This window comes from Molothrus aeneus, chromosome Z (genome assembly GCF_037042795.1).
Source record: "Molothrus aeneus isolate 106 chromosome Z, BPBGC_Maene_1.0, whole genome shotgun sequence".
Taxonomy (NCBI): domain Eukaryota; kingdom Metazoa; phylum Chordata; class Aves; order Passeriformes; family Icteridae; genus Molothrus; species Molothrus aeneus.
Genome location: NC_089680.1, coordinates 38,482,409 through 38,764,165, shown reverse-complemented (window position 1 = coordinate 38,764,165; position 281,757 = coordinate 38,482,409). Strand labels below are relative to the sequence as shown.

Sequence of the window (281,757 nt, the reverse complement as noted above, 5' to 3'; positions counted from 1 at the left end):
CCAAAAGCATTCATGACTGGAATAGAAACCACTGGGTTTTGTTTTGCTTATGGAGCAGGTATAGTCTGAAAGATTAAGATTGTAGTTGTTTTTCTGTGATGTTCTTGAGAAGTGAAACTAAGCCAGTTAAACATTCACAAATGAAGTCAGAATACTTGAGTGCCTCACACAGTATCAGCATATACTAATTACATAATTACAGTTCTGGGTATTTTATTGCTGGTTACATGTTTATCTGAATTGAGGTTTCCTGTTGCTTAACAGGAGATGTGGGTGATAGCATCTCAGCCTTTACAGCAAGTATATATTGTACGCTCAATTTGTCTTAAATGGTATTCAATTATTAGTTTTAAAAATGCATAATGTTATATTTGAAATCTTTGTTTATATATATTTGGCTGTTGCTTTATTTGCTTTAACTTAACAAGTTATGGCATTGGCACATGATCAGTAAAACGTTTTACAAATAGGGGGGTTGTACACCTTTTTGCTATGCAGCTGAAAGTTTTATCCCAGCTGTCACAAAAGATGCAGTTGAAACAGCTCTCTCCACATAGACCTAAGTAATGGTGTGAGTGCTGTGTTAGATTTTAATGAAAAGAAGGCATAAAACTATCTTGTATTGCCTAGGTTTTATTATTATATTGTGTATTCCTGTTTCAGTTTTAACCAGCTCCCTATGTGCTGCCTAGCATTTGTGTAAGGCATTGGTTCTGACCCAGTTTCAGCACAATCAACCAGTTGGAGGAAGTTGCTATTTTCCTATCACAGACAAAAACTGTTATTCCAATTCATCTTCTATTGAATTTTGAATGCTGCATTTTGCAGTGGAGCCTGAAGTTCTCCAGGAATGCTAAAGTGCACCAAACTGGAATCTTAGCAGCCAGAATCTACTGCATCTGTTTGTATTCCAGCTCAGCTTATTATGCTTATCTTACAAAGAAGACAGTAAAAGCAAAAGCCATTCATTGGAGTGTTTTTCTTCTGTTTTTTTCAAGTAAAGAGCAGCAAGTTCTTAATTTAATGATCTTCAAGCTTTATCAGATTATCAAAGTGAGAAATCCACACAGCTTGGTTTTTGAAATTACATGGTCTGTGGAATTGACTGATAAGTGTTAGATACCTAACATTATCTTTGGACACCTAATTAATGAAATTGCTGTCTGTTAATTTATACTTCTCATAACTAAAACCAGTTTCACATAAAGCACAGTTTCTTATTTCTTTGTTTCTCCTGGAAAGATAGTGTAAATACTTAAAAGGAGAATTTGATAGATCCCCTTTTAAGGAAGAAATTTTTTGTTTCTTTGTTTATGATTGTGTATAATTCGTGCCACCTTGAAGTCTTTAAGTTGTGTTTGAGCTCTGATCTTCTTTTCCTTTGATCATTTTCCTAGGACTTGGATATTTTGATCTTATTGCATAGTTTAAGAATGACAATGGTGACAGTGGGAATAGAATTGATTGTAGTCACTTCAGTCTTCAAACCTGAGAAGTAGTACTGAGGCCAGTACTACAGAGTACAAGTACTGAGCTTGGAAAGGATCAGTTGCAACAAGAATATATTTTAGAGATCAGAAGTTCTATTAGATACTAAAGTTCTTTACTCTTTCATTAATTTACAAAATTATTACAACTCTAGGCTGGAACTGAAATTGTACATGATCTGGCTGTCTTTAGTTAAGTACCTTCTGAAGTGAATATTTGATAGGTGAACTCCAGCTTCTATTCTACTCCGCAGTGTGTTGGGATAAGTAAAATTGCTCCTGAACTTTGAATATGTCAAAAGGCACAACAAGTAAACTACCATAATTGGTCATTTATGATGAATGAGATTAGCAGTTCATCTGAAGGAGAATTAGAATGTTGAATGAGATTACAAATTCATTTTGGTGGCTGTGCTGCATCTAAGCTTTTAATGGGAGGAATATTTGAAACCTGTGAAAGTAAAAAAAATCATTACTCAGTAAAGAAAAAGTGTAAAGCTCACAAGTAGACTGAATATGTTCTTTACCCAGTGGGATTTGTTTGCAGGTCACATGTCTTGCCACCTCACATGGCAATAGCAAAAGAATGTTAAAGAATTACTAGGCAGTTGCAGTATTGCAGAGTAATTACCACAGGATGTTACATTTACATTCTTTCACTGAGCTGTTTAGAAATTGAGGTGTTTTCATTCCAGTTTTGTAGCTTCCATTATTGTGGAAAGCTCTATGCGAAGAGTGGGCTGATCTGAAGTATTTTTACGCTTTGGCTTCGGTAGTTATGTTGTGCGAAGTACTGGAGGCAGTATGCTGCTGCTAGAGACAAAGTCCTTTCCCATTTCTAGCAAATTGTTCCACAGAGCCGCCAGTTTTCTGAAAAAGGCTTATTATCTGTCATTGCTGTCTCAGCCAGCATATCATAATGAGTTTTGGATTATTCCTGTCAAGTCTTGGTGAAAGTTCCTTCTTAAAAGAAACAAGAGACATCACAATATCTTTCCTCCCATATGCTACTACTTTTTACTCCCATCAACTCTACAGGGTATGTGGTATATAAAAGGGGGTGCAAAGTAGTTTGGAATTGGTATTAAAATGTTGATTTCAGTGGATGTAAAATAATGATTCTTCACATTCATGTTCATCATTAGGGAAGGTAAAAAGGTTCCTGTCATGAATGCCTCCTGCACAGAAAAAGTGAATTTAACACCTTTTAGGACAAGTTGATTAGAATAAGTACAAATAAGTTGATTAGAATAGGACCATAGTCTTGAAGTAACTGAAATTTGAAACTGTGTACCTATAACTTATGGTTTAAATATTTTTCTTGAAAGTCTCATCTGAATAACAGGTGACATATTTTGGGGTTTTTTGTTTATTGGGTTTTCTTTCATTCCTCCCTACATCTCGAAAAACTCTAAAAATAATTATTTTCACATTCTTCATTGTAGTTAGTGATTATGGGGCAGGGTGATTTGAGTAGTTCATTTGGATTTACAGAGGGTTTTCAGAAAAGTCTTGCAAAGTTACAGAGAAGCAACACACCTGAAGATGTAAGTATCTTTTTTTGAGGAGCAAATCTCTAACATGGAGGAGAGAGGATTGAGGATTAGTATGGGTGGCCTCTAAAATCACAAGTAATCCAGGGAAAACGATATAATTCACTGGCTTCTAAACAGGCACATCAATAATCTCATGAGAATAAGTGTGTTTTCACATAGCAGATTTTGAAATTCATTGGGAATTTTTTGACTACCAAAACTAGCTTTACATTAGATTCAATACAAGAAATGCATGCTATAAAAATCTGCATTAAATATAAAATAGTATCCTGTTTAGTAAAATCCCTGACCTAAACACTGCTGGAGCTAGGAAAGTATCCTAGAGTATCCTGATCCTTGGAGTATCCCTGTTTTTATCAGCCACTGCCGAAGCTGGGTTTGTTCAGGTGTCTATCCTGATCTGGCTCAGAATGGCTATTTGTACTGTTTGCCAGTATGGTGTTCCAACATGGTATGCTATTGTGTTTTGTCAGTGTTTTGTGATAATTAAATAAATCCCTTATAGTGAAGAAGTGACCACAAACAGTTCCCACTTTGAACAACATTCATTGTTGACCATCATGATCTTTAGTGATCATCAAATTTCTTAAAACTGATACCTACATGTAACCAAATTCCACTGATTCAAGAGTATTCTCTAGGACTTCAGAAATACTTAAATGAAGGGTACATATACAGTTTTCCTCCTAAAACATTCTGGTAAAACAATGGCTAGTCTTGATAAATAACTACAATTATTCTTAAAAATATGTCCCTTAGAAGAAGTGAAGAAAACTGTTTATTCTGGTACTGTGCCTATAAATACTGGAAGATATTTTAATTTCTCTGTTATTAGGTAGAGAAAATGAGAAAATTCTTATCATGTCTATCAAGTAAAGCAGTTGTCTTCTGGCATGCCTTGGTTGTCTGTTACAGGAATATGTATGCAAAGTTGTAGTCAGTCTACTGAGATGATTTCTATAATTGAATGCAAGCTTGTCATTGCTGCCTTCTTCCTTAACCAGCTAAGGGAAGTTAAACATCAAACTGAGAAGTACTGTAAATTTAAAACCAGGACACACTTCTTATTACATACAGTCCCTAATAAATTCTGTGCTTATTCCTGCATCTTTTTTTTGATCAGTTCTTGGATGCTTCACTATTTTTGTTTACATGATCCAGTGTTGCTGCTAAATAGTTCTGTCAAAATTAGTCTGCTTACGAATGAAATTTATTTTTGCTTTCTTACCCTTTCCCCCACCTGACCACTTTTATTGCTTCACCTGGGATGTCTGCACAGAGCTTGAGAAAATATTTCTGAGTATGACTGGAGAAATGCTACAGTGCTCTTAACATTTCAGAATATCTTGTTCATTACTCTGTTGCATGGAACATTCAGGTTTTAGCTTTCCAGTGTTGCATTTTTTGTCTTTCCAGTTTATTATTGGGATATGATAGCAACATTCCTTTACCAGTCAACACCCCAAAGTACAGCATTCAGACATGTAAAATACCCAATTTCTACAACAGGCATAAAATTTTATCACAATCTAAGGAGCTTCACAGAGACACTACAAAATAAACTACTAAATGCGGGAGGGAGGAAGGAGTAATTTCTGATTTCTAATTCTAATTCTAATCAAACTGCTGTTTGCAGTTATGCATAAAACAAAACTGGATTAAAAGATATGTGTGCCTCAGAATACTGAACCACAGCATCGAGAATGCACAGTAAATGAATTCCCCAGGCTGCACTTGCAAAGGTGCAATAACTACCTAAGTAAAATAATTTTTTAAAAATTACTTAAAATAACTAGGCTATAAAAAAGCAAAAGTTGCTACTGTTAATATAATCCAAATTTTAAAAATAACAGTAAATTGGAAACTTTGCTCCAGCCCATCACTGTAATTTGGAGTAAAATTGCTAATCCACAATCTTAGAGTATCTGTTTTAAGATGAGGTGAAGTGAGAATTGCCCACCTGTTCACAACATGAGGAAATTTACACACATTCAGAATATGAGGAACTTCTGGGTTCCTTTAGTAGCTGGTGGATTTAGATTAATTTAGCTGGTGCAGAAATCTGAAGAGGTAAAATGCATGGAGCTATAGAAATACCTTCTTGTCTATTGCCATGGGTGTGATGTGAATGAATGTTAAAAGTGCATGTCTCAAAAGAGAGACTAAACAAGTTGTTTGGGGGGGAAAAAAACCCCAAGGGTTTTTAAACACATAGCAGCCACCTTCAGCATAGAATTCCCTAAAGCACAAATGGCTGAAGGCTGTCAGAATAAGCAAAGGAACACGACTCAGCAGGCATCCCTGCAAAGCTAGACAGCTGTCTACATTTGCTCCCCTTCTGAAACAGGACCTGAGCTAGACAGATCCAGCATAACCACCTTTTGTTCTTACATGACTGTAAACAGAGACCAGTTAAATGACTGCCATCTCAGGTGTAAACACCTAAAATGCAGTCATCAATACCACTCTTCATGTCTGAGAGATAATTAATGTCTGTTGAATTAAATATCATCTGAGTGATGATTAAACTGTTGGATTTATATCTCTATATCTGAAATTCCGTGCTTTGCACAGCTTAGGGTTGAATTACATACGTATTTTTATTTTGTTGTATTATCTCAAGTTCCTTCAGGTTTTTATCCTGCCTGTTTAAAGAATGATGGCTGAAGCATCCTCTGCTGTTAGTAAGAATGGTTAAGAAATTATTTTTTGCTTTTTTCTTTCCTCCAGACTAGTAGTTTAGTTTGGTGTCGAAGTCCTGTCTATGTCTCGAAATTCCATATGCTTTCTGAATGAGGCATAGATGCTACCACTCAATGCAACAGAGGCATGGAAAAAGTTGGATGTAGTCAGTTCTCTTCATGTACCCTCAAAAATAGCATCTTCATGTCAGTGCCTATCTTCAGATTTCAGGCTGATTAGGAAGCACAGAAGAGAGAAATTGCAGGCCCGATGTTTGAAATCGAGTCTTTATTTTCCAAAAGAGACCCAGAAGACCAAAAGAAAGATAATATAGGAATTTCTTTTCAGGAAGGGCAGATGATTTACTTTACAACCTGATATTATTTTAAAAAAAGAGCCAAGATAATTTTTAGACCCACCCATGCCTGCTTTCTATACACTGGAAAGCAGGTTATGAGGAAAAGCGGGAAACAAACACAATTACCACTTCTTCTGCTGATTTTTACATGTTAGAACAGGGTAGAAAATAATCAGCACCTGGCTCCACCACCCACCAATCACAGAATGCACCTTAGGAAATTGTCTCAATACCAGGTTTCACTTCTTGCCTCCTTTTCCCACACTACATGATGGCTTATCTTCAAAGCATTCCCATTTCACTATCTTCAGACAATTTTTTTGCAGGTGGAAAGCAGCTTTTTGTTTTTCCTCAGCTTTGATCATTACCATATGGTCTTTCATACGTGCTCAGGGTCTCTTTCCAGGATCACAATTTATTTTTCTCTCACTGGACCATTTTTCTGACCAGTTCTCTATACGAAAAACTACTCAAAGTGGTGTGTTCTTGGAAGTATTTTGGGTTCCAGACAGAAAGAGTTGTGTCGTGCCAGGGGCATAGATCAGTGGCCTGGCCTGGGGATGAATGTTATCAGGTAGGAGGCCTTATCTCAGAAGAATGTTAACCTAGGACGCAAATACCCCATAACAGAAAACCAATGGTGTCACAGAAACAAAAATCCAGTTCTTACTGGTGCCTCCTGGGCCTTTTATTCTTTTCCATAGGCATTGCCTTAAAGATTCACAGTCAGTCTTTGAGTGATGTGGTTGTATGTGCTCTATTCTGCTTCTGTGTTTTCTGGAGTTTGGAATTTCTTTTTTGGCCAGTAGGCTCAGCATCCCACATTGGTGCACTTAAATGACCTTCACCAACTCCTGAGGGCATAAAATGGCAGTGTAGCCTACTGTCTCATCTGTGATTAGAATTGCTAGTTGTGTCTAGGTTCTTGATTCTTTTTATCCTGTAGCATATTGCTAATCTAGTAGCAGGCTAAATCCAAAAAGTTTTGATTTTAGGCGTCATTTTGATTTTTTTTCTTACCTATTACAGCCCTGCTTTTTGAGTTGTCAGCAATGTAAAAAGTTCTCTTGAGTCTTGGCAGCTTGGAAATACTCTGTAAAAAATTAGGTAATATTGGGAAATGTTGATTTGTTGAAATCATTGTGATTTGGGGAAAGATTCTAGCTGAAGTAACATTAGTTTTGAAATATTTTGCAGCCTGGGAATGATTTCAGATCAAAACCACTAAATATGCATGAGAGTAGCCAGTAGCAGGAAAATACAGTATCTGGGGAGGTGCAGTTAAGGGTGTGGCACGTGCTGCTGCTACAACCCAGGTGAATTCCCTAACTGTTAGGCTACAGAATTCCTCTTTTTTGCTAACACAATACCCAGTTATTTACAGAAATAGGACTGTTCTAGAGAACAGTCCTTGACTGAAACAAGGAAATAGATACTGATGGGATACTTACTCATCTTGTGTAGGAATGACCCAGGTCTGATTTGAAGCCAGAACTTCAGTTGTGGATCTTAATGTCTCCTAGGAAGCTGCTGTGACTGTTAATGGCTGTAGTTTATTTCTGTCTTACTATTTTTCTGTTTTTCTTTGCAAGGAACTTCAAAAGCTCCAGGTTTTATTTCCAGACAAGGTCCTCAGGGATAATATTTCCCCACCCACTTCTAATTAATTTAGAGTATCTTCTTTGCCAGATCACAGACAGAATATGCTGCCTCACAATTCTCTGCCAAAATCTTGGCTTAGAAAGAAAAAGAAATCCAATTTCTAATGCCATCTTACTGAAGTGAATTTGTAAACTTCGGCTTTCAGAGCATCAATAGCAATCAGTAAAACTTGCTTCAATTTTAAAGAAGTCCCTGGGCAATAATAACCTGAATCTGAGAATACTTAATCATGCAACATGGGGTGCATTTGTTTCTCTTGAAGCCAAATTTTGGCTTTGTTATGTGCAAGTGTTTCTGGCCTGGCATCCTGGTTCAGAGACTAAAACATTCTAGCATATCAGGTGGAACAATTCTCTTGCAGTATATATAAGGCTGTTCTCACAACCTTCACCTGCAGTGATGCTGATAAAAAGATTTGCAATCTTACGTTCATCCAAATAAGCTCTCCTGCTGTTTCCCTGAGACCTGAGTAGTCTGAGCAAGTTTAAAGGTTTCTTTGTGCTTAATTTAGCAGCTATTAGTTCAGCTTCTTATAGTCTCAAAATCATTACTGTGTGTACACTCTGCAGTTATTGAGCCCTTCACTCTTAACATTACAGGTGAAATGTACAAGGACTGGATTTTAACCCTTTTTGTTTCTTAAATCTTTGTGTGAATATATGATTCTTCATGAGCATTTGGATTCTACTTCTTGAAAACCAAGAGATTTCCACCTTTCCTTAATTCCAAAGCAAAATTTCTCTGTAAAGCAGTTGTAGCTTTCTATGTCAATGACTTCATTACTATTAAAAAAATCTCTCCTCTGAAGACAAGCTGAGAGAGTCAGGGCTGCACAGTCTGGAGAAGAGAAGACCTTGGGAATACCTTAGAACAGCCTTTCAATACCTAAAGGGAGCCTACAGGAAAGCTGGTGAAGGACTTTTCACATGGGTGTGTAATGATTGGACAAAGGGAAATTACTTCAAACAGACAAAGAGTAGGCTTAGATTGAATATTTGGAAAAAATTCTTTAAGGGTTGCCTGGAGAGGTTGTGGCTGCCCCATTCCTGGAGGTGTTAAATACCAGACTGGATAGGACTTCGAGCAGCCTGGTCTAGTGAAAGGTGCACTGGCAGGGTTGGAACTAGATGATCTTTAATGTACCTTCTAACCCAAACCATTCCATGGTTAGAACACTTTACAATTATTTGGATCTTATTAAAACATTCCCAGTCCTGATTGAGGTGACTGGCTTTGTTGAAAGAGAGAAAGAACAAACCATTTTGCAAGCAGTACTGCAGATTTTCTCCCAAAATGAACCCATATGGATTGCTAACTCAAATACTCTATGTTAACAGATAGCTAAATGAGAACCTTCTCCCCAGTCAGATAAAGATTTACTTCATAAAAGCTTCTGCAACTTCTTTTGGAAGTATTCCCATCTTTGGAGTATGCGCTGTGCCACCTGTTTATGTATTTATGAAACGCTGCTCCCTGTGGGACAAGTCTGGGTTATATGCTTATTTTGATAAAGCACTACTTTAATCTTCAGACACTAAGTAATTACCTCCTGCCAATGAAGTTATGTCCACAAGTAGAATATATTATACCTTTTCTCTCTCATTTCAATTTCCCCAAATTAACTGCTCATTGTATTGTATACATGTCGGCAGTACGCTGCTATTTCAAAGCTTTAAACATAATTATAAATGAAGGAGATATCTGGGACTCCACTGAAGACCATCTAACAACTCAGGACAAAGTATTCTGTCTGTGCATTTGTGGCATGTGTGCAGCAGGTGAAGAGTCACTGCACAAACTGGTGCTATAAAACAGTGATCATCAGAGCAACAGTGGAGTCTCCTTTGAGTGAGTGTTTGTATCTTTCACTGTTGGTACCTTGCAGATGCTAATCCAGTGATAGGAAGTGATGTTTGCCATCCAGCTAAATAAAGATTGAAATGCTGCTTAATCAAATAAGCTTATGTTCAGATGTTTCCCTAAGGGTGTCCAACTGGTTTGATGTCTGCATACTGTTAGCCAGCTCTTGGTATTCTCTCTACATCCCATCCCATTTTATCCACAGCTGAGCTGTAATTCCAAGTAGATGCTATCATAATAATAACTAAGGATGCATAAATTACTGTTCCTTTCTGGGATCTTCATAAGTTTGCTTAGTGAATGGACATCATATTAACTCCAGCAGGGTGGTTCAGAATAGTTTCCTGAGACTGATCCTTTCTTGAATAACTGTTCTGGTTAGTCAGTATGTTCAACAGAAAATTCGTAATATATTGTGAAGTGTTTTTAGCTCTGGAATTTCTTATGTTCAAGGGAAAATAGGATTTCCTGTTGCTATGTGTGTGGCAGCATCATCAAGGTGCTGATGAATACATAGAATGAGCTGAGTTAGTAGAAGTGACTGTTCTTCCTCCAAAGAATGTCTCACTCATCATAAATCTAATTGTAGAACTAAAGGCTGACTTTATACATCTGGAAGCAATAAAAGAAGTGGCCTATACTCTCCAAGTGTCAAGACGAAGGATAGGAGGTGGTGAATGACATCTTAGAAAGCTGAGCAGGGACCCTACTGCACATTGCCCAATCTTTTACATTGCTTTCAGAATGGTACCAGAAAATATCAATGATAAGTAAGTTGCCGAGATGTTTTTTATGCCATCTGGCATGGAAGACTATGACTCTGACCTCACATCTTCAAAATCATTCTCCAAAGACCAAATCTGGATGTATTGCCAACATGCCTACGTGCTGAATTTAGAATGGAAACCTAGATGAAGTGATTATTACAAATCTTCATCCCCAGAAGCTTGAACTTACTCTTCTAGCTGATCAATTCGTGAATTAGAGTTTAGGAGATTACAAGAGAATTAGGAGCACCTACATAACAAAAAACCAAAACATCTCCTCTGCAAACTCCACATTCTCAGAATGTTCAGGCAAAGGACATATGGAGCAGTTCATTATGCTTAAAGTTCCTTAGGGCATCAAACATTTTCCAGCTCGTCACACTCACAGAGGTTTAACAACTCTTTGGTGAACTTAAATAATAAGAAACACAAGTCTTGAGGGACCTGGAATCAATCACAGCCAACCATGGATATATATTTTGCTGTACAAAAATATCTGCTGTAAATGCAGATTCAGTGTAAAGGAAAAACAAGAAGAAATCAAACAAAAAAACCACACCATCTACCATGGAGGATAATATGTGAGAGTAAAATTGGGAAAATTAAACATGCCACCAGTGTCCCAACCATGGCATTAGCAATAGGACATAATTTTAAGAGAAACTGCCTAGTGGATCTAGAAAGTAAGCACTGCCTAATCCCATGTATAAAGGCAGGAAACAGACAGGACTGTTAACTCCATTATGAAAACAGGATAGGAACCTCTATGACTACAGATCTGACAATCAAGGTCCTCTTTGGACCTCTTTGAACAGAAGCAGGCAAGGGGTTTTTTTTCAATATCATGAAAATACTAGTAAATTCTGCCCCAGTATCCCATCACTTTCTGTGGCCAGTTTTTGATGCTTCAAAAGAAAGTAACCCTGTCTACCTTCACTCCCCAAAAGCTGAATTATACACTGAAGGCAAATGTAAATCTGGCCCCTGCAGGTAAACAGCTGGCAGCATTAAAGTATTTAAAACATGGTACAAAAAAGGTATATGGAAATGCAGTCTCCTTTCAAGGCTCTGCTACAGATACAAGAAGTTAACCACTCAAAGATATAAATCACAAGTTTTAACTTTGAACAACAGGATCATTTATATCCTGTCATCAAGTCCCACTTACACACTTGTGAATTGCTAGCATAAAATATTTTATTCCTTGTGGTCATTATTTCAAATGCTACTCCAGAATGGCTTATCTTCAAAACTCTAGTCTTATATACAGACTAGTTTTATTTATAACCAGTTTATACAACTTTCCACTTAGGTGCTTTGACCAATATTCCCTCTCTGGTAAGAGCTTTCTGAATTAAAATACCTAATCAGATTCCTTTCTAGGATTTGATTACAAACTAAGCACATCTAACTCTTTCTTTAATCTCTTCTCAGGCCAATGGCTTGTCATTTGCCAAATCCTTTTGGTAGCCATTGCTTTAATTTCTTTTATACATAAATCATGCCCAATGCAAAGTCAAAACATAACTCAGAATGGGAATTATAATTGTTTGTTGTCATTAAGCTGATGAAACATGTTTCTGCCGCAAAGTGCAGTTAACCCTAACCAGCATTTGATTAAGTATGAAAGATCACAGCCTAAGAATTTTCTCAGAAGTAGAAGGTGTTGTAAATTTGGCAGTGACTTGCAAATCAGATTCTGAAGTGGGGAGTCTGGAATACCAGTCTGGTCAATCTATTAAATGGAGACACTGAAAAATTTCAGCTAAAAACTGGGGAAAATAAATTGCTCCTCTGATTTTTATTGTTGTTTTCTTTTTACTTCTTAAGGAAGTAATTTGTAACTCATTAACAAGTTGCAATCAAACTTGGAATTGATTGAGTAGTTTTTAACTGCCTTCTGATGGCACTGAAGTACTTTGGGTTTTAGTAGTTTTATTTCAATGTGTGAGACATGTCCAGAGGCTAGAAAAAATAAATACATACATAAATAAAACAGCCATTTAGAGCATTGGAAGTACTGAGGGTAGGTCTCCATTTTCACTTTCTTTATTGAGTTGGTATTTTTTTCCAATAAAATTCTATCATCAGTTGGCCTGAAAGTGTTGTCACCTCTCTCTACGAACTTTGTCTTATAAACTTCAAAACAACAAGTAGAGTTGACTGAATATAGTCAATAAATAACAAATGGGAGTTGTTTTCCTACTAGAACAGTGCCAGTGGTGATGATTTGTCTACTAGTATTTACTTTCCATTTGCAACACAGTTTGCCAATCTGATGATTATTTGTGTGTAGTCACAAATAAGATAGATGAAGGAGAAAGGGAAGTTATTCATCAGGAGTGCAAACTGCAATGTGACAGGAGTCAATGTATATCAGGATCGCAACTGTTGAAACAAATGCTGATTTGCTAGGCCCAAATTGTTTAGGAAAGGCAAAGTGTTAAGATATCCCTTTGATAGCTTTGCTGTTCTGGTCCTTATTTAAGGCCTGAAGAAAGAAATATGCTTTATAAAAAGTGTAAAGTATGCGTTACTTGAAAGCATACTTCCTTAATCACTTAACAGCAACTTAGAGCTAAATAACTAAATATGTAGGTTTCAATGAAATTAATATTAACAATTCAGTCAAAGCTTCCAGCTGCCTGTTTCCAGTGGATAAAAGGCAACAGTTCCTCCACAACAGTAGCAACAACTTTATTCTAAAAGAAGCCAAGTATGTAAGCAAAGTAAATTTTCATCAAATTTTCATTCCAATCCAGGAAAAGTTCCGTTTTGTCAGACTGCCAAACAGTATGTGAGCTTTAGCTCAAAATTCTGAAATTCTGTGACAACATTTATTCTTTGAACTTGTTAGTTTTCAAAAACTTAGAACAGTAATGTCCTGAACAGGTTACTATGTACTACATGACTATTTTAATTAGCTGCTTTACTTTACAGTTTTTAGGACCTTTAAATGCACTGCCATATAATTTCTTGAGGTAGTTTTTTTACAGAAGGAGATGCCATGTGAGATAGGTATATATTATAGTTTGGATAAGGGAAGGGAAGAGGAACATGGGTGAATGATTAGACTTGATAATCTCGAAAGTCTTTTCCAACCTGAACAATTCTAAGAATTGCTGAGACTTGGCTGTGTCCACAAGACATTCCATTCCATTCTGGCATTGAAGTGGATTTGGAAACTACCTCTCAATCAGATGGCATTTGCAACACTTTTGTTTTGTTTGTCCATGTTTTCAAAATTGTATCAAGAAATCAAATGGTTGCTTATCACAGATCTATTAAACCTGCACGTTTTAAAGTTTCATGATACTGACACTGGCAACTTTGGAAGACAATGAGAAAGAAATTCATGATGAAGTAGGAGTGCACAGAAAAACAATTTTTCTTTATTAACTGAAATGCAGGGGCTCTTTTTTGCCAATAAATGGTGGGTTAGAGTGTTTCAGTGAAGAGGAAACTATTGCTCCTTGCACAGGAAGAGCTGTTGGAGGAAGATTAATTATCTGAGTTGTCAGAAATAACAACCCTTGACTATCATATGAAATAGCAGCATACAAACAATGGAAATGAAAAGATAAGAATAAAATGGCAGTATGTTAGCTAACCAATCCTCAGTGCTCTGCCAAAGTCCCCATTGTCATTAAGGGCAGGCTGAAGGATTCCAGAAGTGAGACAAAACAGTGCAGATGAAATCCTTAAAAGAGGGCATGACTGGCTGTTCATTGTTGAATGCTGGAGTTGCTGCTGTATTTTTGAACATGGTCTCTTAAAGAGCATTCAGAGCTGGTAGACTAAGAGAAAGTGTATTCATTTTGTTGCCTTTACACCATCTGCCAAAATAGCATCTGGCCTAAGCCATCGAGACAGCCCTGCCTTTCAAAACACCGGCAAGCATTCTTTTCTTTATGCATTTCGTGTGTGATTAAAACTGAGTTGTTGGTACTATGGGCCATGATAACTTCTCAGCAAGCCCCATTCCAGAAAAAGAACGATGCTGTAGTGAAAAACAGACCCCATGAGTGCCTTCTCCATGGCAGGGAGCAAGACCCATGCTTTCAATCCAGCATGGTAAACCAGTGAATACAAAAAGCAGTATTAACTCAGCTGAGCACTGGCTGTCACTTGTGTTCTTTTCCACCTGGTGTTTTTTATTGCTGGGTGTATCTGATGCCTTTGTCATGAGGCATGGCAGAAGCTTATGTCAAGATAAAGTGACCTAAATTAACCAGGCAAGGATCAGTCTAAATGTATTTAATTCTTAATGTGAAAGAATCTACATGCCAGTCAACTTTATTGTTGTAAAGTACTTGTCAGGTGAACAAGATTAAGAAAAGGTCCTTGGCAAAGATCATCTCATAAAAAGAGGAATTCATCAATAGCTCTAGGCTGAGCAAAATTCCTGTAGGCTGAGCAAACTCAGAACATAGGGTGCCTCTTACCCAGGAGACTCTTCCCAGCAGGGCTGTATAAAGCTTACTCAGTCTTTGTCGTTGTGCCTCAAATGGAGCCTGTAACCTCGCAGGGGTCTGCAAGAGCTGAGGCAACATGTAACACATTTCTGTAGACTTGGGTTTTTTTAAGGCATAAATGTTTCAGCCAGTTGCTGTGCATTGTGCAATAGCCATCTCCGGGGATTCCAGTGGCTGTCCCAGAACTTGCACAGAGGAGCATTAAGCAAGATGCACTTCACATTATGGAGTCAGAAGGTAATGGGTATTTTCTACACACCAGTGTATAACAACAAATTATCCTCATCCTGATATTATCTATATAATGAATAGTCTGTTCTCTTGTTTTTTTCAATACTGTTTTTTAAAGCCTCCATTGCCTGACATACTTACACTCACAAGTCTACTACAAAACTTGCTGTTGAATGCCCTGCCATGTACAACAGCAATACAAGGAGGAGCTTGTCATGGTTTCTGGAATTAAAATCCACTTCCTCAGAAGTAAATTAAGATGCTGCTAAAGAAGTCTTGACAAATGCTCTTTAATCTTTGGACTGGCAATATGTAACAATTAAAACAGGCATGATTACTCAGTAGGAAGATGTACAATGCTCATAAAATAAAATACTGTTGGGCAGGGAGAGGCATATTTCTTTGACATACTCTGAAAAAAGCTGACATATAATTCAGATCTATTGTTTTATGCTGCTATACTACTACATTACTGCTGTACTGCAGATAAGTTGTGATTTCTAAATAAGGCAGTAATTGAAACCTGTGTGTAGAATATGAATTCTGTGTGTATTCTTGAACACATCACATGTCTCCACTACACAGACACAGAGAATTCCACTTTACCAAGAGAATAATGTCAATTTACTCTTCTATTAGAAAATAAGTCCAACGTGAAAATTGAAGTTTTGTTGTAGCTTCTGGCTCCTGTAATGCAATATACAGCAGTTGCTCTGAAACCCCAGTTGTTGTAGCTCTGAGTTGTCTTTCTTTTATTAGTTTGCACAAGCTCTCTCCTAGAACTGTAAGGAGAGGAGGGGTTAGAAATGTAAACAAAAAATGAAGTGGTCGAGGATACCTATACAGGTACATCCATTCTCAAGTCCAGACTTCAGTTTTGACTCTCAGTGTTAGACAGACTCTGCTAGTTTTTATGCATTTTGTGGTCCACAGCTCCTGTTTGTATCATTTTTGCAGTGGAATAACAGAAAATGTAACTATTTCTATATTGGCAAAGAAAGACTATTTAAGACCTCTAAAATAGAATTTACAATACAAATAAATAAATAAAAAGTATTACCAGCAAAATTAGATTGGAGCTAAGAATTCCAAAGAGCCCATAAAGTAAAACAGTTAATGAAATATCAAAAACATTTTTTTTAAATCTGGTAGTAAAAGGATGTTAAGATCCAGCTGAGTATATGATTGGAGAAATTTAAAACTCTATTAGATATTCTGTGTATTGTCTTCCTGCCTCTTTTGGGTGCTTGTCTTGCTGGCTTTGAAACAACAGTCTTATTTGACTAAATACATCTCTGTGAATCACAGGAAGCCCTTAAATTTCATAAAGATAAAATAAATGACCCAACTCTATTCCACACTCCTCAAAAGTCTTCACAGCAGATCAAAATGGTCTAATACTAAATTTCAAAATGCTAAATCTGTTTGTAAGTCGATCTAGATTTTTCCAGCAAAATTATGCTCATTTTCCCAGAGTTCTTTTATACTCAAGCCTCTGCTTGTGTATAAAGGCAGGTAAGAGGTCCTCTAGATCAGTTACTCATTATGTAACCTCATGCAACACAGATGAATAGGTACCCTAATTTTTTTCAACCTTCAAGCATTACAAGCAAGCCTTTCAGAGAAACAGACAGCTCATGAATAATTTTATTCTTTCCATTGGCAGACTCATGACTTTCATTTTTCTGTTGGACTCTGAGGTTGTAAGGAAAATTCAGTTTCCCTTTCTTTATACTGTGTGTATATGAATGTCAGAGATCAAACTTCCTTTGAGCTTTTCAACAAAGAATGAAATGTTATTGGAACATATTGCCCTAAGAATCATTGCAAGAACATGATGATCCCCAATAGAAATGAGTACTAATGGTCTTGCAGTGTTTCTAAATATTTTCTTCTGCCAAAAGTTTACTTATGTTTTCCTGACACTGACATGGAAAACATTGTTGAATTTAATAAATACTTAGATTAGATGTTAAGCTTACCCTCATTTTCACTTACTCAACTCTGAGTTGCTCTGTTCCAAGGAATGATTGCTGGTAATTGTTTAATACATCACTTATTGCACTATTATACATTAGATAATAACTTCACCTTATCAGGAAAACAAATTTCTGAATCTCTCGATCCACTGAGGGGTGATAATTGGATTTTTTTTTTTTTAACACTAGAAGGAGACTGAGAATAAAGTAGTAATTTAGCTCTTTCCAAGCTATTATTGTGCTTCTGGAAAGGTAGTGTGGGTTTCAACAGATCATTTTGGTTAAAGCAAGATCCTTTTAGTCACAGATTACAGCTTTAGATTAAATAGTTTTATTTTTTTAAGACAAATGTGTCTGAACTTTGCATATGTAGAAATACTAAATAAAAAGGAATTGAAGAAAGAGGCAGGAATGTGATGAACTTTTTTTCTTCACCTTGGAATCTCTAGTTGCTTTTTATTAATGCAGCAGAGATCCAGGAAGGATAAACTGATGGAAATGGATCATAATGGTCAGAAGAACCCAGAACCCAGAAGAATACTGAAGAGTGGCTGGAAAGCTGCCCCATGGAAAAGGACCTGGGGGTGCTGGTGAGAGCAGCTGAACATGAGCCAGGCTGTGCCCAGGTGGCCAAGAAGGCCAATGGCATCCTGGCCTGGATCAGCAATGCTGTGGCCAGCAGGGCCAGGGCAGGGATTGTCCCCCTGTGCTGGGCCCTGCTGAGGCCACACCTCCAGTGCTGGGTCCAGCTCTGGGCCCTCACTGCAGGAAAGGCACTGAGGGGCTGGAGAGAGTGCAGAGAAGGGCAATGGAGCTGGGGCAGGGTCTGGGGCACAAGTGCTGTGAGGAGCAGCTGAGGGAGCTGGGGGTGTTTATCCTGGAGAAAAGGAGGCTCAGGGGAGACCTTATCACTCTCTACAGCTGCCTGAAAGGAGGCTGTGGCCATGTGGGGTTGGCCTCCACTCCCAAGTAATAGGTGATAAGATGAAAAGAAGTGGCATCAAGGTGTGCCAGGGGAGGTTTAAATAGAAATTTAGGAAAAATTTCTTCATTGAGGGAATTTTCAAGCATTGGGCCAAGATGCCTAGGGAAGTGGTGGAGTCACCCTACCTGGAGGTACTTAAAAGGTATGTAGATATGGCACTTGGGAACATGGTTTTGTGTTAGACTTGGCCATGCTGGGCTAACAGTTGGACTTACAACCACTATGTGAAGATGATGTCAGGGGTGGGGGGGAGAGGGGGGGTGTCCCCACCTGTTTTTTTCAGGCAGGAATTTGCATGGAAATTTAACAAGAATATTGTTTCCAAAATGAGTTATATACTGCGACCCCATAGGATTTCACAGAAGTACCACTTAAAGCTGTGCATCAGGAAGGTCTTGTGGCCTTGATTAGCATAGTCTAGCAGGCACAAACCTCATGTTTGACTTATGCCTATAAGCAAAGATTAAGCTGTGAAGAAATACAACTCCAATAACTGAGAGGAAAAACACTGGAGCTTAAACCCCTTGGTAGACGATGGAAGGCTTGAATGGAAATGGAGATGAGAGAAGACTAGGGCAATTCACAGTACTAAAGTAGTTACAACTATGGAGGGGTGTGACATAATGTGAGTATAGATGCCATAAGGGCTATAAACAGATCAGTTATCCTTAACTGGGAAGACAAACCAGACAGGATAACAAACAAAAAAAATAGAACAGGCAGGAAAATAGAGTAGGAAAAGGACATGGGTGATAAAGGTAGAAAAAAAAAAAGAAAAAGAAAGGTAGGAGAGAAATCTTGTTTTACAAGGAGGCAACTGATAACAGTTTATTTTTCAGTCTGGGGTGGGGAGGCAGTTTGAAAGGTAGGGAGTATGGTGAAGAGTGTGCATGGGAAAAGGAACTGAAGAGAGATATTTAGGGGAGACATTTTAAGGTCATTAGTTTCTGTATATTGGCAGTAATCCATTGTGGAGAACAGACAGCTTCTGTAGTTGTTAGTAAAGATAAATGTCATTGAATTATAGATGAACATAATGGAAAACTTCATGTCTAGCCATTGTGTAAAATTAGGAGTGGGACACACTGGCTGTGTGGGCTTGGTAAATGCCAGGTGCATGGGTGAGTCGTGAGCATTGGGAAAGAGTGTCTTATTCAAGTGGTCTATTCAGTTCTAACACCAGTACTGTAATGTCATTATTTTTTTTAATGCCCTGTCTGCTGAGTACAAACCAAAGAATAGTAAACACTAAGTGCCTTAGTGACTGTCTCAGCAAGTCCATATGTTTCTGCTTATATGTTCAGTGCAATGGCAGAGGGGAAATGACTCACCTTTAATGTGGTGATTGTTCATAAAGGCCTCTGTAATCACACCTGCTAACTACATGACATGACACTGCACTGGGTCACAATGTACAACATGCTAGCTAGCCTCAACCAGTCATTGTGAGATTACAATAAAGATTTTAATAAATATTAAAATCTTTATCTCTTCTGACATACAGAATTTTCTTACCTAAAATACATTATTTTTGCATATATATGGACATTTACTTGCCAGTAGTCTGGAAAAAGTCATAGTGGAGGTGTTTCTCCCTCTCTGCCTGTGCCATACAGCTGTTACTTTCCAAGTACCATTTTCAGCCTGTTCTCATGTTTGGCTGTTTCCCCCTCACACTATTCTTTATACCACCTACTATTTGTCCTTCTGCATGTATGTTTGAGAATGACACAGCCACTTTTCCAGGAACTTGATTCTTCTGTCATTACCATTAAATGTGTTAATACCCCATTTGCTGCAGATTGCACTGCCTTAATACAGAATTCAATTGACAAATGTTACCATGAGTTGTGCCTTATGTGAGAAATGACCAACTGAAACAACTGGCCTACTCAGACAGGAAATTGATAAAGAGCAGTTGGAGAATTAACTACACACAGCTAGCCATTAAAGGCAGAATTCTATAAAAAAAATGAAGGCCTGTTCTATACAAACATAGCTTAAGAACCCAAACATATTGAAACATACTCACTAGCAGCATACTTACAGCAGTAACTGAAAAGCTGTTATATTTTCTAATGCACTTTCTGCATGTTTAAGTAAAATACATCTGGTTTAACAGTAGCTAGTAAGGAGAAACAAGGAGTAACCTAGATTGCATTAGTAAAAAGTTCCTTTAAAATTTCTTTAAAATAAAAACCCTACAAACTAAATCATATCACTTCCTTTTGCTGTAACAGCACAGAGAGAGAATTACAAATGGTGTTCAGGAGTGGATAGCTTAGTCCCCTTCTCTAACATTCAAGGTGAAATATCTTGTAGATATTTCCAAGGTGCATCTACCAGGTTAGGATACAAGTAAACATTCCCTGCAGACTGACTATGGCCACCTCCTCCTGATACTCCTTCCTCCTGGGGACAGAACAGTCACTTCCCTTGTTTAAGACTTGAAATCATTTTACTTTGCAGCTCCACCCTGACCATCCCTGACCATTTCTGCTTGGCTTCAATTCTGCTCGAAAGTGAGAAAGGGGATAGTGGTATGTGATTTGGGTAGAGGCACACATCTTCCATGATTCTCACTCTCTGATTTATGGTAGACACAAATCCACCGTCTCTATGCCTGTGATTGTCAGATATTGAAATATCATTCATAGAAAAGGAACATAAGGGATTTCTAGAACATAGAAAAGTAAGCACTACAATTATATTATTATAGGAAAAAGGGGGAGGTGGTGGGAGAGAAATGCCACCTCAATATAGGGAAATTCCTTATCTACAAGTTACTGCAACTAGAGGACTATCCAAGGACCTTTCGCTATACATTTCATATAATCTCCTCAAGACATTTGCTCTCAGAGACAGTTAAGATGCACTGTTGCTTTAACATGCTACATCTATTCTTTATACTCACAGATTTAGTTTCTCAGACCTGGATTTTGCCTCCACAATAATTACCTCCCTCTGAAAACCACACCCTCCCCAATATGATCCTCAGGATGGAATCCCTAGGAACTCAAGTAAAGAGGCCTTTTCCTTCCAGCCAGGCCCATCCCCTTGTATCAGAGGAACACAGTCACTTGGCTCCAGTTCCAACATATATTATCACTTATTCCTGACATGAACACTTCACAATCTGTGCCACTTTCCGGCCACTCAGCCACCCTCTGCTTCTGTGATTCAACTTCTGAAGGTTGCCGCCAGCCTGCACGCCTCCTCCATGACAGCTACACAGTGTGTCCAACACGCCGTAGGAACTACCCAGGGAAGAGTAAGGTTCATATCTCTGCCATGGACAGCTCTTGCATCTTGCATAACACACCCAACTCAATTAAAATTGGCAAAAAATCACTTGCAAATGAAGGAAAGCATGAATGTACACATCTACTCTGCACTTCTAATCTACACTAAGGAAAATACAGCTCACTCCAAACCAGACCAACATGGAAGAGAGTACTTCATTATATAAAGTACTCTGGCTGCAGAAGACAAACACACCTGCTATTTCCAACCTTCTTACATAAGCATTCTGAAGTTCCATCACAGAAGAAACCCTTGCCACATTCTTTCCCAACCACCTAAATGTTGGCCTGCACCTAAAAAAGCTCCACACTGGGCTGGATCCAGCCCTTTGTGCTGCCCCACCTACTGGTGTTAACATAAGAGCTGCTCCCAAACCAGAAGAACCTGGCATGGCAGGGGTTAATGGGGTGATGGGGAGGGGAGGGTGAGACTAAAGAAAATAGCCCGACACTCTTCCCAGCTTGTTTGATGGAGATGCGACCTGGCAGCATTGAAAAGCTTCAAGATTAATGGAGAAAAGGCGGAATCTGACAGCTTTTCCGCTGGTTTCACTCCTCCTGGGTGGGCCGATTGCTCTTGAATGTCACTTGCTACTTAATCTTGTGTATCTGAAACAGACTGATGTGTTTGGGGAGCCCTGCTTGCTCTGTATAGACATCAATTGGCAAGGCAGATAAAAGGAAACTGCATTGAATTACTCTCTTATGCCTTTTATAGAGCACTTTCTGACTACAAAATAATTAGTAGCCTCATCCAACAAAACCCATCTAGTGGCTAGGGTGCTCGTTAAACACCAGAAGTGAGGAGGAGAAAGTATTGCTTACTCTCTTCCAGTTCCTTCCTACAGCTACCATCAAAGCAAGACATGTTTATACTCAAATGAAAACATCTGTAGTTAATACTGTCATTTAATATCACCTCACTGTCTGTGGGATGCTTGCATTGATTTTTTTTTTCTGGATGATTATTTCTGTTTGCACATTATTACTGTGGAGTTAACAATTTATGTGTTACATTCTCTCACTGCAGAGCAGAAAACCCTTAAGTACTCTTTAAAAATGTAATACATCTCCCACTCAGTGAACATGATACATTTTCTCTTGTAGTATATAAAGGAGGGCATGGGAGACGAAAACATAAGGGGTTTTTTCCCCTCCATCTGCGATGAAATCAGATGGTGACTGTCTTGCAGAGGACATTTGATTCTTTTTTTAATCCCAGAATATCAAGTCAAGTTCTTCTATGTCTTTCACCCATGTCATACCATTTACAGCAACCTAGAAATAGTAACAAAATAAAAAAAAGCAGCCTCTGATAGTTTGTAAAATTTGCTTTATGCCCCAAACTGATTTGCATGCTATAAATCTGAATTTGTCCCTATTTGTTACTAAAACTTCATTTGGAGCTATCCTAGTGGTATAGCACAAAGCTGACATTGCTGTTCAAGTTTGCAGTCCACAACACAGGCAAAACTCTGGCACTGTGTGAACTGAAAGTTAAAATTTTAACATTTTAGGCATCTAAATATTTAGGAGTGCTTTGTTGCCAAATTACCTTCTGCCCTTTGATAAACAATTGTCTGAAATAGATGCACTGAGCCAATTTGACACAGGATGTATCTGCCATAAAATTCTATTTTTTCCTTTTCAAGCAACAGAAATAATCACAGTTTAGTCTTAAAACTGTGGATTGTGTCACACCACCTTCTAAGTAAGGAAAAGTATCCCAGATTAAACATCAGCACCACCACTGTATTTCAACTAGCACCTAAAAACCAGTTAATTGGAGATGACAGTGCCTTCAGCAAATACGTAGACCTCTTCAGTTGGCAGTGGAGGGAAATAGCTCTGTTCTGTGCAGTTTTTTACAATATTTCTCCTCAGACCTAAGTGGCTCTTTATAGAAAGAAACGAGGTGGAAGAATAGCAGCCATTTCAGCAGGGTTTTTTAAATCTATCTAATTTCTATGCCTTTCTTAGGAATATAGGAGACATAAACTGAACAATTAATCACTAAAGGGAAAGCACCACTACACTCTGTATTATATTTATTTACTATGGTTTTTAATGGGGGAATCTGCAGACACTTTACTGTTTTTAAACAAGCAGTTATTATTTTCTGATTTTTTTTTGTTTCAGCTGCACGGGACTACTAAAAGTATAACATCTAATTTAAACAATCTTTAAAAATTTTATAAGCTGTTTGAGAAATTTAAATTAGTAAAAACTTCAAAAAGTCCAACCGTTGATTTTTTTTTTAATGTTGGGCTCATGATTGTGTTTTAATAAATGAAGCATAATTACACATTTAGAGTAAAAATCAAATTAGTATCTGTTTTCCCAAATTGACATTTCAAAGTTCAGGTTAATTCTCTACTTTAACATTGTTGCACACATTTCTCAACCTTAAACCTCTAACAAACTTTCTAAAAAAGGTAAAAAGAGCAACCAAACTTAGTTATGATAATTTATAGAAAATGGATCCCATATCAGGTACATGTTCACTTTATAAAGATTCAGGAGTGAACAAAGAAACACTAATGAAAAAGAGGCGATTAGAACCTTTTGGCAATATTGTGAAAAACAAGCAGCATGACACCCTAGAAACTAAAAGGTTTTCACATCATTTCCCTTCCCCCTTCCCCAGAAGGACGGCATTTGCATTGTTAAAAAATACACAGGACTTTAAAGATATTTACTAAATTTTGTTGAAGCCTCTTGAACAAAATTCTTTCTGCAAATGTAGTCCAGCCAAATTTATATGCTATTTGTCAGAATAAATCTTAATCTTTCTATATTTGGCCTTGTTTACTAAACATTTTTAAGATTTTTAAGAGCACTGATCAAATTCTACACGCACATTTAACTTCACCAGTTAAGTTCATGAGACCTAGCAGAAATGAAGATGAGCCTGTGTAAAACTGCTTACAGCACCCAGATCTTACAAGTAAAATAACCTGAGACAAGCTATTCTATTCTTTTTAAGGATTAAGGCAAGAGATCTCTGTTAATTATGTGCATATCCTTTATCTGTAAAATTTATCACTTATTAACATCATACGAAGAAAGAGTAGGGGATGCAGTCAAACCTTAGGTAATTCATACAAAATGTCTTCACAGTTTGTTGTCACATTTGGCCACAAAATGGAATTTCTTATCTAAAGATTCTTAGTGCAACATGTTGCAGCCATGCTTTGATTTGCAGCCTAGTTCAAACTACTTGAAATCATGGGTCACTAGCACAATACACCACTGCACTCTCTGTGAGTCCTCTTCCCTGCTATTTTGGTGCAGTGTCTGTTCCCACTTCCTAGCAGGATCCAGGCACAGTGTCTGGTAAGCCACTGATGTGTGCAGATACACACACACAGGTGCATAAAACAAAAACCAGAAAGAGCTTTGTTTGTTCCTTCTGCTGCTATTCCACATGAAGATGCAATTACAAACCAAGAATGCCTGGATGAGCAACGCTGGTGGTAAGCTTAAATGACAGACAAAACAAAGTCTGATCTGTTTAGATTTTTATACTACTACAGAAAAAACAAGAGGCTTCCAAGGCCGAGTTAGGCTTCACAGAGACACAGCCAAGGGCAACAGGGATGTTGTCTGGAATTGTACTGTCAAATGGAAGGAGGCCTCCACGTGGCCCTCAATGCCCTGTGCAGCCTCACTCCACTGCCCAGCACAGATATGACATCCTGGCAATTGTTGTTTCCTGTACAGAAAAAACAACACAATTTTTTTCAGCCCCACCACTCTATATTGAAACCCATGTTTTAAAAGCTGGTTTCAAACTCCTGAAGGTTGATAAATCTAAAGGTAGAACTTGTACTGTTGCAAACACCTTTGGCTATTATTCTGACCTGGAAGATGTCAGTGTGGGATGACTTTCAGGATCCTGTCCTATCCCTCCAATTCCAATTTCATTATGTCATAGTGAGATGAGTAGGAGACAAAGTGATCATGGTGAAAGAACTACTTTCTCTTTTTCCTAATAGGATTATGCAGTTATGAAGACAAAGGGCATATTCATAGCATGGTGCTTTACAAAGATAGGACAATATTGTAGTCAATAAAATTTTTTCTCGAAACTGCTTCATTGCAAGAATTCCAGGAGAAACACTTTTCCTTTGCAAAATGGGCCAAAATTCCATTTTACCATGTTCTAGACATTTTTGTGGCCCTAAAATATTATTTTTCCCTGTGCTTCATCCTCAAAAAACTTGTTAATATTTATTTCAACTAAACAGTTTAAAATGTGTTAGCTTTTTCCAGTAGTTCCAAGGCAATGTTGTTCCCTAATATTAAAAAAATGAAAGGTATCATTACCAGTGTGGGAGGAATATGCAGTCCTGGCTGAAAATGCATGTTACAGACAAGACACAGCATCACATCAGCACAGATGGGCTGCAGGGTCCCAGACAAGACCTGGAGCTGAGAAAACCGCAAGTGGAGTGGTGCCCTCTAGGCCTCCTCATGCTCCCTGTGTGACAGAAGGCAGCATGTCACAAATGCTGTAAGGGAACCAGGGCTTAGGGAAAGGTGTGGGCACATTTGACCCTCGTTCAGCAGGAGAGAAAGATGCACTAAGGCAACATCTCTCATCTTCCAAGCAGGGGACTGACAGTCCTTGTGGGAGATCCAGCCTGCTGGAGTGGGACAGCACAAAGGTGCTGGGTTTGGGGGGAAACAGTTGCTGTGGCCCATTTGTGTAACTGCTAAAATGGAGAATGGGTAGGTGTGGGTCTGTCAGAGGAAAGAGTTAAAACTCGGGAAGGGTAGGAAAGGGGCTCAAGCAGAAAGGCTGTGCATCACCAAGCACCCCTTTAGTTTTTGCGACACAAGCCAAAACATCACTTAGTTCCATTTATGTGAGAGAGTACTGAGACAATTAACAGGTTTCCATACACAAGCATTTATGTAGGTATTTTAAAACCTAAATAAACTATATATAATTTTCCTAAGATATTATATTTTTTGTCAAGATTTGGACAAAGCGGGAAGACGACCAGGACTTGGCAACGCTTGATTTTTTGCAAAACCACCCTCCTGCCCCCATAAATCCTAAGGCTGGGATTTTTTCTATCATCCTTTCATAGGGCCCCAGCCTATACCCAAGATCTTGGCTCCCATAGAGCTGTTTTGGAAATAGAAATTAAACCTCCTTTCTCATGACTGCCAGGGAAGCAGGGCTCTTGCAGCCAGTTTCAGGAGCCCTTGCCCAGGTCCTGTAGCTGCTGTGCTCCTTTTGAGGCTCAGCATGAGATCCAACATGCTTTACTCTGCTCCTGGCCAGAGGCTGCACTCAGATGGTCACTTTCCAACCCCCTGCTGCCTGACTCCATGGAGGAGTAGAGGGAGCACGCCTTGGAATTCAATTACCTCCTCCCCATGGGGAAAGGAGAGGAGGTAAGAGGCAAGTCAGAAGACAGAAAACAAAAGGTTGAGCAACTGCCTGCAGCAAAATAGGGAATTCCACGAGGGAATGCTGAATTTGGTGGCACCCTGATGAAATGCCAATTGCATAGCCATTGCCTTGCTGAGCACAGGGGCCTAGAGCCTCTGAACACAGGACTAAGATAAATTGGATCAATTCACACAAGTCAGAGGCATTGTTTCAGATCCTCATTGGAGTCATGCACATGACATTGCAATGGATTACACCATATATTTTTAAGTTCTTCTTCAAAACTAAAAGGGTTGTTTGTTTATTTTCCCCTCTGAAGAAAATTTTAAATTCCATTGCTATGAAATACATGGAGCTATTTTAACAAATCGTTGCTGCACATAAACTATTGCCAGTCATCTAAGGGATTATTGATGATATTTTAATTAGGCTGGCCACCTTACTGAGACCAACTGTCAGTGAATCATATCTTGTCTAATTTTAAAATCCTTAACTCATTAACCTCCTTCTCCTCTCCTCTCTTACTTTGCATCTGTATTTTATATGTATATATGTATTTACCACAGCTACATATTTTCACATTAGATTAATTTTACTGATACATCAGCCTATGGTCCAGTGGGAGCCATCTGCAATGCTGATTCCAAAACCCCTCACACTGCAAGGCTGGGATGCAGTGGAAACTCCCAGTGCTGGGTCCCGTTTTCTGAAGTGTTGCTGGGTAATGCTGAGACCACAGGCAGCCTTGTCCCTCCTGCAGCCAGTGTGAAACTTGCATGTTTTTCACACAGTCTGTTGTGATCAGTGTGACAGAAATGTTCTGGTGCACATCAGATTAGGTGAATGAGACAGGGGTGATCTCATTCTTACTTCAGAGACTACTAAGAGAGACTGCTGCAAGTGCTTCTGTTCCTAAGATAGTCTGTGAAAAGTAATTTATCTGTCTTATCCAGAGGGAAAAAGAGCTTCCTACTGCTCAAGGGTACCTTCCCCAAAGTAGGAAGTAGTGTCATGTCAGAGACTGGACATCAACATCAGGTTTTATAATGAAGCTTTTTTCTTACTGTGCACTGTGAAAGCATGTGAGCTGCAGCCCCACTGGAGGGGACATGAAGGACAGAATAAAATGTATGGGATTTGTGCTTAATACCTTATATTTAACACAATGGAAGGATCATTTCCCTGTTTTCACTTGTAAACCCTAGCTGGGAAATGCTTAATCTGAGGCAGGGAGAAGCCCATTTCTCAACACTTTTCTGTTAGTTTTACAGTTTTAGAAAAGATGTTGATTATTCTTTTCTCAGTCCCTAAGTAAACTTAGATGTACCTACCTACCTGATGAAGTGCCTCTTTCCCTTTATCTCATTGCGGAGTTTTCACAATCAGCTTCATTCACTTTTCTTCATGATTCATGGTGTTTTATCTCCCAGGAGCAGAAGTAAGGCACCTCTGAGATAAACACTGATGAGACTGGTTCTTCTGGTCATCTGCCAAAGCTTGTGGTTATCCAGTTTCAGAAGACAGTAAAAATCATGGTTCTTTATATCAGCCCTTAATTAAATTTGCAGCAACCTCTAGAGTTTACTAATTTAAGGTGGTTGCCTAAGTTAGAATCCTATGTTAATCTCTGTTCCCATTACTGTTCAATATATTAAAGATGGTGTGAGAAGACACTATTCCTACTCTCATACCTTCTAACCATTCCTCACTGATGTTCACATTTTGTGTATCCCAGCTTCCACTGTTTCAGCAGCCTGACAATGACTTTTTATTTTACAAACAAAGAAAATTTGTTACTCCCAGAACATATGATCACAGCAAAGTTCTCAGTGCCTGAAAAGGTGGTCTGTGATGGCTTTGCTGGCAAACTCATAACTTTGATTAGTAATGGTGAGATGTTAAATCCCCATTACATTAACCTACATTCTCTCTCAAGTACTTGGAATACCACCAGGCCTTGCAGAACAGAATTTTTTTTTCTTTCTCTTTTTCCAAAGTTTCCAGCACAGCCTGGAAGGGCAGCTGGCTCTGCCTTGGTGTGTTAGAGGCATGGTGCATACCCAGCTGGCTGTTCGACAGAATTTGCTGGGCAAAGGCACAGAGGAGCAGCAGCACAGTACAGCAAGCTCTGATGAGCGCTGGGATAAAGTAGAGTTTCCCATATGCCTGAATGCTGCTTTTGGTATAAAATGTTCCTTGCTTTGTCCAGTTGTCTTGTTGATTTGTTTCTTCTGCCCTTCATGCTCTCCTATTTTTCCTTTCTTCCTCCTCTCCTCGCCACCTTTGTCTGCTCTTTTCCTCACCCTCTTCCCCCACCTGTATCATCTCTGTCCTTTTTCTGCCTCTTCCAGAGTTACCCTGTGTGAGGAGCAGCCAGTACTTGAATTTCATGTGCAGTCCCTCATGCCAAGCACCTGGTGCCAAGGCAAATGTCTGGTTAAACTGCTGGCCTGGCTTTGGGTTGGTGAGTGCTGCACGATGGGCTAAGAGCTGCTGGAGTCTGACTGGGGCTTGGCAGCAGCCCCTGGGACACCTCTGCCCACCCCAGCTCACCACGCCCCCCCTCTTCCCTACCCACGTCTCATGGACAGGGCACGTTCCTCACCTTCCAGCCTGGGACAGAGGAGCTGCCAACTTCCCTACCCCGGTGTGGCACTTCAGAGGGCACCTTTGATGAATTGATAAAAAGCTATTTTGCCCAGGTATTTTTGCCAGTGTATTTCTGATTTTTTTATGCCTGATAGAAAAATTGATTGGAAGAGAAAATAAAATCATCTTACATACTTTCTTTCACTCCTTCTTTCAGGCGTATTCTGTTTCATACCACTTTTATTAACAAGATTATTACTGATAGTGGATGAATTATCTGATAATCACAGCAAGGTTTCCGCTATTGTTGATATTAAAAAAATCTCAATCTTCCTCTACAGGACTATTTCACAGGCTGATCAGAAAGAAAGGGTCTGCTCTTTGAACTGTTTTTTCTTTGTTAATCTGGTATTCAAACAAATTAAATTAATAAATTTAAAACCGACATGCTGATTTATTTTCAAGAGCAAGGTCTCACTTTGTAATATTGCTTGAGAAGATTGTGATTCCTCCTCAGCTTTATTTTCTGAGTTCCAGAGAGAGGTCATATAAAAATAGTAACACATACAAAAAGATGTTTCTTCTTCAAGCCATTATTCTTAATTACACACATCCTTGAACCATCCTTTTTTTCCTTAACAGTTACACCAGTCTAATGTTTGTGCATTGTTATCATCTCTCCTATCAGTCTCATAGCTCCACATGACTAACTCCCCTAATCTTCGTGGCAGGGAGGAGCAGTGGAGATTGCAATTGTTGTGTATCCCCTGGCAGCCTGACAGATGAAACAATCCCCACGCAAGGCTCTGCTATCAGCCGGCTCCTCCCATTACCTGGCAGCAAGCTGGCCGCCCTGAGGGGCTGCTCGCCCACCAGAAACTGAGCCCCGATGGGCTCAGCCAGATTCCTGGCTTCCCTGCTGTCTCAGCTCAGCACTTTCACAGCTAACTAATTTTACAAGTGTCTTGCACTGATTGCACATATGCAATTGCACGCTGAGTTGGGTCAGGGGACTTGTCTGGCTGAAGAGTAATGTGGAAAAAGGACACTGGTGCAAAAGAGAAGGAGAAAGGCAAAGCGTTCAGCAGCATAAACTGCGGAGGAATATGTGCTGGCCAGAGGGGCTCGGCCTCTGCTTAAAGTCACTGGTGGCATGCTGTCCTCATCCTCCTGCAAGAAACCTTCCCCAGTGCCCATGGGTGGGCAGATTCCCCAGCCATGACTTTTAAAGTGGAAGGAAAATGGCACTTCCACAATAGGATATGCAATTCTCTTTAATATCACAATAGATGTAGCTAAGATTAGCAATGACTGCTTACACTACTGGCACAGTTCTTTGAGAGGGGCTTCCACAGAGGCTACACTTTTTCTTCCACAAAGTAACAGTTTAGTGTGGAGAAAGGAGCTCTCTTCTTTACAGAGGGGTGATTTAGGTGTTTCCATTCACTTAGAGCACTGGATGTTCCTACCAAAAAAGTATCTTGGACAAAACACCGCACCACTGCTCTCCACATCTTAACAGGAGGTGGACTTTCTCCAAACAGTGATTTGAAGTCTGTCTTAGTTTTGCCAGAATGGGACAGTTGTGGCTAAGGAAAGAGGCCAGGTCCCAAAAAGTCCCCATTTCTCTAGCTTATATAACAAACTAGTTTAGTTTCTGATGGCTCAAAGTGAGCATATATCGAGCCCATTAATAATTACTACAAGGATGTCCAAGAAAAACTGGGAGAAAAGCATTAGGAAAAAAAACCCCTAAAACCTCCCAAAGAATCTAATCATGATAGGGTGAGAAAAGAATGTGGCTGTGGATTGATGGATGATGTGTAGATATTTTTTGTTAGAGACTTATGAAACAAGTAGAAAGTCCAGATGTTTCAGAGACAGTAAATAGTTCAATGTTTCTGAAATGGGTGTTGTCAAGGGAGAAAGTTAACACTGAGATGCCCAAATAGGTTATATCTTCCACTTGACTTTATTAGTTGATGCAGCTGAGGTTTTCTTCTATGAAGAAAAGCATTTTGAGCTTCATCTAAGCAATTCGTTTTTAGTTTATTTCAACTAAACACATCATGTTGGAAGTTGTAACAAAATTGGATCTTAGTGTAGGACCAGGTTGCTGCTGCACATGACCAGGGGACAAACAGCATGATTGTGGGCTGGTGTAATCTTCAGTCCAGTTTTATCTGTATTGAAGAAACCCACAGGCTGGACATTTCACTCAAAGGCAGAGAAGTTGCTCTGTACTCACACATTTCTAACTTAGAAGGTCACTTCCTGTCCTCCTCTCAGTTCCTTATAGATTTGCACCTAGCCAATTCAGCTTGGAAACATTCTGCACTTTTACTATCCCCATCTTTTGTTTTCTGCTGTCAGTAGCCCTGTTGCTCTTTCTGTCGCTACATATCTTCGGCCTGGAAGAAACTCTAGTTCACTCACATTAGTGAGCTCCTTAAAAGACAAACTTAAATCCCAGCTTTGATTTGTGATTTGCTCTACTAATGCTTTAATTAGTATTAGTTCTTCAATACCGTGACAACACCTAAGTAAGCACAGCTCTGCAATAGATGTGTTTTGACATTTTATTTTGGTGGATTTTCAAACAAAGATCAAACCTTGCTTCCAGGCTTTGGTCCAGTCAACCCAGTGGCTTCCCAGGTAGCAGCACACCTGGCAGAGTCTTCTGTAGTCGGCAGAAAGTTTTCTCCATCACTGCTGGAGTTTGGCGGCTGGTTCACTGTTCCTCTCAGCAGGCTCTTGCTGCTTGGTGCCAGGATTTTCATCTGCAGTCTCTGGGCTGTCCTTGCACCAGCTCCACAGGGATGGAGGAACAACTCTGCCTTCCAGAAAGCACTCTGTGTCCTCCACAGATGTTCATAAGGATCTTTTTGAAACTCTCCACCAATTAATCTTGGGTAAGTTCTTGACCTGATAGGCATCGGGTATTTTGACTTTTTGTCCTTTCTGGAAGAAGTGTTTTCAGACCCAACAGTCTTTTCAAACGTCCATGCATGCATTAGTGAATGCTCTTCCAGTGCCTTGGAATATGCATATACTCTTTCCCTGGAAAAAAATGAGTGAGCTGTACTCATTCCTTCCTCCATAATGTTGCAGGCTTTGTGCAATTTATGGCTCAGCACCCACCTCCAGAGTCTGTTCCCCCAGTTTACTGCGGCATATTCTGTACCTCTGTTCACACCCCAAGGAGTCACAATTCCTTAAGTTGACGACATTGCATACTGCAAGTCAGATAGATGATACTTTCCCCTTAGTAACTGACCTTCAAAGAATTTTAAGTCATTTATGAACACAAGGCAACTCATACTCACCCCATCTGAGACAGACTGGCAGGTTTTGCTGCCAGTCTGTCTTGTCCTCTCTACAAGGAAAATATGCTCAGAGATCAAATTTAATTTAAATTTTAAGATTTATACCTATTTTACAAAATCTTTTTCTAATTCCTAATGGCAATTCTGAAAAACTTGTATCATAAATAATATTTTCCTTGGACCTGATGTGTGGTGTATGTATGTGTGAGTGTGTTGCATAAAGACTTTTTCCTTTTTATACAAAAACTTTGTTCCTCAGCACCTGAGAGCACCTGGGGCATTAGTAATGCAGAGAGCAGAACAAAGGACAGTATGTAGGCTTGAAGTGTGACCAGTGTATGCAAAATGTAATCATTGTGGGGACCACTAAAAATTGCATGACCAGCAATGATTTATTAGTAGTGCAGAATCCAGGGAAATACTCCCCTCTAAATTATTGTTTCTCTGGCCCTAAGCATTCAATACATTCCCAGCTTGAGCCAGGGAATTTATTCTCTCCTCTCCTCTGTATTTGTCTGTGGTTTGCATTATCATTCACTAAATATACTTGGACATGACATTACTTTTCTTGAGCTACAGATTTGAAAACTTCTGTCAGTCTCCCCTTGACCCTTCACCATTTCAGGAATTTCATAATTAAATCAGTAACTCACACTCACTTAATGAATGAGGCCTCTTTTTTGGCATTATATAAATTATATGCTTTTTAAATAAGAAGGGCAGAGTAACAAAAATTATCTAAAACTCACTTGACTGAAAGGATTGAAATATATAATTTTTCATGTTTACACAATTCCTCCCTTTCTTCTAGAAAATATGTGAAAGTAAAGTGGATAATCTGCCACTGAGACAGCTTAATGGTCCACCTAAAATATAAATGTCTACCATTTTGTCTGAAAAGCTACCATACTTCTGTCACCAACTATTTTCATTAACAATTTACATTCTTTATGGAAGTGTTTTTCTGTACTGATTATTCCGATTTTCAAGAAGCCAGAGGAGGAAGCATTTGTCATCAAGGGCCAAAAAGAACAAGTTACTTGGGTCTTAAATGAGCCAGACCGAAAAGTATCTTATGTTGCCTAAGGTATAACTACATGCTCAATTTTATAAGCCAGCGATGTCAGGTTTGGTCAAAATTAAGTTTGTCTTGGCTGTGAATTTGCTGAAACTATTACCAAATACACCGAGGGTTGGGGAACCTGCTGACTGTGACTTTGAGAAAAGGAGGGGTCAGGCTCAGCTTTCAGAGAATCAATCCACAGAGTTACACACTGGTGTTTCATGGTGGCCTTTTCTTACTTTCTTAGCCTTACTGTTAATTGTGAGATGTGCCCCACAACTGCTCAAACACCAATTCAGGAAAAAAAACCAGCACACAAAGTGAGATTTCCAAAACTCAGTAAACATGTATTTTACTGCTGAAGACAAAGAAGAAAGGGATTCCAGTGTGTGCTGGATCTCGAGATGGGTAGCTGGTGCTACCTCCATTGCAAAAGAGGAAGACGAAGAAAAAAGTGTCTGCCAGAAAAGGGCTAAGATGGGCCATCTAAAATAACAGACAAAGAGATATCAGCCGAGCCAAAAAATCATTAATTGGGATGCTGGTCTGGGAGTTCATGGCTTTGTAGCCTTGTAAAGGTTGGTGCTTGACTCTTTCTTTTGCTAAGACACTAGACAAGTTCATCTTTTGAAAATTAGCACATGTGACTAAATACACAATGATAAAAGCACTTATATTATTTCCATAAATTCCCCTGACAGCCATTTGAATGCAAATTGAGCAGAAAGAAACCCTGTTTAAATGAATTAACAAGGAAAGGCAGCAGGGGGATGTGGGGGAGGAAACAGGACTGAATACAGACATACTAGATACAATCTCTTAAAAATAGAGTTGGTTCATATTCAATATACTTGAAGAAGGCATTTCATATACCTTTACTTAGGGTCAGAGGACTCTTAATTTATCCAACTTGAGTGCACTGACACAGTCAAGATAATGAAACGTTTCATCTATTTCATCTATTTCAATACTGCAAACCAGGGAATGCCTGTTATATGTTTGCTTTGTTGCTTTTGTCTCCATGAACAAAAGAAACGGCAACCTCTTAATTGAAAAGATAACATCACAAAATTGAAATGATACAGCACAAAAACTGTGCCACATGTTTAGAATCTGCAGTAACTTATCTCATTTTGGTGAGCCTCTGTTACTGCGCTTGCTGACCTGGCGTGTGCGAGCTGTAAAAGATTGATGACTGTTAGAAGATTTACAAGAAAGCTAAAGTTAAGCAGGAAACCAGTTTATTTTATCTTGAAAACTGTGAAGTAAGATGAAACTTTATACCACTTCAGAGTGTGGTAGATTATTTAGACTGTTTTGTTTTTCCTGAGAAAGGAATAGACTGGTCAGTGCAAACTTCTGGTTCCCAGTGCTGCTGCTCTACATTGCCATAGTGGAAACTGAGGCTGTGGCACTGGTGCTAACACCAGGGGCTGAAGATGAGGAGTAAGGGCAGAAATAAACTTCTCCTCACAAAGTCACGACCAAAGAAACCAGATGGAGACTGCAGGTTCACCTGAGTGTTAGTCATCCCAAAGCATTTCATTGGAAAGCCTTAGTGAAAACAAGATGGATGGAACTTAACCTTGTATGAAGTAGTATGGAGAAAACTCCTCCAGAGGGGAACAAGAATGAAATAAGGCATATTCTCTCTCCACATGTACCTAAAACAAGCATTTGCTGCGATATATCTGCATGCAGTCCTTTCAGACCATGAAGAGTAGTAGATAGGAACAGACCTAGTGAAAAACCAAGTATGGGTTGCAAGAAGTGGCACTGGTGACTCACTGTTCAACAGTGTTCAATTGCCATTCAGCTCTGGTGAGTCAGGGATAACTGTACAGATGGATATATCATGTTCAGAAGAGATGTAATATCATGGCACATCAAATTTACAAGTATATTTTCATTTGAAAATAAGTTGCTTAATCATACATAACTTCAATTTAAAGAAAATTTTCATTTCTTTCCCTATTTTTTCAATAAAATTGTAAACTATTTTACATAGTTCAAAATATTTGAGGCTGACATAGCCAAATAGCACAATTCAGTTTAAATAGAATAATTTTGAACTTTTCCTCAAAATTAGAAAATACTTCATTGAATTATAGCAAAACCAAATGACATATTTAAATAACTGTCCATCAATCCAATAGCGAGGGTTTGAAATAGGTAATAGAACGGATTCCAAACTGTGAACAGATATCCTTTCTTTATGGCTAACTGGGTTTGGCTTCTCATGGTTAAAAGATATATGTGAATGTCTAGCTACAGCTGAAATAAATTAACTACATCCAACAGATCCTTTCTTGTGCAGACCACATAAAAAGATAAGTCTAAGAAATGTTTAGACAAAAGACTCTTTAAAATTATTCTTTCATGAAAACCATCATTCAACCATCTTCATAATGTGACCCAAGATGTAAATATGCAATGCCTGTACCAGGTGAAATTACACCGTTGTATACACACTGCCTACCTAAAACCATATTACTGCAATGCAAAACACAGATTTTTCCCAAAGGCCTCTCTGACAAAACCAAAACTCAGGCCATGCTAGGGACACAACCTTGTCTCCCCTGCAGAACAGCTGCAGAGGAGAGAGTCATAACTGTTTGCAAGGTGCAAGAGAGTCCTCAGCATGCTAACTGTGATCAGTGAAATAGAGCACCTTGTTACCAGACAAATTTCATGGAGTTACCAAAGTAAAAATGCCTTAGGAAGCTTAACATGAAAGGATTACAAACTTGCTTTGCTGGTCTCATCTGTGGGAGGCCTTAGTTGCATAGGGAAAGCACTGCAGTGAGAGCCTATGCTCAAGCACCAGCCCTGCTTCAGAGTTCAGTTGATCTTTAGGTCAAAAATATTCTGCATTTGATCTCTCTCTCTGCCAAGTGGAAGAAAAAAAATCCTCACTTTTGTAAAGAATGGAGTGAGGCTTAATGCCGTGGGCTTGTAAAGCTATTTGAATAACAAAGGAGACAGAGCTATAGTTAGAATAATGATGCTAAGTTAGGATGTTCTAACAACACAAAACTATGGCACTGATTAAATATTGATGTGAGAAAGAGAACTGATAGAAACAGACCACTATATCAGACAAAACATCTTCCCTAGAGAGCTAACAGCTAGTTAGCTGCCCAGACAGACATTCAAAGGCAGTCCATGAAACCTAGATAAAAACAGGCAAATATTGACACAAATTCATCTGTTTTAACTGTTGTTCTGTCTGGATTGCCAGATAGCTACAGGTCATGCAGCACCTGCTGTCTGAAAATATGCATGCTTCAAACTATTACCTACACCTGTAAACAACTGCTCATGTGCTGATGGTCTGAATGTCAGCAGCACAGCTGGTCTCAGTTCATATCCAACAGACAATGGAGATTCTGTGGAAGGCTCCAGACAAAACTGGCATCCTTGAAGGACAGTGCTACATCCTTACCACTCTCCACACTAAGTTGTATGTAAAATTTTCAAAACTGCCCTTTCTCCCAGCAAGATTTCAATTGCTTGAGATGGGGAGAGACAATCTGAAATAAACAATCAATTAAGAAAATACTTCCCAGAATTATTTTGAGATGTTTTCTGGCAATGGTCTGAGCAGATGTGCCATGGCATTGTGCCATACTGTTAAGGGGGCTAAGCTGTGCTGTTAGGCAGCCTCTGTGCTGAGCTGCGCCACGCACACCACCTTCCATGGAGAAGGTGTTGTCTGCAGCCAAGTCACTGCCCAAGGCATTCCCAAGCCTCATCGTTACTGTGCTGGATGAGAAGAAGGAATCAAATCCTTTGGATGCTGGGGCCTTATTCAGGATCTTGAAGACCAAGAAATGAAGCAACAAATCTAGAAAAGTTTAGTTGCTTTCTATGCTTTTAGCTGAATAGGTAAGGTGAGGATCAGTGTTCTGAACCAGGTGGTTTCTGGGCAGGCACCAGACCCACCAATTCAGGGAACTACCTGATGGCCTTGAGATGGAAAAAAAATAAAGTAAACCTGCCTGTCCTAGCAAAAAAGGCATAGAGAGTGACCTGGCCAGTCAGAGAGAAAAAATCTGCCTCTTCTACCTTGATCCTCGAGACCCACATCCATGATACCATGACCAAGGGTGTTTTGAAGGTGATGGACCAATAAACTAAGCCTCTGCTTCTGAACTACATTTATCCTGTGTGAGGGAAGGTGATACTCATCATACCCTCTAGTCAGGTAACACAGATTTGCTCAATTCACCCTGCACTCATTCTCTGCTAAGGAAATGCTCTCTTGCTCCAAATATTTTTGTCCTGTCTTTTCATTCATTGAAGACTTTTCATCCACTGGACACTCATTCCATGCTGTGTAAATGCTGCAGATATGCAGTGAATTCACAGATGGAGGGAAAAAGGTATAATCCCAATGGTTTGTGAGACCATCAGCACCACAGGGAGCTGTAAGTCCCCATAAAAGAGTTGACAAACTGCTTTAGCATGAAGGTAGGCCAGTCATGACCTAATTTTGACATCTGGGACAACTGCAGGAGGACAGGGAATTTTACTGGGCATCAAAACCACACCATACGCAGTTTGGAAAGGTGTGGAGCAAAGACATACAGAGAAATGAGGATAGATGACAAAATTTCAAAATAAAGTTAATTATAGTTATGCATATCTGACACTAAAGCAGTTCTGGTAACAGAATCTCATATTTGCCTCCTTTGAAATATCAGTGTAATATTTTTTATTGGTTTTCAACATATTTTTTCATATACAAGGATTTTTCCTACAGTACTCTTTAAATTACTTACTTTGGTAATATTTTTCTCTCTGAATTTTCTATAACTTTTAGTTCAAGAACCTGAATATGATATACTGTAGCCTTAAAGTAACCACAGAATATAGAAATGCAGAATATAGACGCTGCTCAATAGAAGCAAGTCATTTTGACAGGTGAAGAAAAATCCAAGCAATTCTGAAGGAGAAGTAAATATTGAAACAATTTATGTACTCCAGCTATCACAGCCCATAAATGATTACATGAAAGAGATATTTTACAAAACGCATGTAGACAAGATTTTTCCTTTGTTCTGTAACAACAGATACGGCTTAAGTTTACTCGTAGGAAACTTTAAAATGGAGAAAAAAATGATGGCATTTACCTTACCATATGGAGGTCTACATACTTCAGTTCAGTGGTGGTATCCAACATGCTTATCTGCACTCCCACTTGACTCTACATCTGTCTAACTACCCAGGAGAGTGATGCATCTGGAAAGGTTCAATAGGCCAAGGGAGTTTACATGTATTTTGCAATGTTCTTGAAAAAATTTACTGGAGGGAGGTCAACATGTCTTTTTTCTTGTATCTCTTCACATTAAATAAAAACACATTTTATGTTATCTGAACATCCTGACATCTAGGTTTATTTGTTAGTTTGTTTGTTTTCACTAAGAATGCAGAAACGTATTGGAAAGTGCTTGCTTTTGAAAACCTTGTATGCAAGGGGAATGCTTGAGAGGGGGTAGTATGAGGATTAGTACTGAGTAACAGATGTAGATGAAGAGATAAAACAGGTTTCTGATGGAACAGATTACAGTCAAAAATGCTTTTTGAAGAAGTTCATAGAGTTGCACTCCAAAAATTAGCATCTTTGTTATTTATGGTAGTGATTCATGGTCGCCTGAGACAGGATGCATGGGAATGGGGCAGGTCCCTGCAAGAGAAACATGGGGAGGGTTGAGCAGTGCCAGGAAAAAGGACTTGCCCTGGGGGTGGGGAGACCTTTCACATGCCTCCTCTGTCCATGCAGCCTGCCAAGGCACAGGCTTTGATCTGCCCAGGATGACAGTGAGCCAAACTGTCCCTCATTCAAATGAATCCACCAGACAGTTGTGAGACATTCCTCAAAGGGTCACCAGCACAGGGCTGCGGAGGAGGGCAGCTCCGGCCACGCTCCTGTATAACATCTCCTCTCAGCCGCACCACCTGCTGCAATTTCCCCCCACATCAGGCTCAATTTGTATGCAAATCCTCCCTCATTTATTCTTGCTCCCTTCGGAAAGGACAAATTAAGTATAATAACGGTAATTGCTTTAATAACATGAAGAAAATGACACCTTTATGGGACCAATAATCAAAGACTGAGACTGTAATACAGCATGACAGGTGTGAAGGCATGCCACCAGCAGTGATTTTCCCATTTCAGTATTTCTTTCGTCACCTTGAAAAGTGCTTGTCTCGGTAAGCCAGGCATGGCTGGTGCCTGGCTGTAAACTCCACACTGCTCCTGACAAGCCAGGCAAGGTCCCCGTGGCAAAGGCACCACTAGCAAGCAGCAGCTCCCCTGGAGCAGTGGCTGCAGGTCATCAGCACCTGGCTCTGGAGGACATGGGTTGGCATTACCTGGTGAGGTAGAGCCGCTACCAAGGCCTCCTCAAACCAGTGCCTCCCGTCAGCTCTGTGGCAAATCCTATGGCTGGCAGGTCACAGGCTCAGGCAGATGGCCATCCCTGAGGAGGCCTCAGTGTCTGAGGCCTCAGTGCCATTCAGAATGGTGGCCCACACCTCACCAGGCTCACTTTCTGCATTCCTATGCTGAACCAGACATTATTTAATTTTGGCAACTTTTTCTGGTTTAATTCTGACATTAGTAAATGAGAATCATCTTTCAGCATAGTTAGCTAGAGCAAGGCACATTTGATCACCATTTTAGTTATACTCAAAGCCATCTACAACAGTTACATTTACTACAACAGTTACTAAACGTAACTAACAGTTACATTTTCTAGCTATTTGTATTGTAACCTGTAATTTTGATCATAAAAGAGAGTCTCAGAACTATCCTCCTGTAATAGTCCCTGCTTTCATCAAAGGTAAAACCAGCATCAAAGATCAATTATTGCATGAACCAGAATTCCCACCCAAAATAAGCAGATATGGAAACACAAAAGATGATGAGAAAATGAAGTTTCATGCATACTCTGATGAAGAAAGAACAGAATACTGTATCTCATGACAACCATGAATGAACTGGTCCTTGGGTGCCAGGGGAAATCCATATCTGTGTTAACAACCGCTCCAAGGGCACACTTGAGTGACACGGGAGAGAGATGTGCAAAGAGGTGTGAACATCAAGGGGTTTTAAAATGTTGTAGCAGGCAGAAATTAAAAGGATCCAGTCACTAACTGGAAACATTGACTTCTAGTGAACACCTCCTCAGGCCTTAATCAGGCTAGATGCAAAATGGCTCTCACAGACCAAGTGCTTGAGAACATGCTAATCACTGGTATCCACATAGTATAAAGTACCACACTTGAAAGAAAAAACAGTTTCTGTTTAATTTGCTCTGAACCAAAACCTAAAAGCAAAACTGCCTTCTGAATCTCTGATAAGCAGACAGAAAATTTACCATCCCACAGCAGTTTTATGGAAGATTTGTCCTCTTTATTGAGAACCTAGAAAACAAAACATTTCTAATCTACAAACACTGCATACATTTTCTTAAATGTCTATGTCACCAATACATCTACATGTGGAACCACCATATTTGACCTTGATATTAAAATTCTTCAGAGATCAAAAGCAAGTGCTAAAAATAGGCAAGATATTTATATAGCCCATAATAGTAGAATCCTATATTACAAGCACCTCTCAGCAGAGACAGGCCTGAACTGAAATCTCAGGTCTGCACATCATACTAAGAAAAGAAAACAAATAAACAAAGAGCTGATGTTCTGTCTCAGATCTCAGAAGTTTACCAGGAACGTACTCTTTCCTGGTAAGAGGTAAAAGACCTTGGTGCATGGATATTTGATGTTCTTAATGCTCCAGAAATTAAAAAAAGAAAAAATCAAGAAAAGGAAAAGAAGCTCTCTTTAGACTGAGAGTGAGCCCTGAAGTCAGCATGCCATGTGAATGAAACGAGAGAACCCCAAAGAAAAAAGCTCAGCAACATACTGCTATCTTTGGGTAAACATTTGTTTGCAATATCTTTTAAAAATAATACTGTCAACTTCAGTGATTGACGATTTCGCCCCATTTATCACTGACAACCAGAATTATTTTTTCAGCTGTGGATCATGTTAATTGTGGAAGCTAATAGAAAGGAATGTGAGGTAAATGGTCTCAATACCTTTAGTATATGTGATGACTTTCACAGACTTGCAGTACTGTATTTACTGTAACCAAAAGGTCATGCTCTATATCTTAAAGGCAAAAGTGAACTTTCCTGCATCAATCACACTCCTGCAAACTATGCAAAAAATATTTTACACAAGGCAATTAGCATTTTTAAAAATCAACCTTAGTTTCAAATAATTGAAGGAAATTCAGTTAAATTCTTTCAATTCTGACACACATGTGTAAACCAGAGAGGATTACAACTACTTAGTTGGCAAACTTATTAAAAACGGACTGTTAAATGCTGTTATAACTCATGTTACTGAAAATGAGTGCTAATTTCTTCTCTGCAGCAAGATAAATATTGAGAAAAGGATGATATTGCATTTTTCATTCCACTATTAGGAAAAAAAAAAAAGAAAAAAAAGTTTTCCAGATGCTGCAGTTAATCAGTGTTAATTTTAAATGGTGACAATCCCATTCACATCTTGAATCTCCAGGTCCTGCAAAAATACCATATGTGGCAATGCTTTAATAAAATAGTTCTGATGTAGTTTTGCAAACAGGTATTTGTTTTCACAAGCAGTAAAATTTGATACTGTCAGAAATGGGGTCTTTGAAAGTCACAATAATACAGCAATTTGGGAATAACTTTCTCTGAGGAAATACTAGGATATGTGCTTTCAAATAAATAAGAAGATGACAAAAGACAGAAAATGCTATTTTAGTGTATGCTAACAGAACACAAAATGGATTAATTTCCATAGATCAGACTTTTAAAGTGCCAAATTTAATGCACAGCAGGAATTATTTCTTTCAAGGGACTATGTCAAAATTAACAAGCCCAAAATGTAATCTACTATAAAATTAGACTCTTTACATTTTTTTCCGGGATGCCTTTGTGATCCTGGAATATCTATCAATCTTTCTAATTCAAGATTGTCGTATTGTGAAAACACCAAATACTTTGCTGTGTGATTGGCCATTAAACTTGTTTTGATTTTCCAATATTCATATGCAAGTCATGATTTCCTCTCTCCTGCCGGCCATCTCTGGGATTATGCATTTGAACAGCACCAGACCTTTTGTTTGGGATTTCCATGATTTAGCATTTCAGCTGGCACTGTTTTAAACAAAGTTACAAAGTTCCTGTCCTTCAATGTTCAATGCTTCCTTAGAAAGATGGCAGCTCTCAATATGTGGAAGTTGCAAAACCACAAAAGGATTTTTTGTCTTTTACTTACTACATACAAATTCTTTCTAGTGCACACTGAAATGCAAGAAATTATAGTTACATTTCATGGTAATAAAATGAACAACAGCATTTCACTTTTGCAAGGTGATAGATGAAAAAGAAGTACTGTGGTGGCTAGTTTTATTTGTTGTCATTTTTTAGGTAAAATTCATGCCTCTTGCAAGAGGGCAGGTTTTCAAATACATCTATATAGTTATATATATAGTTTATTTCATGTGTGAGGATATGTTTCTGTGCTTAGAAATTAATTGCAGCTGTGTTTTATTACAAATAAGGTCTTTACCAAAACCAGCCTGGAGAAGAGGAGATGAGGGGAGATTTCATCACAGTCTACAATGTCCTCATGAGGGGAAGCAGAGGGGCAGGCCCTGATCTCTTCTCTGACCAGTGACCAGTGTCAGGACCTGAGGGAATGGCCTGGAGTTGTGTCAGGGCATGTTTAGGATGGATATCAGGAAAAGGTTCTTCCCCCAGAGGGTGTTTGAGCACTGGAGCAGGCTCCTGGGGGATGTAGTCACAGAAGCAAACGAGACAGAACTCAAGGAGTCTCTGGACAATGCTCTCAGGCACATGGCACCATTCTTGGGGATGGTGCTGTGCAGGACCAGGAGTTGGACTCAATGATTGTTGTGGGTTCCTTCCAACTCAGAATATTATGCAATTCAGGCTATTTTCAGATGAAGAGTGTCTCTTTTGCTGTAATCATCCCAAACCAGTGCTGGGCCTTTTGCTGATTACTTCAGTTGGATTTTCTGTAAACCTGACAAGATTAGAATACTTCTGTTCTCTTCCAGTTTATTGCTACAGGTAACTGGAGCTCCACAGACTACTGTTAGTACCAATATTGACATTCACATATCTGCCTTTCCTAGAGAGACTTGGTGATTAAAAAATCAAGTTATATTTAAGACATTATAAATGGAAGTGCTGAACATGATATCCCATTAACACCCACCAGAATACCACGTATTACATTTTCCTATGAAATTCATATATAATGAACAAGGATTACATACAGCCTATTTTGGTTTCCCTAAACATAGCTGTGATAAAAGCTCAAATACATTATAAACAGCTAGAATTAAGAATAAATGTATCAGAACTATTTAAATTAAAATTCAGTCAAACCCACACAAGGAAATTAGTCAGTTCACTTATGAGGGCAGAGGATTGAAAAGGATAATGATCTTCTTCAGTTTCTTCATCTAACAGAACTCAGTACAGCCTACTTGATTTCAGGTGTCCTTTTCAACTACAGATGCTGAAAAAGGTTGGTTTTTGTTTTTATATTGGATATGGGACTCCCTCTTATCCTCATGTTAACCTGGGCCCTGGATGACTAACCCTACAGCTGACACAAACAGATGTTTTTATTTGTTTAAACTATTAGGTCAAAGGGCTAATGAGCTAATGAAAAATCTTTTAAGAGCTATCAAATGAGGCATGATTAGCTGGTTTTCAGTTCCTATTTGTATGAAACAAACAATTTAAAAGAATTCTCAGTTTACAAATCTTTCATTTCATTCCTAGGCTTGGTCAAGAGGCAGATTTAAAAAACAGTGACATGAGAAAAGCATACCTCAGTAACTGCACTACCATCTCCAGTCTGATTTAGCAGTGGTGTTCTTCCATCAGCTGTTACAACTTGCATTGTGAGAGCACCTTCTACTCAAACAGTGTTTGACAGGACAACATTGAGCCATTTTAGCAAGCTTTTATTTTTCCCAGAATATATTCCTTTGCTCAGCTTCTGTAACTTGTGTTTTGTATATGTATTTTGCCGTGTCATTTATTGAAAAAGAATTTCTAGTTGCATAAACATGTCCCTCAGTTTAATATTATGGAGCAATTGTGTAGGGATTATTCCAATCCCTGTTTCACCAATAAATCTGCAATATCTTTCAGATATACTTCCAGAGTAAAAACATCTTGCTGTGGAAGAAATCAGCTGATTTTGGAAGTTTCTATTTCATACATATGTATGTGAATTTGCAACTATGTATGATGTACCAGTAATTATACAGTAGTATTTGTTTTCACTTATGAGTAAATAATTTACCTTGAAGAATCCACATCAAGGTAATATGCCATGCTCCCAAACTGGCTACTTACTCAAGAAACAAAATCTTATCAAGTCAGTTCTACACAGTGTTTATTTTATTTTCTTTTTCTTTCTTTTTTTTTTTTTTTCTGATAGTGGAAATCATGTATAAATCACAAACAGTACAAGTTCCCCATGTCAGCAGTTGACCACTTGATTGGATCAACTTCTGTTGATACTGTATTTTTAGTATAAAGTCAAGATAATATGGCAGTTAACTAATACTTTCGACTACAGTAAAGATACAAACTTTTGTAATATAAATTAATTGCCATTACAAAAAGGCAACTGTATTAAGTAATACGGTACAAAAATCTGCAACTTCTATAAATATAATGAAATGCAAGAAGTTAAATGAAATAATACATCACAGATTTTCGTATAGCGCATTTGAATAGGCAAGCTAAGATACACATGGAGCATTATACAGCAAGAAAGAATATCAAAACCCACTAAGACTTAACTTTTAAGCCGTACAAATGCCAATAGTACAAGTACAGGACACAACATGAAGCAGTTAAAATTACCAGCTCAGAGTGGGCAGACAAAGAAGCCTTACTGATGAGTTGTAAAGCATTAGGCAGCAGACAGAAGGTTGTCAAAACCAGCTGTTGTTGGATACTGATTGATAATGTTTTCATTCTGACGGCTGAGACACCGCAGACAGCCACAGGTCTGAGAAGAAGCCCAGTGTGGGCACACACACACACACACACACACAAAGTAATTTAACAGATGGCTAAAGAACATTAAAGCACAATATCTTTTTTTAAAAAGACAATGTTCACTCCTTAATGAACTTGCATGGAAAGTAGAGCCTAGTGCCCAAGTTTATTCCACCTAAATGACAAACACATGTGGAAAGATTAAAACAAACAAACAAAAAACCAAAGCAGTTAAGATTGGTTATCTGAAAACTGCATGGTGCTTACATATTCTACCATAGCCAGAGCATTCAACAACACTATAGACAAGGAAGTGTGACATGAGCTGCTATGAACATTGTTATCCCCTCATAAAAAGGTGAAGTTGTTTATAGACATTTAAAAGGTACACATCCATTAAGTCCATCTACAACGCAAAACCACAGAAGTACTACATTCAAAGTAAAGTTAGGTGTTGGTCTTAGCCTTCAGCAGTTATGAGGTATTGTTTCAACCTGTGATGAGGAATGATCACTATATTAGTAAGAAAGAGCATACTCAAAATAATTCTGAAAATTAAAATCATTGCTTCTGTGCAGTTGACATTTGCCTAAAGAAAAAACACTGAAGTATCAAAAGGTTCTAGTCTAAATGGCCACTGGCATTCTCCAAAACCACATTATCAAGGACTTCTTGGGCATTTCCATGTAAGTTATGTAGCACCTTCAAACAGTGCATAGCCGGGAGATCATGATCAAAACTTGGAGCCAGTAAAGTTTTTGGACCAGACAAACTCACTGGTGGTAGAAATAAGTACAGTTTCAAGAATTCAATAGAGTTGGGCTTATTTTCATTTCCTGTACCTTTTGGTCCATAGCTAAACAAAAGCAGGGGAAAATAGTAAAAAAATGTTATTTTACATCTTCTAACTAATGGCCAATGAAAAAGCAGTAAAAGCTTGGAATCCCTCATTTTGCCTTCCCAAACTGCCTGCTTTCTCTGGAAATAATGCTCCTACTTCTCCTCCCTGCTTATTTTTTACTGTGCCTAAATAAAACAGAAATTTAGGGACCTTGTGGAAATCTGGGGACTCTGTAGCCTTTAAGCCCATGTCAGCAATTAGGGAGTTTGGAAATGTAAATTAGATTCAGTTCCCCTTTAAATCCAGGGAAGGGAACCTCCTTAGCCCTCACAAGAGAAACTGATGGGCAGCTGGGTCCTGACTAAAGTGTGCAGAGAGAACTGAATCAAAGCAGGGCTCCTCTGTGCTTTAAAATGAACAATTCCAGTTCTTGGTTGTTTCCAAGATATTAGCAGTGAGACAATTGACCTGACAGGAAAGAGAACACAAAACAAAGCAAGGACATGCCCTTCAGGCTTCCTGCCTATTCCATCTCAAAATTAAACAAGGAGTTTACCAGTTTTCCCAGCTTCTTTTTGATAATAGGAAGCAGTTACAACAGTGGTAGCAATGCAAGAAATTAATGGCAAATGAAAAGTAAACTAAAATACGTATGAGAAACATTTTGTTTAACAAAGAGCAAAATTACAATTAATAGAGAAATGGCTTTTATGAGCCTTCAAAAGCTGATGTTTACTATTTTCTTATCCCCAAATAAACTAGTAAGGAACTACAATAAACTTCAAACAGAAGATAAATGCTCAGAGTGGAAAGAGATGTTGCTTAAAGCCCTGAAAACAAGGCATTGTGTGTTTCAAGACAGAAGCAGAGCTGATGAGGAACTAATGACACCTCATTCGAGTTTGTGTTTGCAGACACTCATGCACAAGGGTAGCTGAATGCACAAGGCACAGCATTCAAGGCATGCACCAGTCCAGTGACTGATCTGCACATACCCTGTTGTCACTGTCAACCAGTGGCCTGGCACATTTCTTCAATGGACAAAATAAGTTTATGAGTTTTTTAAAAAATCAACAAAAGGTAGCTAAAATACTGCAAATCTACAGTGGGGAAAACAAGGAAAGAGGAAAAGTGGACTGTGTTACGTGACCCAAATCAACTTCTTCTAAATGTATTACAAATGTTGTTTCCAATGACTACTTTTTCGCTTTCTAAGTAACATTTAGCCCAGAGGAAGTTTGAAAGAACAAGATATAATCCCCTTGAAAAGAGAACCTTATAGTACAAACACTGGAAGACCCTTAATTACTGGATAGATGCCTTGGCAATGTTACAATAACAGTAGTAGTCTACGAATGAGTGATAAAGGAAGTATTTAAAAATCACTTATACTTTTAACTAGTAATAAAGCCTCCACAGACGAACTAACCGATATTTGCTCCACTTTTCTTACGGAAAACTACTTTCAATGAAAATTATTACTTTATTCAACTTCTGTATATTTGTAAAATCTTTCATATACTTCTAAAAATCTTTTTACTTAGATCACCTGTTTATGTCAGCTGATTTCCCCAAGTACTGTTATCTGTGCACATCTGTTTGTTAATTTTGTTTTTCAGCAAACTTCCAGCAAAATACCATACTGCCTCTGGCAGGGTTTTGCAGTGACTTTAGAAGACAATCAACTACCCTGTGGAGTCCGCTACCTCAACTATGTTTTCACTTAATAAAACCTCAGGAATAACCTTTGCATTAACATGAAACTGCTTGTGTTTTAGGTATCCTATTAAGGTTCTCAGTGGCTGTGCTTTTCCATAATGTGAGGTCAACAAACAAGCTAAATTAGACTCATAAATTCTTTAGACATCACTTATTTTTAAAATTCAAGGTAACACGTGGAATTCTTCCTTTATGGACTATGTTATTTTTGTGCATGTAAATTTTTCTACCAAGGATGATCGTGGTGCAAGAAAGCAACATGCAGTGTGCAGAAATAGTGGTAAACAAAGAGGGACTTTCTACTTCAGTAGTGTAGACAACTTTACTGGAAATAGCTGTGTACCTGATTCACAGAACATTTATTTTAACCAAAGGACATTCTGCATTAACTCTGTATGAACAACATATCACAGCTCAGCCTTGATACTACGCTGCAATTAAGCTGTGACAGAGTGAGCAGGTACAGTGATGCGTGGGAACCTCTTCTTTCTCTTGGCTTTCACATTCTTGAAGGTTCGAAGTCACTCTCTTCTAGCAAGTTTATTAGAAGGGAGAAGCTGTCTTTTACTGCCTCCATATCATCCAAGGAGCAGGGTTTAAGAATCCAGCGCTTTCCACGTGCAAGTGGCTCAAGTTCAAAATATTTTTTTATCTATTAAGAAAAAAAGAGAGACCAATGTATTATATTATGACAACTCTCTGTCTCACATCTAAAAAACCAAACCAATAAAAACATGTAAAAAAATCAGGATATTAATTTTTTAGAATCTTACCCAGAGCTGCCCTTATAATACAGGTTATATGACATGACCTGAAAGTGTTTTCTTTAGGGGTGCTTGGAAGCTTGTATGTACCCATACATTTAACAGCATGGGAGGTCTGAGGAAGAATTGTACTGACTTGAGAGGCAAACAGCAAAGCACATGAAACATGTGCTCAAAAACATATCCAAAACAGTAAAAGTAAATAAGAAACTGTGTTTGTATTTCAATGTTAAAAATGTATGTATCTTATTGGTAACACTTAAGATACATACTACTGTAACTTCACAAATTAAACATAAAAAAATTACAGATCCTAAACATTCCAGTCAAATATGAACTATAGCACAGCATCTGTTTGTGACCAATAAAATCCTATAAAAATTAAAATTCTTTCAAAATTACCTAGTTTTTTTAAAAAATTAAACATAGAAGACTAACACCCTAATGTTAGTAAGACAGTAGAGTAAGTATTATACATGAAACATGATGCAGTTTCTTAGAAACTCCAATCATTACTGACATTGCAACCACTGTCAAGACACAAATACAGACCCAGAAAGACTGAGGAAGGAAAGATTTTTATTTAGTAGTATATTCCAATCACTTTTCAAAATAGAAAGTACAATATCAAAAAGAAGTTTTTGATGTCTCTTAGAAGAGAACGCAGCCTGCAGGTTATACTGGTCCATAGTTCACTGTTTTCATTAAAATTTTAGTCTTTGAAGGTATGTGACCAACAGTCTGCTCTGCAATTTGACTCGTCCAATAGAATTTTAGTTTTTGCATTCAAAACTACATCCCTCAGTTCCTGCAACTGTCCATATATCAACAGAAATATTTAGTCCTGACTTAGTTTGCCCATTTTTGTTCACTGTAATTATTGCAAAATACTCTTAATTTTAGCAGAGACCGTGCTGTAAATATGCAGCACAATTACAGCAGCAGTTACTCACAACATGGTAGGCAGTAGAGGCCCTAGACAGGCAACTGGAGCCACACTGTGTAAGGCTCCATGTGCAGAAGGAATGAAAAGAGGAAAGAAAAAAAAAAAGGCTTTCAAAGCCCATGCAAACTGCAACATCTCTGTGTAGCTCTTATAGTGTCTACTGATAAACAACAGTTTTGTTTACCTATTAATGAATTCTAACAGAAAAAAACAAGTTGAGTTGTATCAACTCACATAACTCAAAATACAGCCATGATCAGGCAGGTTTTCTTGGTTTTTAGAAAGGAATTTCAACCAGAATGTTAAGTAACAAATATTAGGGGAAAAATGGTGGTTTTGAGATGAGAATTTCTGCTAACCCAGAAACAACAGTGTGAAAAATTTTAAATCTCTTTTCATTGAAGTAGAATTTTATCAATAACATTTGAAAATGAAGTGTGGTACTTGACATTCACTTCCCCTAAAACAAATTTAGAAAACATACAAGTTGAAATAAATGGGGCTCCAACAAACCAGTATTTTAATAGCAACATACCAACTTTTTAGCATTGCTATCTCAGTGCCTCACCAGTATCTGACATGTTAGTACAATTTTATGTCTTTACTACTATCTACAAGGGATGCATTGCAACTTTTTAAGCAGCTTGAATTTACCCCCCATTACTAAACTGAGTTAATGGCACTGATCACAGTACTGGAAAAGCAGGGTAAGGAAGCTCTATTGCCTGTTCCAGCAGCAGCCTCCTTGACTGTCACACGAGGGGAGAAAGTAAAAGCTGCACAGAAGGATAACAAAGCAAGGTGTCAGTGCAGCTAGCGGATAGAGCTGCCCGCTGGTGTTAAGCTGACAAATATGGCTGAGTAATCTAAGATGTTTCAGACCCACAACCCAGAGGATGTCCACCACACCCCCTCTACTGGAAGACTATTGCCATCAGACCCTGGAGCTCACTGAAGTCAGTCTGCAATCTTCCTTACACAGCCTCTTGGACTAGGGCTCTGCCAAATGAAGGGAGGTCATTACATTGTAAGGACAGCGCTTGGGTTTAAAAGTAGAAACATGTGCTCAGGGAAATGATGGCAGTAACTAGCACTGAGTCTTTGTGGGCATATACAACACAAGTTACCAAGGTAGCCTCTAGCCAAGAAAAATACAATGCCTTTAAGCTATATTTCAGTGACTGCAGATGCCAACAGATTTAGTGAAACAAATTTTGCAGATAAATTATTTGGATAACCCAAAGTGGATCAAAATGTATTTTTTTCTGTTTCTATCTGTGTAATCAAAATGTTACTAAATTAGCGATGTGCTGTCTTCATTTTTCCCACTAAGGAACAGTTCAGAGTATCTGCAGTAATAGGTCCTAGATGAATGCTGAAATGAAAGTCTTTGTTAGGCAGTTGTTTTTAAAATGTGAGGGTTTGATACTGGCATGAAAGCACAACTGCTTATATTCACAAGTAAGAGTTATTTCATTCATACCTTCTGCAGAAGAAAAAAAAAAGATCTGCTAAATGACTCATGTCTAATACTAATCTAGAAAAATAACACTAATTGGCTTACAATTAATAACTAACTAAACCAGAAGTAGCACAGAAGTGATTTTTCATAACCCAAGGGACACTTTGTGGTGTGTTACTAAACTTCCTCATTTAAACTTCATACCACAGTGGAGTTTGCTAAACCTCAAAGTTTTGAGAGTGGGCTTTCTGGACTTTGAAACTTCCAGAAAGAAGTTTGCAGACCCAAATATTTTCCAATTTACTGTAACTTTTTCTCCCTTCAACTCAGAAGAAGTCATTCTGTTCTAAAAGCAAGTACTTTTTTTAGACTTGAAAAAGAACCATTTTTTACATGCAACAGATGAAACATGAAAAGATTGACACAATCAGATGCCCAATTCTTTTTATACAGTTGAGTTTTCCACTGGAATGCACTCAGTTCTCCATCCATGCTTGTTTTTGTAGTTCCTTTCTGCCCCACTGATCATCATCCACACTCATTCCCTGCAGATTTCCTAAGAGGATGTACACTGATCACCCAAGTGTCCACAGAAAGCTGAAATTCACAGAATACTCACACACCTAGGTAGTTCTTGCATAATCAGCAGTTACTATTTTACAGCTCCCTTCAATCACACTAGCACAAAGGGGTGAGCTCCAAAGAGAAACTCTTCTGTCTTCCCACAGTGAAAAGCTTTCTGCCTGTTCATGGATGCTGAAGTAAAATATAAAGACTCAAACATGTTTCAGAAGTCTGATGCATCAGATGCACATTTACATACTGGGTTTGCATTTTCAAAACTTTACTTTGAGATTACTAAATTTTTAAAGATATAAATTTAGAAGAAAATACATCCAATTAAATCTAATTTTAAGATTTCTTTACTAATTTTTACAGGATATCACTGTATGTCTTGACTCCACACTCCACATGGCGGCCTTGTTTTATAGAGAACCTGACATTGTATTTATGCCACATTCTGAAGTCAGTAAAATCTAACAATACTTGTTTGCAATTCCCACTCTTCCCACACTCCACCTTCTAAGTCCTATTCTACTGGCACAATACACTAAACATATGGTTATCAAATGTTGCTTAGCCTACGTGCTAGAAAAGTCAAGACACAATAAAAAGGATCAGTGCCCAGAACCTCAGCTGGTGTAAATTATCATAGCAGTGTGGAACTGATGTTACTAAATTGATATACGTAAGCTGAGTAACCAGGCTCTGCTGAAAGCTTTTCTATGTTCTATTAATGAACTTCATCATCTATTCAGTTCACCACCCATGTGAACATAAGATCTATAGGAAAACTTAGATGTTCTAATACATGAGAAGAGTAATCTCTATTATTCAACATGAAAAAAAGCTGATTGAAAGCATTATTTTTCATTCAAATTCAAAATTATACTACCAAATTTCATCAACATAGAAAAGCTTCCAGCCCACTGCGACTAATCTGTTGTAAACAAATACAAAATTCAGATAGTCACTTACATTACCAGGCTGGTAAACAGAGAACTTAATGAATAAAATATTTTTTCATTCATTGCTGTTTTATTGAAAAATTTTACTGGGACAAAAAAATTGTAACAAAACATGTGTATTATATCCAATCAAAGGCTGCCTGGTCTTGTCAACGTCCCCACCAGACAAAATTTTCGAAAGGCTTTCACAGGATTTACCAATTGTTACTGCAAAAGGGTGACTGATGAAGGTATGAATTGAACTAAAATAATCTAATTTGCTGAATCCATGTATTAACCATAAGACATGGTTCATTCGTCCATTCCAAATCTGCATGGAGAAGAAACAAAGTAATAATGGGGAGACCAGAGTAGCCCATATTAACGCTGTGAAAGTTTCACTGAGCTGTGATGCTGATAATATCTTTTCAGACATCATAAAAATCTGCTTTTTGGAACAACCATTTAGAAGACGCAGGAGAGAGAGGGAATTTTGCTTGCTGTCTCAACAAACAACAGACAAGCTGCTTATAACAATTCTTGTGCAAATTCAATATATTTGGAGAAGAGAAAAAGCCAAGAGTACTCTACTTTACATAGCAATAAGTTTTAAAAAGGGAAACTACATAAAATTTGTAACTTAAAGAAAATTAACTATGCAGCTAAAAAAGTAAAATGCTTGCAGGTGGCACAGAAAAAAAATACCATAATTAGAGGCTCAGAGTATATTTATACTGCTTCAGACGACTTTAAAATAAACAAAAAAAGCTTTCACCAATTGCAGTAAGGAAAAGGATGGCATTAGAGGTAAAAGAAGTCATGTCTAAAAAAAGAAAAGAGAAAACAAAAGAAAGGAAATTCTGGCAAATTAAATAGAAACCACAAATGTTGACCTACTAACCATAGAGTAGAACTCATTACTTAAATCACCACTGATGCTAAAAAGTAAATTGAAATCCACTGGAGCTTATGTTGGTGTGCTCTACTACAAACTGCACAGCCTCATGAGCTGCTACATGAACTTTTCTGCTAGTTCTTTTCTGAGTACAGTGATTTATAGGATTGTGTGGAGTGGACTGATAGCCACTTAATCTTAAATCAACTCGTTTAATCTACTGTCATACAGGAGTTTACACGTCCATGCTTTTCCTGAAAAATATGCTAGAAAGCTCCTTATCTGACAGTCCACTTGGCTAAAAAGGACCTCCTGTCTGACCAGAGCAGCTGTAACATGCACAACTCTCAGCCAAAGTTTTGTAATATTTATTCATCCTACAGAGACACTTCACTTCTCCTAAAAAGATACTTCACGTAGGCCTGCTCGTATGCTTCTTCTTAACAGTGATCTCATCCTTGTCTAGAGGGATCCTTGTAATGCACCTATGCATCATAAGCACTCCTCCTAAAGCACCTGTACCACATGTTTATTGATTCCATATGCAATATCTCTTACACAACAGGGAGGGGAATGAAAGTGCCTCAGATGATGAGATGGGATGGTGATGTGCTGTGGTCTGGAGCAACCTATGCACAGGGCTACTCCCAGGAATGCCAGCTGAGGTCCAACAACACTATCAGCAACAGAAATGCTTTTATATTCTAGCTCTTTGAGGATATACATTTCACTGCTCACTGACTTTAATGTACCAAGGAATCCAAAGTCTGTATGCACAATGTTAAAAATTTGCAATGAGTCCATTAAGTACATATGATAATCAGATTTATGTAATTGAGCTGCCTTTTTTTTAACTTTAAACTATAACCTGTTGAAGTAAAATCAAAAGAAAAAATAAGTCTGTCTTCTTCAGCATTTCTGTGTCATAGCAGGGTAAGCAATTTCTCTAGACAAGATTACAAAACCATCAGAGGCTTTTTAGTACATCTCAAAAGTAGTGGTGAATGCTTTACAAATTGGTATTTCTAGTTTGTACAGCTTTCCAATTTTTTTTTTTTTTGATTTTGCCTTTTATAAAAGACTACCTGAAACACATCCAACTCAGCTTTGTAAGAGAGCTGGATGATATTTTTGGCTTCTAAGTCTTTACAAAGGGGAATACAGTCACTTAAAGTAATGTACACAGTGCTTTGTGCATGTTTCCATCCTTGTTATCTCCAGTGGCCACAAGTCACAACACTTTTCAGATTACAAGTGATAGTTGAAAGAAATGTATTTTAAAGAAGATAACTAACTATTCAGAATGAAGAAATAGGATGCCTGACAAATCCACAGAGCCACACTATTCCAGAGAGCACAGAGTACTGGCAAATGCAAGCAGGAGACAAGAAAAAGGGGGAGTGAGCTAAAGAGCTGGAAGGTTTTTAAAACAGAGTAGTTGGGGTGGTTTTTTTACAGATAGACAGAGTCATGTTACAAAAATAAAGATGGATGAGATGGATGAGAGTGAGGACAGAAAATTGCAGAGGTTGTAGAAGTACCACTGAGATTTGTATGTGGATGGAAGCAAAGATAGGCTTTGAGAAGCTACTAGGATCCATCAACTCTTTGCACACACTCTTTGTGTTACACAACAGTGCACTACAGCGCATTAGATTTTTTTTGTTAGATTCTATTATTTTGTAAAAAAGAAATAGTAAACCGTGTAGCTGCCAAAAATATAGACCTATACTTTGCCTTCCATGTCTCATTCACCCAGGATATTCCTTTCATATAAGCATGTGCTTTTCTTACAACTGGAAGAAATTGAAATAACATGAGAAGAGCAGCAGCATACCTATACAGGGAAAACCAGACTTCCAGATGAAGATTCATATAACCATATAACCAGAAAAAAAAAATAAGGGCTCACAATTATCCAACCCTAGAGTGAGTGAAAGAGCATCTCGAGTGATAAGGGAAACAAGAACAGAGAAGAGGATACTGTACAAAAATGCATGCAGTGAAAGCATAGTAAAATATTTTTCTTTAATGCCACTTTAATTCTTTATTTTACTTCAAAGAAATACTCAGAATTGAAAATCAAACATCACTTTAAGTTACTGGTCCTTTTGCTTTCTCTCTTACCACTACATTTTATTATGTACTGTGGGTTGCCACAGATACTGTCTGACAGTTATGTACTTACACATAAAGTGTTAGAATATAAAATCCTAAAGAGTAATGCTGAAAATTAGCCCTGGTTAAAGATAGCTATCTGGAGGACATCTAAAATTCACATATCCTTCTTCCTCCCCATAGAGCACAGACACAAAATTGCCAATTTACTGTATGTAAGGACAATTTTCTATTTTAGTGTATTCTCAGCACATCCTAGTATATTCTTAAGCTGTATTGAAAATGACTGATTGAATATAAGATTAATTTAAACTTAGGATAACTCATTTAAATTACTATTGTTGTTCTAATCTGTTAACAAAAAGTATAGAATGGAACATATCCAAAGATAATTTGACAGGAAATCTACTGAAAGATTTTACTATACCACCAGTCATCTCCTCTCTACGATCTCTGACTCAGGTTTGTTTTTGTTATAACTTCAGTTAAATAGCTTAAGGAATTCAAATAACTAGTAGACACTCAACACTCAAGACCTGTAGGAAACATCTTTCAGAGACTTAGAGTTTTTGTAGCATACTTTTTTCTTAAACAGACTGCAGGTACTCATGGTTTACTTCAGAATATAAAACAACTGACAGAGTATGCTGATTTCAGCAGCAAAATATGCTAGTTTTATCTACAGATTGTGGTTTGAACTAGTAACAACATTGAGACACAAGTACTGAGATTTTTCCCTCCCCGACCCAAAAAAGTTTACCTGTGATGTTGAATATCAAAATAACCTTTAGAGTAATGAGAAGTCCAAAGATCAATCGTTATTATGACATCCTTTCTGCAAATAGCATGTTTTCTGTTCCGATAGCAGATAAGCAGTATTTTCTGGAGAAGTGCACATATAATGATTCATCTGCATTTGCCTGAACATGTACACGAATCTAGCACTTGAATAAAGAACGTCTGTATACTGTGCCCGCGTCTGCAAAGCACCAAAACACTGTATGGACATGTACCCTTGTATCAGCAGCAAAGAGCAGGATTTCTAAGGGCTTTGTGGTTGGCTCCTCAGATTCACACTGCTGACACTGTTCCAAGTTAACAGTCAGATGGAGCACAAAAGAAAAAGTCACTCAGCAGCAGCTGTGGTTCTGTGAGGTGTGTGCTACCACAAGCAGACACAGACAGTAGCTGTGCCTTTTTCCGTTGCTCCTTACCAGTTACAGAGCACAACATATTAGTGTAGGAGGGTTCCAACCTCCCTTCAGGGAGGTTTTTGCCAATGGGAAAACTATTTCTTATACAAAGTCTGCATAGAGGCAATGGAAGCCCTGAACTAACTGCAATTAACCATTTCTTGTTCAAAAGCAAAAACCGTGTAATAAATCCATTTGAAAAAGTTAACCTAAAATACTTGTTAAGTAAAAATTGTTCCCAGAGACCAAGCCACTGCCAGGTTCAGTTCCTGGCTGTCAGAATGTGACAGGCTCTGTGAGCCTCCCAGCTGCTCCAGCACCAAGATCTGTGGAACCTCTTTCTGAGGATTTCTTTCTGCCCTGTGGTTAGAGGATGCAATGTACTTTGTGTTTTCTAGATCCATGTCTCTGAGAAGATGAATGCCTCAAAACCCACAGCAAGCCACCACTTAAAACTACTATTCCAGGCAGCTCCGGACTGATCTATTTCTTGATACTTTTTAACCCTCCACCTAGAATTTCGGCAGAACCCCTCCAGGTTTTCTGACCAGGGTTTGCTTGAGTAAGGCCACCTCACTGCTTTCAGATTTCTTCATAACGCACAAGGATACCAAGAGAAAAATTACACAGCTTAATTCAGACACAGTCCTGTACACAGCAGAACATCCATGTGCAAAGCAAATCTGCCACTAACCCTAAAATGATAAGAAATGCATGAGCAATCATAGATATGGAAGAAAAAAGTGAGCACTTTACAGCAAGACAGGATGTTTTAAGTCAAGTAAATGGGAAATAATATTAGCAAACACCTGTGCATAGAGATTTGCAGCAGTGGTGCTGGAAAAGACATGGATGACCAGATGGATTTGTGGAGATGGGTGAATGCAATGAGATGCTGAATAAGATTATTGTTATTTTGACTCTTGAACTTAAAGGTAAAGATTCTCTCTGTTTTTTAAGTGCCAGAGCTATTCCTTCCATTAGCATAGGTTGCAGCAGGGAATTCTACCTTTCTGAAAAGCCTTTTTAGTAAAAATATTCCATGAGAAGGGGTAAGAGAATGAGTGATGAGTGTTTTTCTTTACTGCATCGAGAGATCACTTCCCACATTATATTGATCCAAACTTCAAGGAAAGAGATTAAATGATCAAGAGTTGTGTATACAAGAAAGAAGAGAGAGACATCGATACCTCAGGAAGGATATCAACCTTGACATAAAAAATTCAAAACAGCTCCAAGGTACCATAAAATGGCTTGGGTTGGAAGGAACCTCAAAGATCACCCTATTTCAACCTCACTGCCATAGCTGAGACACCTTCCAATACACCAGGTTGCTCAAAGTCCCATCCCACCCTGAACACTTCTTGGGATGGGGCATCCATGGCTTCTCAGGGCAATCTGTTCAAATGCTTACCTTGCCCACAGTAAAGCATTTCTTCTCCATACCTAATCTAAACCTTCTCTCTTTCACTTGAAAGCCATTCCCTCTTGTCCTATCACCACATGTCCTTATAAAATGTCCCTCTCATCTCTCCAAAGAATGGCCAAACTCTGACTGACAGCATCTGTAAAATTTAAGGTCTTAAAGAATAGCTACTGAAAATAATATTGAAGGAGCATAAAACAGGTTTTGGAATGAAACTGTTGTTATTTTAGGTGAATTAAGGCTTTCTTTTGTATGTGCCAGCTGTGGAAAATCTTTTAAAGTCATTGAGAAGCCAGATTATTTCTGAAGAAAAGCACCTGGAGGCAGGTGCTATGTCCTAGTAACACCCCAAGTATCATGACTGTACCAATGAAAAACAAAACCAGGTGCTTGTCCAGTGATTCTAGCAGAAAGGGAAACCTGGCTTTTGCAAGCTGGCAGCTCCTTTCCTCCACCTTTGGATGTGACTTGCCAATTTACCAACAGGCCCTAGTGTTACACCTGGGGTAAGCACTGCAGTGAAAATGAAATCAAATATATCAAATGTATAGCTGGCACTAAATTTTTATGAGGATGAGAAGATTAATATAATTTGACTAAAATATCTTAATGCAACAGACTTTTCTAAGCATTCTCAACTTACCTTAGAGAGCAACCCATCTATTCAAAATTGAGGTCTAATAGAAGCAAAATCACCTCTTTAAATTCTGAGGTTCTGGCGCTCTACATAAGTCAGAAATCTGCACATTTGCAATTCCTAATTGAGTTTACTTTACATAGGCTAAGTTTGCTGACTACTAGTGACAAAGGAAAAGGTTTTAACCACTAGCTTTTACAGAACATATTCAAAATTGGTACCATTTTACCACTTCTTGATAACGAATTATTACATATGTCTACAGCTAAAAAGACCTTAACTGAATACTCCTAACCAAGCCAGGAAAGGTTCTGTATATTGAAGCTAACAAGTTTAAATTTCAAGCTCACATATGAGAAACAACCAATTATCCTGTCTGAAACACAGGCTTGTAAAACTCTCAGTTACTTGTAAAACGGTCTGCTACACACGAGTAAGATGTTGTTTAAATGAGTTGTTTGACTAGATGCATTCACCATGAAATTGATTCTTTTAAAGAATTATTTTTAAACTTGATACAAGGTAACTGCATAAACTGAAAATGGGAAAAATCTGGCATAATAAAGCATAAGTTGCAGTATGGGTTTAGTATTTTATGAGGTCGAGGGTTATTTGAATGAGAAACCCATCAAAAACAAATAGCCATTTGTGAGGCAGTAATTGAAAGGTTTAATATGATTAAACTATTCTGCTATTTCTATGCCAAGATGTATAGTATATTATCTACTGTTATATCACCACCACCTGTGCAACTCCAAAGTATTACAAAGGCAATAAAACAACAAATAGAACATCTTTCAACCATAAACAACAAAAATAAATCTGAGTTTTGATTTCTCTATAGTCTAAAAATAGCACTATATCATAGCTTTATTCTTGGTACTTTCACTTAGATTTAGTATTACTATCCTGTTATGTCTATTATTCAGTGGGTGGCATAAGGGGATAACTCACAACAGGTTACTGAATATTCCTCAATCTCCAGCTCTGAGACACAGTTTTCAGCTTTACATGGTCCAGATTTCAAAGAAAAGGAAACCATTGCAAGGAGGTAATGAATTTAAGTATATATGTTAAAAAAACACCACTATAAATATGTTCTTCAATAACATTTCAGATCTGAATGTTTAGTATGGTCCTATATAAAGAGACAGACAGATCATGCCAGTTTTACTCAAAAGACTAGAAATTGCAAACTCATGTTTTATGTTTGCTTCCATAACTGAAAAATGGTTCAATTGCTTTATAGGGAATCAGTTTACTAATGGTATGCTGCTAATAATTCAGATGCTTTAGTGACTTATAACAAAAAAGGTCTACTTAGTAAAGAGCTAGAATTTGAAATATTAATAATGTAATGTTTCCAACTGTCCTCTCACTAAAGAAATCACCTCCTTACAAGATGAAGCACTAACAACAATTAAAAAAAAAATTAACATTACAAAGTGTTTTATACGTTGCTCCAGAAAAGCAGGGAAAGATGTAATGCTGCCTACTGCAATACTGTTTTGGAGAGGGATCACATTCTTAAGACTTCAAATAAATAAGTAGTTTGCACATTGTTCAGCAATTTACTCAACATGCAGTGAAGAGTGCCACCAGCCACACTGTTTTATAAGACTAGTTGCAGACAGATTAATAGAAAGGACAGTGTCATCATCATGTCAGTCAGACCACAGGCAGTGCAGCAGGAATTGGAGAGGGTAAGTAGAGATCAGCCATATAAAATGGCTTTAGATGATTTACAAGCAATGAAACATCCTGCTTCTAAAGATGTCTAATCCATGATAGCAGAAATTACTTCATATTAAAAAAATTCCAGTCCAGCTGGTAGTGTATCAGCTTGATGTTCACCAGCTAGAAAGCATGAATCTGCAAAATGACTTGACAACATCTGAAGAAGAGTATACTGAAAAGTGGACAATGCTTAGAAAAAAATCAAGATTGAAGAGTGACATCTGACACAGAAAACAAAAAATGTTTCCTTTGTCACTTTCACGAGAGTTTAAATGTTTTAACAGTATTTATCAGTAAAAAGAAGATATAAATTAAATCAGTTGGGTTTAGATTAAAGACAAGCATGGATAAACAAGTACAACTGGATCCTATAAAAAAACCCCACTGTCCAGTGGTCTGATTAGATTTTCAGCTGTTCTTGTTGGAGGGAGGAGAGCAATTCTCCTTGAGAGAGAATTCTCACTGAATTCTCAGTAAGAGAGCTCATTTCATACAAAACACATGCAAGACCATAATGCTTGTAGTAGGATTTGAATACTCCATTTTTAATTAAAAGTTGACACATCTGACTTTTCTGAATTTTACCAGAACTGTTAGACAAAACACAAAGTTCTTTCCCTTTTAGACTTGCCTGTTTTTATGGACACAGTATATGAAGACAAAAAGCCAATGAAACTACATTTGAAGTTATACTGTTCTAGTTACATAGCCCAGACAGTCACAAGGCGCATATATATATATATATATATATATATATATAAACCAATCCTTATTTCTGTGAACACTCTGTCACTTACTTTGCCCAATGAATTTTCTAATCTAAAGGGCAAACATGAACAATTCAATTATTTTCTTTTCAGTATCCAGAGTATATGATTGGTCAGCTAAGTTGTTTGGTTTGCCTTCTTCACTGGATGACATTTTAAAGTATGTCAGTAACAGACAGATAATCCAATAAACAACACTCATATTTTTGCACAAATACCCTGAATAATGCACAACTTCTCATTCTCTATTTTCTTTTCACTACAAACATTCAGAGATATTAAGTTTATTATGAGTTATACAGTTAATTCATGCTTCATATAGCAGGGTAAGAAAGGTACGGGATTGCACTTCAGATATCAACTACACCTTGTTCTACAAGCAAGAACATCTCAGCTTGTATCACAAAAAAACATGAAGTGACATTATCATTAAAATGGCTGCCCAAAAATGCACAGCTGAAGCAAAAGGAGAAATACAATGTCTTGTTAATGTCTTATCCAATACTGTTATGTCCTGTTATGCTCTTCTAATATCTTGATGGGCTATAAAGAAGTAAAATCACTTGGTAAGAAAATGTTATTAGTAGAGCAGTCCATCTACCTATAACCAGTACCAATATGCAAAACACCCAGCACAACAGAAACATATTTTATGGTCTTACACTTTGATATTAGCACATACTTAGCACTTAGACTTTGCAAGACACTGTGACACCACAATGATGTAGACCATGCTCTGTCTAATATAGACAAATCTGGAACATTTTGAACCTAATTTGTGCTTAAAGCTGGTAACATTGAGAAGAAGGAAACAGCAAGGAGAAAAATTAGCAGAGACATCAAAAAGAAAGGCAAAAAAATCCCTTTGCCTACAATTGCTAGCATTGATATATTTTACAGCCATGATCTAGGCCACCTTCCTGCAGAAGGAAGCTAGTGCAAAGAAGTGGGGGTCAAACCTAGAGTGACATGGTTCACTGAATGACCAAACAGAGGTCTACATATTTCCTTTATGGCTGCTGGCACCGGTTTTGGCCTAGAAGCCTCTAATGAACAAAGACAGCTCTGATCCCTTCTGGAGCCATTCATATGTGATTAAGATCCAACAATACAGCACTTTGATCCACTGAGTTACAGAAAGATTGGATGTTTCCTGAAGAAGTCATTTCGGGTGAAAAGGAAAGAGAAGAAAAGAAGAAAATTTTCCTGATCAGGTCAAACTTACTGAGACAGCACTCTTCTCACATTTGACAATCATTGTATTCTCTTGAGATTTTTGAAGCTTTGGAAAGATGACAGATGACTGAGGTACAGAAAAGAGGAGTGAACTGTGGCATCAGTGTCTCAAACTCAAAGAATAAATTTAACTTTTTGAAGATGGAATAAGATTCATTTTCAAGAGACGGAAATTGAGTTAGGTAATGCAAGGCATATTGCAACAAAGGAGGACATACAACCACTACAGCAAACTGGATGGCATCTTTCATAGATATATTTGAAAAGCTTGCAGCACCACAGTCAAAAATACATGCTTCCTTGTAGCTGAAAACAGCAGGAGATATATGGGTAAGTCTATAAAAAAAATCTCAGAGAATGAACACCTGGTTTCTTTAAAGTAATCTTTCTATCTTGACACCAATATACTTCACATAACCCAAGAGAATTAAAGGCCTGTTTGAAGTTAGAAGAGCATGTTCTTGACATACCATTTGGAGGAGTATTTAGTTTTTTTCAACAGACATAAGTATTAAGCACAGGTGATGGATTCAGATCCACAGGAATGAACGGAGGCTGGAATGTCTAGACAACCAGGAAAGCATAACACAGGTGTGACAACTCTGCTTGACTATCACATTCCAACATTTTCAGTATAAACTAAATAACTTCCATCAACTGTTGATATAAAAGCAGAAGAGGAAAAACATATTTGGCTTTGTCTACTACAAATGTCTACTCCTAATAATTTATTTTGGAACCTAACTCTCCTGTTCATATTTGGGTTGGATGCTTCTAAGCCCACCTGGGAATGGCTCAGCTCTCTGGCTATCCAGGACAGCAGTTCTTAGTTCAGAAAACACTTGGAGTTATTTGTCACTGTTATAGTCAGACTGCTCATACGTGAATGCTTTTCATGTGGCTATCCTACTGGACAGCAGGTGATTTTTTGCTTAAAAAGAAAATCTTCATAGTTTAAATTTAAACTCTAACTTCTTGAATCCTTTGCTAATGTATGTGTTCTATGATTCCTCATGTACAAAACAAGCAAAACACACTGTCTTTCCCCAGATGATTTTTAAAAACCAACAATGTACAGCTGCACTGACAGCCAACTACCAAAACCATGGAAGCTGAGGTGAAAGCAAAGGGAATCAACAATGTGGTAATCCTAAAAGTAAAATCTAAAGAAGATTTGCCACCAGTCTTGCACCATGAAAGATAATACCACCCTGTATAAACTATTCCATTTTATAGTGCTATAATGCCAGCTGAATAATAAATAAATCTTGAACTATTATGCCAGTACACATTGAAGGCAATTAAAGGTTAATATGCTCCTCAAAATAGTATGACTAAAAAAACATATGTGAAAAAAGCATTTTCCATCTCTAACAGATTGAGGTACAGTTTACCTATTGGAGTAGAAGCTATGGAAAAGTTTTACTTTTCCTGATGCCTTAGGATTTTAGCTTTTATGTTTTTCATATATTTGTAATCCTGTAATTCTTTAGTGTGTAACTCTAAACTCCATATTCAGTGTTAACTACTGCTTTCCCATTTTGGTCAGACAAAACAATTCCTCTCTAGGCCTGGGAATCAAGGACACCTCACCGTCTCAGGCCCCAAGTAATGTAAACATAAGTAAGCTGCGGGGGGAGCAAACTTGCAGTAAATTACTTCATTACCTGAAGCTGTAATTGGAGATTAACCCCCAATATGCAAATGGACCGAACTTACAAAAGTGTGAAAACCTGTGACCCACCATCCATTTTTGGGTGTAGCCCCTGGGTGGGCTCTGTCTGCCCTAAATGCACCTGAAGGCCCTTCAATAAGTATTACTGCTTTTTATGCTCTTAATTTTGTCTTCCCTCTGGTTTTAGGTGAGCCTGAAAAGGCATCATTCTTATCACACACCTGCAGTATAGCATGTTCAGCAGACAGCTGATCAGCAAAATCTTCAGTAATTAATGTTTGATTACTCCTGTCATAATTTCTTCTGCTTCACAGAAGATAGTCTCTAATTAATCATTTAATTTTAATCAACTAATTAAAAATGTATTAGAGGCCATTTGCCTCTAATATCCATGAAAAGGAGACACTTTAACAAATCCATTAGACAATTACAGATACAATTTTTGGAACTATAGAACTGTAGACAAAAAGCCAGTCTCTTTTGAAAAACTGACAGTGGACTGACCTGTGAATTAGCAGAGGGGCAGGAGTCTGGACAACAGCACTCTCCCATGACATTTACAAAGCTGCAGTTCATCAATATCACTGCTAAGAGCAGATCTTATTCTGACAAACCAAAACAACTTATTGACCCTACTTATAATTAACAACAAAGGCATAAATTTTAATGGCAAGTAAGTAGTTAAGCCAGTTGCTAATTACTGCCAACCTGCAACTGGACGCAGCAACACACCTGTGTTTTCATAACTTCCTACAGCCACATACAGCTGAGATGTCTGACAGCCTAAGCGTGACTGTTCTTCTTCACCTTTAGGAGTTTTCCACTTTCCAAAGCTGTCTGTACTGCAAAAGTACCCCACGTATAATTGTGTGACAATTTTCATTATTTTCCATGTATTCTTTGCCTTGGAAAGTCTGTTTTGTTCTTTTCTAGTGACTGAGGAACTGATTTTTTGATATTAGCTTTAAAACAAAGAAAAAAGCACTAAACTAAAGGTTGTTATAACAGATTAAAATTAAATTATAATTAAAAATGGCATACAGAGTACTGCTGTTGTAACCCTTAAAGAAGCTGAGTAATGCCCAACTTCTTGAAGAGCTTTCCCAGAAAGCCCTCTATCTTCCTCCCTCATTTAAGTTCAAAGGAAAAGACATAGCAACCTTTTGACTGAACTTGTCTAAAATACATGTGGCAAAGTATCTCTTTCACTTGGAGAGCTGCCAGCCCACCTTTGGCTCCCAATGACAACCAAATATCCAGCTGCGGCTAGGTTGGAGGATGAGAATTTGGCATATCAACAGCAGTCAAATAAGAAAAATTTTACTCCCAGGCTCCATAGCTGAATGATCACCATTTTAGCTTTGCCTGGCCACCTGGAATAAGGGAGGCAAGTTTTCTCAGCAATCACCAGCTATGAGCAAAGTCTGATTTATTTCCTATTCAGTTTTAACTGTAGCAGTAGAATGGCCCATGTTAGTCAAGGACAAAAGTGAGCGCTGCAGGACTGAAGTTCTATACAAATGATGGAGTCACAAAGGGTGACTAGAGCTCCATTAGTGGGCTTACTTTAAAATCAGGTCAAGTATGCCCAACAGAAAAGAAAGAGAGCTAAGAGGTCTACAGAGTTGTGCAGTTGTGGGACTTTTTTGTTTGTTTGTTTTGTGGTTTTTTTGTTTGTTTGTTTTTGATTTTGTTTTTGTTTGTTTCGTTGGTTGGTTTTTGTTTGTTTGTTTGAGGGTTTTGAAGATTTTTTGTTTGGATTTTTTTTGGGGGGTGTTTCTTTTGGGACTTTTTGTTGGGGATTTTTAAGTGCAGGTGGGTTGTTTATTTGGGGGATTTTTTTCTTTTTATTTGGTTGGGTTTTTGGTTGGTTGGTTGAGGTTTTTTTTCTCATTTTCTTGTTTCCATAATTCAGCTCAAAAGAGAACCCAGGAAGGTAGGAATAGGTAGGAATAGAAGAAGAAATGGTGAACAAGATAGACAGCAAAAGAAAGATATACTTCTTTAGAAACAGAGGAAAAGACACAGAACTCAAATTAGAAAGCCCAGCTCATGATTAGTTTCAGATTAATTTTGTTTACTAGAAATTGCAAGAGGTCAGTATGGGCCATAAAAACTTCATCTTCTTCACAGCTACTCATTTCTCTCCAGCATTTCCCATTCATTTCAGCTAAAGTCCGTAATTTGAGTCATAATCCTGGGTTTAAAAATTTTATTTTTTAAATAGTACTGAGATATTAAAGGAATACCACACTACTCCCTGTCTTTCAGACCAACCTGAATCTGGAAAAGCTTCAATGTGAGTGGTGTTTTTATAATTCATGCTTACTCATTAATGCAAGTACCAACTGCAAACCACTTTATCATTCACTCTAGTTCAACAATACCACTGCCAAATTCATATCATCGTCATGATATACTTTGAAAGTATGGCTAATAAAACAATATGGTAATATTTACCATCCTCATACCCTGTTACAATATCTAATATTCAGCTAAAGGAACACCTAGATAAATAATTATATATATCATACATAGAGAGAAGGTAAAAAATTTGAACCATGTCTTCAATAAATTAAAATTTAGATCTTGGAATATTTTTTCACATAAACATAACTGTTGAGCACTGTGAGTTAAGCAAATTTGGTTTCTCTACTTCTATATCACTTGGTTTCATTCTAAGGGGGCCCATATCTAAATGACGCCCACTATTTTGGGCATCATTTAAGGAGGCATAAACAAGCTTTAGAATTGACACAAATTACAACAGGGATACCAGCTCTCTTTCTCAAAAATACTATTGAATTCTTGAAGACTTTTGTGCAAGAATAGTATCTCATGCCCAGGATATTAATGAAGGAAATGTCATCTATGCCCATGAGCTAAATAAGTACTGTTTTCCCAGTTTTGCAGATGGAAAGAGGAAAGATTACAATCCTGAAATGGCAAGTTACTTCACCAAGTGTTTGATTACCAGTTTTGAGCAGTCCCACTCAGATGGGTAAATACTTCACTTCTGACTTGCAAGCAATTTTTTCCAATTTTTCCCAGCCACCCCCGTCCCAAGTATGTTGGAATAAGCTCAGCCAGGTAATGGCTAGCCAGAAGAAAAACAACACTTCTTTTTAGGAACTAACACCAGCTCAAACTTGTTCTTTTCTGAGTCTGTGCCTTGGAGAAGCTCAGGAAACTTGTCATTTCTACACAGAAACTGCCTCCTAAAATAGACACACTTACAAACAGGCTCTGTCAGCACCTGGATCTGGCACATCTTATGACCCCAGAAGGGGAATGACACAGGTGAGTTGGTGAGGAGCTACGACATGTTTTTGGGTTTTCCTTAGAACCCCTTGTCTTCTGGGAAAACATGGGGCATTATTAGTGCTTATCACCTAGCTATTGTAAATGCATCCAAATTTGCACTCAATTAGCTAGCCAAAAGTTAGACTGCCAGGGAGGGAACAACAGAAAAAGGTGTAGAGGGTTAGTTTGTTTGGAGGACAAAGGAGGACCTATCTCTATTTAGATAATCTCTTTAGATGCACAGAATGGCCTGGGCTGGAAGGCATCTTAAAGATCATGTATTTACAGCCACCTTGCCATGGAGATGGATGCCATCAACTAGCCCACGGTGCTCAGAGCCCCATCCAACCTGGCCTTGAACATTTGTGGATCATTCATGACTTGTCTGATCAACCTGTTCCAGTGCTTCACCATCTTCACAGTAAAGATTTTCTTCCTAATACCTATTCTAAACCTACTATTTTCTAAGTTTTAAGTAATTCCCTCTTGTCCTGTCACTATATGACCTTGTAAAAGATCCCTCTCTGTCTTTCCTTAGGCTCCCTTCAGGGACTGAAAGGACACAATTTGATGACTTCAAAGTCTTCTCATTTCCAGACTGAAAAATCCCATTTCTTTTAACTTTCCATGTAATAGACATGTTCCAGCCCTCCAATCACCTTGGTGGCCTCCTCTGTACCTTCTCTAACAAGCTGCTGTCCTTATGTTGAGGATCCCAGAGCTGGATCCATCACTGCAGGTGGGGTCCCAGGAAGGCACAGCAGAGGGGCAGAATCCCCTCCCTGCCCTGCTGCCCACGGGGCTCTGGATGCAGCCCAGGACACGTTTAGCTCTCTGGGCTGTGAGTGCCATGGCTGGGCCATGTGCAGCCTCTCACCCACAGCACCCCCAAGCCATTCTGGGCAGGGCTGCTCTGGGCTGTTCATGCCCAGCCTGTGCTGATACCTGGGACCATCCCGATCCAGATGCAGCACCAGCACTTGGTCTTGTTAAATCTCATCAGATTCCTATGGGCCAACTTCTTGCTTGTCCAGATCAAATGTTGGGAAGCAGAAAATTACAGTAATTTAGAATTATGAAAAAATCAGGATTTTAAAAAATTATTTCACAGTATTTATTACTTAAATGAATTTTACATTGTAAACACAGTAAGCTTTCTCATCTACATGTCTCAACTTTTTTGAATAATCATGATATGTCCATATTAAGTGTTAATTTTTTTTCCCTTTCAGGTAAGTTTGAATCCACAGATTCAGTGGGTTTAAAATAGAGTAAAACTATGTTTATACAAATCATATTTTGTTAGCAAAACTATCTCTTATTTTTATGGGTAAATTTATGCATAAAGAATTGCAGTACGTTGAACAAATTTTTGCCATTTTCTCACATTAACAGCTTTATTAGGAAATCCAGTGCTACATATATGTCACACGTATAGTTGTTCAAAAGATAGCTGAGACTTCTGCTTGGCATGAAGCCAAGGAGACGAGATTCTAAAGTCCATTAACAGTGCATCATGACTGGGAATTAAAGACTCTTGTGGAACCATAAACTGTCTAGAAAGAAAATGAGAAAAATAATAAAATTTGATCAGAGGGTTTATATATTTTTATTAGTGCCTGGCAGCAGACTAGTAATAGACCATTTAAACGTGTACAGAAGTATAACTATATTGTGTCAGATGCACAGTGCTGAAAAACTCTGCAGACAGTAGAGTATTCATACTCTAGACAGTAGAGTAATAATAATTAAGAAAACCTAATCAACCAACCAACCATCTAAAAAACTACAAAAAAAAACCAAAAAAAAAACCCAAACAAAACCCCAACCCCCCAAAAGTTGATTAGATTTCACACAGCTCTTATCTGTACTTATCAAGGCAATATTCTCTGGAGCATGGAGATTTTCTAAAGGAATCAAAACCAAATGTTTCCAGACTATCAATGTCAATAATTACATAGCAAGCACCACTGGGAAACTAGAATTCCCACATTAAAATCCCAATCTAAAACACTCAAGATACAACTACCCCACCAAACTCTGTTTAAATAAGGTAAAAATAGCTCGATTCACAGCAAAAATAGTTTGATTCACAGCAAATTTGCACAGTCCAGAAGATGAATGCTTCGAGGTAGAACTACCTCTCTGTCAGTGACTGCAAAAAGTCTGAAGTACAGCTGGCCCATTAGTGAAGAATTTCATAGGAAGTCTCAGGAATAAAATACTACTTTCTTCATAACAGAATATAAAATGAATATAGAGTAATATTTAAGTTAGATTTTATGTTTCCTAAAACACTCAAGTCCTGAGAAGGCAGATTTTTTGGTTGCAAAGTCCTGTGTTTAAATACCAAAAGGACTGTATTTAGAAAACCAAGGATGTTTAAGAAGTTCCAGGATCTTTTTTTGGCTTTTCCATTAATGTTTAGTGACACTACAAACCTAATATTAATTCATTTTAGTTACCAACACATTTGAGAAGTTTGTGGATGTAGAGTTAATGAACCCAACTGAAGATTCTCCAAGTAAATACAAACAGAAAGTCAGAACTTCAGCTGATTATGGAAACATTAACGGTAGTTTTTTGTTGTCCTCCTCGCCCACTAAAATGGTCTTACTGTTTACTTGTTAAGATATTTATATATATTTATACAGAATTTAAAGATAGAAAGCAAAAACTTCAAAGAAAAAAAGAGAAAATAAACATGGCTTGTTTATCCCTCTTCATTCTTTCCCCTCTCCCCCCCAGTCAAGTGCCTTTCCTGTGCTTACCTTGTTCTGATCTTTCAAATCCACCCAACTGGACAAGAACCATCTGCTGCAGCACCACAGCCCACAAGGCCAGGAATAGCATGGAGAGCCATAGCATCACTTAGCCCACAGGCTGTTTTCTCACGACTGCTGAAAACATGTCCAACAGCTAGGTCACACTGCCTTCCATCTCCCACAGAACAGATTGCAGTGACTCAGGATCCTTCTGGGTCAGAAGTCCGCTGGGCCAACCTGCTGCTGCCGTACACAGAACTAATTCACCCTCTTACAGCCACTCCACCAAGCCTACTTTCAAATCATTTAAATGTATTCTGGCAGACAGCTATGACAAGTAAATGCCTTTTAGCAGCAGACTGAAATGAAGCTTTAGGACATTCAATGAAAACAGATTTGCAATTCAGTTTAACACTGGACAACTTGTTTTTCTTAACATGCTTTTTTTCTTTATTGATGCTTCACCAAACTACAGCAAGTGTTGTAGTGGTATCACATTTTCTCTGCATTTCTGCAGGACCTCTTAGAACAATACCTGGGGTCCTAATGCCCTGCTGTGCAAAAACAATGTTTATTTCAGTGATTTGATTAACCCATTCTAAGTCAGTAAAGCTTGCACACATTCACGTTAGTTGACTTCACATGTTGACTATAAAAATGATACAGAGAAGGGGAGGGGTTACTGCCAGAGACAAAAGAACTTTAAATAATAAAAATTAATAAACTCCACAGCAGAAGAATTCAGATGGAATTATAATGTATGCTTCTTTTTTGTCTCCTGCTTACTATGTAGTAGAATTTATATTGGCAACTAAATCATAGTAAGATATATGTTTATGTGCTGAGCTTCCCTTACATTCTCCTCATCCTCTCCCTAAACACACAAACCAAGAAGAAATTAACCTAACAGCAAAAAGTCCAAACAACTCCTAAAATAGTCTCAAAACCATTTGCTTGAAAAAGATTCAGGTACCACCTGAAGTCAACAGAGGAACTTTCCTACTGGTACCTTATATGGAAACAACTGAGACATGAAATCTTCATACAGAAAGACAGCTATATTAAGCAAGATAAATAGCATTGTCTTTCCTTGCTGTAATTCTTCATTGCTCACCACAGCCTTATACACTCTGATAATAATCCACTTATAGCAGAATGAAAAATGCATTGAGAGCCTCTGATATAAAGCAACATTGTGACTACCAAATTAGTACCATAAATATTACATATTTTTCCAATTAAAAATATAAACATTAGTTCCATAAAACTTTTGTATTACATTAAACCAAGTTTGAGATACATGAATTGAAGTACAGGAACAGTGAAATCCCTTTTTTCTCTACTTTGAAAAATATTTTAAAAGTCAATACAAAACTCTGGAACATCACAGCAAGACTGATTTCAATACAGTATAGCAATAATGATAGTATAAGAACCAGTAAAAGGAGGCAAGAAAAAAACCCCCAAGGAAATTGTTTCCCCAAGCAATTGTGATGTCTGCCAAAGGACAGAATGAAAGTGATTGGCAGCATCAAGACAAGTAATAAATCTAAACAGTCTGTGAAGGCACCTCCACTGAAAATCGCAAATTACTTTCAGTAGTGCTTTTTTACTCCTGAAAGATATTCATGCAGTTTCAAACACAAAAATACTTTAAAAACCAGTCCCAACTTTGCTGGTTGCTTGTTTGAGCCTTTTGCTGTTGACAGATGTTTCCTTAATAGCTATAGCAAAGATGATTTGTAGGAAAGATGAAGACTTGATGCTTTCCTAGGTGCTCTGTACATAAATTTCAGGAAAGGTGGGAAAAGCTCTTCATCTGGGACAAATCCTCCTTTCTGAGGAGAAAAGCACAGTGGAAGTTGTACCTTCAGACAATGATGTTCTCTTTCCCACCCAGAGATCTGTGGCTCAAACACTACAAGTTACGTGACTCTTTACTGACAGCAGCCTTCTCCTGTCAAAGATAAAAATAATCTGGTGATGATGAAAAAAGCCTAACGTACTTAGAAACCAACTAGATACCACGGGTCACAAAGTAAGAAACTTGTAGGCAATGGGCTGAAAGCCAGAAGGAAGCACTACTAATCTGTTTGCTGCAGCTGGCGCCTCTTTCTGCTTCTCCTACTGGAGAATCAGGATGATACTTTGTCCATGCTGGGACTACTGAGGCATGCAGAAAGGTAAAGCACAACTCAGTCAGAGAGTGAAAACAGACAGCTACTGTGCTACCCAAGCAATTATTTCTGGATACTGGCTTTCTGTATCTCCAGGCAGACATCTCAAGCTCAAAGAAGCTCATTCTCTGTTTTAAAAGCCCTGATACTCCAAAAGAGATATTGTGAAAAAGACTGCTGAGTCTCAGTAACTACCAGCAATGCTGTGATAATGAAGGAAGAACTCTTCATAAACACCGTGTCCTCTCCTGCTCCCTGCGAGGGCAACTTCAAGCTCAACTGCAACCATTTACATGTGAAGCTCTGCCAGGTTATGCTTGCTTACAGACTGCTCAAGCAACAGCCGTATGACTGAGTACAAAATCTCCCAACTGAGAATAAGGAGCTCTTAAGTAAAAAGAGAGAAATGTCAACCTGAAGAGGCTGGGCTTTTTTAGTGGGACTATCCCCATACAAATTCCTCCAAATCTAATATGCAAGACCACACTGTTTTTAACTAAGAGTTTAGAGACTCATTTAAATTATCTGCACAGAAAAAAAAAAAAAAAACAAACCCAAAACACCCCCCCCCAAAAAGAAAAACCAACAAAACACAAATGAACGTATATAGAAAGTTCACTGTAAGAATACCAGCTGTGAATGAACAAACCAACCCTTGCACCAAACTTATCTACAGAAAAAAAACACCAGTGTTTTTATTACTTTTAAGATGTACCCATTCATAGTTTGATTTGTCAAAATTCATAGCATTTTACAGCACTTTCCAGAGTCAAAGTGCATACTAAGTCTTTCATGGTCAATATTTACCACAGAAAAGTTCTCTCAAGCTGGGTATCAAGAGAAGAGAACTGAGAGAAAACACAAAAAGGAACCACTAAAAAACACTAGGTTTCAATGACCTATTTGGCACTAGACAAAAAAAATCTATGATAAAGGCAGTCAGATAGACAAGCCTTCAATTACTTCAACCACGTAGTTCTTTGTGCGTTGCCTTGCACATTCTCCCATTTGGATCCTAGTCTTTTCTTAAAGGATTACCAGCAAATTAAAAAGAACCAGGATTAAATAGAAAGCTAAGTAAAATTTTAAGTGCATGCTGAACTTCAAATATTTAAAATGTAACATTTATACATAAAAAGAATTAAAGACATTAAAGGACCAGAGATAGGACCCTTATCATCTTTAAAAGTAAATCCTTATTTAAGAGCTTTGCAGAATCAAGGCTTAAACACTAATAAATATTCTTAATGGCTGATTGCTAAAAGAACCCTTGCTGAATCTTACTCTTGTGCCTTACCACCAAAGTATCTGCATGTGCTTCAGACTGTCTGACGGCCAAATTTTGGCTCTCCATACTTGGTACTAAGCTCTGTGAAACACATATTTCACAAAGACACTGCAGAAGAATCTGTAGAAGGAAGTTTAACAGCCAACAATGTCAAGAGCACAATATCACATGATTGACATTAACATTTCACCAATACAGAATGCCAAAAATAATCAGGAATTAATTTAGGCTTGATTTGTCAAATGAGATGCTTACAGTTACATTCCTAACCCAGGAATGCTGATTTGAATGCTGACTTTGAATGCTGACTTAGTTTTCAGAGGTGTTGAGAATTTGCAAAGTTCAGGGTTTAGACCTTGAACATCACACCATTTGTTGAAGTACCTAAATATAAATTATGTAACATAACTGGAGGTTAGGCTGAATTGCTTCAAAATTTTGTTGATGAGAAAATTAAAATTAGTCACTACTTTATTCCAATGAAACAACCAACAGAATCACCACTAGTGACTGTGGTTTTATAGCAATTTGCAACCACAGCATTGAAGCTACATGAAACCAAATCACGGTAGCTAGAAAGACACTTTCAAAAGTATTTTCTACAGCTAGTTTTCAACCTGGAAACAGAAAGAAATAGCACTCTGTCAACAGCAAAACACACAAAATGCTCTTTGTTGTACCCAGTTTTGAATCATTTTTTGGGAACATGATTGTAAATCATTTGAGCAGAGAAAACATTTCCATAGATGGCCACAGAAGAAATGCATCCACACAAAAACTAAAAATAAAACAGAATTATGCATCAAACTAACATAAGTGTTATCTATTACAAAGTGCAAAAAGAATGCAGCTCACATGGAACATAAACCATAGCATGCTCAGAAAGAAGACCACACTAACCTACATGCAACCAACTGAAAATGTAAAATCAATTACAATTTAAAAAATTTATTACACAAAAGTCACCTGTGTGCACTGCGTGGCAGGGGTCCACACAGACTTCATTTAATCTGGTCACTGTCCTTCATTGTTGATGACAAAGATTAGAAGAGAAACAGAAACTTACAGAGGGAAATATGCCTGAGGCATAAGCCCTCTCTCCCACATACCAACAAGATCCTATCTCATGTACTTACTGGAAGCCAAGCACACAGGGCAGAACCTCAGTACAGGTTCCAAAAAAGCAAATTAACTGTTTCTCAAAATAAGTAATTTAAAATAAGAACAACTAGAAGAGAGAGAAATAATTTCTACAAAAGAGAGAAATTCTGTTCAATGTGGCATAACTGGCCACTAAAATCATCCACCAATAATCATCTATGCCTGACAAAGTATGATTCTGTAATCAAATGCAATCACAGCAGGATGGCAGAGGATACAGAGGTGGCAATATTTCCCCCTTAAAAACAACAATAATAATGTACCTGAAGTAGGCTTGTTCTCTGACATTTTTTCTTTACATTTATTTATGTATTAGAAAGCCCAAACCCTTTTACTTTATTTTAGGAAAAAGAATGTTTTTCTCCTTCATATGCAAATACTCATCTACATAAAAACAAATTCTCATAGAGCTGAGAGGGAAAATTCTCTCCCTCCTACAATGTCCTTTTTCACCCCCAAATGTCATATTATACATAACAGCAAGTTACACATATGTATAGAGTAATAAATGACTTCATACACTGTTGCATCAGAAGACACATGGAATGTTTGTAGTAGTCCTAATAAAATGCCATTTTTAGGAGAGCCCACATACTTGAGCATTTGCTTCACTTTCATCTGCCAAATATGTAATAGGATGAGTGTTTGGTGCTTAGAACTATTTTTGATTCTTGTTGGTATCTGGAATTACAAAACATTTTATTAGGAGAAAATGTACTTCAAAATATAACTTATGGAGAAGCAACTTCAGTGTTTTCACTATATCTGTTTCTTCTTACAAAAGCCATACACAACATGTGACAAATGGATAAAGCTCAATGAAGGAAAATTAGATATCTAAAACCAAATACAACCACATCAGACTGATCTAGGTAAACAAAAATGCATGTTGCAAATTTTGTCTCCCCAGCTAGTATTTTTGGTGTCTAAATTTCCATCAATGCAATGATCTATCTACTCACAAACACGGGTCCTTTAAAAGGATTTCCCACAGACAAAATACAACCAAACTGTGAAACTACCTGCCACAGACTGCAATGGATGCCAGAACTGTAAGTGCATTCAACAATTAATTTGAGAAATTCATGGAAGCAACATTCTTTTAGGTGGAAAGGTGCAACACTGCACAATTAGGAAGTACTTAAAGATCACTCAAAACTAGGACAGGATGATGGGTGAAGCATCACTGTGTGCCTACACTGGTATAATGGCACTGCAAGCCAGCCAGGGTCAGAAAGGGGCACTGGGAAAAATGGGAAAAATGATCCTTTGGTGTGACTCAGTGTATTGCAGTTCCACACCAAAGCCTTTATCTGAAACACAATCTACTTCCATTCTGTGTATCATACCTAGATCTTTTATATATAATCTGAAACAAACATCAGAGTGATGAATTGTCTAGTGAAGCCAATGCACAGAGAACTGCATGAACCTGTTATTCATGCAGGCTCTGTATTCATACTTCACTAAGAACAACTCGGTGTGCCTGTCTTTACAGTGTCTTGCCAATCAAAACACCCATATTGAACCTATATAAAGAAAAATGTTATTAATATTTTAAAACAAGAAATTATTTAGAATAATTTAAAAAAATAATTTTGATTATCAGAAGACATCTTTGCCATAATTTAAGTCCAAGATGACACGTTTCTATTAAAAAAAAAAAAGAATGTTCCATATTTTCTGAACACACAAAATTATGCTAAAGTATCTAAGACAGTTAAAGAAGTTTTTGGACATGGCAGCACATAAAAACACTCATTCCAGAAGCAAAAGACCCCGGAGTACAGAAAATTTCTCTTACTCAATGGCATCATACACCACTTTCCTTAAGCAAGAAAATACAACAAAATTCCCTAGGTAATATTTGAATGTAAATGAAAAGCTACCCTTATGAAATTAGATTCAAAAACCCAATTATTTTTGAGCAAGACCATTATATTCAGATAGTAGAAGGGGAACACAGTTTTGATTAAAAACAAAATAGAATTCCTTTGAAAGAGAAAAAACTTAGCCAAAGCAATGCCAAAGAAACACCATATAGCAAATGTTCTTGTGGGGCTACACTCCTCTCATGATCCAATGTAAATAAGAAAAAATATCAGTATAAGAAAAGAGCTGGAAATCAGAGTTTGTGACTTTGGTTTTCCAAATTTGATGAGGAGAAATAAAGTAAAATATGAAAGAATGGAATGGTATTAAAGGTCTAGCTTTTTCAAACAAGAGAGCAAACCATCTGAATGTAATGAAATGAAAGTTAAAAAGAGATAGAAAATCATTACTAAGTCTTGGACACCAACTGCAGATTTCTACTAACATAAAATATCCATAAACATTTCAAAAGAAGTGTGAGGCTGAACCATCAAAAGTGTAAAAATCCCTGCACTTCAGGGGAGTGTTGCAAGCTCGAGCAAATAGGGTGCAGCTCAGTACTTTAGCAGAGAAGGAGGGAACATTCCTCAGGTATAAACCACTAGTAATTAGGCTAGTATATGATGCACACAGCAGCTTTTAGGTTTCTATCACATAGCAGTCTAGTTTATATTATTAATATTACTTTAGTAAAAACCAATAGCAATACGTGCTGTAACCTGGTGTTCTGGATAGTTGCCTGTTGGACTTGACTTTCAGAGGCTTTTTGAGTGCAGGATATTTGACATAGTGTGAAAGGCCATAAATAGTTACAACTTCACTCAAAACTACCAAAAGATATCCACAGATGAGCTACAAACTAAAGTGGAGGAACTCATGCAGACAATACAACCTTGGCAGTCAGCAAAGCTTAGACCTCCCAAACTTCCTGGTTGTTTTTCCTCTTGCTTTGGGTATATAAAAAAAGAGGAAAACACAACCTCTTAAAATTTACAGACTGCTATTAGGTTTCTTAGCAGTCAGCCCTAGGTCAGTTATGGGAAGATTCTTTTCACATGATGGATAAAAGAAGTAAACTGAATTTATGAAAAGCATTATGTGAGAATCTAGACTAAATCTTATCTTGTTTTCACCAACAACAAGCTTGGGAATTAAACAGATTATAAATATTAAGTATTAAAAAAAAAGTAAAGCCATGTGATTTTACATAGGATCTCAGTAGGGAGTCAGTGTGGGCCAAGAGGCTCACTTTGCAGGAGGTATCATTGCAAGACCAAAGCACAGGACTGCTCACCACGTTCCTTGACCATGTCCCCTGTCCTAGTTTATTCTAGCTTTGTTTGGTGTATGGGCATAAAATCTTTAGGAGACTGAAAATCTCTGACTGACAGAGATGTCCAGTGGTGTGCGGGCAAGTATTGATGGATTAATGGATCTCTGACATGGGATTTTTTGCACATTAATTTTATGCAGCAATAGAACATAATAAAAAATTCCATTAAAATAAGTGCTGGAGCAAAACTCCTATTATTATACAGTCTTTAAATGATGTTAAGAAGTCATACATTTTCCCTCATATATCTCCATGCCCTCAAAACTGTTCACAGAATTTTCATGTGGATTTTTCAGGACAGCTTCAAATCACAAATTTTGTGATTTACAAGCATTTTTCACTGCAGAAGGACTTTTCCAAATCCCACCGTACAGAGATACCTGCACAAAATAAGATCTCATTATATCAGAATATATACTTCTGAAATAAAAAGTTTAATTACAAACCATTAGAAATCATCACCTGTTTTTCAAGAGCACCTTCAAGGTATGGAATAACTGAGTACTCCGTATTTTAAAGTACTTGCTATTAGTTCTGTAGATCCAACCATTGCTGTATCACTGTCAAATGTATTGAATACGTAAATTTTGTATGGTTATCCTATTTTCAGCAGGGGCAACTAGAAGCTGTATTTCCTTTTCTGTACTACTGTACAGACAAGTCTGTAACACTTTGATGGACCTTTCATAAGGTGAAATTATTTACATTAATTAAATTATTTGAAAACTCGAACTCTTACAAAGAAACTTGCTATTAGAACCTATGAAGAACAGTGGTACGATATAACAAACCCCTAAATGTACAGCCTTCAGCTGACCAGAACAGATTTTCACATACTATAAGCAGATAGTGGCATGTTTCAGCAATTTCCATTCTAAAGGCTTAGTATCACCACAAAGCACATGGCTAAGGATCAACGCAATGAGATCAGACTGTTCACTGGGTTACACAGAGACCTCATTTATCTTTGTTTTTGGAAGGCAGAGTTAGGTAGGCTGTATTTTCACATTAACAACTACAGAGCATTCCAAAGATCCTGGCATGGCAAATGACATGGAAGTTTCAGGTCCTGTGATTTATTCTCCTCCAGCAGACATAAATTAGTGTGTGTAGATGGAATCCTTTCACTTCACATGAAGCAGATAACACAAAATAATTTTTGCTGACAGATTTTTTTTTCACCTGTTTTTTTAAAATTAATTTACATGTCATTATGATTTTGTTCATAGATGTATATCCACAGACATCCTCCATTCATCCATTTGGCAGAAATTAAGACAAGAAACAGCTAAGTAAGTCCTACAGTGAATTTGAGTATTACATCCTTGCATTCAACAGGTAAGCCTACATCTAATAATCTAACTGAATAAGAACAGAAGGAGTGCATGTGTGTAGATGATAAATTTGATCACAAAGCACAAAAGTTTTACTGAAGGTCAAAGTAAGTGCTTTCATTACTCAGTTTCTTTTATACATCATTAGGATCTGACCTTTCCTTCAGCAGTTTTAAGTTTGTCTGGTCAAATAATTTCACTGCAGCCTTCATCTGAAGCTACAGAAGAAACTTTCCGTAAGTACACATAACTAGCAATGATTTTTATTCAATTAGATTTTTAATACAATGGGTTTAAAATTCAAATTGGGAAGAATAAAAGTACGAAAAAACCACATTTGTCAAAACAGAAAATCAGCATGGTGTCCCATGCAATACAGGAAACGAGACACAGAATATTACTCCACCATTTTTCCCAGCAGAGTTAAACATCAAAATACCTTCCCTTGCAGTTTATACAAAGGCCAGACACAGAGAAAAATGCACAAAGTATGACATTAGCCAAACTGGAGTTATTAATGGAATAAATGCAGCAGTCAAAGACCCTCTGAAGATAAAAGCATCACTCTCTCCCATCTCTGGAACTCTGCCCAAATCACAGTCATATTTTCATATTTGTCATCCTCTTTTCCCTTGTAATGAAAGAGTTCCTTCATAATAGTAAATAAAAATTAAGTGTTCCTTCTGTACTTCAAAGTAAAATGGCTTCAGTAATGATGCAGACAGTACAGTGTGCATCTTTCTAAGGAAAGATTTACTGCTTCAATTTCAACTTAATTTTGTATTGCTTCAGGGTTAAAAATACTAGGACATGTAATCATGCAGAAATCTATTTCTTACAAGTGAATTGGTTGCTTTTTCTGGTATTCAGCTCTATGTTTGGGAAGGGTCACATTTACTCATTAATACTCTGAGAAAAAGGTTTGATAATCTAAACATATGTGCTGTAAAACTAAGTCTTGCATAGTCAACAGTAAAATAATCTTTAAAATTTCAGTGTAGAATGTTAACTAGACTTGGCCTTAAAATTCTTTCGGCAGGAAAAGTAACTGAGCTAGAAAGAACTGTTATGTCAATCACTGATTTGACAGACTGACAGTTACATCAGTTATGACAATTTCTGGTCTTACAGACAATCCACAGAGTTTCTGTACAAATCACAGCTATTATTGTTTGAACTAGAACCAAACTTTAAAGCAAGGTCCCTGGTCTAGTTTTAAAAATTGCAGAAGCTCTGACATAGGAACAAGTCACCGTGGAACAAAGCATTATGTTTCCAGGCACCATGCTGACAGTTTACCTTGGCCCAAGACAAATTCAAGACAGCTTACATCCTCTGAGAACTAACCTCTTTTAGATTATTTCATGCTTGCTGAAGGCTAAGTGGGCATGGACTATAATCATGAATGAGCTGACCTGCAGCAAGTTCATATCCCAGCGCAACTGTCTTTCCTCCCACCCCCACCAAGCACTTCCTGGAGCATGCAAAATTATTTCTGTATTTAACCCCCTCATACTTAAGATACCCTTCTATTCAAAATCCTTCATGTGTTCACTTACAGATGACAGTAATTTCTGGTTTATTTACTTGTTAACATAAGAGACACAGCTTCTTATTTTAATTAATAGTAAGTGATTTTGCTGTATCTGAAATCAGATATTCTAAGCACTTGACTCTGAAAAACAGGCTCCAGACCTGTTGGAAATGGGGGCAAAACCATTAGAAAGTATTTAGACCTATAAAGACAATGCTTTCTTTAGCTGAATGAGGAATGGTAGTTTCAGTCTTTGGTATTAAAAGACAACTTTGCTGTTACTATTGCCCAAGAAAGTCCAGCTGTCTCAAGGCAAAGTTGAAGCATCAAGGAGAACATAGAAATGCCAATGTTGCAAACCACATATCACTTTGTGTAATGTTTCATCTTATCATGTTTCCTCATGAAGTTAAATAATACTCTTAAGTGGTATTGCTCATTTTGTAACTAAACTCTCTGATGAAAAAAAAAAAGAGAGAGAGAAAAAGCTGTGGCTAGCATATAGAAGACCTTTAAATCTCTTTGGGAACCCTTTTCTACATACTGTAACAGTGAGCTATTTTCTGTCCTCCCGCTCTCACCCAGAAGCAATGTCTGCTTGTCACTTAGATAGCTGCTCATGAAAGATATAAGTAGTAACAAGTTGTTGATTTCAATATTTAATTTATTGCCAAGACTAGAAGCAATAAGCAAAAATCTGTTTGACTACAAGCAGTCAGCAAACTAAATACCACCAAAAACAAGCCTGTATCCTTTAAGTGTAACTCAACCACACCTTACAGCTCTTCTCCTTTATGCAGCAAGTCTTTACATAATGAATGTCTAGTGAAGCTGGAGTGTCTCCTGGATATCTAGCCTCTTGACATAATGCAATGGAACTGTTTCTTGCTTGCTTCACCTACAATTCTTTTTATTATTAGCAAGTTTGGTGTCGCCCTGTGACCGAAGCTATGCAAGGCGGCACACATGCACGCTTTTCTCTAGCACATGCTTTTGGGGCCTGCAGTCTGAGTCTCAAATACAAAGGTAAGGAGACCTTCCAGGTCTATAAAGACTTGCAGAACATTACCCAGATGAGTTGTAACAAGACTTGAAGGACACTTATTATGGATTTTGAAGGGACTTACTCACTGTTCTGCATCTCTTTCAGGGTGTGAGGGAAGAGCAGTGTCAACTATCCTCATGAGGATTAACAGTTGCAAGTAATTATTGCTTTATATTTTCTTTCAAAGTCATAAGCCAAAGATTACATTTTTAAACTGTTTATTTTCTTAATGTTTTGAAATGGTAATGCACATTATTTTTTGATCTGAACCCAAGTGATATTCATTTGAATGCTCAAACACTTTTTTTTAGGTATCTATTTCATACTAGATATTCAATTTGGTAATAAGAATAAATTTCCAGAGCTGAGATTCCATTCAACTACGGTGCATGCTCTACAGATCACAATAACACATTATATAAAAGCTGGGTTTAAACCTTCCTGGACTGAAGACTTTTAATTAAATAAATGGAAAAAAGATGAATATGAGCAAATGTGTTATCAAAAGTTTTCAATCTGTAGAAATTTCCTGCATATCCAGAATGAAGGCAGATTCAGCATTGCTAATGGCATACAAGTCTCAGTGTGGTTGTAGGAAAATAAATCCAAAGTCCACAAAATCTCTACAAGCTCTTCTAATCCCTGCAATAAACTTAGTAAGACAAAAATAAGGGCAATGAGAAAACTGCATTACAATCTTGAGGGAGCATTGCCAGTTGCTGCTCTCATTTAAATGGGGATCTTTTGTTTAAGCTCCCCCATTGCTCACTGCTAGAACAAACTGCCTAGACAAGTTCTAAACCTTCAGGTGTTCCATAGGCCAAAGTCAATATTTTAAATACCACTCCAAGAACACCACCAGCATTATTAACTTACAATTTTATCATGAGTCTAAGGATATTTGTTGATTTTTTTTCCACATCCCAGTTTTCAGAGCCACACAGTGACAAGAAAACCCCACTTGTTGAATTAAATAAAAAGATTTGTTGGAAGTAAATACACTTAAATAAGCAGCCTACCACATTCCCTACCAGCTTTGGGTTAAGAAGGTGGGTTAAAATGCAGTTCAAGAAAATTCATGTTGCAACCATCTAATCACAAGCAGACAGAAGTCTGCACTACAGTGCTCCACGCTCAGTCTTCTATAAAAATACAGATGGAAAAATGTTTTTTTTGGCCATTGGTCTACTTGATCATTGCCAACAGCTAGAAATCTAGCAGGATTTGTAGCTCATGAATACTTCCACCAAATTTTCTGGTAGTTTCCCTTAAACTAGAACCAGTATTTTCTTTCTTCTCTTTTGATTGAGCTTCTGCCAACCAACTTACTTTTGTGCATCAACCAGTCCTCCAAAATACAGTGACAGACTGCTGAGACCATCTTAAAAGAAAAAAAGCTCATGTTGATAGGATTATGACAGCAACAAGCCTGTAGCTCTCTATTCCTGTTGGATTTTGATGCCAGGAGAGTTCCCCTGAGAGAGACTAAGTTCTTCAAACTCCCTGGGGGACCGTTTTGCAGGAAAGGAACACTTGAAATTTGATTTGTCCACTGAATGAACAGCACTAAAAGTCTGTTCAAATGCTAAAACAAACACATGAAGTACAGCACAGCCAAGTAACTTTACTTTATAAATCATATCATTTTCATTTCCTGAATTCATAACCACAGTGATGCAATAATGGAAACTTTTGTATGTTTATAAGTTAGATGACCCACAATCATTCCCTACAGTAAGCACTAGTAATTTCTGACTATTAAAATAATTGTTATATTCTATTGCTATGATTTGCTTAACATTATAAGGTGAGTTTTCTATTTCACAAACCGTATTACATTGGCAACAAGATTTCTGACCTTAGCCAACAGTATTGGATGTGATTAATTTCTAACATTCTTTTTGGAAGTCAAAATAAACATCCACTCAGTTTTCTTTGTTTGCCATCTCAACATCCTAAGCCGGCTGGCCTTCTCACAAATTCATGTTGTCCCTAATTAACTTTTTTTTCCTTTTAAAAATGTTTGAATTACATCCAGATAGATTATTTCCATTTAAACTCCCTTTCATCTAACATTAATCCCCAATTGTTGCGTTTCATTTAAATAACAATCCCACATTTTATTTTAAATTAAACTGTCAATTAAAATAGACTGTTCAGACTTACAACAAAAGTCATTGATGTGGCAAATAATGATGGGAAAATGAAGATACCTTTTACACAAGTCTATATACAAAGTACTGTACTATAGAATGAGATCTTAAAACACCACCACATCTGATCAAGAAAGTTAGTATGTACCATTTTAGAATATGTAGAGGAATTGCTTTAGGATACTATTTTGTAACGCTTCTTTCTCAAATTAGTCTCCATCTCAGTATCTTGTGCTGCTTAGAGGTAGAAATTAATTTGCTCTCTCAGCTTCTGCCATAGATTCATCACCTATGTAATTAACAAAACTGCTGAAAAGATACCTTGCAGATTTTTCCAGAGTTCTTCTGAAGGAGAACAAACCAGTCTTTTTGTAGAATAACACGCAAAGTAGCCATGCAAGGTTGGATTCTACTCTTCACACTTCTAACTAATATTCACGCATTTACTTCACACCTTCAGTGTAGTAGCTGCTTTCCAGACACTTGAGAAGGGCAGCCTGTTATCTTTCAGACAGCAGATCAAACTAGATGTGCCATTTAAGCAAAATAACCAATAGAATAGCTTGCTGAAAGTAACAACCACACTATGAGGCTCAACAGATGAGACGCAATGAAGAAATTCTGTCTATACAATCTGCTTCATCCATTTCTTTTCATAATTGACTTTAATCTTTGCATCCTATGTCTCATTCTTAATTTGTTTAATTGGCTGAAGTCTAGAATGGCCTCCAGCTGTCTAGACCATTGAACTAAGAACACAACCCTGCACTAGCTCAAAGTAGACTGCCTCAAGTTTTGCTCCTGGAAATTTACATGAGCAGTTATTCATACTGCTTTCTAGTTTGTCTTTGCAAGATACTTCCTGTTCTACTTGTTTTAATTGCCTACCTGTCATTCTACCAAAGCATTACCTGACTACCAGTGTATTTACCATACATATACATTTGTTTCGCAAACAATTACAGTTTTTCTTGGTGCGGATCTTCCATCGTTCTGCCCTTTCATTCACTTACAAGGTATATTTAATGTCCTTCCATGATGTTAATTGCATTATTGTGTATATTTGCTTCAGTACAATGAAGTATGTTTCTCTCTCTTTCTCTCCTCCTCTCCCACATCATAATTTTTCTTTATTATGGGTGCATGACCCTGTGGCTTAAGAGTAGAAGTTTTCTGCATATTTAATCTTAACTTTCCCATAAACTAGCTATGCTGGAAATGTTATGTGTTACATTTATTTTTTAGAGTCAGTTCTCTGTAGCACTTCAGTAATTAGTTATTTAAATTTTACATCTAAGAACAAGGTGATTTTAAAATACCCATAGTTATATATTTTGATTTTTTCAACCAAAACACAACTTACTCCTAAAGAGTTTCATTCATTTTTCTACTTTCTGACATAGAAGATACAGTTGGGCTGTGTACCTGTGTCTTGGGATGATACACCAACATTCTCACGGCTTCATTTCACCATTTAAATCAACCAATCGTCCCTTTGAAATGCCAATCCCTGAACACTTTAAAAAGGTTCTTTGATAAGGATCTAAGTCAAATTAGATGTCTCCCTCTCTGTCTTTCCACTAGAAAAGAGACTTGATACACTAAGAGACTTCACTCAACTGACCCTATCCACCCAGTAAGTTGGCAGATGAGGTAGGCCACCAGTCCTTTAAACCTCCAAGTCTCATGAAGATCAACAAGTGCTCAGAGCAGTGTAATCACATTAACTGACCCACTCTCTTAAAGAATGAAACCCAGATACAAACTTCTTCAGAAACTGAAGAAGCCACAGAGAGATGTAATAGCATATGCACTTTAATTACAGAAAAGCCAGAGATAATCCTCAGATCAATTTTAAGACTCAAGTCCATTAGAAGTCTGTACCTTAGACTGCTTCCAAGGTTTTCATCATCTTCACATTTTTAATTTAGCATCTGCAGATTGTGCATCTCATTTCTTGTTTCAAACTTTTTTGTCTGCTTATCTAACCTGTTTAATAATTTGAAAGTTTATTTTCTTGGATTTCTATACCCATGAAAAGAGTCACTCCTCTGTATGACTCTCCCTTTATTATTACGCAGTAAAACCTCAATGAAGTTTTCAATAAATTTTCCTTCAGCTTGTTTTTATTCCTTTTGATGATATCTGCCAAATTTCTTTATATTCTCTTTCACCACAATTCCTAGGCTTTCTGTTTTATCCATATTTTAATAATTCTCAATCATTTTTACCAGATTTAAAACCTATCTTTATGTGTCTCAGAAAGTCCATCCTATTTTCTTTCAGATTATTCTTTCTATTTGATCTTTCTTACTCTTCCATTATCTCTGTACATTGCCAACATCTTTTGGACAGCCTGTAAAGGAATCACTCACTTTCATGATATTGTTATTTGTACCTACTTAAAAGTACAAGCTTACCACATATCAGTTGTGCAATCCTCCCTTCCTTCAATTTTATTCACGTCTTTTTTTTTCCTTGGGCCCCTCCATAGAGTTATTTCTTCTTCACAGTTTACATGTTCTCCTGACTAATTTTTTCAGCAACAAAATTAAGACACTTAATAAATAAAACTAACAAGACATATCTCAAGTCTGCTCAGGAAAAAAAGTTCAACCTTAATCCAATATTGTATCTCTGTATAAATTACTGTAGCATGGTGAATGGAGTCTTTAAAAAGAAAGGGACTCCAAATATGGCCCGAATAGTGAAGATAAGGATGCAAATCTAAACACAGTTCTGAACAAGATCAGCTAAACTGCGTAAGAAAACACAAATGATTTATACTTGATCATTAATAACATCTGAGCATCTCTATGAAAATTTCCAGATATTTACCACTTTACTTTTGGTGTGTCATTGTTAAGGTTTAATCAGTTAAAAAAAAGAAGTTGAAAACAGACTGAAAAGCATAAAATACCTCTAGTCAACACAAAGATGGCAGAGGACAAAGTAGTAGCATCCAAAAATATAAGTCTTTACCTTCATATAAAAACACTAGATTTTAGAAAAATGGAAATGTTTTTGAACAGTAAAGAATCCCGTAAGAAATAAAACCAGTAAAAAATTCAAAGTCTAAACATGTTATGGCAAAACAGTCAATAAAATATGGACTATAAAACTCCATGTAAATTTATTTATCTCAGACTATGAATTATCATTTCAATTAAAACGTTATCAGAAAGATATACCACTTTTTCATTAATAAAAATTGCCTGTATTCAACTGTGATTCTATCCACAGTACCAGTGTGCTCATTAAACATAACTCTAACAGCATTATCCTTCCCAAGTATTGTATCTTGCAAAGGAAGGGGCTGAAGTCTTAATTTGAACCTATAATAATGATCCTCATCAACATCTAAACCTTAAGTCATTTAATACATAACAGATTTAAAATTTGTTGCTTGATTCTATGGAATTAAAAATAGATTTATCTGGAGATTACTTAAATGGGCAGGAAGTAAGATCAGTAGTCTCCAGACCTCCTGAGGCACTTAAGCAAGAATGGAGAAAGGAGACCTGCATTTAAATAACGCAGCTGGGAATGAGATAGGAACTTCCCAAAGTGTCAAGGGAATCAAGAGAGAACAGAGTGAAAGAAGCTGCAGAAGTTAAAGTTAATATACACGAGAGTATGCACAATCTGAAAGAGCTTGTCTGGCTGTAATATCAAAGCAAAAGCAGTTTCAGGACATAAAACATGGCTGACATGAAAGGACTTATAGCTCTGAATATGACTACCACACTTTGAATTTCCTTCAAATTAGGGGCTGTCTCACAGCAGCTGCTTTATAAGATTCAAAGCTTTATTTAGTTTTGATAATGATAATAAGGCATCCCTCATTCCTGTTGGAAAAATTGCCAAGTTTAGTATTAAGAACATCATGTGGGCTCTCTACCATATGGAAATACAGATCAAATCTAAATAGAGAGCTGACTTCCTTCAGACACTTTTGGAGTCAATCCTGGATGGTAACTAGCTATACTTGATTATGATGCTGAATGGAACAGATAGAATTAAATTAAAAAGAGCTAAAAATTACATCACCAAGTCTAGCACTAATAGAAATCTTAGAATTGTGCATATTCTCAGGAGCTGCAGAGTTCTATTTTTTCTTCTTCTTCTTATTTTTTTTTATTTTTACACTTAATGGGTATTTTCCAATTTAAATACCTGGCAATTACTTTAGACCTTTGTAAGCTTTACTTAAGCTGCTACATACTTGGGTCCAACACAGCACCCTTCTCTCTTCCTGCTGAAGCCATTTTCTCTTCAAAGCAAAAGTATAAATCAGAAACAAGTTTCAGATTGGAAGAAAAAAATCTGCAGTAATTATTAATAGAACTATTTACTTTAGTGTAGCTCAAAATAATTTACTACTATCAGTTTTGTTATTTTTTTAGGGAAGAGATGGAAGTAGCCAGAAAATCAGTATGATCCATTTATAATGAACAGAAAGAACATAATCATCACCCCTGAATCTTTACAGGGGAATGTTTTGCCAAATCACTTTCTAGGCCTCTAAAATGGACACAAAAATGAAGAATAGACATTTAGCTACTAATAGGATATCTTGATTGAAAAATACACATGTCACAGTAACTCAAGGTAGTGGGTGTAAATTTTTTTTTTACAGACAAATAATGCCTATGGCCAACATGAGAAACTGGCATTTAGATTTAAATCCTAAATTCTATGACATATGTTTTTATTTTGAGTTTTTCCCCCATCCCTGATTCAAAGCACTGGCAAGAGAAATTACATCAACAGATTTTTGGCACAGCCATGACAGATCCTACATTACAATGAAAAAAAATTCCCCAAAAACCGTGTGCGACATTTTCTCTTTGAGACCAATGAAAGTCCAGCACTATCAAAACATGGCATGCCAGACTTTCAATATTACTCAACTGAATACATAAAACTACTAAAATGTTGATGTTCAGAGTAAGAATGCAGTCCATGGATTTAATGTTCAGAGGTACCATCAGATCACTCAATTTTACAATCTGTGTAACACACACATGGCATTTCAGGTGGTATTTCATGTAATCACTACAATGACTTGGATGACTTATAACTCATGGACCCCAGTCCTGACAATTCAAACAATTGGAGATAAAGGCAATTGTGACAGTGTTCACAGGGGTTTTCAGGTGAGGGAAGAGACGAGAATGTTGACTCCATGTTCAGAAGGCTTGAATTATTATTTTATGATACACATTACATTAAAACTATACTAAAAACATAGAAGGAAAAGTTTCACCTCAGAAGGCTAGCTAAGCTAAGAATAGAATGGAATGAAAACAAAGGTCTGTGGCTCGGACAGAGAGAGAGAGCCAGCTCTGCTGTGACTGGTCACTAATTCTAAACATCCACATGAGACCAATCATGGATCCACCTGTTGCATTCCACAGCAGCAGATAACCATTGTTTACATTTTGTTTCTGAGGCCTCTCAGCTTCTCAGAAGGAAAAATCCTAAGAAAGGATTTTTAATCAAAAGATGTCTGTGACAGGCAATGTGCTGCACTCCAGTTTCTCAGAGATACAATGAGATACCATCCAGAAGTGCGAGGCATGGGAATGCTGGAAGATAAACTTTAAAGGAAATGGAATCAAGGTACTTTAGCTAATGTTAGCATCTCAAGACAGCTTATAGTACAACACAGAAAACCATATTTCAGGTTGCCATGGTAACAACAACCAGATTAGAAAATTTTCACCAGATTTACTTTTTTGTTTGAAAGGAGGAGAAAAACCCCTTGACTGTCATGAATCCCCTGTGCTATTCTCTACATAAGTAGAAAGCCAGGTCAGAAAACACATTTAAAGTACATGCTGTGTATATGAATAACCCGTACCTTTATCCCAAAGAACCTAGTACTTATTTTCCCAAAGAAACTGCTATTGTATCACAAGAGCAGGAAAGGGAGAGACGAACATGTGGAGGCCTCTTTCGGCACACACACACGGACTAGAAGAGCTTTGGGCTGCAAAGGAAAGCCGACTAGGATAAAGGCCTATCTGAGAACAGTGTTCTGCATGCAGATGGCTCCTTCCATTGCTGAAATGCAGTCTTGGATCACCAGCAAACTGCTGGCTGTGAGCTCAGCTGATGTCCTCTGCTGAGCACACAATTGCTTCACTGCAGCACATCTCAGGCTTGGGGGAAGTACGTGGCTTTTAATTCATCTGTTCACACAACCACCCCTGGAGCCAAATATGAGGTATGCTTCCAGGCTCCCAACAGTAAAAACCAGAAATATGTGAACAGTGTTTGTCATACCACCACAACATACAGATTTACAACACCAAGAAAAAAACCCCAGCAATCCTGGTTAAGTTTTAGCTTTTTTTCAGAGTACCACAATATAAGTTCTTCAGCCTTTCTAACACTCTCCACGCAACTTCGAACACCTTTGTGATCTTATCAGGGGATGTGACATCAGCTAAGTGTATTTGCATTGTGCCAGACAATGTGTCAATGCCCACATACTGTAAGACTTTTCAGAAAAATTTCTTTGTGATAAAATACCCAAACCATTTTTATTCACTTCAAGCAACTCAAAATTCTTGCAACATCCCATTTCCTGATCAGGATTGAAAATAGTGATGTTGATACTCAGGCAGTATTGTACCTTCAAGTTTTAAGCTCTGAGCCTATCAAACTGCTCTAATAACACTTATGTCTGTGTAATAACACTTTTTGTTGTCCAATTTGAAATTCTTCATGTCTGTGTCAGTTCTGGATATGTTTTTATCTTCTTTCATATAGACTGAAAGGAAAGCACTACCATACAAGGGCAGATAAAAGAAATGAAAGTTGCAAAAGAAACTCAGGTTGACTAGAAGACGGGTAATCATATTTACAAATAACACTGACAATCAGATTTTAAGAGTTCTGACTAACACATACTTAGATACCTCTCATTTATTTGCATATTTCAGTGCTACTTTACATCTAGTAAGGGCAAGAAACTTAAGTAAGCACACAGACAAGCAGATACACAAATGAATATCTGCACTTTGTTCAGGGGTTCAAGAAGTACGTGATCAAGCATAATTCTATTTTCAGCATGTCTAATGAAGTGTCTGTCATGATAAAAGGATAGAAAAAAGCCCCTTGCCTTGACAAAATGAATCTTGCAAAACAATAATTAGAAAAAAAAAAGATCTTCTAAGCAACTTTACACTTAAGGGAAAAGGATAAGACTAAAAACTGACTTTCAATACTACAAAATTAAACCTTTAAAACAAAAAAAGAACAGCAAGGCTAGAATACAGGCAGTGCTTTTACCAGTTGTACCTGAAAGTATTTTTCTGATATAGAAAGTCATTCCAAAAAGAGCTGAATGCCTCCTTCTTCCTATGCCATTCTCTTCAGAACAGAATGACTCAATTTGCAATCATGAGCCTAAATTTCAAGAATTCATTTTCTATGCTCTTTCATAAAATACTAGCCCATTGAAACTGAAATTTCAATCTGAGCATTTCTATCAAAGGGACTGGGATAATTTAAATTAAAAAACATAAAATGGGATACATGAAGTTTAAGGGACCACTAATTCAAACTCAGCCTGGAATTTGACAACTTAAGTGTGATCTTTTATTGCTGCTCATCCCACAGAGAGCTTGTACTTTGCAGAGTCCTTTGCAAACTATGTCAGGTGACTTACCTTTGGTAGGACAAATGTCAAACTGCAAGCCAGATTTGTACTGATACTAGAGTTAATAAAAAAATAAATTGGAATAAAAATATATATTGTACTATAAGGCAAGAGGATGCAACACTGAGTACATACAAGGAATAGATCTGTTGAGTAAGGTGACATTTTACATAGCCACTTTTCAAAGTAGAACTACATTTTAAGGGCTTTTGCATATGTTTTACCTAGAGACCTCTGTGATGATGTGCCAATATCAACTTCCCTTTCTCTTTAGTTGCCTCTTTTATTTGATTTCTCTCTTCAGATATGTGCCAACCGGTTCAACTTGTTTAACAACATTTTTTTAAAATCAGCTGCCTTGCTGGAATGTTGAACTGATGCATGTGTGGGTGTGCTTATAATGCATGTAAAAATATATTAAAGCAATATAAAGGGTCTGGTTTAAGCCTATAAAAGTAAAAAAAAATTAAGCACAAAGGCCAAATACTGAAGCAGACACCTCTTTATATATCATAATACCTTACAAAAACAACCACCTAACTTGCATAGAAAGTGCTGTGGAAGTGGAAGTGCTATGTTCATTTAATACAGCTGTGGTTTATATGGTTGTATGGAATATGTGATATTCCATTAGGTTTCAAACCTAATGGAATATCACAGGCCACGTTATTATTTAATGGGAGGAGTTAAGATTTGAAAAATGTTTCACTCTCAAATATCATAATATCTAATAAAATTATGCAATGTAATATATTTGATGATTATATATATTGGATTGTGCACTAAAGAGAACTTCTTTCCAGAAAATTATTTAATAAAATGCTGATGACATGAGGGTAATCAAGCAAAACAATTGAACCAGGATGTCAGATGGGGATATACTTTTAATGAAATCAAAGCTGCATCCTGATCTAGAAAAGCATTGAGATTTTCTTATTAAGTCAGCTTGAGGCACAAAAGCTTGCCTGCTTCAGACTCCGATCTCCAAGTCATAAGCAGCAATTAGAAATCCTTTAGGAAATTTCAGTTGCATTGTCTGACCTTTGTGACTGAAAAAAACTATAGGATGAGAATAGACCCATAAACCTAGTCAGAGAGACAAGCTCTCAACAGTCCACACATCCACCTAACTCTGATAAATCACACTAACTATAAGTCTTCATACTTACGATATAAACTATTTTGTACTGTTTTGATAAAACATTAAACAATAAATCACAGAATAGTAGGAAGGCTTGGGTTGGAAGGGACCTTAAAGATAATCTCGCTCCAACCCCCTGCCATAGGCAGGAACATTTTCCACTAGATCAAAAGGTGCTGCTTCTGAAGTCCTTAATACTTAATTAGATTCATTTTTGACAACTGATAAAATGTCAGGTTCTTCTTGTTAATATTGGGAGAGAGAGAGTAGAGTTAACAGGAGGTTTTGGAGAAAACTAGTAAGATTTTACAGCTCTAACAGTCACTTCAAGATACTTGGATGATCAGCATCACTTTGATAAAGAGGAGCTATTTGTGCAAGTCCTGCCTTGTGCTTAGGTATACTTAGGTACTTCTATTCTGCTAGTGAAGAAACAAGTTTGTTTGCTAAAGGAAGCGGAAATAAACCAAGGGTTTTTTTCATCATCATATAAAAAGAACTGTTCAGAAAAAACGTCTCTTCCAGATCTCTGTCTTGCCATATCTCTGTCATCTGAATATTTTCACTATCTCTGAATCATGGTCATATGCTTTTCATCTTCTCTAATGCCTCTGAATTGTCCATTTTTCTCCGTTTTTCATCTATACCAGCTGCCTCAAAGAATCTTTTTTTTTCCCCCGTTAAGCATACTGCTGTACTTTTCACAAGAAAAGGGAACAAAAAAAGCCACCCACATCACCTGCCTGGTCTTGACTTTTGGATAATCACCACTGACTTCACCTGCTTGAACTGCTTAATGATTTTGTGAAGATAGGAAGAGCAGTAGGGTCCTGCTTTTTTAATCACTGTTAGATTTTTTCCATAATGTGAGGGGAATTAATTTGCTTAAATCAAACCTTCTTGGTAAGTAGAAAGTATCTGGTGTCAAAGACACATTAGGAGTCCTCCCAACTCAGTAATTCTGCTTGCCTCTACCTGCACCACTGCAAGCAAATTTGTGAGGAAAAAATGATGCTTAAGCTTGTCTAAACCTGATTGAAGACACATGGACAAAAGAAAATGGTAGTCAGTGGAATTTTTTTTTTACTTTACTGTTGTTGGCATTGTTTGCCTTTTGCTGTCATTCACCCAACAGTGGATCCAAAAAGTAGTAACTTGAGATTTTACTCATGCACTACTTCAGCAGAAGTTCCTGCCACATGGAGTTCATGGGAAGGTCTCAGGAGTTGTGAACCAACTAGTAGTTGGCCCAGATTGGCCCTTTGTGTTTACATATATTCTTTCTTGTAAAAAATAGAAAGTTCCCTCAAATGGTCCTCAGTGACTGCAGACGCTGACCTAGCAAGTTGGAAAGATAATTTGCTAACAAATGAAGTGTTAGTCATAAAAAGTTGTCTATGCTCATCTGTTAAGAGTTGTAAGGCTCTATGGACTGTTATTTTTAAACACCTGAATACTCAAAAAGTCATAGTATAGCTTAAAAATAAGAGTTATTCCTGCAATATTATATACCTACTCAGATTGCATGCATTTTTGACATTTTGTCTTTATTGATGCAGGGTTGATCTTTTACCAGTTGGTTTATATGCCTTTGGTAAACTTCATCTATATTTGATGACTATGGCTGAACAACTCCCTGCTTTGACATGGCAGATCTTGTACCAACTGGAAGAAGAACCAACTCATCAGGCACCAGCCCACTAGCCCACTCCACTGAGAGCGATTTGCACGTGTCCATTAACCATGGAACAAAAACCAGGCCCACAAGTTCAGCTTTTACTGTGATGGTAGCTAAATCTCACCCTGACTTTTGCTCAATATTCAAAATTTTCATGCCAATTTGACTACTTGAATCTCAATATCTTGAGCAGAATGCTTTCTGTATCATTCCAGAAGGCAAGGGGACATAACCATCTGATGTAAAACCATTCAAACAAAGAACTTTGTCATCACAGTTGTACTTAGATTAAATTTATATTTAAACCACTCTCTTCTAGTAAGTACAGCAGCTTAACACTAAAATGATTTTAGTTGAGCAAGATGTACTGACACGGATATTAGAAGATACCACTGTCATTTCACAAAACAATCCTCCTTTATGTTATCTCTTTGCAATTTGATCAAAAATATTTCACCATTCCAATTTAAGACTTATTCCTCTCATAATTATGCTTCTTTGACAAGAACGTAATCGCTCACCTGTGCTAAGAGTAAATGAAGCTATACTCAACCTTCATGCTATTGAAATACAATATCACACGCAGTTTCTAAAGCATTTCTCTCAAAATCTCTATTCATTGTCCAAACCAATGCTTAGACATGCCTATTTTACTAGCATTTCTGTACAGGATAAAGCTATAATGAAAAAAAGTAAAATCCAGATGTTAGAATCAAAAAACACATTTGTTATAATAGGGTGGAAGGTTTAATATATTTTTCACTCTTGTTAATGCCAGAGTTAAATTTATGCCAGAGCTACCAAGCTATCAATATATGAAGATGTCAATCAAAATAAACTTATTTTTTCCTATGGTTTAGTACAATGAACTGGAAAGAATGCAATTACATTGAAATGGTCGGTTTAGGTATTGCAACTACAGATTTCACAAATTTATATATTTTTTCTTTCCAGTAGTGTGAAATACCTGTCAATCTGTGCTTAGCACTATATTACATAAAAATTGACCCTTTTAAATGACAGAATAAAAAAAGGAGGGCAATAAAATTCCCAATAAAATTCTCAATGCCATGTACAAGCACTAATTTTTTTTAAATTTATGTCTGCCTTCAAAATACATAGCCCATGTTCTAATTTAAATTAGCAAAGCCAGATATATTAAGAACTTACTTTTCCTTTAGTTCTGTCTAACTCAGAAGTTAGTTCAGATATTAGCAACTTTCCTTTTATTAATAAACATACTCTTCTCACTTCCTTCTACAGACATTTTATTTTGATTCTAGAAAAACAAAAATAACTTTCAGTTCCAGGAGAATATATTAGGCACTCAGAGGGTATTGGTCAGCAATATAATTATTTTTACAAACTCTAATCACTGAATTTCAGGCATTTTTTATCCAAGTGGCAAATACACTGAACACTGACTGAATTCTTCAGGGTCACACCAAAAAAGAGCTATGTGATGTATTTGCTAAAAAAGGAAATATTTGAGAGAGTTGGGTGGGAAGAACCTACTGAGAAAACAGGAGTCAACAACAGATGGTAGATAAAGGAGGAAATAATCCATAAAACCTATCTGCATAAACAAAACAACACATACTTTTTCCAGCAGAAGCTCATAGCACATTTCTTACTAGACAAAACATTGGTGTTTTAGCTGTGGTGGAAAATTAACAAAACTGAACCAAACAGAACAAGCCTGACATCAAGGTGCTAGGTGCAGCCTGGATTTGGAGTCTGTCCTGAAGCATATATTTAAAAGAAAAGGACTGCTTTATGCTGACAGTGTCTTGGAAATGCATCCTCAAAGTAAGAGTCAAGCAACAAAATTTTATCAGAAAGCTTTTGCCAACCTCCTTATCATTCATGTCAAGTGGTTACAAATTAAAGGAACAGAAAAAAAGATGGTGTGCCTGGGGACAACAGGACTTGATCAACTCTTTGTTGTACTGCAGATTTGAACAATAAGGAAGAGATTTTCCCTAAAGTCTCATCACAGATACTAATAATAATGACTCTATATTACTTAAATATAAAAATCAAAATTAATGACTGAACAAGTATTATTTGGTAATTTTTAGCAAATAGAAATTTCAGATATTAATGTCAAAAAGTCCTACTCCTATATTTTGCTGACAATTTGGCAAAGCTATATATTTCTGATAAAAGGAATGTACTTTGATTTTCAAAGACAGACAATTTATTTTTGGGAAGGCTAAAAACCTAACTCAGAATGGTCATTCCTTTATGTTTTATGTAGCAGATTACAATAGCATCCACATAACAATATAAGCAGTTCCTTTTTAAGGAAAGTCCCTGCCCTGAGGCAAAGGTGAGTGATAAAATACAGGTCAAGAGGAGCACAGGAATGGAAGTGCATTGCAACTGCCTGGCTGCCACTAGAGAGACCCCTGGGAGCTCTGCACTTGCCCCTTGGGAGGGCAGAGGCACATGGGAAATATTACACCTGCCAAGGTGGAAGACCGGGATGTCTGGGATAAAACAAGTCAAAAACTAGCAAGTAACAATTATGTAGGAGCAGAAGAGCTCCCCAGGCTTCTGCAGGACCAGTGCAGGGGATAGACTGAATTGAAAGGAGAAGGTATCCATAGTTCAAATGAGAAAAGCACCTCTCCTCTGTTCAGCTTCTAGTTAAAGCTTGGAGTCAGGTATGGCCTGCTCTGCGCTAAGCTGGTGCAGCCTTACCTCAAGTCCTGTGCACAGTTTGGGCACCACAAAAAAAGACATAAAAAAGACATGAAGCTATAGACAGTGTCAAAAGGAGGGCAACAAAGACGGTGAAGAGCCTTGAGGGGAAGCTGCACGAGAAGTAAATGAGATCACTCGGTCTGTTCAGCCCAGAGAGGAGGAGATAAAGGAGGTGGATAAAGGAGGAAATAGGGGAGGGGAGACTTCATTGCAGTTACAACTTCCTTGGGAGGGGGAAAGGAGGGGCAGGCACGGATCTCTCTGTGACCAGCAATAGGGCTCAAGGGAATGGCCTGGAGTTGTGTCAGGGGAGGTTAAGGCTGGATATTAGGAAAAGATTCTTCACCCAGGGGTTGGTTGGGCACTGGAACAGGCTCCCCAGGGAAGTGGTCACAGCACCAAGCCTGCCAGAGTTCATAAGGCGTTTGGACAATGCTCTCAGGCACATGGCACCATTCTTGGGGATAGTCCTGTGCAGGGCTAGGAGCTGGACTAGATAATCCTGATGGATCCCTTCCAATTCAGCTCATTCTGTAATTCTATGATTCTAGGAATAACTGGACTGTCAAGGATGGAAACATTAATGGTTTGCTAGTCATGCTGGACAGCAGACATTTACGCTCACAATACCATCTAAAACATCCTCAAATAAATTACAGAAAATCTAAAATACCTATTTGAAATAAGAAGACTCAAAGAATAGCTGATATGGTCACTAATATCCGCTTTCAAGCCACATCATACAAAGAAACTGGAAACAGCATCCATACAGTTTATGTCAAACAGGGCCAGATCTCCTGGCTTGCTCACCTGTATGACAACTAAATCTGTAATCTCACAACTCCCCATCAAAACAAACCAGTCTGGACCAAGACGAAGTCATGCAAGCCTGAGTTTAAAAAGAACTTTTCCCGACTTGGAAAAGAAACAAATTAAACCCATATGTTACATATGAATCAAGCATTTCCATAAGCAGCTGAGAGAGTAAAATTTGGTTTTCTGTGTCCTGCACTGATTCTTTGTTATCGAGGTGAACTTGTTTTTCAGAAGACTGCTCTGAGATGTTGAAATTGGACAAGAGTCAAAAGTTATTGCTAGTAGGGCACACAGGCAGGCTCACATGCAGAAAACACCATCACATGAGCTTTGTTTTCTTGGGAAACCAATATTCAAAAACAATTCCTCAAAGGATATTTATTTTAAAGCAAAACCTCACTTGTGACATGACAATAATAAAGAATCACATATTTTTAAAATGAGAGTTCACACCACGTTCCTGGGACAAAAATTTAAAATCCTGTTCCAGGGAATAGAAAATCCAAAGCAAAAAAGCTATCTTGCTGCAATTTTCTAAGGCATTGAAGCATTTCTAAGGCAGAATTAATTTCTAATTCAGAAGTAAATACTGGTAATAGAGGGAGCACTGAGATTCATGACTGGTTTGGTACCCCAGAACCCAACTCTCTTAAATTAATTCATCTGAAGCTCATACTCTGCTCCCAGTACTATGTTAAAGAAGATTGTAGAGAAAAAAAAAAAAAAAAGGTGTTCAAAAAATAAGTGGTTCTTCCAGGACCTCGGCTGTTTAACTGATTGTCATGAGCTCATGTGCAGAACCTGAGAACTTCACTATCATACCTCCTATATTAAATCTTCAGTCACACTTGGGTTGAGAGAAGAAAACAAAATTGTATCTATCACTCTATATATTTTATGCTATAAAGATCATATCTTATTTAGAATACAAGTGTATGAAAATAAAAAAACTTACAATAGTATTCTCAGAAGCTTTTTGCTTAGTTACAATATTTGGAAATTTTACAGCAATTATTTCAAAAACTGAGATTGTAGGAGTCTTGGCTACAAAAGAAAATCACTCCCTACCAGCTGGAGAAAGTTGCTAGATTTAATTTTTGTTTTGTTTTGAAGTACAACATTTCAACTCTTATTTGAATACCTTTGTTTCATATTCTGTATTCCTTTACTGCAGAGAACAATCTTTTCAACATAAAGCAAAGTACTGGGCTTTTTTAGAGCTGTGACATTAGACTCATAAGTTCACAAAACATATTTCAGTTTCAACAAAAGATTTCTTCCCACTGTAAACAAGAACTTGTCAACATAATAATTTGGTGGACCTTCTCAAGTTTTTTCAAAGCCACTCAAGTTTTCTGACCACCGTACCTAAATACAGCAGTCAAGCTGGATGAAGAACTAGTATTCAGCAGGTGCAAGGACCCAACCAAAAAGACGTGTGCCACTAGCACATTTACAGTTACTATTAACCCAGAAGCTGCAAACATGCCATTGTACAGCACACACTGGCATGGCTGGAAAAAGTTTTCCAGTTCCCTAATTAATCTATTAAAAAGCCTAATAACAAAATAGTTGACAGTACTGTCTTATAATACTTAAAAAATATGAAGACTGGTAAAATGTAGACTGCTGTTGGTTTTAATATTTAATAATCCAAAATATATTTAATACTGTTTAAGCCCTAATCCATTTCTTTGTAGATCATAGAAACCAAAAGAAGTTTCTGCTACAGACAGAGATTTATATGCCATCCTTAAATCAGTCAGATGCTGTTGTCAAAGATAACAGCCATTAACCAAGAGGACGTGGCTATGTAAACACAGGCAAGCTCAAAATCCTACAGTAAAAATAACAACTCCTCCAAAATACAGAAACAAAGATAAGGAACTATCCAGTAGTTACAATCTGAAGCCCTTCTGGGCGTAGGGGATAACAAGGTCCTGTACTGATCCTTAGACAGCATCATCATTCTTCTAACAGGAGGGGAGGCAATCACTCATTAACAAAAGTAACACTAACAATTTTTACTGATCCTCATGACAAGTGCCACAACTTCTTTAAGAATGTGTTTTGCAGAATTTCTTTAAGAAATTTCCAGCAATTTCTTTAAGAATGTGTTTTGCAGAACAGATCATGGCAAACTGAAAATATAGGAATACAGGTTTCTTTCAAGATGTCATAAGAAACATACCACCTCAAGTGTTCAGTATCTTGCTCACCTAGCATTATTGTTCTTCTGACTGGAAATGAGATCCAATTTTATATTAAGAAAAGCTTATGGGCTGATTTTCTAAAGAAAGCAGCTTGCAACTAGAGACACAGCTCAGAAATGCATACTCAAGACAAAAAGACTTAATAAAGGTCAAAGGTTCAGATAAATTCTGCCTTTTGGCATAAGCATTAGGTGTATTAAAAAGTATTCAAAGGGACTTCAGTCACTTTTATGCTCAAGTAAGATCAATTTATAGTATTAAACACATCTGTTCTGGTATCTTTAGTAACTGTGTTTACATAATAAGCATTCTCTGTCACAGAATATTATAAAACTACTATAACTTATTCAAAGATCTGAATTCCCTAGGAAATTATGTAGGGCCAAACAATATTATACAGTTTTTCATAAGTGTTTATGGCAGAACTTCAACTACTTCCCTGTTAATGAAGTGTCCAGAGCGGTTTTTTTTCCATGTTTATCTTAAAAACATTAATTTTCAGAAATTAGAAACATGTGACAATAATGACTTCTGCCTACTGCCAGAAGCTAAAAGGAGTCCTTATAGTGAAAAGATTAATAATAACTTATGTCCCAGAAAATCAGTTAGATTCACAAAACAATAATGTTTTCACCAGCAGGACTGAAAATGCTGAAGACTCTAGCAAATAGCCTCTCACAGCTCAAAGAGCCAGAGAACACCTATTCTACGAAACAGTCAACACTGTACTTTCTTTGAGTTCAAAGTATTACCAAATAGTAAATGCTCACTTTCTTAAAAGTGGTAAGATGTCCATACTCTGACCTCTTCCTCAGGGATAGCACTAAATAAAATTTTATTAGACATCCTAAATTCACAGAGTAGTCACTAGCATAATTTGGGGGTTAACAAGTAGGTTCAAATTTTCACTGCATGCAAACTCATTCTACATTTCAGTTTAGAAACAGAATATGCATTATATAAGATCTACACATATTTCTATACACATGCAAAGAGTATCATGAGGATATCTGCATGCAATGTTTTTTAGCAGAAGTAGTAATGCTGTGGCCAGGCTTGCTGACCATAGTTATCTCCGGCTCCATAGCAATGCAAAAAAGGTCTGTTCAAAACAGGTTTTCTTTCAAAGAATTACCTTTTTTTTCATGTCTCCAACTCAAACTACACACACACACACACAGAGTTCAATGTACAGCACATTTAAATTATTGTATATAGGGAAGCTCAGAGAACATGGGTACCACAGAGAGTCATCTAGGCAGCTCTTAAACTCACTCCCAGGTTTTGCTGAGTCACCTATAGCGGATGCAAAAGCCAGTGTTTTATGTGTAGATGAGGGAAGCAAGGGAAAGGATTCCTTAGTTTGCCAGATCCTTTTCCGCAGAAGTTTGGGGTGTTTGTTTTCTGTAGGTTTGGTTTTTTTGGGAGTTGAGTCCACGGGTGCCAACTCTTTAAACATCTCTAGAAGACAATGGACAAAACCAGAAACTGCTGACCTTCCAAGCATAGCAGACTGTGGTTGAACATAGCAGCACAAAGCTACAGAGCACACTGTGGGGCTGGGGCCTGCAGAAGGCAGCCCAGTGCCATGTGCTGGGCAGTGCCTGTGCTGATGCTGCTGCCTGTGGCTGAGCTCTGTGAGAAGACTGATTCATTAACTTGGCTGTCACTGCCACCTGTCAGCTCCTTCCCTGGCATGTCAGAGTTATTTCCTCCCTACAATATGCTGGCATAACTGCTTGAGCAATTATTTGCTTAAATAGTTGACTTCTAAATCCTTGGACTCGCTTTGACATCAGTAGTATAGTTTTTAAAGTATTTTTTGGCAAATATTTGAGCCTAGAGATGATATGAGAGTAATGAGCAACCACACGGGTTATGTGATGGATGATAACTTACAGCAGGGACAGTGTCAGGGAATCCTGGAGCAGGGAGGCAAACAAGGTGAGCAGAATGAGATGGGGTAACTGGACAAATTCTCTCTGCTCAGCTGTAGAGGAGGATCAACAACCAGAGACAGGGAAGAGGAAGGGGAAGGAGAAGGAAGGCAAAAGCTGAATACCACTGGCATGTACCAGCAGCAACCCATCACTGAAAGGACAGCTCAAGGCCTTCAGAGTTGGTCCAGGCATAAAGCTGGAATCCTCAGAAGGGCTGCCAGCAGTGCAGCACCATGTCCTACAACTACAAGCTACTCAGGCTGCTGAACACCAGAGTAGTTTGTGGCTGGTAACATCACAGAGCCTTCTTGTGCTCATGAGAAACCAGCAGCTGATGTCCATCCTGGAGCACAAAAACACACAATTAGTGCCTCCATTGAGAAAGACCTGGGCAACTCAAGTGACAAATGCTTTCCTGCTTGCTGCCTATTGTATTTAACATAGCACTTTACAAGTATGATCTAATATATTGTGAGATTTGGGACATAGTGTTACTATGGTTATAACCTCCTTTGCTTTCTTCCCCTTACAGGGGGAAGGCAACAAATTGCAGGCAACAAATTAAAAGTAGAGCAGGAAATATTATTGTTCACAGATATTAACTGGTACAACTCTGCATTGTCTTAACATAATTCTCTTTTTCCATCATCAATGAAGGTTTATTAAAGGCTAGAAGAAAACAAATGATCACGATTACATAGACTGGGGGATAAGCTTATTTTTCCTAATTGAGATGGAAAACTTCTGAGGCCCAATTCCCACCTTAGGCTGCTTACTATGTAGCTTGCCAATCTTTTAGCACTATTACAGTTAGATTTATACTACCTTGCCAGACAAAATACACAAAGAATTAACTGGAATGATTACAAATGGATACCTTTTTTTTCCTTTTTTGTTTTAAAAAAACCAAGTTAACCCACTGCCAGAATCATATTTAAAATGGAACATCTACCAAGAACTTTATATGGCCCTCATAATTTCTGTTCACCTATCTGAAACCAATCAGAACAAGTAGAAGTCTATCTAGGAATATGGCTGAGATACATTTTAATCCATAAATAATATATGAAACTGCCTAGGGAGGATTTTTAAAAGGAGGTTCATTGACATGGGTAAGAAATTTTGCACTTGTAAATAGAAATAGTTGAAAACAATGCAATTTTCTTTGGATAAAATATCATTCTATTGTCCGGTGCAAATATTTTAAAGAAAACCAAAGAGACTGAAATTATTGGCTCAGTTTAGAAATTATGACATTGAACAAATCAAAGTCAAAAAAATAAAAGCACAAAACAATACTGGGAGATGAGAGGTCTGGTCAGGTTTTAGACTGACTATCCAAACAGCTGGAAAAGATGTAGATTCTCTGAGGGAAATTTGTAATGTATTTGACTCATGTTTTTGTGGAACTGTGGATTATCCTAAGGGGTTTGAAAGAAGGAACACATGCCAAAAAGTTACAAACATTATCTGGAAAATGACAGTATTTTAGTAGTTTTCCAACATAGCCAGCAATAGAAATTAAAGTTTAAAAGTAATGAAAGAAAAAGTAAAACACCAATTGGTGGGGTAGTCGAAATGAGAGATTACCTATTGATGAAGGGGATTCTTCTGCTTTGTTTTCACAAAATAAAATAGGTTCATGTTTCCAAAAGCTAAGCTTTCTTTAAAAAACATGTTCTCAGGATTAAATTTTTAAAAACATTATAAATTCCTTTCTAATTTTTGCAATTTCTTCATCCCTTAAAATGACAGAACAGAAATAAAATTCATCATTAATACAACTCTTACTGGCTTGCTTTTTCAAGACACATATGTACTACACTCTGTAAGTGACAGACTACCCTTAACATGTGTAATACTGTCTCCTCGAGTAAATCTGTTTTATAATGATTATGACTTTACAAACTATTTATTTTTAGAAATTTGCAATATGCTTCCTCTCACCATTTTCAAGTACTTCATAAAACTGGTAATTATGGAGATATTTTGTGTCTTTTCACGATTACATCTTCTCATGTTAGAAGCCAGTTTCATGTAATTAAAGATGGAGCTGGAATGGCTTACAATGTCACTTTTCCAGACAAAGGTTGCTATCTCCCCTGAAATCCATCAAACCCAGATAACTAGGGTGTTTCATCTTACTAATTACTAATAATTTACTAATTACTATATCAGTAATAAAAGTAAATATTCAGAAACTAGTCCAAGTAACTGCTTCTTGTCTCAGTTATAAGGTTTAGGGTTTTTTATTTCTACTTTAGTGACCCACCATTTAACATTTGGGAGGGGTACTAGGTACTTGTGGAAGAATAATGCAGAGTTTGCAAATCTTGCAAAAGAATTCAATTTACAAGGGCCAGTGACAGACAAGTCTCTGTATAAAAGGGTGTGCATAGAGCACCTGATCATTGGCAGGTGTGGAGAGATGTGATGGGCACTCGGAACTTGGCATGGGACACCAGGTCACAGCAGGGTCCCCGAATACAGGGCCCTAGGGGGTGACACACACCTCCTTGAGTTGCACAGGTATTAAAGCCTTACACATCAAAGGAACTGACAATTAAAATGCACCATTTCCCAAATAACTGTGTCCCAGCTGATGGAAGCTACAGAGAGCAAGTGAGACTGTGACATGGGAATGGAAAGCAGCGCCAAGAATGCATTTGGAGTGATTAATATGCAATTTAATGATTCTCAGCACAAGAAACTTGATTAATCTCAGTATGCCAGAGCAAGATGCAAATTATTTCGGAGTTGATTAAATTACCTATGAAACTGAAGCCAGCTTTGAACACAAGAAATTTTGATCCCCTTCTACTATGGGAGGCCTTCAGCTGCACCTCCTGAGATGGGCTGCTGGGGCTGCTGGAGTCTGTGTTGGTGGTTCTGCACTGGGGGTTCCTGGCACAGGAGGGACTCACATGTGTAGGGGGCTACACCTGCTCCTCATTGGTAGAGTCATACTGGTGGACTAACCAGACATACAGCCCAAAGACCTAAGCATCACTGCAAATAAATGAGCAATACCTATCCTGAGTAAAATTCAGAAAGTTGAGCACATGGAAGGAGCTTGTAGGAGCCCAATTCTGTTCCCAGAAAAATTCAAAAGTGTTTCATCCAATAATTTTTGTTTGGAAGACACAGCTCTGCAGAAGAATAATCAAGTTCAAATTGTTTGCAAGCTTAACAATTTTAAAGCAGAATGATGAACACATCCAAACCTTCAGGGAAAAATCCTGCTTGCTCTTTTAGTCCAAAAATGACAATTAGATTTTAAGCGGCACAGTTGAGCAGATCCAAACACCAGTTAAAAATTCAATCCAGAATCCAAAACATAGCAGCCAACTGAGAAGCATCAGGGGACATCCTGATCAGACCAAAGAATTTATAACACAAACCCAGTATTTATTTAATAATAATCATAATAAATGTACCAAAACACATTAATATAAAGGTCAAAAAAGTAATTGTGTTTACCCAGATACAAAAAATTCTAACCAAATTCTACTTCAAGCCCATTACATTTGAGAAAGTCTGAAACTGGGTTTTACCTTCACCTTGAAAAATTACCGATCAAACAGCAGAATTTTAATTTTCAGTAGATATCAAGTAAAAAACATGTAATGAGAAGAGTTCTGCTAGAGTGGAAGACCTGTATGTACTTACAAATCACAGTTTGGTGTTTTTTCCCAGCACCCAAATGAAGAAATGCAGATTGACAAATGAAGTTCTTTAAAAAGAAAATGTTTTTCCCGTGTTTTTAATTTAAACTGTATCTCAGTGTTGGATCTGTTACAGAAGCAGATGCAGTCTTTTTAAGATGTGCTTAAACGCTTGTGCACAAATATTTCTCCATTTCAGTAGTCAGACAGGTCTGTTCTAAGACAATAAGACGTGACAGGTAGCACATTTGTGGGAGATCAGTGATTCCCTTGGTTGCTCTGCAAGATGCAGGTCTAAAGGCATAGTGACATCAACCAGCCGAGAAGTGCAGTAATCCCCTGGGACTAGCTGTCATGTCTCATTGTCTTTATGAAAGAAAAATGGTAAACAAGGAAGCCAGTCTGCAATTATGAATTTATGGGTGTTTGTTAATGAGTATCTCAGACCTAGTCAGACAGCGTCTTTTGGAGTATTTTTCAAATTTCACAGGCTATTTCAGAATGGTCCTTCAAAACTGATTAAAAATGCCACCATCATTAGATTATGTGACAAAAAAATCCACATTAAAATTTGGATATTGTGATTTAACACAAATACACTTTGAAAGCCTGGGGAAAACAGCCCCCCTCTAAGTTTCAGCCATCAGCTCTTACCAGTGAACAAATAATCCAGGGATAAAAAAAAAAAAGAAGATGGAGAAAGAGAACTTAATTCATAATGATACAAAAAAGAATGACCCTAAGAGGACTTAAAGGGCCAAACTTAATATATTTCTGGTTTAGGACACACAGACAAAAATGAAATATCAGGAATTATATATTATGATTTATGCTAAAGAAATCCTTCAGAAAATTTGTGAGACAATTACACAAAAAGATAATGAGGATAAGATGACACAATTTGAATACAGATCATGCAGACAGACACCCTCTCGGCCATTTAGTAACTCCAGACAGACAGTTTGCAGCAGTTGTCTTATCCTAACTATCCTTAAAATCAGGGAAATCACCCAGTTAAAAACAAAAAAAGTCTTCTTAAAAAAAACTTTTTCTTAATATTAAATTAAGTACTATTAAAAATATAGAACATAAATAGAGCAATAAAATATCAAGAGAGAGAAACACTGATGATTTATAATGAGTGCTGGTACCAGACAGGGGAGTAGGGTTGGGATGGCAATGGATAAGCAGTTCATAAAAGTGTCTTGGGCTGCAGGTCATGTACAATCTAACACAATATCTTTTTTATGGGAGAGATTTGCTTGCATGTCTGCTTAATGCTTTGCTGCATGCCTGGGTATACAAATGATCCTTTAGAGAGGTACAGTGCTGTTTCATATAGGGTGTTTAACAATGTCCAGGCACCAGTCTGCAGCTGGAGTTTTATAATTGATCAGAACATATTTTCCCCAAATAAAACTAATTTTTCCACAATTTGTTGAACAACAAAGGCAAACATCCACTGAACTACCTGACAAAGCTTTAAGAACAGTCTGTCCATGGAAAAGAGAAGCAAATAACAGAACAATGCTTACTGCCAACAGCTGAGATCCAACTAAGTTAACAAGTTTTGTCTGAAGTCACGTTTCATTTTACTGCATTGGGGAAACCCATTGCTACTCATCCATTCGACACATTTACCTTCTTGCAGATTAACCCAGGTGCTGCCCATTGCACAGCTCAAACTAATTTCTGAGCAGCATGCCAGTGAGCTCAAAGACATGAAATCATTCTGGTTTAAAGACACAAGAAGCTCAGTTTACTCTTCCATGTTCAGTATACAACTTCAAAACGTGGTAAGAGAGGGAGAGTGTGGCATTGCAGCTGCAATGTATTTCTACTCACCACTGAACCCTCCCTCCCCAAGTGCATCTCTGCAGACTCTCCATCTAACAGACACGTTCACAGTACTCACACCCCCACAGGCTGAGCAGAGCTCAGTTGGAGGGCTGGTGTCCTAGCTCAAGCAATTGAAGTGTGCTTGATAGAGCCACAGAGGCACAAAGTGAAAATGAGAGATCAAGCTTCCTGCCGCAGTCTTGCAAGTCTCTGATGTGCATTATTTCACATGTTCAGGTCACCAAAGTGGCCAGTGCTTCAGCTCAGCATGTCACAAGGTCTTGTCACCAGCTACTCTATGAAGAACTACTGCCCATACAGTCTAAATACACAGGGCACCATGCTGTTCCACTTCTATTTGCATTTAGACATTTTTATGGCAATATAAAAATTATCTGATTCAAATATAAATATTTCTATGCAGCACTAATGTAAGTGACCTGAAGAGGAGACTGATTAATTTTCTAAAATTATCTTAATTATATAATCATGGCAAACCCAAAGAAAAAAGATGCATGTATTTGGAGCATTTCATGTGCAATTACATGGATTATGATTAAAACAAATGAAGGAATTAAAACAGGCTAAAAATACTGATAACATATATTTTTGAATTTAAAAAAGAAAATTATTATGAATGATCCAAAACAGGACCAAGGATCTTACATTTGTGTAAGAGACACTATTTTATCTAGGTCCAAGATATCATAGGAACACTAACAAAGTACTTAAGGATGCTGGATTATAATGCTTGAGCATGACACATCCCAACTCTTGCATAGCGCCTGATTTAGGTACAAAGTGCTTTTCTTTTTCACACCTCAGATATAAATGGAACCAATAAAAATTAGGTACCTTCTTGCTCAACAGTTTTACATGTAGATAGTTACTGTGCTGCAGATGTTTCTACTGTCATTACACACTCTCATTTGAGCAAGATAAAATAGTTAATTACATATGCTTTAGTATATGTTGGCTTAAAGAAAAGGTTAGCTTACACTGTCTTCATCAGTAGATTACACCAGCACATTTTACTTTGCTGCAAAAATAAAGAGAAGCACTTGCAGCGCTGAATATGTCATTGCAGTTCAGGGCCAGTAACGAGTGTTTTGTAGGGTAACTTCTCAAACAGCTTATGGCTTATGGCTTTTGCTCCCCACAAAACCTGGCTTGGCTGCATTTCATTTCGGTTGTTGCAATTATATGTTCAAGTTGAAGACAGTAAGATAGATGGTCTTTTTTTGCCACAACAAATCCACTATCTTCTCTTGGTACCAGGGAACAAACCTATGAAGATATATCTGTTATTGTAAAAAAAAAAAAAAAAAAAAAGGATAAATTAGTATCACTCCCAAAAGGAGTTATAATAAGTATCCATACCAGGTGACCTACGAGTCCAGGATTTTAGAAAAATGAAGTTAAGAGTCTGCAGCAGCTAAAGTAAAACATTTTTTTCACAGGGCATCAGTATTTCTCCCTTTTCTCCTATCTCAAATACTGGATTGCATTTTCTTGAATTGTTGATATCTGCTTTATTACCAGCTCCCAGAGATATTGGTCAAGAGTCATTCACAGTCTAAGTGGATTTTTGGAGTGGGAGTGGATGTTTTACTGTGGGGGTTTTTCTGTTTTTTAAAAAATAGTTCACTTATGCAGGGATCTACAACAGTAAATGCACAGTGTACGCAACTCAAGTTGTACTGGCTTGAGAAATAATATAGTTAAAGAGTTATCAAGATCCTCACATTTGCATTTTTTCCCCTCAAAACAGGCAAAATTATTGTGAACAGTAGGAGCTGTACAATGTAAAATCTTCCTATTTAAATCGAAACCATTATTCTTAACTTCACGGATGATGAACAACTTCTTGAAGGCATATGGCTACAGACTCGAGACAAACCTTATAGGGAAAACCTGCCTCTACAGTTTTTGATCACTTTGACTTAATCAAGCCACAGAGAATGTTCTTGTCGGTGATCAGCACAGCCTTTGCAGACAGAGTGCATCATAAGAAACAAAAGCAGAGTTACCGAAACTGTCTAGACAGTCAGCAGAAATGTGAGCATTAGCAGGGAGCATCAGCATGTCTCTGAGCTACGAGAAGGGAGGATTTTGCTCTTTCCCTAGAGAGACTTTTCCCTTGAGCACAGTTCCCACCTGTGAACAAAAGGTGTGATCCCTTCATAGGTTTCAAAGTGCTCGGTCAGGTCACTTCTACTGTGTCAGCTCAGGATGCATGAGCAAGAGACCAAATCCTTATTTTGAGGACACAGCTACAGTTTCTAACTACAAACACCATGCAGCTTGGTTCATGCAGCCTGAACGGAGTAAAAGTGAGGGAAGCAAAGGGCTCTCATTTCACATCCCACCTTCACTCTTGTTTGGAAGAAAGGGATGATAGCATAATGATTCCCGAATGTCTTAAAGAAGGAAATGTAACAGTGTCCTAAATTTCCTAATAACTCAAGCATCAGATTACTTCAACTGTAATCACCATTTCTATTTTATAACCAAACCTGTAACTTAATAGCAGTGGAACCACATGGAAAATAAACTGAGAAGAATGTTGATATTTAAAAAACTATAAGCAAATAAGTATAATTTGATTCAGGTTTTATTTTTGTTTCTCTTTTCCTTTGTAATTTTTAAAAAGGCCAGTTTGGTTTCCATGAGTATATTTCTTTTGCAAAAATTGATTCTACAGATGTTTATGAATTTAGAAAAGTAAAGCAAGAGTGTTGCAAATCAGGCTTGGGAAAAATCATCACAGACTGCTTTCATCAACTGCAACACAGAAACACTTTAATACTGACCCTTCACCAACTATAAACTATAGGAAGTATCTAGTGCATTAGCAGTTTCCTGCTGGTACCTAAAGTTTAAACATTTGTGCACAGAATGAGAACTTGACAGTCATCTGACTAAAAAAATTGGTTTAGGGTAGATTGCTTTGGTTGTAGTAAGGCTATTAAAACCTATTAGTTTTTATGAACATTAGCATAATATTTAGTATATTGGAACTACTTTTTTTTTAATTCAAAAAAGTCAGCAGTTTACTGCCACTGTCAGTTAAAATGACGCTAGTCTCAGTGGCAGCATGCCTAACCTCAAAATCACTGAGGTTCATTGCAGCAAGCAAGCCACTAAATCTCTTCAGTGTCCAGTGGGGACAATCAGAATTGTGCTGATTGAGAGGAATCTACAACAAGAATACAAAAGAGTCACCACACCTAAACAAACATTGTGGCTGAAGGCAATTTCAAACTTTATATGTTTTGTAAACTAGAGATACTTTTTTCCCAAGGAAAAGTAAAATGAGATTCAAGTTTTCACATTTATTTTCTCTTAAATCATCTGGTTTTCTAGTATTTATTCTTTACACTCTGCCAAGCAATATTATAATTTACAGCAGTTTTTGCTGATAGAAAAAAACCTGGAAGCCCTCTCCAATGCCAAGCGACAGCAGTTTAGAGTGTTTAACTGGTGAGTAATGCACTGATGAAATACCGCAATGCAAAATTTTTTTCAAAATATTTAGGACTTAGAGATTACTTGCGGAAATGGTAATGTTTCCTAACAAATCAAGTGTTTCAAGAACAGACCACCCAAATGTATTATCATAAAAAGAAGTCAGATACTTAATTACATAATAGAATGACACATTTCTACTTTACTTCACTATTTTATATTTTTTAATTCCTTTTTTTAACAAAATGTATCCTCTCTAGAGAGTAAAAGATTTACAACAGGAGGCGGGTTGAATTAATTTGCTAGTAACCAACTTCCTCATGTTCCAATTACTTTGGAAATAGTTTAGCTTGAACCATGATACTGTACATACAGCACAAGGGAATGAAAACACCACCCCTTTTCCGCATCTGAAATGGCTTTCCCTAGACCACCTACACTGACTTAAACCATGCGCACTCCCAAATAAATTTAAAAATCATAGAATCATAGACTTGTTTAGGTTGGAAAAGACCTTTAAGATCATTGAGTCCAACCACTAACCCAGCACTGTCAAGTCCACCACTTATGGACCACTTCTCCAGTGCTTGACAATCACTTAGGTAAAGAAATTTTTCCTAGTATCCAATCTAAATCTCCCCTGGCACAACTTTGAGGGCATTTCCTATCATCCTGTCACTTGTTATCTGGGAGAAGAGGCCAACCCCCACATCACATCAACCTCTTCTCAGGCAGCTGTAGAGAGTGATAAGGTCACTCCTGAGCCTCCTTTTCTCCAGGATAAACACCCCCAGCTCCCTCAGCTGCTCCTCACAGCACTTGTGCCCCAGACCCTGCCCCAGCTCCATTGCCCTTCTCTGCACTCTCTCCAGCCCCTCAGTGCCTTTCCTGCAGTGAGGGCCCAGAGCTGGACCCAGCACTGGAGGTGTGGCCTCAGCAGGGCCCAGCACAGGGGGACAATCCCTGCCCTGGCCCTGCTGGCCACAGCATTGCTGATCCAGGCCAGGATGCCATTGGCCTTCTTGGCCACCTGGGCACAGCCTGGCTCATGTTCAGACACCTCCAGTGTCCTTCCAGACACAATTTCCCAAGATTGTAGTGCTACCTGAGGTGTTGTGACTTGTTGAATCTCTAGCTCACCCATTAGTCCAGCCAGTCAAGATCCTTCTGCAGAGCCTTCCTGCTCTTCACCAGATCAACACTCTCACCCAGCTCAGTGTTTGGTTCAAAGTGACTTAGGATGCACTTCATCTCCTCATCCAGGTCATTGATAAAGAGGTAAACAGGACTGGTCTTGACACTGAGCCCTGGGGAACCCCACTAGTGACCAACTGGATGTAGCTCCATTCATCACCACCCTCTGGGCCTGGCCATCCAGACAGTTTTTCAGCTAGTTGGAGTGCACCAAGCCTTGAGAAGCCAGCTTCTCCGAGACAGTGAAGTGGGAAATGGTGTCAAAGGCTTTACTGAAGCCCAGATAGACAATATTCACAGCCTTTCCCTCATCTACCAGGCAGGCAGTCTGGTAGATGAGGGAAAGGAGATCAGCAAGGATCTCTGGCTAAGCAGAGATCTGCCTTTCTGCCTGGGCCCAATACCTGGCAGACCCTGTACATGCTGTGTGATGGCAGTCAAATGATCTGCTTCGTCACCTTTCCAGCACTGAAATCAGGATGACAGGCCTGTAGTTCCCCAGATCCTCCTTGTACATTGGCATTATACTTCCCAGCCTCTGGGAAGGCTGTTTGGGACCCACCCAGTTTGCCAAAATAGCTTGTAAATAATGCAAAGTGGATTGGTGACCACTTCTGCCAGTTCCTTCAGTATCCTTTGGTGGTTCCCATCTGGCCTCAACTGACCTTACTATTAAAGATTATTACTATTAAAGAGGAAGAACAGGCCTTAAATACCACAGCCTCTTCCTCATCTTTTGTTACTATATTTCCCCCTACAGTCAATAAAGAATGGAGATTCTCTTTAGTCCTACTTTTGTTGCTATCAATAAAGAATGGAGATTCTCTTTAGTCCTACTTTTGTTGCTATCAATAAAGAATGGAGATTCTCTTTAGTCCTAACATATTTATACAAATATTCTAAGTGTCTTTTATGTCAGTAGCCAGATTAAGTTCTAATTGGGTTTTGGGCCTTCTAATTTTCTCCCTGCATAACCTCACAACATCCTTGTAGGCCCCCTCAGTTGCCTGCCCCTTCTTCCAAAGGTCATAAACTCTGTTTTCCATGAGTTCCAGCCAAAGCCCTCTGTTCAGTTAGTTTTGTCTCCTCCACCTCTGGCTCATGTTTCAGCACACTGGAGGGCCTGCTCCTGCACCTCCAGCATTTCCTCCTTGAAAAGTCATCCTGGACTCCTTTGCCCTCTGCAAGTCCAGGATGGCAGCTCTGCTGAACCCCCTCCTCACATGTTACAGAACTGAAAACTCTAATTTTTATGATAGCTGTGCCTAAGACAGCCTCTGACCACCACTCCTTCTCTACTCACAAACAGCAGGTCCATCTCCCCTCACTGGTCCACACACCAGCTGTGTGAGGAAATTGTCTTCCACACACTCCAGAAATTTACTTGGCTGTTTCCTCTCCCCTGTATTGAATTTCCAGCAGACATGTGCTAAGTTGAAGCCCCCCACAAGAACAAGAGCCAATGATCATGAGACTTCTTCAAGCTGTTTATAGAATATTTCATATGCTGCCCCATCGTGGTTGGGTAGTCTCTAACAGATTCCCAGCAGGATATCTGCTTGTCATCCTTCTCTTGATCCTTATCCATAAACAGCCAATCCTTTTGTAACTATTATTAAGATCTAGACAATCAAAACATACCCTGTAAGTAGAGGGCTACTTCACTGCCTCTCTTTCCTTGCCAATCTGTTCTGAAGAATTTCTAGCCCTCTACTACAGCGCTCTAGTTGTGCAAGTCTTCCTACCATGTTTCCATGATGGCAGCTATGACATGATTTTTGTGCTGTGCAAAGGCTTCCAGCTCCTCCTGTTTGTTGCCCACGCTGTGGTCACTGGTGTACATGTATTTAGACTATTGATCCCACTACCTTTTGAGGGAAAGAAGCCCTAAGTCCTCTGTGACCATACCTAAGGTACTTCCATGGTTTCTAAAACATCAATAACTCTTGTGCCTTTGCTGCCACAAAGATCTCCATCCTCTACCTCCACTGAGACAGGAGACCAAAGGACCTTGCTAGCACACTTGAATTCATTCAACATATTTTATATCACTTCAACTTTTGGTCAAGAACTACTGTATTTCTGCTGTCTGTGCAAAAGTGAGATATTTCTTGAGCTACTTCACAGATTTTACAACCAACCACCTAAAAATCATGTTTCTCAGATTCTTAACTAGTCTTCTTTGACAAGACATACAACTAAAGATTGCTTAAGCAATAAAATGTGAACTAGAAAAAATTTATGTAAAAATTAATCTGCATGATAATGTGCCATGCTTTATTTATGCCAGTCTGCTACTTCCAGCAGTCAGCAATTCAGACCAGGTATTCTACTTTTTAACACAAATAAACACACAGTTCATATTAAGACTTCGTAAGGCCTTCTCAAATACTGCCTTAATGCGTACATAAATTACTAAACCTCTCCTTCATATCTTAATTTTCCTCAAAATGAGGAAAAATATGTTTGTAAAATGTATGCAGAAATGATATGTCTGAACGCTCATAGTTGCCTACCAGAAACATGCCTTAAACACTGGATAGGTTAAACAATAGTGAATATTAAGCAGACACAAACTGTATTTTTCTATTTGAGAGCAAAGTGCTGAAACAACTACTTTGTACTTCACTACCTATAAGCCATATTGTGTGTTCATCACCATTTTACAGAATAGTAAAGTCTACTAAAGGGACTATCAGTATCTGATGAGAAAGCAATATGTATTGGCAATCCATTAGAAAAGGGTAACAAAAGGACAAAGTATTTAAATAATTGAATTTCACAGCAGATAACTTTAGTGGGTGCCATAAAACGTGCTATATCTGTAAAAACATGAACATACTGAAGGGGAAGATGGAATAAAACTGGATCAGAGGTGCTCTGGCAAAGAAAGCAGGGAAAGAATAGGGATTTTGTAAAAGAATTCAGCACTGGTCCTTCTCCTTTTCTGGGCAATTACCCTACATTTCCTTCTGGGACTGTGACAAGACATTTATTTTTTTCTTTTTTATTTTATTGCTCTGCAGGCCGACCATTTATTTTAACATATTCAATGGGTAACTTTGTGCTTTCCTTGGGTGGCTGTCCCATTGGTGTACTTCTTCTGTGAACCTGAATTTCAGAGGATCCTATACCTCATCTGAAACTAATCTACTGTGTAAAGAAACTTCTACTTATCTCCTCACTGCACTAAAACTGTTTAAACCAGATGTGTCAAAGTTATTCTGCAAGAAGGGGCTGAATTCCACATTTAATTATGCCCCATGGAGCAGGTCATAAACCTCATGCTATCACTGACAAACTGTTTTTGATCCCTCTTGAAGAGAAGCTGCTTTGGCCCAATGACTAAACACAAAAAACAGACCTATACAGAAAATAAAAAAAATGTTTCAGACTTGCTTTGTAAACACAAGGAAAATAATTGGAGAAGAAAATGGTATTAGATGTTAATGTAGCATTGACTGACAAACAGTATAATGGGACAGAAAACCGTGTGGAAGCAGAACTAGTGCAAGTTTTCACTTCTCGGGAAGTATCCCATTTGTCTCATTCTGCAACAGAATGGCTGGAAGAAGTTTACAGCCTTCCCATGTAACAGTGTGGCTGCACTGTAAAATGGACCATGGAGACATCCTAGAACAAACATCTCTGTGAAAAGAAAGGCAAATATATTGAGAGATGCAGAATTTCACTGATTCTGTTTACAGCAAAGACATGTCTATCCTCCAGCTCCAACAGCAGTGTTAGTACCACCACTGGGAACAAAAACTTGCAGCTTGGAAATGAGAGGAAACTGAACAAGGACATAGCTGGCAGAAAAAAATAAGAAAAAAAAATCAAGACGGCTTGTAAATACAGTATCTAACTTAGACTTTCTCCATTTTTTCAACCCATACATTACTGGATCTGTTTGAAAATTTTTCATTCTTCTCTACAGTACATACCTCCCAGCTGATCATCACTTCTTCAAATCTTATTTGTTGTTGACAGACTCCTCTAAAATCTGTTTCTTCTTAAATTATTGGCTGGTTCAAGTTAAAAAAAAGGTCACCATTTTTGCTAATGCTGGTGGACTGCATGATTTGGACTGCTGCTTTTTGAACACTTTCTACAACAAATCATGTGACTTGGCAAAATTTAAATCGTCCTATGTTTTGAAAACTTACCATAGATCTTTCAGAAGCAACACTAGCTCACTCTTTATTTACATAAATAAAAGACCTTTACTTTTCATGGATGGGGCCAGTCATGCCATCCAGTTTTCTCTCTAGTTTCAGTGTTTTATCCACAAGCTATCACCTGTGACATTCTGCCAACAGCAAAAATATGTACATTACAAGAATGAGAGGGAAAAGACTATGTTAAAATTATCTTAGAAACAGCAGAAAGAACAGAGAAATGCACAATATTGTCAAGAGTTACTTTAGGTCTTCATGCAAGCATTGCTGACTAGTATATATGTGTGTACAGAACATTTCACTCAAGTGCAGGAAAGTCTTCAGCCTCAACTCAACTTAATAGCTTCAGCTAGGCTTCCTTCAAGCAGCACGCCCATTAGCCTGCAATCAATCAGAACTAAACTGTACTGCTCAGGTACTTGCTACAAACTACAGCCAGAAATGAAAAATTCCCAGTTTAAGTGACATGTGGGTTGAAAACCTTGAGGAAGTTTCAGGTACATAATAGCTGCTTACCAAGGCTGAAACCTGTGGCCTGGCAGAGCACTTGCCTTGAGCAGAAAGTTGTGTCGACAATTCACTGGTAGGAATCAAGATCTCACTCCACTCTGTTCATGAGCATCAGGGAACCCCAGGAAAGGGTAATGGGACCTCTGTATCTCTGTGTGACTTCAGGCACAAGCCTGGAATAACACCATCAGGTGTGGGCAGGTTAGTTGTGGCTTTATCTCTGTCAGTCTTGAAAATCCCTGAAGGGAGACTCCATAACTCCTCTGAGTGCAACCATGCTCTCCTGGGGAAGATCCTCTCCCAATGCCCAGATTGAGCCACCCAACACACAGCTTCTGGCTATTATCCCCTATGTCACCTTGCTTTACCAAGAAGAGTTTGATTTCATTATCTTTCTAACTGCTTCTCAAGTATTCTTACTGAATTTCAGCCTTCTCCTTGCCTGACAAGAGAAACACAGCTTCCTTGCAGTCTCTCTTGGTTAGAAGATGGGTCCTGGTTACCTTGGCAATTTGTCACCGGACCATCCTCACTTTCTTCACATCACTGCTGACTTGAGGACTCCCTGACTGAAACACAGTATCCACAGAGGAAGAGAAAGGGCACCATGACTTGTGTGCAGCTCTGCAGAGCTGCTGCTAACACCCAGAACAAAATTTGGACAACTCATTCATGGTACTAATCACTCATGTGCAATCTGTGCAATGAAAATGTAACCAGAAAGAGAGAGATCCAGATGGTAGTGGCTAGATCTGAAATGTAATTAGTTCAGTCAATACAGTAGTGTATTTTTAGATCTTCCACTAGTCAAAACAAGAGATGTTGCTCAAGAAAATTTAACATTGCTTAAAAAAATTTAAAAAAAAGATTGCAAAAACTGTTTGCATGTCAATTCTATAGAGACTTTTCTGACAACTTAGGCAAGGGCTGGAAAGCACATTTTAATTCATACAATGGCTAAAGGTAGGAGCACTGCCAGAAAATATGATTTGGAACAATTCTTGGAATACAGAGGTTCATCTGTTTTGCAAAAGAAAGAATCAGAAGCACATAAGTATAAGCAGTTATTTTAAACTTGCCAATTAAGCAAGGACACCAATAGCTAACAGATGCAGTTATTTGCAAATGGTTTCAGCAAAACATACATACTACACATGACAAATCCTGATTGAAACCTGTGTCCCGGTAGAGACGCAACTATAATACAGACCTGTCTATTAAACTCAGCATTTGTCTGAGGGCTATTACACTAGCTATTTAATTTGTATTTCAGTAACGGTATCTTTCAGATGCAAAGTTGGAATGTAGAAAAATTATTCTAGATTGTCATTTCCCAGAACTATTTAAACCACTCAACAGAAAACTTGCCTTTGGAATTTTTCAGCATAGACTATGAAAAACCGTTCCTACTCTGAAGGATCTCTTTCCAAAAAACAGACCTAATTGTTTCCAAACACACCTCAGAACACTGAGGAAACCCAAACCTTCACAAAGCAGTTTAAACACTGTGGCTTTGATTATCATTGACACATACATCCATTACATTGTTTAGGACTGTTTTGATAAGTGCTACACAAACACACCAAGAGTGAAAACACAAGAGGAACACATATCATCTGGGAGAAAAGAGAAGAAGGAGACACTAGCTAAGTAACAAATGGCTACTTCATGTCTTGAGCTGTGTAATTGGCAAATTTCAAGTAGAAGGAGCCTGGGAGAGCAGGGTATGAACTACCAGAAGGGCAGCTAAATGGAACATCCCCATGAGCAGGAAAAGGTACTGTAAGGAGAGTCAAAAAGGGTCATACTGGAGAGCAAGAAAACCAGTGAAAAGCTAAATGAGTGCATTCTACTTATTAAAACAATACTGTAAAGTTTAAAATAATTTTTTTTCTAATTAAGAAATATGAGTCCCAGGGCTTTTATGGAGGAAGACCAACACCAAGAGGAAAAAAAACCAAAAAAACTACACAAAGTCACCCCATCTCCCTCAAGAAATGAGGCAAGGCAATAAGGAACTGGGTTATCTATTTCAAGAAGTGTACAAGGTAAGCTGTGGTCGTTTATGTTATGTTGCATTTCAGTGGTTAGAAAACTTCATTGGAGTGGTGAAGAGTCCCATTGGCTGAATGCAGAATAGTGGTGGTAGCCAAGATAACAGTGATAAACCACTTTAAAATGTCTGGTGCACCACAAGAGAGCTGTGTTTCAAGGACATCAAAAATACATGGCAAACCAACCATTAAAACCATTCATTCAAAACACAGTTTGACAGTTTTCATGGGGCCAGTTTAAGATTATGGATATTTATTTATATAAGCATTTTTGTGAAGTGACAAGCCCTTTTGTACATAGATTGAGCTATGATCACTTTCTAAATTACTGCAAACCCAGTTCAACTTTTGTTTTGTTCATCTTTTGCTTTCACTTTTTGCCTAAACAATTTTATGAAATATTCTTAGTTCCTGCCACCTTCTACCCATATTGAGCAACCTAGGACTGTAAACGAGGGCAGAGTTTTCAGGCTGAATGCAGCGTATTCTCCACTCCCCTAATTGTGCAGAACCTCCTCCGCCTCACATCTGCAGGGCTGGAGCATTGCCAGTGGCAGGTCTGTTCTTCACGGCATCATTCTTTCAATGCCGCTGGGGATTTTCTGCAGAAGATAATTTTGACCATATCTTACTAAAAGTTGATGCCCTTTGATGGTATCAACTTGATAGTTTGATAGCCTGTGCAATTCAGTCAACTGTCTTGCTTAACTTCTAGAAGTGCTGGCATTCTCAGTAATAAACAAACCCCTTGATTCACACTAACATGATGACTAGCAATTTTGGCAGCTCTGCAGTTCAGACCCAAGGCTGAAATGCCACAGGAGAAAAAACACTGTTTCCTGTTCCTGTGAACTGGCTTTTGAAGACATGGCTGTAACACACTGGGCAGGCAGCTTCTGGGCATAAACACAGGACAGTTTTTAGGACTAACCACCATGCTCTCTCCACAGAGCCTAAACCAAGATTAAAATAATATTTGCATAAAGAGAAACTATAGCTGTAAAGAGAGCTAATTTTGTGCTTGTATGGTTGGAATATTATACCTGAACTTGCTCAGAAAGTATGTACTTTCCTCTAACACAAAATTAGCTTTGGGTGTAACTATTATTTGTGTTTTAGCAGAACCTACAAACTACTTCTGTTTGCTTGCACCTAAATGTAACAAAAAGATGTCCTCCACACCCATGAAGTATAATTTTAGGAGCCAGAGGCTTCTGAAAGACCCAGGTGAGCTAAGAGCTGGCTCTCATCTTCCTCTAACCACAAATGGAAAGGTGGAAAGTCCTAAAGAAGGAACAACTCTAATCCTATTACTCTTTTGCTGCTTCCACGCCATGCCAGCCAAGCACCTCAACAGCAGTCACATTCACTGTCTCCCTCTTGCGGGATTAATGGCCCTTTCCTTGCTGCTGTCAGAAGGTAGTACACCCATCAGGAAATTTCCTTTGCTCTAGCTAGTGTCAGATCTATCTGAGGCGACTGATTTTTTCGTCTTTGTTTTTGCTTTCTGGCAGGACTTTACAAGAGTGGTTACATTTTAAAACCTAAAATTCACTTGCTAAATACTGTTCACGATTACTCATTCATTCTGCAAGATTATCATATTTCAAGCACTGCTCCAATTCTACCAGATACTGAAAATCACTAGGGAATGTCTGAATTAATATTTTCCATCATATGAATAAGAGAAACAAATAATTGTAAAAAAAATTGTTTCTATACTTATCTTTACTTTTCATTTTTTGTAAATTAGATTTGGAATATTTTTTTATAAATTTTAACATTCCTATATTTCAAATGAGAAACTAATGGTTTTATAGGTATTAAACCAAAAATTTTGGCTGAACTGCTAATAACTGAATAGCTGAGTTTGTGTGTGTGTGCATATAAATATATATATACATGTGCATGCACAAAACGGCAACACCCTGAGGTTAAATTATCTTTACAAGAAGATTCTCCTTTATTATTTTTTATCATGGTAGAATCTACAAACCCCACTAGAAACTGGGGCCCCACTGCATGATTTGCTGTACAGACATCTATTAGAACTCAGTTACAGCCCAAGAGAGTTTACAAATGTGTATTTCTCCTATGATGCACATAAATACAGTGTGGCTGTTCAGTTCTTCAAAACTAGCCTGAATAATACCCTCGAGACCACAGACTATCAAGAAAGTACTATGATTTGAGTTTGACTATTCATAGTTTTTTTAAAAGACTAAATAGCTCTTCAGCTTAAAAACATTGTGAGAAGCAGTATATTAAAAGACAAACATGAAATGGACTTATACCACTTTTATAAAAGCAAGCCCAACTAAAAATTAATCAAGTTTTTAACTGCTGAAGCAGTCAAAAAAGGAGTGCTTTTGCAATGGCAAACTTATTTTTTGTATGGGAAAAAGTGGGGTAAATGTTTCAGTTTAGTCTTAAGCCAAGGAAATTAAATCAGCCTCTCACACTATCAAGAATAAAAAATAACTTGGTGGGCCGTCTCTCTTTCACCCATCTCACACTGTTTTTTAGTGTTGCACATTGACAATGACAAAAGCTCGTCTCGCACACACACACACACACACTTGTTAATTACTCAGTTTTACTGCAATGCGTGATGCACAGCTGTTGACTTGCACCCATTGCAATAGATACTGCACATACAGAACAGAGGCTCAGCCTCAGTGCTTAGAATGCATGTGTAACAACAAAAAGAGCAGATGGATGCAGACAAATTCCAAAAACAAGATAAAGCTGGTCAGGATATTCTCAGCACCATGGCAGATAACTGGATCTTATATATCTCTCTATATAAAATATATACAACAAACTTTTTTTGAGGCATACAGAGGATGAAGATGCTTGTTTAAGTGTTAGGTGAGCAATTGAATTTATCATCATAAACAGAGTTAGAACACTTCACACAGGCCTGCAAACACTCCTTAAATTTAAACATTTATTTTCATGAGAACTGAAGTAATGAATAAAGAGCTCTCTCTCTCTTAATATGCAATTGGATTCCATGAAGAAACCCCAACGAATCAGTCCTCTTTTTTTTCCCAACCTCTAAAACAAAACCCAACAAAAACCCCCTGCAACCAAACTAACCAAATGCCCCCCTTCCCCACGCCCCTGCAAAAACCAACAAAACCCAAAACCAGCCACCCACTGAACAAAACCCCACAGTGCATCAACAGCATTTATCAGTCAAATGAGTACCATGTATGAGTCCTATGTATTTCTAAATACATAGAAATACAGTGGCAGTGACAGGAATTTAAAAACATAATTATAAGAGCATATGAATAAAAAGATTCACCAGAGTCTTATACTGGTGATTGTTTACTATGATGTTACTGACAGATTCTCTCTGATCTGACACCAGGTTTGTATGAGTAAGCTACTGAGTTGGTAACTCTTTAAGTACAAATCTTTAGGGTAAACTGGGAGCAGTAGTTAATGTAAATACAACACAACTGTTCTCAAAACTATCAGTTGAAAATTATTCACATTTTTGCCATTTCTTGATCAAAAGCAGCACCTCCTGTTAATTTACTAAGTGCTACACTCCAAAATTAAGTTCATGGCATCAAGGATACTAAAACATAAAATGTTTACCATCAAAGAATGTAAATATTAAAATGATTAAATAAATTAGAAGATTAAGGTCCCTAAGATCAGAGAGGAAACATCCTTAACTTTGCTTTTTCATCTGTATATTTCTCCCTCCCTTCTCTTTTTCACTTATCTTGCTCCTTTTCCACCATCTCTCCAGAACTCAACAGGAGATCAAAGGATGTTCCACCCATAGTAAATCAAGCTAGAGGCTGCCAGTCTGGAGAACACAGCCAAGCCACAACTGCAGGGGAAATGAGCACAACTGCACTCACATTAGCAACAGAGGTTAATAATTTTTAAAGGATAGAAGTCCCATATTCACTGGTTCCACAATTACAAAAATGGTGTCTATGCTTTAGACATCCCATAACAAGGTTAAAACATATTATTCCCTTTTAAAAAATAACCCAGAGGCTGTTTTCATCGTTCTAGGAAAATACTATTTTTTGAAACCTGTTCTTTTTAAATGTTTAAGTTAATATTCAGCATGATTCAGCCTAATTTCTATTAAAATGTCTGCAAGTGTAACAATATCCGTATCCTTTTCAAGCTGTTTGAATGTGGGATTTTTCCAGCGTTTTCTTTAAAAGTTTAGCTGGCTGTTTTATAATTTGTCACCTTTTGTCTTCTTTCAGCAGTATGTCATTAAGTCTTTAATTTGGCGTTTCCTGTTGTCTGCAGAGGGATATATGCTGTTTTAAATCCAAAGGACTGCAGACATAGATGGTGGGTAAAATCTGTGAACCATAAGTAAATTCTTATAAGGAACATACAAAAAAGATTGTTCTTCAGTCAGACTTAAGCCATTACTTTCTTCAAAAGAAGAAAAGACGCAAGTTAAGAAAAAGGCACCGCCAAAGACCTTCTGCCCAAATGTGCATCTCCATGAAGTTTCCTGCTGAGTGCATATGAATGCACAGCGATCTGGGAAAAGGATCCAAATAGGATTTCAAACATCCAAAAATTTTAACTCAAACATTTAGGTATTTCACCATGCTGCTATTCATTCATTCACTGATTTTTTTTGTCTTAGTTTAAAGAGATGCTAAACAAAAGGAGAAGAGCTCTACATGTATTTACATTCCAAAACTAAGCTCCCCTTACCACCCCCCTAGTCTGTCATCCCTTCATAGCTAAACAAACCGTAAAGTCTAGCCCTATGTCCTTGAAGCAAAGTCACAAACACAGTAACAGAAAAGTTTGGTCTTTCAAGAAAAAAAAAAGACAAAAAGCGGTTTTAATCTATTATAGCTGCCCATGCTGTTTTGACACCACATTCAGATAATATGTGCACATTGAACTGGTGGAGGAGTCGGATCAATTTCTTTATTATTTTGGCTCTTACTAAGCTTTGTTCTTTGACAATTTCCCAGTCATGAATAGCTATTCCTGTCCTACTGCTAAGACTTGCTCTTAGATACAAGTGATACATTTACCAAAACAATTTCACAAACAAAACCAGAGGATAAATATTTTACCATGTAAAAGGCAGGCAAGACCAATGGTTGGCTCTCTGCAGCTGAGGGGTTTCCACGTAGATGAAGCCTGACAGACCCAGCCGCCTGTGCCACAAACAGCTGCAGGGCCCTCTTAGGAGTCACTGTGTGCTTCAGCCAGGGCAGGCCACACACTGCAAACACCAAAACCTGCCAAGTTTTCCCCATTTCTGACACAACAATACTTTAAACACAGTACACACATACAGGCAAGGGGCTGTATCTTTTCCAAGGAGGTGAGAACCTAAACAACATTAGAAAGGCACATCATTCCATTGAGAAACTCCACAGTACTCTGTGCTGAACTCCTACAGCACATGTGCTGTCTCTGGTGGAAGAGATTGATTCCCATTTGCAGCAGAGCAAAGCATGAGAACAGAGTGTGAATGACTAAGTGGATTGCAAAGAAAGTTCCTTCATACAGAGAATGCATTTAACCCACCTTCTCTAAAAGTATTCATAACAAATTATAATGTCTTCTGTTACTGAATCATATTTTAAACTTCAGTATAGTATGTACAGCTGGAAGATTTAAACATGGGAATTTTACTATAAAGTTATTTATTCTTATTGTTAAAATGTAAAATTATATATTAGAATAATATATCTTCATAACAAGGCCTCTGATGAGAGTGACAAACATTACTTTGGAAGCGCTTATAAAATTACATCTTTTAATATTAGAAGAATCTGTTGAGATCATTGTGACAAAGATGATAACTTGAATTGCATTCTGTTCTGTTTCAGTTCTGGTGAAACATTGCTAAGCACCAACTTTTTGAGCATTAAACATGCAACAAAATTTTTTTCCTAGGCTGCTGCTAAAATATATTAGACTTTCTGACCACATCCATGATATGTGTTTTGCTTTGTTATACACATCCAGCCTTAAAAGCTGAAGGATTCCAGAACCTGACTTTCCATCTGGTTTGTTTGGAAAAGTTCTGGCCTTTTCAGTGCCAAAACTATGGGAGTTTTATGATCTTGAAAGTTGTACAGGTTGAATTGATTTCTGCTATCAAGTATGAGGCAGAAATTTATAATCAATGTTAATATAGCATATTTAACTGCTCATGACCAACATTGTAATACTCATATCAGTTTTTAAGAGCCTTCATTTTTATGCTTATTATTTCATAAATATACTTTAAAGGTTTTCTGAGCCTATATGCTGTCATGAACCCAAAAGGAAAATTCTCCTAGAAATGGTCAAAACTGCTGCAAAGACAAATCTGTGTGGGGAGGGTATTCTGAAAACATAGAAGTACTACACTTATTCTGTTCAACTCCCCCACAGATTACTAAAAGTTTTCCTGTGGTTTAGCTAAATCCACTTTCAAAGTGGAATAAAAAAGAGAGCTACTGCAGAAGACCTATTCCTTGACAGATATTTTGGGCTAGTTCTTCATGTAGACAAGCCTTATGTGATACCTTTCTTGGCACAGTTCCCAATGTTACATCATCCACCACAATGCTTCAGTCTTTTGTAAACAATTTTGTGTGTAAACACAGGTATTCTTTATCCCAAGTCCTCTAAACTCCAATATACTTCTCATCCATAGAAGGCTTTGTGTATATAAACAGTTTTTCATCAAGCATTTGTATAGAAAATGTGAATTCTGAACATTCCTTTATCATACTCTGAAAGTTGTCACTAATATTTTTCCATTGTACAAGGAAATTTTCCATCCAAATTGAAAAGAAAGCTCCCTATTTGTGCTCTTTTTAAACAAACTTTGAAACTTGTTATTTCAATCTAGGAAATTATGCATTTATAACTTCAGAAGTACATAATCTTCAGGACTCAACTTGAAATTGTTCTTTTTCCTCACCTTTATAACAGAAAAGTACCTATTCTGATATAGTAGTTGCACTGCTAATCCAAAACATAACATGGTGCATTAAACCTGTTCTGTGATGACAGAAAACATGTGCAACTGTGCAGATACATCCATCAAGAGAAAGGCTTCCAGTAACTTTAAGACAGAAAACAGCAAACTCTAAGACCCCAAAGGGAAAACAAAGAAATAAAATGTAATTTCACACTTTGTCAAATGAGAAACTACAAAATAGGTAAGTAAGATGTCTCTCTCTTTTCAAAAGCAGCCAACTTTGCCAGCCAGTCCACTCCAGCCAAAGTAATAGAACATATTATTAGGTAGCCTTTATTTCCCATGTAATAACCATGTCCTATCCTTATCTTCCAGCATTATCAACATTGCATTAAAAATTATTTTATTTCATTTGAAAGTTTGAAACATTTAATATAAAATTGCAATAATTAATTGTGTTTCACATATATCATCAAATATATTGCAACATACATTAAAGATGCAACACATTCATTGTTTTCCTATCTCCATAAACAATTTCAAGAGACATTGGCAAATCCCTGTTGTTTTGGGATATGTTAAACTAAGTTTGAGCACACAAAAAGCAGGTCTGCTGGAAATCAATTACTCAGTCTCAGAGTATGGTAAGGCCAAAAAATGTAAAACCATTTATTACAAAAATGTTCCCAACATGACAACAAATGGGGCACTGCAGAAAACAAAACTCTTCTGGACATCATCAAAAAGCTGCTCATGACCTGGTTAGAGAAGATGCTCAAAGGCATGACGTGGGAAGCCTTGAAAAAAGATACATGCAGTCATACACCATGACAAAGTGATTATTTTTTTGGACTCTACAGTCTGCATGATTTCCATCTGCTGTTTATTCGTTCTGTTCACCCTCATCCACTCATTTACATTATGTTAGAAATAGACACATTTTATGTCTAGCTGTTCTACAGTCCAGCTTTGTTCTCTTGCTTCCCTCTTTCCCACCCAAACCCTTAAAGGCTTCTAGATTTTTCTAACAGCTTTTTCTCTACACTATCAACCTGGTTGCTAAAGTGCAGAAGACTACCACAGCAGTTCTAACTCTCAAACCTAATCATTGAAGCTTTCTCTTCTTGCATCCAGCCCTCCAGACACTAAAGCTTTTCATCTGGCCTATAGGATTTTAATGTATTTGTAGGTGAGAGAAACATACACAAGTGCAAGAATGGAAACCCAAACTAGGCAACTAGCATGTCCCCTATTAAAGAACACACTCATATTAGTCAGCAGTGACACTGCCTGGCTTATTCTTCCTCGAATCCAAAAGAAATTTCTACAAGAGTCCGTTGCTATTTCTGGGTCCAAGCTGGCTTGAACATTACTCCTTTGCAGCCCATATCTACAGATTGTGCATCAAACAAGTTGCCAGAATACTGTCTCTGTCTCACTATTTAAAAAAAGATTAGAGCTCTTCCTCTAAAAGCCAAGTCTTAGAAGTGAAGTCCCTTCACATATTAACAAGGCAACTCCACACCAATTACCATCCTCTGCTCCTGAAATTTCAATGTTATAAAAGCAAGTACTCAGAAGCAAGTAAAAAGTGAGGGGGGGTGGAGGGGGGATTGTAGACCTGCTTATGAAGACTGAGTTTTGTCCTCTCAACTGCCATTAAAATACAAAAATAGTTACATTCATCAGTAGACCCCTATTTTCTGTAAAGACATTTCCTTGACTCCAGGCAGACTCTGGAGAATGAGTTCTACATCTCTATGTGCAGGTTAGACCTAATGAAGAAAGTATAACCCATGCAATTTGCATGACACTCTGTGACAAAAGCAGAGATCTGCTTTTTTATCTTCCAATTAGAAAGAAAGAAGTTCTCAGTTTAGTTTAATTTTTTTTCACTGGAATTCACCATTACCATAAGGCAGTTAATTACAGTGGGAACAATGAATGGAGCAAAACAGAATGAGAACCCCCTGTTTTGGGGTTTTATTCCTGTTTTAAGGGCCAGTGTGTTTAGGCACCTTCAGAAGAAGGATGCTGTTGAGGATTCACAGCAAGTAGCCCTGGGTAGGTCAGAATTCTTTCCTCGGTAAAGAGTGATTAGGAAAACACAGATTATTAACATCAGTCAGCAGACATGACACCTGATCTCATGCTTTTTTGATTACCTGCCCCAGGACACCTTTGTCTGGGCCAAAGGGTATTTAGAGGGAGGAAAGCAGCTGCAGCCGTAGCCACCACTATTTTATCTGCGTCCTGTCTGGAGTTTAAATTGTGTGTGTCATACTGACGCAAGACACTAAGATGGTTCAAGTGTTGTGCTAATAATGCTTAGTGATTTTGGCAGGAATCCAGGAACACCCTGTACAAAGGAAAAGCTAGACGGATTATGACAGTTTTCAATGTTTTATAACTAGCTCAACTCTCCAAAACTTTTCAAGGAGCTAGCAAAAGACTCCCCTGACTTTCTACCTTTCTTTTTCAGGAAAGGAAGTAGCTGCAAGAAAAAAAAACAACAAATCTTTCAAACCAGGAAGCATAAATATTGGAAGGAGTACCAATAGCAAAACAAATTTGCACTTCCCCTGAAAAATTCAAACACTGTCTGCATGATAAAACAGGAGCAAAACTCCCTTATAATAGTCAGTTATCAGCCTGCAAAACCCTTATAAGCCCTCATCTTGTAAAATCCCAGTTCTACAGCTCTGATAAGACATTTTAAAAAATGCCAGAAGTTGTTTTAAATGTGAGGACCTCCTAACATGAACTTGTTCTACTGGTAATAAATCTATCTATCAAGATTACTACTTAGAATAACTAATTGTATAGAGATCCTCATAACTCCGAAACTCATGTGCAGTACTAGACATAAACAGGGTTCACCTGAATCTTCAGGCGACTATCACTATCTCACTTTATATACAGAGCCCTTAATCACAAACTTTCACCACATGTCATACTTTTGCAAGGCATTTTAATTCAGAGGGAGAAAAGAAACCCATTTAGTTACAGAAGCAATCAGTTTAATGATAGGAAATACATTACTGCATGAGAGTCTGGAACAGTTGGCCAAGCCATCAGAAAGCTGTGAGTTTTAAGAAATGTTTTCTCTATATAAGCCTTGAACTGACCTAGTCAGAACCTTAAACAGAACTGGAATTATTCTGTAAACTTTTAAAGGTCTTGCCTGCAGGAATACATTTGCACAACTATCATCCTGGAGTTGTGTCTAGTCCAAACTTTAACAAATTGACAAACACCATAAGTGTTCCCAGAAAAGAAATTTGTTTAGAAGTTTCAAATCCATCTACTTTAATGCCTGGTGAGTGAGCTTGAGCAGTTTCATTACTCAGTTTTCAGGAGGAAACTGACAAAGACAAAAGTTGTTCTTTACTGTGCAGAAATGGATTGTGAGAAAGGAAACATTAAGATAACTCAAGCATTGGACTGATTGCCAACAGACTAATCTATTGGACTTTGACAATTCTCTAAATTCAAAACATAAAATGCCAGGACAGCCATTGTATATTGAACAAAGCAAAAATGGAAGACCTAATATTGATAACAAATACCTCAAAATCTCTGTCAAGCCATTTGTTTCAGATAAGAAAAAAATTTCCTCTTAATGTTCCCCGTTTGCCAGTACATTGTGCAGTACATTTGCACAGTACAAGCACAGGTAACACTCTTACCACCTGTCACACATAACTCAGTTCTTCAAGTGGGCTCTGTTATGCACAGCAGTAGGTTTAGAAGGAAAAGAAAAAACTAAGATGACCATGACTGTCTGCCCCTAAATAAAAAGAAAACAAAAACCAAAACTAGTATGGAATAGAAGACTTGGGCACTTTCAAATCTTTACCCTATTCATTAACAAATAATATGTGTGGATTAATCTACGGTATCAAAGTTCTTCTCCAGGAAAAAAAATGGACTCAGTATGAATAGTGAATAATGTCTATGAATTTTCAGTCACCTAGGCAGACTAGGCTTTAAGTGGTGTTCTTATAATTAATTTCCCAACATCTTGTATTGTACATCAACTCTTTATATTTAGTTAAAATCTGACAATTTTATTTTAAAAAAATGCTTATGAAACATATCGTGCCTTGAAAATGAAACTCCAGCACAATAGATCTGTCTTCACTCTCTGAATTATTCACAGACAATATCCTGTTCATCTCAATACAATTTTATTCTTACAAAAAGCAAACAATACAACTGGTTTCGGGGCTGGGGGGAGAGCTTCATCCCATCTTGTCCTAACCAGTCCAGAGCAATTCTACATGGGGAGATTCCTCTGGATATTATTTAGACTTCCTTAATGAAATTCAGGTGTAATCCCTAAGGCTCTATAGCAAAGAGTATCTTTAACTCAACTACAGAAAACAGTATTTGCCAAAAGGAGATTAATTATGTTTAGATGTGTCTACTATGAATGCCAACAAGTCTAGAGTCTCTTTAAAATACATTTCAAAATTCAATGAACTTAAAATTCAGTAGTGAACAAAATATAAGCAGTTGATAAAATACACTGGGAAATCCAGTCTATAAAGACTTTGTTTTCATTTGTTTTAACTCTAATAAAGTCAGTCATAATATGAACTCCCTCTCTAGTCCATAGAAAATACTTATGGGAAGCAAAATGTTCAATTCTACTCCCAGATTGCCACATTACAGTCTCTGGTGTAATCCACAGAGGTTTTCCACCAGCACACTGTGGGGGCCAAAAAATACGTGCCTTTTAAATTGTTTCCTCAGATGCTTTTCCTAAAGAGAAAGCTTTAACCACCAATACTATTTTGGTAAAGTTTTATGCTTCTTCAATAGTTTTCATGCAGTCTAGATTGGAAGTATAGTAAGAGTCAAGCCCTGCATCCCTTCTGAGCAAACATCTTTTCCAGAAGCTTCAGCTCCAGATTTTTTTTAAAATCATTATTCTATTAATACTTTCAGCTGTCAATCCACCCTCTCTCAACATGGGACCATAATGTACTCAGAGCACTCCAGTAGTCTGCAGAGTGTGAGACTGCTTTTTGTTGCCAGACAGAGCTCATGAATAAGAAAAGTAAAAATATAAACAGATGAATATTTCTAAAGGTAAAACTGTGAATGGACATCATACTAAACCACAGACCTTCCCTTCTTTTGAATCAGGGAGATAAGGGAGATGATGTTTAGCTTGCGCTGTACATTTCAGGCAAATATCCTCAAAACCAGTCAATAGTTCAACTTCAGATTTACAAAATACTGAAAATAGGCAGATACTGAACAAAACAGTAATTCTGCAGAAAGACAGCTATCAACCCACTGATCAAAAGGGCAAATGAGGCATTTACAGAGTCAGTTAATACACATGCTTTTGCATGAAAACTTAGTGCCAAGAAAAAAAAAAGAAAAAAAAAAAAGAAATCCAGAAATACCAGGCATTTTGGAGGTTTTCTTTGGTCACTAAATGAACTTTCTGTTTTACTTACACAGGCACGACACAAGCTAATGCAAGTGTCTAAATGCAATAAGCAGTGATACACTAACTGTAGTCCCATGCTGTGTCCCTGTGTCCAGATTTTAAACAGTTAAAATTATAGGGGAAGAAAAAACCACAGAAGAACCAATGCTGACAGTCCTTGATTATCTTAACATAAACTATTAATTATTAAACCCTTTATTTACTGACAAAATGAAACAATATCTTCACTTCTTTCATCATTGTAGTGCATTTATTTTTCTTCTCTAAACACTTCAGACTCAATCCTCTTACCTGATTGTATTGATGCACACTCATGAATGGTAGTTGTGGAGAGGGCTCTCTTAAATTAATAGAGCAGAAAAATCCTCAGAGGAATAGTGCAGTACAAATACTTGTCTAGACATATGAAAGTTAATTTAACATTGAAATGTAATTTAAACAAGCTTTGGACACAAATCCTTCAAAAAGATAAGCTGCAAGTTTTATGTTGCATCTACATTTATAATTGTATTACAAGTCCACATTTAAACATTTTCTATTACACAGGCTACCAAGGCAGGTAAATCTGACTGAAGAGGTAATTGATGTACTTTAAAATTTTCAGTATTGTTAACCTTGAGAAAAGCCTCTATATTCCTGGCCTGCCTGGTTTTTCAGTTTTAATAGCTGATCTCTCACCATAACACTTTCCTTCCTATAGACCTTTGTGAAAACTCAGAGTGATCTGTGCTAATAATGACTTTTGTGTATAATGGAACAGCAGATCATTGAGAATTGAATCTGATTTTTAAAACAAGAATAATAAAGCAATTCAGGTTCTTTCATAGCAGGATAATGTATTCCCACACCTTGTAGTACAAAACCACAGAAAACTAAATAGATAAGAAGTAAGCAGGAAAACAAGAAAAAAGCAGTAATAGCTAATACCTACAGAGTTCTCTTGCCTCTCATTTATGACCAGGCAAACTGTGCTCTCTTAAGAGAAGTATTTTTCCTAGTTCATGTTTTAATGTTATAGCATTATATGTTATAATGTTATAATGTATATATAATGTTATAGTTATGTTTTAATGTTATAGCATTGTTTTAATTTTATAGGAGAAGCTTAAAACAGATCAAAAAGAAAGACCCTGTTCACTAAAAAAGGAGCCATTCCAAACTGGAAAGCAAAATGCAAAGGTGACTAGAAGAGGCAGACTGCTCTGCTTAAGGACAATAACTACAGAGAGATGTACTCCTGATAACCAAGGAAATGACCAGGTGAAGAAAAAGTCCCCATCTCTGTTCTTCTCAAACTTAAGGTCCAGGAATAGCTAACCTAATTTATGTACATGTCTGAATGTCAAATTCTTCAGGCTGACACAACATTCACACATTATTCTAATTGACAAACCCTTTTAGAACTCATAAACCGGTAATTAATCAAATTGTCAAAAGAATATTAGAACATGCCATTTTTGATTTTTATCTACACACAGAGGAAGGTTCTGTCACCCAATTATTTTATCAAATACCCTTTAATTTTGTATTTATTCTTTCTCTGATGGCTACAGTATGTCCCAGTTTGTTGTAAAAAAACCTAAAAAACATCTTGGCAAAAAGAAATGGAAGCAACAGACACCATCTAACTAACCCAGTTCAAGAGCACAGCCAGTAAAAGTTATTACACAATAATGTGTAATTACTAAATCCAAAACCAGCTAGTTTTCACGGGATGGTCTTCAAACTTCTAAAAGTAACCTGCAAAAGAAGAAAGATTGTACACACAGTCTTATAAAAAGACTAAAAGAGTAACAATAGTATTCCCTTATTATTACCTCTTATTTATTTAAAAGAATAATGTATTTTATTACTCTTTATACTGCAAGACTAGGAGATTTTTATAGACTGCATCCCTTAACTAGTTAACTTTAACTAAATTTTTTAGGTTTTCATTTCTTTGGGGTGTTTTGCTGAAGAAATCTACCCACATTTGCCACGAGTAAGCTTGGATTTTCATAAGATGTTTGTGATGCACTCTTTTACAGCAGTAACAAAGAGTATTCAAGATTAATTCCTGAAACATGCCATAGTTTATAAAAACTGTGAAGAAATAAACAAGCAGACTTTTTAAAAATGCAGGCAAGCCCAAAAATGAGAACTAGAAATGAACTACCCTCCCCTTGCCCAAATGGGGCATCTAGGGAATGTGACATCCTCCTCCTGTTAGGGAGATTGTCACCTTGTCTTCTTTCCTACCTCCCTGGGAATTTTCTTCTGGGCAGCTCACATGTAGTGAGCAATAAAAGGCTGATGAAAAACTCATCCTCTTACTGAGTTTCAAAGCAACTTCTTTTTGCCAAGGCCAATAAGAGCAACACTCAAGGTTTTAAAAGAGACTACCCTGGTTTTTATATTTTTAACCAAAAGCCCAGCATGTTTGATGTGAAAATAAAGGCAGGAAAACAAACTGGAGCAAGCTACTTTTAAAGGAAAGACTAGGGAGAAAAGAAGTGTTTCTTCCTTGAACAAACATGTTAATAGGATATCTCTGTTAAGTCAATAAAAAAACAAAACAAACAACAGCCAGCCAACCAACCAACCAACCAACCAACCAACCAACCCAATCCAAGCTCCTTTTGTTACATGTGAATTTCCCATATTCACATATCAAGGCTTTAAATACAGCTCTGGCCATCAGCATCTGATGTTGCAGCACACTCACTGTCAAGGACACCAGTGGGACTGGCTCTTATTCACCCAGTTGCCTGCCTCTACATGTGCAGGCCTTAGTTTTCTCTGAGATACTGACATAAGGATCTTTAGTATAAACCAGCCAAATAATTTTAGAAGTCCAGTTTCTAACCACAGGTGAAAGAGATGCACATAAATAAGTGGTCATGCTCCATGGCAACAGTAGTCTGGGCACAGACTGCCCAAACATATTGTTCATTCATTTGTTTTACCTGGATAACTACACCGTTGTACTGCCTTTATCTGTATCCTGACTCTACATAGTCTTCTCACACAAACATCCTGCAGACAAAATCCTACTCTCACACCAAAGAAAGGCCAAAAAATCTAAGATCTGGTATCTCTGGTTTTCTACAATTTTTCTCCTTCTTGTCACTTTGACATTATCTTATGAAATACACAACTCTTGGCCATTTAGATGCTAGCTGTCATCTAGTGTACCTTTCACAAAAGAAAATGAAAAAAGGGGTGGCAGGGGGGCTGCATGTTCTTCTAGTACTTTTTTCTGTAAGAATAACTGAAAATTATGGAGAACAGTGGTAGTTCCTTCTAGAAACTGCAGACATGATCCTAGAATACTGCTGCTGGGAATTTCTGTGGAAGACTTGAAAACCTAAATGTCATCACATCTATACTTCTTTGAAATTTACTGTTTATCTGCAGGTTCAGAAAGGCCTTTCTCCCAATGTACACATGTGGGGCAGGGCAGAGCTGTAAGTTGTGGTGCTCCAGCCAGACCATCACACATTTGGTTCTGCAATATATAAACCTCACACCACTCCAGTACACAACAGGAAAGATTTGAAATGCTCTAAACTAGTAATGAAAAATAGTGAAATAACAACTGTGATCCTTGAGTACTATTCAGGAACTTGTATTTTAATAACACCTAGAATTCTACCTAAGTGTGACCACTGTAGCACACATATTCTGGATTAAATATATTACCCATCCTAGGACCTTGAAGTCTATGAACTGCAGCATTCTACATAAGAGCTCTCTGGGAGAATACCTGTATGGATTTTTCAACTGTATTGCTCCATTCTCAGAAGGACTGAGTCCTAAACATGAACTATTCTAGTTCAACTTCTAGCTCAACTAGTCCTGGAATTCATTTAAATCAACTTTCTTATGAAAGAACTTTTGGGGTATTTTTTTCTACAATTTTTCTAAAGCATGTAGAACTTTTCATTTTACATTTAACATTTTTGAATGCACTTCTCAATTTTTGTAATGTATACAAATACATATTAATAATTGAAATTGAGAACTGTGACATTACAGCAATGCCACAGAAGAAATAATTTCAGTCACTATAAAGATGGTTCTGTTTCTGGATGCTAAGGACTGATCAAATTCCCAGATTCCCAGAACAACTGCTGAATGTATTTCATCATTATTTTAAAAGGACACCACTCTCTTAAATAAGCCAAGTGAAAAACACTTTCAAGTTGCCTTCAAAATGAGAAAGGGGGAAGGTGTGAGATTTTTGTAATGGGTTCTGTATAAAGAATTTCCAAAATGTTATTGCATACTATTATATAGCATGAATTAGTATGAAAAGCAGTAGCACTGGAACTGCTTTTACTACTTATATGACAGCCTAAAACACTAGACACATTGGAAGGTCAATAACTAAGACTTTATCTTAGGAACTCTGTTTCTAAGAAGACACCTACTAGAACAAACTTAGGTGCATTTAGAAGAGGGTATCATCATTTGTGAGCACATTAAGGGTATTGAAACGAGTATCCCATAAAATTTTAGATGCATTTTTCTTGTTTTGGAAAGACACTAGACTACCCAATCTACTTCATAGAGCTTGACATAACTTAAATATACTTAATATAAATGATGTGCCTATTTATTTTCCCATTACAAAACCTGTCTGCCATGTTCTCTTTGCTTTTCTTTTTTTAAGCAGAATTGAATGCAGTTTTATGACACTTCTATAATATTTAGTAAGAAACACATAATTTGATACTGAAGTATTTAATTAGTCTTTGCTTCAAGATAAAGCTTGAAGTCTGAATTTCTTAGCACTTAGTTAAATATTGGATAATTATCTCATTTAAATGATGAAGTAATTATGGAAAATATGTAAAAGGAATTAGCTTGGACACATCACCAGCATCTTGAAAATGTGCTAAGTGATTATGACGGACACTGCTTGACAGGGATAATAAGGCAGATGGTCAGAAGTTATTTCATTACATACTAATGCTGATGGCCTTAAAACTATAATTTTAAAAAGTATAAATAATATACATTTTATTTATGTATATATAATATATGCACAAACAGTTTTTCCAGCTGAGTCATGAATATTTAAAACTTAATTTTCTACAACAGAAATCTACAACCTCTTTAGAAAATTGAGCTAAATAGAATGAGTAACTACGCAGAAAATAGTAATTTCTAAGTGTATACAAGCAAACTAGTATTCTCAGACACTGGAAAACAAACTGTTATCCAGTGAAGTGTTTACTTCTTTACTAAATTGTGGTCAATCTGTAGATGAAAGCATTTTCACAGTTCATCAGACAGCATGAGATGCAAAAGTGAGGAAAAAAAAGGACAGTCCAAATCTGATAGGGTAAGAAAGTTCTCTTCTTTCCTTCTTCCAGAGACCTGAGGTGTCAAAGAAAACACTAACATGATTGGAAGACAGAACTCTTTTTTTTTATGGCTTAAAAACAATAGTCAGCTAATAGCAGACAGGAGCCATGTGAGTTTGCTGCAAAACATATTCTTATCTGAAGTGAAAGATCTTAACACTTGTAAAGCTATCAGAATTGCAGCATGTATCTGCCATTAACAAAATGGAGAATGGCAGGCAGTGAAATCTTTACTACATGTCAAATTACTATGAGATTTAAAGTAAAAATATGGAACTCTTACGTGGATAAACTGAAGAAGTACAACGTTGCGGGTGGGAGGGGGGAGGAGGGCGGGAACAATTATGGTTTATATGTGTTACCTGGATATTGTACTTAAGAAAGAATTGTGACAAAAAGGTGATGACCAAGTTATATTATAGGAAACTGGGTTTTTGATGCGGTTTATTTTGTTTGGTTGGTTTGGGGTTTGTTTGTTTATTTGTTTGTTTAAAAAGTAATTACTGGCAACAACTGATGAGAGAGAATTGGAGGACAGGGATATCTCTTAATGTTTCCTGCAACTAATTGTTCCCAGCAACAGAGGAAATAATTTAAGCCTCCACACAAAAGATAGCTAAATGCCTTTCTTCCTTGAATATTTTCACTGATGGAAACTTGAGTATACACTAAGACTACCAGCAAATACATTCCAAAACTAAAGTACAGGGAATAAGTACAGGGATTTGTTAATTCACATTAAAAAAAAAATTAGTTGATATTTTATGTACTCAGCACATCCCTTGTGATTAAGTTTTGCTCCCTCTCATAATTTTCAAAGACTTCAAAATGAATACCCTATGATTTCCCTGATTAGAAAATACGTCATTTTATATGATATTACAATTACAACTAAAAAGTGCTTGGCAGAGATATTGGTAGGTTATTTATCTATTTAGCTGTCTTTGTCCAAGGAAGGAATATTTTCTGCAGATTTTCCTTTTGCTCTCGTTCTAGCATCAGTTCCCTAAACAGAATGAATTTGGTCAGTTCCCTTGAATTCAAAAAAACATTGTTTGTTTTTTAAAAAAAAATCTATCTGCCTGAGGAATTCAGAGCCCAAAATCTACTTCTTAAGAAAATATTATTATTGTTGTAAGTAAGGTTTTCTGGTAACATAAAAAATAAGGACTTCAGGCTGATGGAATAAACTGGTAATTTAAGTATTTACTTCCCTATATTGCTCTTAATGAAAGCAGCAGAGGTGTTGCTGGTGTGATTATACCCTTGTAATTACAAGGGAACAGGGAGCTTCAGCCAGTGTGGCACTTCAGCCAGCACTTAACAGAGATCCAAAACAACATTTCTTTAGGCAAGTCCACAAGTTTGTCATTACACCTCTTCTCTCCCTTACCCTAGCCTACTACTTGGCTCCTCACTCCAGTTTGAAAGGAAGAATGTTCAGTTCCCTTGCAGAACTACTGGGAGTAATTTTTCATGTATTTTGGAAAATGCAATAAAAGTGTGTCAAAATAGCTAGAGCAAAGTATCTTTAAGGACATGTATTTTGCTTAACATTCACAATACAAGATAACTTCTTACAATAAAATTATTGAATTTGTTCTGCTCTGGTTTTAAAGACTTTAATTCTTGTGCTTTATACCATTTCTCCTCCAAATCCTTCAGTATCATATGAGAAAAGAATCCCACACAATGGGACATCTTTTAATGTCATCAATACTAATTTCAATTACTACACAAATCAGAACAAACCCTCCCTTCCTTATTAGTCTTCAATAACTCATAAACAGTTGTTCCAGTTAACTCAAAAGCAGTAGTTTTCATAGCCTACATGTACCTCACTAGGCTGTACATACTGAGCCTGTTAATAATCCCTCACAAACCAGTCCCAGCACCCTCTTTAACGCAGGGTCAATTTGTATGCAAGAATGCAGGCAGTTATTGCCCTGCTACTGAGATGTTTGAAAGCCTCAAACTGTTGATGTTTGTTTTGATCTGTTAGAGAGATGCAAGGTGATTTTGAATACTGTCACATACTTCAATCTTGGGTAGGTCAGATATGTTTCACTTCCCGAGTGAGATTTATTGGCAGCTGCTACCAGGATTTCTTAATATTTGCTGATGCCTTCAATTACATATGCCTCATGTTTATTCCTACAATTTTTTTAGAAGTTGTTATGGATACATTTCCCTAAGTTCATTAGCCATTTGCTCATTCATTAACAGTAGCATATATATTTAAAGGAACCTGTTAATAAATTGTCTATTTCCAGCTTATAAGCTTGGATCTAAAATACCTCGAGTCTTTTGAAGAAACACACAATGCAGGCATGATGACTACATATTTTCACAAGCTGTTACAGACAAGCCTTTTTCCAGCACTGGATACTTCCAGGAATTTTCTTCAAAACTCGACAGCCACTGTTGTGTATTAAAAGCCATGCCTGTTATTAAAATACATCTTTGTATTATGGCAAAGTGCACTACCATCAGTCAGATGATAACCAAGTTCATTAATTATTACTAAAGTATTTAATCAGCATTTAACCCTTTTAAGTCTTCGCTACTTGGCAATTTTTGAAGCATTTTATCCTTGGGAGCCAGTACTTTCTCTGAGAATGAACAGATACATAGAAGAAAAGCTGCAAGTAGTACAAACGACTCTTACATATATACACTACTCCTCACTCCTATATCCTCCATAAGCTGGTCATTTTCTTTCCCTGTCAGCTTACACTTCTTCATCTCCTGGACAGCTTTCAACTATGTGACAATGAAGAAATCAAATACCAAAATAGCAACAGCTACATATCCTCTGTATGACAGTGTAATTTCTTCTGCCTTAAGGCAGTGTCTAGCATTGAAATCAAAGGCTGTTTACTTCTAACTGATGTATATTACACCAAAGACTTAACTCTTGCTTACATAAAACTTCCAGAAAGATCAACTTACTCACAATAGTTCTATTTAGCTTTTAGAGTGCGGCCATAGATTTCATAGCCAAGGCAGTGAGAGTAGTTGGACAGAACCTTGGTAGTCAGGCAAAAGAACAGAAGATCTCAAGCCCTACTGCTACTTGTATTCCCAAACATAAGAAACAACAAAGCAATGTCTACACACATTTACTCTTTTAGGTTTTGAAGCTGTTTAGAATGGTGACAAGTTCAATATTTTAAAATAAATTATCTTCAAGAGTTTTAAAAAGTTTTTATACTTAAAGTCCAATGTATTTGAAACAGATAATTCAGAGTTTAATTAAAATCTAATACTTGTATGACAGGATCTTGGAAATAGGTATGCGCTTCTGAACTGGGATGCATGATTCTGATAATCGCATGAGAATCAAAGGGAGAAAACTTCAACTAAAATGAGCAAATGAAAATGCACCAATAAAAACTGTGACCTCCTAAAGAGGAAAAAATAAAATCATTAACTTCACATATTTTACACACATCTGCAAGATATTAGCAGAGAGCTGAGAGGGCAACAGCATTCACGCAAAAGTCGTGCAGGTTAGAAGCACAGCACTGTCTATGTGCTGCTGGCTACATAATTCAGCACACGTGAGAAGTTCCCCCTGTTGCCCATTGGTGAAGGTGTTTGTTGCATAACCAAATGAAGTCACTACTGACTACCTGTTCAGTGTCACCCAGCATGGAATGGTGCCACACAGTATATATTTAGTCAAAATAGTTCATACACAACAAACCTTTCAGAAACATCTGTAACTGTAAATTAAACACATCCATGAGTAACTTCCAGGGAACTGAGGCCAACTGGTACAAAATGACATGCATCTAGGGTGGTATACTCCCTTAGTCTGCAAAACAGAGTGGCCTCACAGAAATGGTCTTTAGGGAATGAGCCTTGGAACACTGACTACCAAACAGTGTCCAGAAATTAGCTCAGTGGTTTTGGCTTTAAGTTAATCAGGACATTTTTCTGTAAAACTTTTACTATGGACGTAGCCAAAGAAATTCAAAATGTCCCTGGTCCAGTCTGCAGCTACAGAGAAAAACTGCGACCCATCTTCAGCCGGTAAAGGGGAAAAAGTTCAACATAGTTTTAATTAAAAACAGGTAAAATTGGAGCCCAAAGCAGAGGAAACAGATACTACTTTCTTACTGCAGTGAAAAGGAAGCTGTTTTTATCTCTGAAGATGGCATCTGGTTAAAAAGTTCCATAGACACCCTAGACCTGTGTTCATAAACTACACAGCTACCTGACTTACCAGGGTTAGTTTACACTCCCACATCAGATAACATGGTTATGCTACTTTGAGGGACTTTTCCTATCCCACCTTGTTTCCTTAGTCTGGCAATCAGGTCTTAGGAACAAGATGGAGACCAATGATAACTGAATCACCACCCAGGAAGTATTAGGAAATAATCATGACCTTCACCTGCAAGTTCTAAAGATCTGATGAAGCTACAGGCTCAGTGAAGAATGCATCTCACATCATGGTACAAAAGGAAACCCTCCGAGCTGTGGCTGAGTCACATAAAGAATGCATTTCACAAAACTGCATTTTTGTTGGGTATGTTTCTCTGTCCTTCTATAAACAGTTCAGGTATGCAACTTGGGCCATATTCTATGAAATTCCTTAAGGCTATGATATTTATATTAAAACACTTTTTATGACACAGCAGATTAAAGCAGGAATTTCCACGTATCTGCACTGTACAACATTCTCCACTATATTAGGAAACTCCACCACTGTCCCTTGGCAGATCTCTCTTTTGTCATTGGTTATATTCTATTTTACACAAAGTAGCTTAATTAACTTTTTCAGTTTTCTCTAGCAAATTTTGCAGACTTGGAAGATAAAAATCTCTGGCTTTTTTTAACAACTAAAATTCTTTATCTGTAATAACTGACAGAAATTATACATGTAAAAAATTCATTTTAATCAACAACACTTAGCTACAATTATTCCACACAAGTGTGTTTCTAGCTAGCCACCTTAATGAGCGCTGCCTCCTAGTACTAATCAAAATTAAAATATATATACTTTAGCTATTGCTATAAAGACTAATTTTATATTGTTGTGTTGAAAATAAACCCCTCATCTTCTGTGTAAGACAGACAAAACAAGGTCTGTATATACAAGTGTCCTTGAAAAAAGCACTGATTTTATGGCACAATTCCAATGCCCAAACAAACAAGTTGTGCAAACATCTTTTATTATACATGGAAATTAAGATAATTTCCACAGCTAGCAATTGGTCCTTTAAGCCACTACCAATACATTGGAAACTTAGGCTGAAAGATATTTTTTACACTCTAAAGCAACTTCATAAATTATATTGTGGAAATTCTCTAAACAGTTTTAAATATAAATGCTGTCTAAAATCAGTCTACTAAAATTGCTCTTAATTCTCTAACTCTTCTGAAATAACTTTTTTATTTCACATCTGCGGAGAACATAAAATCCTGGAAAAAGAATCCTGAAACTACAGGAGTATCTTACATGGCCATCTCTAATTTAACGAAGTCAGCCTATCTGAGGGAAAGAACGTAACAAGTTTGATCAGACAGATGCTATCAAAGACTGTTTAACTCAGAGCTACAAGCCTAATCTTTTGCTGTCTAGCATGCACTAGTTAAGTCCAAGTAAAGAAGGCACAACTAGATTCATAACAAATTTCGATTTCAACTTACTAGGTCTCAGAGACCAAACACTATCATCAGGAATTTCCAGAAAGGATGACCTATAATCTTCTGTTCATATAACACTCAGTCTTTATTAGGTTGTACTCTGGGAAATACTTAAATCTTTTAAATATATCAGAGTCTATAAATATCTCCCATCAAAACATCTATTTGAGATTGAGAGTTTCCATTCTCACAGAATGGGTCAGGTTGGACCCACAGTGATCTGGTCCCATCTCCCTGAACCAGCAGGGCCATCCTGGAGCACACAGCACAGGATTGCAACCAGTTGCAACCATTCCCAGAATATCTCCAGGGAGGGAGACTCCACACAACCTCCCTGGAAAATCTGTTCCAGTGCCTGGTCACCCACAAAGTAAAGCATTTCTTCCTCACGTTCAGGTGGAATTTCCCGTGCATCAGTTTCTGCCCGTTGTCTCTTGTCCTGTTGCTCAGCACCGAGCAGAGCCCAGTCCTGCTCTGACCCCTGCCTGCAGGCACTGACAGACACTGATGAGGTGCCCTCTCAGTCATCTCCTCTCAAGGCTGAAGAGGCCCAGCTCCAGCCTTTCCCCACAACAGAAACATTCCAGTGCCTTAATTGTCCTGAGCTGGACCCACTCCAGGACCTCTGTGTCTCTCACATCCTGAGGAGTCCAGAACTGGCCACAGCACTCCAGCTGAGGCCCCACCAGGGCTGATCTGGGGTTTGGTTTAGTTTTTTTCTCATTTCAGTCTTTCTAATTATTGAAATCTGACACTTGAACTAGCAATTTTAAACATTATTTAGCTCATTTATAAAACTAGGTAAGTGCATTTTTTTAGAATGAACAAATCATACAGCATCAAAAATAACAACTATATGACACTGTAGCTTATGAAGTATTACTCCCTACACTGAGAAGGTTAGGTTGATTAAACAGAAATATAAACAGTCTAGTGTGTGACATTTATAGAGATTAATCTCCAATTTCAGGAAGGAAAAAAGAAAGTGAAGGTCTTTTTCAATCACAGAAGATACATTTCTCTGTTCCAAAACTGCTATTTTATTATAAGTACATTATTCTAAGTTTTCATTTTTTCTTTATATTAGAATAGCTAATTTCATAATTTAAACAATGTCTTGAGCATAATACATGTTTTTGGGTGCCATCAGGTCTTGATTTAATTATTTTACATCATGTGCTGAAGTATGGCTATAGTGAAACAGAGGTAGTGACACAATCACACAATTTTTAAAATACTACAACAGAAATTCCTGTATTAAGACCACATTATCAGTAAGTCTTCCTTTTGCTGGGTCACAGGACTCAACAATTAACATCAAGGCTCTGACACTGAGTAAAGCCTCAGCTTTCATCTAATTCAGATGACCTCTTCAAAGCTTCATTATAAGATTTAATTGCACTAATTAACAGAGATCAGAGTCAATTAGCTATTTGCAGTCTGCACATCACATCACAAGGCACCTATGTTTGCAGTGATGCTGCATGACAGAAAACTAGATCAATTAATGTAACACAACACTTGTTTTCTTCCTTAAATGTGCATCTCCAGATTTTGGATGCCTCTGTGCAAATGTTGTCAAGGCTGCTAAACCCAGAAAAAGCTAAGTAACATTAAAGCTCTTTACAAATAGGAATTACTGGGGGTTTTAGCCATGACAATAACATCCAAAAAAGCACCATGAAAAACAGTGATAAAAAACCCCAACCTATCAGTGTCCTTTTAACATTCCAATATGAAGGATCAAGCTTCCTATACAGCTGCATTTTTAACTTCAGAAGACATTTGGAGAAATAAATAATAAAATAATAAATTTTTCACACTGCAGGCACTCTGCAGTCTCTCTGTAAAATGCACCTTTGCCCTGCAGCACGGTGATAGCATGCACAGCACCAAGCCCTGCATTCAGACCATGGAAGTTTCCCCTCACAAGTGACTGCAGTGCTGAGGCAGCACACACACTCTTCTGCCAGTCCTGAGCTTTGCAAGACATTTCTTTGAATGCAGTGTAACCTTCTGTTCCCTATTAATTACAGGCTCAGAGACTAGTAGTAGAAAAGTCTCTTCACAGTATGTATCAAGTAATGACATCAATTAAAACAGTGGCTCCAACTTTCAGCTGAGGCAAGTCTTGCCTAAATAACTGTGATTTTCATTTCACTTCATTAGAATATACACAGAAATATAATCCTAAATTGTTATACATATTTTGTACTGGTACATTGTAATGATCATTATTTAGGTATCCAAAGTGTATCTTGAAGGCTGGCCTGAGCTTCCTTTGTTTGAGCTTTAACCATGTATAGCCAAATCATTATGTGAGACCAAGAAAGGAGTGCTTACAGTGGTGTGCTATGTGCCAGGGCATCCTGAGCCCAGTGCCACAACAATGTGGCTGCATGACACCAGGTCTGCTCATAGTCCTCCTGCAGCTGGAAAACACTGCATAGACATGCTCTTCATCTTTAGATGACTTTACACAGTATTTCTTATTTGATCGTAAAGATTGTAAAATACCTTAATTTTTCTGGTGGAACACTGAAAGCTGGTTGTTGCAGGAAACTTCTGAGCACTTTTTATTTTTTTTAGTTTTACATCATTGGCTCATATTCTGCATAACAAATGCCATATCAAGTTCTCTTGTAAGTGGGGCCCAGTGAAATTCTCATACATCAGTAAACCACTGAGACACCACAAAGCCACTGCTTTAAGCAATGAGGCTGAGTTTACCAACTATTATGCAATGTGACATGGGTGCAAAAATCACTTGTGTAAGTTTTTAATGAATAGATAACAATAAACTCAAGAATATTTTTCTGTTGATATTAATGTACATGCCTATTTCAATAACAATGATAAATATTAATATGCTTTTTATATTCTTATATAGCTATGAAATAAAAAATAAACAATATTGATCATGCTTCAGATTGAGAAAAGGATCAAAGAGATCTCAGCAAATGAAGGGCTACATAAGGTGAGATGCCTCCAGTTACAACAAATGCACATCAATGGCTTCTGAAAGGAGTAAGATGAAATACCCATATATTTCACTGAGCTCTAAACTTCCCACCAGCTTCTCAACTAGGTCAGGAATTGAAAACTGTGTGGAGCCAGCCAGGACAAACAAGTGCATTCCTTCTCTCCTGCAGGAAATCACAATCCCTGTTCCCACTTGGAAAACTGAAGAAACTACATCTTTAAAAGTAGTTTGATATGTTGACCTGAGATTATGATTGACCTTGATTATAATTGTAGGTTTATTACTTCAAAACCCTTGGGAAACATTTATATGCAAACATTTCCATATTTGCTTTGCTAACCAAGTCTTGATACACCGCATCTGCACAAAATCCACCAAAGCACTGTAGCAGGTTCTAAAAAAAAGGAGACAACCAGAAAAAAAGAGACTAGAACCTAAGTGGAACTTTTCCTTGGGGAAGTAGTACTACTTTGGTGTTCATATTGACTGCAAAATACTCTTTATGCAAATAAAGAAAATACAGTAAAAATCAATGAGATTAGAGTATGCTAGGAAGGCTTAGGAAGTAAAGAAGGGATATAGGAACCCAGGGAAAGAACAACCATGTCAGAAACACTACCATAAATCCTGTGTCCTGTCTATTTACCATCATACATATAAAACCAAATGAAAGCCAGAATCACAGAATCAATTAGGCTGGAAAAGCCCTCTGAGATCATTGAGTACAACCTAAGAGCAAACACTACCATGTCAACTAGGCCGCAGCATTAAGTGCCATGTCCATTCTTCCCTTAAACACTTCCAGGAACAGTGACTCCACCACCCCCCTAGGCAGCCCATTCCAGCATCTAATCACCCTTTATGTGAATTCTTCCTAGAGCAGAGCCAAGAGCCAAACTATTTTAAAAACATAAAGCTTGCCAGAGTTCAAGTGTTTAGACAATGCTCTCAGGCACATGGAGTGCTTCTTGGGGCTGTCCTGTGCAGGGCCAGGAACTGGACTTCAATGACTATGGTGGGGGTCTTTCCACTCAGGACATTCTGCAATTATATAATGAACAAAAGTTGGGGTTTGGTGATTGTATATTTCTCCAATACCTCCTCTCCCACTCCCCCCGCCCCCCTCCTCGTTCAGGTAGCACAGCAATTAAATGAACTATTGTTCCAGTTCCTTGGAGCATTTACTCTGGGCTTTGATCACCGGACCCAAAAATCTCAGTCCATTTCTGTATCCCATCCTTACGGAATGGAAAGGAACCTAAAGGAACCAAAGCAGAGATGCTTTCTCACACCCAGTGAGATGCTGCTTCTCTTCTCTATGTCAGAACTGGGCAGAGACGGGAAGAGCAGCCAAGCAGCTGCACAACTGCAATAAACGCAATTGACTGATCCCTTCAGAAAACATTTTCCCCTATTATGTTCTAAAACCCGAGCCAAAGTCTTGTGTGTTTTGCTTCATTTTCAGAATACTTAAGTATGCTCATGAAAAACTTTCTTAGAAGAGCAACTTTCCATTACAAGTGATTTTAAGAGAAGCTAATACTATTAAAATTCAAGCAAAATTCATACTAAAAGATATATTTAACTTAATTCTAAAAACTTCTTGAATGAATCAGATTACATTCACAAGTCAAGCTCATAGTTCAACTTCCACTGTTCATGCCTGCCATTTCTGCCTGAGTGCAAAATCTTGCTCAATTTGCCCAAAGTTTACAGTAGTCTACATTCTACTGAGAGAAGGAAGATTCAGGGGGTTTGGGGGATAAAGAGATGGAAGATTAGAGGCCTGTTAACCAGTCTTTATTTTCCTAACTATTTTGGTATTTTTTATATTCCTGAATATTTTTCTAGGTGATCAAAGGAAAATGGGTAATGGAAATTTTTTTTTCCTGTATTAAAAAAAATAATTACTATAGTTCACAAAATCATTAGAAATCTCTGAGAGGAGACACATGAATAGTTTTGCCCTTAATTGCAATCACTATAGATTAGTCTTCCTGCTGGGAGTACTCTGGTTTTTCCTTTCATATTATCTGGGTGGAGCAGATTAGGTGATCAGTTCTCAAGTTTTCTCTTAATCCTCTAAAATCTCCTGTGCTTCTCAAGTTCCTCTCTCCTTTCCTCACTGTCTTGTCCCTCGTTTATAGTAAGCTGGAACATAGCTTTCTTCAGGATGCTATAATGTAAAACATTATATTGTGATTTATTTATATATCACTGATAATGTGATTTTTCCTGTCACTAGTGGAGCTTTGGTGGCTTAAAAGAATTGAAAACAACAATCAACCCAACAATTAACCTCCCAACACCTAAATGCCCCCACAATGCACCAACTTTTTTGGCGCTCTTGAGGAGATACTGCTATGTTGAAAGCAATAGGATTTGAAAATATTGGGAAAATTAAGGATGTTAAATCTACTGTACACAATACATAAATAATTTGCAAATAAAAAAATTAAAATATAATACAATTTTAAAAGACTGATTCTGAGAGACAAATAAGGTCTGGGATTTCCCTGATTTCTTCTAAGCTATCCCCTCTTTAGGGACCTCTCCATCACAAAGAGAGGAAAGAAGACTAAAACCAAGATGAATGACACAGCTAGATTGAAGTGATTGTGCCTGAAGTTTTTTGCTCAATTACACATTCCTGCACCAAGAATTCAACAACCAGTTAAATGCTTGATCTGTATGAGAAAAGAAGCATGACCATAGGATTTCTTCTCAGAGATAATTTTCATCCAACCACTTAAAGCATCTATGTGTGGCATTCACTTCTTGTTTCATCTTGAATAAGATGAAGATGCTCTCAGAAAAGATTAACCTTTCCCGAGTAGCAGTAGAGGATGTCGAAGAGATTAAGGTTTCCACATACTAAACCACAGATTTTCTTGTGTAAAGTGCAAGTTCTGTAAAACTAGCAAAAAAACCAGAAATGAAGACCAGCACAGACTTGTACATCACAGTAAGACAACTCAGTCTTCATAAAAGCACACATCTTTTCAGCAAAGGAAAATTCATGCTGGATGTTACAGTCTTAGGCCTCTATTATGATCTCAATCTCCTTTACTTCTAGGAAAAAGGGTCAAATTTTTTTGTTAAATTATTCATACATATTTTAGTTCTCCTGCCATTTTCCTACTTCTTTAGAAGAATGTTGTTATCCAAACATCTGGTGTTTTCTCTGTAATATAATGAACAATATTTTATGGTCTGTATATTCCTCTAGAAATATTGTATATGTCTGCAGTTACATATACTTTATTGAAAGCAAGAATGAAAAGTATACTACTTATTTTCCTTACACCTGACTGTGTCTTATATTTCTCATGATGAAGAACAGGACCAGCAAAGTCTACACACACTGTAAACGCCTGTTGAAAAACTACTCACTTCATGATCTAAACTGCTTGCAAGAACAGATTATCTGATTAAAGCACCTCTAACACAAGTAGATAAATTTATCTTGCCTACAGGCATAAATGAGACTGCATCTGCAAACTTACAATAATGTTTATCTATTGGTCTATTTCACAGCTCAATAACACACTCTAAAGAAGCATTTTAACAAATTCATCTGCCTTTTGTAGTTTGGGGGAAGGGGGGAAAGAAGGAGAAAATGCAGACATCTCTAGTTTTCGTGTAAGCCAACAATTTAAAACGGGTCTATTACAGTACACTTGGCTCCTGACAAACTACTCAAGAACCTGTCATATGGCATGCCAAGTTCTTTTAAACCTCTGAACAGGTTTATTATTACTGCTCTACAAAGTCTGCAACAAGTCTTGGCAGACCTACCACTCAGCAAGAAGAACACTAGACCAGATGTGTTTAGAATTCAAAAGTGCAAAGTTGCCATTTTCCATTTACAAGTCACCTTTAATCTTTTCAACTAACCTTTCCAACTATAGTCAATCCAGAGTCTTGCCTACTTTAGCAAGACAGATAGGTGGAAATGTAATGAGAGAGTTCAGTTGTCAGGCTAGCTCTTCATGGGCCAAAACCACTTTTCTAGAACTTTTAATTAGTCTTTGGGTAAATGTAACTGAAGACAAACTAAACTGACTAAATGCTGCTGGGCAGCAGAACTACAGTCCACAGATATACACTATTTCAGAAAATATTCACTGCTGCACTGTCTGGAAGTTGTATGTAAACACACACACACACACATACACACAGATTAATTTTGAATTATCTTTCCTCTCCTCCATATTCCTCCTTTCCACCCTGGACTCCCCCAAAACATCACAACTGACAAAACCATCACATTAAAAGTGGCCAGGATGTCACCAATACTGACCAAATGACCAGTGATAAGCATTTCAAAATGCTGCAAACTATTAATTTTCAGGTGGTCATGTAAAGTAATACTGTAGTAACATTTATTTAATTGCTTTTTTTTCAAAAGAGGTTTTGGCTCAGAATTAAGACAGAACAAGCTTAAGAAAGAAAATTAACAATTAAGATTCCAGACCATAATTCTTTGGATAACAATGACAGCTCTATCATATTCAGGACATAACTAATCAAAACAGAATAGATTTTTTCATATAAGACATATGTCTGTGGCTTGTGGAGGCTAAAGGGTTCTCAGAGGTTTAGAAAACTAGCTAAGATACAAACAATGAAAAACATCACAGTATTTCATTAAGTGCAAGTATCAATACATATCTGAGAATTCACAATAGCATTTTCTGAATAAAGCCCAAGAATTCTCTCACCTAGAACTCTTTATAAAAAAGAGTTCTCTTCAGTCAGCAGTGATCCAATAACAAAGAGTATATTTTAGAAAATAATTATAAAACTGAGGTAAAGTACTACACTGAATGCGCATTAATAAAGGAGTGAATTAATCCCTGATATATGTTACCTGAAAGAATATCAAAAATTGCAAATTTTTGGTAATGTATGAGGTTTTGGGTCTTGTTTTTTGGTTTTTTTTGGGTTTTTTTGCAATGGCTGTGTGAACGCATGCATGAATTTCACAGCATTTTGCTAAATATTATAACAAAGGACAAAACACCAAGAATAAATGAGAGAATAAAGCATCAATAGTTTCTCAATCCCAAAGTATATAAAATTAAAAACACATCATTTACATTTTTGAAGAATGCTCACATTGCAAGGAATCACTGTTGAAATAAGTTAGATTTCCTTTCAGGTGCAAACTGCTGGCTTGCTACAGATGATCCATAGATTCCACAGTATTTCTCAAGTGCAAGAAGATGTGCCTTCATAAGAAACAATGATAATATCTTCAAAATATGTGCTTCCCCATATTTTGCAGGCTACTAGTCTTTCATAAGACATTATATTAACTCAAAAAACATTACATAACTTAAAAAATTGGTGACAAATTGCATTCTCTAGAAAACAGCTCAATAGGATGATCAATTCTCAGAAGCACCTAAGAACACCCCATGCAGCTTTGATTTCAGAGTTTGACTTGTTTTTTCTGAAAGGACGATTTCTAACAGAGTAGCTCAAGCACAGGCTTTCAAGCAGCAATGGATTAAGGTTAATCTATGACCAACTTTTGTAAGGCCCTAGCAACTTCAAATTATTTCGAAATATTAAACAACACCCAAACTTGGCTGAAGAAGCTTCCCAACCTTCCTGCTTACTGCTGGCATTTGCACAGCTGTACTCTTCCACAACATATCCACACAGCCTGTATCTTTGAGATGTTCAGCAGTGTAACAGCTCAGAGCAATGAATCAATATTTCAATTTAGACCAAGTGAATTGGTCAGAGTTAAGCTGAAATCTTAAACACCAAAGTTTACAAACAAGAAGCATGCTTCTACAAACTAGGGAGTGTCTTTCAGAGCATTTCAGCAAAGATGCCTTCTAAAAGGATGGTCTTATATAACTGCATTACTAGCTGCCTAGCGTGACAGCCCAATTTCAGGACATTATGTAGGCATTCTGCTTCTTCCTAGTACAAACCAAGATGAGCTGCTCAAATGTGGATGACCTTATGGAAATAAGAATCACACAGTCGGTCCCCTCAATAGCTTATGTACACCTATTCTCATCTTAATGACAGAGATCAGCAGTTGGAAAGGTCATGACTGAGACCTCCCAGGATGATGAAGAGGAGCAGCTAATCATGCCACAAGTTATGCAACTGCTGGGGGGGAGTTCAAAAAACCAAAGCAGATAGCTACAAAGACAGGCCTATGTACAACAGATAGATATCTATATAACTCTAGGGATAAATACTTACCTGTATGCACAGGAACATCAGACAGCGCCAGACACCCTTCTCCTCAGGGAAAACTCAGAACCATGAGACACTGTGAATTTTGCTCTACATGACCACCATATACCTTCCTATATACCTCTGAGGTGAGCACTGGGATCTGACTCAGAGATTGATGAATGTGAGATTATCCATGTCAATATTCTGATAACATTATGTCAATGAGGTGAAAGGACAAGCTTATAGAAAACAAAGGGGGATTATTTCTATGGATCAAACAGAATTCTGTTGGCAAACAGAATTTTGGCGTAGGAAACTCATTGGACAGAAACTCTTTTTACAGATATCTTTCCACTTGGGTCATGCGCCTCTACTAATCAATAAGTAACTTTCTGAAGACAGATGAAGAACAAACACACATTGCAAAACATGCCATAAAATGGGAGTTGCTTCTTCCGACAATATGATGAAATACTCCAAATGACACAAATGTCCTCCTTCAAATCTTTCTGAACTTAATGCCAGGACATGCTTCGTTACTGTTTGTCAAGTTCATTTTCTCCTTTCAACAAGCACCTCATACAAAAAAAATCCTTATTAATTAATGTTGTTATTCCATAGCAACTTCCTTTACACAGTCACAACAAAGATCTGTCCCATCATAATGAGATTACATAAAATATGCATCCACCTTAGTTGTATAACACCACCTAAGATGGGCTTTAAATATGCTTCTTTTACCAACAGTTTTTTCCTTAAACTGCATGCTTTTTTGGACAATCAAAAAACCAAAGTTGCCTTCTTCAGTTTAAAAAAGCTGGTTTTATGGTCTTGCTGCTTCTTATCTCCTTAAAGGAGTTATTAGCATTATTCAAAAAGATAGTTGATAAAGAACATTTAACTGTTTAACAATACTCAACAGACAGTTGATTATAGAAAGACATGTCAGTGCACATATGGCAGGCGGATAAATTATGCACATCTGGATTACTTTTGGCAAGAAACACAACTAAGTGTCTAACGCCAAGTTTAGCAATCTGTCACTATCAATATGTCCATTTATTTAAAGACGTCAAGGATTCAAAGTCATATTTTCTATTTCTTCATAAAAGTTCCAGCTCTTCACGAGACAGCAAAACAGGTGACAAAACACATTGCATAAATTGCCAAAGGCTGTATAAACAGGGGAAATTTTTAACTTACCATGCTTACAGGAGTAGCCAAATTTTCAAATCAACTCTACCCTTCACCAGTTTATATTAGTATTTAATATCTAAAGTGGATATTTAATCAAGTTATGAATATCCAGCCTCAAAACTAGATAAAATTTTGCTAAGTTCAAAGAAAATGAAATAATATGAAGCTATCTGAAAATTTTCAATTATGACCTTGTTTGTACAGTAACTGATTATTTTTGGTGATAGTGTAATGAGAAAATTTACTCATATCTGACTATATTGCCCAAAACAAAGTAGCAGATTTAGGAGTAGGGAGAACTTACACCATACTGAAAGGTGAGCATAAAACCAAAGGTTAAGAAGTCATGCTTGTTCTTAATTCAAATCTAAGATAAGTAACCAAAAAAGGAAAGTACAATTGATATGGATTAACATTTGTCACAGAAAGCAATGGTTGCATACAAAAAAATTATCAAAAAGACAGAGCAAGTTTTCCTCAAAAGAACAGAGAGATTGATCAAAAAGGCCTTTTATAAATCCATAAATATCTTAAAAATATGAAAATCAAAATCAAATTTTGTGGCAAAAGCCTAGTTCCTTTCTTATACATTAAAATCATTCAACTCATACTAAACAAAGGGAGAAGGGAAAGAAGTATTACCACTGTCTATCAGTTTTAATGTAAAAAGCTACAAAAACAAGTTGTAAGAATTTCAAGACTACTCATTGCTTCTTTGCTATCAGAAATTCCACTCCGGTTTAGCTCAATGATCATAGAGTGGTCATGATCCATGGTCCTCTTATGATTTTCATCGCTGAAGGGATCAAAACCTCATTCTGTCTCGCTTCCACTGTCTAGATGCATGGAGAGACAAAATTAAACCTGCCTAAATAAATTTAACTTTTATATTCATATTAATATATGAATACATGAAAAATATAAAGGTTTTAATTTACAGTTGTAATACAGCCTTAATTACATTCACAAGAAATTCAAATATCTTGAGATAGGTCATAACATTTATTCCAAATAGCTACTCAAATTGTATTAATATTTGTTATACCAAAAATTTCATTATATATTTCAAAACCTGAAACCTTAGCATATTTTCTGCAGAAGTAGTAACCATTTGCATTTTCTTTCACATAAATACAGAGGTAAACAAGTAGCTAGGACATTTTAAATTTTAAAGAATTAACTGATTCTCCGCCTTACTGAACACCATATCTGCAGCTTTGAGTGAGTTTTCACCTAGCCCAATATAAGAAAGAGAAGCTGGAAAAAAACAGTGAAAGACAGTAGAATTATCTGCCTTCCTGATAAGCAACCATGCCTGTGGTAGAGGAAAAGATACTGCGCTGTTCAGGTTACTGAGACAACAGTTTTCATACCAGCCTCGGGACAAACACACTAGGCAGCAAGAATTCACCCAGGTCTTAGAGAGTTTAAATTAGATGGATTTTTGTTTGTCTTTTCACTTGTACTTTGCTGCTAATTCACGTTCTAGTGGACAACAGTACCTGCTTCTCACCATGCATAATCTATTTCTCTTGTCTCCAGTACCTCTAAAATTTTCACTCTTCTTCACAAGTGCTCAAAGAAAATATGCAAAATTTGGCACAGGCACTTCCCACCACAGAAGGAGTTGAGAAATTCTCCTGACAAGTATGCATAGGGTAATATTTTAAGCAGATGATTAATTAAATCAAATTGAAAATCTCTTAAAAAGGATAAGTGAAAAGGGTTTGTTTACTAGGACAAAAATCTTGAACAGCACTGGAATGGGTAAATACCAAGCTGAACAGTCACTGGTTAGGTACTGACAACACAATAGTTTACACTCCCTATTGGGCACTTGACATTAATTACTCACAGGCCAGCTAAAATAAATAGACATGGAACTTGATAACTTTAGTTGTACTGTAGTACTGTATCTCACTTTAAAATTCTTTTAGCAAATTAGCAATAGTTTATACTGTGTAACAGCAGCTCTTTCTTTGCATATATATGTTGACAAACTCAAACGAATTTACCTGTGTCTAGACACACTGCAATGTCTTGAATATTGAACTCTCTACCAGCAGAGGGGGAACCTCTATTGTAATTTCTTTCTTTCAACACAATCTTAAAGGCAGACTTCTAAATCCGCTTTTTAGCTTCTAGTGCGTTCTTTTTACAAACCTCACTTGCAGGACTAAGTTAACACTCCTACTTCCTATGGGCATTCAAGACAGAAGACTCAAATTAGCTGACTGTGCTTGTTGCTTTGATCACATCATGAGACAGCATTTCTAAAGCTACTTCATAATTTTAGCCTATACCAGCGTGACTGTATGTAAAGGGAAATGTATACATTCAGATCTTTCTTGATCCCTGTCCTAAATTACCTCTTATCAATAAGAATAAATCATTTCATTGTCATAATCTTTTAGAGCTTTTTTTTTTTTTTTTTTTGTGGAGAAGAAACTTCATCTTTCACAGAAATCAATGTTCCTTCTCCTTGTACTTGAATTTCCAAGATATTCAAAACTTTGAATCTTCATTACCATTTAGAGCAGTTACAAGACTCTCCTATATGGACATAAGCAGGAGAACAGAAATAACCTATTCCAACAAAGTCTTACGCAGCAGGTCAACAGTAAATACAAAGAAATGAAGCTATATTTCATACATCTTAGAGATTGAAATGACTTCTACTATGATTAATTCTCACCTTAATTTCCTTCATTCAAAAGACTCTCTCAGATTAAAGCAAAATTTATAAGTTATCCAACAAAACAATGGATCACTAGCTCTTATGCTTAGAAAGCATTATATTATGGTATTCTGTTAAAAATAAAACCTCTTTCTGCCAATAACAACTGAAGAATTGGACAGTGGGCATTTGCTGGAGAATCCTCAAGGTGGAAGCTTTATATAGAGAAACAACGTAAGAATAAAAATATTTTAAGTATACACAGGTTTTATTTCATTTATGTATTTCCATTTACATCACCCACAAAAGATGCTCTAGATTGGAGTTATCATGTAGTAGGAAATATAAAACAAGAAACAGTAGTAGGAGATATAAAACAAGAAACACAGATCTAATGTAATTCAAGAAAATATTGTAAACAGATACTCTTTCTTTTAAGGGCAAAACATTTTAAGTGCAAAACATTTTTCTCACTAGAAGACAAGTGCCAAAAAAAGGAAAAAAATTAAAATAAAATATCTAAATCCCTGTCTAACTTTGCCAAAATCTAATCTGAGTGCTTACATTGTGCTCAAACAAAACTTTGATCATAAATTTCTTTTCAGAGACCAAAATGAATGACAATAGGAAAGCAGGTTTCTATGGCAGGGCAGCTCTGTTAAAGCTTTCAATAACCATGTCAGCTCCCAGGGGCTTTAATTTGCTTCTGTGGTGGCCTTTGTTTCTATCTTTAAAGAATTCAGAAACTACATGACATACATGTACTTAATTTTTTTTTTCAGTATTCTTTGGTAAAATTCTAATTGCTTTCAGACATACATTTCTGAGGGATGATGGTCACCAGAGCCGATTTGCAGAGCACCAGACAGGTGAGGATCTCAGCCTCTGACAAGGAGTCCCAAACGCTGGCAATTTCAATTCTTTTGGGGAGGTAACAGGCAAGCACAGCTCTAATTTTCTGCTTTTTAGTATTCTTCTTTCCACTCAATGCTTGGTGACATTAGCTGGCACACCCTGTCTGTCAATATTTTTTTTTCTGCAGAAGTAGTTTCATGGGGGAAAAAAAGAAAGAAAAGGAATTTTATAGGCCTATAGTTTGCTTTTCTCCTCTTCATCTCTTCTCCCCTGTTATTTGCCTCTTAAACTTAAGATGAAAACCTCGGGTCTGCAAAGACAAGCAGGAGATTACTACTGCATGACAAAAAAAAACCTCTCTTGTATTTTCTAACAATAGCCTGACAGCCTCAGAAACAGACTACAAGAGACATGTAGATAGGCTCTTCTAAAGCAAAACTTCGGATACTATGTGTAAATAATATTCTCTAGTGTTATGAAATACAAAAAAGCTGATATGGCCCTTAAATATAGTACCATAGTACAGGAAAACCTTGCAAGATGTAGTACCAAGCACACAATTTAAAGAAGTAAAATTGAGTGATTAGAAGGGTTGTATTGATACATGCTTGCCATAGAAAACTGATTATAAAGTTTAATTTTGGAAGTTTTCCTCAGTGCCTGAAAGCTCATGAACAGAAAGCTTATGGTAGTAATAGCCATAATCCTTCCTTTGCAGGAACAGCAGTATTCCACTAAATGGGTAGATAAGGCCAGGCTGGATGGTGCCCTGAGCAACCTGGGCTAGTGGCTGGCACTCCTGTCCACATCAGAGGGGTCAGAACCAGGTGATCTTTATGGTCCCTCCAAGCCAGACCATTCTATGATATCTAGAAACTGAAAGTAAAATCAGAGAGGTTTTAAATAGCAAGGTGACAGAACTAAACTCTTTTTGAAAGTCTTTCAAGAGCCAATAAGTAAACATTTGCTCAACAAGAACAGACTTCAATTTTCCACTTATAAGCAGAAATTTAGATTTTCAGAGTGGTTTTGAGTAAGACAGTTATAAACATCCTGTGAATAATCACATCTGTCCCAGCAAAAGAAGCTGCAGATAAAAAACCATTTCACTATTTCTGAACACTGCACAAAGCATCCATCTAATGAAGTCTGGAGATGCAAGAGAGACAACAGTGATAGATGTTGTTAGACTGATGGTCCTGATCAGTCCTATCACTGTTGTGGAGGGACAGTAGTTGTCCAGAGTGCAGTCAGCTGAAAAATGCTATATTTGTGGAATCTTGTGGTGTTTTGCGGGATTTCTGACACATCTTTCCCGTATTTCAATAGAACTTCATCAGTTTCTTGGTGAGTCTTTTGTGGAGCTCAAATAGCAAATTCCTTTAATAGGTACATGGTTGTCACAAATTTCAAGTAGTAATACTTTACAGCAGTCTTTAACAAAACTTGCACTGCCTTCTGAAATGCGTCATTGGTCTAAATTAAGACCTAAGTAACTGATAAAGGAACATTTAAGTTCCATAGAAGAGACTTGGGATTCAGATTTACAGCTTTCTTTTCATGGCTAGAAAAATTCAGAATTTTATCAAAGCTTGCAAACAAATTCACTGAACAAGCTACCTGACACTATTTTTTGCATATTAATCAAAATTAAAGAGTTGTTATCCATTAGCAATTGCATTCTGCATATTCATGCTGATAGTCTGAATAATTGTCCCAAGAGGGGAATTCTGAAATACTACCAAAGAGAAATAATTTCTTTTAGCACACAAGATGAATTAATACTCTATTAAGAACATAAAGTCAAGCAAAATAAATGGAAACAAATTAAATAATCTAAATGGTAACAGGAAATTTTAAATCTCTAAGGTAAGGAGAATTACAACCTTTGACTTATACGTTAGCAAAATGTCCATGGATTATTTCTGCATTCTCTAATACCATAGCTGAATTGACAAGGAGGAGAATGATCACACAAATAGAGAATATTAAATCAATGTAGTTCTCAAAAAGCATTAAACTTAGAGGATGACTCAACTGTTTCTAGGACAGACATCCTTCATAGGAAAATACTAATACTAATACATACTGAAATTAATCAAACATGCAGAGTAATTTCTTTACAACAGATAAACTACTTAGAAGATGCTCTATATTTTCTATGTCTCAGGAAACTCAAGAATGCCATGTCAGAACTTACTGCAATAAAGGAGAATACAAACTGATATCAAAGAAATCAAAATCTTCTCCAAAGTGTCAAGAAAGGTTTTGAATGACAATGTTGAAATGTCAGAGAACATCACTGCCTCTTTCAATTAATTTGCAGGTCTTGCTCTCCAGCAGGTTGTAAAGCAACATATAGCTATATAAGTACACTAAAATTTGTATTTTGAATATAAATTTAAAATTTAAACCCAATTTTAATTCAAAAAAGCAAATCAATTTTCAGATGCAAAAAATAACCTAAGAAAGTTATTAGGTTATTTATTCGGCAGATTTTTCCAACATTTGATATATTTTAGTCAACTAAGTCAGTATTTTAGTCAACACAGTGAGTGTCTGATAGATAATCCTGAACAGGGCAAGTCAACTGTTCTTTCATTGCTTGATCACAATACCCTGGCAATATACACCGTATTCTCAAGCACTCCTAGTTAGCCATTGTAGGTTCTCAGAATACTTGAAATTGTGCTTTTCAGAAAACATAAACTGAAATAATTGCAAAGCCAGGACAAGAAGACCATCATACTGATTTATGGTTTAAATTATTTGCATTACTCCTACAGTGAAAGACAACAATACTGTGACCACAACAGCAACGTATGTGTGGTGTGGGGCTCTCTGTGACCACAGTTCTTATGACAGATACCACATTTCTTCAATTTGTGTACATGAGGTTCCATGCATATAAAAGCACTGTGATGCAGCCTGAATAACAGCCATGTCAGAAATGGAGAAAATTGGAAGTATTCAATTATTAGAATGATAGCATCAGTTAGTGCTAGTAGTCTTGTTTTCCTTTGTTTGTCCAAACTTTTGCATTAAGCTCTTAATTCCTGCTTAACATACAAATTCTCATTGGAATCACTAATAATTAAAAGGCCATTAGCTTTGTGGTTGTACCTGATAAGTCTACCAGTGCTTAAATTACTGTAAAATAATGGCAGACTGCTTCAGTACCTCAGAGATGACAAGCAATTACATTTAAAGACTGACATGCTCCAATACTACACTTCTACTTCAGTCAAACATGTAAGTGCAGGGAGCAAGATGCATGAAAAAGACCCAGACATCCTCCCATCTAAAAACCCTGAAGGAAGGTGCAATATAGTGATAGATGTAACTCCAGTCACCTCTGGTATAATGACTTACAACTGAGGCATCTCTTTAACTCAGATTTTGCAACTATAAGAAGAAAATTAAGTAGAAGGAACAGAACCACATTTATGAATCTGACCCCTTCTGAGAAGGACAGTTTTGCAAAATATTTCATATCCAATAAGCTAGATTTCTAGTCTCCCCTCTGGCATGCTTCTACCTAGGACAATAGCCAAGTTTCTCCTCTTTCATTGTATCTGATTCCTCCCTCCAACCCCTCTCTCTCTGAACAGTCTCTTTTTAGGGCTCAGATACAAATGCTACTTGTTTTGTCCCCAGATGCCTTAGGGAGATTCAAACCCATACACATCCTGATCAATATTATACAGAAGCGGATCCAAACACTAGACCACAACTGAACCAAACTAACACAAAGAGGCCCTATATGCCCCACTGCCAGACACAGGAGATTTTTTAATTCTCTCTCAGCTACGTTCTACAAAAAGTGGAGAAAGTGCTTTGCCATTGTTTAAATGCAATCCACATCTACAGCATCCATCCCTCTGCACAGGGGTCAGGGATTGATGATCTGATGCCTTTTACATGCAGAAAAAACATCAGCCAAACCCTGAGCTTACTACCCACAAGAGCAGACCCTCTGAGCTTTGACCCAGTTGGGTTACTAACAGCCTGTAAGTATATTCCTAACTAAACCCTGCTGTCAAGTAAATATCAACAAACCAACATGTAACAAAACAAAAAGCTCAATTCAATGTTCCTGATTTCAAAACAGGCAGTTCTTCAGTCAATAAACATTTCTTCTAATGCTACAAGTAAGTGAAAGGTGACTAATAGGCAAAAGACTTTTTAAATGTCTGGCAAGTTTGGAGAGCATTTGGAAGGAATAAGCTTGCCAGAAACTGCTGGCAAGCACACTCCCTACAACAGCCAGCAATGGATATCCAAGCATGCATTTTTGCTTCCTTTCCCAGACATAGTATTACCACCCCCACCTTCTTATTTATGCAGGGAAAGGGTGGCATTATTGAATTTGTTTTCTTAGTTAAGCAATTTTTTTTCCTATTGCACAGAAGGAATGATTTCCAAAAGGAGAGGTAGCCAAATACATCTGGGGAACATTTTAAACCCATTTTACAGGTACTAAAAACTGAATTGTCAGAGTCCATTGGCAGAACATAACACTTCACCTTTAAACAACATATTAGCCACTGCATTCCCAGTTTAGAACAGTTTGAGAGTTATACTTCACAAATATAGCTCTGAGATGCAAATAATGGCCTCAGAAAAATGTAAGAAGTCACACCTGTTTTCTTTAGAAAAAGAGCACCTGCAACTACTTTTATATTTTGCTTCTTTTGTTTCAATAACTTTGTGTTTGCACCCTATCCATGATATGGATTAAATAATAACTACTTCACACTATTAAGAATTATAGAGTGGATAGACCATGGGAACTGAACCCACAGGAAGGTTTTGCTAGAGGTTTTATATCATGACATCCAGATAAAAAAGAAAAACTTTGCATGTTGCATTCTAATGCCTATAGCAAAAGTTAAAATCTCTGTCTTAAAAGAAATGCTTTCTAAAAATGTAACTATGAACTGGGAAAAAAAAAATTTCCAGAAGCCTGCATTTGGCTGTATCCCATCTTCTTTTGTCGGCTGTCTTCCTGAATCAAGCAACAATATTACCATCAAAAAAGAACTTAATAATTTCATATAATACCTGGCAAATTTATATGAAAACCGTTTATGTTGCAGTAGACTTTTTGTGGTTTTTAAAGCACCAACCAGCAAAAGCTATTCACATCTTAAGGAAAGATAATAAGAACATAGGAAAATTTCCCTTTTCTTCACATGAGTAAGTAATATTTACTCTCCCAGAGCCTGTGACTGGCAGTATCTATAATACACTCTTGAAGTGACTATTTTTTATAAATCAATTTTGAAATACTGCTCCAGTGTCTTGATTCCTAAACACAGACCCACAAAAATTAGTCTAGCAAGATGACATTAGTCTCTTCTCACTGACCAAATGCTTTGTAATAAGCAGATTGGCGGAGATGACTTAATTCAGACACACTGAGTAACTGAATAATTAAATCAAATAGAAGAGCTAATAAAGAGTGCATAGAGACTGCACAGACAACATTATTTAGGGAATGGAGAAAGTAAATGGAAAGAGAATACTAGTAAGGCTTAAATGTACCTTGATTCAGTATTCTGATTTGTTAAACATTTCCCCATCATTTTATGCCCTAATAAGTTTCCATTGACTAACATGACCTAAAGCTACAGAGAAAGCTAGCTCAATGCAGAGTTTCCTAGAACGTATGTCCACCAAGCTGCTGCAACTAAATATCAGTTAAAATAATTGAGAAAATGGAAACATACATATCATAGCACATTTTTTTTGAGACTAGTGTTTGGGTATAGTAACAACCAAGCTACTTTGAACACCATGCTGTTTCAAAATACACTAATCCTATTTCAAATTCTAATAAAAAGTGAATTTTACAATGTGTTAAAAACAGGAATGACATACTGTGAAATTAGTTGATAAATGCAGCACTGAATATAAAAAAGTACTTTGTTACCCACATTCAACTGTTAAACCTCAGGTTATCAGGAGGTAAAACTATACCTTATATCTACTGTAAACAAAACATGACCAAGATAAACCAAAAATAATCTGGCACCACATACGAATACATAATCCAATACAAGTTAAAACCAAAAGTTAATGTTCAATGTGAACACTGAAGCCTGACATCCTGTTGTCTTCTCTTCCCCTCAACCAAGAAGAGATACTCCCTTAAATGTCAGTGAAATTATTTGAATGATCAGTGGGAGCACAGCCCCCTGAAGTCAGGTAAGAAATAGAGTCTTAGTTATGGGTCAGCTCTTCTCAGCTGTTTAATTTCATGTATTTCTAATTGCAAAAAGACACAAGGATCAAGACAATCACATCTGTCTACGCAGTACAATCTAAAACTTAACACAGTTGTATGGCAATAGTGAAAACCTGACTTTTGACAGCCAACAGAAGTAAGAATCAATTAGTGAAACTTCTGGTAGCAGACAGAAAAAAAGCACCTTACCCCTAAGACCACCCATTTGTTTTATTACCTACTGCTACAATGCACAATGATAATATAGCTAAAAGGCTGCACTTCGATTTTCACTAAAGCCAGCCAGATCAGAAATAGCAATGACAAGAGTTTGCTATGAGTTAAAGGCTATCAATGCAACTGCTTGTACTCTTCAACTCATGGAGATTCAGGCCACTGCCAAGAAAGTGAATAAAACAGAAAAGTAAATGTAATTTCAGGAATAGGTAGCTTCAAATTTTCATTTTTGCAATTTCAAAGCAGCAGGCTGTCAAGTCTAATTCAAGTGCTCAGAAGCAAGCTTTACTACTAGAAAAATAACTTTTTAGTACATAAAGACAATTTTTGTGTGTGTCTGCATTTGTAAATGTAAATTTAAGATAAATCTATGCCTATTTCAAGATCAAAGGCATGAAGATTAATGTTAGCTCCAAGAGAAACAATCAAGGATATGAGGGCAAAAAAGTATCATAACATGATGCAGAAGATTCAAAATCTACATTCCTGGGCAAGTTGAGCTAAAATCTTATTTTTACATACATATTCATGTGTATATACATATGTGTATAGATTTAATACATACAAATAAAAATTATATATTATACAAACACGTGTACACATACATTCTACAGATCTCAAAATAAGCAGCACGGGCACATAATTAAGGGGTCCCCAGGGCTCATAAAGAAAGTGCAACGACCTTGTTAGTGTTTGGCCTTTCTTTCGCACCCAGTCTCATTGTAAAACAGTCAACCATGAAAGTACTTTAAAAAGCTGGTTTTCTTTTTATTTACAGCATGATTTTATAATGTACCATTCATGTTTTATAGAAGCTGGTACTTCTGTATATCTTTCTGCCAAATTCAACATGAACCACAAACTTTCTAATTTACAACTTTCAGAAATTTGAATGCTTTTGAATACCGGGATTTTCAACTTTGCAATTTAATGACAACCCTGCCTTTGGCCTTTCCTGACCTGTTGTGAAGTAAATCAGGCACACTAATGTGGGCTAACAAGTCTTTTTCACACTGTTCGATCACCCTGCATCTTTTTTCTCAGCAGACACCGCCTCTCTCCCACTCTCTGTCTAGCCATCCTCCCTCAAAGCAAACAAAATGGTCACTGTAACCCTGCATTACTGCTCATTAGATCACAGGTTAGTCAAGTGGAACTGCCCGAGGTTCCCAAAGGAGAGCTATACTTCAAAAATCTGTCCATGTCAAATGAAGAAAAAACCCCTGAGCGTGGGGTCACCCAGATCAATGATCAAAAGAGACTGAGAATAGTGGAGGGAAAAAAAGAAAAAAAAAAAGAAGAAGAAGAAAAAAACCCCTTTTTTGTAAAAAAACAGCCTTCTGTATAATAAATCAGAATAGAAAAATACTAAGCTTTTTTCCCCCATTTTAACAACAGTCCATTTTGGCTTTAAAATATTTTTTCTTGTTTTTCTGAAGATTTTACAAGAGTAAGAGTATTTTTAAAGTTTTAAGATTGAGGTTTCAATAAAACTCAAACTCACTTTAAGAAAATTAGCAAGATAAATAATAATGAAAGATAATGGAGATTTTCTCTCTATCACATAAATACTTAGCTATTCCAAAATGAGTCAACATCAATTTTCATTCAATTATGACTTTAATTTAAACAGATCATACGTTCTGAACTTCATGAGAAATGACACAAGTAGCATGTCCACAAAAAATGTAGTCAAGCAAAAACTACATAGTCTAAACTCTTCTGCTACATGACAGATGTGCAGGCACGTGCAATACTTCAAGAATGTACAGTACCATGTCTGTGGCCTCTGTTTGTCCTTTACATACATAGGGCAATTTTTTAGTAAAAACCACAAAAACAATAAAGCCCAAACCAAATTTAAAAAATTTAAAATACTGTAATAATTTTAAGTAATAAATTTTGAATCACAGAACAGATCAAATTACTCAATGAAGAGCACTGACTTGTTTAATAAGGGTCTGTGAAAACACAGGTTACAGATATCACATGCATTAATACTGCTTATTCAAAATGAGTTATGTATTTCTAAAACAACAAATATACACTGTGCCACTAGATGCTGTTGCAGCTAAAGGGATCTGATTGTTTCCTGGAACATTGGTTGCAGAGCATCTTTTTGTTTACAGCTCTGAAAAGATTTCTTTGCCTGCCCTAGAGAGTGACTCAAATTTCACTCTCTTACTCCCTTTATCCTCAGCCATGAGTAAAGGCATAATTAGCAACAAGGAACAAAGGTAAACAAATTGGAACAGAATATCTGTAATAGATTTGTAGTTAATGTATGGTCTGTTGTAGCAGAATTACTATAACAGAACAAACCTATAGGAAAGCAAAGAAATCCTTAAAGTACTTAAATGTTTCACAAAATGTGGTAAACTATTTCCTAGTATTTATTACCAGAGTAACACAAAAACCAAAATGAGACTATAAATGCTGTAATAATACATTATGAAAAAATATTTTTAAAAAATTTACAGAATAAGCTTGTATTAACAGAGAGACAGATGAAACAACTTATTTTTAAATAAATAATGCAATTGTAACAAATATATAACAGTATATGCAGTAATCCGAATTATCTACCTCTGGAGATATATGTGGATGAAATGAAAAGTCTTTTAAGCAAAGCTCATTCACTAAAGCAGGTTGGGCTTTTTGTTGGTTTTCTTTTTTTTTAATCAGTTTGCTAGATGCCTTACACATCTATTAATAGGAAATAGATGCCTATTAATACTTGAAATGCAACTCCAGCATGCATTAACTTTAAAGATGCCCACACATTAATACTGTCTTTACTTTTAAGACAGTATTAATACAGCACAGGCTTTCTGACCCTTGCAACTTCACATCTAATCAGAATCTGAACAACTAAATATAACAGAAAAGATCAGAAAAAGCAAAGATATTGAGAAATATGTAGTCACAGGAATGGATTATTCAATATACTGTCAAGACTCTGGTTCTTAAAACAGTAGGAAGAAATATCAGGATGATGTGTGTAAATCTGAATAATAAATGAACACATTTTCAAGTGAAAAATTGTCTAACTTTGCCTTTTTTAAAATATGTTACCTAGTTAATTTGTATGATCCTTCAGAAAGTTCTTTCTAGACTAACTCAAAACTTCAGGCTGTTCAGATTCTAACAGAAGTTACTGTTTCATGTCAGACTGCTGTAATAGATTTTCTAAACATTTAAACTATTTTGAGAAAACATTTATGCTTATAAAGATTCCAGCATGACTAATGATATGCTGCAGTATCAACAAATCATCATTAGAATAATGTAGTTATATTCAAAACCCTGCTTCTAGTCTTATGAAGACAATTGTTCCCAGATGCTAGAGTGGATAATTCATGTTTCTTCAGAAGCATGTCTGCATCTGCTGTTGAATCACTGCAAGTGGATGGGAAAATGGTTTCCTCTTTTTGAACCAAAAGTCATTATGCACTGAACAGAAGTGGTTTCTGAGGAAATAATGGACACTGTTGAGCCTATATTGCTATAGAAGAAGGCCTTCAATGGCTCCAATTTTCTTTAAGCAAAAACTCAGTACTGCATCCTCATAGTCTCTGAACTGTGGGGCCCTTCACTACTTTTGAACTTGCAGAACTCCATGTCATTCTTTGTTTTTGTTTGAACCCCCGAATGCTCTCTACTCATCTCTTCTGCTTTACTGCCAGCAAAGTCTTGGGAAGTAACAGGGAAAGAGGTGCATGAGACTTGTCAGCAGTCCCTTTCCCTTTCTCCTGTTACGCCTTCTCTCTAGTTCATTTGCAAAAACAGCAGTGTCCTGTCCAGCAATCAAGCTCACCACAGTCTTTGATTTTTGTCATCCACCACACCCGGAGAGCATCCAAGATTTTTCCAGGAGCATAATGGCTTGAAAGAATGCCAGGTAAAAAAAATGAGCTCAAAACTGAGAATGGATAGGAAGGAATTTAATCTCACCTTCGAGTAGTATGTGTTTCCTTCCTGGCCTTTGACAATTGTAGCATTGTTTCAGTAACATCCAGACCACTGATGCAAAGATGATCATTTCCCCATCCTGTCACTTGGGAAAACATCATTGTTTCATGAATTCTCACATACATGCCAACATCTCCATCTCCAGAGATTTATGGTTTGTTTTCGCTCATAGGAATTTTACGCTCAAAAATCTAAAGAACCAGCCTCTGATAGGCCTATGACACCTCAATTTTCAGCTTTGTTTTTCCTCATGCTGCAGCTCAGTTTCAAGAGAAATTCTCCTCAAGCATCTTCAGAAATTTTGAGTTTCATAGGGAACAGAGAGCCTCCCATGCTCAGGCTGAGCTCTGAGCACCTTCTATTTGATGCAGGTTTTAAGAAATTCTGCATACACATATTTCCAGCAAGGTCTTCAGGGTGTTGGTAATTACCGACAATAATAACCTATGCTGTGTCACAGTGTAGGTACTATTGATGCAGCTGAAAATTTTCTACTTTTGTGGCACATAATTAAAATCCAACTTGAAATACTTACATAGATATAAAATGGATAGATTTTCTCCTGCTATGGTTATTGTTGAACTTCCCTGACATGATCAATTAAGATGCTCAACATGATTTCCCATGTGTGTGAGTGTGTAATTCCTGCAGAATGGACTGTGGCCAGAAATTAATTTCATACTCTGCATACCTACTCTAATGGAATGAAGATTATGTGATCATAATCAACTTGAAAAACATTTCTTTTAAAATTTACTTTGTTATATTGAGTACCAAATATAAATTATGTAGTTCCACTACAAAAAAATATCTTTTCCTAGCTAAATACAAAGTTCACAGTATATTTAACTTGCCTTTAATCAGCAAACTTATTTTAGCACTAAAAAGAAAAATAGAAGAATAAGTCCTCATCTTTTAAAAAGCAGAAGCTTGTATTATTGAACTCAAGATTTCATTCTAGTACATATACATACGTATATCTATGTAAGATGGGTGTTTGAAAGAAAAACACATACTAAATCATTTTTACAATAGAAGAGTTTTCACAAACTTGATCCGATGCATTGCTAAATACTTTTCCATTATTTTTCAACTGATCCTGAGACCATTTTTGCTAAAATGGTAGAGTTATATTTGGAAAGTAGTTATATAGCCACTATTTTGTTCCATTTGTAATAGTTATTAATTCTAAAAGAAATACGACTTCTCTTGTTCATGTAAGATGTCACTAACAGTAATTAAATTTTTGAGCATTCAATAATTACCCAGAACAGCAATATCACAGACCTAGAGGCTCAAAAGAGTCATAATGATTGTGTGCTCAGATTTGTATCCAACAGGCCTCAGGATTTAATTTAATTCTCTACTAAAACACACCAAATTTTTACCAAGCAAAAAAGGTTTCAGAAAGAACTGTAAAAAGCTGCACACTTCTATAACAGTCCTTACTGAATACTATATAAGCATTTGTAAGTATACAAATATTTATGAAAAACATTTACTAAACTATGCATATAGGTTTCTATCTGAAAGCATTTTAGAATTTCTCTCATAAATTTACTTTTTATTTTTAGATACTATGCTCTATCTTTACAGTCATTGTGTTTAGTTCTGCAAGTACAGCCAACTCCTCTTTGAACAACATTTTCTGTCTTCCTTCTTTGCTTGGAAGTCAACAAAGACACTAAATTTTCAAAACATAGTGAAAATATGTTTCTTTCCTATCTCTCTCTCAAGTCCAGTAAAAGCAATTGCACACCTACTCTAGAACATCCATTTTTAAGTAAGAGGGAAAGATTATTTTCCAGTATTTCCTGTATAATCTTCCTTTACTATGGTTCACTGTAGAGGGATAAGCCAAAAAAGCATGAGAAGTAATGTGGTAGGTAGAAGGGTTCAACTCTCACTGTATTTTTGATGCCCACACCTCCAACTTTCCACACCAGTTCTAGTTTTACACCTTCCTCCCACCTCTTGCCTGTATGCCAATTATCCAATTTTCTTCTCATCTGAATTTATTTAAAAATAAGACCTTGAGGAAGGATAGTAGTTAACTAATTTTTAGGTCCAAACCAGTTAATCACATAGTCGTACAGATAGACCGTCACACCTGAAAGATGGGGGAGGCAAAGAAGCCAGCAAGCAAACTAATACTGCTGATGAAATAAATACTTAAAGTACACAACATCTATATGCATATAAAACAACCATTTGGAGACCCAAATAGTGCTGCAAAAATCCACGTCTGGTGTTCAAAACTATATACAGCAATATTCTTTAACATCTACTCCAAGATATGCAGCTGCTTTTTTTGCGGATGTGTACCTGGCACCATTCTCTACAAAGGGCCAATCAAGAGATTTATTTCTCTGAATACAGTTTCATGTTGTGAAATGGGTGTATGTGGACAGGACTTCTGCTCCTGTGTCTTAGCTACTCCTACTCTTTGTGTTCTTGTACATTGTGTAATATGTGCATTTTTGCAGGTGTGCTTGAGCAATTTTTTTGGTATCTTCAGGAACACCATTCCAAATCAGAGTTTCTAGTGGCAGTTTTTGAACTCATTTCCTTGCAGACTCACACATTTGTCAAGAGCACAACTGGAATTTACTATTCAGAGAGATACTTTTCTTTGTTAAGTTTTTGTTTCTTTGTCCCACATACACTGGGACAGCAATATTAAGCTTTACTAAGTGATATTATTCACCAAAACATTATCAACTATACCAATTCATTTTTTTATCTAATGAATATATTGACAATTTTACCTGTTATGGCTTTGTTTCTTTTAAAACATGATTGAAACACAAACTCAGGCAAGGAAAACATGTGGTTACTGTTTGGATTCAGTCTTGCAACTGCATGAAATTGCTTGCTGTTCAAATTTAGCTAGGATGTGGATCTACTCACATGTATTAAAATTGGTTAGCTTTTTAGATTGCATTTTTTATATATATATATATTTTTATCATAGGATCCTTTTATATCTAAACCTTTTTCCTAATAGGTATGATGAAATTTTTAATCAGTATGGAAGTTCATATGAGAAACACAAATAGGAGTTACTTCTTCATTGTTCTAAGCAGGGCAAAACTACTATTGTCTAAACACTAGTTCAATAATATTCTCCTCTCCTGCAAATGTGTTCATAACTGAAGTCTGACAAATAACTCTTCTGTTCCCTCAAAGGCCGCAGTTGTGAAGGAAGCAGCCAATACTCAAAATAGCAGAGTCCAGCTCCAAAACAATCTTCAAATATCAGGGGATACACCTTGGACGAAAAGAAGTATTTGCAGTGAGGGGATTGCAAATATTAAGGTCACTAAGGTCACTATGATCTCAAAAACAGGGTAGGAATCTATATTTTGGCTATTTACTGCAGTAATCTGAAGATAAATCATCTCAGAAACAGTTCCTTGAGGAACCAAAAATCTGTCCCCGATTTAACTTTGCTCTGGATGTCCCTGTCACAAAGCATACAGATTTGCAACAGCTGGTCTTTGAAAACTCAGATTTGAGAGGCTTGACCAGGGTGAGGATGGGACAGACTGCAGAGAAAAGTTTCATTTTCACTCTTGGTTGTAGGCTACGTTTTTGCAGTACCTGCTCCTGGGGAAAACATTTGCTCAAATCTGTGAGCTAAGATACTACATAGTCTCTGAAGCTAAACCTCTTTAATAGTCACTGTTCAATGCAGTTTTTCAGATTGCTAGTAATGACATCTATTACTCATACACTGAAAGGGTTTCCAAAGAGGAACCATTTTCCCCTAACTAGCAGAAACCACAAACAGCATGAATTATGGAAAAACAGTACAAAGACATTGGAATATAAAGAAGTGATTACATCCTGGAATTGAGCCTGTCATACTAAGTAGCCAACTCAGACCATTGGCAGGCCTAGCTAGAAAGCCCAATTTGCAGCATGCTCCAGATCCCCACCACCAGTAAGAGCCTCCACAGATGCTGACAAACTTGAGCATTCTCTTGGTTATTTAGTTTTAAGATATTTAAGGCTTCAAGAAGACACTTTATGTACAAAATTATTTCTAGACATAAACAACAGAGAAGAAACTAGAAGAGAAATAGATAGCAGCCCTCACAGCCTTAAGATGGCTCTTTTCATTAGGAGAGTTACCTTCCACTATTCTGCTAATAGAAAACCTAATTAAACGCTGTCAGTGATTCAAAATCCATATAATCTCAAAAAGATAAATGCGTCACAATCTATGTAAATAAGCAACAAATCTTTCACAGTCAATTTTGAAAATATTGTTTGCACTTAAAAGATTTTTTTAGATCTTCGTATATCAAAGAAAAAAAGGACAATCAAAATGACTCTCCAATGGAGTTTCACATCCCCATCAAGTCAAATTTAAAGTAAGGTCTTGTATGCAAGAAAAAAAACTCAGCACTTGTGATCAGCATAAGCTTTCCACACTATTCTTTTCCCGACAACTATATTTAAAACAATGGTATAATCTTAAAATAGGCTGAGAATAGGTTGATTTACTGTTAACTAGTAAGTCTATATTAAAATGTTTTATCTTTTTTTTTTTTAAAGGGAATTTAGAACAGATCTGCAGTGATTTCTCCTGTTACTAGTGGTGACCAATTTAAATATATGAAAGAAATTTATTATTTGCCTGAATTTTAGGATAACTGAATACAAACCCACCTACAGGTTATAATGTATGAATGTCTGTTGCAGTGTGTCCCATTTCCTCTCACCTATCCCATCCCCCTTAGGTACACCAACCTTTCCCCCTCCCCCTGTGCCCTCCTGCCTGGCACCTTCCAGCAGGGCATCGTGTGATTGGCAGATGCCCCCCAGCCCCCCAGGCCTGGGCTCATTGGTTTCTCCCAGCGTCCACATCCCCTGACCCTTCCCCTGCTCATACCTGGTTGGCCCTCACCTGTCCGTCCCCTCCCCCTGTCCCCAGGGCTTAAAAAGGACACGAGACCATGTGGTCGGGGTCTGTGCCGTGGTTCTGTCTCTGTCTGTCTGTCTGGAGCTGTCTTGCCACATTCAGAAGTCTACCATGCTACAATAAAACTCTGGATCTAAGCTCCTCGGCAGAATCCACTTCTTTTCTCTTCACCGTCTGAACCTTTTCCACCAAAGGTAAACTGAGTTTCTATTTTGCCTGGACTTGTTCTGAGCGCCCAGCTGCAGCACCCAGCCGGCCAAAGGCATCTCTGGGGTGAAAACACCACAGCTGCAGCCTTTGGTCCAGCAGCAAGGCCAGACGAAGCCAGGCAGGACACACGCCGAAACATTTGGGGCTTAATATTTAATAAATGTCGTCACATATATGGTCTTAGAATTGAATAGTTCAAATGGAGTGGATCTGCACTGATCATCTAATGCACCTAGAATCTTAAAAAGAGACTTAAATATAAAAATAGAAACATCCCAAAGTCAACACACTACCAAACAAGAAGCTGCTTCACCAGTGAACTGGAAAGACTAGATCAGTTTGGTTCCTCCTTTGGCCAGTCCTACATGGCCTCCAGGAGTCCTAAACTGATCCAGACAAGCATCCAGAATAGCCTGCTCCTAAAATATAGTGGCTACAGACAACTTCCAATACATGCAGCTCCTAAATACTGCTCTGACCTGGGAGAAAAGTGCACACTGGTTCAACTCACAAGAATCCACTGCAACATCCAGCTTCGGGTACTAATACACAAAGTAGCACACATTCCAAAATAAAAATTAACAAGTTGATAATCACAGTAATGCCTGTTCCCATTTAAAGCAATTTGAAGCACTTTTATCACCATTACTCTCCTGCAATATGTTAACACTGTAAGAGAAATCTGACTGATCAAAACCAGTTTCAACAATCAAAAGTACTTTTGTGTGGAAAAGTAAAAGCACATTCTGTCAGAAAGATACTTAAAAAACGTATAATTAGATAAATTGTTTTGGAACTGCAGCCTGTATTTTGGAAACCATTGCCAAACTGATATGCCACCACCTTCCCTCATATGCTGAATAACTAAATTTATTTTTCATTTGTAAAAGTTTTTATTTGCTATTTCGTAAGTTTTCCAAAACTACAGTCAGAACTGACTTATATAGGATTAATTCTTCATTACTGTAATTTCAATGTAAAATAAAGTTATTCTGGAGCAAACCCATTGGAACAAAAACAATTGTATCAGTTTTACAGCCTGGTTAATATATGCAGTCTTTATTTCAGCATGGACTTAGCAGATACTCAAATATGTCTAAATACATGCTATTGTCACAGGAAAAAAAAAAAAACTTACAAATATTTTTGACATGGGAAGATAGAATAACCACCAAAGAAGTCTACATAAGAGAAACACCTTTACTTATAGTTTCTGAAATGAAATGCCATGCCAAAGTTACTTTCTTGAGTTCATTTAAAAATCAAAATATAACTAGAAAACAGATAACCAGCAACAGAACTCAGGGAAAAAAAGGATTACATTTACTGATTAGTATTTCAGCTTGGCTTCTCCTGTAATTTTCCCTGGTTACTACAGTAATATGAAGTATATTCTGCAAAATGAATTAGGTTAAATTGCATTTCATAAATTAAGTAAGTTATTTGGATATTTTTGCAAGTACCTATTATAGCTGTGAATTGAACTATTCATGACATTGCTTATTACTTACAGCACGTAGATTCTACAGTATCATTTCTACCTAAGCAATGTATGGAAAAAAACCACATTAAATAAAGTACAACATTGTGAAAAACTGAAGCAACTGCACTTCCCAGCAAAAAATATAACTAACATCTGTTGCAGAAACTGCTTGGCACTTGCACAGTTTTGTGAAGAATTTTTGTTGTAGATAAATATTTTTCTACATTTCCTATTATGCACCACTCAACTCAGACATTTTCCTTAATTATACTCCAAGGAATCCTTTCATATCCATTAAAGAAAGGCAATTTGTTGCCTAAAAAAATGCATACATATTTTTAAATTTCAACTGTGATTCATCTGTCTTCTAACACATGAAAAATATTAAAAAAATACCTATAATTAATGGACTTCGTTCTGCAAAAATTTCTAATAAAAGTCTCAATGCTCAACATGTTACATTTGTTACATACTTTAATATGTTTGTTTTATATAAGCAATGATCTTGCAATTCATCATTTTACTTCTATTCCACATCTCAATAAGGAGGAAAATAGCACAGCAAAGCATTAGGAAAGCAAGAAATTACCATTTCAACACTGGTCAAAATGACCAAAGAAGGCTTCTTCTTTGTATAAACAGCAAAAACAGATCATAATTTTTTCAGAGACGATGTAACAACTTTGTGACATTTTCTCTCTCTTTTTTTTTCCTTTTTTTTAATTTTTCTTTTAATTTCTCTTTCCAGTACTCTTAACTAAAGATCTTCAAAATCACTGAGATCTGGATTCAGTGTGAGTTTTTCCCTGAGAATATGTATGTACTGTGCACATTTAACAAAACTGTTGTATTCTGCACACATTCTGTTGTACTCATACATTAGCAATCAAGACTTGTCTGCCACCATAATAAACTGTAAGATTTTTTTTTAAAGCTTGTAGTAGAAACCCATTTAAATGTTATTGTAAGCATATAGAGATCTATTACCCTACTGAGATCTCAAGCAACTGGTAATGAAGAATGAGGTGAAAATGAGGGTACTGCCAATAAAAGAAAAGAAATGTTAAGTCTAAATACACAGAAAATTCAGTTCAGGCCCAAAAGTCTATCCATGTGAGTTCAACTGCAAAATGTGAGAGTTACAAGTATAATTTGCTGTTAAGCAAACCAACTGGCATTGCATTCATTATTAATATGAAATTGGAAAAAGAACATTTCTTAAATTTTATTTGCTAGAAAAAACTTCACTTAATATTGAACCAAATTTGGCCACTTTAAAAGTGAAAAATATAGTAAAATAAGAAATACTTCAATCATATAAGAAACAGTCCTACTGATGATGAAAAATGTGATCTGTATTGCTCTATGAAAAAGTTAAAGCCAAGGCATATAGACTATATTTGGATGATAAAATCCAATCAGTTTTGTCTCAGGATATTTTCGTTTGTTAAGTGGGAGGTTTTTGCTTTTATGCTGTACAATAAGCTAGGCCAAATTTGCTTTTATGCTGTATAATAAACCAGGCCAAATTATTAAACTTACATATCAAAATCCATATTACATTTCCTTTAAGTATTAATTACTTTTTTCTAAGTCTGTTATTTACATGAACAAGACCTAGAACTTATAGTTTCTATCCCTGCAAAATTTTGTTTACTTTTTTATGTAACTTGATATTTTCATTCCAAATTCCATTTTTTTTCCTTTCTCCTAAGAATGAATTTTCAGAGAAAAGAACCAACAATTTTTAAAAATATTTTACAGTGTAGTTTACAAACCTGTCACAATCTCTTCTTAAAAACACTGCTATACTCCACTTACATTTATGCCATTTCCTAACATATAATAAGCTTAATTTCTTTTGAATCAGAAAGAAGACATAAGTAGGAATAAAGAAAAAAAGGCTGTATGTTCAACTATACTGTACTAAGAGCAGCTATGCTACAGATCAATTTGTTCTGAGCTCGAAGTCTGTAACTTCATATTTCAGAAAAAGAAGAATCTAAGAAAGAATCAGTTTAAATACAAAGCAGCAACACGGTAAGGTGCTGAAACAGTTTTCACTCTGCTGCAATCACAGAACAAACAGATTCCTCATATAATCTTTAAGAGGAGGAGTGTTCTAAATGACATTTATGAACAGAATGACACAACCCAATTTTACTTCTTCCTACAATTTCAGAAGTAATTTTCAGCATTTCCTCAAATGTATCTGACATGATAGGAATGTAGACAAGACAAATTTCTCAGAAACTGAAATGCGAAAGGTACACTGAATAGAACAATTACATAATTTACTGTGTGATAGCTAAAAATTAGACAAAAACATTACTCCTTGGAACAGGAAGATGAGAAACAGTTCAGGACTTCAGAACAGGAATTGCAATTCTGACCTCAAATCAGTATACAGCCGTTCAGAAAAAAGCTTTTACATAAAAAAGACAACCTATGGCTGCAACAAATTGCTTTAAGCAGTGGAAAAGAATGGAGTAATGGAACAGTGCAAAATTAAAACTAATAGCAAATAAAAACCCAAGTTAAACAAAAAAATCACTGTCCCAGCAGCTTTTCACAAGAGTAGTTTTAAAACCATCTTTCTTCCCTTAAGCAAAATATGGTGAAAGCAGAAGATCTGCTTGTATCCAAGTATTACTTGTCTGTTTTCCAGAGCAACTAAGTCTGTATAGAGTGCAGTGGACTAAGTTTTTGGGGACTGGGAGTGTTGCTGGTCTGCATACTTACAGTAAAGAAGAAACTGAGGCCAGTCCTTAACCAGGATGTCAGGGTATAAGTGATAAGGGATCAGTGGTGTGCAGAAAGTAAATACAAACAGGCAAGAAGCTGACACATACCTCTTGTACTGAGCGAGCTGCTGGCTTGTCTTGGTGATTGGCCAGTATTAAAAACGGCAAAGTACATAACTGTGGGTGCTGAAGAGCAGAATGCAGCTCATTCCTAGCAGTTTCTAGATCATCTTCCGAGGAGGCGCTGTCTAGTACAAATATTACCCCTTGGGATCCTTGGTAGTAACGACTCCAGTATTTTCTGATATTGTCAGCTCCTTTCAAGAAAATAATGAGAACTAATTAAAACAAGAATAGTTTAACAAATGTAACACTTGGAAGTTAAAATAAACCATCTATTTAGAATTATCAAAATAATTAACTAAATTTTCTCTCTTAACCAACATTAAAAGAATAAAAAGAAAAAAAAGTAGTAAAAAAATCCAACACACACACACACACCAATGTCAAATCAACACTGTTTAAAGAAGGAAGGAAGTTGACTCAATGCAGCTTTCTTCAATTAAAGCTTCTGCTCTATTAATGAGTACTGGCAGAACTACTATGCTGACAGTACCACAGAGCCTAATCCTTTACCTTCTCACTGGAATATCTTGGCACTAATACCTAAACCTTTACCCATTCTTTTTCACTTTGCCCTGCAGCTCCTTGTCATAAACCTGCAGCTTCTGTCATGGCAGTTGTTCATTTCTGATAAGGTCTTCCAGTTCATCTCTAAACCATCAGGCAACCACTTCATAATTGGGGAAAAAAGGTGTCAGGAAAGCCTATTAAAGTAATTAGATACTTAATGAGGAGAATGATGATACAATAGTGAGTTGAACAGTGAATGAGGAGCTAGGGTGACTACATGCAAAGGCATTCAGTTCAACTACTTTTGCTCTGTCAACCACACTAAGGATTCTGGAAGAGCCCAATAGCAGACACATGAGTGACTGTATAGGCTTATATGCCACAGTAATTTTTAGGACACAGTTCAGCAGCACTCAGCCATCTCAACAGAAGCCAAGCACTAAGGTTATCAACAGAAAGCTTTTGTCTCCCCTGGAGAGCAGCATATGTTGTAGCAATGAGGTAGGGAAAAAAAAATTGTATTTGACAGCTGTCAAACTATCTAAACTATGATTTGGATATGGGCTATTCTTTGTATGTCTGGATCTGGCACTACACTCATGGGGACAAACACTAAACAGTGAACAGCGGCAGCTATAGTCTAGTAGAAAACTTGACATGTCTGCCAGACAGTGACTTGCAGAAATGTGCAGAAGGTACCTTTTATAGACACTTTTCTTATTTTGAGACAGAGAGAAGTGGACTTGCATATATACACAAGAACCGAGAGCTTAAAATAATAAAATTCCACTTTTCAGTGAAACAAAATCACATAAAATTTCTGAGAAACATGATGAGATCTTCATGCAACAAAATGACCGCAAGATTAATACAATACTTAAAATATTAACTTAATTTACACATTGTGCAACAAAAAAGACAGCCATTAAATACAAGTGAAGGAAGAAATAAACATTTGCTCCATGAAATTTAGGTATGCAACTCATGAGTATTCAAATCTCACCTAATAGAGTTACTCTTGTCTTTTTACTAGTCACACTGGAACCCTGAACACTTTGTTTCTGTATCTGCACCCAGCACAAGCTGTCAACACACAAGCACAGACACTTTTTCCTACAGAGAATACTGAAGTCATACCTAATAATTTTTTTTCTGCAAAAGACCTACAGAGCTGACTACTTAAATGTGAACAGTCACAGGACTTAGTCAAGACCTTGCTTAATCTCTCTGTTAATTTAACTAGACTCAAAACAAAAATGACAAACAGGACAGATGTTTTATTTATTTTATCATCAGGATCTGAAGATTAATATTATACATTCAGAAGAGGGACTGCATTGAAAGCTAATTCTATGTTTCTGTAGAACACGAATATCTGTCCACTGTTCTTGCAAAGAATTTTATAGCATCTGTTAGATGCCCCAGTCCTTCCGAACAGCTGCCTACTTCAGAAGCAACCAGAGCAAGCTGCCAGAGGGACACTATTTACATAGCCACACACAGCAGTGTCACAGGCATCTGAAGTATCACATTACTTTAAAAACTAGTAGAGAATCATTTTCTATGAACTTAAAGACCAAGACCATCATCAGTTCTTTGAACATATTTTTTTTTCCTAGCAATATAACATCTGTCTTATTTGCCCTAAGCATCAGTCAGCTACTTTTCAATCACATGTCACTGCTAGAATCTGAGTCTTACCTTGGTAACCATACTCACTCTAAAAAGAAAAATTGTGGTAAACTGCAGAGCATTTGACCTCTTATATCCAGGCACTTGGAAGAAAGCAGCTCATGGATCCCTACATGGGACACTGAAGCCAGAAAAGGAGTATCTGATTTGTTGACTTTACAGTCCTGTCTTTTTGGTTCAGATTCTTTAGCAGCTAAACTTTGTTCCTCCACATCAGTTGTCCCAAAAGAACCACCACCAAAGTATAGCAATCCTTTCCTCTCCAGCCCTGGTCAGTCACCATGTCATAGTCATAAGAACCAACTTCCCACAAGAACAACATCCCATGAAACTTGGTATTTTCTTTGGGATCTTCCATTACTCTAATGACATGCCCTGAAATTGCTTACACTTCAGTTCTGAGGAAATCACCTGAGGTTTAAGAATAAAAGTTAATTTACACTAAGCAGACAAGGAAAAAACTGATAAAGCATGTACCTTAGGATGCCATTTTAAACCATTTTTTTGGCAAATGCACTAGAAAAATAATTCTTGGCATCAATAAGCTATCAGCAGCTGGAAGTTACAATTTCTACAAGACAAATAACCTGATATTCTTTTGTCTTAACTCTTCATATCCACATAACAGAATCTGCTCTCAGCTTCTTTCCTCAGAACAGTGGAGTGGAGTGATCCTGGAGTTGTCCTGGGAAGGAAATACTTGCCTATGAAGTATTCAGCCATTCACACCCTGTGGCATGACAAATTCAGCCTTAGAAAGCAAGCAGATGTTTTTAGGTGTAGTTCAGCAAAACTATCTTATTATTAATTTTTTCACCCATTCCAGCAGCTTCAAAGACAGGAAGATTCAAAGTCTAAGGTCTTTGGAAATCCAGAATATAATGTGTATCCATTAAACATCCTTAGGCTCTCAGAAGACTGATGTGATAAAAGCAGGAATTTAACTTAACTAGTACCCAAAACATCCCATCAAACAATAGTAACACATAGAATAAGCACTCAGATTTGTCAGCCTGCTATCATGTGTTTCTCTAACAGCTTTGAACCATATGACTGTTTCTCCAATCAATAAACTGCCTTAACTAAGATTAAAAAAAAAAAATAAATCTCCAAAACATCAGAAAAACATACTTCACGTTAGACCTAAGGAATGTGCTATGTGACAGGTTCACTAAAATGTGACATTCAGGGTAGCAGCTTCCTCAAACACAAGCAAGAGCCACTACTTATGGCTAAGCATATGATTTGTTTCCCTCAACAATGAAGGAACTTACAGGAGTGGGTTGAGTCCTGTGATGTGACTGAAATATGCAATTTACAAATAAACTAGGGGGGAACCACCAAAATCCAAACTACAACACAACCACACCACCTATTCTAAAAGAAAAACTGCTATTCAATCAAATGTAGGCTTCAATTACATTATAACAGGAAAAAAACCAAACCTCTCCTTACAGAAAAATGAGAGGATGATGTAATAAAACATCCCATTTAGCATTACTACAGGACAGGTTTACTCAACTAACTGTAATTTTAAGGACCTTCAGTTTAATATTTTTAAATATCAAATATTTTTTTCTTTATCATCAAAGGAACAGTGTGCCCATATTAATACTGTTAATTATTTGTATCAGTGTAACAGTACCCCTTAGGAGCTGGGAGGAAGATTTTGAATTATGTGCAGTTTAACGTGCACCTGAACCAGTACACACAAGTACACGTACACACTCCAGTAAAAATTATGCAAAACACAGAGCTGCAAATCTACCTTTCAGCTATGAATACTTCTATTTACGTCTTCATTCAGAGTGGTGGTTGGAGGCTACATCCAATTCCCTCCTTTTCAGTTCAATTCCCTCCTTTTTCAGGAGAACAGAACATAGCGTTACAGAAAAAACTTCACTGAAAGAAATTTGCATGTATCAAATTTGTTACTTGTCAGACACAGCAACTCTGCATTGAGAGCACAATGTATGTCACAGAGCCCTTGCTTCAACACAGTCTAGTCTGCAAATTAAAGCTCCTGTTAACCTCAAAATACATCACAGGTCTGGAGAAGTTATAGTCTCAAATAGAGGGAAAAACTTTTTTTTCCCTTCCCATCAAAAACAGTTAGCTTGAGCACATGAAAGAACGCAGGCTGCAAACAGTTTTTCTACCACTTCAAATATATCATCCACTCACCTACATACTCTGAAGGTTTTATAGTTAATTAAAATATTATATAGATCATTCCACTACTGATACTAAACAGAACATTTCTAATAAGCATAAAGGTGACTCTGCCAATGACTCTGTCACAAAATCTTTTTGTGTACATCACTGGCCATGGGTAGGGTAGTGAGAAAGAAGGGAAGGGAAAAATAAATCTCTTATCCATTCTTGCAAAATTTGCAAATATACCGTAGTGTCTCACCCCAAGAAAATCTTTGGAAAATACATGTTTCTAAGTCTATGTAGAGTTTATACTGTCACTTCACATCATATCCCCACAAGTAAAACTGGTGTATTTTCCTGAGTAGCCAAGAACATGCCTGAAACCTTAGAAATCCTAACATCTTCAAGAGATGTGGTTGCTCCTTATCTATCTCGAGCATGTTTCCCAGTAGTCCACCCTTGAATAAATCCTGTATACAATAGGGGTTTTTTTATTGGTTGCTTGTTGTTTGCTTTTTTTTTAATGTGCTGGCTCCTTTTTATGACACATAAATTTATAAATCCTGTTTAAGATACCTGCTACGAATAATCTGCATGGAATTTGTCCCATCTGGCAGAGACATCCACACAGAGACACAAACTTTTTCACTGGTGTAATGTCAGTCATCATTCTATGGCTACTTTGTATGGCTACTGCAACGATGCAGATGCTAAACCAAAACCTTCTCCCATTTGCAAAAGTCCCAGGACTTCTGATTCCTAGGGTCTGTGGCCAAGTGATCACAGCCTACTTTCTCTAGGCTTTCAGGCAGTGTACTCCTGCAATGCACAAAACATGGCAGCAGGAAATTGGCACTTTTTCCCCAGAAGGAGGAATATTCTGAGAGTGCCAAATCAGCTATATTCACTGCAGCAATTCAAATATGGTATTAAAAAAACAGCATAGAAGGAAAAAAAAAAGACAGAAATAGTTGAGGAAAAAATTATCTGCCTTTGTATTCACAACATACAAAATCAGAAATGCATATAAGTTTATGGTACCTTATTTTATTTTTCTTATCAAACCAAAGTTTATGGAAACCATCTGTGTCATCTTTTCTCTGCCTTCCAGGCTTTCCCAGTGAGATTAATCTGGAAGTCAAGCCTTCAGTATTTTCCTTATTAGCTAACTTATATGCTGTTTCCAAATTTGAATCTCCACCTTACTCTGATATTTAAATCTGTTGGAATAACATTCGTGTTTCAAGCACTTGGAAGTTTTAAAAACATTATACTTATACCTGCCTGCAGAAAGTCAGTTCAATCTACTTGGTTGTGTATATTTTGTACTACCATGTTATAAAACCTTTGCAATTTGAAATAAATATCTCCTGTTCTAGTCAAGAACATAAAACTCATTATAAAGTTAATTTTAAAAATTACAAATTAATTTTTAAAAATGAGAAGGATATGGGTGCCCTGAAATACGCTTTAACATCTATTTAAGCCCAATATCTAAAGATTTAATAGTTTGCAGCAGGTGGCACAGCCAGCCCTTCTTCACCCCTTCTTCTTCTGTTCTTTTATGAGTTTGGTGTTATTTGTTTTTTTAAATTCACAAACACACAGTATCCTCTCTAGGGCTAGCAAAGACTGGCTGGCATCAAGATAACCTGCATCTGTGTCCTTCTCCAACATCTGCTAGAGAACTCCGAGACAGCCAGGGTCTCAGAAGCAGAGGCACAACTCCACAGTAAGACTGCTGCCAGCACCCACCCAGGTTCAAATGTACCCTCCCCTGAGCTGCAGTCACAACTTTGATAACAGCACAGTTAACCTCAAATAAAGTTCAAAATACAACTATCTCTATGGCACTTCAAACTAATAGTCATACAAAAGAAGTGGCAAGTCTACCACAGCTGCGTATTTCTGTTTAGCCTTTTTGTGAATTGGTCCACAGAAGTTCAAAGCTTTATCTGTCTAGAATCACAGATAAAACTTTGGGGGATGTTCTTAAAATATTTGTATAATTTCTGATGCTTAACTAAGCTGCTATACTCTATCCTTTGATTCTGCCTGAAGAAAATGACCTTGCAAGCCCAACATGAGGCAGAGACTTTTAAGCAGACCAAATGTTCTGCTTTTCTCTCCACAAAATATCTCACTAACAAAAACAACCAGTCCACACCCACAAAAAGCTTAACTAGGAAATTCTGTATTTTGCTTAGCCTATTTACACAGCTTTGATAGGCGTTGCTTGCATGGTTCCTACTTGCAGTGAGACGAACTGCAGGTTGTCCTTTCACACTGTAAAAAAAAAAAAACCCAGATTTTTGCAAAAGTACAGTTGTCCTTTCACACTGTAAAAAAAACCCCACTTTTTGCAAAAGTACAGTATTTCCAAAGAACAGTGGTAAGATCACTATGCTGAATAAGAGCTTCCTCAGACTCCCATTAAAGAGGTCCATAAGCAGGTGTAAATGATCTTTCTTATCTATGAAATGAGGAAACTAAGTGACAGAGCCTGAGTTTAGGCACCATTTGAACAGCAGGCTGAGCATGATTGATAGCAAACAGATCTAACTTTAATGCTTTTGGAAACGGAATGTATCTGTGCAACTTACAGCGTGGACAGCTCAACAGGGTCATCTAAAAATTTCATCTGCTAAGACATTCTGTAAACTGTTTGATGCAGCTATGTCACAGATGGCATTGCATGTACTCCACAACCAGATTTTGTAGTGTCAAGTGCCTTTTAGTCAAGTACAGTATGGAGATTTTATTGCTTTGTGTTAGTTCATCCCTCTGTAGATGACTTAGGCTGGCATTTACTTGTGGGATCAGTTTTCTGATGACTAACTTGATGAAATGTTAGCTGCTCGGTGTTGCTAGAAGGGTGTTCTGTACTCTACTTCCATGGAGCAAAGGGAGAGAAATTTCCCAAAATATTTGAATTTTAAACTCTAATTAACAGAGCAACATTACTTTCTCCCACACCCATAACTTTTTCACCAGGCAGATACTACCTGACAACTGTTGCTGTATTGTCCAGAATTTCATATTTTCAATTCAACTTGGACTGCACAACAGTGTGGCTTCTCCTCCTACTCTCTTTTCTGCTGCTCTTTACTTCCAAATTAAGGCAAAAATACACATGCTTTGTTTAACCAAACCTATTTAAAGCTATTTGTTTTCAAGCTGTCACCTAGACAATTAATTTAGCTGGCCTAAGAATGTGAATTTATGACTTTGGTAATCAAGCTTAAGAAGTAACAGGAGTGGGGAGGAAAGTTCTCATCTCTTTTCCTGGGCATGCTCAACCAACTGGAGACAAGAGCATTCCTGATATTAACCATTCCACTCTTGCTAAGCACTTAACAGATTTTTGTCGTAAATGAATTTTCCAATATGACTACACAACATGTACTCTCTACTTTTGAGAAAACGGCCTTAGGGTGTATCACAAAACCTAACACAAACATAAGACAATATATTTAAATAAATAAAAGAGGGAACATTACTAAATCCTATAGCATGTTGTTAGCATTTTTAAACTTTGTAAGAAGAAGACCTGCTCACAACCAGAATCATTCTTTTAAATTTGACATGGCTCATTATTTGGCATCTCACTTGCAGTTTCTAAGCCTCTATCTACAAGATACAAACTAAATTATTAAACAACTTATTCTAAAAGGACAACTAAAAATTCTTAGTTGACTACCAGCATGGACCTTAAATCTTAATACAGACCTGAAGAAATACCTAAACCGGAACTTTATATTCAGTTTTGAAAGCATTACAAGTGCAAATGGCTTAAAAAAACAGGGAATAAATGGTGCTTTCAGCCACTGTGTCTTCAGGTTGGAATTTGTTAGAACCAAAGAAAAAGCTTCCTATTGCCTTTACACCTCCATTAATCTATCTTGAGAACCAACCTCAGCATTCAGCATCCCAAACTTTTTTCAGCAAAACACTGTTAGAATCTTCTGAACAACAAACATTATCATCTGCCTTATTTTTAGAGTCTTCTCCCACTCCTCTCTATGTTCATCACACACAGTGTCAGCCATAGTTCCCACAACAAATTACTGCACTGTAAGAGGAAATCATCACAAGCGTAGTTTCTTTCCATATCATTACTCAGCTGAGTCACATAATAAAGACAGACATTTCCAATTGTTCTGGTAAGAGTACATTCTGAAAGAATGTGGACTAGGGCATGGCACATCTCCACAATAATTTAAATTATACTTATTATCTTTTAGACCAAATTTTTTTGGGGAGAAAATGACATTATTTTTTAGCTTCTTGGGGACAAGGAAGGGATTATTGGTACAGCAAAATAGCAACTTAGAGAACAGGCAGTTCAACTCGGTCAGCAAATAAAACAAGACTTTCTTTTCAAGTAATTCAAGAAAGCCTAATGTTAGAATTGAAAGCTCTCTATATATTCTTACTTTTTCAGGATCAAATTCTAGGTTTTAACAAAACATTTACCATTTATCAAATTGGATAAACCCTTTATTTTCTGTTAGGACTGCAAGTTCCTGTCTTAGGAAAAAAAACCAATAAAAAACCAGAAATTGTGTTGAATTTTTGATATTCTATAATCGTGTGCTTCAAAGAAAAACTTCTGCAAAGAGAGCACAACAAAATTTTGTTCCCTGTCCCTAAATCTTAAAGGAGGATGAAGAGATAATCAGTCCTTGAATAGATTAGAGAAGGGAGACTATATTCTCTATATTTTGCCTGAAAATTTACAATCCCTGTAGAAACGAAGAAATAAAACCTGGCTTCATTATCAGCTTTGGAGACAATCAGCACAGTAAAAACTAGCACCATCTTTAACCTCAAGGAAGAATACTGCTTCAATGAAACAGAAAGGATACTACACAGCATCTGTTTCATATAAATGCTTGGGTGATGAAAAGAACCTTAAGCAGTATAACTTCTGCTGTGTTTTAAATGCTGGCTGTTAATATGTTACTGTATGAAGACATATGAAGATTCCTGTTACCTAAACCTAAAAAGACAAAGCAACAGAACATTAAAACTATATAGAATGTCATTCTGTGAATAACATGTAACAACAGGCAGTGGTTGTTAAAGAAAGATGCCTTCCTTCAAGTTTCCAGGATCAAATGTCTGGACAAGACCTCCACACTACAGTAAAGAGAAATTATATAACAATAGCATCACAACTGAAGGCAAAACAACAGGAATAAGACAAAAAATCCCCAGCAATCAGGCAAAACATAGTTTCTCTTCAACATCAGAAGGAGAAATTCCAGAACAAAATTTAACAGTGATGTCCTAGGGTGACAAATGAAATATGTTTTGGTTTATTTTCATATAGGAGCAAGAGAGAAACCATGCCTACTCCAGAAAGCTCAGGTTTTACCCTCATCAAACAGGAACACATTTCTCAGCTAAAAGGTTAAATGCTGACTAGAGAATCACAGAATGATTTAAGCTGGAAAAGACCTCTAAGATCTTCGAGTACAACCTTTGACCTATCACCACCTTGTAAACTAGATCACGGCACTAAGAGCCACGTCCAGTTGTTTCTTGAACACCTCCAGGGATGGTGATTCCCTCAGCGGTCATTCCAATGTTTAACAACTGTTTTCATTAAGAAATTCTTCCTGATGTCCAGTCTGCACCTCTGCTGGTGCAGCTCGAGGCCATGTCCTCTCATCCTGTCTCTGGTTGACAGGAAGAAGAGAGCGACCTCTACCTGGCCACAATCTCCTTTCAGGCAGTTGGAGAGAGTGACAAAGTCACCTCTGACCTTCCTTTTCTCCAGCTTAAATAATCCCTCAGCTGAGGAGTTTCCTCAGTCACTCCTTACAGGACTTGTGCCCCAGACCCTTCTCTTGCCCCTTCTCTGGACTCTCTCCAGCCCCTCAGTGCCTTTCCTGCAGTGAGGGCCCAGAGCTGGACCCAGCACTGGAGGTGTGGCCTCAGCAGGGCCCAGCACAGGGGGACAATCCCTGCCCTGGCCCTGCTGGCCACAGCATTGCTGATCCAGGCCAGGATGCCATTGGCCTTCTTGGCCACCTGGCCACAGCCTGGCTCATGTTCAGCTGCTCTCACCAGCACCCCCAGGTCCTTTCCAGCCACTCTGTCCCAGCCTGTGGCACTGCCTGGGGCTGTTGTGACCCAAGGGCAGGACCTGGAACTTGGCCTTGTTGAACCTCACACCATTGGCCTCAGCCCATGATCCAGCCTGTCCTGATCCCTCTGCAGAGACTTCCTGCCCTCCAGCAGATCAACACTCCCACCCAACTGGGTGTCATCTGCAAACCAAGAATGCACTTGATCCCCTTTTCCAGACCATCAATAAACAAAACTGGGACCCATAATGAGTCCTGGGGAACGCTACTAGTGACCACCGACTTTTGGAACAAAACTTTTGGAAGCTTGCTTTTGCTCTCTTACCAGACAATGAAAAGGTAAGGGAACTAGCATTTTTCTACAATATTTCATATAAGAAATCAAATTAGATAAGTTTTACATACAGACATGCAAACACCTATAGGTCAAAGGAAAAAGGAAGTAAAAAGTGCAGTAAAAAATTCTGAAAATCCCTCTGTCTTTGAGAAGAGATAAATTGATGAAAACGACAAATCAAGTATTCTGGATTACTCCTCATCATGAGCCAAAACTCTCCACTAAGATAAGATTTCTCAAAACACACATACCCATATGATCAGAAAATATTAAGAGACATTAACAAGGATCTGCTATCTGCTATTGAATCACAGATTCAGTTCTTGATTAAAAAATTGTATTTATCTACATGAATTAAATATTTCATATAGGTTAGGTAGCAGAACATATAAACTAGACTGCAAATGATTCATCCTATTTTTTTTAAAAATCCAAGAAGTGACATTATAACTAAGTGCACATAATGCACATAATACACTCAAGCAGTATCTACACTATCCCTGAGTGGTCCCTTTATGAAAGAAAACTTACTGTTTTGGTTTTTTTTTTTTTTGCAGAATGCATGCTCAAACAGGAACATGTATGTTTAAATCCATGGACTAGTGGCAGTAAAGAGGAAATTCTATGCCTTTCACATGTGCTTATCACAAAGCTTTCTTGGAACAAGTTCAGGTAAGACAACTACTATGCAACTAGATCTCCTGAAACTTTCCTCAAGAACCAAGTCAAGTTCTACCCCAGATAATTTAGGAGAGGTTACAAACTCACTGAAAAATCTAATAAATATACTCAATATTAAGTCTACAATGTTTACATAAATAATAAATAAGATATACAGAAATCTAGAATATGAAGAAGATCTAAGTGGGTTTCAAATTAGAAGAATATTAGACTCCATGAGAACTCTCCACAGGAGACTGTTTTCTTGCTTCTAACAAACAACCTCACTTGAGACTCAGAGTGAGAATTGGGAGCCAAATAGGTTGCCTGTATATAGAAAAGTTAAAAAAAATCCTACAACCATAAAACAACCATTGCTCCAGAATCCAATAAACCCAACAAGAGAACAGCTCTCAAAGAATATAACTCATTATAAGTTGGCTGCCTTTGCAACACTTTCAGTGGTGCAGTAAATATATTGGTTTTGACAAATGTTCACATAGTTACCTGAGCCAGTTCTCATAAGTGAAAGTTTATACATACAATAAACACAAGGAATATACACTTCCTTGAGCTGCCATGTGAGCCATACTAAAATTACAGTCCAGTTTGTATTTCTGTGTAACTCAAACACTGCAATCCAAGAAATTACATTAAGGAGATACACCACACGCCTTCCACTCCTCCTGCTTTTTACCCTTTGTTCTTTGAGGTCAGGATTTGTACAGCTATTCTCTGCTTTATCTGCTTTAAAAATCTGCTGAGATTTTTAACTACAGCTGTACTGATCTATCATTTTAAAATTTAAAATAACTAACAATTTAAAACAACTGATAGTTATGATGAGATTTAGACATGCATGTTTTATAAACAAAGGAATAAATGCCATACCTCCAAGTTCTTTTACGTTCAAAATTGCATTCTGGAATGGCACTGCTTTTATACTAAAACCTAAGGAGAGAAATACAGAACATTAGTAAGCTATTTGTTAAAGGGGCCATTTGGAATCAATTGCACATATTCAGAAAAAAACACTTTTTCCATCAAGAACCAGGATTTTGCCTTAGAAATTCCATTTCAATAGGTTTAAAAAGTAAGTTAAAAGGCAGTGGGAAGGGGGTAAGAGGTGGAGGAGTGCCATAGAGTGGAACAAGAATAAATCAGTATAAGCAATGTAATTTTCAATTACAAGTACCTGGCACACAAAATTTAGCACAAAACTTCCATCCAGACCTTCTACCAGAATATACTTCTATAAAATCATCTTTTACTGCATCTACAGCTAAAGTGGACAATCCAGACTACCACTAATACGAGGTGATCATTCTCGAAATTTTAGGAGACCTTGAAAACAATGTGCAATTCAAATCATTGTATTCTTCCATTTAAACTCCATAGGTTTTGGTTGCAACAGGATTATTAATTCTTTCTATGAATGTTATTAAATGAAAGATCCTTCTACAGACCTTAGTTGGATGTATTACAATGGTCATAAGCATACTGGAAATATCTAAGAGTCCTCTATTAGCCTGATTTTTGCTTAAAACTGAAATAAAAATAAAAAAATCCAACCAAACAAAAAAAAAAAAATTACCAAAATGTGACCTTTACCCTTAAATGAAAATTCAGACAGACAAAAGAAAGGGAATGTGAAAGGCTCCCAGCCATACCAATGTATTAAAGACTAAATTTTGCATGTTCAGTGCATACATATATATAAGCATACATAATACTTTATAAAGGAAAAATTATGTGTGCTCTTTCAGCAAAAAATATCCAGACAGACATTAAATTTATTTCCATCTAGCACAAGTAGTTTCGACGTGATTACATACCTGTGAACTGAGTAAAGAGGTTTTGAGAAAATGTGCTTCACTTCACGTTTATTAGTTATTATTTAAGAGAAACAAGATGTTTTTCCTCCCTGGTAGATGTTACAGTACTCCTACTATGATCAGTGCTAGATACAATAGAGGAAAGTACAAGAAAATCTGAAGGGAATAACTATGAAATATTTTGGGGATTGTTATCTTTAGAGAAATCCTAAATTCGTTCTAAAAAAAGGGAAAAAATGGAATGGACCTGAGTGGCATTGATGAAAAACCAAAAATATACATTATAGCTTGAAACCTGAGTGGAGAAGTGGTCACATTGTATTCTTGGATTCTCCACAATATTGTCTGATATGCCACATTTAAGATTTATTATAAGCTGAGTACCCTAGATGTGCATCACTTTGGTTTGCCTGCCTAGTATTCTCCCGAGCTGGTTTTCATTCCTCAAGTTACCTAATCATATAATGGTATTTTATTGCATCTGTCTAAAAAAACAAAATCAATTTAATTTTTAATTAGCGGTATTTTCATTACTTTCTCTGATTGTTCTATACTTCTATTTATATTGCTGCTACTATTTATTTCAGTGTCTAAAATATTTAAGTATAATCTGTTTTAATCCCAGAGATAAAGCTCAAGAGAGGGATAAAAAAAAAATTTAAAAGGTTCATTACTCTACAGTTTCTTTCTAACCTTTTTGAGTTAGTCACCCTCTCACAGCTAACTGTCAGATCTCTCTAACTATTACAGAGGCCACAGGTTAACTATTCACAGGTTAATAAAAACACGATTTTCTTGTACCTGTTTTACATTTTAATTACATTTCTATAAAATAATCTTATGTTCTTGTAAATTAAGAAAACATACACTGAAAAGCAGTTAGGGTTGCTAAGGCACAATCATGAAATTCAAGCCCATGAACCACAGTTACAGCACAAAGCCATGTTACTGTAAACACAAGGTACTTGCACAACACTTAGTATCAGTTCCATCAGCAAACCAACCTTAATAATTGCTGCAGCCACTGAACCTGATTTCTTCAACCTCCATGACCTAATCTGCCCTCTTTCTGAACTTTCCAGCCAGGTATTCCCTCTTCTTAATTCACGTGTCTTTTTCTGGTTTTTCTGGTGCTGTTTTGTTCTTTGTTTGCTTTTTGTTTGTTGTTTTGGGGTTTTTTCAATCAAAACATATTTTTCAGTATTAGGCATTCTGGTTCACCATTATCAAGATGCCTATTCAAATTTTTTGGACTTAAGATACGTCTTATCTGTGGTTGTACTGTCTGTTTTTATGTATCTCCTCAGTACCACTGAAACTTTCTGTAAATTAATTCTTTGATCACAATCTGCCCTTACTACATAAACAAGCCTGTTGCTCATCTAAAAAGCTGGGATTATCACCAAAAATTCATATTTCCTTTTTTTTTTTTGCGGCTGCTAGCATATACCACAAGGCAGCATGGACCAAGTACGTACAGAAACAAATCCCAATTAAAGTCTCACAGCATCACTGTCCTATTCTATTTTACAGCATATTCTCTTCCTTTTTCTCCAACACATAGTGAAACTTTAAAAATCAAAAGTAAAATGAGAAGAAACAAACATTTTAATGTGTGTCTACAGCTCAGTATAACTGTATGTTACAGTTTTGCCTCATTAGACCACACAGTTTTGACGTTTAACATATTCCAAATTGTATGTACTCATGGATATTCCCCAATATATGAACAAATACTGAAAGAAAGTAGTGGTAGCTGCAAAGTGATCCGTTAGGTACTTTTAACAGCAAGATAAGTAGGCTGAAGGTCTCTACAGCCTTTGCTATGTGTTTCAGCAGTCATCTTTGGGCAATATTCCAGCACACCATGGAACAAAGGGAGCATCCTACCTGTGGTAGACACGATATTCTCTGTGCTTTCACTGCAGAGCTGAGATAGAAGACTTGTCTTGCCAGAACCAGAGAGGCCTATGCAAACCAAGTCATACTCAGGTCGTGGTGGTGGCGGTCCCTTGCAGCAAAGTGCTCTAAAACACTGCCAGGATAGGGCAAAACAAAAACAAAAGGAAGAGGTTAGTTTTCTTTTATGGCAAATTTTTCTTTCTTTAACCTTCTAAGAAGGAAGTTTATAAACTTGAAGGCATTGGAGAGAAGCAAGTATTATTCCAACTTCTTATTTTGACTAAGTCAACAATTAATAGACAAAGATCACCTCTACTAAAATCTAGAAAAACTTTATAACAAAACAAGTATACATGTTAACTTTTCACCTAAACATCAAAAAGCTGTGTGTCCATTCCCCAAGTAGCACAAACTGCTCACACCACGAGACAGGCCCATGCCCTATACAGCTCTGCAGTGATTATGCATGAGTTTCCTTCCTGTGCTAATTTCATGCAATACCTGGTGTGAATATCAGAGCCAGTCCTGAGCAGCTACTGACCAGGCTCTACCTGTTGTCACAGAAAAGAATCAGAGACCTTTGCTCCACTAATATCCTTTCTAAGCTTGCTTTGTCACGCATTTCAGCTCAGAACAACAGCTTGTAAATAAATAAATAAATAAACAAATAAATCTTTCAGACATAGATCTAGTAAAAACCAGACAGATATCTCACTTTCCCTGGAGAAGTACAAATTAATCACAATGTAAACAAACAAAATCTCTCTACACAAAGCCTACTTCAGATTTCTGCTCACTTCTCTTAACTTGGCCAAAGTAGTATAATCAGTTCTTTGATTATATGCAATTTAGAAACTTTTAATGTAAAAATCTAAAAGCATACAATTCCAGGAAAGATAGGAAATTTATATTTTATGTATGGAGCATAATTACCCACTGATTTCCAAGGTAGACTTCCGCCTCTCCAATATACACAGACATAAATAACTTTTTCCCCAGTATCTGCCACCTTTATATCAAAGGAAGACATCTGCTCTAATAGGGAAGGGAAAACACATCTGTGCAATCAGCCCTTTCTCACACATTCTGTTTTTACATAGCCCCAGCTCTTTATTTCTATATTAACCAAAAGTCTGCACTGCACCGATTGTGGGAAAAGAAATCCAGTCTTTACAACCTTAACCTAGTTTGTCTTGACAACTGCCCAGGTTTTCTCACTGAGGGCTACTGGAGGAGCAGAGAAACTGAACTGATGTCAGTAAGGCTCTAATGCAAACAGTGGGGTCTGACCCTGTGAGCAAGTCGTCCAGTGAGAATGTGATTATAAAAGGACGGCTCACTCAACACAGAACTTTAATTGGATTCTTTCAGTATAGATGGTAAGCTATTACACATGCTGCCAAAACAGCTTACATTGCTTTGAAGAAGCAAAAGATAAATTCAGTGAAAGCTACAAAACTACTTCAGCATCTTTTAAAAGAGTGAAAAGCAACACTTTAGAAGAAGTAAGAATATGTACAATAATATTTAAGCTGAATAAAAGCAGCAGATTTTAAAAATAATAGCTTTGCCTCGATGATGATTTGATTCAAAAATTATTTTCTTTAAGGTTTGCCCTTGTATATGTCCATACCTCAAAGGAATAAACTTGTCTACTAGCTTTATTTACTGCTGTTCTATTAATTTACTAGTTTATACTCATCTCACCGGTTCTACAAAGCCACAGCAAACATTCTACCGTGGTACTTAAGTGAGAAAGGCCAACTGAGTTCATTGAAAAAGATAAACTCCTTTAAACAGAGCTTCCACTTAATGGATATCAAGCTGAAGGGCCGCATGAAATCCTTCAGAGCTTGCCAGAGCTCCTGAGGCTGTGTGTCAGACCCTCTATAGCCGGTCTTTAAAAGGATTCCATTTGTCCCTGTCATCATGGCATCTTTGCAACAACCTCTTGATGTGACATTGAAAAACATAAAGGAATAGACGAGCTCATGGAATTCTGTGCTTCTCTGTCCAGCCACTGTGCTGGTTCTTATGCAACCAAATGTGACACTCGAGCCCTGACAGTAACTAATAACACATAGTTCCGTGAAAGATAATTTCTGCTCTTTGTAAAACATACAGAGGCTCTGTGGTGACAAGCAGATTTGTGAAATTCAGGATCTCTCTACTGCAAACTCCCTAAGTCCAACTTAGACTGGAGAATCTTTATATGCTGTGGATGAAACACATGATCAAAAATCTCCAAAGTAGCATACATAGACTCATCACCCCTCACTTATCCTTCACTATTAAGCACAGTTAGGCATGAAAATTTCAGACAGACCCCTAGAAGACAGGAACATGGCTTCCCCCAGACCACTCTTGTATTTTATTTGGCATGATTCCCTTATCTTTGCTATGTTCATGACTTTGTCTTTCTGCTAGGGTAATTTCCTTCAGTAACTTGGTTTAGTTGTAATGAAAACATTTTTTTAAATATTCTAGCTTCAAAAAGCTGCTGAAACTTAAGCTATTGTGTATAGCACTTAGCAAAAGCTGAGATGAGAAATTCTAGAGTACATTGTAGAGGATGCTTGTAAAAACAGATTTAGACTTTATAAAGTTGTTTTGCAACTCTCCTTACTCAGGCACAATGAACATCTTTCCCATTGGAAATATCACTATACAAACAGTCTGATCACTCTCTTCCTGTTCTCTAGCAGCCTCAAGTTACCTGCTCCCTAACAAAGTTAGGGCCATTTAAGCATCCATTAAATAGAGACTAAACCTTTATTGTCACAACTGTGGCAGCTGCATCTAGTAGCTACACAGTATCTGTGGGGAGCAGAAAATTCAGAAGTCACAGACCATGCAAATAAAATTGCATCTTATATTCAGTATTTCATTATAGACAGGAAATGCATCCTGAAACATTTTATAACCATGGACTAGAGCTACATATTATTTAAGATGTCATCACATATTACAATGCACTCTGAAAACCACAAAACTGCAAGAAAAGTATACCAGTAACTAAAGAAGTAATTCCAGAATTCCAAAACACAAATACATCAAAAACATTAAGAGAGTTGCTTAACTCACAACTAGTGGTCAGTTCTTTCCCAAACCAGCATACTTTCCACTCCATTTAGCCAACCCAAAAGGCATAAAAGAAGCTCAAATTAACTTGCCAGATATAGACCTGGAAGTCTCCTCCATTGATTCCCAAACTTGATTTGCTCAATGGGCAATAAAATCATGCCTTTTAGGTATTGCAAAACAAACTCTAAACCCAAACAGTGCCTCTTAGAGAAAGTGTTGGAGCAGACAGAAAAGAAAACATTGGACTACTGCAAATACAGGGTCAAGCAGAGCTAGTCGGCACAGTCACTGAAAGGTTGTTTAGGATATGGTCATGTACTCAGACCCCACTGCTAGCAACAAAAGCTGAACATTTTTCTGAGCCTTCTCATCTTATCAGGGTAAGACCTTACTTAGTATAAAGGAAATGACATGTCAAATTGTCAGCTTTCATAATTTTTGAGAATATCACACTTAAAGCTGTAGCCATTGGATGAGGGAAATAGGCATGAAAAGAGAGGCAGGCAGGGAGAGTCAGGAATTCATTTTTTAATGAAAAAACAGATTTTTAAGTACAGAAAATAAAACAGTAAGGTACCTTTAAAAATGTACGCATTTAATCAGTTTTTGAAAAAAAAGGATGCATTAATCCAGAAAACTGGGAGTAATAGGTGCTGCAGTCTGTAGAAATCTTTGCAATATTCAGCAACACTGTTACTTTTATTTTACTAGTCAGTGTACAGGAATGCTGAATGCGCATGTATCACAATTTTTTAAGAGTTAAGGGAAGAAGCTAGCCAGTTCTACTCCTCCTCACAGATTCCCAACCCAACAGGATGATTCTGGGTTTTAGGCACATCAGTATTTATGCTGACAATCCTAGACAGTGTCCCTTTAAAGCCCTATGGAGATTTCTTCTGGGAAAAGCATATTGTGTTTATAGCAGGGATGGCCAAACACTTCTGATATATGTGCCACTCAGAGATCACAGATTGAAGATCTGGGCAACAAATGTCCCTGAATTAGTACTCTCTACACATTAAACTGCCTCCAGCTGTTGAGTCTGTCTTTGCCTACTCATTGTACTTCTCGTTTCACTCTCCTTTTTGGGGTGAAATACTCCATTATTTCTGCTTTGTTCTGGACCCATCTCCTGTCTGTTTCTTTTGTTGCCACTATTTAATAGGGACAAACAGAAGCAAGGGATTTCATGCTTAGTTGGTTAAACACACACACACTCATGGAAAAATACTTTAAGTTAGTGCAGCACTAATGCTAACAAACCAAGCATTCAGAGCTCTTGAAATACAGAATTAAGGTTGAAAGCTCAACGCTTACTCTGCTCCCTTCCCCCTCTCTTGGTTTTACTTATGGATATGGTCTCCTTTTACAATTTATTTTTCATTTAAGGTATCTTTGAACAAACAGACTTCTAGTACTTGCACACACATCTAGAGGACTAGTTAATCATCTGAAGCTGTTGATAAAACTCAAGGAGTTTATTAAAAAAGTAAAATTTGCACACAGTAGGTTTCATAGCTCTGATGTTGTCTGAGATCAAGCAAGCACAAGAAACCTCAAACCTTGAAGAGGTAATGTGAAGGGGGGGCACAATGACACAAGACAGACAGTCATAATGTTAACGATAGGAAACAACTGGGAACAACAGTGGCATAATTGAATGCAAGTAATAAAACACAAAAGGCACTAGAATGAAATTGTACATTGTGCAGGGCTTCGGGGGGGGGGAGGGGGGGTGATGGATATATAAATAAACTAAATTTTAACTGTATGAATACCTTAACTTTAAATTAGTACAATTCCATGCATTTCACAGTGTAAGCTAAATATGCAGGCTCCTCAGTTTCCATACTGCTGTACAAGTAGTTATACCTCTAAAAAAAAACCAAAAACAAACAGGATCCATCTTCATCTATATGACTTCAGTAATAAGGACAAAACCTAGGATTGCTGTTCATTTTGTGGCTACTGAAAGAGATTAATGTAGATGCATGTAGCCACTGCCAGCCTGAGTGATGTCCGGCACAGGTAAAAATCCCAACATCATGACTAGACACCTTCTCTGACTGCCCATAACCTCATTAAGCAGTGACCACTATTCTCAAGATCCTCCACCCCTATAACAATCTGAACCCCAATGGAAGGCTCAAGGTCTCCTAACCTGCTACATCACTCCTCACACAGGATAAAGCAATCCTCTAGTTTAACCTAAGGAGTGAGTGGCCAGCCCACAGACTGAACCAAAAGCACTCCTTCTCCACGTGCACCTACTCCTTTTCAACTTTATATCAGCCTATGCTGCAGAAAAACCAACAAGTATAGGCATTAAAGACAGGATAATATAAAAAAGGACAGAAGAAAACAATTTCTCAAGGAAGTGAGGCAGTTTTAAAGAGCTAACAGTCCTGGTGATATCCCACCTCACAGAAATCACAGAATCAGAGAATTGATTGGGATGGAAGGGACCATAAAGATCATCTAGGTCCTGCTGCCCTGCCAGGGGCCAAGACACCTTTCACCAGACAAGTTTGCTCAAAGCCACACCCAACACTTCCTAGGAAGAATCACCGCAACACTCTGGACAATCTGCTTCGGGGTCTCACTAACCTCACAGTAAAGAATTTCTTCCTAACACCTTATATAAATCTACCCTCTTTTAGTTTAAAACCATTCCCCCTTGTCCTATCACTACATGCGCTTGAGTGAGCCCAGCTCTCTCAGCCTGTCTTCATAGAAGAGGATGCTCAGGCCTCCTCTGGACCAACTCCAAAAGCTCAATTGCCTTCCTATGCTGGGGACCCCAGGGCTGCATGCAGCAAGTGGGGTCTCACCAGAGCAGAGGAGAAGGGCACAATCCCCTTCCCCTCCCCTGCTGGCCACATCCCTTTGGATGCAGCCCAGGACACATTTGGCTCTCTGGGCCGTGAGTGCACATGACCAGGTCATGTCCAGCCTCCCATGCACCAGCACTTCCAAGTTCTTCTCAGCAGAGCTGCTCACAACCTATTCTCTGCTCACAACCTATTCTCTACCCAGCCTGAGGTGCTTGGGATTGTATTGCCTCAGGTGCAGAGCCTTCCACTTGACCTTGTTGAATTTCAAGTGGTTCACCTATTACAGGGATGAAGCAACAACATATGGTCCAGAGCAGGAATCTCAAATTCTGCCTTCTGACCATGAAGAAATACATTTGGATTCATTGGTTGTAATTGTTTACCATCCCCTATCAAAAGCCTCTTGGTATTTCAGCGTAGCCAGATTCTGGAACCTCAAAAGAAGCAATACCCTTAAAAAACTTTCAACATCCTTTGTAGTTCCAGATGAACAAGACACATGACACAGGCTCAAGCACTAAAACCAGACAAATGACAGAGACATATTCATGTTTTAACATATTTGATAACTCTGCTATCAACAGAGAAGGCTTAGAGGAAATACAGTTAAAAAGAAAGAACTGGATGACTTCTCACAGGCCAAATACGACACTGCCATTCAGAGCTATAATTTCAAAGGACTTCATGGTCATGATAATACAACTACAGTGGGTCAAATTGCAGGAGATAATTTGTTTTATCTGATATCAGATGAACTGCTCTTAGATGAAGGCTTGACCCAAAGTTCAGGAATCATAAAAATTCAATAAATGCAGCCAAAGACATAACTTCCTTGGAAGAAGCTGTAAGGCAACAAGAGTCCTTTCCCTACCATCAGCCAAAATAAACCACAAACCTCACATCCAAAATGGAAAATGAGCCTCTCTGACCTTAATCTCTTGCCCACTCCCTATAAAATCAAAACCAAATTATGATTCTCCCTTACATTCACACTAGAAGAAAGAATGAAGTACTAAATATCAAGTTCTAGATGTACTCAGATATTCAGTGAAGTAGTATGATTTAAAAGCCTACATAAAATTAAATGGCAGACAGCTATGATAAACCAAAGCTGAGTCAGCAAATGGTTATAAACATATGTACAGGTGGTACTCTGAACAGAAGATAATCATTGCTTCACTGCAGTGTCAAGTCAAGCTGCAAGGGGGCTTTTGGACACTTCTAAGTTCCATCAAGTGTAGAATTATTGCTCAAGTTGTTTCCTCTCTGACAGTTTGCTTTCCACTTGTTTAATTGCACAAGAATAACTCATTCAATCCACCCGTCCATTCACATTTAACAGCAAGAGACAAAGACAACAAAAAAGATGAATGAAAGAAAGCCTTTGCAAACAGTTTGTTTCACAACTTAAGGACACACAACCACACTAAAAAAAGTCTGAAGAATCATTGAAAACACCAGCAAAAAGGCAGTAGCAGCACCACCCAAATGTGCAAAAGTTAAGGATGTGACACTTCCTGTCATTTCTAACTTCTGGTAAGGATAAAATATGTATACATTTTTTTCTTAGTATACCCCCTCAAAAAAAACACACAAATAACAACAACTAAAACAAAATCACACCTTTGAGCTTTCAGGCTTGCTAAAAGCCATCCCTGTAGAGTTTCTGAGACAAAACACAAAAAGCTTTTCCATTATTTATGTGTGCTACAAGGTGGGTTACCAAACAATTTTTTTTTTCAGCACTGAATGAATAATTCTGTTCTGTTCACATGGGATCACAAAAGCAGAAAGAAGCATATAGACCACTTGGTGTTCTTTGATTTTTTTCTGAGCTGCCTACTCGACTGCATGCCACCTACATGCAACAGCATGCTTTGTTTCTTTTTTCTCCTCAAAAACTATTCACAAGTACACAAGACCTTGGACATTAGTATTCGACATACATGGCACACATAGGATGACTCTGGTAACAATATCAAAAAGAGGATTTATTGAAACAGTAGAGTGACATCTTTAAGCCCCATGCCAGAATGGGTCAAAGGAAAAAATTAGAGAAATATATCTGGTGCAAAGAGGAATCTGGCTGTACACTAGACAGAGGTAAATGAAGACTTGTATTGTATTCCATGCATTAAAAACTAAAGAACAAGAAAAGTTACTGCTGCTGTCCTACTCTTGAAATTTGCAGGCAAATTCAAAGTACATTAAGAGAATAAGACCCATCATGCCCTGTGAAGTGAAGCTTCTGCATTTTGCAAAAGGATCTATATAACAAAATGGTCTCAAAAAAACCCAGTTAAGTTAAAATAAACACAAATTAATTTGAAAGATAGTTGAAAAAAGCATGGGAACAGCCAAGCACAAACAAGAGAAGTCTGTCCTCATGCACTAACAGCCAGAAGATCTCAAGGGGGATTCAGGTGATACCAGTGAATAAGCCCCTGAAAAAAGTAACAAGATCTGAATTCTTCCATCCATTGGATCAGTAACATTACAGAAACAGGCAAACTCCAGTGTATTTTTCCCAACCAGTTTCATCCAAAGCTTTCAGAGTTGCTTGGCATCATAATAATAAATAAAAGAAAATAATTCCTGGGCTGTGTGTTTCTCCTGAGTATCAAAAAGCAAAGTAACCTAGAGAAACTCTAAGTGTTTTGAGGGAAGAAGAAGAAGGAATAACTAATGTTTACTTGAGGCAAAGTTTCCTCTGAGATTAAGCCCCAAGACACGTCTTGATCCTTCTTATGAAAGATTTCAAAACTAACACTTGACATCAAATCTGAGAGAAAAGAGGAAATCTCTGAGGACAGAGGTCCAGACTGTTTTCTATAAAGTCTGGTCTTACTGAACAAGTTCATAGCTGAGATAGAATAGTAAGTACAAGACTGTAAGTATCAGTCAAAGTAAAGTGCAAAAAAACCCCAAACTAAACCAACAAACCAACCAACTAACCAACCAAAACCATCACCCAACAACAAACCAAACACACACAAACAAACAAGAAAAGAAAAAACAAACAAATAAAAAACCAAAAAAACCAACGAAACAAACAAAAAAATAAACAGGGAGAGGGAGAAGAAAAGGACCCATTGACATCTGTGGGGCAGGGGGAAGCCACAAACATGAGAGCTTTAGAATCAATTTACAAAATATCATAAAGCAAAACTAAACTCAATCATGACAGTGTGACAACACATTAAGAGGCAAAGTACAATTTCAACTGTGACTTTAAAACCTGCTCAGGAATCCCTGCTGCTCTCTGCTCATACATACCAAACCAAGAACTGAACAAACCAACAAATGCTTGATTACCCTAATGCTTGATACCCTTATCAGGGGATAAGGAAAGAAGACATGAGTAGAAACTGATGGAACAAAAGTTACTAAAATAGAAACAGTGTATGGACTTAAGATCTAAATAGCTTTACCAGTATACACAATCCAACAAGAAGTAATCGGAGGATTTAGATAATAGAAGGAGGTGGACAGAACAAGGATAGCCTGATTTTGCAGACTGTGCAAGTCTTCTGGCCAAAGAATTCTTCTGCTTGGAACACTAAAGACAATACTGCTTTTCAACACCAGAAAATGGAGCAAGAATTATCCTAGTATTAGTGCAGTCACAAATGGGAGATCCAATAAACTATTACCAGTTCATGGCATTACCAGTCTCCAGTGTTGAATTTGAAACACTAGGTAATTAATTGCAGGCTAAAATATCTCTTATGCATTAGGTTCCCTATGAATTATTTCAATCTTATGTGGCCTTTTCCTCCTACTTTCGCAGTACACTATATTTACAAAAAATGAGAAACTTCAGGAGAATACCTGTTTTGACCAAAAGACCCTAGGGAATATACACAGAAACCTACCTCTCTTCCCACCCCCTTATGCAGCATAACAGCTTTACTTGGCTAGCACAGCACATTACTACCATGGGAGGAAACAGACCAACCCACACAAAAACATTAATCCAAAATATACAATTAGAGGAAGGCATATGAATCTCAAGTACCATTAAAAATTCTTCAAATTTTAATCAATGAGAGCCTCTTGGAATGCAGAACAGGTTTAGCCTCAATCAAACTCTTAATGAGCTAGGTTTGAGAAACTTCAGCCATTGAAAACATCTCATGCTCCAACACAGGCATTTCACATTTCTCCCGTCTCCAGTTGCAAGTTTGGATATTTTTTCTGCCTACATATGGCATGTCTGCCCATGTGGAGCTTCTCAGCTGCCACCCTGCTGATGAAGACTCCTTTGGCTATTTTGTTCACTTAGAACAGCAAAATCAGAACTGAAATTTATTATTCCTGAGCATGCATAAATCAAGGACAACATAGCCTTTAAACCATTTTAAAGAGAATGCCAAGAGATGCCCTACTTCTAGTGCCTGAAAGTTTGGGAAACACAACTCAGTTAGAGATGGTGATTTTCAGCTGATAGGGAAGGGAATAGGTCCTACAGAGAAATGTGCCAACTACAGATAATAGTTGTTTGCATGAGTTTGCGCTATTAAAAAAATAAACAAAACCAAATAAAAAAAAAAAGAAAAAAAAAAGAAACACAAAAACTCCCACAACAACCACACAAAGGGGATATTTTTTTCTTTTTTACTATGCATTGACCAATGCCTATTCATCTTTTTGAGTTAGGTGGGAAAAAAATCCCAAATAAATGGTAAAAAATATTCTGTAGACAAATTCCAAACGCACAGATTATGTTACCTTTGAAAAGCCATGGCTGAATTTTAACTTTTTTTTAGGTGAAAATGGAAGTTGGCAAGAACCAGCTTTATTTTTTTGTAAAAACACCCATTATTGTGGTTTGCTCACAAAACAGCCTGCCATACAGCTATGCAGACTCACGGGTAAGTCAGTGTGCCTGCTGTGTGGTGCTGACAGCCCAAGCCAAGAAATTTCTCCTGGTGAAACAACCACCAGTTTTTATCAATTAAGAGGCATGAAACACTTCAATCCACAGGAGCGTATTGCTATGCCAGATTTTTTTTTTTTTTATGTCTCAGAACTGCTGAAAGCCTTTTAAGGGAAATTAAATTTTTCTCCTTTGAGTAGGTGCAGCCTCCAATCAGCTCAAGGAAACTAACACTTTTAAAAGACACCCTCTACCTGAGCCCTTCCTGTGCAATCTCTTTCCCAATGACACTGCTTTCATGAAAAGTGTGATGAGTTTCTTGGTTTTTTTCAGATAATCATTATTCAACAGTTCCATAAAATTTTCTGTCTTTTAAAAAACAACAGATTGTTACTTAAGAATACACCTGATGTTGATGAATACAATCACAAATCCAAGCAGAAATACACTTAACATGTTGCTCAGATAACTGAGCACAGCTCTGGGATGCTTGGTACCTCAGTTGATTTAATGTTTAGCTGTGGGAGATTTAATACACGTTCTAAGGAGGCTGCAGAGGCTTCAGTAAGAACTGACTCACTACTTCTTACAGGAACTAAAATTTTATCTTTTATTCTAGATCAGCATAAAAGCATAAATCTTGCCAAGCTGGGAAACTCCTTTTTGCTGGCTAGAGAGAAAAAATCACCGAATACCAGCGAGAATTGCCATAATGATGATAGTCTATCAGAGAAATATAAGCAATCTGTAGCTGGTAGTATAATTCTGAGTGAGACAATGAATAAAAACAGGCTTAAGAAATGGAAGACAGTTGTCTTTTAGAGACTAAGACATAGGATTAGTTGTAAAAGCAGTACACTGGCTTTAACTCAACTTTTTGTTTTAAGTATCTTAAATTTTTACATTCACTTTCCTAAAGATTACTAGAGCAGATTACTAGAGCAGATTACTAAAGAATTGCATTAAAGAACTGTAAGCTGTGATTTTGTAATATAAAGGCATAATAAACTTAAACAGTGACGCTTCAGCAACTGCCAATTACCTACATATCATTAAATCAGTATTTTTGAAACACAGAGAACACACAGAACATGAGAAAAGATGCACACAGTTCTATTCATGCCACTGAGATTTTTCACTGAAAAGGATGCTTTCACAGCCCACAAGTAATTCTTCAAAGCAATTTATTACAATGAAAAGATACAACAAGGCATGGAATATATCATGCCATTTTATACAAGGACTAAGGAGTGCAGTTTGATTACATTACTGGGGAACAGAGTTACGAAGCCTAGGATGTCAGAGGAAAATAACTGCTCTAAAACATCACTGTAACTGAAAAAGCATTGGAAGAATTTTACTTTCTTAAGTAATAATAATATAAGCCTCTTTGTTTGAAGGAACATATAATTGATCAGGTTTCCTCATCCTGACAAGAAATTCTTAAGATTATGCCGTCAAGATTATTGCCAGAAAAGCATAAAATCACAAATTATGTCTTAAAGAGATCAATGCTTAATCAGTAAGAAATGACAATCTATAAAAGCAGAGAAAGAGACATTACACCTTGGTTTCCTAGTGCACTGCATACAATCCTTACTGATACCTGGAGGTAGAATCATCATGCACATAGATGAACTTTTACGTGAGAGGCTTGCAGAACAGAGAGAAGAACAGGATGTTGATGTACTTCAGTATTAAAACACTACCTCTGTAGACTAGTAGGAAGCAAAACCTCTGCCCCACATCCCACAGCCCAACAGAGTAAGAGCTGGTAGTGTGGCATCAGCTTTACAAACAACCTTAGACAACCTAGCTTGGACTTGTACAGTTGAGCAGGAAGTAGCAGGGACCTTCTGGATAGATATTGAACCAAAGGAATTAAAAGAAGAGATCCTCCAAGACTGCAGTCACTTCCAGTTCTGCAGGTCAAGAGCAGAAAGATCACATTTTTAAGTACTTACTGCAAAAAAAGGTCTTCTACTCATTCGTATACAACCATTTTATAAAACCTATATAAATCAGAAAAAAATGCTGTTTGCATTCTCTGACAAGTTGAAATTTCTGGTGCCCAAAGGATAGCACAAGCCCCTAGATCTCCTGCAACAGAGTAGAGGCAAATTGTGTTCAGGTCACTATCCTCAACTGATGTGTACCAAGAAAACCAAATTAAACAATATGGAGCAACATATAAAAAAAGCATAAGACTGACCATTCATCAAGACTCACCAGTTAGGCAGAACAAGGAAGCAGAAGTTCTTCTGCTACTATTAATCACACTGATCAAATCTGAACATTTGCTAACAGCTACTGGTTTTCCTATTGAATTTTCCAAGTTCCTTACCACAGGAAACCAAACTATTTCAGACCATTTTTAAAGCAATAAGTGTTCTTTCTTCAAAGTCAGAAATAATTTGATAGAGAAGAACAAAATATCTAGGCCTAGGGTTCAAAATCAAGTAAATAATGATAAATTCTAGAGAACATATGCTGTCTTGAGTAATTTTCCTAAAAAAAACCTCTCAAAGTTCTTTGATATTAGGAGGTCAACTGTGATTTCCAAAACTTATGTACCTTTAGCTAAATCTTCAAACTGACACTAGCTGTAAATTAGGTTATTTTTAAATTCATTCTTAGAAACAAATTTTATTAAATCTATTTTTAAATGTGCCTAACTTCACTAAATTGAGGCTAATGTAAAATTTAGAAAAAGAGCAGGGAAAATACCCTAGGAAAATTAGCAGGAAGGGGGAAGAACATGTTGCTATTAATGTATTACTTCTAGTGAAATACCACTGAAGTTCAACATAATCCAAGCCATAGTGCAATGTGTGTAAAGCAGCCAAGGTTCTAAGTTCCATATCCTAGAAGAAAAGCAATAATTACTTTTTTTTTTTTTTAATCTTGTTCAGATTTGGAATTTAGTTGTGGCACTGATTCAACCTATATGTACTTCAAAAGAAAACCATTCTACATGGAAACATAGTCTAAAGCAAACAACAAAATGCAAACTTCAGTGCTAGTTTTGCTTTTAAAGACATCAAAAAATATGAGAACATGATTGTTATGTCCATCAAGCACAAGGGAACTAGAGCAATTTAAAGTAGTTTATTGTAAGAGGACACAACTGAGCTGAGAAGTCTCATATTTGACTTGTGTCCAGAAACAGAAATCAAAACGAACTATTAAGCTGTAGTCTAAATGTTTGAAGATTTTTTCAGCTGGGGACATTGTACAGCCCTAAATGGTAAAAACAGTTAAGTCCTATCCCAATAAAAATCCTTGGAAAAATAATCTTTTACAAATAAGATGAAGTTCCAACAGACCATAAATTGATTTGGAAATGTTCACATTAGAAAAATCACATTGATAGCAATTAAAACACCATTCAACAATATGAAACCAGGTAAATATTTTTGCACTAAGCATACATATGAACTCCATTGTAAAAACATTCAAACCTACTTGGCCTTCCAGGCACACTGAAGTATTTTAATGACAAATGTATCATGATTCTTCTTCCTGCTCTCTCTTGCTTTTCTCTTCTGTTAAACCTTACATTCCAGCCTAATAGCAATATATTTTCTCCTTCAATCAACCATACTATTCAGTGGCATTTCCTAGAAAAATTTTTCTTGTGTGTCAGATAAACACAGAAGAAAATCCTTCAGGGACAGCTTGATATACCACAGATGCCAGTTGAAATAATACTGAACCAAGAAATTAAGAATTTCCTTAGTGAACCTACCAGCACAGAAAATGTGGTAGAAGTACATATTTTAGCAAAATTTAACTATATCAAGCATGTGAGTTGGACTTCATTCCATAATTTTAAAGCTATGTGGGTTCAGAAGTATCAGAAAAGTCATGCAGTGGGAAAGACCAACCACGAAAAAAACAAAAGTGAAAAACCCTCATGCAAGAAGCAGCATGATGGTATTGCATTATTGTGCTACCATGGATCTTTTAACTAGGAAACAAAAGCATCTTATATGTGGCATTTTAGGATAGCAAAGAACTCTTCATAATTTTCTGGTTAAAAATAATTTGATGCTGCCTGGCTAGACAAAAACACTGACAAAAAAAAAGGTTATCTTGCAGGTGTCACACAGGATCTCATTGAGGGTAAACAAAAACATATTTCCTGGACAAACTGCTGAACTTATGTCAACAATTAAACACCCCATTAAATTAAACTATATATAACAAAGAATTGTGTGAATTGGCAGTGCAACTCATCATTAGTGTTCTCATACAATTCTGTGCTTCCCACATTTTCAGGAATTAGACTGCAAGTTTCCCCATTTTTACATATATTCAAAGAATTTAACATTATTAGACTGTCATAGATGACTTATGATTTTTGGCAGGCCATCTGCTTTAATAGCTTTGAATTTCCCTTAAGTGCATATTGTGGATGACTTATTTTAGCAAGAATTAACACTACCTTGAGACTCAAACAAAATCTAAACTCTTAACTCCTTTGCATCACTAACATGCCAAGTGAAGGTCAGTGTTATATATGTGTTATGCACTTAGGGTAGATTAAGCTGCATGACATGCTACATATATTGGACATTGTTTTGGTCTTGATTTGAAACTATTAATCCTTCTAAAGCAGAATAAGACCATCACTTGGACTACGTACTTTGTATCTCTGGTCAGCAGAGTCAGAACTCAAGGAAAATTTCAAAGAAACACTTTTCCAGTTACATGAGGGTTAAAAATTAAGCAAGATTTCTCATGCTTGCCATTCCACAAATTCCAAATATCTTTGAAAAGTCATACTAGTCCTATTCTGCATTCCAAATTCCTGCAATATTCATTAGTCTCAGTGTAAGAACTACCATGAGTGGAAGAGCAATTTGCTCATAACATTTCCTGTGTTGGTTGCACACTAGATCTACTTTTTTACTGTAGCATATTGGAGAATTTAATCAATCTTCCCAGAAAGAATGTCAGCAACAAGAGCTATTTCAGTGGCTCATTAGCTAGTTATTAGAAACAGACTTCATCACTGATATCCTAGGACAGTGAAAACAAAAACCAGATTGTATGGATTTGGTTTTAAAGAATTTGATGTGATCATTTTTGCCATTATAAATTGATACTGAAAACAAATATTGGCAAAGAAAGCAAACATCCTATACTTTCTGGATTTCTCCATTGACCACACATAGGGAAAAATACTTCTCCAACACTACAACACTCCTCTTCCAATACAGACATGAGATAACATTATTTTTAAAATGAACAAACAAAACCTTTGATTTTCTATTCTGTCAAAGGGAGAAATGTCAGTTACATTTTCCCCTCAAAAAAAGTACTGACATAATGATCCTGCAGTTTTCAACCACTTTACACTGCAGATCATGTGGCAGAACTGTCAACTATACCCTTCAGCATTTTCTGCTCATTAGCTTGGGTGTTCTCCACATTGTAAATGAACAGGCACATAAATTTGTTCATCCCCAACACTTGCAACACTTGAAAGTTTCATTCAGAAACCTAAGGATCTAAAAGTTCTAGAGGTATTCAACATCATGAAGGTGAAGATTCCTGAATTATTTCACTGGATTTTTATACCCCACCTAGTAAATACAGTTTTCCCTTTACCAGCTGAGCCAGTATTCAAATAATTTCTTTTAAATATCATTTATATTCATGACTCTATAGGGAGAGACTTTGGAATATAGCATCAAGTTCCAATCAGTTTTTTTCTGTAGTTTTTTTATAGCCTGATAATAACAGTGTTTAACTCACTTTGGTCAATGCTTCCATCCAAACAACCAAAGGAAAACGTTTCAATACTGAAGAGATGCTATTTCCCAGTTGTGCTTATTCTACAGTCACATCCTCCCAGGTTAAGAGGTACTGCATGGTAAAGGTCAAGTTTTTATTTTCAATATCAACATATACTATGCATATGTAGGGCCCACCAAAATGAACACACGAAGAAAAAGAGAATCATCCAGATGGCATAGCCTCATTCCTTCAGGGGGATTTGCTCATTTGTTGGGGGGAATGCTTTTTGTTTTTGCAATTGCCAATTTTAAACCCTAGGAGGCTAGGGCTTCAAAACCCGACTACTGAAAGGACTGACATATCCCAAAGAATGTAGGAGGAATTTGATTAGGCTTTTTTATTGGGAACTATTTGTAGTACTCCTAGATGCTTACATAGTAACAGTAGCTAAAAACTCTTACCATCTTTGGCTGTCCAGGAGACTGCACCCCTTCTCTAGGAATGTGGATTCAAGCATAGCTATCCATGTATTCATCACCCCTAGGCTGAGTATCACTGAGCACTACACCCCAGGGATGAGGCGTTCCAAGTGAATCAACAGGCACCCTGCCCCGGGAAGCGGCACGTGGGGATTGCTCACCCGCGCCAGGCGGCCCGCTGGTCTGCGTGCAGATTCTTTCCAAGATCGGGTGCTTGATTTCACGCTAACGCGTGGGAGGGGATCCGTTTCTCCATTAATTTCTGTGATGATGGCAGTTGAGAGATCATTGCTATGGGCCAAATCAGGGGAGGGAGGCTCATTTCCACCACAGCTGACTTCAGCAGTAAAATACTTGTGGTGGTGTCTCAACCGCAAGGCAATTATTAGTTCAGCAAAATTTCCTCTGCGATAGCATTGTCATTATAGGAATGGGTTCAGTGCCCACAAAGAGAAAAAGTAAAGCACCATCTCAGAGTACGATATTGAATTTCCCTCGGCGCTCATATCACATTACCATGCATTTCGAGCAGAACATTTGAGCAACATTTTTGTCTTAACAAAAAGTACGATTTAAGAAGTTGCATGAAAAGCTTTTAAAAAATGAAAAAAATGCTGTTTTATATAGAAGTACGGATAGGGCAGGAGCAAAAAAAATTACAACAGATTTCTTTTATCCAATTCTGTTGGTTTTTGGCTGGAACAGAGGTAACATAAAAGTAGATCAATCAAGGCAGAGACCATTCTGTAGTTCTGATTTCCCATGTCTTCCCAGTTCCAGCAACTCCTAGTTTTCTGCTCTAATAAACAAGCTACTCACTTCAGCAAACAGTACTTTTTGTTAGTCAAGCCTTGTATTACAAAATCGTTTCTGGCCTTGATGCTAGATTTTTAATACTGGCTATTCACATGCAGCTCTGCACATCAAAAATGCTATTGTACTGCTGCAGAAAATTAACTACCTAAGGCACAGGCTTTAGAAAGCAATCATTGTAGATACTGTTCAAGACAGCAAAAGCTCCAGTGCATCCGGATCAGGCAGAGGAAGAGAACATGACACAGTCCCTTTTTAAAAGCAGGGGTTCACTGATTTAAATATAAAACAAGTAATGTGCTTTACACAGGCCCTAGACAGCTCAAATGACTGTGTGGAGCTACACACAAACAAGTGAAACTTAAGCCTTTTCAGGTAACACACAAAAAGAAAGCAAATGTTAATTAAGAAGTGGATTCTTAGTACTTTCATACATTACATAAATACATCATGCAAGTTAGCCTAACTCAGTGAGCTCTCACACATAGATTAGTGCTTACATACCTGAAGTGTTTTCAAATTAATTTTGATTACACAGCAAATTGTGCACAGACTAGACTGCAGCTCAGCATGTATTGATGCAGCATGTAGCTCAACTCATATTTCCTTATGACTATCAAAAAGTCATAAGGAAACAAAAGAGAAATACATTAAGCACTTACCTACTTGATAGCCATTAAAGAAAAATCTATCTGTGGAGCAGAGAGAATAAAGACATCTGTTTTCATAGAGCTTGATATTTTAACAACAATTTTAGGCTGTCCTGCTATGTAAAAACAGTAGCATATTAACATGTTGCTGTCTTTTGGTTCTGTTGACTCTTTAGTGTCTTCGTGGATGCCCTAGGTTTCCTATATGAAATTAAAATGGGTCTCTCATCTCTAAGCCTTAAATGTACAGCATATATAAAATAAATAAACCCATTTCCCTTTGTTACTTGCCAAGACACTAATTTCCCTCTTTCAGAACAGGCATTTGTTAATGCAAATGCATCAAGGCATCACATTTTTTCCTTATGTTTCAGATGACAATATTGCCAAAAGTAAAAATTTCTATTTGTTCAAATTTATTTTGTACTTATACTACATGTGACATACTGAATGTGCCAGCTCTCAGAAATCACAGTGCAGTCTTGAGCTGCACCCTCTGCTAAAAGAAATCTCACTTACAAAATCTAAGAAAGCCACAGCAGTATAAACACATAATAATCTTCGAGACAATCTAAAGCAATTGAGATATCCAGATAAATGTCCTGGGAACTTTCTGAAGGGATGCATGCAGCTGTAAATGGACTGAGGACAAGAAACAATGGACAAATTGAAGCCCAAGAGGTTCAGACGGGATTGAAGAAAATGCTTTTTGCCCACGGGAACAGTCCAGTACTGCCCAGACAGGCTCCACAGTCCTTATCTTTGATGGTTTCTTCCACTTGGTTTCAAGACCAGAACTAAGCTGAACAAAGCCTTGAGCAACCTAGTCAGACCTTAAGCTGACCCTCCTTTGACCACAAGGTTAGACTACAGACCTTCCAAGATCCCTTCCCACCTCAATTGTCCTGTGAAAACAACACAAATCCTACAGAGCCCTTCTGTGATATTTCATCTATACAAGTTTAAAGTGACAACATTTTCCAAGAAAAACAGTGTGTAAGTCAATAGTGTTCTTAAAAATCTACCATCACTGGGGAGGACCCTTAAAAAAACCTGAACAGTTTATTAATTTGAACAGACTTCCACAGACTGCTTGATCCAATGCAGGCATGTTGATTCACTACCACTTTTGCCCAGGTGCTCAGACCAAAGCACGCACACCAGCTTAGTCACAGGGTGAGTAATCAGTACCCAATTTATTCTTTCTTTACCAGTGAAAACATCTCTAGAGGTGTATCACAATGACCAGGGTGTTTTCTTCTTTGTTTTTATAGTCAGGAGAAAAGAAAACCCTCTCACACATTAACTGGAAAGGAATCATAAAGCATCTGCCTGTGCTTCTGGGACAGCTCTGAAGGACTGCCAGATCTACTTACTCAGTATCCTCATTTGCACGGCAGGCAGGTTGCCAGACTCAGTTAAACAATACCTGAGGTCTAGTTTATATTCCCACCTAGGCCAGATAGCTGGGATTTAAAACACTTGCAAGTTTGGGTGTGAGGGCGGTGTGCGTTGACAAGGGAATTAGGCCATGGCTCTACAGGATTTCTCTTCTGATGCAAGATTAGCTCAAGCAGTTCTGCTCTCCCCCTCACCCAATTTTTGTAAACATCTGCACAGATGGAGAAGTGAGGGGCAGAACTGGAGACCACACTACCAGGGTACTGAGGGTGCAGGTAATGGATCTGGGATTCAGAGTGGTCGCCCAGGCAGAGTCCAGCAGCAGAGTGCCCTGGTTCTGCTGTTCAGGCAGGCAAGCTGCAGAAAGCTTCTGCCTTTGGGCTGGCAGGGACAGGCTGGCCCCAATTTATTTTAAAAAATCAGGCCCCTCTCAGCTGCTCACTTGCTTTTCAGCACTTACTCCACTCCTCTGCCCCCGTGTCTCGCACACCAGTTGCCATAGTTTGTTTCCTCCCCACTCCCACTTCTCTCTTCACATTGTCAGAAGAGAGGGGAGATGGAAGCTCCTTCTTTCCCAGTTCATCACCTGTCAAAAAAATCTCTTAAAAAAACAAAAACAAAAACAAAACAAAAACAGTGACTCACCCAAGCACAAAGCCAACAAAAAGTTCTAAATCCTGCTGCCTGCACATCTCTTGAGTTAGGCACCATGGGTGGCCCACCTCTTTCTAGAACATATTGCAAGGGCAATATTGTGATGGCAATACTCAGCACCATCACCCAGCAGCTCTTAAGTTTTCCTTCTCCACTCCAGCCACATGCTCACAGAGCAAACCATCCTTCGCTGTGGTATCAGGGGTCTTTGCCTCTCAGAACTGACAACAGTTTGTAACACGCTGACCTCAGTCAGCACAACACACCATCCTGCCAGGAACCTGGCCAGACCCACTCTTTTATCAGTCCCTCTATTACTTTTTGTAAGTTTAGACTGACCCGAAAGTGAGACTCAGGGGGTTGAGGGAAACCAAAACACAAGCACACAAAAAAATGTGAACCTTTTAGCCCACCTCTGACAAATTCATTTGCAATGAACAACAAAGTTATGTTAAACCACAATAATTAAGGTGAGAAATGCTTATATAAATACTCTTATTATCTTGTGCATAAGTAAGTAAAAGTAGCTGTAGAAGTAACAATTCTTGAAAATTTAAACTAAGTAAAATTTTTAAGCTGATTGATACAAGTTAAGGCAGCATGGAGTAATATTTCATTCCAAGTTTTCCATATATCAAAACAAAACCAGATGTATGCTGAAAGGAAAATCTCAATTCTTCAACTTCTAAGAAAAATTTTACATCTAGAGTCTCCCAGGCTGTGTATAGTTTTCCAGTGCACCATAAGCAAGGAGTAAAAAAAGGTAATCAAGTATAATTTACTGGTCTTGAAAATAAAAAAAAAAAAAAAAAAATAAATCTACATTTGTTGTTTTTAGAGACATGTTTCAAAACATCCAGTTAAAATCAGAATAAAACTATAGTCAAGTTACAATGCTTACTCAATTATCTAAATGCTGTATTAATACTAGTTAATTTTAAGTTGATATGGAAAATTAGCAGGTTAATTAAAATATCTGAATGCAACATATGCTTATTTTTATAAAATTGGAGCACAGGAAGGAAATCAGAAACAAGAATTTTTCTCTTACTCTGCTTAAAAAGCAGAATGAAAAATATCCTGCCACTGAGACAGGAGAAGGTAAAAGAGAGAGACGAAGTTTGACAAACTATTAGACCCAACAGCCATAGATAATATCCCTAAGAAATATTAAAAAAAGAGAAAAAAATAAAAGAAAGACCAGCCCTATTTCTTCCCTGCATAAAAAGAATTCCTATTCTCCTGCTAGATTTGTTTCTTTGATATTTAATATTCTTTTCACTAAAGAACTTTTAGAGAAAAGCTATGTAACAGTCAAACATGCTCAGAACACATAAATCACAGAAATCTACCAAAAAACACAAACAAGTATTATACCATCAAAGTCTCTGATCACAGATTTGCAAAGTATAAGGTATCTGCTTTTTCCAAGATTCAGCAATACACTGCTGCTGTGTAGCAGAGAGGTTATGAGCCCCCAAAACAGTGCACAGGGAACATTGTTTCCCTAGAGCTGATTCTTGTCAATTAGTATTTACATATTTAATTTTATTTGCAAATTTACCAGATATATTTACTTTTTTCCAATGTTACAACTCTCCTTAAAGCAAGAAAAATAGCAATAGCAGAGGATAAAACTATCTGTAAAATGGCTTTATATTTAATTGAATTCTTGTTCTGATTCATGATCAGTAATAATTACTCCGAGCAAAGAGGGGATAGACTTTCCAAAGCACATACCACAGAGAGACTTGCAAATTAATCCAAGTATTGTGTAAAATTGTTTCTTCATTAAGAGGTAGCGCTCCTCAAATATATAGTTTATTATAACACCTGGATCCATCATCCCATTACTCCCTTTGCTATTCTTGAAATATCCTTATAACAGGAAAACACTTTCAAAACATGCTCTGGCATGTTAAAGCCCAGAGCTTTCCACTGCAATTCAGATATTTTAAATTTACACCACCTCTTGTTTCTACCATCAAATGTACCAGCATGTCTAAGCATAATTTAAAATTTCCCCAATGCTCCTGCTTAGCATTCCCACTGCAACACAAATTACTGATGCCCCCCCTCCCCCCCCCCCAAAAAAAGAAACAAAAAGATACTTCAAAACATTTGGCTTATTTTAAACATGCTCTCCTCAAAATCATCTCTCCCCTGGTCAACCATCAGTGGTTCTTACATTGCATAGTAGCTATGACCTCTACGTTTGAGGTGGCATGATCAAAGGAGTGCTGGCCAGACTTGGAAAAACATTTCCACTGAGAATGGACATACTGCCTGTCAAAAGGTTATTCCCACTGCGTACAGGGAGCAGCTCATATTACTGCAGTGTAACATGAAAGTGCAAAATCTAGCCGTAGTAATCCACATACATGTTTTTCTTTCTAAAAAGGGCATATGGGAGACACTGGCTAGAACAGAACATCCGTATTATCATTTGAAGGGAGGGGATGGACTGGCGAGGGAAAGCTTCCCTAATCAATACAGCTGTAGGAATCAGCCTCTTAAAAAAATACACTAAAAATTCTGCCTCTCACCATAGCAATTACCTCTCTTCAGTTGCTTTCCTTCCCTTTAGTTAAAAATTTATATATGCAAATATACATCTACATATAGATAATCACACACATACATATGATCAGACTTTACACGCTGCGGAAGACAAAATAACTTTGGAGGCGTAAATCTTAATGTCAATGACAGGAAGGCTTTGGTGAACCATTACCATAAATCTGACAAACGCTAATTTGATGGGTGGCTGTATCTGTCTGCTGCAAGACCAGTCTAGACAGTCTATTGAGAAATCCTAAAACACAACTGTTTGTTCCCTGTAACACCATCTGGATATGGCAATAAGAGCCGACCCAGTGCCATTCACACATGGATCAAAGCACATGCTAATGCCATCATGAAGTCATACACATAAAAAATTCAATCTGAGAACTCTATGCAATTTTCCTAAGTCCTCAGTGAAGAAACCTCAGACTTAGCACAACTCAAGCTAAGTGCATGAAGAGGGGGAGAGGGTGGAAAAAAAGAAGAGAATATTTAATGAGCTTGGCCTTCCCGAGGAATGTTAGGCCACCCATTGTATTGGAAAAGGCTCATGTCACACTTCAGTCATGGCACCCATCAGGGTGCCCCTTTACAAAAATTGATCCGGAGGTTTTTGTAATTACCTGTTTCAAACAGAAAGAGTGCCCAGAAAAAGGAGAAGGTTTCTGAGGTGTAAATCTTGCATTTTCTTATTTAAGACAGAGCTGGCAGAATTTGCAATATCGCAGACAATATTGAAAACCCCTCTCTCATTAAACTGCAGCATGGCACTAGATCAAAGCACCAAGGGCCCCCTATTGAACTTCTCTAAATATTACAAACCTAAGAGCAAGTCTGGCTATGCAAAAACTAAAAGTAATGCCAAATTTTTCCTGCTTCCAGAAAAACAAATCATGGCTTTCCATGACACAGTTTAAATAGGTAAACATACTACACAGCATACCACAAAGTTTAAATTGTCAAAGCTTCATCTACTTCAAAAAGAAAACAAAAGCAAAAATACAAGGATTACTGGGGGCTTTTTTCCTGCAAAGCTCACATCTGATAGTTTCTAGGGTGCTTTTCTAATACTGCCCTTCAAAAGATTCTTTAATTTTTTAAAATATAATGCATTATGTAACCAAATCAATAATCTGCACAAAACATTTGGCTTTGTCATCAAATGCACCATTTCTTTCTGTTAAGTATCCACTAATACTAGGCTTCCAGCAATTATATTGTTCCCAGCTTTTTGACCACTGAAACTAAATTTCTTAGCTAACTCTGTTTTGTTTTTATGATGTATAAGTTTACAACAAACAGTCCTCAGTCTTTCTGGAAAAACTATCTATAAAGCTGGTTTGCTGATCCTGAAGATGTATCAAGTCAGGAAGCAAAGGCAGGTTTTAACAACCATTTTGATACAAGTCCCATCTTTAAAAGCTGACATCCTATCATTTAAGTCTTTTTCTCTAATCTTTTGAAAGCAATCTGAATACTGTTGGACTTCAATGATTCTTGTGAGTTCCTTTCAACTCAGGACATTCTGTGACGCTATACTGTTATGGTGGTGTTTCATACTGAAAACATTGTAAGATTACAATCCTAGGTCCTAAAATACTTTTCTTTGTAAATTAAAAAAAAAGACAAGTAGCAAAATTTAGTTCTGCCACTATGAGCAGCTCAATGGAAGTTAAATAACTATTAAAACTGCATTTTAAACATTTATAAGCTGATGTTAGTAATCTCCTTATTGCCAAAAACAGAACTAGTATGTTAACATGAATGACCTGTCATAAAATAGTGCATCCCTAAAAGCTTCATAAAATTATTGCAGAAAAATTAATTCCATACTTACTTTAAAGAACCTGCAAAAATCACTCAAACTAAACTTCTAAACACAATTTAACTCTCTGTTTAACATGAAAAAATATATATTTTTAAGAGTAGGTATGAAGTCACAACAGCTATATTGTGGTTCATTACTGAAATAAAATTGTAAAAAAAAGCACACTACAGTCATCAAGATGTTTTAATTCAGTACTACGGTGAATATTACATCTTAACATTTAAATATCTGACTTCTATGTATAAAGTTTCAATAACAATTTAGAAGAGAAACAAGTTCAGACTGTTACCTAGATAAAATAGTCTGAGGAACTTTCTGCTACCATGCCATGAAAGAATCAATAATAACAACCTTTTTTGTGACTTAGATTAAAAAATTAGCATTTCAATAAAACAAACAAGCAAAAAATTCTGTAAAAAATAAAATTAAAAAAAAAAAAGGATGGGGGACTAAAAACTGTATTGTTGCAATCAGATTACTTTAAAACAAGGAGGAAAAAAAAGTGATCAAGTAGTCTTTCTGTTCAAAGTGTGTTCATGGATAAACAGAAAAAAATCTCCACTAAGATTTCCGGTACTAGAAAAGCCAAGAGATTGGTCCTGACTTATGACTCAAAAGACTGATACACTATGAGTCATCAAGTTTTCAGACTGTAGAGATATTTCAATATGGGGAAGTGGGAGATTTACAGGAATGAACTGTGCATCACAAACCGGCACTTGTTTCTGCAGAAATCAAGCATTTCCCCTTGGGGAAGGAGAGTGAAAATGTGTACATATCACAGCAATTCTTCATTATCTTTGCAATGGGATTAAAAGGCATCATACTAGCATTAGGCTCTTTAATGTCTGAATCATGTAAATCATGTACAAAACAGATAACTGCAGAATACACATGCACTTAGTATTTGTTTAGAAATACACAGAATCTCCTGTCTCCTCCAAATTTCTGCATGGACGGTTGTCTTAAGAGAACTAACCTAAGTTTAGGCAGAACAATATATGCCCCGGCTGTCAATGTCTCAGCAGCAGACACATAATGAAGGGCATGTTTCGCAGGACTTAAAACTTCCAGTGACTCCTCTTCATGCTGTGCAACAGGACAGCACTGCCATCTACTGCTCACTGCCGCAGCACAACCCTTCCACACACCTCCAAAAAGTCTCCACCAGATTAGAAACAACACCTCTCACAAGCAGAATCAGAGACAGAACCTTGAGAAGCCAGTCCCAGGTAAGACACCTGCACCAGTAACTCCTTCAACAATTCTATAATTACACATAATATGAAACAAAAGGCTGTGTTTCTTTACTTAAATGTCTTGCAGACCACAGAATTAACTGGAGCACACAGGGAAGGGAGCTGCAGCTGCTCCCCAGAGGGAGTCATCAGGTAGCTGTGCAGTGCCCTCTTCTGCTTTCCCACCAACGCAGCTGCACCCTTCCTGAGTCCTTTTTCCATTTTCCAGTCCTTTTCAGAGTACAGACAATAATCTGTTTGTATCCTGAGAAGCTATCCATTTTCACACATGCACAAACATTAAAAGGCTACACAAATCACATACCCAGTGTTGAAGCACAACAATAATTAATTTTTCCAATCTTAAGCTCAACAAATTTATTTCTACCAAATGCTATAGACTCAAATCTTTTTAAAGTAAAGCTTGTGGATAATCCATGGACTAACTAATAAAAAGGTATTGCATTCAGCTGCTTAAAAGAGTTGCTAGGAAATTACTGACATGTTCAAACCATTTCAATCACAATCTTAATATGACTAGGAATTCAGCAGAATATAGGCACAAGGACATATTTGTGCCACTGCCTTTCTAACTGAAAGGAATTAAGTGCAACCGGTAAGCTTGACAGGTTTTGAAGAATACATCCTCAAAAGCACTACTCCCACTAAAAAAAATGTTGATCCACTAGAAACTGATGCACAAAATTTGAAGAAAGGAGATTATGGATTTTGTTAATGAAGCACATCTCACATGGTAATAATGATGATGAAACTACTGCAAGTAGCACATTTGTATCTTACATCTCTAAGTACACTGAAGACAAATTGAACCACCTCATTATGAAAACAAAAAATTATTACTGTTTTGCAGAATACAAAATAGCAAAATAGCCATGTAATCACTTCAATCACAAGGCAAGTGTCATACAATTACACTACATAGTTACTAAAGTCTCCCAGATTCCAGAACAATAAAAGGTTACCCTTTTATGTATGTGGCAATTTGAAACTTGATGGTGACAAGTGGTAGAGGTGGAAAACAACTAAGGTGGGAATAAAATACTGAGAACAATTGTGAAATCTGTAATTAGAATATTGTGAAGTTACACAGACAGCTTTTGTTTGCTGTTGTTTTGTGGTGTTTGGGGATTTTATTTCTGTATGGCAGAGTCTATCAAAATGTGAATAACCTTTCAGAAACTTCAAGAATCTTCAAGATCTTAAAACACTCTCCCAAAAATCTCTGCAAACACTCTACTCCTCTTTCTTCTTAAAACAGTTTTTCAGAGAATGTGCAAATACACTTGCCCTGCAGAACCCACAAAAGCAAGTCACAGCATTTTTGTTGCAGTAGACAAAAAGAAATACAGACTAGTTTCTTCACAGGTGACATTATACTGTGGATTTGCTACAGGCCACTCAAACAGGAAGACAAAGCTGATGAGGTTGACTAGAGACAGACAGGAGCAGCCTCACATTCACTTGTCCTGGTCCTCATGGGGAACTTCAGCCTCCTGAATTTCTATTGGAGGAACAGCACAGCAGAGCATATGCAATCTAGGAGGTTCTTGGAATATGCTGGTGGTAACTTCCTTCTCCAAGTGATAGGTAGCCTGGGAGGAATACCAAGCAACCAAGAATCAGGTTAGGAAAGCTAAAAACCTCATATAACTAAATCTGGTCAGGGACATCAAGGGCATACTTGTGTGACTGATAAAAGGAAGATTAGGGAAAATATAGTACCTGTTCAGAAAGAAATGGACAAGAACAAGGAGAAGGCTGAATTACTCAATGATTTTGTTGCTTTCAGTCTTCACCAAAAAATGTTCCAGCCATACTGCCCAAGTAGCAGAAGGAAAAGGCAGGGACTGGGAGAATGTAGAATTACTCACCCACCATAGAAGAAGATCAGGTTCAATATCTGAGGAACCTGAAAGTACATAAGCCCGTGGAACCAGGTATTGTACATCCACACGTCCTGAGAGAGCTGGCCAAGGAAGTGGCTAACGTGCTGTGAATCATATTTGAGAGGTCATGGCAGCTCGGTAAAGTTCCCACTAACTAGAAAAGGGGAAATACAGTCCCATTTTTAAAAGAGAAATAAGGAAGACATGGGAAACTACAAGGCTGAGAGTGCCATCTTAGGTCTCAGCAAGTTCATGGAGCAGATTCTCCTAAAAACTATGCTAATGCACAAAGGAAATAAGGAGGTGGATGATAATATCCAGCACAGTTTCCTAAAGTGTAAATCATGCCTGACAAACCTGGTGGCCTTCTCTGACAGGATTAGGGATGGATGATGGATGAGGGAACAGCAACTTACAACATCCACGTGAACTCATGCAAAGCATCTGACACTGTCCTACATGACAACATTGTCCCTAAACTGGGGACAATGGATTTGATAGTGGTGGAACATCCAGTGAGTAAGGAATTGGCTGGATGGTCACAGGCAAAGCAACGCAGTCAATGACTCAGTGTCCATGGGGAGTGAATCAAAAACCATTCCTCACAGGCGATATTGGGACCAGCTTGGCCAAAAGTCTTTATTGGCAACATGGATGGTGGGATCAAGTGTACCTTCAGCAAGTTTGTCAACAACACCAAACAGTGTGGTGCAGGTGACACACGGGAGGGAAGGGATGCCTTCCAGAAGGGTCTTGACAGGCTCGAGAAAAGGACCTGTGCAAACCACATGAAGCTCAACAAAGCCAAGCACTAAGTGCTGCACCTGGGCTGGGGCAGTCCATGCACAAATACAAGCTCAGCACAGAACAGATTCAGAGCAGCTTGGGACATGTGATAGCCAAAAAGCTCAATATGATCCAGCAATGTACACTCACAGTACAAAAAGCCAATAATGCCCTGGACTGCGTACAGTGAAGTGACCAGCAGGGCAAGGGAGAGGATCCTGCTCCTCTGCTGTGCCCTCATGAGATCCCACCTGGAGCACTGCATGCTGCTCTGGGGCATCCAGCATAAGAAGGGCACAGACCTCCTAGAGCAGACCCAGGAAGGGTCACAAAAATGCTCAGAGGGCTCAAGTACCTGTCCTATAAGTAGGTTGAGAGAGCTGGGCTTGTTCAGTCCAGAGGAAAGAAGGCTCCGGGGAGGCCTTACAGCACCTTCCAGTACCTGAAGGGGCCTACAGGAAAGCTGGAGAGGGACTTTTGACAAGGGCATGTAGTGATAGGGCAAGGGAGAATGGCTTCACACTGAAAGAGGATAGATTCATGCTACATATTAGTAGGAAACTCTTCTGTGAGGCTGGTGAGGCACTGGAACAGGTTGCCCAGAGAACCTGGGATGACCCATCCTTAGAAATGTTCTAAAGAAGGCTAGGTGAGGCTTTGAACAGCCTCTTTAATAGAAGGCCCATGACAAGGGGATTGAAGTAAATGATCTTATTAATCCCATCCAACCCAAACCACCCTATGGTTATATAAACTGGAAAGCTAAAGAGACTCAATTTTCATACTCAAGTTCCCATCAGGAAGTGCTGACCACATTAATCATTCTATCTCTCCAACAGATCTGCAAAGAGATTTTAGGATAAAAGCTGGTAGACTGTAAAATTCAACCTGAAGAATTTATTTGGAACACATAGAAATTAACTTCTAGATTTTATGTATGCAAATTATTACCTTTTTCTTACAAGTTACTTTTTTACTTGAAGTCAGTCATGAACAAGGGTATGCTGGTTTTTGCTGGGGTAGAGTTAACTTTCTTGACAGTGTCTGGCATGGGGCTGTGCTTTGGATTTGTGCTGAACAAAGGGCTGACAATACAGAGATGTTTTTGTTATTCCTGAGCAGAGCTCACACAGAGACAAGGCCTTTTCTGCTTCTCCTGCTGCCATGGGGGTCTGGGAGGGGACTGGGGGTGCCTGGGAGGTTGGGAGGAGACACAGCCAGGACAGGTGACCCCAGCTGAGAAAAGGGATGTTCCAGACCATGGCTGGGGTTAATACCTTCATACCTCGGCAACAGAAAAGATGTCATGCTCATATATAAAGAGGGGGAAGAAGAAGGAATGGGGGAACATTTGGAACAATGGTGCTTTGTCTTCCCAAGACACTCTTGCATGATGGGGTACTGTTCTCCCAGAGATGGATGAAAACTCGCATTCCCATGGGAAGCAGTGAATTAATTCCTTGTTTGCTCTGCCAGGGTGTGCATCTTTTGCTTTCCCTATTAAACTGTCTTTACCTCAATGCCCAAGTTCTCCAGCTTTTATCCTTCTGATCCTCTTCCAGATCCTGCTGGTGGAGCAGTGAGCAAGCACCTGCCTGGGCTTGGCTGCTGGCTGGGGTTAAACCATGACAAAGGGATTAAAGGTAAACCCTACCTGTAGAGACACTTAAAGTCTTGATAATAGAAAAGGAAAGAATTCTAACTGAAATCTAAATGCTTCTTCTGGTAGTTCCCCCTTTTTATATCTGAAAAAAGATGATCAGCTTTACATCTACCATAAGTCATGTACAAATCTGAAGTCTTATAATTACTTAAATTCTTTACTGTTCTTTATACCCAGTAAAAGGAAATAGGTTCCTCCACAAGGAAAGCTCTTCTCTTTCTATAGTGAACATCTAAGGTCACGGGTATATTCCTATGTTTAGATTTAGAAGTAAAACCAGCCTATAGTAAAGAAATAGTTACCAACACAATGCTCATACTGGAAATTACTTCAGTTATTTTATTTTTCTTACACAAAAGATACTAATTCATCTTTGGTAGCCTGATTAAAATCATCTCACTTCATTAACATGGTATCAGCTGTTCTCACATCACAATATGATTTCTGGGAACTAATACTAAAAGAAAATTATGTAAGTTGAAAAAGAACAGAAAGAGAAGATAATAGCTGGAATTGCTAGACAAACAGTCTTTAAGGTGTCCTCTTCTTCTGGGGAAAAAAAAAGCATTATTCGATAAAAATTGTAGCATTCCTGAAAATAACAAAGAAAAGCGTAAGTTCAGTACACGCAACTGTCTGAGAAAAGGCAAACAACATTCTTATGATGATGATTCAGTAGTTTCCATTCCAACAGCAAGTCAGGATGATGTTAAACAGTGGCTATTAACTGGACACTTTTACATCAGCAAAGCTGGACAGCTTGGATTCAAGAATGCTGAGAGGTGGCATAGGTACCGGCTAGACTGGTAGGGCTTACTGCCATTAAGGTTTGAAAAACTAGAATTGGAAAAGTTCACAAGAACAGCAAGAACAGAACTGCTATGTCAATATTTACAAAAGACAAATTGGATGCACTAAATAGTTATGCCTGTCAGCCTAAAGCAGATTTTGTAAAGAAAAATAATTTTTATGTAGTGAAATAGCTGATGAAAGATTTGATTATGAACAATTAACATAAATAAAAAAAGGAATGCCAATCAACAGGTATACAGACAATAGACTTACTGTTCTTAAACTGGGTGTATTAAAGTAAGTCTTTATGTAATATTCTTAGTCTTCTGTAATATCCTACAGTGCCAAACTGAGTGTATTTTCCTTAACCCACTAGAAAAATACAATACCAACAAAACACTTTTAAAACTATGTAAATTTATTTGATTTATGGGCTCCTGGCTATACCTTTAAACAAGGCACTGTGATGGAGTGATGCATTTCTACTGTGATCACACAGGCCCTAGCCCATACTGTCTGATATTTAAGAGCACGCATCCCAATGAAGCACAAGATCATCAGAAACAGTGAAAGAACATTGAAAAAAAAATGAAAAACACAGTTTTTCAATATATTACTAGATATCTGGGAACACAGCAAAACTCAAAAGACACACTGCTTGAAGGAATCTGTGGAAGGTAATTCTTTTTGAAGTGACTGAATGTGCAGTGGGTTTCTTAGAGAAAAGACTGTAGAAAGAAAATGGCAGGCCACACCAACTGTTCTGAGCACAGGCAATAAATGGCAGGCCTAAAAAGAAACAAAGTTGTGCACATTTCTATCTAGACATTAAAAAGGCGATAGTACTTTCTGCCCTGGGAAATAAAGTCTCCGAAAATGTTTTTGGGCATGGTAACTGAATTTGCACAGGGCATCAATAAGGATCAGTCATAGCCTCAAAGGACCAATGTCTGCTTTGGAGATTAGGGAATTACTAAATTGGGAAAGTAAGAAACTATGATGTCTGCAGTTGACACAAGAACAATCCCATGGCATTGCTGTTGTTTGTCCAGATGTCTGCAAAGCAGAGTGTTCAATCTGGAGAAAAACAGAATCAAATAGGTCAGGGAAGACTCAAGAAAATAGAATGGTGAAAGAATAGAAAAAAATCTCAGATAATTCAGGGACTGAGAAACTCATAAACTCACCTTAAAAGATAAAGAGTAAGAGCAATCTTCCTCAAAACATACAGAAGAGGTTTAAAAATGCCACAGGCATTCATGAAAGGAGAGGGAATTAAACACTAGAACTTCTTGCTCAGAGTATAGTGAGTTTTATACGACTGAAAATACTCAAATCAGAATTAGATTGTTTGACCTTCACCCCAAAATAGTGTTGTAGTTTAGAGGGCATCCAAAGATTTATTATAATCTTTTTAATCTGATAATAAACATGATCAGATCAAACCCTTCTGGGTTCACATCTATTGATTTGGATATCCAACATATATTGCCTGGACAACCAGCAACCACGGCTTTACTGAAAGAGAGAGAAGACAGTGCACATCCTTGAGATGAGTAGCTCTATGCCTGGTTCCACCAGTGTCACTGTGGGCTGTTCAACATTTCACAGAGCTGGCAGAAGCCCACATTATGCTGAAGCACCTCATACATAGAGATAGTTCACATTCAGAGAAGTAGCTGATACAGACAACACAGAGCTCACTAAGTTACAGGTGCTATAGGCTGATTTCAGCTTATTAATCTTAAGGCTCAAGAGAGAACAAACAGCATAAAGTACAAAACCAGCATAACTCCCCATTTAAAACAAAATTGCCCAATATTTCCAATATTTCCAGTATTTCCAATTCCGAGAAAAATACCTCTTTCAGGAGGACTCTGGTGCATGTCAGACCCAAGAAGAAAAGCAAACTTTTCCATAGGTTGTCCTGTGGGACAGAGCAGCAGAAAAGGTTTCCTGCTTATCTAACCTGTCACAGGGACTTCAAAATATGTGGAAGCAGAAATCACTTCTGCAAGACAAAAAATGAAAGGAGGCAGGGAGGCAACAACACCACCCTTTTGAAAATTTTCACTTTCTCTCCCTGCTATAGGTACAAAACCAGCCACAGGCACTGGCTTAGGAAAGGAAGGAGACCTGCAGATCTTGAAAGTGAGATGGTAACTAGTCCTGCTACAACTGAGAGGACACAGCATGATCCTTTGCAGCTGGACACAAATGAAGAATGTTGCTCATCGACTCCTACGTGTCAAATGGAGTAATTCTAGAGGACAGAGCCAAAAGATGTAACATATTGACTTCAGTGTATTTCATCTGGCTGTCTGCTTCAGAAAGCTTTTTGTAAACTTTTAATTCTTGTACCATGTTTAGTGCATTTCACTAAATTCTATAGAAAATGCATCCAAATCTCAATGGAAGAAATTATGTTTTGCTTGCAAGCATCACGTTAGAGAACTTCAGGTGCAAAAGTTGAGATATGCTGTTCACCTCTCACATCTAGTAAAAGGTTCTCCAAGCTAACTATGCTGCTGGTCACATGTATGCAATCCCTATGAATTTAATAGATGTGCCCAACTCTATCTAACTAGAGGTCAGTTAGTTAGAACTGAACACCAGCAGCAATTTAATCAGTGAAGCAAGCAACACCAGCTCATAACACAGAGAGCAGTTTGACTTAAACAGCTTTTATTTACTCCATTTTGAGAAGTAGCAAACTATCCTTTTTTCTACTTAGATCCAAAAATAATCTATGTGTCCACAAAAACAGATTTGTAAAGTCTGCACTGACTCAAGAACTGAAATGGTTCCTTCTGGATGACCATGTTTTACTTTAGACAGCTTTTATTCAAACCAATGCAGTAGAGGAAATTCATCCTAAGTGCGGTGAGCTTGAAAGACACCAAAATTGTCATTCAGAAAAAGATCAGTTTCTGCTGAAACTACACTTCCTTTTCCCATATGGGAACTTACTATAGGGAACCTAACGACTGAGAAAACATTTCAGAGAAGAGTGTGCATACACACCCACACTGGAACAGATTACCAATTGTTAGGCTAGTGAAGGCAAGCATATTTCTCTAAAGCAATCCCTTCTCCTCTCAGGAGATAAATCTTAGGCAAACAATACTTGCTAGCAATGAAAACATAAGATGTCAACAGCTTTGTAGCTTGTTATGTTATTTAATATCAAGTTTGTGCAAAGCACATTGTGGGAATTTAAAAAAAAAAAAGAGAGAGACTGAAAAAAACCGCAGAAAGTAATTTCTAATGTTTTCAGGTCAAATTCAAAACATATTAGTTAGAAAAGTCTGGAATGAATCTGAACTACATAAGGCCTGTAGGAGTCTTGGAGATGTTCTCATGAGCCAAACAGGCATAAAGAAAGACATCCTTAAACAGGAGATAAATCTGAATTTAAATTGAGCCAACATGGATAAAAAGAAAATAAAACAAACAAATTCTACCTGACCTAAAACTCTCAGTAAGCCACAACACAAATGTCAGCCCTCTCCAAAGAACTGCAAAATGAAACAGATGTGGCTAAATAGACAATACAGTATTCTAAGAAAGCTCCCTCTGGAAATTCAGTTTACATTTAATATCTTGCATTTAAAAATCATGTAAGGCACACTTTTTCCACAGCAAGCCTTAAATATGATAAATTTCTTCCATTAATGATAAATTCTTTCTGCTTCAGGTAACACTTTGCAGATAGAAGACGTATGCTCCTACCTTGCACAGTTCTATATTACTATTTAAGGATTATTTAGCACACAAATAGTGCCACAGAATGTCCTTCAGCTCCCACATGTAGCAAAATCTAGAGTATGGCATTTGTCTAAGATGAAAAGATTGAGACTAATTAATGACCTAGAAAACCACAAATAGTAATGCCCAGAAGTATGATAGAGGACATCTGTGAACAAAATTAGGCACAAATTTCTTACAATATTTGTGTCTTGATGACTGATGATACAGGTCTCTTAGACATAACAACAGAGTTCAAGCCAACACTCCTCCTTTAAGCAAGAAGCCAAATGAACAGCTTACGAGAATTTCTCAGCAGCTTATATTGAACCAGGTGATGCAAAGTTGGCACTGGAATGCTGTCTTGGTGAACACCCTAATTTGGACCAGACACTCCTAAGACTAATATGAATAGAGCAACAACTTCACATGAACAAGGAAAATGTTTTTAACATGCAGGCAAGACTTACCTGGTAAATGCCAGAAGTGCAAGAGCATTCATGGAAGCCTCATGAAGAGCAATCCACTCTCATTCAAGACTAAGGATATATTTTCAAGAGTACTTTCTGAATGTTTAATATAATCTGATGAGATAAGGCTTTTATTCGGAGTTAGAGCAGTTAAATAAAGGTTATCAGAAAAGCACAGGGCAAAGATGGATTCAGAAGAGATTACTGAGTCATCCAACAAGGTATGAAAGAACTGCAAGGCCTGAAACATCACAAACCTGTAAGAGCAGAAAAACTAACACTTTCCACTTGCTAACACTGCAGCTTACATAATACATAAGCAGAAAAAATAACTCCATTTTAAAAAGTGATCAGTTTTCTGGGCTTAAATTTCTAGAACAGTTTAACTCTAGCATTAAAATTTCTCTGAGTTACAGTATTACATCTTCAGCATTGTACTTTTCCTCTATTTCTCCAACAAGCAATTTAAAGGAGCTCAGAAAAACAGATGATAAAGCAACAGGTGGGGAAAACCCAGAAGGCCTAGAAAGTACAAAGGGAAGAAGGCTTGTGGAAACTTGATGTTGGCAAATTAACTTTCCACTCAGCAGCTGAATAAATTCTCTAAGGTCTCCACTGTAGATAATGTTATAATCTCTCAAAATAAGTTCCAAGACTTCACTATTCTCTTTCAAAGAAACTGAAGGATTTGAATTAAGAATCATCTTTTTCAAGAAATTGTTCATTAGCAACAGGATAATATGAACAGAATACCCTTGATCACTTTCCTCTGTATTAGCTGTCCTTTCACTGTTTTCTACAAAACTTTTAAAACTAACCTTTTCATGCAAACTTTCTTGAAATCTTGAGACCAACACCAATACAAACTTCATTACCCTGCTGCAAATAAGATGCTTACAATGCTGCTACAAACAAGTAGACAGTATTGGTTTGTGAAATGATCTAAGAGGTGCTTAGAGCACAGAGCATTTGCAGTCAACATAAAGACGGATGATCTTTTCCTCCACAGTATGAAACAAGAGCACACATGGAGTGGACACTTTTTAGTCTCTATTAACTCAAAGAGGTGCAGCAAAAGATATCATGAGACATCCAGCACTCAGTGATGTCAAAAGGGTATGCTCACCCCTTTCTGTGTCGGTTCTGCACTGCACATTCCTGCCTCTCATATGCCATCAGCCTCTGGTGCTAATCTGGTCCTCATAGAGACCACTCATGTACTCTGAACTGCCAGATATCCCCACTATGGGTGAAAAACACAAACCAACTTGTAAACCTGGCAAAAAAAGTAAACAGGATAATACAAGCACTATACGCACGTGCTTGATCTCCAATGTCAAACCAAGCAGAAAGCTGGGGGGGGCAGGGGCGGATCATAAATCTCAGAGCAAAATTCCTTTTCAGCAGCATAGCTGTCCTGGCAGCTGAGCTATCCCCCAAAGTCTCATTTTAACCATTCCCTCAGTTTACAAGTTTGAACATTTTCCTAGAAAAGAATTTCAAAAATATCACAACAACAGTCCATAACATTATGAACAAGGTAGGTGTTTCAATGAAACAAGATCTCTAGCTCACAACTACCTAGGCACTTGTGATAATTCTCACTCCCTTGAGTCTGAAAACTTATTCCTGGCTGAACAATGAAATCTTAATAAAGAATTAAGAACTCTTGATCTTCATTTGCCTTCCCCCCTCCACCCCCTTCCCTCAGATTAACACCATGATCTTTCACATTTGAGCCACTGCTGAATTTCAGTGCTGGCTTGTTTGTTTGCATCCTGAGGTTTTCTTCTAGGCTTTGTTTGCTTTCAAATATATCCGGAATCTCTCTCCTCTGTACTTCTTGGCACTCTTCAGCTTTCTTCATGAGCTTTGCAACACAAGACCTAAGGTGAGACAATTCAGAACCTGCCTCCGCCAACAACACAACTGTCTAACCAGAAGGGGTTTACACTGGTTCTCCGTGCAAACCAGACAAATCTATCTTCCTGGAATGTCTTTTTTTCAGAGTGCCTAATAGTCAAGTGCCCAACTTAGTCAAGATAATGGGAATGCCAGAATGGCAAACAGAGGAGTAAAGGTGTCACAGGAAACTGCTGCTTGTCTCAAGAATCTTGCACCTATTTCAAATAATTAGCTATGTAAAAATAACCCTGCCTTGAAAAGTCACAGTGGCAGTTTTGTTCTTTCTCTTCTGCAAATACTCCATAACTGGAAAAAGAAGATGGATAAAGTTCCTTCTCTGGAAAAAACTGCACAATGATCTGGAGATTATGCACTTGTAAAAACAGTAACTAGGCTAAATAAGTGGCAACTTCCAGGGAAACAAACAAACAAAGAGACAAACAAGATTCCCCGCCTTGAAATCTACAATACAGCAAAACTCTACAGTAACAAGATACTACAGAATACTATAATTGACAAAAACCAAATAGATTCTACCCATTCACCCACCAGCAAACACATTTAGAGAGCTGCAATGCTAGGAAAAAGACAGATAGATAGTAAGGAAAACAAAGTCTTTAAAACTCAAATTTAACCATTAGGCACTGTGAAAAATCCTCATAAAATTCAACAAGTTCACATGGGGAATTTTTTATGTTTTTACTGAATTCTGGAGACCCCAAACGATTGCAGATACAAAGTAGGGCAGTTTTTATGTTCTTATCTCCCACACAAATGCTACAGGGAGTAACCACTCTACTATGCATTACTCACATGCCCACAAGTGCTTTGTTTCTATAAAAAAATAAAATTTAAAAGACTCAAACACAAGAAACCTAAGACAAATCACACAGAGCCTAACAGACGTACAGATTTGCAGGACAACTGCAAACAAAACAGACCACTATGGATCCTCCCTACTATCCTCCTTCGTCCCTTTTCTCCCCTGTTTAGCTAAGAAGGAACATTCCTGTGGATTATCACTGTTCCTGCAGAGCAGCAGCATTGCAGAAGGTGGTTGTCTCTTGGCTTCCCACAGGACAAAACCCTAGAAATGTTGGGGACTGAAGATAGGACTGTTGCCTTTCTGTTCCTACATTTCACATCCTTCTGCCTTGACACCAGTACATCGCTTATTTTCCTGTCTCTCAGGTGTCAGGCTCAGGCACCCACTCACCCAAAATTTCCACTGTGCAGGAAGTGTCTGTTTTCCATGAGGTGCTACACTGCACCATTTCACACACCCCAAGGGAACTACTCCAATTTAGCTCTCATACCCTCCCTTTCTGCAGTCTTGACTGCTATTGCCAGCCTTGTAGTCTCTCTGTAGTCTTGGTCTCACAGGGTCATGCCATCCTTGTTCTCCTGAACAAATAGATACGCTTACTCCAAGCTTTATTCATCACCCCACCCAGTGTCCTGTGCCTCAGACCACAAAGTTTCCCAGTAACTGCTTTGGATACTTGCAAGTCCAAGGATTTTACTGTATTGTACTGAAAGCATGGTAATAGTAGGGGAAACAGTGGAGACAGAACCCAAACTAAATCAGCTCTCTCATCTCACCTCACACCACACACAAACACTCACTCACTTTCCCCCATCTGCTTGACTTCAGGAAAATTCCTGCACTACTCTCAGTCTCTTCTCAGCCTTCTCCTCACAACAGAACCCTAGATTACACCCTTCTTCTTGGCAGGGATCTAAAATTTATTCAACCCTAGTAGGAATGAGGGCTCCATGTCTTAAACTACAGTTTAAAATTAAGACTGCAAGCAGTGTTTTCACAACAACGTGGCAGGCCAGCTCTTCGCTGGAACACGAATCTTGCTCCTAACTGCAGCTCGGAACGTTTTCCAGCAGCACTGGGCTGCACTCACCCAGCCCCACGCCCGACGGGCGTGAAAGGCGGGCGGGGCGCGGCTGCGGGCGCTCGGCGACAGCGGGGGCTCCGTGTCACCGCGCCGCCCGCCAGGGGGCGCTGCCCGTCGCTCGCCGCCGCTCAGGGCGCCCCCCCGTGGCGGCCGGGGGAACCGCGCCTCGCCAGCCCCGCGCCACCCGAGAGGAGGGCACGGCCGGCCACGGCCACGGCCACGGGCACGGACACGGACACGGACACGGACACGGGCACGGCCACGGGCAGCGCCGGACACGGGCACGGGCAGCGCCGGACACGGGCACGGGCAGCGCCGGACACGGACATGGCCGGACACAGGCACGGCCGGACACGGATACGGGCACGGCCAACGCCGGACACGAGCACGGCCAGCGCCGGACACGGGCACGGCCAGCGCCGGACACGGGCACGGCCGTGGCGCAGGCAGCCGGCAGCGCGCACGGTGCTCCTGTCCTGCTGCTGCGGCGGCTTTCACAGCCCTGCTTTTACCACGCAGGCTGCCGGACCGGGCCAAGCTTCCAAAAGAACGCAGCAGTCTGGATATTCATAAGGAAAACGATGGATCCCGTAGAGATCGGAGGGAACCGGGTGCGCGTGTTGGAGGCAACACACGCCACAGGAATTAAGGTTTAAAAGAAAAATACTTTGTTTTCCTCGTTTGGTTTTTGTGGGTTTGGTTGGTTTGGGTTTTTTTTGGCGGGGGAGGTGGGTGTGTTGGTGTATAAGAGACTTTAAACAAACCTCCATAAAAATACATTTAATTGATAACACTTGTGAAATGCAATTTCAGTGGCCTGTTGCCAGACTGCAGTCGACTTTACTGAGACAGAGCTGGTACTGAGACAAAGGCTGCTTAGGAGCCACACCTTCTGAATTCCCTCTATACCTTTGCTGGAGCGCATTTGACAGGGTACAGCTTTTTAATCTGAAAGAATGTTTGCTAAACAAGTTTTAAGTAATTTTCTGATGCTATTGTCTCCTAGCTCTTCCTAACAAGACAGATCTGCAACTCAAAGCCATATCCGTTAAACAGGGAATTCTGAAACCAACTACAGAAATTCAGTTCAACCAAGTTGAGAAAATTCAAGGCAATCACACAAACTTTTATACTGTATATACTAGAGGAAACACTTTTCATTCAATTATCTCAGAAAGAAAGTGGGCAAGTTTTATTAACATCTCCTAAAAATATAACCTGGTCTCTTGGGTTTTACCTGTCAGTACCAGAAAACCATAGAAGTAAAGATACAAAGATTTCTTCACACAGTAAGTCTGAAAAGTCCAATAACCACCCTGACTTTCACTTATAACCAGGAACAAGGTATTGTGTGTATCAGAACCAGCTACACATCTAAGTTGTGTTCAAGGTACATTTTTAAACATTATAACAATACTGAGGGAATATAAGAAGTGGTTAGAAAATAGACCAGAAATCAATGTTTTAGAAGCCCTTACTTGAAGCTTGCCTCTTTGCTGTGCTTCAGCATATTCCGCTACTCTACTGGTCTCAGACACATTTGCCAAAAAGATCACCCACAGACTATTCACAAGAATTTCCAGCAGTGTGAGAGGACTGTAATGGGGCTGTGTGAGAGACTGCAGACCACAGAAAGGCTCCACTCAAGGATGATCTCAGTGGTGGTTGAGATGGGGGCAGGGGGGTAGGTCCCAAGCAATGCCAATGGCACACCTTCTTCAGAAGGCCCCAGAAGAACTGGCCAGGGACCTACAGGGTTATCAGTCTAGATTTGGTCCCTGGGAAAGTCACAGAGCAAGACCTCTACAAGAGGAAAAGGATTACAATCTTAAGCAGACAACTTAGGATGGATAGAAACTGATTGGATGATTAGCTTAGAGGCAGAAGGTAATATCTTGTACTCTACCAGGACTGCAGTAACCAAGTGGAGAACTACTGAAGCAAAAGCAGTGACTGATCCTTTATCACTCACATGGCAGAAGTCACACTTTCCAAGTCTGCAGATGACATCAAACTGGGGGAAAAAGCACTGGAGAGCAGAGCTGCCATCCAGAGGGACCTGGGTAGGGTAGGGTGCAGGAAGGTGGGGAGAGCCTCGTGCAGTTCAGCATGGAGAAAAGCCCTGCCCAAGGAATTCAGAGCCTCAGGCAGCAGTGAAGGCTAGACATGGCATGCCTGGGCAGCAGCTCTGCAGAAAAGGCCTCAGGGCTGGCAGCAACCAAGGGCAGCAGTATACATCACTACAGTAGTACAGGCACAAGCAGGAGATGGAGGAAAGTGATAGTTCCCCCATGATTCAGTACTTTTTAGACAACACCAAGACAAGATACTGAGTCCTCGGTTTGGGCTCTCCACTGCAGGACTCCCACTTGCCAAACTGGTGTGAGCCCAACGTAGGCCCACCTGGATGCTCAGGGACTGGAGCACCAGCACAGTGAGGTGACCCTGAGGGCAGCCTGGTGAAGGGAAGCTCCGAGCATCTCAGAGCAGCCCTCTTCTGCCTTCAAACAGGTTACTGACAATAAAGAGTCAGGCTGTGTCATGGTGGCTGAATGACACATCAGGCACAAGCTGAAAGACAGCAAGTTCAAACTGGAGATAAAGGGAAGCCTTTCTCCTACAGGAACAGTGCAGCAGTGGTGCAGGTTGCACAGAAGTGCTGTGTGGTCCCTGCTCTTGGAAGTTATTTAAAGACAGACTGCAAAAAGCTCTGAGCCATGTGGTCTGGCATCTTTGCTGACCCTGCTTGAGCACAAAGTCATACTAGAGACACCCAAGACTTTTCTGTCCTTAGCTGTAGTGTCCTCTTCAGTGCTGGCCAGCTGCAATGCAAAACTGAACATCTGGTGAGACCCTTAACTTTTCATTTACTTTAATCTTGTTAATTTAGTGTGTGGCCAGATTCCTACAAATTTAATCTATAAACTGACAGCATGTTTTCAAACCTACTTTCATGGAAGAAAGACACAGAAAAGTGAAAATCATACTAATTTGAATCCCCAAGCCTGCATGGTATCATCTTCCATGCTTTTGGAGATCAGGGAGGATGGGCTTTCATAAGAAACATCACACTGCCCATTACATATCGTCATCAGAAGTATGAAAAGAACTGCATGACTCTTCAAGCAGGTAATACAGTAACAAAGTCGTGAGAAAAAGCTCAGTGCTGCTCTCTACCTGCAGCCAGTGTAAAAAACACATTCAAGGAAATCAGTACTGGACACAAAACATACAGGTGTTTTGGAACCAAAACTAAATTCCCTCTTTAAAATGGGGAGGAAAAAAAAATCAGTTCCAGAACTTTTCACAGGCAGAGTAGAAACAAAAAGACCTGCATTCACCTGTACCAGAGAAAACAGGAAGCAGATGTGCTGCTGGCATGCAGAGTGATGACAGAGTCCCTGTGATAGCAAACAGAATTCCCAGTGCTGAAGCAAGAGGTACATCATAATTCTTTAAAAAACAACCCAGAACATGTGAGTTTCCCCAAACCCACCAATCATTAGCAAAACCCTGATGTCTGCTTTTAAAAAGGTCTGCTGTGTATAGTCCTCATGACAGAGACTTCTCAATGGAGGAGTTGATTCTTGTATAAGTAAACAGATTAAAACTTTGTACATGCTACTAAGTTCTTCACATGAGAAGTGGTGTATGAAATAGGTGTTACTACTCCAGTCTCCACAGGAAGGTGGGAAGGCTTTGAGAGGCAACAGTGTTTAGCTAACAAGCATGCTGTAGAGCAGTCAGACAAAGGGTTGTGCAAAACAGTCAAAAGTTTCCAAGATGGCTGTAAATTATAGGAATCTCCTGTTTTGAAAAACAAGTGGAAGAGACTGTGCAAATACCAACCATTATTAAGAACAGCTTTGAAAATGCCAACCTATCATTTCCATAACAGACAAACTTCCTCAACAGTTCGAGGAAGGCTCACAAAGAGGAATGGCTGCCACATAACCATTTGAGTTACTGACAGATAACTCAGGTTTACCAACTATTGGGCATTATATTATCAACCTACACTAGATATGGTTACACAGATTGCCAAAGCTTGGAACAATCACCATCTCATCTGGTTGTTAACCTCAAGACTCTGCAGGTCCAGCATCCAGAAGCAGAGCTATAGTAACTGATCAGCCCCACTTGTGCATCATCATCTTGAGCTCCATCCACACTAGGTACAATACACTACATCCATCATGCTCTGGGCTAAAAAAGGCATCATTGGAAAATCAGATTTACTAGGGAAGGCAATGAGAAATAAAATTTAGCATTTGACCTTCCTGTTCTTCACTTAAGACTCTATCGACACATGAAATTACTATTTCAATTACAATTAGTAGTTACATACACAATATTGCAAGAAGTCAACACAACTTAAGACCCAGCAGAAAGGCTGTCTTCTTCCATAGTTGCACAAAGTCTAGGCAATTACCTGGTTTTCCTGCTGTAGCCATGTGGCCTACGCTAAAAGATCCTGAAAGCCAGAATGTTCTGTTTTGCCAATGGAAAAAATGTTTGAGATATGCAAACAACTGCAGGGGAAAAAAAAAAGAAGTGTATAAATACATACATCACTCCTACTAATCAGTCTACCAGATATACTCTCTATAGCTACTGATCTACTTTTCCCCTCTCCCACTGTTTTCTTTCCTTTCCTGTTTTCTTGCTAGCTTCAATAAGTATTTCAGGTACTCTAAATACACCAGTGAAGAAACTCCCTGTCTGTGTGGGAAAACAGCTTTACAGATGGCAATACTGGAACAGTAGAAATCTTAAAACTCTACAGTGCTAATGAAAATCCTAAAAACACTTTGAGATTTCACCTGGAGAAATGCAGAATCATGAGGGGATGGCAACTGATTGAAGGAAATCCCCATTTTCCTACCTCCTTTCTCCTACTTGTTCCCTTACCCTCTGCCTCCTACCTCCTGCATGACAACAGCAGTAGATCAGACAAGTATCTATTGACAAATTTTATTATCTACTGACAAATATATACTCTCACATTCACACTTAATTTATCATTCCCCTGCAGCTGCAAGATTGCAGCAGAGAGAAACCTTTTGGCTGGCTGGGGTCCCATGTACCTCTAGGGCACACCCCAGCATGTGTTGACTACCAAAAAATGTTGGGGAACTGAAGACCTCCTTTCACAATGTCAGGACACAGTGATCAAATCCAATTCTGTGCCAGATAGGAATAAAAATCTATGTGCATAAACCACCTCTTTCCAAGCCCAACCTTTCCAATACAGTAAAACAGTGGGATAATGGGAATTTTCCATGTTGTTTCCTGTTATGCATCTATTTTCTGTTCCACAGAAACCTGTTAGGTTTTTCAGTTTTTTTTAATTCTCTCAGAAAATGGAGATCTGCCATTCAAAATGCAAGAAAACAAATAATTTGCATTTGCAGACAAATCCTGGGAAAAGTCTATGAGTACAGTGAATAAAATTGAAAAGCAATTTGCTATTACATTGCTACCACATATCATTATGTGGATCAATGGTTATGTGGTGCATTGCTGGCCTTTGCTGCACTCTCTGTATACCATACAATGCTGAATGGTGCCACAGGACCAGCTGGTGTCATGAACACCAATCTCAGATTTGAAGTGACAAAGAAATATCTCTGGTAATGATGTTTATCTGTCCTTTTTAAGTCTTTTGACAGTGAAGACAAAGGCACTGCAACAATCCTGGACCTATACAAGACAAATTACAGCAAATTTAGTCTGTTTTACAAATCTATAGATTATGCAACATTGTTTGTTGTAGAAATTTGAACAAGGCAAGAGATTTTCTCCGTACAAACAGAAGATGCCAGCTTGGTAAATGTAATTCCTTCATTTCTGCCACGGAGAGGCTCTGTTAGAACACTTACACATTTCAAAGATACATACTATTTTAGATACCCAACATGGAGTATGACTTAGCTGGAGCGTGACTTAGAGAAGAACTAGTCATTGCTACAGCCAGCATTATGGATATGTAACAGAAATGATGGCATGTTCCAGGAGGATGAGAATTCTGGGGGAAAAACTGAGAGAAAAAAAATGAGTGAGTCTGAAACTGGGAAGTAAGTTATTACACAGTTTAGACTTCAGCTACTTTATGCTCTGTTCTATAATTGAAGATGTTTTACAACATGAATAAATAAAATTCAGCATTTGTGAGGTACCCTGACAGTAGCCATGACTGCCACAGAAAGATCCACAAAAGCATAGTCAAGGTGTATTTTCAGTAAGCTTTCTACAAAATTCTTCAAAAGCTGAAGAAACCCAAGTCATCGTGACAGAAAAAGAAAAGCCTTGTATGGACAAGTAATTGGTGAAGTGTCAGGAAACAGAGGGTCAATTCTGCTGTGCAGGGAGGCCACTTGCAAAATTTCTCAAGGAACTGTGATGGATCTGCTGTGGCAAAGGTTAAGCAGCAAGAAACATCCAGTTACTCAAAACAGTGAAGGGTAAAACTTCATGGAGGGACAATGTGAAACTGAATAGACATCAGAATGGAAGGTGACATTCAACAAATAATAATCTACATGTAGGGCAAAAAAACCAGCAGTCCTAATAAGTTGATATGGTCTATTGCTCAGAAAAAAGATCTGGGGTTATGACAATCCCTTTAAAACAGGAGTTTAGTCCCTGATAAAAAAAAAAACAAAACATAGAATTAGGATAGGAACATCATCAAGCCATTGTGTAAATCTGTGTTTCAATATAACCATATTTATACCTAAGACTATACCCAAGATTTTTTACATCCTTTATATCAAAAATGTTAACAGATGTAGAAAAAGGACAAAAAAAGGATGATCAAAATATGGGATAACATTTCCTTCAAGCAATCTTAAACCTAAGCAATCTTAGTTTCTTTATTCAGGAAAAGAGAATTTTAGAGATGTCTGACACACATATCAAAGTTTAGGTAGGTTCTAGAGGGTGATGGTAGAGGTAACGGCAAACATCTTTTCCCATACAAGGTTTAAGAGCCATTGAGTCCAGCTCATCAGACACAACTTCAGAAGGACATGAGTGGTTCCTTGTGGAACTGATAGTTTACCTGAAGAACCACCAGCTTAATAGGTGGTGTATTATAGGCCATGTATTCTTCCTGACTTCTTGAAGAAGCTGGACATAGTCAGAGACACAAATCTACTGATGATAAAAGAACATAAGCCACACCAAACTCCAAAATCTCTTGTGCTTAAAAGAGTTACAAACTTGTCATTTATCAGGTAACATTAGTGCATACACATTTCCTCTTCTTATAATTTCATAGGAATTTGTTTATGGCTCTTGTAAAACATGTTGCTGGTCAAGCAATGTATTTGGGCTGATGTAATATGGCCATCTTTGTGTTCTAATTCTGCTTCAGAACAAACAGCAAAAAAGAATTTGAAGCAATAACATCTAACTCAGTTTTTCTCCACAATTGTTAGCAGCAGCTAATTAAATTACCACCACCCATCCTGTGCAATGAATGACTCATGGGTTCAATGGGGAAAGGAAGAAGGAAAACAAAGCAATGTTAGGTAATTAAAGGCTATACCAAAACACACATGAAACACAGAAGTCAAATTAGTCAGGATTATCTAGCTTGTATATTTCCCAATCTGTGATAGCCCAGCTTTGCAATCAGACAATTCTAATGTCTCCTAAATTTTGAATGGTCTGGAAGAGTTTGATGTATGGGTCTTCTGAGGGAGAATGTCACTCATATGTCAGATTTAAAGGAATACTTGCAGAATCTCCACTTGCTTTCCTGGAAAGAGACAATGCATAAATTAACAAAGACAGTGTTTCAAACTAAACTGGGTGATTTGGACTTGAGCAGATATGGGAGCACTCTAACTATGTTCTAGCAGCTAAGACAGGTAACCACACTTCTCTCCATCCATTCCATGCAGATCAAAGGTGCATTTGACCATTGCTTTAGATGTTAATGAAGAAGAAGAAATCAGATGCCAGCACACTGACAGGGAAGTGGTTTTTGTCATCAGTACCAGAACACTCCACACACTTCTGCCAGTTCCAAAGTTACTGCTGTAAAAGTCCTTCTGTATCTTCAGCATTGGATCATAGCCAGAAGGTTATAGCTGATTATGTGTTAAAATTGGGCTGAGTTTACTATTAGGTACATTGGTCAAAGGGGAGGCAAGATTATTTTTTTTTTTTTAATCCTAGGACAGAACCTTCAGCAGTAAGTAGAAAATGCTAGCAGGTCTAGGTATAAAAAGACTGCAACTTCACAAAAGCTGATTGATTTTAGGAACAGACATTTACAGATTGTGTTTTAGTAAGAAGAGTAAAACATAGATTTCCATACAAATTTTCAGGAAGAGAGGACATAGTCTCAAGCTGCACCAGGGAAAGTTCAGGTTGGACATCAGGAGGGATTATTTCACAAAAGGGTTGTCAAGCATTGAAATAGCCTACCCAAAGACGTGGCAGAGTCACTATCCCTGGAAGTGTTTAGGACTGGATTGTGGCACTTAGTGCCATGGCCCAGTTGACAAGGTGCTCTCTATGACCTCACAGGTCTTTTCCAGCCTAATTGATTCTGTGATTCTATGTCTGCCAGTGGCTGCTAAGACAATATATATGACAGAGCATTGAAGTATGCATGTGTAAGGCTCTGAAATATTGTTTGTAGACTACCTCATGAAAACCTGAGGTTTCCTACCTCTGTTTGCTGTTCAAGGCAAATATAATGAAATACCCATATAAACATTTAGCCCTTCAAATGCCGCTAAACTTCAACATGAGCTTACAGCATCAAGCTCCTCTACATACTAAAAAAAATGTACAACCCTCTACAAAAATTAATTTTCCTCTTTAATGTAATTATTCTAAGAAAAGAGCCCCAAATGCTGTAGTGGCCTCTGAAATCAGAATGGGAAGGATTTTAAAACTGTCACGTTTTTTGTTTATAAACAGAGCTGGAGGTATTTTATTTCCATACATTTTTAGTAGAGAGATGGGAAAATACCTCTGTCATGCTTTAGGGAAAGGAAAAACAGTTATTTATCAAACTGTATCACTATCCTGTTTCTAGCATCCACATTTGCTTCATTCCCAAAGAAAAGAAAGGATCAGTAAGTTTTATCCAGTCATAGCAGTCCACTTCACTAATTGCCATAGCTTTGTCACTTCTCAGTTTGCATGTCAAGGTAACACACACAAACTATTTTGCTGAGTTACATACTATCCCTCTGTTCTAGTCTTCATATGTAGTTATTTCGTTCAACATGCATTCATGCTGCACTGGTCATTTATTTCAAATTCACTAAAATATGAAGCACTCAATTGTTAAGTGGGCACAGACCTCCCCTTTGCAACCCAGCTAATCTGTTCTCTTTTAATTGCACTATACACAGTATCTGGGTTTCATTATCTTCCTCCTTTGAACTGGTATCTAGGAAATCTCTTCATGTGCAGTTTAGACAACCACATTGATTTACAATTAAATTGGTTTACACACCAAGGTTGTGTCAGACTATACTTCCATAACATTCAATTCAATGTCATTTCCCATGAGTCCACTTGCCATCAGAATTAGTTTTCAAATTATGTATTAGTATCACAAACTTATGATACAGTCTGTTCCACTTCTGTGCACCAACTCATTTGACATCTGACAAAAGACAAAACAGTACTTTAATACTAATTTTTATGCCCAGAGTCTGCCAGTCAACAGATTCAATAATACCAATTAAGATTTGAACCACACAATTCACAGTAGCTACTGATGCACTTATATTATCCAGGGAACAATCATCTACCTTCAGCTGGCCACAGCTCAGCCACTTCAGGGCAAGGTGTGAACCTTGACACCTACATCCAGGAACTGCAGCTGTTTCTCATTCTCCTGACCTGGAAGAAACAAGTTACTCATAGCAGCTGAAGTTAAGATGAATAACCACTGGTAATGTAGACTCTTGCTAGACAGGGCTGGGGAATGGAGAAGACTAGTCGGCAAGATTTTTTTGAGAAACACCAGTAAAATTTAAGGAGAATTGGTAATATTTGCTTCTTTTAAATTCTCCATTATTTTCTGCAAAAAATTGAGAATTAGGAACACTAAACTAACATTATGTTTAATAGCTGAATGTCCACTTGAAAATAAGGGCAGAGAAGGACCACACAGTCTCACAGTATCTAAACCCACAGTACTGGAAGAGAGGAGGGAAATCACTAGGATTTTTTCAGATAGGAATTGCACAGTTTATAACCACTGTCTACAGCATAGCAGGATTTTTCTCAGTATTTTTACAGGAAACCATACACACTGTGAGTGATAAACTTTTCTGAGTTTTAATCAGCAAACATTGCTTTGCAATCACAGCGTGTTAAGCCCTCAGGCAATACCCACATGGTATAGGAGCACACAGCCTCTACGAAATAGCTCTGTAGGACATGTTTCTTATGACCAGTCATGCAGCAAGACAACTGAAGCAGACAGAAATTTTACAGAATGTGGTATGAGACAGTCAAATTAGCAATGTACAGGCATAAGCCAAAATAATGACTGGGACTCAGGAAGAAGAACAGACCATGTCTACATGAGTAATTTGCTTACAGCAAGTATTGTCACTGCTTCTGGTACTAATTTTCAAAAAAAGTGCAATTAGTTTAAAGATGGAAATGAACACCAGAGTTTTCAAATCATTAACATGTATGCATTGATTTTATTCAAATGTTACTATAAAACAGACCCAGAGATGCTTCAGTTATGCTAAATTACTTTAGCCACCAGGTGCCTCAATCAAATGCCCTAAGGAATTGACAGTAGGAGGCTATTATCAACACCTGATCCCCACATTTAGGGTGCAGAGCAGGTAAAATTATCAGCTCATAGGCAAACCACCTCCTACCATAGTGGAAATGAAGGAAGCAACACAGGCCAGGGTCTGATTTCAGAAAAAAACCATATTCTTAATTTCAGATCCAACAATCAAATTTAATTCAGTCATGTGAACCAGAGAAGAGGCAACTAAGAACCCTGATAACCACTGTCCTCCATTCTCCACATTCCTTTCAATGCCTTAGAAAAGGCTTTCATCAAACTAACAAACTGGTCGGCACAAGAATATGCATCTTCCCCAAATCCCACAGATGACCAGATAAAAGGCTGAAACAAAAATTTTCTTCCTCCCTGCCTCTCATCTTTCTCTTATTTTTTTATTTGGGAAAGGTAGGTGGGGTGGTTTTTGTTTTGAGTTTGAATCACTGTCGGATTTCATTAAAAAATTCTCTGAGAATACATATTACCAGATTCTGAGAACTACAGTATGGATGTTTTTACTGTAGGCTGAAGAAAACCAATCAGCAGTGTGTATTCAAAAAGCTGGGAGTAAGAACTCACAGCAGCTTCAGAGAGGCATGAGAGGTACAAACTAGATAGAAAGTAAAACCCACTTTTGGTAAACTCAAGATTCAGCATTGTGCTGACTCTTCCTACTTTCAGTGGGAACACAGGACTAGGTAGGATCATTGTTGAGTCACTAATTTCCATCTTCCACAAGCGCAGGTATCTAAACAAAGATTTATTCATATAAAGATTTACCCATATAAGGAGATGGACAATCTCAATCTTGAAGATTCACTTTGCTCTGTTCTCCTAACAGAGCAAAGTGAATCTTCAAGACTGAGATTGTCTGGACATATTTTGAGCTTCAAGTCATCTCTCAGTTCCTCATAGCATATTAAAGATTACCAAAAAGGAATTCCAAAGTCAGAAAACTAGCACTTCCCCAGAAAATAAAAAAATTGCCAATGTTTTGAGTTTGTGAACACCAAAAAAGTCTTTGAGAAATAATTTTTTAGTGAGAAAATGTTTTAGGAAAAAAATCAAGTAACAGATAATAACTAAAGAGTCACAGAGAACTTTTAGCAGTCAGTAGCTCACAGAAGACACAGCCTTACAAGTCAGGGCTTAGACAAGGAATTGGCTTAAAAGGAGGACCATTAAAAAAAAAGAAGAGAATTTGAAAAAAAAAGAAGGAAGGTAAGAACAGAAAGAAAACAAAAAGAAACTTTATAGACATTCCTACTAACACCTTGCAGACCAAGCACTTGAGGCAGTAAGCATTAAATTTGTAACAATTAGAAGAAACCACCATGGAAAAGGCTAAGAAAGGATGAGTGCACATTGCATGCATACACACCTCTTGGGTCTCAGAATCCTCCCCAAAATCTTCTGTCTCTACAAAACAGAGGGGCAGTAATACAGAATGATTTTTACCCACAGACAAAACAGGTTAGCTTGAGTGTCACAAGTGACCTTCCATTCAGACACAGTTCGATAAGTAGAAGGCTAACATATTATTTAATCAAAGCAGATGACTGAGTGAAGCAGAAGTTGAGCCACAGAAATGCAAAAATAAGCACATAAATCCCTAACACTAGGCAAGGCAAATGTAGAAGGCAAAGCACAAAGCCCCTTACCAGCACTGACAGACAGAGAAGGTGATCCTGGTTCCCCTCAACAATTTAGATACTCATAAGAAAGAATTAGGCATTATAAATTAGCTATGACTAGAAGGAGAAAACACTGCTGCTGAGACAAGATGATCCAGCTTGAAAGGAATTATACAAGAAATTAGCAAACCTATAAGGTTAGCCAGGAGTAGTATTGCTATGAGAATTATCTCAAATTTAACTACCAAAGACAAATGGGAGGAAAAAGAAACATTTTAGCTAGTTAACCTTACAAAATAAGATAATATAGGAGAATACAAAGGAATAAAAATATACAAAGCCTGTTGTATGGCAACACCACTCAAAGCAAGAAATAACTTAATACAAACTATGCTGCCAAAAAAACCAACCAACCAACCCCATCTGTGCCTAAATTCACTCCCACTGTGTTTTAAATCTGAAGACACCCCAGTGATTCAAAACTAGCCTGTCTGAACAAGATGTTATAAAATGTCAACAAGATTGACAAGCATTTCTTTCCTGCTTTCATACAAAAGTATTTCCCGACTCTCCTATCATAGCCAATCAGAGGTTTTCCTATTTTCTTCAGGTTATATCAACCATGATATCTGCCCTCAAGGTAGGACAGTATTTCCAACATGAAGATTAAACAGTCAAGCATACTGCCAGAATTAGAAGTGGTTTCACATTCTGCAAGTCCCTCTCTGTTAAATCTCTGTCTGTGGTAACTTCACAAAGGATTTCCCTGTTGCTATGTAGAAAGTGCATGTCAGCAACAGTGATTTGTCTGTATGGAATAAACCACAAACAAGCTACTGAGCAGGCACATTTAAACTAAAACAAAAATAAGGGGGCTTAAAGTGACAGAGTGATTATTGTTACAACAAATCAGCATGCAATTTTTGAGGAAAGTGTCATTAAGCTAGTATTCACCTTGTAGTCAAGAATAGGAGTGCTCTAAAAAGAGAGAATCCAAACATTTGTTTTATTAACAGGGTATGTATGAGAAGGCTCAACTCCAGTACCTGACCACTTTCTTGCTCAACCATTAATATTTTGCAGAGAGTTGAGAAAAGTCAGAATGATTTTTGATTAAGGAAAAAAATTACTGTTAGCAGAAAGGAATTACAACACCTTGGAAAAAGAGGTTTCAAATAGTTTTTAAATGGTATGCTTTCTTCTTAAGCACTGTCCGGAAACTAGTGAAAAAACTGTTTCTGAAAGGAAACTGCATTTCTCAATATACGAGAAGCTGTGTGTGAGAAAGCTCCACCAAAATAAGTTTGTATTGAATTATTATTTATATCTACATCCTGTTTAGCCATTTAGAAAAAAAGTTTAGTTCATGTTCCATAGACCCCTTTGTGTAAAGCTTTAAAAGGGCTTCTGCTAAAATAGGGAGGGCCCCTGTATTTATATCCTCCAATTCACACTCTGTAGCAACTCATAACTTTCAACCTGGATTTCCCCAACAAAAATAAAGTCATCCTTATCGTTTCCTCATGAAGCAGTTGGTTTTCAGCTTTAAACAAAAAAATATAAAGGGATATTAACTATAGAAAAAAATACTCATGTTATTGTTTATAGGTCTATGTAGCTTGATCAAAATACTTGACTGAGACAAACCCAAGTTTTGCCAGAGAAGGCTATTGTTTGCCAAGCTACAGGTTTTTTTCTACACCTTTCTGCACGTTCCCAAGACTCATAACCCTTGAGAAAGGCAGAATTGGGCCCTGCCAGAGGACCCTTTCCTGGCTTAATTATAGCAGCACTGCACTGAAATGTAATTGAGGCTTGCTTGCACTTTGGGCACTTGCCTACTTAAAGTGATAGGTTACCCAAAAAAGTCACAGCTTTCATTCAGGCACTTCTCATCTTCAGATTTTTTCTACAGGACAAAAGGTACTCCAAATACATACACTCATCTGATACAAGCTAGCACAGGGCACCTCTGGACCCATACATAACTGCTTTTGCTTTCTCTTATTACTATTGTTGGCATCAAGTAGAATGTCATATACTAGAATAATCCTCTATTTCAGCACAAAAATACAATCTGAACTTCAAGTTATATACTGTTTCTGTAAAAGAAGACCAAGAAAGGCCTTATCTGCTGGGACATGGGGGAGGAGAAAAACTCAACAAGTTCCAAAAAAACACAGCAAGCCAAATCAACTCTCCAAAATACTGAATTGCAGGTCAAGTCCTCAACATACAGAGATTGTTTCTTTAAATTATCTTAATCTCACAATCACTGTAAAATATATTTCATAATATTAACTGCCATTATGAAAGCATTCTGCTTTCACACTTTTTGAAAAAAAAACACATTTGATGCTGAGTTCTACAAATATAATGTTTTCTTTCACAATTGCAAAGGTACTTTTAAGACAGAAATTGTATATAGCCTTCTGCTCAAATTATTAGATAATTGTCTAAAGTCACTTCATTGAAAATAGGCTGACTTGTATATTTGGGCTTTATTTTAAATCAATATGCCATTCAAAATTCAGTATTTTAATAATATTTAACAATACAATCTACTTCTGTTTTAATTTTACAGAATAGGAACTAGCCCAAAACCAAATTGTTTACAAATGTTGCTCAAAAATATGCCAACAGAAATGTATTGTTTGAAAATTAGTTTTCATTCCTGTGGTTTTCATTTTTCTGAGTTTGGTTTTACTCCATTTGAAGACTTATTCCACACATCCACCATGTAATTAAAAAAATAAATTATTACTTCTCCCTAAACAGCAGCTTCTCCTTGCTCTTGAACTTCATTCCACTTCAGTTTTAATCAGGGGAATTCACATTAGGTTTCCTACAAAACGGAGAAGTTTAACATTAATTTCACCTCATAAGACAGTTAGGACCTGCTGATCAGAAACTGTATAAGGGCATTTCAAAGATATAAGAGTCTAAAACCAGCTGCACGTATCTCGTCTTGTAAATATACTGAACCAGCTCAAGCTGACATAGCTCAACTTTGCCATTTTGATAGTGACAGCATTGAAAAAAAAAAACTATCACATTACTTGGTAAGGACTGCAATTTGCCCCTTCAGCTCACAGGAACGATCTGAAACTGGTGGGGGAAATTAAGAAACTCTCCTCCATAAAAAATTACTACCCTTCTAACAGATTTTTAAACTTCTAATTCAGGTAAGTAGGACCATATAATTAAAGTACAAATTAAGAGAAAACCTAGAAAACTGATAATTTTGTAATTTAATGTTTTGTTACCAAAACATTAAGTTACAAAAAATAGCAAAAACTGTCTGAAGGTAAAGTTGAAGAGAGTCCTGGTATGACAGCCAATAGTTGGCTTTTGGTGACGTGCAACCAGAATGTGAAGCAAACTTACAATTTGTTCAAATATTTAGCAGTAAAAAAAGAAAGAAAAAAAAAGAAAGAACACTACATTTCATAAAAATCACATATATTGGCTTAACCCTTTAGACATATTTCCAACTTTTAGCAACTTTCTGAGTGTTAAATCACAAATAGAATGAGTTCTCTCTGTAAAAGATCATAGTAAACACCTTCACTGGAGTTATTTGGTCTGTAATAATAAAACAATAATAAAACTGAATACTAAACCAAAAATAACTAAATGAATAAAATTAAATGAATAAAATAAATAAATAAGAGGGAGAGTGATGAGGGGCAATGGCTTCAAACTAAAAGAGTAGAAGCCTAGTTAGATGTTAGGAAGAAATTCTTCACTGTGGGGGTGGTGAGGCACCAGCGCAGGTTCCCCAGAGCAGCCATGGATGCCCCATCCCTGGCAGTGTTCAAGGCCAGGTTGAAAGGCACCCTCAGCAACCTGGGATAGTGGAAGGTGTCTCTGCCCATCGAAGGATGGTTGGAACTGGATGATCTTTAAGGTTCCTGCCATGTCCTGTTGGAAATTATACAAGTTTAAATTTTTTATATAACTTTAGTCAGGGGTTTTGTTCACCTTTGCCCAGGGTAAACGACTTAAGGTTTCCTTTTAAAGGACTTAACATCTGAGCAGATTGGGAGTAACAGAGAAGATACACAAAAGATAAGGACCATTAATGACCATCAGCTCCCAAATCACCCCGGCATGGCTGGAGACTCCTGGTTTGGGAAAACATAGGTAAGAAAACAAAGAATGAGAACCATCAAAGGTGAAGAGATCAATAACCAACTGGAAACCAAATACAAAGAACTGCATAACTTGGGACCAATGAATATTGAACCAATTAATTTCTTTGGGTTTTGACTGTATTGATATGTGAAAAATCTAGTAAAAATTATGTGTGATTGAATGATTTTCTCTGCAGAACCCAGGCAATGAGGGGATGAAATTGTTTCTGTTGCACATCCTGGCCAGAACAATATCCTGGCCAGAATAAAGTAATGCTTTAATTCTCTAACGCTAAAAATTGAGAGTTTTTGGAGAGTTTTTGTTTTTCCTGCAGTTTCAGTGAGAAACACAAGTTTTTTTTACAGTTCTATGAAACGCAAGTAATTAAGGACTGAAATCTAATTACATAGCAAGTCATACTACTCCCTGTAAACCAAATACCATCCAATGCTGGATGCATTTTGAAATGGGTTTTTTAGTTCAAAGTTTACTATTATACATAGGAAAGAATCTTAGAACCATTTACGTTAGAGAATGTTTTTATGATCTTTAAGTCCAAGCATTAACCCAGCATGGCCAGGTCCACCACTAAAACAGATGCCTTAGTGCCACATCCACACATCTTTTAAATACCGCAACGGTTGGTGAATGAGCCACTTGCCTGGGAAGCCTGTTCCAAAGCTTCACCACCCTTCCCATGGTGGAATATTGATGGTGGATTTTAAGTTCAAATAGTAGATTAGGAACACATTTTCCTAATATCCACTCTGAACTTTGCCTGGCACATCTTGAGGTCACTTCTTCTTACCACATTGCTTGCTGGCAGAGAAGAAGCTGACCCCCACCTGGCCACAGCCTCCTTTCAGGCAGTGGTGGAGAGTGATAAGGTCACCCCTGAGCCTCCTTTTCTCCAGGATAAACACCCCCAGCTCCCTCAGCTGCTCCTCACAGCACTTGTGCCCCAGACCCTGCCCCAGCTCCATTGCCCTTCTCTGCACTCTCTCCAGCCCCTCAGTGCCTTTCCTGCAGTGAGGGCCCAGAGCTGGACCCAGCCCTGGAGGTGTGGCCTCAGCAGGGCCCAGCACAGGGGGACAATCCCTGCCCTGGCCCTGCTGGCCACAGCATTGCTGATCCAGGCCAGGATGCCATTGGCCTTCTTGGCCACCTGGGCACAGCCTGGCTCATGTTCAGCTGCTCTCACCAGCACCCCCAGGTCCTTTCCAGCCACTCTGCCCCAGCCTGTGGCACTGCCTGGGGCTGTTGTGACCCAAGGGCAGGACCTGGCACTTGGCCTTGTTGAACCTCACACCACTGGCCTCAGCCCATGATCCAGCCTGTCCAGATCCCCCTGCAGAGCCTTCCTGCCCTCCAGCAGACAGAAATGCCCCCAGTGCTGAGCCCTGGGGAACTCCACTGATGAGTGGCCACCAGCTGGATGTAACTCCACTCACCACCACTCTCTGGGCCAGCCATCCAGGCAGTTTTTAATCCAGCAGAATGCACCTTTTTGCTATCTGTAAGACAAAGAATGATAGAATGGTTTGGAAGGGACTATTAAGATCATCTAATTCCAATCTCCCCACCAAGGACAGGGACAGCTTCCACTCGACCAGGTTGCTCAAAGCCCCATGTAACCTTGAGCTAAAAAGTTTAAACTGAAGCAAGAAATATTAACGAGAAATTTAGGCTAGATCTTAGAAAAACAGTGTGTAGAAAGTAGGGCTAGTTTTGCTCAGGAAGAGTTTGTAGAAGAGATTATGGAACCTGATTTGCTTTTTTCAGAAAAGCAGTCTGGTCAGAACTGGTTTGGTCATAGTTCATCCTGCTTCTGAGCCAGGAATTAATTAGATGGCTCTTGCTCCTTTCAGCTGTATTTGTTATGATGTTATCATGTGAACATGAAAAACAGAAACATTTGTGTATTAAGGGAGACTCCCTATTTCTGAAGCTTCTTATACTTCACAACCTGTGCCATGAACTTTTGCATCAGCAACACATAAATCCTTCGAGTTATCTGTCTATCAAACACTTTTCTCTACTAAGCCTTTCTTCCAAAAAGTGTTTCAACCTTGTCCAACCCAAAACAGCTATTAAAAAAGACCTTTACAGGAAGACTTTTTTTGATATCCCAAAATAATCTTGGAAAAGCCCACCAAGACTCAAAGCCTATTCTTCAAATAAGGAGTCTGCGTTCAGTACAAAACACAGACAAAGCCAACAGAAAGTTACTTATGTCAGTTTAAGAGCTAAGGAATACAGCAGTGTCCAGTGCCTAAACAGCAACACAGAGACCTGCAATAGTTCAACATACTGAGCAAATAACAGTAAAAATGTATATACCACTTTGATAATTTCTTTTCAGTCCCCCACTTTTCCTTAAGAAAAGAAGTCATTCCCTGTGGCAGTTGCTACAGTAAGCAGGCAATACACATGCTGAAATATAACACAAGCAGCTTTTTTTAACAAAAATATTCCAGCAATGAGGGGAACAGGGAATCAAAACCAGAAAATCTTGAACCATGGTCACACACAATATCACAGTTAACATATATGGGGAAAAAATGGTTACTTCATTGGAATCAGATGCTAGGAGAAAAAAATGATGCCAGCTTACCTGGTGCACGTATCTCACATAAAGCAGCCGTGTAAAGAAAGCTTGAAAGAAGTCAGGTGAACAGAGAAGTGACAACATGAAATTAAGTGGCATTCTTTGCAATATTATTCAAGAACTTGAGCAGACTACTAACATCTTCCTTCCTCAGGAAGGAGCTTCCCACACTAAAGAATTTTCAAAGAGAAAATCTTAACTCCCACAAAAGAAGCCACAAAACCCCTCTTTCTGAATCCCATGCTAGAATTTGCAAACAAATTTGGAACCACAACATTTTCGTTCTAATTATATTCTAATTTCAATGATAAAAAGAGCAGAAGGCTTATCTAAGTATTCAAATGTCCAGACACCAATCAGCCAAGGCATGCGTTGTGAGTCAGAACCACAAGATCTTGCATACAACTTGCTGTGGAATATCAGTAAATTCTTTTCATTTTACACTTCAGTTTAGCCTGCTGAAAAACAAAATAGTTTGTGTCTCATTGGGAAAGTTGAGCCACTATCTGTGAGATCTGGGAATACAAGCATATGGAATAATAAAACCATAATGAGGAAGAGTTCCACGGGCATTTCGAATACATTCAGATTTTGTATTTACTAAGAGTTTTATTCATATTCTCCATCCAGAGCTGATTTGTCAACCTCTAAATTATTATTGGAGAGTGATAGCTTATAAAAGATTAATTAATTACAGGCTCAGCACAAAACACACCTAAAAGAAAAGTTTCTTTTATTGTGGTTTTCTTGCTCATTATCCAATAGTTCCAGAGCCTCAGTTCAACTTAGTTTACTCCACAGTAGTTGTTTTTTGGGTTTTCTAGCTGCTTGGAGTTGGGTTTTTGGTTGGTTTTCTTCTTCTTTCTTTTTCTTTTTAAATATATGTTTTGACCTTCTTATTTATGGATTATTTGGATTTAAAATTCTCTTTTATGATCCCTATATTATTCTTTCCTGCAAGGTTGAGGTCCAGTATTTGGGGTTCTCACCTACCGTGGCCATTGCTTTTTAATCTGACATGACAAAGTGTGTATTTCCAGACTTGATCCCTTTCAGAATCATGTTCTGGTCAAAGTCAAGCAAGATGGCATGGCAAAAAGCATTTTAGGATCACTGAAATCAAGAGTTACTTCTTTCTAACATCCCACTATATGAGCCAATCTGCTCATAAGCCTCTCTCTTAGCAGACTCATTCTCTTCCATGGCCAATAAATTCAAGCAGAGAAGAAAAACAACACACAACTCTTATGAAGAGCAAGGCAAAGGCATCTGAAACACAAATCTTGATGTAAAAAACCAGAAGTGTTTGTCAAGTCTTAATCAAGACATTTGTTTTACTTTCCCCCCATTGTTCCAGATCTTTTGCCTGTAAAGATTCAACTTCACAACAAATCCCACCTCTATTTCCATACACAGACAAGAAGTGCACGTGGCAAGATCTTGCATGGTTTCCCAATACACTGATGTGTTTGAGGTAATCCCTGTCTGCCTGTAGCTTGCTTGTCACAGCAGAGACTCGAGTCAGTATGGAACAGAGTATCACCCTCTGCCGGGCCTCTAGGTATGACTGTGTACAGAAGGGTTATTACTTACACGTATGTATTCCAGAGAATTGCACTGGAATGTCTTCTGCTAAATCCAAGATGACAACTTAATGAAGTAAGCAGATCTCCAAGACAGTACTAACACAACACGGGCCTGGTTAAGAAACAAAATCTCACATGTTTTGGAAGTATGTGCACTTTTAGAACTGGGGTACAAATAATTATCTTCCATTAAGGTAAAGTGTACATTGTCTGACTACATTACAGTGTAAAGAGTTGTTAAAAAAATCCATGATTAATAAAATTTGTGGCAAAGATAAGCAAAAAAAGATGGGTCGTGGTTTTTGCCTGAGATACAACATTTATTAATGTTGAGGACACGTTTCACTAAACCAGGTTGCTCAAAGCCCCATCCAATCTATCCTTGAATACTTCCAGGGATGGGGCATCCACAGTTTCTCACAGCAATCTATAATAGCAAATAATTTCTCCCTAACATCTAACCTAAATCTTTCAGTTCAAAGCCATTCCCCATTGTCCTATATCACTACGTGTCCTTGTAAAAGTCCCAGCTATGGCATGGAAACATGCTGCCTTGTTTTAAAAAAGAAACTACTGGAAGATTATGGATCTGTTCAACATGGTGCCAGCATGTGCCCATGGCTAAAATGAAGTTTTGAAAATGCAACTGAGCAGCTACTCTAAGTTCTGTCATCAGCATCAAGCTGGAAGCCCAGGAAACATACAGCAGACTTGTGTGTCCCTCTCTTAAATTACACTTTGATTTGGAGAAGAGGAGGAGAAAGTGGGACATTTCATTCCTTTGGCTGTTGCTGTTTCCTTACTCTAATTTTAAAAAAACCCTCTTTCAGATGAGAAGCTCTGCAGGGTTGTATCTGAAGATCCACCAATGTTATTCTTCTGTAATGTGTAAAGGTCCCAGTATATAAATCAAGGATTTTGAAAATGCACATGCTGAAATTTTTTGGGTTGTCCTGTGCAGCACCAGAAGTTTGACTCAATGATCCTTGCGGGTCCCTTCCAACACAAGACAGTCCATGATAAAATAATTGCATGACAAATAATTTGTGTCAGTGATGTCTTGAAGACACCAGAAGGATTGAGTGAAACAAGGCAGGTCTAGAACATTCACTGTGGTAGTTGAGCTTCATTACATAAAGCTAAAAAATCAAGTTGTAAGTTTGGGAAGCCCCGAGACAAACACTGCTGCAAATAGAGGTACTAGATTTTTGCCTGCATGGACACAGGCAATTGTGACAATACCAAAAAGAGAATTTTAAAATCTTGGTTACAGCACACCATGTCATAGCTGTATGTAGCTTTGCTTTCCCTGACAAAAGACAATTCTTATACCACCTCTCACATTTTTACCATTTCCTAAAGGTCTATTGCCCAAAATGGCATCTGAGATCCTAGTAACACTTACTTAAAAGCTTCCTTTTGAAATTTAGGTATATATAGTCATAAGAGTGGAACCATAGTATGAATTTATGACATCTATTAAACACTGTTGTTTTCTACTCTTAAACAACATAATACCCAGCAACATAAACACAGTAAAAATTCAATATGGCTTTGTAGCATATAAATCTTTGCTATAAAAATGAAATGGCACTCAAAAGTTTTCATATGACAAAATATAACTAGGTTTATGATTTGTATGCAATACAATCAAACTGATCAAAATACAAACACTGTAATAGAAGGCAGATCTAAAAGCACTATTTACTTTAAAAGGCTCTAAAGGATGCTGTAGAACAGCCTTTCTAAAAGCATTTATGGTTTTAATTACACATACAATCTCAAACTACTTTGAAGACAGCAGACTAGAATTATAAAGAAGCTGTAGCAACAGATATTCAGCAAATCACTTTGAAAACTAACTTCAACACCTAGGCAAACATTTTCAATTTTAGGGGGAGAAGAAAAACTAAAAACACCATGGATATACATATAGTGATGGTAAGAATTAGAAGTGTCTTTCCATCAAAAAAAAAGCTAACTCACGAACAGATTAAATTTTGTGGCATTTGATGCACTTCCTTTTTTTTTTTTTCATCTACTATCCACTTGTATGACTTCTTCCCTTAACAGATACCTGTTCTTGCACAAACACAGGATGTCTTCAGAAAACAGAGTTGAACTATTTACAGTAGCAATCATAATAGTAACTTATCATTGATGGCCTCAGGATACAGTGCATGCATGTTCACAGGAAAAAGCAATCTTCTCTCACTCTAAGACTAACAGACAATTTTTGAGCTCACAGAACAAAAGTTCAGGAGATGCAGAACAAACTTTTCCCACTTCTACTGAAACATGTAGTCTTCTAAAAGATGCAATTATTCTGCAAGCATAATTTCTAGTGCTCTGTGGTTGTCCAATTGCTGCTAAAGGCAAATACAGACTAGCAACAAATACTTTACAAATCGTATGCAAAAGCAACACAGTTTTTGGCAAGATTATGACTAAAAAAAAAAACAGCAATAAAAAAACCCTGCAGCTACATGCAAAATATTATGAATTATACATATTACTGTAGCTCCCTATTTCCGCTTGCAGATCACCTATTAGATTCTTATTTATCCAACTGCACAAGGTAGAGGATTTGATTGCATGTGCACAAACAGCAGGGAGTGCAACTTTGACCATAATCACAGGGAGCTTGCTTTTCATCTCAACTTAGAATTGCCCAGTCAGGGATCCTTGCAAATCAATTTGCTCTTCTGCACATCTCATTGCTATGCATGGTCCCAGCCACAGGATTATAGAACACGAAAGAAAAAACTCACTTCCCCTGAAGAGCCACTTCTAGTTCACCCGCTCAATAATTCAAATGATACAGTGAAGTAATATATTTGCAATTTGCCACTAATTCAACATTAGTTGAATCCCCTGCTATCTTTCAAATTCTACAATCTGAGGGCACCTCTGATTTCAAACAGATCATTTTTTCATAGGAGACTGTCTAAAGTTTGACTATTTTTACTTTGTAATTTACTTACAAATCACCTTTTAACCTACTATATTAATTTTTTTTTTCATTTTGTGATTAAAGAGGCTACTTTGCAAACTACACCAAAAACGGATGCTTTTGGTGTAGAGGCAACCAGAAAAATCCCATGCTCATACCATCACTCCCTGCATCACTTGAGCCTAACAAGAGTAGTTTATTTTCCATGTGGAGCACCATGAAGGCAAAATACAACATTTGACAACACATTACACAACTGTTTTCTGGACAGGCAGTAAGAATGAAGATTAGGAATCCTGACTTCCAAAGAGAAAAAGCAAAACAGCACTTACGTACAGGATAACTAACCCCACAGCTTTGATAAATGCAAATTGAACAGCATCTTGTCTGAACAGAAAAGATTAGAGACTTTTGTAATGATGATCTGGGTTTTCCTGTTGTCCTCCCTAAAGCTAATGGCCTGTGGAACAACAGGCCATTGCTGTTCTCTAGAGCAGGAAGGAGCCATGGACAGCAGTGACAAATCAGATGGAACAAAACCTGTATTCAAGTCCCTAGCCCAGGACAAAGCTCTATTCCAACTTGCAAATTTGTCCAATAGAGATTCTGACAAAAATCAACAGGCTGATTTAGCAAACCATACCTTTCCAGTGAAAGCAATAACTAATTGTCAGAGGTTCTCAAAGAGTGGGAAACCTAGTGTATGTCACTGAGCAGCCCAGGAAAGCAATGCTGTCGCAGCAGCATTGGCTGCACCAAGCTGCTGAGCTCTTTGAGCAGGTAACATGAGCTCTGGCCACAAGGAGAGACTCTCAGCAATGTCAGCTCAGTTCACTTCAACCAAGGAACTCTGGGGAAAGACAGGGAAGAGAACTGTACTCTGATGCACTCTCCTGGCCCAGTCTTGACGCTCTCCCCCTTCACTTGTTTTTGCTTTCCTCATTTGAAAAAATGCTATAACTGTTCCTTTATTTCAGGAAAAGTAGAAAAGAAAGTCTCAACTTATAATACAAAACCCACAATGTATCTAACATTCACATGCACAGAGTGACACATGCATCAGGACACTCTGCCCCTCTTTCGCCTGTTTAGGTTGGTAGCAACACAAATCACAACTAGCATGGTTCAAGCAGCTTGACTACTGGTTTGCAGCAATACAGCAGGCACAGTCCCACCCAATGCAAGTCACTGCCAAAACTCGGCTGATAGCAAGAACCTTTCATTTAAGGCTGGAAGTTAAAAACATTTAGACCTTTCCAACAGGCTATCCACAGAATATCAGCAGTGACTGTCAATGGAATTACCCACATTTCCCCAAGGGTAACACATAAAAGGACTTTTTCCTGTTGCACTTTTGTGCTTTTGTTATGCTGCTAATGTCAAGGACATGACATGGGAAAGGGAGGAGTAGGCAGGATATGCTATATGAACACTGTTATTACTTTAACTTAGTGTTTTCCAATGGGAAACCATGTTAGGGAGGGGAAGAATCTCATAGGAAGCTTTCCACACTCTTAAGTCACAGGCTGGCTCCAGGAATCTCCCAGGCATATTCCCATGATTGCCTCCTATTTCATGGCTGCCTTTAGTTGCTGGCTTAGTTGATTTCTCTTCTTTAAAGAGCTTCCTCTCCACCACTTCATGAGCAAATGTTATTTCTGTTTTTTCTAACATCAGACGAATTCCTTAGCACAACATCTGATTCCAGCCAAACCATTTCAAGACATGAATTTATCACTATAAACAAAGACAAATGTAAGTAAGTCCAAAGTAAACCAGAAAACTAAAAGCACATTTGCATTGTTTACTGTACCGACCATATACAAACTATAGCAAGCAAAGCTGTAAAAACGCACAATTTATTTCCACTTCTTATTGCATTCAAATTCAAGCTAAGAGGTTACTAAAACTAAAATATCAGTTACTCATGATTTTCATGAAGAAGATGCCAGCATTGATGCAATGTTGCCACAGTGCATTGCTTTTGCCATATCCAGCATTTGAAAGCAGAAAGAGCTACAGGAAACTTTTTGTTATCCTTGTGCTGCATTGAAACAAAATTATTTATCTACTGATGCCATATTTTGAAATCAAGAAAAACTTACTTTTGAATTTCCTGAAACAGGAAAATGCATTTTTCAGTATTTTACCTTCTAATATACACCAGTAAAAGACCATGCTTCCACTTGGCCTCCTCAGGTATTTTTGCATGGTTCTGACCCCTGTAGAGGGTTTTGTCCTTGTTTTTCTATCTAAAACAACAAGTTACGTGAAAATTACATTTTGCATGTTCCTGCAGTCACATTTCAAGATTAGGGACAGAAAGAATGCCTTATTACCCCTGTTGAAAAAAGCTTAAAATTATATAGAAATGCATGAAAAGAAAAAAGTCGCAAGGGCTAGGACAGAGCATCAGAGAACCTTCCAGAGTATATGTGCACAATTACACACACTGTTTCCATGATGGAGTATAAAGTGTTTCATCATAAAAACTGTTTTACAAGACAAAAAAAGTGGACTATTTTCCCTCTGAGGTTCACATAGGTAGAATTCTCTATCATTATTTTAATAGGATCTTTACCTGATTAAGAAAATTAAATCAGAAAGAAAATAAATTATAGCCTTTGTTGCAAGCTGTCATATGCTTACAGTCTTCACAGTCACGCAGATTCACAAATTTATCTGCCTGCTCCCACACATCCAATTGACACATCTGCTGCAGATGCTGGTGTGGTGGAAGAGGCAGAAACCTGCACCTGAAAAACTTCTGAGAGAAGATATGTGAAACAAGTTGAGTTTTATTTTCATTGGCTGGTTGATTTCTTAATCACAAAAGTTTTCATTTGAGTTTATGATAATGTTTTCCTTTTAGAAAGAAACATCTATCAGTTTCAAACCCCTTCAAAAATCTATATAGTTTTCATATTAACCACCTCTGTTTTGCTCTTCCTCCCTTCAAGGGTATACACTTCATCTAGTTAATTCACCTGAAATAGGCATTACATCTCCTCCTATATCCTTGCAAAGATGTAGGTTTTCTCCTCACGGCAGGCAGCACAGGCTGTTTTGCCATAGATCACCACATAAACTCTGCCCCCATCTCATAACCTGTACATTCCAGAAAAACAGGAAGCTACTTTAATGGTGTAGTACAGTTGATGTAATGGGTGCTTTAGAGTGTTACTGATAAGCAGCTTGATAACAGGCTAACAGTTGAGATGTCTGTAGTCCAAAGGACTAAGAGCCTTACTTGCAGCACTGTACCATGAGGACATGCAGAACAGGAAGTGTCCTAGTACCTCAGTACAAGCTGAACACATGGTGCTGCTAAGGACTGGTATCTGAGAGACTGCTTAGATTTTGGATAAAAATCAATTAGCTAGCAAATGGAAAATCAACTGAATCTGCAAAATAGCACGCAGCAGAAAGCACAACACCCAGGGAATTAATTAGAAGGGAAACATGAACTGGAGTTTTGTGGAAGTTTGCTTCTTGACATCAGTATGGAGCACTCAGTACCTAACAGCTGCCAGACTGCTGACCCACCTGAGTAACAAATCTGGTGACAGTTACAAGCACAAGCAGGGTATGGTGCAGAGGCAGAAACTATCACACTGTCCTTCTGCACAGCTCTCACTTCAACAGGCCTCTCTGTTTACTATGACACCAAAACTGCACAAGCCTGCCCTCCAGTCAGATCACTTGAAACTCACCTTTCCAATGAGAGGCATTTCATGTAAGCAAGTACTCTCTGCAGCTAGCATTTTCCTAAAGGAACTACTTTAGCCTTCAAATGCACTTTACATGGCATGCCCTGCCTGGTACAGTGTGGCCATAACACTGCTCCAGATGCTCTGAAGCCTAGTCATCATCTCCTCACTATCCCCCCTTAAGTACCAGCAGTCAATGAAATCAATTTCTTTCAGCATTTTAATAAATTCAGCAAGCTGGTTTTATTTTTCAATTTAAAACATTTGATAAAATTAAGTATTTTGCTGCCCAAAAATTCAGAGTAGGATACCACTTACTAAACTATCATTATAACTGCAACCACTACAACTTAGCAGAGGACTTGAGTATATAGACAACACTTGACCTATTTTAAACTAAAACAGAACTGATTACTATCAGAGGACGTACTACATTTTACCTTCTCATACCCAGGTCCATAATACACACATTCTCTCAAATTAATTTGAGCAGCTTAATCTAGCCTTCTAAAGAACTAGCAGACCATTTGAGTACCTTGTAGCCATTGAAACCTCAGACTGTAACCTTCTCTGATCCTTAAGATAGTATACTCTTATCACACAGTAATTTTTAGACTTAGAAAGTCTTCTTAAGAAAGTTAAATACCATAAGGAAATATGCCTTTGACTCATCTTTTCCACCATTTAAAAGGCTTTTAGATGTTGAAAACAGAAAGCAGGCAAAAGTTATGGGAAAAAAGCCTCAAGCAGATATTTAACACTACCTGGAACCAAATTCTGTGAACAGAAGCAAATGTAAAGCTTTGAGATTCTGTCCTCAAGTAAGATTTACTAATGGCACATAGCCCTCCTCACTATTAGTCAAAACTCACCCATACTTTTGACTGTATGAAGTGGTATGTTCCAGGCTTCCTCCTGAAAAGTGCTAACAGAAGGAGCAGCATTCCCACTCCAAAAGCTCCAGGATATGAAGCATGATTTGAGAAATCGAGTCATATTCATTGTGTAAGCTCTGTATATACTACATTATTGTAATGTATTAAAGTTAGTTTCTACAAAACCCCATTCAACTAAGTGTTCTCAACATTAATTACAAGAACCAGGAGCAGAAAAAAAATACTAGCATATTTGGGACACATAATTGAAGTAAACTTCTTATTTCTTTTATATAAGTTTTGCTAAGTTTAACTTAAAAGCATTTCCAAAATGTTAAGGCTCTCCAGAAAAAACTTGAAATATGTGCATTTAGCTAACATGTTTTAATATGTGACATTACAAAAACATCACAGACATTTAATGGCAAATGTACATAAACCCTCCAGCAATTACATTACGCAAGAATTTTCAGCAACTGATGCCCATGAATTCTAAATTTTCTTACACCTCGAGAGGCTGGCTGAATCTTTCTTTATCACTTTTTAACTAAAATGGAGGGTACTTTTTCTCTTCTAGTATTAGTTAATCTTTGAAAGGACAAAAATTTACTGTAGTCTGTTTATGCAAACTAGCATGACAGATCCCTTTTGCTATCTGCATTACTTAAATCCAATCCTAAAAAACTTAAGTAACTTCTTTTCACTCAAATGGCATTAACACTAACAAAAATACTTAGTTAGAACATTGCCTTACCGTGTAAATGCCAATTCTACAAACAGCAAATGAGAGCTGGATACATTCAGACATAGTCTAAAGGAATTAAAATAAAAACATTATCAAGAATGCTGTTTATTAAGAACTACTTTTCTTCCCATCTCTCCCCTCTCCCCTGAAAGAAACACCTTTTTCAAAGCTGTATTAAAACCTTAGAAAAGTGCCATATAAATTCAGGTTATACAGATACATGCTACCTTTCATACAGAAGCAGCTAAGTGTAGAGGTGTCAACACCTTCACACTCACTAGTTCAGTATTTCATTATAGGTCTCAATTTATCTAATGATCCCAAAAATGCCTGTACACAACATTAATAATTTGCATGTAAGCTTTCAGTCTCATTTATTTTTATCTACTCTGATTTAAAAACAATCTGCAAGAATCATTTTAATGGAGTTCTTTTTGGCCTCTTAGTGGACTGTAAAGAGCTTCTGCGTTTATATTTTTCTCTCCTTTTACCATCACTGAAACTGTCTTCCTCTATATAGCAGAATACTGCATATAATTTAATGTTTGCACATTTCTGGAGCCTTATTGTTTTAGCTTTGTAAAGTAGAACACAAAAATAGAACATTTTCTTTAATCTGTTCTTAAGCTGAGAATAATCATATTAAAAGTTTTTACCCTCAACTTGCTCAACTTCCAATCTGCTGTGATGCCACAATTCTATGTCTTCTGCAGTCACCCAGAGAGGCTGAGGATGGACTACGAATTTCTGATGAAACAGATGAAAAACACCTTCTTTAATTAGCACAACAAAGCCAGGAAATAAATGCAGCTCTCCAACACCAAAATAAAAACTACTGTAGGTTTGCTATATTTCCTATACAACTAGGTAAAATAGACTAAGCTTACAATTATTTGTTCAGAAGAGTAATTGAGGAATTACTTTATATAAGGTATTTGAAAGACAAAACTTAAAACCCTCAAGCAGAACATTTTCATTACATGTTTCAAAAGTCCACACATTATCTAAGAAAAAGTGTTGGATGATACAGACTTCAAACATACCAATCAAAACATCTTTTCAGCATCTGCTTTCTAATTTCTCCCTCCCTCCAAGAAAAAAAAAAACCAATATGGAATTGAAATACCCATTTAAATAGAATTGGGATTAAAAAAAAAAAACAAAACAACAGATCTTATTAATTACAAGTAATAAAAAAATGTTTAGCAACATTTTTCTTTTGCTGTTAACTGCTACATCTAAATTTTAAACAAACAGTATTTCACTGAACTGTCTGAAACTCAAAAAGCACAGCAAAAAAACCTGAAAACAAACTTCAACAGCACAGCTGATTTTCATTTCTTACCAGAAGTAATCTAGCATGCTATTAATGACAAGGAGATGCTGACTTGAAACACCATTTCAGTTTAAGCAGATTTTTTTTTTCAGCTTTAAGACCAAACATCAAAGTCTATCTCTTGTGCTCTGAGCATCTCCCAGAAAGAAAAAATTGACAGAGAAACAGGAACTGACTTCAAGAAATCCTAGTTACACAAAGTGGTGGGGTGGGGTCATAAACCATACCCCTCCTAACAGTATTTGCAGACCTTGTTCCAAAGGTTCCAGGGATGGATGATTTCCCCAAGCAATTTAGTCCAGTGCTTCATTACCCTCTCTACTAGAAAGTTTCCTAATGTTTAACCTTGGTCTGTGGCAATTTAAGCCCATACTTAAACACCGGGTGATACATTGAATGATTTGCATTTTCAGTATCCTGGCAGAATCTATGTTGCTGGCAGACAACTTTATATATAAAGTAAATTATTATTTCAGCTTGCAAGAGAAGTAAACATGCAGCAGCAGCAAACCATTATAGCTTCTCCATGTATACGGTTTGCTTTTATTCTAGACAAGCACAGCATTATAAATCGTTTTCTTTGTTTTAATTTTTGTTCACTACTTCCAGGCTATGCGTTAGTGGGAGAACTAAGCTGCAGTTCAAATTCTCCAGCAAGCCCCTGTAGATCCTTGCTTCAGCAAAATAAAATAACCTACATCCCATGTTACCTTACTTATCCATTGTTGGGTTTGCAATTGTTAACATTCTAAAACCACAGGCTATTTTAATTATTATCAGGGATGAATTCTGTCACATAAAGTACTGATTAATGTTTCCCTTATGCATTTCCCAGTGAAATATTAAGATAATCCCTTCTTCAAGCCTCCAAGAAAATGCTTATAAACTACATTCTATTGTGGTAAAAAGGGTCATTAAATCCAACACTACTATTAATATTTATTATATTCACCTATCCTTTCTTCTGAAAATTTACATTCCCTCCCCAGAAGTATTTCAGTTTAATCCTTGAAAAAGTGACAGGAATTGATTTAAATAATTAAAAGTTTAGTGATACTATCCTTCAGACTATCAGTCTGACCACTGAATTAAGACAGTTGATTATCTGTTGCTGCAATGGGGAGTTTATTCTTCACACTTGTAATCTTTCATTACTGCGGTTGCAGCAACTCACTTGGGACCATACAATTGGGCAACATAACAATTGTTGGAAAATTTACACGTAATTTACTTACAGTTTATTGTTGCTTTCTGAAAGGATTTTACACGGTAGGCATGAAAATAAAAGAAAAAAAATGTAAAAATATACCTACAAATACTATGAAAGAAAGATACCTTGTTTGACACAATTCTACAAAGACTAATTCTTCACAGATGTGATTTCACATGTCTAAAGCGAAAAATGGAGTCATCAGATCAAATATGTCAAATATTATATTCATGTGTCTTGGTCAAAAAGCACCCTTCTGCCTTGGAAAAGGGTCATCTCACAAACATTAAATAATTTCTCCCACTGGAAAGCAAATTCATAGCTAACTTTCCTATTCACCCAAGACTTTGTTATTTTAATCATACCTTGTAAAAATGTGGCTGTTTATAATGACTTAGAAAGATGTCTGCCCTGCAGCTGTGCAGCATTCAATTCACAACAAGCATCTGTTCTGTCCATTTTTTCAAGTATTCTGCTATCAGTACAAAGCAATTTCAGTATTTGGTGTTTAAAAAAAATCTCATTCAGCTCTGCAACACAGTCTGCAACTCACAAAGCCATTGTTTGAAATATCTATTTTGTCAGCAAATACAAGATTAAATCCCTACTCATAATATTTACAAAAGACCAGATTTTGAAAAGATTAATTAGAGCATGTTCTGCAACTGATGACTTCAAGCACTGAGTTGAAAGCATTAGCACTGAGTTGAAAGCATTAGCCTCAAGAACCTTGGTGGGCAAAAGGGGAGGGTGATCCTAACCAAGTTCTCAGGAAAGAACCAAAAGACCCAACACCTGACAGAACTGCAGGAGCAGTCAATTCTGCCACCCAGCAGAAATACTCACCTCGACCTCAACTCACTGTGGCATAGTCCTAAATAAATTACAGCACTGAATACAGCTCCAAGACCACAAAAACAGAAAGCAAAACAAGAAAAGGAAGATGTTAGAGGTTTTTTTTCTGGTGATATGTTTCTTTAATACATTTAAGATCAAGGTACACCTCTGCTCATTTATAATGAAGTGATACAACCCAGTAATCGCTTGGAATTGCTGTATCTTCCAGGCAAAAGTTTTTCCACCTCTATTCTTATCTGCATCTTTTTCAGTGTATAAAATTGCAAAAATTAGCAATACCAATGTATAAAATATGCAGGTTTTAAGGTACCTTTAAGTATGGAGCCTGAAACAAATTCTCAGTGTTTACGTGTTGTAAGGAAGATGTGGGTACCCAAAAGCACACACAACACTACTAGTAAAGGTAGCAGGAACTTTGACCAGAACTGCTGTTTGCTAACCTTGCCTACTGAACTCCAACTAGTAATTCCAAGGTTCCCCTTTCTGCACAAGATGTCACAGCCCTCTAGCACATCCCATTAATAACATTTATAATTTAAACTCCCTGAATTCTTTTTAATACTGTTCTCAGGGAAAAAAGGCACAGAAAATATTTTCATATTCTCCTTTAATACTGAATAATCTTCTTATACATAATCATTAGAAAAATAAATCTCAGTTTAGAGACTAGAAGAAACCTGATGTTGATGGAAAAGCAATGATATGTGAACAGAAAATAGGCCTAAATCCAAGAAATCTCTTGTCATCATAAAAAGTAATCAAATGGATGCACCAGAGAACAGTGCTCTCCTCTCTTTTAGGCAATATTCTCAGTAGAACAGTTTTCCATTACTGTTTCCAGGACTGAAGTGGCTGAGGCAGTGTTAGATACAGATTAGCCAGCAGAAAATTAATAGCTGCAAGTGCAGCATAGACGTTTCTCAAGAATTCTGGACCTTTTCTCCAGTCTTGGTGAAACCAGAAATTATGCAAGTTTCTAGGCAAGAGGAAAGCACTGAGAAAGAGAGCACTTATTGTAGAGTGCATCATCCCTCTACACAGGTTGTCTATACAGTTTCAGGTTCACTCAGTGTTGTGGGCCTTACATAAAAAGTTATAAATTTGTTAAAACACAGATGTCAGAAAGCCAATAGCCTTTCCTCATACATACTTCTAAGAAGAAGGAATCTGTCAGCTATGTGCCCCTGGAGCAGATTAAGTATCTTCATGAATACCTCTGAATTGAAAAGTCCCACCTCCTGTGCAGTCAATGAAATTTTGATTACACCAAACAGCACTCCTGGACACCACTCAGAATATCTCAATTTCCTAACTGCAATTTCCTGTTCAAGAACTGATTCTAGATTCCTCCTCAATGAGGAGGAATAACGAGGAGGATATCTTTAGTCCACAGCAAAGCATCAGGATATCCAGGGAATCATACCTCATGGACCTATCCTTATGTTCCAGTAATCACAACTTCAGGATTTCCTACCATCACATCTGAACATCATGTTTAATACCGACCCACAGCGGACCTGTCTTTGAAGACACTGTACAAATTCCTGGTCTACTCATTTTCACCTCCCTAACATTACTGCACAAGTGAGAATTCAACTACACTCACATGAAAATACAGTTCCTGGATTATAACTGTGACTTCTTCTGTATAGAAAAAAATTGCTTATTGCCTAATCTCTTTCTGATTCAAAAGACATCTAGACTATTACCTCCTCATACCAGTCAGCTGTCTTTTCTTCAGACTGAAGAGCTGTAACTACTTATCTCTGCTTGTATGGAAGAAATTGCTTTTCTTCAATTACCACATCATCCTTCTCTGTATTTTCTTTGGTTTTTTTAATACTCTTCCTGAAATGATGCAACCAGAAATGCAGCAAGTAAGACAAGAGCAAAACTTATATTTAAGCAATGTAAAAATGAGATCTTCCCCTCTTTTTCCTTCTTAATACTCAAAATTTGTTGACAGATGTCTGGGTTGAGATGACATTTTAAAGAAGGATCCTCATTCCCTTTCCTGAGTACTGATGATATTTTAGGGCCTATCCATGCATCTGTACTTCCATGTGACTTCTTCTAAAAATATATGCAACTTTGCATGCATCAACACTGAATTTCATCTGCCATTTTATTACAAATATCAAAAGAGGTGCTAGATTTTCTTCCTGGGTTCAATATGCATTCTTAATATTTGTCTCTGCACCAGCCCACACAAAGCATAGGCAGTTTATACAACTAAACACAAACATGAAACTCCCTTGTAATCTCTGCATTCGCTTCTCCCTCTTATTCACTGCCAGAGCTGTGCTCTCAATGCTCATTTGTATTTCTCATGAAATTTGTATTACAGATTACAAAACTATTACTTCATTTTTAATTGGTTTAAGCTTTTCACCTCTATTAGAGTCAAAATCATATAAAGGAAGGCTAGGCAACAGTTGTTATAAAAGCTAATAAAATGTGGAAAACAGATGTTTCTTCTGTATAAAAGCTCCAAGTCATAATAAAAAAAGGCAATCTGAAAACTTACTTCCCCCATATCAACAGCTCCTAGTGGATCTTGGATGCCATCTTGCTTACCCAGATTCTCCAATGCCAGAAGCTAATGTGGGTCCTGTGAACAAATATTTCTTCTGTTCCTCCACCAAAACATACAGAGCATCAAAGATTCATGCTCTTCCTACAGTTTGTTCTTACAAGCAACAAAGTTCTGAGGCAGGACTGCATCTAGCATAAGAGGACTTGTCAGCTACATTTCCTGCTTTGTGTCTCTTCCTCAGATAGAGGGAACTTACTTACACACTCATTGACAATTAATTTAGTCACCTTACCAGGTTGTCAGAGAGAAAGAATAAATTTTGTATGCTGAAGAGCTCTGGCATGGGCCATCTTTTGTTAGATTGCAAATACCCTACTTATGTCCACAAGGACTTTTATATAGTCACAGTCAGACAGTTTGCACTTCAGAAAGTTATCCTGCACACACAGTGAAAAAACAGCAGAACCAACATAATGCAGAGCAGCACGAGCCAAAACACAAAGAAGAAAAAGATTTTAAATACTGTTGTGGTTTTTTTCATAGGGCTTTACAGCTCTTTGGGCCACATCTGTGGTTTTAAACTAAACTAAAAATGCTTCTTTTATTAATGGAGAGCTAATATCCTCATACAATCACAAAACTTCAGAACTCCGTTTAAAAGAATAAACATCACAAGCTGGCAGTATTAAAAAACATGAGCTGATGATACTGACAACAAGCCAAAAACGTTAATCAGCATGTGGTATTAGAAGGAATATTTTGTCCTTACTAAATGAAGATATTCTCACTTACTAAAAGCTTGCATTGCTAACCTTTTGTGAAATTCATCACCATGTTGCCTTGAAGCTTGGAGGTCTGACTAAAGAATTCAGGAGCAGCACACTGCAGAGCAACATGGTCTGGTAGTACATAGCAAGAGCTGGAATTGAAGACCAAGTATTCTTACTACATACTTCAGACACTAATTCTGATCTAGGCCTGTGGTGGAAAAACCCATTAGTGAAGTAAATGCTTCCATCTGGTTTCATGTGAAAAATATTAAATTCACATCATCTGTGATCACTCTGCAATGCAAAGCTAGGTAAACATTGCCTTCTCCAATTAAAAGATTCACATCTGATCCAAACACTAATACAGTTGCATGCGCTTTACAGCTGTTGTTTTCTTTCCTGCATTCAGCTATATATTTATTTTGAAACAACTGTCAGACGCCCCATCCTTGTGTCTAATCAACCTCCCAAACTACCCGGCTACCCCCGGGACGATAATAAAATAGAAGCCCTTGTGCTCTACAGAAGGTGTAAGTTTTCAAGGCTGTTATAGCTGATAGATCAGTCAACATAGAGCCCAAACGTTCCTTATTGTTACATTACAAAAGACAGAATTCCTATGAGAGGGGTGCTCAGCAAACAGTAAGAGGACGTGGCCCTGCCTATAGACCGTGGCTGCTCATGTTGCAGGCAATGTATCCACATCACACATGTGCCTCAGAAGAAAAATACAGAGTTGCTAGTATGGACCTCAACCCATTTTTCCTTATTCAAAGGACAGGATCTCCTGGTTTACAAAGTTTCAGTGAAGTAAAACTCTTACCTTCAAACATACGCCTCTCAAACGCATTTGCGGTGTGAGAAAAAAATGTTTTCTGTGACCTGCAGATACCAAACAATGGAACTGGCAACAGCAATGGAAAGACTGGATCTGAAGTATACCAGAATCACTAAGTGGTCTTGATCTATCCCACATGCCACTTTCTGAATCTAACCTGTCCAATTAAATTAAAGAGTCTAACTATTTAAAAGAAAGGTGTTAAAAGTAAGCGGTCCAAAAAAGAAAAGCTGCTCAAAAACATTTAATTTTTTTTTTAATATCACCTAACACTTTAAGAACACCAGTTTGGATTATGCAGCTTTCCCCAACCAAGACTCTGTCTGAATACTAACTATTTAGATTGTGAGATCAAGACTGTTCAGAAACAAAGCAGAAACTCTTAAGTCAGTTCAAGGCCTATTCACATATTCATTTAAAATTTGAAAATTTAGTTGAATTCACTCAAAAATTTTACAAAATTTTAGATTTCATGTGCATGCATACTGGAGCAAAATAGTTTGTATCTGCTAACAAGTGTACAAAGAACAACAAGAGCCCACCCAAACTTGTTATAGTTAAAAGAAACCAATCCCCAACAAAGCAACAAGGATTCTAGCACACTAGGAGTGTGCACTCTCTTGACATTGCAGAACCCATGTTTCTGTTAAACTCCTCAGAAAAAGGACCCAAAAAGATGAAAAAGAAAAAAAATTACTGAAGCTGAAGCAGTTCATCATCCAAGAAGAGTTATCTTCCATTTCAGGTCAGAATTTGCTCTTCAATACCTCCCCAAGAAACACTTTTTATCTACAACTAAGACAGTATATAGTATCTTGGGATATAATTTATGGATAAGTTATCATAATGAAAATGCTAAAAATACAAAATTAAACAGGTTATCAATTTTTTATTATAAACCTCTTAGGCAAATATAACACCTTCCTTTTGTGAAGAGACAGATTCAAATTTCTACACCACTCTTTCAAGCAGTTTTTAAAAGTTCTACACAGATCAGGCTGATACATAGAACAGAAGCATGTAAGAACTTTACCCAGTTCAGAGGATGCCACTGAAGAATTGTATTGTGAAAGTCTACTCAGGAGCTTAAAATCTGCATTGCAATTGCAGCACATAAGAAAAACCAAAGCATTTTTTATTGTTTCCCCACAAGTTCTCCAAGGAAGAACTGTAAGTAAGACTGGTCACATGCCATGCTTTTCACAAGATGCATCATGGCATAACTCCTTAAATTAAGCATAGTCTACTGAACAGAGGCCAACCAACACAAGTCTCTGAATACACTAAAATCCTTCCAGACACAATGTAGCAAGAATGAAGCTGAAGAAGGTTGCAGAACAGTACCCTAGATTATGTAGTCACAAAAACCTGCAAATCTATATTGATGCAGCTGTGTTGACATAGCATGTTCTAAAAGAGTTAACTAAATGCAAGCAGAACAACACATGTAAGTAAAAGGTGCCTCTGAGTGAAGATGCATTCTTTTTACAGGTTGGATTTGGTTTAATCATGTTGATTAAAAAAAAAAACCACACCACTCCTAACATCATAATTATAGCAACACAAAAATAAGAGGCACCAGGCTGAAGAGCCTCCTCTAGCTATCAAAGATACAGAGGCCAGTGATACTTTTTTTGTTACAATGTAAAACTGCAAAAATAGACCAGAGCATCACTGGAGATACTCTTTTAGTACCAATTTATTATCAAATGGCATTAGCCATAAATTGAGGATCACACTTTAAGTAGGGAAGGCATCTACTTAGGTTTTGGGTATCTGCCCATAAAAGTTTTAGGCCATAGTCCAAGCTGGCTCCAACTGAATCTACTCTGAGAAGGTTTTGAGCGCTTTCAATAACCTGATGATATTGGAAGGTGCTTCAGATGTTCATTACTTCTAGGGATCTGATTCTTAATGGAAAAAAGACTTCTCCATCAATGTAGGTCCTATACAGCTAAAATCAGGAAAAGAACCTTCCTATGCCAGTCTGGGAAGAGATGGCTGAGGGTAGACTCCTTGTGGAGATGCACTGACCCCTGAGTTCATGCAGCAACAAACCTGACCTCATCTGTCCTCACCTCCTTCCACTACACTCCCTCACTCAGCCCCACTGATAACCAAAACTCGTCAAATACTCTGTCTCAGCACTACTGCAAGAGGAAACAACTCATCCTTTGCTCTCTGCCTCACACTGCAAGCATGGGAGAAAACCTCACTGCCGTCAGGCTGCAACACAGGTGCCCCACATGAGGAACCAGAAACCTTCTGTTTGTGTTTTCATGCCCATGTTCGTGCAAGAACCCAACATAAATGCACAAAACACAAAATTCCTTAACATGTACAGCTCTTTTTGCTGTGGAAATAATGAGACAATTGTTCTACAGCCATAGCTTAACATTCACACTTAACTTCAAGTCTTGCATAGATAACGAGTAGGCCCATCTTTGCACCAGGGCAGACTGTGACAACAAGCCAAAAACAGATTTACACAACTAGTTGTCTAAGTCACCATCATAATTTTTGTTGTTGTTGTTAGAGCAAACTTTCTGAGGTGCCTGAACCTCATAAGCAACGACAGTTTTTAGAACTGACACTAAAGAAGGCCACGTGACAAAAAAAAGAGGAAAAGGATCAGCTGGAGAATAAGAGTCAGGGGAAGAAAAAAAAAACAGCGCTATTTAATCCCCTCCCCCCTTTAGTTAATACAAAAACATGCTCTTAGTTTGCAAGGCTTATTAAATTTATTGTTCTCAGAGTGGTTGGCCTTCCACACAACAGCCTGTAGCAGTCACAAAGGTTAATGCAAGCATTTGAAAAAGTACAGAATGGCCAGTTTCATCTGGCCATAAGTTTATAAAGGAAAAAAAATATCTCAGAAACAGCTCCAGGCTCTCAAGGAGCTATGAGGCTGCACTTGATACCCAGCAAGTTTATTATCAGTATTTCATTAACTAGGCTGTTAAAGAGAAGTCTGCCTACCATTTCTGCCACACAGGACTCATTTTCTAGTGTCTCTCTGTAGTATTCAAATTCAGAAAGGCAAGCCTAAAACATTTTGGGGGTTGCAAGGCTCAATAAACCAAAACAAATCTTAGCTCCATAGTCACAAGAATAGTGAAGTATTAATTTAATGTATTTCTGGTTTATTTAGTTGCCAGAAAAGGAAAAGCCAGACACTGCATGCAGCTCTCATCTCAGCATGGCAAATACTCTGTTCATTAAAAAGAGCATCTCCAGAGATTCTGTTGCACTTGATGAACCTCTCTTGAAAGCGTACACCCGTGAGCATCCCGTGTGAAAAAGTATGAATGACAGAGTCAAGATTCTGACTCAAAATACTTCCTGGTCCCACTTGACACCAACAACGAACAGGGATGGCCAGAAGATGCCTGCTCTTCACTGCCCCAGCTGACGCTTCGCAGCATTTCACGGTGAAGGAGCGGGCACCAGTTCACAGCACAGAGCTCGAAGCTACAAGACTGGAGCAATGGGATGCCAACAGGACTGGAGCGATGGGGTGTGCTCGTTGCACCCCCCCACTGCTAGGCTGAAAAGACCAGGTAAGCAGGTACCATGCTAAAACAAAGCCACCTGCTCTTGAGCCAGCCGTGCCAAAGGGCTTTCGCCCGCCGAGGGTGCGCGGGTGAGTGCAAACACCAGCCACGATCCCAGCTGAGGTGCACGCCCGCGATACGATCTTTCACAGACGAATGGAGCCAATATTCATTAAAGAGCCATAAACGCTACCCCCGAATACCAGCTGCCCGGGCGCTCGGCTGATCCCGTCCGCGGTAGCAATTTAGTTCACTGGAGCATGCCCTAAGCTCCAGCGTTTAGGAAAAAAACAGCGACCCGGGTCACGGCTTTAGCAACCTAATAGCGGCCAAATGAGCGGGGCCCGGCCGCTTTATCGCCCGTTAACAGCCCGCCGGCCCGGGCGCGGCAGCACGGCCGGACCCGGCTACCCCCGGCCCCGGGCTGCCCCCCGCACCCCGTCGCGCCGCGGACGCCGCCCCAGCCGCTCAGTTAAAATGTCCGACGGTCGGCTGCCGCCGGGAACCTACCAGGTAATCCATGTACCGGGGTGGCGCCGGGCGCCGTGCTGCCGAGCTCTCCGGAGGGGCCGCGGGCGCCCGCCCGGCTGACAGCGGCGCTGGGCCGGCGGGGGCAGCGGCGGCGCGGGGCAGCGGCGGGGCCGGGGCGCGGGGCGGGAGGCGCGGCGGGGCCGGGCGGGCGCGCCGGGGGCGGGCGGGGGGCGCGGGCGCTGCCCCGGCGGCGCTGTCAGAGCCGCGCTGCCGCCCGCACCTCGCGGCGGAGGGAGCGGGGCAGGGGCGGGCGGGGGCGGGACGCGCCGTCAGCTGATCGCACACGTGGGGGCGCGGCCGGGCCGCCCTTAAAGGCGTAGGAACGCTGCAGCCGCGCCGCTGCGGCTGGCGGGGCTCGCTCGTCCCGCAGCCTAACAGGGCCCAGAGAAGGGCAGCACACTGGAGCACAAGTGCTGTGAGGAGCAGCTGAGGGAGCTGGGGGTGTTTATCCTGGAGAAAAAGAGGCTCAGGGGTGACCTTATCACTCTCTACAGCTGCCTGAAAGGAGGCTGTGGTCAGGTGGAGGTCAGCCTCTTCTCCCAGGCAACCAGTGACAGGACAAGTGGACATGGTCCTAAGCAAAGCCGGGGGAGGGGGGTTCGGTTGGACACCAGGAAGCATTTCTTCATAGAAGGGATGATTACACACTAGAACGAGCCGTCCAGGGAGGCTGAGGAGTCACCACCGCTGGAGGTGTTTAAGGAAAGACTGGACATGGCACTTAGTGTTCGTGGTCTAGTTAAGTTGTAGTGTTTGGTCACAGGTTGGACTTGATCCAACCATAGGTTTCCTTCCCAATCTGATTGATTCTGTGATGGTTCCCCTAAGCACCCGTGAAAGAAACGTCCATGTCTCCTACTGCAACCTGATATCCTAACCTGGAGGCTTTTTCACAAACTTGAGGTGTTAGTAGGGATGCCTGATTCCTGGAGAAATGGAAGGAAACTTCTCCCTGTGTGTGACAGTGGGATACGAAATCTAAAAATGAGGCATCGAGTGAAAGAATAAGGGAAAAAAACAGAGAAACAGAGTTAAAAAGAAGTAGGAGAGTAGGTAGAAGAAAACAGGTGTCAGTGAGGAGCCAGGAGCAACAGGGAATCAATATTTTTAAGGATATTGGTGAGCCGTTCACCTACATCTAGTAAACTGGGGTGGGGAAACATAAATTACAATTACTGCTCTGAATTGTGTAACTAATTGAGGCCTGTTGTGGACAGTCTCAGTTCTATATCCAGAGAGTGTTAGTAAAACATTCCCCTTATGCCTGCCCAAAACACATCTTGCCAATGGATAATTCATTTTCCGCATACATCTAGTCTAGAAATAAAAATTATTTCTTTGGTAGTCCTTTCTTTACTTTGGGATTCAATATCAAATACATCTGCATAGCAACTTAAGTTTAATTTAGATGAGTACCAATGATTTTTTATTATTATTTTTAATCATTTAGAAGTTCACTAATTTTAGTACTTTAATAGGTAATGGGTGGAAGGAGGGATATAGGCTTGGCCCTTCCTGCTATTCACTTTTTGACTGTTTTTCATGTAGTCACAGCAATTGCTGGCAACTGTCTCTTGATCCTGAAATGTCCTTTTGACAGGGGGAACTACAGTGTAAAGACTACTTTAGCCACTACAGGGGTCAGTAAAGCAGGCCTCTCAATAATGTAACAGAGGAGCTGCAAGAAACTGATTTCATCACACTTCTGTCATCACATGTGATTTTTAATGTTTTGTAGTGCTTTCCCCTTAACAATTAAAACCCTTTATTTCTTTTTTTTTAGCAGTAATACATCATTCCTGAGACTTGCTGCCTTTTGATGCTTCTCTAAATGAAGGGTGACTGAAATGAGAACATCAAGAACAAGCAGATATTTCAGAACTGTTTCCTGTGAGACAAATAGGAAAGGACTGGGAATTATTTCTTCTATAGCTGATTGAAAGAAAATAGAATTATGAATCTAGAGAGTTGCTGCAGAGATGCTGCTGTGATAGGAAAAGAAGTAATTGGCTTTTATTGTAAGGAAGATTCAGTTCAGCTACTGGAAAATAATGGGAAGGATATTTCAACATGGACAGACATCACAATAAAGCTAGTAGAATTTCTGAAAGTAGACATGAGTTATAATAACATTTCTCAGATGTAGTTTAGTTTAGTTACTTAGCACTGATGTACATCTGGAGAAAAAGAACTAGAAGACCCCTCTGTTTGATATGAAGTTGATAGATCTTATTATGAAGATGCAGTGTGTTTATATTTCCAAAGAAAAATGTTTATTCTATTTTATAAATGTGATTTTCTTTCTAGTTTATAAACAAAACCTCACGATCTGAACACAAAATCAGTTTAAAAAAATCAAGAAATTTCTCATGTATACACTGAAAATCCCACAAACTTGATCAAATGAGAAGCCAAGCTTAAATGCATGTATTAATCCTTCTGTTGACTGTAAACACATTATTCCTTTGGCCATTGCATAGCCTTATGGCACATTAATTTTACTACATAAAGTGGAGATTAACATTGAACAATAGCAGAATGTAAGCAGAATACAAGTCCTACAGCACATACCTTCCAGCCTATGTAGTAGTCATGATGTTGCAGAGATTTTTCTAGCAAGTCCTATAAGATTTCTTTCATCTAAGTTCAGTATCATATTGGAATACATATACCTAACGCATGTAAGTTATTTTCATAAAGAAGCTTGTCAGCAGGAACTCATATGTCAAGATAGAAAGGAAGAGATCAAAGTATTTAAATGGAGCAAACGTCATGTGTTGGCTGTGAGGTAGTCAGTCTGGTTCCAAAAATGGAAGTGAGCTTATGCACAGAAGCACAAGTTTATCTTCAGTCAAATCCTGTCACAAGAATAATTTTCTGTAAACTTGTATGAAAAATAATCAATCTGAGACTCAGACTTTGACCCTGAGAAGTGCTAAGTACAACATTCTATCATCCATTTCTTCTGTCACTGCAATTTAATGATTTTGAACATTTTAACCTAAGAGTAACATCTGACAAATTCAAGTATTTGTAGTACTAGCAGTTAGCAAACTTGGGTGGTGGATTTGACATAAAGGTGTTACTTAATAGATACCATATTTGTTATTTAATAGATATCAGCAAAATGGGAACTTAAAATGTAAATACTTATGAATATGCCTATTTCCAAACATATTTGAATGGAATTAGTATATTTTTTGGAATTGCATAGTCAGCTGTATATATGACAAATTGTCCAGTGAGCATTATCTTGGAAAACAACTTGAATGACAGGCATACTGTAGTCATATTGCTTTAATTTCCAGTCTCATTAGTTAAATAAATTCTGTCATAATAATGCTTGTGTAGAAGTCCTGCAGAAAGCAGTGCTGCTATTCATCCAGTAGATGTACATAGGTATAGTGTTGGCACATCATGGTTTGAATGACCTGAAAACTGGGTATCTTACAAAAGGTTTCCTAAAATAAAGAGACCTAGTAGTCATCAGTGACTGAGACAATCTAAACCACTTTGCCACATGAGGATAATTTCATTATTTAAGACAACAAAGTACATGGTATGTTTTTTCTCCCCTTGCTCTCTGCATCCCACCCAATTTTTAATATGGGAAAGGCAAGTGATTTTTATTTTATTATTAGCAAAAAGGTGGTTGTTTTAATCACCAGGTTTTACTGATATAAGGAGCCCTGACAGCTCTGTTTGAGAACATTAATTACTGGAGGGGCATGATATTTTGCCCTTCTAATTCAAGTTGAGAAGGAAAGCATTTATTATCTTTGAAAGTACTGGAAGAGGCTGCCTTACTTATCAATATTAGTTTTCCATGGTACAAGGTTGTTACACCAGCAGTTGTCCCATCTTGGCTACTCATAGGATAGTTAGCAGGAAAACAAAACATAATTTTTACCTTCAGGTTAATACCATATACTTACTCTGGAAAAATAAAATCTGTAGAAAAAAACCTCACATAAAAATGTGGACTTCTTTGATTCAGGATGCTGATACAGTAATATAAAGGCTCCCAAATGCTACAAAACCCCTTTATTTGTTATGGCTAGAAATTTAGTATTGGATGCCTTAGAAGGTACAAACTGTGCTTAGTTCAAGAATACAAATGATGTGATAAAACAGTCTCTGACTTCACTGGCAGAATAGAAAAGAAGTTGGACCAAATAGGAAGTTAAGATTAGTTAGAAGAGTTCTGTTGTTCAGCAGCTGGAAAACGGATAGGAAAAAATATTTGAATGGTCTAATGGTAGTAGATTCCTAAGTATACATTTTAACCATAAATGCATGTGGCCAATTGTGACCAAAAGTATTTCCTAGAAATATCCAGAAGGGCATAAAAACGTAAAAAATGCTGGACAGAAAAATGAAAGAATGAGGTTTTCATTAGGAGAATTTAAATATTAAATAGATGCCAAGAGCAGTCAGCAGTTTTATTTGCAGCTCAAATTTCAGTAAGTGACTTGGAGTCTGCTGTTAATCAAACTCATGTAACTTACTGGGAAAAGGAGAAGGTGCTTTGAGTAAATAATGTTTGCAGCAATTTGCAGCTCTTTATCTGATATATTGACAAATGTCAACATGCAGAGATACTACAGCCAAAGGTGAGTGAACCCTATGAGAGAAGCAGAACCACTCAGTCAAAAATCTCTTTTTCTTTGCTCTAATATTTTGCTACCTTTTGGCATTTTGGTCATCAAGTGTACTATAGTTATATATATTTTTTCTTCTTTGTAAAAGAACACATGGATAGGAAAACAAGCAAACAGATTTCAAAAAGGATTTTTCACCTGTTCTCTCTCTTGTTTCCTGAAATATTTGGCTGACCTTCAGGTAACCTCACTGGCAAAATAACAACAGGCAGTCTAAAAGCAAAGGTTAATGATGGAACAAGGTCAAAAGTAGAAACCAGTTTCCCACTGCAGTTACATTGATATAAATTTAGTATAATTGTAATTAATAATTAATTTAAACCTATGGGTTATGAATAAAGTGATTATAATATTACAGTTGATTTTATGTAGGATATTTACTCCTTCCTGTGCACCAAAAAATGTTACTGTTGATAAAATGATGCAAAAAAATTTGCATGAGGAAATTTGAATAGATTATATTGCCAAGTAGGCTGGAATTTACATATGATATTTTTTCATTTCTATGTCATCCCAGCTCAAGTTGGTAGTTCTGTAGACTCATTTTTAATTTCATGGCTGTTTTATGTTAGGTTTTTAAACAGTCCCACAGCAATAAAATATGTAATTAACAATCCTAGTCCTAAACTGGTAACCTTGTTTGAATTATTAGCAGAATTTGAAGATTAAATGGCCACAGATATTTGCCTTGGTAGCAGGGCTTCTGTGTTTAAGAGACTGAGGAATTTGGAAGCCTTAGAGTTAGGGCTTTAGGGTTTCTTCTCATATACACTCAAGAAAGCATTTTTTTGCTTGATTTCTTTTTTGTGAAATGTAGAAAATAGTGGTCTCGTGAAGATTGAAAAAAAAATAAATTCACAGTTCTGATCAGGTTTAATTCTCTATTGCTTGTGGCACTGTGGTAAACATCAAGAAATGGATTAAAAGTTGTACCTTACCTTCATGTCCCTGCTAACAAGGAAAGTAAACCCCAAGAAATCAAGTAATGTTTTTCATAATGTCTGGTTTTCTGGGATTAACTGCAACTTTCAATTTTTGTGACTTAACTTTGTGACTTATTTTATGAGGACTACAATTTTGCTCAAAGTTTGTAGTAATATTGTTTACAAAGTATTCAAATATTTATCTCTCATGTTCAGATTGCTTTGCCTTTTTACTGAATGAATATGTAAATAGAAGCAGTACAGTTAGACTCTGTGGTCTTTGCTGTAGTGTTAACATGCAAGTACATGTGTCCCTTTGTAGCTTTTTCTTTTGTTTCCGTGATGAGAGTTCTGTTAGGCTAGAATTGTACTTTTGCTCCAAGTTTATCCCTAAAAAAATGAGAGACACAATACTCAGTCTCTTTCAAATTATAAATGGGCTGGGTTCTGATCCAATACTTACAGACTTTCACCTTCTTATTAGGGCTCAGAAAATACTTCTTAAGCTCATAAGTTTTCAAATCGTACTCTTACTAAGGTGTGAAAAAATGCCATTGCTTTACTAGAAGAAAATGTATCTTATGACCTACATAATGCATCTGTTGTGTTTGAAGATTTACAGTGCCCATCCCACAGGTCTGCCTGTCCAAAGGAGAGGAAGGTCATTACAGAGATAAAGCTCTGCAGGAACCTTGAACATGGGTGGACTATTGTCTGCATCAGTCTTTCTCTTCTCTCCAAAGGAGGAAGATTCAATAATGGCACATTAGGAATTGGTGAGAGGAATTATAAAGTCTCAATGCAAATGAAGGTACAGATAATTCTGAAACAAAAGAAATTGCAATTTCCATATGACCTTGTGTTTCATATTTATACTGAATGTGTTGTCCCATCTTATATACTTGCACTGTGTTTTCCTTAATAGACATGTTTCCGAAGAAGTCAGTGTGACTACAGACTCATAAAACTAAACTTTGCTTGTAGTGTAAATATAGCATATATTAGGAATATGCTGGGCAAAGCATTGTAGCAATATGTGTAGAAGACCGTTTCATCTCTTCTGGATATAATGAAATCAGATACAAAGTCTCTCTAGGGTTCAAGATTTTCTACACTTTAACTTACTTTGTTTCTGAGTACTAAATGAAAAGAAAAATGCTTTCCAGCAAAAATAATAAAATAAACACTAAAAATTAATAAAAAATAATGTCTTGGTATGGACATACCTTTGTTTCAGATTTTAGTCTCATCTAGGTAGTACATTAAGAAGAGAAAGGACAAAATAGTAACAAATGCCTTAGAGTCTGAATGCCAGTTACCAGTTCACACAAATGTAATTCTTTTATTCATATTAGGCAATTTAAACTATGTAGGCATGTGAACACAAGTTATAATTAAACTTGCATTTTGCTATGCAACATGTCCTTAGAAGCTCTTTTTTTCTTTAAAGCACATCCTAAAGGCCTACTGACAATGTTTATAGAAGCAGATATTAAATAGGTCCTTCCTAATTTTTTTCTTATCTCAGCTTTACCTTAGAAATTCACAGGTCAAGTTTTCACTATTTGTTTTGAATCACAGATTTTTAAGAAACTGTTCTATTAGTGAGTGGAAATAAGAAAGGAATCCTCTGCAAAATGGATGATCTTCATGATGAGAATGCCCATTCTGAAGTCACATGCAGAAATCTACTTTTAAAAACATAAATAATATTTGCATCTTCAGCATAACCTTTATGATTATAGCAATACTGAGAACATAATCTCTCTGAAAGGTGTAAGCCTTTGTCTCAGAAAAAGTAGAAAAGCCTATACTCATCTTTACGAAGATGCTATACTTGATTTAAGGACCTAATTCATGTTTCTATTAAAATCACTCTTTTCAATAGAAGCAAGACACCGGCTACCTGACTTTCATGTAATGGCTACTTTGTTCAGAAGTTTTCTTGGTATTTGAACTGGATTTTCATAGGTCTTATGCGCTTACTTCTATAGCTAGGCAGACTTGAAAGGAAAATACAGCTCTTGAGTTCTGGCTACGCAGCATGCTTCATCCAAGAGGGAAAAGTAAAGCAAACAAGTGAAGTAGCTTAGATGTGTTTATCCAATCAAAACTAAACTCCAAAAGGAAATTTGGTGATATAATTACTTGTCTCATAACTAGCACATTGATCAAAAGATGTATTTTGTACTTTGACCATGTAGCCTGTGTGGTTTTGGAGTACATTTTTATCTTTGAACTTTGGCTAAATTAGCATGACAAGATCTGACACTGTTACTTTCTGCATGGAAGATTTTTTAATTAGAGAAAACAAGGTGCCATCTGTTTGGGCATGGGCAGCTGACCCTGAAATGCCATTGTTCTGACAGCTATCTCCACTGTATCTTGTTCCCAGCCCAGAAGATACTTCCAGTAATACTGTTCCCTAATGACTGGAAGCTACCATCCAAGATTATAACAGCACACTGTGTGGCTTCTGAATCCTTAAAGCACAGGGAAGTGGCAACAAGAGCTGGGATAAAGTGAGATATAATAGTGGGATTCTGCTTGTTTAAATCCTTTGTCTTACAGAATTCCATAGGAGGAATAGAAATAAAATTTGGCCCCATAGAATCAGAATAGAGACCTGGAAGGAGTGAAAGAATTTTATGAAGTCTCAGAAGGTGAAGATTGATTTGCAATAAATGGAAAAAAATCAGTATTGAGTTCTGCTGTGGTGGAGAAGTGGTAAAGCTCAACATGTGTATTTGAGAGTTTAATTTCTTGGAACTGATTGAAAGCAGGGAAAGAAGAACTGGAACTGGCTTTAGGACATTTCAGTGGGAAGGATGACTGGAAAAAGTCAGATTTGTGGAAAGGGGTGTGATTATAGAAAAATGAACCCCCAGCAGATCTTGCAAAACAGGTCCCAAACACACTATTGTTCACTTTGGTGGTACCTGAAAGTAAAAGTTGCCCATTGCCATTTGTATTGATGAGAAAAGCCTCCACAGATTTCAGCTAATTTCCATGGAAAAAAAATTGAATGGTTTGTTAGCAAGCCCTGTTTTCCCTTGGGTCTCTGGAAGAAGGACAAGGAAGTCTCTAATACCCATCACTACCTTATATAGTGCTTTTTGGATGCTTTTTGGTGGTAGTTGTACAGTTGTACCTTTAAGATTACTCAGTTGCTAGAACTTATAACAATACATAAATTATGTTCTTCTTTATTCGTCCTTGTAGAAAAAAGCTTCTAATAAATGTTTCTTTCCCTCCCAAACAAACATATGAAAAATAATAAAGTAAAATAAATAGAATCCTTTCGAGAAAAATACAGGAATAAAAAACATTATCAACTGAACTAGCTGGACAGAAATAAGCTATTTAAACAATTTAATTCTCCTCATTGGGCTGTGTAAGATCAGGTGAAGAAAACAGCTAAAGGCAAAGTCTGTTGTAACTCCCTATTATATTACAAAATTTAATCTTATTAAGGTTGTGAAAGCTATCTAACCATTTGCCCGTAAAAAGCATGGAGTAAGGGTTATTGCCATTTAACAAAGGACCAAGTGCTTCTGTGACCTGGAGAACAGAAGATGGTCACTGACAGGGAAGAATTCAGTCCAGAAAGAGATTCTGTGCTCAGCTGTCTTGCTCGTTTTTCCCTAGGAAGAGGTACCAAATGAATAGAAATGTTAATGACAATTACAGTAAATGTGAACTTGCTCTCCCTACAGGCAAAATTAGGTCTGCATTAACTGCTTTTTTCTGAGATAACCACAGTTACTTACTGTATTTAAAACCACAGAATTAGTGCATTATAAAACTCACTTAGTATTTTCCAAATAAAGGAACTAAAAGGAGGTGCCAAATATTTCATTTTAAATATCAGTAAGGAACCTTGAAAGAGCT

The 281,757-nt window shown here is 37.6% G+C and overlaps 1 protein-coding gene across 3 annotated transcripts; it reads right to left on the bottom strand.

The window, feature by feature from the left end:
• Positions 1 to 45,313: 45,313 nt before the first annotated feature.
• ARL15 (ADP ribosylation factor like GTPase 15) lies at positions 45,314 to 272,367 on the bottom strand. 3 transcript variants are annotated; one of them, XM_066569550.1, is made up of 8 exons: positions 264,042 to 264,068; positions 263,221 to 263,236; positions 261,306 to 261,396; positions 260,659 to 260,715; positions 192,251 to 192,395; positions 189,417 to 189,476; positions 177,060 to 177,268; positions 45,314 to 49,057 (listed from the first exon to the last, which is right to left on the bottom strand). In XM_066569550.1, exons 4-8 carry the CDS (start codon positions 260,710 to 260,712, stop codon positions 48,905 to 48,907), a joined length of 621 nt encoding a protein of 206 aa, XP_066425647.1. In that variant the 5' UTR covers positions 260,713 to 260,715; positions 261,306 to 261,396; positions 263,221 to 263,236; positions 264,042 to 264,068; the 3' UTR covers positions 45,314 to 48,904. The 3 variants fall into 3 exon arrangements, with proteins under 3 accessions (XP_066425647.1, XP_066425646.1, XP_066425648.1); XM_066569549.1 differs by lacking the exons at positions 263,221 to 263,236; positions 264,042 to 264,068 and adding an exon at positions 272,262 to 272,296; XM_066569551.1 differs by lacking the exons at positions 260,659 to 260,715; positions 261,306 to 261,396; positions 263,221 to 263,236; positions 264,042 to 264,068 and adding an exon at positions 272,262 to 272,367.
• Between the last annotated feature and the right edge of the window lie 9,390 nt (positions 272,368 to 281,757).

Excerpts from the sequence above, each read along its gene's own strand:
- ARL15 (XM_066569549.1), bottom strand. The coding sequence starts at position 260,712 with ATGTCTGAATGTATCCAGCTCTCATTTGCTGTTTGTAGAATTGGCATT. Across the intron at positions 192,396-260,658 it reads GTAGAATTGGCATTTACACG|TGTTTTAGAGCACTTTGCTG; the intron begins GTAAGGCAATGT and ends CTATCCTGGCAG. Across the intron at positions 189,477-192,250 it reads GAATATCGTGTCTACCACAG|GTTTTAGTATAAAAGCAGTG; the intron begins GTAGGATGCTCC and ends TTCTCTCCTTAG.